We start from the raw sequence: 276296 nt of genomic DNA, 5'->3' as shown, positions 1-276296 counted from the left end.
TGGCATCACCAACTCGATGGACATGAGTTTGAGCAAGCTCCAGGAGTTGGTGATAGACAGGGAAGCCTGGTGTGCTGCAATCCATGGGGTCGCAAAGAGTCAGACATGACTGAGTGACTGAACTAAACTGACAAGGACTGTTTATTCTGCTTTATTCTGTTTATGTGGAGAATTTGATTTTTAGGTGTCTTTTAATGGTAAACCACTACTGGAAAGAAGCACATCCTGTTTTTCTTGTCTGTTTCTTTGTTTTGGCTGCACTGCATTACTTTCGGGATCTCCTGACCAGGGGTTGAACCCAGGCCACAGCAGTAAAAGCCCAGAATTCAGTGGACTACCCTAGCTCCCTTTTAACTTACATATAATTCATACATTTTACATTCAAATAAATGCACAAGTATTGAGGGTATGGTTCAATAAATTTTTACATATTTGTCTGTGTGTGTACCCAGGTAACTACCACCCAGACAGAACTTTCCCATTGTTCCAGAAAGTTCCATCATGCCTTTTCCCAATCAGTATCTCCCTCAAAAGGTAATCACGATTCTGATTTCTATAAGCATAGATTGTTGAAACCTATGGCAACCCACTCCAGTACTCTTGCCTGGAAAATCCCATGGATGGAGGAGCCTGGTAGGCTGCAGTCCATGGGGTCGCGAAGAGTGGGGCATGACTGAGCGACTTCAATTTCACTTTTCACTTTCATGCATTGGAGAAGGAAATGGCAACCCACTCCAGTGTTCTTGCCTTGAGAATCCCAGGGATGGGGGAGCCTGGAGGGCTGCCATCTATGGAGTCGCACAGAGTCGGACATGACTGAAGCGACTTAGCAGCAGCAGCAGCATGCAGAATCTATGCAGCCTATTGTTGAAATTGTGCAGAATAAAATCATACAAAATGTACTCTAGTGTCTGACTTCTTTCAGGATTACATCTGTGAGATTTACCCATATCTTTGCATCTATCAGTATTTTGTTTTCCTTTATATCAATCTCATTGTATGGGAAAACTATTTATTCACTCTTGTTGATGGACATTTGGCTTGTTTCCAAGTTTTGGATACTATGAAAAAACATTCTATGAATATTCTCATGCAAGTTTTTTGGCAGATCTGTCTAGATGTATAGATCTCTTGAAGTGAAACTGTCAAATCACAGAGAATGTAAATGTTCAACTTTAGTAAATGCTGCCCAATAATTTCCAAAGTGAGTTGTACCATGCAGCGGTTCCACTGCTTTTTTTCAGCCTATCCAGCTAATTCACATGGTATTTACATTTTTGTTTCTTGTTTTCACTTTTGTTTGGGTGATTTCGGAGAGAAGAAAATAGCATCTTTATTCTATCACCTTCAGACTGTACAATCTCTTTTTTTTTAGCGGCACAGCATACAGGATCTTAGTCCCCCAACTGGGAATGGAATCTATGCCCCCTGCAGTGAAAGCTTGGAGCCTTAACCACTGGACTGCTAGGGAAGTCCCTCTCTTTCCTTTTTAAAGCCAAGAATGCATGATTGGTTTAACATTCAAATATAATCAATGGACTTCACCATATTATCAAACTGAAAAGCATACATGATTATTCCATAGACACAGAAAAGGCATTTGGCAAAATACAATATCCATTCCTGATTTAAAATAAAAACAAAACCTTTCAGCAAATTGGCAATAGAAGGAAACTTCCTCAACTTTACAGAGGGCATCTATGATGAACCTACAGTTAATCTCACACTTAATGGTGAAAAACTGAATATTTTTTCCTCTGAGATCAGAAACAAGACAAGTATGTCTGTTCTCCCCATCTGTATTTAACATTGTACTGGATGTCTTAGCCAGGACAATAAGGCAAGAAATATAAATAAAAAGCATAGAGACTGGAAAGCAAGAAGTGTCTTTATTCACAGACAACAAAATTGTGTAAGCAGAGAATCCTATGGAGTCTATCAAAAAGCTACTAGAATAACTGAATTTAGCAAAGCAATGTGTACATGATAGTAGCTATGATACAAGGTCAAAATACAAAATCAATTGTATTTTTCTGTACTAGCAGTGAATGATCAGAAAAAGATACTTTAAAATCTCTCTTACAATAAAATAACGTGGGACTTGGGGGTATCTGACAAGAGATATGACAGATTTGTACACGGATAACAACATATTGCTGAGAGCAATTAAAGACCTAAATAAGTGGAGAGATATATCTTGCCCATTGGGTTGGATGACTCAATATTAGTAAGATCTCAAGTGTTTCCAAATTGATCTATGTGTTCAATACAATCACAAAATCTCAGAATTTGTGTAGAAACTAATAAGCTGATTTTAAAACTCATTTGGAAATGTAAAGGTCCTAGAATAGTCAGAATAACTTTGATAAAGAAAGACAAATTTGGAAGATTAACACTACCTGATTCCAAGACTTATCATAAAGCTATAGAAATCAGGGGAGTTGGTACTGGCATTAAGTTAGACAAATATTAATAGATAAATGAAACAGAAAATTCAGAAATAGATCTACATGTAATATATACATGATTTTTTACAACAATGTTAATGGAATTTAGTGGAGAAAGATCAGTCTTCAACAAATGGGCTGGAACCATTAGATATTCATATGCAAAAAAATGAATTTCAATTCATACCTTATACCATGTACAAAAATTAATTCAAAACATATCGTAGACTTAAATGTAAAACCTAAAACTATAAACCTTCTAGAAGCAAGCAGAGGAAAATAGCCATGACATTGGGTTAGGTAGAGATTTCTCAGATATGACACCAAAAATATAATCCATAAAAAAAAAATTGAATAAGCTGTCCTTGACTAAAATTAAAATGTTCTGTTCTTCAAAAGACAAGCCACACTCTGGGAGAAAGTATTTGCAAAATATATATCTGATAACAGACTTGGATCCAAAGTAAAGAACTCTCAAAGCCCAGTAACGTGTTTAAAAGGGAGCATGGTGATGAAGAACAAACAATTTAAACAGAAACTTTACCAAAAAGGACATATAGATTGCAAATAAGTACAGGAAAATGTTCAATATTGTTAGTCATTATGTAAATACAAATTAAAACCATACCTTCCCCTATTAGAATGGCTATTAAAAAGATAACTGATCCCAAGTGTGGTCAAGAACGTGGAAGAACTTCACAAACTCAGACACTGCCAGTGCGAATGTAAAACGGGACAACCACTTTGGAAAATCATTTGGTAGTTTCTTAAAAAGTTAAACATACATCTTCCATACGATCCAGACATTTTATTCCTAGATATTTCCCCAAGAGAAATGAAATCATATGTCCATACAAAGATTCATACAGAAATGTTCATAGCGGTTTTATTTTAGAGTCAAAAACTGAAAATTATTCGTGTCCCTCAATAGGTAAATGGATAAACATAGATATCACATATAATGGAATGCTACTCAGCTATAAAAAGGAATGAACTACTGATGCACTCAACACGGATGAATTTCTGTGAATTAATTCCATTCATTGGGCTGACTGAAAGTAGCCAGATGAAAAGAGTATCTACTGAATGATTCCATTTATTAAAGCTCTAGGAAATACAAATTAATCCATAGTAACAGAAAGCAGATCAGTTAGGACAAATTGCCTATGGATGCGAATGTGAAGATGTAGGAGGTTGTGAGGAAGGGCTTTAGGGAAGGATTATATAAAGGGTAAGTTTGACTGTGATGAGTTTCATATTGTATACACGTCAAAATTATATTGTGCATTTGAAGTATGTGCAGTTTATTGTCTGTCATACTTCAATGAAGCAGTTTTAAAAAGTTTAGATCCATTTCCTCGCAGTCAAAAAGAGTTTATCATTCACCAATGTTTATGGCAGATGTAAACACTAAAATGAACTCAACACACAGTGCATGCAATTAACTGGAGAATATGACAGGAAACAAGTTATCTGCTTTTGTTAGAGGAAAACTCTAATTGGGTTAAAGTTGTTGTTGTTGGGGTTTTGTTATTGTTTATAGTTTTCGGCCACACTGAGAGGCACGTGGGATCTCAGTTCCCTGCTGCTGCTGCTGCTGCTGCTGCTAAGTCGCTTCCGTTGTGTCCGACTCTGTGCGACCCCATAGACGGCAGCCCACCAGGCTCTCCCGTCCCTGGGACTCTCCAGGCAAGAACACTGGAGTGGGTTGCCATTTCCTTCTCCAATGCATGAAAGTGAAAAGTGAAAGTGAAGTCGCTCAGTCGTGCCCGACTCTTCGCAACCCCATGGACTGCAGCCTACCAGGCTCCTCTGTCCACGGGATTTTCCAGGTGACAGTACTGGAGTGGGGTGCCATCGCCTTCTCTGCTTAGTTCCCTGACCAGGTATCAAACCTGGACCCCTGCACTGGAAGGCAGAGTTCTAACCATTGGACCGCCAGGGAAGTCCCTGGGTTAAAGTTTTTTGAAAAAAACAATCTTCCAAATTTCTGAAGACTTTCTCCCCTGAAAAATCAAGGCTTGTGTCACATGCTGTGCTGGTGCATCTTTTAACCCTTTCAGAAATACCTTATTTTGGCAAAGGAAAGAATATTGGAGTCACTTTTAAAAACCAAGATTCCACGAATGAGGAAGTCTATGTACACTTTTCTTCTTAAATGATTTGCCAGTGAAGTTTGAGTTCTGTCATGCTTGACATACTATGTGCCTACATACTGGAAAAATATAAGATTTTGTTTTTACAATCTCAAAACAAAATCCAGGAAACCATTCAAATTCGTGTAGTGACTTGTATGCAGCTATTTTTCAAGTTTCTTGTTTCCCAGTCCCAATAAAAAATTTGTTAATAGAGGAGTCAAGTGTACTATGTGCTTACATGACAGCAAACTGAAAATAAAATATAATTTATCCCCATTTTATCCTTACAATAGATTTCAAATATACATTGGGATGCTGAGGAAAAGGTTATAAAACCTCACTGTGAGCAATGGGAGCCACATAGCAAGAAGGAATGAAAATGAGAATCACAGAGGTAGATGGACAGGGATCTGGAGCACACTGAACAGTCTCCAAGTGCTCACAGTGTGGGTGTGCCAGACTTGGGATGGGGTTGTGAGAGAATGGAAAAGCCTAGACAGAGGAGCCTGGCAGGCTACAGTTCTCGAAAAGAACTGGACACGACTGAAATGACTTAGCACGCACACAAGGTTTTCTTGGAGAACAGGATGGCAAGCAACAGAGAGGGCTTCGTGAAACTGGGTAACTCATATTACTTTCTTCCATAAACCAGTTTAGGTGTATAATTTTCCACAGCAACACTGAGAAGCCCCAGTTTCAGAGGTGCAAAGAAAAGGGTTTTGTGTCAAGGAATAAATGACTGAACAAGGGATTCGCCGAACTGATGAAAACAAAACAAAAAACAGTTTTTGCGATAAAAGTTATCTAAAATCTATGTAACAAGATGCTTTCTTTCACTTTTGTATGTTCCCATCCACTGTCTACAGCAAAGAAAACCAAGCTCATTTCAAGCACTCTCATTAAGTCTCAGCAGCCCTGATGACATTACTCTCTAAAGGGTTTTATTAACTCATGTTGTCTGTACCAGTTTCCCCAGCACCAGTGTGTGTTAATTTAGTAGATTCCTTTCATTTGCACCAAGGACCAACACTTCTTTGGTCCACTATTTCCATTTGTGTAAGATGCTACGTTCTTTGACAAAGTAAAATTTCAATAAAAAGTAAGGAAAGATAAAGCAGTAATTCTGCATCCTCTTCTCCAGCCTATTCTACTTAAGTTTTAGTGGGTCTGTGTATTTCCTTATTTTCCTGCTTCACATCACGTTATCAGTGTACTTAATGCCTTGTTTCAGCCCCCAACTCATACTACACCCAACCCAGGGTCAAGATCATTTGTCAAAGCTGAGATGCTGTACTTTTTAAAAATTAATTAATTTGACTGTGCCAGGTCTGAGTTGCATGTGGGATGCAGGATCTTTTGCTGCAGCACGAAGTATCTAGTTCCCCGACCACAAACTGAACCTGGGCCTCTGCGTGCGTTGGGAGCATGGAGTCTTAGTCACTACCATCAGGGAAGTCCCTGAGTTCTTTTAACTTTCTTATTAACTTTGGCACAGCTCCCTGCTCCCTACACCCGACCTTGGAATTCTCTCTGCTCCTCTCCTACTGCCCACTCACCAAACAGGTTTGTGTTCACTTTGCTACTACTGCATATTGAATCTATTAAGCAATGGTTTTCTAATCAGTCTCCCACTTGGGCCGGGGAGCTTCTTGCTTAGTTCCAACCACTTTTGAGTGTCTACCAGGAGCCAAGAAATTGTGCAAGGCGAGGTTGGTATATCTCCAGGAGTAGGTGAACGTTGAACATACATATGAATGGGTGAGACTAGTACAGGTGAGAACTAGCCAGATTCCAAACTCCATATAAAATATTGACAGTTTCAATTACAACTCAGCCTGTGACATTTCCCAATCCCAAAGAGCCACTGACAATAGGTAACCCCTCCCGGGTCTTTGTTAAGTACACGTGTGTTCTGGTAGGAGCATAATTGAGTGTGTGAAACAGTATGAAAGATGCAGTCAATGATTTTTAAACAGCGTGGACTGCAAGGTCCGAGGCTGGAGAGAACCCAGAGGTAGCCTCCCCAACTCTTGAGATCACAGTTCAGAGATTCACTCTCTTTCACAAAAAGATGTCACTCTGTTTTTCCATGCCTTTATTGGTGACAGCAATGGACAACAACAATGTCAGGCATAGCAGGTGCCATGCCAACACCTGGCGTGGCACACAGGCACTGCAGGGCCACTGGCACACACAGCCCAAACACAAGAACCAGTCTACCCTGGCCATGTACCCGAATGGGCAGGAGGTCGTCTATCCAGTTTGTATGTGTGGATCAGCCTGTCTGAGTGTCTTGGACGCTGCCTGCAGGGCGCCCCCATCCTCGGCACATGGTAGGGGCTGTTGTGAACACAGCGTGACATCCCCCGGTGGACAGCCAAGCCCCGGTGTTGACCATGGGGGACAGGGCTGGGGACTGGAGGAGGCAGGGGGCCAGGCACAAAGTTCACTCCAGGGCCACATCCTACAAAAGAACCAGCCATCATCAGAGTGGGCTTCTGGCCATGGTGAGTGCAACTCTGCCTCAGGCAGTTCTGGTTCTTCAGGGTGAGTTTCTCTGGCCTTCAATTTCCCCATCTACAAAATGGCAATACCGCTTCCCATACGGCCAAGTCAGGAAACTGACGATCAATGAGCTAATTCATGAGTCTACAGATGCTGTTCCAGACTCAGCTGTGACAGAACCCAATCCCAGGGGGCACAAGGAGTCCCTGACTTCTCTCAGCTCATCTGGACACAGGAGACTAGGTTGAGGGAGGTTCAAGGAGAGGCTGGAAAAGGTGTGCTGGGAAGTTGTGGAGGCACATACCTAAGTGGGATGGTATTGAGAAGTCTTCCATTGGATTAAAATTGAAGAATTCACAGGGTGGGAAGGGCTGGCCTGGGAAAAAAGGGGGTTCCTGGGGTAGGGGTGGAAACAGAGGAGGTAGGGAAGGCTGAGGAAGATAGGGAAAAGGCATGGGAGAAGGTAAGGGAGACGGTGGGGGCAAGGCCGGCTGCTCGCCGAAGTCTGAGGGCTGCCCCTGGCTCCCCTGGAAGAGATGATCCGGCTCTGGCCAGTCTTTAATCCATGGGTCTAGAAACAGGATGGTTGTTTTAGGTAGGCCTGGGAAGCCAGGTCGCCCTGAACTCTGGCAGCCTACACTTCTAAACCTTTACTTCCTCCTCCTGGAGAACGCAGCACCCTCTACTTCATACTCAGGTTTCCTCATCCCCTCTCATTTCAGGCCAAGCCCAAGCGATGCTCCTTCCTCCCTGTGTCTCAGTACTCAGTGGATCTGTCTTTGATCATGATTCCCTCCAGCCTGATCTCATGATCCCTTCCAGTCTTCCCCCTCTATTGCCCAGCTTGTCTATCTCTCCTCTCCTACCTCTTCCTCAAAGACCAATAACTGAGTTTAGTAAGTCTCTGTTAAAAACAATGATCCCATCACTTCCTTTTCGCAGTAGGTTCAGGTTCCTTTCACACTTCCTCCCACAAAGAGTATTTTTGCCCAGGCACCATTCCCTTCTCAACTGTTCACTGCCTCTTTTAACCCTACTCCACTTCTTCAATACTTTTCCTACAAAAATGTAACCACTTCTTCACTTTCTAACCATCACATGACATGGCCAAAAGCCTCTCTCCCCTCCCTCAAAGTGCCTCTATCCTTATCTCCTTTTGTGTCCTCCATCAGTCTCTCTTCTCTTCCAACTCCCAAACATGGCCATTGTTTTGCTCTTTCTGTCACATTCACGCCCTTAGCAGCCATCTCCCTGCTGGGCACCACTGACTCCAAATTTACTCAACATTTCCATAGTACTTCACAGAGATCTGCCCTCATCAAACTCACCAACTCATCCTTCCACCCAACTCTTCCTTTTGATGTTGCTATTTCTGTGGCTCCAAATTGAGTTCAGAAGACCTGAGACACAACAAACTAGCCTTACAACCTTTAGAGCACCCCTTTCTCTGTTAGGGATCAGTTCTCCAACTGATTTAGATGAGATTTGTGTGCTAGTTGCTCAGTCGTGTCTGACTCTTTGAAAGCCCATGCACCGTAGCCCACCAGGGTCCTCTGTCCATGGGGATTCTCCAGGCAAGAATACTGGAGTGGGTTGCCATGCCCTGCTCCAGGGGATCTTCCCAACCCAGGGATTGAACCCAGGTCTCCTGCACTGCAGGCAGATTCTTTACCATCTGAGCCACCAAGGAAGATGAAATTTAGTTCTCATCTAAAAAAACAAAGAAATCAGACCATTATATGATCAAGGTCCTAATTCACTTTCCTGATACTCCAACTCCAGGCTAAAAGTGACACTCCTGGCCATTCTGCCCTCACATCCTCCAGTGCTACTACAGCCTTCTAACATGACTCATGTCTCCAATTCAATAAACACCATCCTGCAGGTACTATATACACAGCAATTGTGCTAGATACTGGGGCTGAAAGGGATGAATTATCAACAAGTGAGGCAGGCACTTTACCCCTGCAGGATATGATCCAAGGCAGAAGCAGACAGGGAACAATAACCCATGATGTCCCCTTTAAAAGCAGGCAGGAACTGAGGGTTTAACAGTCCCTGCCAAGGGGCTTTGTTGCTTCTACCACTCTGCCTGAATTACCTTTCCTCCGCTTCTGCTTTTCCACGCCCCACATCCACTCCAATTTAAAGTACTCCCATTGTTTTCCTGTTTATCTGTAGCATATGCGTATTGAGCATACTCAATACTCAATTCATGTACACAGAAGTGACTACACGGCTAGACCAGGGGAAGGAAGGCACACTCAGGATTCACAATGGTCCTTCAAGGGGCTCTACTCACCTTGAGGATCTCTGTCCTGCTGTTTATGAGACCTATGCTCTGAGGGCCCTCTTTGCATCACTACCCTCCCCACCTGTGATAGGGCTCACCATGGGGATAGTCACGCCTGGGCAGCTCCACACCCCAGGCATCGGCCACATGGGTCAGAAGCAAATGTGAGAGGTGGCGGTGGGCATGCTGGTCCCAATGGACACCATCCCGATGACGGTGCCGTACTGCGTGCCGAAAGTGAAAGTGGAGGTCCAAGACATCGAAGCAGTGGTCCCCAGCCAGAGTAGCACTGTAGAAGTTCCCTTCAACCACATCCCGCCGCAGAGAGCCTGCCAGGGGCTGGAGCTGAGTGAGAAAATGCAGCATCTGAGAGCCACTGAATGATGCAGAATCGGGAGGGAGGGTCCTCTATCTACCAATCAGCTGCCCCATCTTCTGTCCTGAGGTGCTCCAGTCACTTGCCTCAGGCAGGAGGAAACCCCCAGTGACACGCTCTCCTAGGGGCATTGCCATGTTCCACACCAGCAGGCAGGAATCTGGCAACACCTGGTCCATGCGCACGAACACTCGCTCCAGGTTCTCTCGGTAGCTCTCCATCGAGTAGCGGCCATACCTGTTGGGTAGCACAAAGGGTGGGCAAGAACACAGGGATGGGTGGCCTCTGGGCCATACCTCCACCCCCAATCAGTATTTCCCTCTCCCCCCGCCCCAACCTGGAGAGATCCCAGAGGCAGGAGTTGATGATCACCAGGTCCGGGGCAGGCCCATATGTCAGCTCCTCCAGGACTCCCTCGAGGTACTCGGAGTAAACGCGGGTGAGGAAGTAGAAGCGTACAAGGTGGTGGCCAGAACCCGAGCAGAACTGGCGGACCTCCCGGTACTGTGTCCCGTTGTGCAGCTCGCCTAGCTGACCCCCAGCGACCAGCTGGTCCTGTTCAAAGCTCAGCTCCCCCTGCCCACCCCCCCCCAACCCAGCTGGTCAGACCCAAGCCAGGGAGGAGGCCCCTACCAGGCCAGAGTCTGTGCCCGCCCATCACTGGCATGGCCACCAAGCTTCCCTCACCTTGGCTTTCAGCTGGGCAGCTGTGAGCAGTGAGTCTTTCTGGAGCAGGAGCACCAGGTCTTTATACACAGCCCGCTGGACTGAAGGGAGACAGAGATCCTGAGACTGAGGCAGGCCCTACTCCACCCCCAGCTCCTGTCAAATTCAGGCCTCTTGCTGAGGTGGCCCAACACCACCTTTGTGGAGTATTGACTTAGAGGTATGAGAAATGGTGAAGTTAAAAAGTCCTGGCACTGACTTTGCTCCTTCCAGGTGTATACCTTCCAGGTGTACATAGCGACCAGGCAGAAGTAAGCTGGCCAAGTCACCCAAGAAACAGACAACATACTGCTTCCATGAGGACACTGGGGGGGGGGGGGCGGGGGGACTGTCAGAAAGAAAAATGCTGAGCAAGGTGGGGGTGAAAAGCCTGACAGGCTACATCTGTCAGGACACCCGTGGAAGGCGTTGGGGAAATAAACCTTCTGTACTGGAACGCACTGGGGATCAGGAAAGAGGTTTGAGACGGAGACAAAACGTCCAGACGCAGAAAACAGACTGCAGGTGCGGGACCAGGAAGTGGGATTCTAGAAGGGCACTCACTTGAGTCCCCCAAGATGACCACGAACTTGTTGTGTAGCAGCTGCTGGACTTCCGAGGCCTGGAAATGGACCATGTTGCTTCGCTGCGGGCGGCACGGCTCCTCGTTCTCCAGACAGAAGACCATGCTGCCGCCAACAACGACAGGCTGCAGGGAAAGGCCACTAAGCTGCACGAGGGAGGGGCCTCAACTAGCTCCAGGGCCCACTTTGGGATAAAGGAGACTTGCGCTGGCCCCTTTCAAGCTGCTCAGGGATACAGGTACCAGGTGGCAGCATTAGAGTGGGGTCCATGGTGGCGCCAGCCTCTGTTAAACTTGGCAAAGTGAGCCACGGCCCGCGAACCTCCGGGATACCCCGCCGCTTCACACGCGGTGCGGCCCTGCGCCCAGCCACGTGCACGTCGCCGCCCCGCGCATGCGCGCGCTCGCTCGCGCCAATTACCGATTCCCGGGACTCCGCGCCGTTCACCAGCGACTGGGGCAGGCCCGCACACTGCGCGCGTCGCCTGCAGCGGGCGCCAGGCCTAGCCTCATGTTCCCGTGCCCTAAGAGCTGGTCGCTTTAGCACTGCTCCTGCCTCGCAGAGCCTGTGCGTCCCGGTTAGTGGTCGGTGCGCAGCCCGTCGCCCAGCTCTCTCCATGCGTGAGTCGCGGAGGCCCGACAATGCCTGGGGCCTCCCCGCCCCGGGCGACAATGCTCACAACTCCCACTTCCGGTCACTCATGTCCTGCCCTGCCCGACCCCCCAACGTCCGAGGGGACAAGAAGGCAGCGCGGGTTGCCGCCGTAGGGAGCAGGAGCCAGGGCCGAGCCCGCCCCCCTGTGGGCGGGGGCACAGCGACGGCCAAGTACAGCCGCCCACAGCAGTGAAGGCTGGTGGCCGCGGCCTCATCACGTGACCCGGACGGGCGGAAGCGGAAGTGCCTGCCTGGAGCCCAAGCTGGGAGGGTGTACCTGGCGCCGGCAAGCTGGCGCTGGCAAGCCGGCGCTTGTACCAGCCATGGACTGCTACACCGCGAACTGGAACCCACTCGGGGACTCTGCTTTTTACCGGTGAGCCGCCCAGGCCTCCTGCCCACGGCCTGGTTACCCCGCTAGCCCTCCGGCTCGAGCCTTCGGGCGGAGCCGGCGGCGCGCGACCCAGCTTCTACGGGCGGTGGGTCTGCCCCTCGCCGGCTCTCGCCCTGTATCTACCGCTTAACGCGCAGCCTCCTAGGGCCGGGCTTTCCGCTGCTGCGGAGAAGGAAAATGAGGCAAACCTGGTGGTCACACAAGTAGGGGCACAGCCCAGCTCAACCCCAGGGCTGTCACCCTCTGGAAGAACGCTCACATCACACTGTGGGTGGCCGCCCTCTGGAGACAGTGAGTGATTTATCTCTTGCCGGGAAGTGCTGCTGAAGTCAGACCATTGGATACTCCTGGGGGGCGGGGTTGCACTGCTTGCAGGTGACATTACTGACCAAGGCTAGGAGAAAGCGAACCGCCAATAAATCAGACGGCGCCCTGCTAAGGTCACCCCTCATGGGAGTTGTGGAGTCCTGAAACCACTAATCTTTCTAAATGTAGACTGGTCATATCATTACCCTAATTAGAATTTTTTGCAGTACTTGCCCTTATAAGATAAAGTACAAACTCCTTATGTTATATCTATAAACCGCCCCCATTTGTCTCTTCAGCTTCCTCAACTGTTACCCAAAGCTGTGTTCAGTTGGGCAGAACAAGAGCTCAAAACACCATGATGTTTCCTGGCTCCCTGTGTTTGCACTAGCCTGCAGTTCCTTTTGTGGGCACTGCCATTTCCCTCCTTACTTCATTGGAGAATTCTAGCTAATCCTTCTGGGCTTAGTTTAAGGGATTTTTCTGAAACCTTCCCTGATCCAGTCCCAATAGAGTGACTTTCAGCTGACTTTCCTTTGGGTCTCAGTGCTAAGGTTGTTACTTACGACACATTAGGGCAATATTTGTATAGGTTTCTTCTGCTAAACCAAATTCCTTGAGGGCTGAGTGCATATTTCTTGCATCCCTTTATCCCTATTATGTATTTAGAATAGTGCCTGCTATGTGCGTGCATGCTGAGTTGCTTCAGTTGTGTCCAACTCTTTGTGGACTGTAGCCTGTCCGGCTTCTCTATCATGGGTTCTCCAGGCAAGAATACTGGAGTGGATTGCCATGCCCTTCTCCAGGGGATCTTCCCAATCCAGGGATTGAACCCTTGTCTTCTGTGTCTCCTGCTTCAGCAGGCAGGTTCTTTACCATTAGTGCCATAAAGTTTTTTAAAAAAATATTTTGTTGATTGCAACCGAAGATCACAAAGAAATCACCATTGGAGTCATTTCAATAGAAGACAGCTGTTCATGCTAGTGAAACTATATACCATTGCTATTCACATACTAAAACTTTTCAGTGTAATTTTTGATGCATAAAATGTCAGCTCTTAACACTTCTGAAATGGACAAATGCCTTGATGCAATTTTTAGAGAGCTGTTGCATTTGTCTTTTGTTTCTAATTCTTATTAATATGCCTTATATTTTTAGAATGCCTTATAAACATTCACAATATGTACATTGTGAAAAAAATGGCAAAAATTTAGTGTGAAGTCAGTAGGAAATAGCAGTGATTTAAACTATTTTTGTGGAGAAGGGATGTCACTTGACATGGGTTGCCATGTAATTTAGTGTTTACAACACAGAATATACTTTTAAAAGTATTGATTTGTATTACTTTTGAAAATATGTGTTGCATACATAGGCTTGTTACAGTACTGAAAATGATGACCTCATTACCATAGAACTTCTGTTTATCATATGAAGTCTTAGCTTTGTTTATACACTAATAAAGTTTTAAATGAGTGTAAGTGTTGAGTGCATGCTATAGACATGACCACTGTTGCTAGCCTACCCTGTACTTGCAGAAAGGAGTAAAAGTGTTAGCCCTGCTATAGAAGATGTATTATTCTTGGTAATGGGTATTGAGCCTTTGTGTGCTAGATAGACAGACAGAAGTGTGCTCAGTCACGTCAGACTCTTTGGGCACCCCATGGACTGTAACCCACCAGGCTTCTCTGTCCATGGAATTTTCCAGTCAAGAATACTGGAATGGGTTGCCATTTCCTACCCCAGGGGATCTTCCTGATCCAGGGATCGAACCTTGGGTATATCTCTTGCATATCCTCCATTTGCAGGTGGAGTCTTTACCACTGTGCCACCTGGGAAACCCTTACAGGTTCTCTGCCAGAGTAAACAAAAATTTAGTTTAAAGTTTAGGTGCAGATACTTGGTTTTATTTGTATTTGTGCATAGTCTTATGCCAGGACTTAAATAAATGTTCAGATAAGTGAATGAATGATAAACAGCTGTCACACATTTCAAGTTCTGTCTACAGGATAGGATTCTTTTGCATTGGAAGTGGTGTTCTGGAAAAATGACTAATTTGGGAGGGCAAGAAGAGGGAATGGTGTTGATTCTTGTGAGGCTCCAGAATTTTAGCCACTTTTATCCTAAAAACCCAGTTTGGCATAATACCATTAAATAATTTTGCCCAACGTATATTGGGTCAATAAAAAGACATGGTTCCTTTCTGCCCTCAGATCTTACAGCCAGCATGGAGACAGCTGGTAACTGCTAATCATTCTATTACATGGGGCTTCCCTGGTGGCACAGTCAGTAAAGAATCTGCCTGTGATACAGGAGACCAGGGTTCAATCCTTGAGTCAGAAAGATCCGCTGGAGAAAGAAAGGGCAACCCACTCCAGTGTCTTGCCTAGAAAGTCCCATGGACAGAAGACCATGGCGGGCAACCGTCTATGGGGTCACAAAAGTTGGACATGACTTAGCAGCTAAGCCACTACCACCAATGACTCTATTTGGGCTTCCCTCGTGGCTCAGTGGTAAAGAATCCACCTGCAATGCAGGACACACGGGTTTGATCCCTGGGTTGGAAAGATCCCCTGGAAGAGGAAATGGCAACCCACCGTAGTATTCTTGCCTGGAGAATCCCATGGACAGAGGAGCCTGGTGGGCTTCGGTACATTGGGCCGAAAAAAGCTGGGCACTACTGACCACATGAATGACTCGGTTTGTTTGATCATGAGCACTGAGGTTGGGGCTTCCCTGGTGGCTCAGATACAAAGAGTCTGCCTGTAATGTGGGAGACCCGGGTTCAGTCCCTGGGTAGGGAAAATCCACTAAAGAAGGGAATGGTTACCCACTCCACTATTCTTGCCTGGAGGATTCCATGGACAGAGGAGCCCGACAAGCTAGAGCCCATATCGTCACAAAGAGTCAGACATGACTGACTTAACATTTTTTCACACTTTTCACTGAGGTTAAAGATTTTGTAGGACCGTCAGAAAGCATATAACAGTTTGGTAAGTGAGAGGTAAAGAGGACTTCTGAAGTAGACAATTCCCCATCCAGAAGATAGGAAGATTTAAATGCAGGGAATGGGATCCAAGAATATATACAAAGGTCCTGACGAGGAAGAGACAGGGACACTCTCAATGACCTAAATAGAGCCAGTGTGGCTGCAGTGTCATACTGTTGCTTTTGTCCTTTGTTTCTAATTCTTATTAATATGCCTGTACATTGTGAAAAAAATTGCCAAAATTTTAAGTCAGTGAAGTCAGTGGGAAATAACAGTGATTTAAACTATTTTTGTGGAAAAGGGATATAACTTGACATGGGTTGCCATGTAATTTAGTGTTTTCAACACAACATATACTTTAAAAAATATTGACTTGTGTTACTTTTGAAAATATGTGTTTTTCAAAAGGCAAGGGGTGAGGACAAGAGACAGGTAAATGTCTTCTCCCAGCAGCCATACCTTGCAGGGCCTTTTAGACCATTTTTATTTGAAGAACGATGGGAAGCCTAAATGAAAGGATTAATGTGATTGAATTTGCCTCTGTGTGTGTGTGTGTGTGTGTGTGTGTGTGTGTGTTAAATTCATTCTGGAGGCAATGAGAGTGGGGGACAACTTGAAAGACGCAAGCAAGAATAGAGCCAAGGGAGACTAGGTTGTAGTCTTAGGTTAGGAGGCTCATGGACTAGACCAGGGAGAAGTTGATGGCGGTGAGCACCAGAGATGGAGAGAAGGGGGCCAGTCTGACAGATGGTAACGGCAGAAAGTTGAAGGAGACTGTGATGAGTTGCACTTGATAGGGAGGAGGAAGAGCAGTGAATCCAGGATGACTTAGATTTGAGTCTTAATGAGAAAGGAAGAGTGAATTTGTTGGGGAAGAGAATGAGCTTGGTACTGAATACCGTGTTTCAGGTACTTTAGAAACATCTATATGGTGAAAGAAAGGAGACTGAAGATACTACATTTCGTGCTCTTCATAGGAGAAAGGTTAGCTATTTTAGTAGGTTTTATGGGTTGGTATGTTTGTTTTGCATGTATAAACATGAACTGTTAAAAAAAAAACTGTGGTTAAATATACATAATATAAAATTTACTATCGTACTCATTATGAAGTATGATCTAGGAGTGTTAAGTATATTCACATTATTTTGTAGCCAATCTCCAGAACTTTCTCATCTTGCAAAATTGATTCATTAAATATTAACTCCTCATTCTCCCCTTGCCCCAGCCCTGGCAACCACCATTCTGTTTTGTGTTTCCATAAATTTGACTACTGTAGGTAGCTTGTATAAGTGAAATCATAACAGTATTTGCTTTCTTGTGGCTGGCTTATTTCATTTAGCATACTGTCATCGAGATTCATCCCTTTTGTAGAATGTATCAGAATTACCTTTTTAAGACTGAATAACATTCTAATGTATGTATACACCACATTTTATTCGTGCATTCATCTGTCAGTGGACACTTGGGTTGCTTCCGCCTTGTGGCTATTATGAATAATGCTGCTACGAACAATGGTGTGTGAATATCTCTTTGAGATCCTATTTTCACCCAGAAATGGAATTTCTGGATCATATGGTAATTCTGTGTTTAATATTTTGAGGAACTTTTCTACTGTTTTCCATGACAACTGCACCATTTTACATTTCCAGAAACAATGCACAAGGATACTGTAGTAGTATTTTTTTGTCTTTTAAATTATTTGTTTATTTTTGATATGCTAGGTCTTTGTTGCTGTGCATGGGCTTTCTCTAGTTGCAGCAAGCAGGGGCTGCTCTTTGTTGTGATGCACAGGCTTCTCAGTGCAGTGGCTTTTTTTGTGGCAGAGCACAGGTCTAGGGCCCTTGGGCTTAGTGTGGTTGTGATGCACAGGCTTAGTTGCTCTGTGGCTTGTGGAGCCTTCCCGGACCAGGGATCAAACCCACGTACCCTCCATTGGTAGATGGGTTCCTATCCCACTGGACCACTAGAAAAGTCCAGCAGTATTTCTTTTTAAGGCAGTCTGGAATTAAGGGGTTATAAAGAATCCATATACCTGCCAGTGTAGGAGACATGCTTCAATCGCTGGGTCAGGAAAATCCTCTGGAGAAGGAAATTGCAACCCACTCCAATATTCCCAGTATTTTGGGGAAATCCTATGGACACAGGAGCCTGGCAGGTTACAGTCCATGGCATTGCAAAGAGTCAGGCACAACTTAGCGACTGAACAACAACAAAGGTGGTCTTTCTTCAGGGCCTGGGCATTTTGGAATTGATGGAATATTCCCCATGCTAACCCTAATGTGTTTCTTCCTCCTCAGTGTTCTGATAGCCCAGCCTGGACAGGCTGGAGATCATCTGTTTTCACACAGCTCTTCTCTTACTGCAGTGAGTCATGCTTTTCCAGCAGTTCAGCTGCACTGCAGCAGGGATTTTATCAGTGCTTCATGGAGGGGCTGGGATTGAAACCTGCCCTGCTGACAAAGGTCGTCTAGTCACAGCTATGGTTTTTCCAGTAGTCATGTACAGATGTGAGAGTTGAACCATAAAGAAGGTTGAGTACTGAAGAATTGATGCTTTTGAACTGTGGTGTTGGAGAAGACTCTTGAGAGTCCTTTGGACTGCAAGGAGATCAAACCAGTCAATCCTAAAGGAAATCAACCCTGAATATTCATTGGAAAGACTGAAGCTGAAGCTCCAGTACTTTGGCCACCTGATGCAAAGAGCTGACTCACTGGAAAAGGCCTGATGCTGGGAAAGATTAAAGGCAAATGAGAAGGGGGCAGCAGAGGATGAGATGGTTAGATAGCATCACCAACTCAATGAACATGAATTTGAGCAAACTCTGGGAGATAGTGAAGGACAGGGAAGCCTGGCGTGCTGTATGTAGTCCATGGGGTCACAAAGAGTCAGACACGACATAGTGACTGAACAACAACAGGACCTGCTTTAGTGATTTTCTGGTATTCAAATCCAGGGTTCATTTACTACTACTATGGGACTTTCCATTTCAAGGACCTGCAGGTAGAAGAGAAATATGTAGCTGGCCTTCCTCACTGAAGATATGACCTATCCTTACAAAGTTCTCACTTCTAGACTTTTCTGAGATGCTGTTCTCTCTGCTGCTCTCAGTGTGCCCATCTGTACCCCATGCCAACCTTGTGGCATAGCTTGAGTCACCTCACTGTCCCTGAGAAGCCTTCTTTACCTTGAAGGCTTGAGGGGGTGGCCTGTACTTTGTTGCTCTTCGCTCCCTGAGCCTTACTCCTGTACCCCTGCACCTCTTTCCCGCTCCAGTCTATGTCGATGCTAATGTCCTAGACTGCCACTGAAGGCTCCTTGATCCCTCCTCCCAATTGCTGACTTTACCTTGTGCTTCCCAGAGAGCTGGAAGTGATGGCCTAGAAGGGCCTAGGCTTCCCTGACAAAGTCTGCCTGTTGTGTTCCCAGCCTGCTGAGGAGATACGCCCCCACTTCCCTGTCCTCTGAGAAACCATGCGCCGTCTACCCACTCTCATGTCACCTCAGGTTTCTCTAGCCATTCTTGCATAGGACTCCCTGGTGCTGCTGCATGTAGCTTCCTAGGGCAGATCTCTGTTGTCTCTGGCATGAGTCCTTTGAATCTGATCTGTATTTTAATAAGCAGCCAGGTGTTTTTCAGTGTAGAAGACCTCTATATTGTTTTCCACCATCCCTACCCACAAGGGCTCACTATCAGATCTCAACTACTATATTCAGATCTCCCTAGCCTAACAGAAGTTCCCTATTCAAAAAATCAACAAATCCCTTTTTACCTCACAAAGGGTCTGGAAACTGCCATCTATACTCACTTCCATCTTCTCTCTTCCCACCAACCACTCACTCAGATAATCACGATGGTGTGATCACTCATCTAGAGCCAGACATCCTGGAATGTGAAGTCAAGTGGGGCTTAGGAAGCATCACTATGAACAAAGCTAGTGGAGGTGATGGAATTCCAGTTGAGCTATTTTAAATCCTAAAAGACAATGCTGTGAAAGTGCTGTACTCAGTATGCCAGCAAATTTGGAAAACTCAGCAGTGGCCACAGGACTGGAAAAGGTCAGTTTTCATTTCAATCCCTAAGAAAGGCAATGCCAAAGAATGCTCAAACTACTGCACAATTACATTTATCGCACATGCTAGTAAAGTAATGCTCAAAATTCTCTAAGCCAGGCTTCAACAGTACATGAACTATGAACTTCCAGATGTTCAAGCTGGTTTTAGAAAAGGCAGAGGAACCAGAGATCAAATTGCCAACATCCACTGGATCATCAAAAAAGCAAAAGAGTTCCAGAAAAACATCTGTTTCTGGTTTATTGACTATGCCAAAGCCTTTGACTGTGTGGATCACCACAAACTGTGGAAAATTCTGAAAGAGATGGGAATCCCAGACCACCTGACCTGCCTCTTGAGAAACCTAGATGCAGGTCAGGAAGCAACAGTTAGAACTGGACATGGAACAACAGACTGGTTCCAAATAGGAGAAGGAGTACGTCAAGGCTGTATATTGTCACCCTGCTTATTTAACTTCTATGCAGAGTACATCATGAGAAACGCTGGGCTAGATGAAGCACAAGCTGGAATCAAGATTGCCAGGAGAAATATGAATAACCTCAGATATGCAGATGATACCACCCTTATGGCAGAAAGTGAAGAATTAAAGAGCCTCTTGATGAAAGTGAAAGAGAAGAGTGAAAAAGTTGCCTTACAGTTCAGTATTCAGAAAACTAAGATCATGGCATCTGGTCCATGGGAAATAGATGGGGAAACAGTGGAAACAGTGTCAGACTTTATTTTTTGGGCTCCAAAATCACTGCAGATGGTGACTGCAGCCATGAAATTAAAAGACGCTTACTCTTTGGCAGAAAAGTTATGACCAACCTAGACAGCATATTGAAAAGCAGAGACATTACTTTGCCAACAAAGGTCCGTCTAGTCAAGGCTATGTTTTTCCAGTAGTCATGTATGGATGTGAGAGTTGGATTATAAAGAAAGCTGATTGGTGAAGAATTGATGTTTTTGAACTGTGGTGTTAGAGAAGACTCCTGAGAGTCCCTTGGACTGCAAGAAGATCAAACTAGTCCATCCTAAAGGAAATCAGTCCTGAATATTCATTGGAAAGACTGATGCTGAAACTCCAATACTTTGGCCACCTGATGCGAAGAACTGACTCATTGGAAAAGTCCCTGATGCTGGGAAAGATTAAAGGCAGGAGGAGAGGGAACAAGAGAGGGTGTGATGGTTGGATGGCATCACTAACCTGGTGGACATGAGTTTGAGTAAGCTCCGGGAGTTGGTGATGGACAAGGAAGCCTAGCATGCTGCAGTCCATGGGGCTGCAAAGAGTTGGACACGACTGAGTGACTGAACTGAACTGACCTGTGCGGTGTTCATGCTGCATCACAGCCATAGGCCATTGTATCAGGTTGTCTGTTACGAGGGAAGGGAAGTTGAGATTGACAAGTGTTCTGAGGCTGATGGCCTCATCCTCCACCGTATATTCGTGCTTCCCCCTTGTGACAAGCAAGTGGTCTGTGGAATGTGACACTGGTAATATTTCTATGATTCTGGTTAGGAGATACCATACAGTGACTAAATAGGGGAAGTTTAACATAAAGAACTATTAAACTATGATAGCAAAGTAGCTATAAGGTAAAACTGTCCTTTCCTGGGGGCTGAGAATAAAGGAAGGAAAATTTGGAAGGGGAGTACCCTCCCCAAGCAAGGTTCTGACCTTGCTGGAGAAGGTATGGTTGCAGGTCACTGAATGGTGGGAGAGTTGCTGGTTTGCTGGGCCGGAGCTGATCCACAGTCACTGGATAAGCAGGAGGCAGCCCTCTTGGGCATACATAGGGTGCAGGTGAGCCATAGCTGGTGGCCAGGTTCAGGGCCTTGCACAGGGAGCATCAGGCTGAGCAGGAGACCTGGAGCATCAGGCTGAGCAGGAGACCTAGAGCATGCAGTATCTTGTGGCGAGAACCACAGGAAGGTAGATGGCCAGTCCAGGCCGAGGTTGTGAGGGGTTGTGTGCTCTGGGTGCATGGTTGGGTCAGAGTGTCCCCAGATACCCTCATGCCCACACTGCTGACTGATCTTGCAGCTGCTGGAAACAGCCAAAGACTCCGTTCCTCCTACAAAGACCCTTTTCTACAAGGCCAGCTACTGAGAAAGCTTAACATCTCGCTCGCTGTGGAGCACATATTGAACGATGAATTTGGCTCTGGGAGGTAATAAATTGATAACTAGCAGGGTCCTTTCTCTGGCCGGTCAGCTTCAACAAGCACCCTCTACAGACTTTTCAACTCCCTCACAGTAACCAAACAGCTCTGTATTTCTGCTTCACAGGATACTACCATCCTTCTTATTAGTATACTACTCTTTCTCCAAATGAGGAGACATACAGTCTTAAGTCATAAATCACTATATTAGTTACTCCTCAAAATGAGTTACAGTATTACTGGATATTCTGTTACCTAAAAGTTGAATTTAAAAATTAACCTTCAATAATTTGTGTATAAAATAAAAATGGCAAGGAGAGAAGATAACGGCTAGTATATGCCTATAAACACAAGCACATAACAAGCACAGAGAAAATGCACGAAGTGGCTACAGTCTGCATTTCTGTAGCTGTTCACAAGATCATAGTTAATACCTATGGCTTCCTTCTTCAACTGCCCATCACCTACTTCCTTTGCCCTCAGCCAGAACCATCACTGCTCTGTTCTTTACATAGTGAAGTGACCCAAACCTCAGTCATTCTGCTTTTTTTTGATTGCTGAGGTTTTTCATTAACCTTTCCCGTTAGACATGGAAGTGCCAAGAGGTGCCCCAGAAGTTCCCCTGGATTTTAGACAAAGTCCTCATTGCCTCCATTATGTAGTAGCAACTTGATTTCCCCTTGGCCCTCAGGATATTACTTCAGCCAGTGGATTAACCCCATTTTCTTGCCTGTTCCTTCAGTGGCATAAGGAGCCCCAAATGGCAAGGTAGCACTCTTACCTTCCAATTCAGTGAAGCCATTGTTTTTATCCCCTGGTGGAAACATTCTTCCCTTGACGACTAAGCTTTACAAATCAATAGGTCTCAAAGTTAGTGAAACTGGAAGCAATATTTTAAAATTGTATTTAAAAATTTTTTTAGCTACCCTGGGTCCGCATTGCTGTGTGCAGGCCTTCTCTAGTTGTGGTGCACAGGCTCAGTAGTTGAGGCTCTCAGTCTCTAGAGTGTGGGCTCAGTAGTTGTGGTGCCCGGGCTTAGTTGCCTCATGGAATGTGGACCAGGGATCAGACCCATGTTCCCTTCATGGAGGGGCGGATTCTTAACCACTGGACCGGGAAGTCCTAGAAGCAGTATTTTAATAAGAGAGTCATTAGGTTTGTAATAATGAGAGAAGCCACTCCCACTTTCACCCCTTGACTCCCAGTCCCCCATATTGTCTGTCAAGTTAATCCCATGTAATGGTCTTTGATGCAAAGCCTAGACTTGCATCCTGTAAGACAGAGCCCCATATTTGTAGGTTACTGTCTCCTAGTTGGTCCTATAACTGAGTCATCAGTACATTTAGACCAGCCACTTCTGGGTAATGGGATGTAAGGTAAGGCTAGTTGATTCCATGTACCTAAGCCCACTGCTGCAATCCCTTTGTTATGCAATGAGATCCTTGATTATTGCAAGGCTTTGCAGACTGCTGCAGTGGTAGATGAGACATTCTTTAAGTACATAGATGGTGGAAGTTTGCTAGTGCAAAGGCATTACAGGTAAAGACAAATCTACATTCAGAATACATATTCCAGTGAAGACAGATCTTTGCCTCCTCTATGATGGAAGAAGTCCAGTGTAATCAACTCGTAGGCTTCTCCCCCAGGAACAGTGCTATATTGGGGCCATGTATTGATCTCTGCTCTTAGCTGATTACTCAGCTGCAATCCTGAGAATCCACCTACAATGCAAGAGACCTGGGTTTGATCCCTGGGTTGGGATGATCCCCTGGAGATGGGAAAGGCTACCCACTCCAGTATTCTGGCCTGGAGAATTTCATGGACTATACAGTCCATGGGGTCCCTAAGAGTTGGACATGACTGAGCTCTCACTTAGTTGATAACCACTTAGCAGTAGTGTTAGCCAGAGAAGGCAATGGCAACCCACTCCAGTACTCTTGCCTGGAAAATCCCATGGGCGGAGGAGCCTGGTAGGCTGCAGTCCATGGGGTTGCGAAGAGTTGGACACGACTGAGTGACTTCACTTTCACTTTTCACTTTCATGCATTGGAGAAGGAAATGGCAACCCACTCCAGTGTTCTTGCCTGGAAAATCCTAGGGGTGGGGGAGCCTGGTGGGCTGCCATCTTATAGAGTCGCACAGAGTTGGACACAACTGAAGTGACTTAGCAGCAGCAGCAGCAGCAGTAGTGTTAGCCAGGTCATCCGTGGAGAAGGAGGCTCCCAAGATCATCTGCCTCAAGTGAGGTCATCACAGCATTTTCAAGCAGAGGAAGGCTAGTCTCAACACAGGAGGGCAAGCTGCTTCCACTGGTGAGGAAGACCCACGATGACTCGGGGGGTTCAAGATTGTCAGCTTCCTCTGGGTCTAACCAGTTATCTTCCTTCCCTGTTTCAGGATTCCTTTCTTTTCTAATTAGTGCCTTAACTTTCACGTGAGAGATGGTGTGCTGGAGGATTTAACTGTTATTGTTTATTTAACTGTTATTGTTTAACAACCCATCCAATTAAACTGTCTTTGATTCTCAGCGGTAGCAGCTGTGTGACTACAAGAAATAAGAGATTCTTTTAGGCTGTTATCGAAGCTTTCTGCTTCTCAGACCATGACTTGAGCTGGAAGTTAATGGACCTAACCTTGTCATTTTCTTTTTGTAAATGTTCAAGTGCACTCAAAATAACTCATCCACACCATGGCCCTTATAATCATCATTACTGCCATACAATCAAGCACAGAAGTCATTCCCAAAGCATGTATTTGACTTGGCATTTTGCCACATTGAACTGCAGGTTTGATTAATTGTGATGCTGCTGCATGCAGTGGGTTACTATACTAACATCCGTTTCTCATCAGTAAGGAACACAGCACTGCACCCAGGCCTCAGCACGTGACCATACCAGTCTTCAAATCCCATCTTTAGAGTCTGGAAGATCCCCTGGAGAAGGAAATGGCAACCCACTCCAGTATTCTTGCCTGGAAAGTCCCATGGACAGGGGAGCCTGGCGGGCTACAGTCCATGGGGTTGCAAAGAGTCAGACACGACTTAGCAGCTAAACTGCCACCACTACCACTCCTGGGGCCACTCCCTGCACCAGTTAGTCTGGGCCCAGTGAGGAGATGTAAACTGGGAAATTTTAATAAATATAAGGGATTATTACACTGTGATAAAGATTAACTGTAGAATGTGAGAAAAGTTTATATGGTAGCTTAGGACTAAGGGAGAGTACTCAAGGAACAACAAACTTGGGAGGGAGGCCCTTCCCCAGCTGAACCCCAGTGAAAATGCAGGTGCAGGCCACTGGATGGCCATGAAGTTTACTAGTTTCCCTGGGCCAGAGCTTCCCTGATAGCTCATTTGGTAAAGAATCCACCTGCAATGCAGGAGACCCCAGTTCAATTCCTGGGTCAGGAAGGTCGTCTGGAGAAGGGATAGGCTACCCACTCCAGTATTCTTGGGCTTCCCTTGTGGCTCAGCTGATAAAGAATCCACCTGCAATGTGGGAGACCTGGGTTTTATCCCTGGGTTGGAAGATCCCTGGAGAAAAGAAAGGCTACCCACTCCAGTATTCTGGCCTGGAGAATTCCGTGGACTGCATCGTCTATTGGGTTGCAAAGAGTCAGACATGACTTTCACTTTTCACTTCACTGGGTCAGAGCTGGCCCATAGTTGATTGGCAAGCAAGAAGCAGCCCTCTGGGTTTCAGAGGGTAGGGGGGCACAGGAGAACTACAACTAGGGATCAGTGGTGTGGGTGTGTAGAGAGAGTTGGGGAGCTGATGCTGGTAGCCTGGAGCATACAGTATCTGTAAGGCAAGCCACAACTAGTGACTTGGGTGCATGGTTGTGCAGAGAGGGTCCGTGGAAATGCTCGAGGGCATGGGCAGGGGAACCAGTGGCCAGACATCGTGGCATGCAGAGGCAGTAGGCCCTGGTGGAGGCAAGAAGCCAGAAATGCTGTGTTTGTCCAGGGAGTCAGTCTGGGCGAGCCTTAGAGGTTGCTGCATGGCGGGGTCAGAGCATCACCAGATGTCCTCACATCCTGGCTGCTGCAGCTGCCTGGCTGGAATCAGAAGAGCCTGTTCCTCATGCAGTGTTCCTCCAGCGCCCTCTGCTGAGAAGGCTCAACATCATGCTCACTGTGAAGGAGAAATGCTTAAAAGAATACCATCTGTTAACCACAGAAAACATAATGGAAGGGAGCTGAGCATCAGTGAATTGATAACTGGCATGCTAGGTTTGTTTAAATATCTATCTTTCCATCAGATTTCATCTAAGGATTTTAGTAACAAAATGTCAGAAGAAATGCATATGTGGTATAAAAGTTCAAATAAATAACAAAAGTATATGGGTAAAGCAGTAAAGAATCTGCCTGCCTCTGTGGGAGATGTGGGTTTGATCCCCGGGTTGAGAAGATACCTGAAGAAGGAAATGGCAACCCACTCTAGTATTCTTGCCTGGAAAACTCTATGGACAGAAGAGCCTGGTGGACTATATCCCTGGGGTTGCAGAGTCAGATATGACCTAGTGATAAAGAGCAGATACAGCCTATATAGCCAAATTGTCCATCTCCTTATTCCCCTCCCCCATTTACCACCTTCTCCAGAGGTAACCACTGTCTCTCCACACTGCCTTAGTGTAGAGGCCTATGAGTTTTTCTTTGTATCGACACACATACACGTGAGTATATGTAAATATGCCTGTAAAAATGTGTGCTCACTTTTTTATTGCATAAGTGGATTCATGTTGTTCATACTACATTGTATTGTGTCTTTTTTTACTTAATATATTTTCAAGGTCACTTCATGTCAATATACACAGTCACTTTGTTAATGGGTGCAAAATATTCCCGAGAATGGGCATACAATAGTTTATTTAACCAGTCTTGTTTGAATGGGCATTTAAGGAGATTTTTTTTTCCAGGATTTGTTTTTTTGGAACTATTTTAAACAGTGCTGCAGTGTAGTCATACTTTTGTATACTTGTGCAAGTAGTTTTATAGGTTAGATTTTTGAAAAGAAATGGCTAAGTTGGAGTGTGTGCACATTTAAAAGTTGGATACGTAGAGCTTCGTTTTCTTCCATAAGGGTTGAACCATTTTACGCTCCCAATATGTGAGAAAGTTTTCATTTTTCCATACCTTCAGCAATATTGCATGTTATTTATTAACCTCTTAATTTTTGCTATTCAGATGGCCAAAACATCAAGATAACTTTTAAATTCATATTTACCTAGTTGTTAAGTATGTCTCTTCATATCCTTTGATTATTTTTCTGTTGTGTTCTTTCTGTTGATTTGTAAAGGAGATCTTCACATGTTCTCCATAATAACTCTTTGTTACAAATTTTCTCACTGTGGTCACTTGACTTTTATGTTTTAATTTTTATGGAGTCCTCATTTTATTTAACCTGTGTTCATTTCAAAGTGAAAGTGAAAGTTTCTCAGTTGTGTCCGACTCTTTGTGATCCCATGGACTATATAGTCCATGGAATTCTCCAGGCTAGAATATTGGAATGGGTAGCCTTTCCCTTCTCCAGGGGATCTTCCCAACCCAGGGATCGAACCCAGGTCTCCCATATTCCAGGTGAATTCTTTACCAGCTGAGCCACAAGGAAAGCATGTGTATTAATTTTTAACATACATATGTTAAAAGTTCATGTTATAAAGTCTATCAGTCTTTTCCTTTGTAATTTCTGGGTTTTGTTTCTTGTACTGAAAGAATTTTCCATAGTTCTCATTATGAAAATATCAGCTTTTATAGTCTCAAGTTTTTTATATTTCATTTTAAAATACTTTCACATAGTTATCATACAACCTTAGATCATTTTTCTTTTCATTTTCTTTTACAATTAATTAAGAGCCTTTTGTATTTTAAAGAACAGCAATCCTTTTTCACATGTGTTACATTTTTTCATTTTTTCCCCCTTCTCATAGTTTGTCTTCCTAGTTTGTTTTTGATAGATTTCTTCAGCATCTAAATTTTTTTTTGGCTGTGCCACATGGTATGTATGATCTTAGTTCCTCAACAAGGGCTGAATTGTGGAGTCTTAACCACTGAACTGCCAGGGAAGTCCCTATAAAAATTTTTTAATGTTAATTATTTTAATAAATAACTATGACTGTAGTTTAAAAGCTCAGTCTCATTACCATCTCTTCTCTTCTTCAACTGATTCCACCCCTTACCTGCAAGTAACCACTGTTATTAATTCTTAGAACCTTTTCCAGAGTCTTTTTTTTTCAAGTAGAAGTAAGTATAAATATTGTTTTTACGCCTTTTATACACAAGTATACAGAAGGTTTTAGGAGAAGGCAATGGCACCCAATCCAGTACTCTTGCCTGGAAAATCCCATGGACGGAGGAACCTGGTAGGCTGTAGTCCATGGGTTCGCTAAGAGTCAGACACAACTGAGCGACTTCATTTTGTCTTTTCACTTTCATGCATTGGAGAAGGAAATGGCAACCCACTCAAGTATTCTTGCCTGGAGAATCCCAAGGATGGGGGAGCCTGGTGGGCTACCGTCTATGGGGTGGCACAGAGTCAGACACGGCTGAAGCAACTTAGCAGCAGCAGCATACAGAAGGTCTTAAATTTTTATTTAGAAGCACTTGTTATTTCTCTTAGTGACTTCCAGACTTTATATCGTGTTTAGGAAATTTGTTTTCTACTTTGAGATTGTAAAAATAAACAAGATTTTGTTCTGATGTGGCTTTATTTTTTAACATTTAAATCTTGAATTTCATCTAGAAAATTTTATTATAGAGATTAAGTAATGAAATAGCATTTGTTGTGATTCTTCCTATATGGCCCATTGTCTCATTGCAAGTATCAATTTGCCCCAGTTTGAAATGTTATCTTTATCATTGGGATGGCCAAAAGGCACCTTCAGTCTTTTCTGTAAGATGGTTCTAGTAGCACTTAGTTGTCTTTAACTTCATTTGAAATAAGTTTGTTAGATTGTATTGTGACAGCTGTCATATCAGCATGCATGTTTTAAAAAAAACTTACCAAAATTGATGAATTTTTGTGTAACCATTTTAATACTGATCATGGAAGAAAAAGCAACATTTTCAGCATATTGTGCTTTATTATATCAAGAAAATATGAATGCATCTGAAACACACAAAAAAAGATTTGTACAACATTTGGAAATGGTGCTGTGATTAACTGAACATATCAAAAGTAGTTTGTGAAATTTTGAGCTGGAGATTTCTCACTGGATGATACTCCATGGTCCAGTAGACCAGTTGAAGTTGCTGGTGATCAAATCAAGACATTCATTGAGAATAATCAGTGTTACGCCACGAGGGAGATAGCCAACATATTCAAAATATCCAAATCAAGCATAGAAAATAATTTGCATCAGCTTGGGTATGTTTTGTTTTGGCTGCACTGGGTCTCAGTGGTGTTTCATTGCATCTTACGGAATCTTGTGTTGTGATGCATGGACTCTCTCATTGTGGTTCTCGGGCTCAGTTGCTCTGTGGCGTGGGAGATCTTAGTTCCCTCACCAGGGATCAAACCTGTGTCCCCTGCATTGCAAGGCAGATTCTTAACCACTGGACCACCGGGGAAGTCCCCAACTTGGTTACATTAATTGCTTTCATGTTTGGGTTCCGATAAGTTAATTGAAGAAAAACCTTCTTGACCATATTTCCACATGTGATTCTCTACTGAAATTTAATGAAGATGTTCCATTTTTAAAACAAATTGTGACAGATGATGAAAATTGGATACTCTGTAATGATGTAGAACAGAAGTGATCATGTGGCAAGCAAAATGAACCATCACCAACTACACCAAAGGCTGGTCTTCATCTAAAGAAGGTGATTGTGTATTTGGCGGATTGGAAGGGAGTCCTTTATTACAGGTTCCTTCCAGAAAAATGATTAATTCCAAGTACTGCTCCCAGTTAGACCAACACTGACAAAAAGCGTCTGGAATTAGTCAATAGGAAACACATAATCTTCTGTCAAGATAACACAAGACCATGTATTTCTTTGATGACCAGGCAAAAACTATAACAACTTGGTGGGAAGTTCTGAGGCATCCGCTGTATTCAGCAGACGTTGCACCTTTGGATGTCCATTTATTTTGATCTTTACAGAATTCTCTTAGTGGGAAAAAATTTCAATTCCTTGGAAGGTAAAGGTCGCCTGGAAGAGTTCTTTAGTCAAAGAGATAAGTTTTGGGAAGGACTTCCCTGGTGGTGCAGTGGATAAGAATCCGCCTGCCAGTGTAGGAGACACGGGTTTGATCCCTGTTCTGGGTAGATCCCACATGCCTTGGAGCAGCCAAACCTGTGTGCCACAACCGCAGAGCCCACTCTCTCCGGCCTGCGAGCCACACCTACTGAGCCCCTGTGCTGCAGCTGCTGAAGCCCGCTCTCCTAGAACCAGTGCTCCCCAGGACAGGAGCAGCCCACCAGGCACTGCAGCAGAGTAGCCCCTGCTCACTGCAGCTGGAGAAAGCGCACATGTAGCGACAAATGCCTCCCACTGCCAAAAATAATAAATAAATCTTTAAAGTTTCGGGAAGATGAAATTATGAAGCTACCTGTAAAATGGGAGAAGGTAGTGGAACAAAATGGTAAATACACTGTTCAATAAAGTTGTTAGTGAAATTGAAAATTGTGTTTTTTATTTTTATTTAAAAAGCCAAAGGAACATTTTGGCCAACTCAGTACAACCTCTATCTAGTCTCCGGTCTTTTTCTGAACTGTCTTCTCTTCCACTGATCTGTTTGCTTATTCCTGTGCCAAAACAAGTTTTAATTAACCTTGGCTTTTAAGTGTATTTGGTATCTGATATATATCTGTTTTCATATTTTCAAATATTCTTAAATATTTTCTCTTTCAGATGATCTTCCTCCTCCACCCCTCAAATGAACTATCGAATCAGTTTGTGCTGCCCTACCCACCAAAAAGTTGGGCTGATTTTTATTGGAATTCTTACCCATCTATAGATCCTTTAGAATATTTCCCCATGTCTTCTCTATCCTTGAGTAAAGAAATTTGATTTTGCTAAAAAATTTTATTAGGCTTATTAGATATCTAATAGTTTTATTGATATCACAGTCAGGATCTTTTAAAAAGTTATGTTTCTAATTAGTTCTTGCTGTGGTATGGAAAACTCATTGGTATAGAAAATATGTTGATTTTGGTTCATTATTTACTGAGCTCTTTCTTTCATTGTTTCATAGACTGCTTTGGATTTTCTAAGTAGGTAGTCTAATCATTTGTATTGATAAATAGCAATCTCTTTCTTTCTTCAAAATGGAAACCTGTTTCTTTTTTTTTTTTTCCTCTTATTTTGGCTAGAAAACCATTTTTCTCCTGAATTATTTTGGCTAGAATTCCAAGAAGAATGTCAATAGAGGTGATAGAGCCTCTCTCACCTTCTGAGATGACCCCACTCTCTGTCTGTGGAGTGTGTTGCTTTTTAAATAAATCCGATTCTTACCTATCCTAAAATAGAGAGACGATGGGCATCTTCCTGGTCTTTAATGGGAAGGCTCCTGAAATGATCCTAGGTGAAATACCTTGCTTCTTGAACTTTGTCTTCTCTTGTATTCTGGAGGAGTGTCCACTCCTTCTCTGTACCCTTTTCCTGCCTCCAACCATCTAATTATGGTGTTCCTCAAGCCTCCTCCTACATGCAGCACATGTCTCGGTGATCCATATACATTTCAGATTGCAGTCATCTTGTGGCAGTTTGTAATTTTGGTTACCTCCTCTGAGTCAAGCATTCACAGATTGGCATCTGTAGCCCACAACTCTCGCAGCTCTGGGCTCACTAAGGAGCTCCTCTTGGATTTGTTTCAGGCAGTGTTCACTCAGTACCTCTAAAATTGAATTAATTATCAACAGGCTGGAGCCCTGGGTATAAGGCCCATAGCCAGATTCAGTGTTAAGAACCAGAAATAGAAGAAAGTCTGCCTAAGCTGACAGGCCCTCCTGCAGGGTCTTATTTTCTGCCAATGGAGACCCAAGCCAACCGCCTCACCCTAGTCCCACCTCAGTCTGTGCTCTACGTAGTGGCCACATAGCCTGCCCTCCCAACACCCTCTGCTTCCTCGCCTGCTGTCCCTCGGATGTCCCTCGCAGTTTCTAGTCATCACCCTCCTCCTTTCCCCTGAGGGGACCTATGCAGCACAGTTGGAAGCATTAGGGGGCTCCTCTGGTGCTCACTCTGTGTGGATGCAAGGTCATGACGAGGCTGATCTCTGCTTGTCTCTGTGTGGCCAGGAAATATGAGCTGTATAGCATGGACTGGGACCTGAAGGAGGAACTGAGGGACTGCCTAGTGGCTGCTGCACCCTATGGCGGCCCCATTGGTAAGTCACCCCTCTGCCACTGCATGCTTAGCGACCATGGGATGAACTCAGGGTCCTTGTTTCCTGGGGGCCTTGCTGTTGAGTGGTTCTTGCTGACCTATGCTACCTACCCCCACCCCACCTTACTGAGATGTTTTTAATTGTGGTTCTCGTGAGGCCTGCCACATGTGGTGTGGGCCTTTGGAACTAGTTCATAGGCCTGCTTGGCCTGGGCCTGGGCAACTAGGACAGAAGGTTTCTTCTCAAACCACAGCACTGCTGAGGAACCCCTGGCGGAAGGAGAAGCCCGCCAGTGCCCGGCCTGTTCTTGAGATCTACTCAGCTTCCGGGGTACCCCTAGCCAGTCTGTTGGTGAGCACCCTGCCTTCCCTGGGGCTGGGGGCTTTACAGGGTTCTGCATCCTGAGGACAGCCTCTGGAGCCTCTCTCTCTTCTGCAGTGGAAGAGTGGGCCCGTGGTGTCCCTGGGCTGGTCAGCTGAGGAGGAGCTGCTCTGCGTGCAGGAAGACGGAGTTGTGCTGGTTTACGGGCTGCATGGTGACTTCCGGAGACACTTCAGCATGGGCAATGTAGGGGACCCTGGGGGCTGGGGAAAAGGGATGGAGTCTGGGACTCTCTCACTCCCTCAACCCACAACCCCTCTCTCCAGGAGGTGCTCCAGAACCGGGTTCTGGATGCCCGGATCTTCCATACTGAGTTTGGTTCTGGGGTGGCCATCCTCACAGGAGCCCACCGCTTCACCCTCAGTGCCAACGTGGGTGACCTCAAACTCCGCCGGATGCCAGAGGTGCCAGGTGAGCCCTGACACCCCTGGAGCAGCATTCACTGCCCACAGATGTGCCTTCTGTCCATGGGACCATCAGAGGCAGAAACTGTGGGCTTTGGGCAGTCTAAGGTGGTCCTTTTCCACGACCATAGGTCTGCAGAGTGCACCCTCATGCTGGACCACAGTGTGCCAGGACCGAGTGGCGCACATTCTCCTGGCTGTAGGGCCTGATCTTTACCTCCTGGACCATGCGGCCTGTTCTGCGGTGGTGAGGAGCCGGGGTTGGGAGTGAACCGGAGGGACTGGGGAAGCCAGTGGGAGATCCTGAAAAGTCAGTCAGTCTGGTGTTCCCCCTGGCCCTACCCCAGACACCCCCTGGCCTGGCCCCAGGAGTGAGCAGCTTCCTGCAGATGGCTGTGTCCTTCACCTACAGACACCTGGCGCTCTTCACAGACACAGGCTACATCTGGATGGGGACAGCATCTCTCAAGGTATAAGGCACATCTCTCAGGGCACTATGTCTTGTCTAGGAAAGGTGTGTGGGGCATAGGGGAAGGACTTTTCAACCAGACTGGTGATGGCTGGGATAGGGCCATGACATTCCCTGCACTCTTTCAGGAGAAGCTGTGTGAGTTCAACTGCAACATCCGGGCCCCCCCGAAGCAGATGGTCTGGTGAGGATGGGGGAGGGGTGTTGTTCTCATGGGAGTGGACATGCACATATCCTTGTCCCCTGGGACACATTGATTCATCCTATCTACTGACCAGAATAAGCAGAGCTCGAATCTTGTCTTCCCTGCTAGTGCACATTTGAGGGAAACCCCAGTTCCCGGTGGGCCCCAGGTGTGCCAGGAAGCTGATGGGCACAGGGAGAGAGGGAAGCAAATAAGTCAGCCAGAGAAGTAAGATAAAGGGCAGCAAGCCTGTGCAGAGTTCTCCAAGGCAAAGTGATATAGACAGTGATGTGGGAGACATGACTGTGGGCCAGGCATCCTGTGTATTAATCCCAGATGTGTGTGTGTGCACAGGTGTAGCCGTCCGCGCAGCAAGGAGAGGGCTGTTGTGGTGGCCTGGGAGAGGCGGCTGATGGTGGTGGGCGATGCACCTGAGAGCATCCAATATCCTTGGAGGGCTGCTGGGGGATAGGGGAGGGTGGCCTGCCCCGCCCCATCCCTGGTTACTCTCAGGAACCTTGACCACGCTCACGTTCGTGCTAGATGAGGACTCCTACCTGGTGCCTGAGCTGGATGGGGTCCGAATCTTTTCCCGCAGTACCCATGAGTTCCTGCATGAGGTCCCAGGTGAGCCCTCATAAGAGCACTGAGTGACCAGGACGGGGGCTCCTCAGCACCACAGCTGCCAGACCAGTGCCCCAGAGCAGAATCAGGGCACTGAGGCAGGGCTGAGGGTTTCCTTACCCCCCCTGTCTCCCACTCACCATTTTCCTTCCCCAGTGGCCAGTGAGGAGATCTTTAAAATAGCCTCAATGGCCCCTGGAGCGCTGTTGTTGGAGGCTCAGAAAGAATATGAGGTAAAGCCCTGGGCCTCTCCTGGGGCCCCAAGCCACTCGCCTTTCCCTTCCCCTAATTGACCCAGCCCCTGTTTCTGCAGCCAGTTGCTACTGTTCAAGACAGGGGTTCAGGAAGGACATGGGCTGATGCGGGCTGGGGTAGAGAGAGCTGGCTCAGTTGGACTGAAGGGACTCAGTGTCTTCTGTGTGGTGATAGGGAGGTGCAGGGAGCCCTTCCAGTCTAGTCACAAATCAGGGCTCTATTGGGAAATCTCAAGGCCTCATAGGCAACTGCGCTGATTGAGGGTGTGTGTGGACACCTTGGGTGGTGGGGCTGAGGGGATTTGGGCTCCGGCCAAACCTGCCACCACAGTCCAATGGGTTGGGAGCCAGACATAGAGGTGTTCTCGGTCATGACGCACAGTCCCTGGCACTTTCTCTCCACCCCAGAAAGAGAGCCAGAAGGCGGATGAGTACCTGCGGGAGATCCAGGAGCTGGGGCAGCTGCCCCAGGCTGTGCAGCAGTGCATCGAGGCTGCAGGACATGAGCACTGGCCAGATATGCAGAAGAGTCTGCTCAGGGTTGGCCTGGATGGCAGGGCTGGAGGGAGGGCAGGGTTTGGCTGGCAGAGAGGAAAGCCCTCCATTGCTCTCTGGCCCTTTTTAGGCGGCCTCCTTCGGAAAGTGTTTCCTGGACAGATTTCCACCTGACAGCTTTGTGCGCATGTGTCAGGACCTTCGTGTACTCAATGCCGTTCGGGACTATCACATCGGAATCCCTCTCACCTATAGCCAGTATCCTCAAGTGTGCTGACAGGGTGTTTACTTCCAGGGGTGGAAGGGCAAGGGGATGGAGATGTCACCTAGAGGTCCTTGGCAAATAGGACTTAATCTTCCAGCTGGATCCTTAACTAAATGAAATACAGATACAAGCAGCTCACTATCCAGGTGTTGCTAGACAGGTACAGCAAGCCCAAGGGTGCTGGGCGGAGGGCTGTAGGTGGACGGACATTACAGCCCTTGCTGTGCTCTTGTGATCACTGCTTGTGATCTGTTTCCTGGGATCAGGGAGGTTGGGGTTACAGACTGGGGCCACTCTGTCCTCTTTCTACCTTACTTTATCCCTTGTGCCCTTTACCTCCCTTGTCTGCCAGGCTTGTGTTGCGGAGGCTTTACCCCCTGGCCATTCAGATATGTGAGTACCTGCGGCTTCCTGAAGTGCAGGGCGTCAGCAGAATCCTGGCCCACTGGGCCTGCTACAAGGTGAGGATATAGAACAGAGTCCAAGGACAATTCAGGGTTTACCGGCCATGGTGAGGTGTAGGAAATAAGTGTAGAGCTGAAAGAGCAGGTCTTGATCAAGGCAGTGGGGGTTGGGTTTAAGGGGTGAGAGCCAGATTGGTGACACTTCCTTCCCTCTCCAGGTACAACAGAAGGATGTGTCTGACGAGGATGTTGCTCGGGCCATTAATCAGAAGCTGGGGGACACGCCTGGTGTCTCCTACTCTGACATTGCTGCACGAGCCTATGGCTGTGGCCGCACGGAGCTGGCCATCAAGGTGTGGGCGCTTAGCCCTCCCTAGATGCTCTGATGTGGGTGTTAGAGGCTCCCAGGCCAGCTCCTTCTCTCTGTGTCTTCCTCCTCGTCCCACAGCTGCTGGAATATGAGCCGCGCTCTGGGGAGCAAGTTCCCCTTCTCCTGAAGATGAAGAGGAGCAAACTGGCACTAAGCAAGGCCATCGAGAGTGGGGATACTGATCTGGGTGAGCAGGGTTTGGGTGAGGACGAGGCTGGGGACCCTGGGCTCAGTAAGGGGCTGGACTGGATCACCATCCCACCTTATCGTCCCACAGTGTTCACAGTCCTGCTGCACCTGAAGAATGAGCTGAACCGAGGAGATTTTTTCATGACGCTTCGGAACCAGCCTATGGCCTTAAGTTTGTACCGACAGGTGTGTGCAGGGGCAGGGTGGGGTGGAGCCTGCAGAGCCCCTGAGTTGGCTTTGCTGACTGCCCACCTGCTGTCCCCAGTTCTGTAAGCATCAGGAGCTGGAGACGCTGAAGGACCTTTACAACCAGGATGACAACCACCAGGAGCTGGGCAGCTTCCACATCCGAGCCAGCTACGCTGCAGAGGAGGTCTGAGGGCCACAGGGCAGGTGTGGCCCACAAACTGGGCCATTGGTCTGGCTTCTTCTCCAGGAGTCTAGGCCTTGAATGTGTCACACACCCCATTTCATCCTCATTGTGGAGGGAGAGCTTGAGAAGATGTGAGGCACACAAGTTGGTCCCAGAGGAGCTAGTCATTCCCATTAGGGACACCAGTGTAGTGCTCCCAGCAGGAAAAGCTGGCTCTGGTGACCCTAGGCACAGGGATGGGGAGAAAACTGCAGCATGAGTGGTGACGGCCGAGGTTCTCTGTGCTATGAGCTCCCTTTCGGCCTTTGCAGCGAATTGAGGGACGAGTCGCAGCTTTACAGACGGCAGCCGACGCCTTCTACAAGGCCAAGAATGAGTTTGCAGCCAAGGTTTGGCCCATTCTCTAAGAACCTCCTCTCCTCACTTCTCAGTCTTCCTTCCTTGTCACTCTCATCCCTGTCCCACCACATCCCTGTTCCCAGGCTACAGAGGATCAGATGCGGCTCCTACGGCTTCAGCGACGCCTAGAAGATGAGCTGGGGGGCCGGTTCTTAGACCTGTCTCTACATGACACAGTCACCACCCTCATTCTCAGTGGCCAAAACAAGCGCGCGGAGCAGCTGGCACGTGACTTTCGCATCCCTGACAAGAGGTAGATGAGGGCCGGATCTGCATGTGGGTCCTGGGACCCCCTACCCCTCCTGCAATGCCTCCATGCCCAGCTTTCCCACAGGCTCTGGTGGCTGAAGCTCACTGCCCTGGCAGATTTAGAAGACTGGGAGGAGCTAGAGAAGTTTTCTAAGAGCAAGAAATCACCCATTGGCTACCTGGTGAGGTGGGGCCCTCCCTCCAGCCCATCTCCAGTGAGGCAATGTTGGGGAGACAGCCAGGCTCCAATGGTCTATTCACCCATCTGCTCAGCAATCCTACAGAACCGGTGGGCACATTTCTGAGTCAGGCACAGGGGAGGATGGACCCAAGTCTGCCTGCAAATGTTGGAGGAAAGGAGACTGAACTGCTTTTCCCCAAGGAAGGCCACAGGGGACACTAGTGTCTGAAGGAAAGTCCTTTGGCGGGGAGGAAGGGGCATAGGGAGAGTACATTTGCAAAGCAGTGGAGGATGTTGAGCTGTTTGTTTTCTGTGGCAGGCAGTTCAGAGGTGTGGTAGGTTGATCAAATAAGGGCAGCCATAAACTGCCCAAAACTCAGGCCCTGGAAGATGGGAAATGCCTGCTGTGAGGGGTAACGGTGGATGGTGGACGCATAGAAATAATTGATCTCAAAGCTCTAATAGAGTTTGGGGTAGGTTTTCACCCAAAGAGTTTTGAGATCACAACTGTTGTATGTGTGTGGGATAGGAATCGGGGGGATTATATAGACAGAGGGGTATACAAGATACATTGGGATAATGTATCCTCTTGGCTTTGCTCATGGACAGAGGAGCTTTGAGAGCTATGGTCCATAGAGTCGCAAAGAAGCAGACACAACTGATGTGACTTCACACACAGGCTTTGCTCATAAGAGAGAATAGGAGGGCTTTACCTGGTGTCTTTCCACCTTCTTCTCCTAAGCCCTTTGTGGAGATCTGCATGAAGCAACACAATAAATATGAGGCCAAGAAGTATGCTTCCCGCGTGGGTCCTGAGCAGAAGGTCAAGGCCTTGCTCCTCGTTGGGTACGTCTGCTGAGAGCCCTGAGGTGCTGGGTGGCAGAGCCAGTGGGCTGAGGAGAGGCACGATTTGTGCCCTTGGGCAGCTTGACACTATCTCCCTCCTGCTCAAACTGCAGGGATGTGGCTCAGGCTGCAGATGTTGCCATTGAGCACCGGAATGAGGCGGAGATGAGCCTCGTATTGTCCCACTGCACCGGAGCCACAGATGGAGCCACGGCCGACAAGATTCAGCGGGCTCGGGCACAAGCCCAGAAGAAATGAGGAGTCTACCTGCTCATCTTCCTGAGCTCTGGACCTGTCAGAAGTGTCCCTGCTCATCTAGCTCTTCCCACAGAGCACAGCCTGAAAAGCTGGGGTGGGAGCCAGGGTTCTGGTTGTAAATAAAGTTGAAATATTTTATAGCAGCAGTCCCCAACTTTTTTGGTACCAAGAACTGGTTTCGTGGAAGACAGTTTTTCTACAGACTGGGGGTGAGGGGATGTTTTCATGGTGATTCAAACGCACTACCTTTTCTTAAATTTATTTTTTGGCTTCACAGTCTTTATTGCTGTGCGTGGACTTCCTCTAGTTGCAGTGAGTGGGGGCTACTCTTCCTCGCAGTACTCGGGCTTCTCATTGTGGTGGCCTCTCTCTTTGTGGAGCATGGGCTCTAGAGCAAGGGTTTCAGTAGTTGCGGCGCACGGGCTTAGTTGCTCTGCAGAATGTGGGATCTTCCTGGACCAGGGATTGGACTTGTGTTCCCTGCATTGGCAGGCAGATCCTTAACCGTTGGACCACCAGGGAAGTCCCTCAAACGAGTTACATTTACTGTATATCTTATTTCTAATCTAATGCTGCTTCTGATCTGACAGGAGGTACCAGTCCATGGCCTGGAAGTTGGGGACCCCTGTTTTAGAGCACTTGTTTCATGCAGTCTAGTCTAAGCAAAAACAGCTTGGAGGCAGAACCATCCAGATACCTAGCAGAACTTCATGTGTTTGATTGAGGGGTTCTGGAGAGAGAGCTTCTCAGTGATATTCACAGACCCCTCTCTACAGTTACAGGCAAAGTCCTCTCAAACTCAGCCCCTGGGAAGATTATGGGGAGTGATAGCACACATGATAAGCACTACACTGAAAGCATTACCCACACATGCACACAGGATACAAGCTCAGCACTTTACCTTGCTTTCATTTATTCTACAAGACAGCCCTATGAGATAGGTAATACCGCCCCATCTTAAGAAGATTGAGGACTGGGGAGCAACTAGGTGGCAAGACTGGGATTTGAAACCATATTGGACATGTGGAGATTTTAGAGCTTCTCCTTGGCTGTTGTGACAGAGGAAGGATGACTCAGCCAGACCTGAAACTGGGCCCTCTGAGCAGAGAGTCCTGAGGCAAGGCCCCTGGTTTGCCCTACAGTGAGGACTGGAGGACGGATTAGAAGCATGTGGCCATTGGGTTGGAGAGATCAAGAAGGAGACTTTGGAAACCCTGCCCACTGAAGACTGGTGAGCAATTCATGAATGGTCACTGGACTGAAGAGAAAAATAATGGAATTCTCCCTTTGGCAGTTCTGCCAAGGAAGAACTGCAAACTGGAGACCCCTGACTCTCCAGTCGGCTCAGTGGAGGCCTTCCCTACAGTCAGTGAGAATGCCTTCATGGCCCTCCAGGCTCCCTGCCTCTAGCCTCTGCACTCCAGTGCACTTTGGCTTCATACCCCAGCAGCGTTACACAACACTGAGGGCATTACCTTTCTTCTTGTTGCCTTCATTAGTCTAGATGGAAGACGAAGGAGGAAACCAAAGCTGAGAGAAGGCAGACCTCCCTGGAACTTTCAGTTTTCCCCTCTTTGACACCTCTGCTCCTGCTGCTGCTGCTAAGTCGCTTCAGTCGTGTCCGACTCTGTGCGACCCCATAGACGGCAGCCCACCAGGCTCCCTCTGTTCCTGGGTTCCACACAAGAACGCTGGAGTGGGTTGCCATTTCCTTCTCCAATGCGTGAAAGTGAAAAGTGAAAGTGAAGTCGCTCAGTCGTGTCCGACCCTCAGCGACCCCATGGACTGCAGCTTACCAGGCTCCTCCATCCATGGGATTTTCCAGGCAAGAGTACTGGAGTGGATTGCCACTGCCTTCTCCATTGACACCCCTAGGGGTGTGTTTAAAAACAGTGAGAGATTCAAGCTTGGTAAGATGTTTCTTTTTCCTCCCCTACCTGATGGTAAGTTTGTGAAAATCCCACATGCACGGGTACTAAGTCGCTTCAGTCGTGTCCGACTCTTTGCAACTCTTTGCGACCCTTTGGACTATAGCCAGCCAGGCTCCTCTGTCGGCATTCTTGGGGATATAAATCAAATTATAAAAGAATCATTTGTTATGCTCACCACTTAGATAATTTGAACAGGATAAAACAGGATGGTTTGTCTGTTCCACAATGTCTAGGGCATTAGTTGGAAGAGTAAAAGGTTGGGGGTGACTTGACAGCTAGGAACTGGAATCAGAAGGCTTGGCAACTCACACGTCTGGCAATTGAAGCTGGTTGTTGACTGGAACCTTAATTCTGTCAGCCAGAACACCTCCCTCAAACACCAGCAGCCAGGTCCCAAGGGCAGGATCCAAGAAGAACCAGGTAGAGCTGTACTGCCTTCCCTAACGTGGCTTTAAAAGTCATAGTATCATACCTGCCATATTCTGTTTGTCAAGGCAGTTACGTGGGCCTACTTCACCCAATTTCAAGGGGAAATAGATTCTGCCTCTAGATAGAGAAGTAGCAAGGCTCTGGAACAGTATGTAGAACTGGAAATGTGGCCAGTTTTCAGAGTCACAATCTGCACAGTATATCAGCCTTCTCTCAGAATCAGCAGACCCTTCTAGGGAAAGGACAGGAGATTTCCAATACTGAGGTCATACTGGGATTTTTGTTTCCTCCTCAGTCTTGGCACCACACTTCTTCCCTGCCCTGGTACCTCTTCACTGCTTTTTTATCCACTCCACGTGGCATGTGGGATTTGAACCTATGCCCCCTGTGGTGAAAGCACAGAGTTCTAACCACTGGACAGCTGGGAATTCCCTTCAGTGCCTTTAACAAATGTTTTCTCCAGCTTTTCTAACTAGAAAAAGGGCTGAAACCATCCAACTCAGTCCTCTGTTTCTGGAAGGGAGGCCCTGGGCAGTGCATTTAGAAGCTACACAATAAAAGCCTATGTTAGAACTTTCCTGGCTGTCCAGTGATCAAGAATCTGCCTTGCAATGCAAGGGATGAGGATTTGATCCCTGGTCAGGGAAATAAGATCCTACATGCCATGGAGCAACTAAGCCCATGTATCACAACTACTGAGCCCGCATGCTCCGGAGCCAGAGCATCACAACTAGGGTCCTTGCATAACACGAAAGATCCTGCATGACACAAGGAAGGAAGAGCCTGTGTGCCACAACTAAGACCCAACGCAGCCAAATAAAAATAAAACTCAGCCTGCATTAGAAAAAAGCCTATGTCCCTAAACATGCAGCATATTAATGTGCAGTGTGCAAACATTGAGCATAGTACACGTGAAGTTTTAGAAATACATAAGGAATAACAATGACGACTGTATAAACTGATTACAACTTTATAAAAAGTGTGTATGCATGTGAAGAATCACTGGAATTGTCCATGAGGAGATGTGTTTGAAAATTAAAAGCAGTTTTGTATATTTTCCTATAAAGTTAAATGCTGATTCTCCCCTGCCAACATTTTATCCTGAAAACTTTGAAACATACAGCTAAATTGAAAGAATTTACAGTGAACGCCTGTACCCACCACTTAGATTCTACAATTAACATTTTACTGTGCTTAATTTTCATATATCTGTCTATTCCTCTATCCATTCTATTAACTCATGTTATTTTTGACACATTTCAAAGTTGCAGTCATTAGTACCTCCCTCTAAATACTTCTGCAAGTTTTTTCTTTTCAGACCAAAAATACATAGTTCTCATCTCATAAATGTACATTTGCTGAGTTTTGACAAATCTATACACTTATGAATGGTTGTGGAGGGGGGGTGGTCAGCCACACTGTTTGGCATGTGTAATCTTGGTTCCTTCAGCAGGGATCAAACCCACGCTCCGTTCCAGGGAAGTCTCTAAATAGTGATTTTTTTTATTTAAAAAAAAAACTAGTTCAAGCCTCACCTGCAATACAAAAATAACTAGAACTCAGTTTTCAAATCTTGGTTTCTTAACTGTGCTTAGTGTAAAAATGCCTCCTCTACCCTGAGCAGTTTGCACCACAGGCCTGGGCCTGCCTCACAGGAAGAGTCATCTTGGCCAATGGATGGAACTAGAATTGAGCCTTGGACCAGGATTTAGGGCCTGAGGGTAGTGAATCTGGAAACATTTCTACTGCTTTAGGATATCAATGGCAGTCCTGAAGTGAAAATTGGGGCAAAGGCTCCTGTAAGCCACCTTCTCAGGGTGAGGGGGCTGCAGTTTCTTTAGGTACTGTACTCCAGCAAGTGACCCTTAGGAACAGAACAGTGAATGGCCTGGTAAGTTCCTAGGCTCTCATTCACTTCAACTTTCTATCATACTGTCTTGCTTTATTTTCATTACTCCATTCAGGAAATTTTCTTGTTCACTTTTTTATTGTCTGTCTCCCCATCTAGACTGTAAGTTCCTAAGAGGAGACCCCTTTTCTATCTTACTCCCCTGCTGTGTCTAGCACACTGTCAGCACTCAAAAAGTATTTGTTGAGAGAGATTAATTGTTCCATTGACTAGATGGGAAAGGAAGCCATGAGAGAAGTGACTTGCCTAAAGAAACAGGAATCCTTTACTCCCATCCTCCAGCTCTCCTCTAGTCCAGTCCTCTTCTCATGAAACCTGTGACTTCTGGGGCACCTGTGTGGTGACTGACAAGCGCCTACCACTAGGTGTGTGCTCCTGTGGGCTGGGACTAAAGCAGCATCTGGAGCAGAAGTCTAACTCCCTGCCCTCTCTCAGTTCCTCTCTTCTCTTTGAAGATAGCCCTTTGCCTTGTGGTGATGCGGGGAGCTGTGAATACCCTGAGCATCACGTAGGATGGGAAATACGGACAGGTCTCCACAGCTGGGCAGCTGAGTATAGGACTCTGTCCTCTTTCATTGAAAATAGGGTATCTGTGGTCACCAAACTGAAATTTCCTTCTCAGGGTCTCCAGGATGGAATATGCAAGGCTCCTTGGTGTGAGGTCCTGTCACCTCTGCACACACCCCACACATGCTCTGACCCCACTGCAGCTGTCTCCTGGAGAGAAGGAACTGCATTTCCTAAGAATGGGCCACTTGCCAAGCTGTACATGCCTGTAATTCTTCATGCAGCCTTGGGAGGTTCCAGGAAGAGTAACAGAGCGGGACTCAGGTGAAGCAGCCAGTGGCAGGGCTTGAACTTCAGGGCTCAACCACAGCATTTTCCCAAGTATGGTCAGCTTGGGTGGGGAATCTTTCAGATGATCCCAAGGATGAATGTTTTTTATTATAATAGCTATTTATTTCCATATAGATTAGGAAATATAAGTAGCAAGTCAAACTCTTATGAGACTGTCCCGGTGTCTCCAGCACTCAATCATTATTTTTCCCGAGTTCAGGCTTTTGCGTTGTGTGTGGATAGAGGGAGTTTTTCTACTTCCTGGGTAACTGAACGGTTGAAAGTAAGTGAAGTCGCTTCAGTCGTGTCCGACTCTTTGCGACCCTATGGACGGTAACCTACCAGGCTCCGCGGTCCATGGGATTTTCCAGGCAAGAATACTAGAGTGGGCTGCCATTTCCTTCTGCAGGTGATCTTCCCAACCCAGGGATCGAACCCGGGTCTCCTGCATTGTAGACAGACGCTTTACCGTCTGAGCCACTAGGGAAACCCAACGGAACGGTTGGTGTATAGAAAGTCCTGCCCTCTTTGGGTGCCCTTAGGCTCTAACAGGAGACTTGGTGTGTGGGTCTTTCGGCTGTAGGATCTGTCCCTCAGAGGCGTTTAGGATTCAGTCATTTCACACCTCTGGGTAACCCCGCTGAGAGGTAGTGGGAGATACACTTCCCTCTCAAGGAGGGACTTTCCAGTGGCAGAGGGGATGCCTAGGAGGCCCGCTGCACCCCGTATTCCCAGGTCATGGCTCTGGTCAGCACACACTAATTCTACAAATACGGGCAGCGGGGTGCATACAGTCCCAAACTGACGCCCCAACTACTGGCGGTGGTACGGACTGGAGGTGCTAGAAGCACCAGCCCTGTGGAAATGGGAGCTCATGTGGGCTCCTTCTCCTGTGCTGAAATATCCCCTCCAAGAAAAAGGATTACTACCAGGAACAGACCCGTTTCCTCGGAAGCGCTGATCGTGGGACTCTGCCCAGCCACGGAAGGGAGAGGGAGGCTGGCCACCGCTCACCCCTGGCAGCTCAGGCTGCGGGTCAGGAATGAAGGATCTCCCAGCAAGCTGTGCTTGCACACTGCTGAGCATTGTCTCCCACCTACGGATTTATGGTCACTCCTGAGAGATCCGGCTGCGTCCGAGGGACCCTGCCTGAGGGCTACAATCTGGGGTGTCTCACTCGCCACCCACCACGACTGTGTAATCGGCCTTCAGCGATTCCTTAAGTCCTGCAGCCTGGGAAGCCACTTGCCGGGCATACCCACGGATGGCTTTGAGGTGCTTACGCGCGGCGGGGAGCGCTGGGGAGTAGGTCCGCGCCTCCCACCTGGTCCCAGTCCCCGACCCCAGGGGGAGACGCGTCTCCAGGCCCGCTTGAAGCTTTGAGCCTCTCCTTCCAGGCCAGACCTGTCGCAAACACCCTCCGCAGAGCACCGTGTGTAGTGTTTCTACCCAGCTCGACGCGAGTCAGGCCCGGATACGCGCATCTGGAAAGCCGCGGAGATTTCCCTTGGGCTCGGGTGGGGATGGCGTGGGCTAACTTGTTAAGATGACAGCCACGGTGCTAGGCGTCTTCCAGGGGCTATGCACGTTCACCACCTTCACCACCGAGAGCCTCTGTCTTTTAAATACATTGCAGCAATTAAAAAGCGGAGGGAGGGGGAGTTCTGGGGAACCCGTTTGGAGAGAGTGGAAAGATTTTTGAGCTCCAGGTCTCCCCGATCGCTAAACATTGGTGTAACTTGTGTTTGGTCTCAGTTTTCGCATCTGTAAACTGGGAAGAAGACCTACGTCTAGGTGTGACTGTAGAGAAACGGAAGGTGTTGGTGCACAGTCGGCCGGTGCTCCCAGGGTCCTGTTTCCCCCAGGATTGGACCACGGTGGGGGGACCGCCTCCCTGGCGGTCCGTGAGACCGTGAGACACAGAGACCCGGGCCTGCGCCCCAGGCCGGCAGGCTAGCGAGCGTTCGGAGGCGCGTAAGGGCGGGGCCCACGAGGCCCAGGGGAACGCCCTTTCGATCTGGACCAACCAGCGCTCGTCTCTGAACCGCCAATGAGGAAGCTCCTTACAACCCAGGCCGGATCGGGAGCGAGGCTGCGGCGAGAGCGGCGCTGACAGAGACGCGCGCGCGCGACCCAGCTCGGACCCCGGACTGTCGCCGCCATCACCGCCGCCTGTCCAGTTGCTCCTCAGCCGCTTCTCCTCGCCATGGAGGCGAGGCCGCCACCGCCGCCGCGGGGTTCCAAGCCGCGGGCCGGGCGGTGGCCCTGAGGGCGTGTGGCGGGCCGAGACGCCGTCGCGGCACCGAGGCGGAGCCGCAGTCCTCGACCTCAGCGGTCCCGCCCAACGCTGGACTCGGTGAGTGTTCACGGCCGCCGCCACCCCGACGGGTTCCGGAGGTGGGGCGGCGGTTCCCGGGCGCGGGTGGGAGGGGTGCCCAAATCCCTCTTTTCCGGGCAGGATCCATCCGGCTTCTCCAGGGATTCCACATCCTTGCGCTGTCCGTGGGGCTGGGGCGGGGGAGGGGGAGAGTCCCCGGAAACGCGCCCGCCCAGGGGCCGACCCTTCTCCACAGCCCTGGAACTTCGCGTGCATCCTCCTGGGGCCGGGTCGCTGCCATAGTTCATTCTGAAAGAAGAAATTTGGACAGGGAGATCAGAATTTGCTCAGGTCCATTTAATGGGAAGAAAGAGGAGAACTCCTGGCATGAGAAAATTTGCTCTTGCAGTGACCAACTTTTCTTTCCCCAGCCCCTCTCTTTTCTGTCCACTCCCTGCAGTTCAGGCTGCTAAAGAAGGAAGACGGGCTCAGAGCTGCCGAGAATTCAAAATGAGCCAACTGGGAATGCATGCCCCCTCCTTTTTACTTTCGTGAATAACACAAAGAATATCGTTTCTTGAGAAATTAGTTCCTAATTGTATTTCCTGAAGATAAAAATAATAATGGCAGAGCTGAGCCCAGTGTTGAGCTTTCTTTTTTTTTTTTTTTTTTTTTTTGAGGTCAGTGAATGATGTTTGTAAGACAGGAAAAGAAGAATATTCAAAACCTCTCTAGGAGGGTGAATGCCTTTAGAAGCCCTTGCTCAGGGATCCCTGCTCTAGAACCAGTCACATCTCCAGAAAGATCTCTTGCCACCTGCTTGCTGTTAGGCAGCTCTAGAACGAGAAGGTGGTAGGCAAGGAGAGGACTGGTGGTGAAAGATGGATGAACATTGTGTCCTCCTGTTTGTGACCCCATGGACTCTAGCCTGCCAGACTCCTTTGTCCGTGGAATTCTCCAGGCAGTAATATTGGAGTGGGAGCCATTCCCTTCTCCAGGGGATCTTCCCAACCCAGGGAGCGAACCCAGGTCTCTTGCTTTGCAGGCAGATTTTTTACTGTCTGAGCCACTAGGGAAGCCCCTTGCTTGGCCATTCCTTTACAAAACACAGATCTGATGCTATCACTTGTTTACTTAAAACTCCCTTGCTTTTCTTTTGCCATAGGATGAATGAAGCCCAAAATGCCTTAACAAGTCATACAAGACCCTTGACAGCCTTGCTTCAATTTACTCTTTTATTTTTAGATTAATCCTTCAATCCTCCTTCCCTTCATCCCCTTCTCTGGTCATTCAGAATTGCTTGCCTGCCTTTTTTCACATTTGGATACTTTTGCTTCCTCTTTCTTCCCCACCTTTACCTGCTGAGCTCCACCTCTTTCTTTAAAGCTGTTTTCAGTTGAGAGGCTTGATGAGGGTAGGAGCTGTGTCTTGTTCAGCTCCCATGTTGAAAGCTTCTTCCTCCCAATTGTCTTATAGGTCCTGTCCCATCTCTTCCCCTGATGTTTACTTCCAGGTACCCACTTCCTGAGAGAATCTTTCTTGAGTGTTTCTTGCTTGGCATGCAGCCAGGCAGATAGAATGTTGAAGCCAGGACTTTTAGTACCTTGATTCCCCATCTACCCATGTCTGTCTCATCCAGCCCCATAAATAATTAGCAGGTAGGAACTGACAGGTCTCATATCCCACTGACCTTCAGTCTGCTCCACTGTCTTTGAAAGGCCAAACAAAAGCCCTATGGTCTCTTTTTCACCTCTGCCTATCTGAAGTGCCCTGGCTAACATATACTCTGAGGCAGAGTGCGATCTAGGAGGCTGTTCACTGGGTACTTTTTAGACGCTGATTTACCATCTAAGTGAAATCCAGAACCAGAAAAGCCACTTCTCTGACTGTACTACATTCATGGCGTTCTATTTGCCAGACAAAGTGCTTAGGATACAGAATAAAAGTGAGGAAGTCACATTTTTACCTTTGAGGGGCTCACAGCTTAAAGCAGGACAGGTGGATACAAATACTTGTCACAGATATTGTGAGGGTGTGATAATACCTTTTATTTGCCTTGTGTTAGGCTAGGTAATAAATGCTTTCCATGAATTATCTTACTTCTTTCTACCCTTGAATAGTGGCTAATTCCTACTAGACAAGGGTGGAAACTGAGCCCATACAGTATGCTGATGAGGGAATAATCAGGATCTGAATCTTGGTAGTCTAGTTCCAGAGTATCTACCTGGCTGTATAGACAGCATTCCTTCTCTGGGTGGCCTGAGAAAACTTGACTGGGAGGAGGCCTTGGGTCATGAAGGATGGATAGGAGTTTATGTATGGTGGACAGGATACCGGAAAGAGGGAACAGCACAGGCAGGCTTGGAGGTGGAAGGAATCCATTGCCCTTGGGGAACAAGGAGAGGTTAAATGTATTTGGACTGGGTAGAGACAAGGGTGGGAGATGAGATTAGGTCAGCTTGAAGGGCTGTGAGTGTTGTGTTTAAGTTTGGGTGTGCATGCTCAGCCGTGTCCAAGTCTTTGCAACCTCACGGACTGTAGCCCACCAGGCTTCTCTGTTTATGGAATTTTCCAGGCAAGAATATTGGAATGGGATATCATTTCCTACTCCAAGGGCTCTTCCTGACCCAGGGATTGAACCTATATCTGCTGCATCTCCTGCATTGGTAGGCAGGTTTTTTACCACTGAGCCACCTGGGAAGCCCCAGAATTTGGGCAGTAGAGACTTTAAAGGAGGATTTTAGAGGCGGTCAGGGACTTGGGCAGACCAGGCTTTGGAAAAGTCACTCGGGGGCAATGTGGGGCCAGGTGCTCATGCCCTTCCAATTTAAGAGGCAATGGCCAGGACGCACAGAGGCAGAATCATGGCCTCTTAAACCCAGAGTGAGGTCCAAAGAGAATACTGCGGAGTTTTGAGAAAAAGATAATACTTAGGAGAAAAATTACAGCCGTTTGAAAGTATGTAGTAGAGAAATATCTTATTTCTACCTGACCTCCCCAGAGATGGTTGAAGTTTAGAGTGCGTGCTAAGTTGCTTCAGTCATGCCTGACTCTGCGACCCTGTGGACTAGCCCGCCAGACTCCTCTGTCCATGGGATTCTCCAGGCAAAAATACTGGAGTGGGTTGCTATGTCCCTCCTCCGGGGGATCTTCCGATCAAACCTGCGTTTCCTCCCTTGCAGGTAGATTCTTAACCTCTGAGCCACCAGGGAAGCCCATTGTGCTTATTTATTCTCTCTCTCAAGATGTGAATGGAACTCAAATGAATCTTTATCAGGGTATATATCAGGATAACCTGGGATGCTTCTCCACATGCTTTCCTTCACCTGACCTTCTCCCCCTGTTTGATTTTATCCCATTTCTTTCAATTTGCAGAGGGAGACATTGAGTCTTAGAAGGATAGAGTACTTGTGCAAGATGGTGGGTGGTGGTGGTTTTTTTAAGCAGCCCTGTTATTTGTATTCGCCCAGCATATTTCATTGGAAGTTCTGAGTTGATTTGTAAACGTTGTTGCATTGTTTTTCTCCACCTTCATGTGGAAAAAATGAGGTCCAGTGAAACTTAAGTTTTAAGCAAGAATTTGGCCAAATGTAGAGCCTTGTCTTTTTACTTCTTAACAAATGTCAAATCTGAAGAAATTGTTTTAGTGACTCTGAGTACAACAAAAGTAGCAATACTGTAACACTAACAATATAATTGAGCAACAAACCCATAAATAACCCAACATTAAAATTTATTTTAATATATTCTCTATAGAAAAGAAAATCCATTAAATATGAAGTTGTATGTACTTTAAATTCACATCTATTTGTGTCATTGTATAGACATGCTGTGCATGCATGCTAAATCGCTTCAGTCGTGTCCAACTCTGTGCAACCCTATGGACAGCAGCCCACCAGGCTCCTCCATCCACAGGATTCTCTAGGCAGGAATACTGGAATGGGTTGCCATTTCCTTTGATTTTTTTTTTTAATAGTTATTACCTTTTATCTGTACTTGGTAGGTAAAGTACATGCAGAATATGATTTTTGTATTTTTTTGTAATTTATTGATTTTTATTTTTGACTATTCTAGGTCTTCATTGCTGAGTGTGGTCCTTCTCTAGTTGCAGAGAGTGGGGGCTGCTCTCTAGTTACAGTGTTCAAGCTTCTCGTAGTGGTTTTTTGTTTGTTTGTTTGTTTTTTACTTCTTGTTGCAGAGCATGGCTGTAGGACACAAGAGCTCAGTAGTTGCAATGGATTCTTAACCACTGGACCACAAGGGAAGCCCTGATTTTTGTGTTTTTGAATAACATCAAACATTTTATTTTTACTCATTTCATTTATTATTTTAAATCACAAAATAACAGTCTGTGCATTGATAACTGTAGTTTGTACAATCGTTTTTTATTTTCCTTTTTTCTCTCCTTTTTACTATTATAAATGGTACTTTTGAGCACCCCTGAAACACTTCTTTTGGATTATTTTCTTGGATTCTTTCCCTAAAATGGGATCACTGTATCAGAATATGATTTCATTGCCGGATTGGTGTGTAGAATGGTTGAACTAGTTTACAGTACCATTAACAATTTATTTGGCTCTATATCCTGACAATATAACCAGTACTATTAAATATAACTTAAAAATCAATTTTGTTAATTTTTAAAAAATGTAATAGTACTTTGAATTAGGTTAAATGTACGTTTCTTCAGGAAAACTTTAGAAAACTAAATGAGCTACTAAATGAGCTTTAGTAGCTCATTAAGGAAGCTATGACACACCTAGACAGTATATTAAAGAGCAGAGACATCACTTTACTGACAAAGGTCTGTATAGTCAAAGCTGTGGTTTTTCCAGTAGTCATATGGTTGTGAGAGTTGGACCATAAAGAAGGCTGAGCACTGAAGAATTGATGCTTTTGAATTGTGGTGTTAGAGAAGATTCCTGAGAGTCCCTTGGACAGCAAGGAGATCCAACCAGTCAATCCTAAAGGAAATCAGTCCTGAATATTCATTGGAAGGACTGATGCTGAAGCTGAGGTGGCAATCCTTTGGCCACCTGATGCGAAGAGCTGACTCACTGGAGAAGATCCTGATGCTGGGAAAGATTGAGGGCAGGAAGAGAAGGGGGTGACAGAGGATGAGATGAATGGGTGGCATTATAGACTGAGTGGACATGAGTTTGAGGAAACTCCAGGAGATAGTGAAGGACAGGGAAGCCTGTTGTGCTGCAGTCCATGGGGTTACAGAATTGGATACAACTGAGTGACTCAACAACAACAACATGGATGTGATGTCTATCCTTATGGACTAATTTAGTAGGCAGACATTAATTACCTTATGGTAATTACAGATACGATCAGAGGGGAAGAATAGGATGTCTTGGGAGTGCCAGAGAAGTTCAACAGGTAAACAACACTTGCAGATTAAACAACACAAAATCCCTGAGCTAGGAAGGGTGTTGATACCTTAGGTACCTAACTTGAGAGTTCACGTGAACCATCTTAGGGGTCTTGTTCAAATACCAAGTCTTGATTCAGCAGGTCTGAAGTGGGACTTGGGCTTCTCTGGTGGCTCAGTGATAAAGAATCTGCCTGCCAGTGCAGGAGACGTGGGTTTTCCCTGGGTGGGGAAGATCCTCTGGAAAAGGAAATGGCAACCCTCTCCACTATCCTTGTTTGGGAAATCCCATGGACAGAGGAGCCAGACAGCTACAGTTGATGGCCTTGCAAAGTTGGAAATTCTTAGCAGCTAAACAACAGGGTGGGACTTGGGATTCTGCATTACTAAGCGGCTCCCTGGTGAGGAAGATGCTGTTTTTGGGTGGACCATGCTTGAGTACCTAGGCCTAATTGAGAGCTTGGTTAGTATCAAAAGCTGAATGACCATGGTGAGTAGTAGGGGGTAATTCTCTATCCTGGCTGCACTTTGAGTTTACCTGGGGAACTTAAACAATCAGGGATGTTTAATAGCCCACCCCCAGGCATTTTTATTACATAATAGTTCTGATTAAGGGACTGAGAGAGTATATATACATATATATTTTTTTAATTCCCTGGGTGATTCTAATATGCAGCCAGAGTTGAGAACCACTGGGCTAGAGAGAGGCAAGGACCAGAGTTCAAGGCCCTGTATGCCATGCAAGTATTTTGGACTTGATCCTTAAGGCAGAGCTAAGCCTTTAAGAGATTTCAAAGAGGAGTAAACTGATCTGATTTGTAGTTGTGAAAAGTTCACTGTGGCTGCAGTCCAGAGCAGTAGTTTTCAGAGTGAGGTAGATAAGATGCTGGGATGCTGAATTTTTAATTATTTTTATCTCAAAATTGATAAAATATTACATTAGAGACTGTCACTGGTATCTCCTTTTGTCTATAGGTCAAACAATGTTAACATGTTAACTGCAGAACCTTAGATGTCCAGAAGAAAGAGAGGGCAGTTCTGCAGTAAGCGAGCAGAGCTGTATACATACATTAATAACAGTTTATATTATCAAGTTTTATTAAACTGACTTTCACAAAACGAACAAGTGGCTTAAAATGATCCCTGCAAAGAAACCAGTGATTGAAGAAAGTAATGCAAGCACAAGGAAACAAACAAAATGGCACAGCTGACCTTTGTCTAGCTCCTATTATGAAGTCTTAGTGAACTAATCAGCTTGCATTACATTGGAAAGTATAAAGAACCCTATGGACTTACATCCTCTGTTATTATAGGAATCTTCCTTTAAGATTGTGTAGAACCTGAGATGTAAAATAATAAAATATGAGGCCATGGCTAATACCAGGCCATTTGAAAACTAAGCATCTGGAGCATAAAGCTCTGCATTTTTTTTCTCCTAATGATTTTTTTTTTTTTTAATTTACTTTTTGGCTGTGTTGGTTGTTTGTTGCTGTGCTGGGGTTAGTTGGCCGGGCGGGTTTGGGGGCAGGTGGGAGGTAGTTTTCATTGAGGTGCCCTGGCTTCTCATTACAGTGGCTTCTCTTGTTGCAGAGCATGGACTCTAGAGAATAGGCTCAGTAGTTGGCATGCACAGGCTTAGTTGCCCCACAGCATATGAAATCTTTCTGGACCAGGGATCATGTCCCCTACATTGGCAGGCGGATTCTTAACCACTGGACCACCGGGGAAGTCCTCCCTCTGTGATGTTTAAAGTCATTGGCTGGGGAGTTCCCTGGCCGTCCAGTGGTTTGGACTCCATGCCTTCACTGCCCCGGCCCAGGTTCAATCCTGGTGGGGGATCTAAGATCCCTACAAGGCCTGGCAGTGCAGCCAGAAAGAAAAAGAAAAAAAGACATAGGCTATTCAATCAGATGCTGTAAATAATTTTACTAACCTAATTATTAAAGTATCTATATTAGGGTTTTCTGTTCTTAGAAACAACAGAAAGGCATATACCATTGGCAGGTCTTCGTGTCTGCACTGGTGCCCCCCCTCCCCCAACACCAAAACCGCTGGTATTGTATATGGAAAATAATATATCAAGAAACTAAAATGTATCCCTTGTAACTCATGTAAGATGCATAGAAAATGTTGCTGAAGATTTGAACAAGCAATATTAGAACAGATTTTTCAGTGTGGGAGGTTTGCTGCTGCTGCTAAGTCGCTTCAGTCGTGTCCGACCCTGTGCAACCCCATAGACGGCAGCCCACCAGGCTCCACCGTCCCTGGGATTCTCCAGGCAAGAACACTGGAGTGGGTTACATGATTTTAAAAGTATAGAAGCTTGTAGCGTGTCTTAGTATTTGCTAGATTCTCTTTATTGAAAGAAATCCAAGAAAAATCACTTTTGTGGGCTACTGGAGGAAAGTTATACTGGAGAAGACGTTCTTAAGAATAAATGACTGCCTTCGTAACATTGCTGTATGGAATAATTGTCTAATGTCTTTCTTTCTTAGAAGTGTGCTGTGGGATACCATTTTCTTTGTAATTAAGAAAAAGCTTTATTGTGTTATAATTTATATATTATAAACGTCACCCTTTTAAAGTGTAAAGTTCAGTGATTTTTAGTATATTTGTGGAGTGGTGCAAATGCTCACCATAATCTAATCTCAGAACATTTTCATCACACCAAGGAGAAGTCCTGCAGCCATTACCTTCACTCCCCATTCCACCCTCCCTCTAGCCCCTGGCAGCCCCTAGTCTTTCTGTCTTTGTGAATTTGCCTCTTCTGTACAGTTTTATAAATGGAATCATAAAATGTGGTCTTTGTTGACTGACTTCTTTTAATTAGCATAATGTTTTGAAGGGGAGTTCATTCGTGTTGTAGCATACATCCTTTTTATAGCTGAATAATACAATCCATTATATAGTTATTCATCAGTTAGTGAATTTTGGGGTTGTTTCCACTTTTTGGCTATAATGATTAATCTGCTGTGAACATACGTGTACAGGTACATGTGTGGACACGTTTTCATTTCTTTTGGATATTGAGTGGAATTGCTGGGTTAAATGGTTCTGTTAAACTTCTGAGGAGGAATTGCCAAACTGTTTTCTAAAGCAACTCTGTCATTTTACATTCCCAGCAGCAGTGCACTAGGGTTCCAGTTTTTCCACATCCTCACTCAACATTTATTATGCTGTCTCTGACTATTAGTTGTGTGAAGTAATAGCTCATTGTAGTTTTGATTTGCATTTCCTTGGTGACTCATGATTTCATTGTGATTTTGTTGCAGCCATAAAAACTCATATTTTTACTCATGAAGAACCTTGGAAACATAAATTTCTTACCTGATAAACATATTCAAATATATTTCTAAAAATTTTCCAGATGAGCTACTGATGAAATACAGGACCTTGGCATTGATCATCAGCTGCTATTAAAACCAGTTGGGAACTTTATAATAGAAGGATCAGACAGACAGTCTTCTAATCAGTCTTAACATCTCTAAAATGGGTACAACCAAACTTTATGTTCCTCTGATGTGGTACAATAGGAAAAATGTAACACCATTCATGAAATATTCTTTCTCCGCCAAACCTGACTCAAATTAATTACCTAGATCTAACAGTCAGTTTACAGAATGTAATTACAAAATTCAGAGTGGGAGGGATCTGATAGGAAAGATTAAGCCAGTTACTTCAAATAAATGGCAAGGGGAAAAGTGGAGAAATATTACAAGTTAGAGAAGATTTGAGACATACTAGCTAAATGTAATGTGTAGATCTTGATTATCTCCTGTTTCATACAAACCAACTAAAAAATATTTATGAGACATTTGGGAGTAATTTGAATACCACTTAATATATTAAATGATTTTTAAACAATTGTTTTATTATATAATCATATTTTTATTATCATAAAGATATAATAGTATTATGTTAAAGATTTCTTTTCCCTAGAGATAAGTACTGAAGTATTTATGGATGAAATGATATGATGTCTGGGATTTGCTCTAAAATAACTCATTGTGTCTGAGGGTTGTAGATTATTTACCATTATTGATAAATCATTGACACTGGATACTTGGTATATAAGGGTTGGTTATAGTTTGCTCTTGCTTTTAGTTTTAGTGGGTTTCACATCTGTTCCTTTGAAAAAGTAACATCTTTTGACTAGTTTTCAAGAGTAATTTTAAGAGTAGTTTCCTTTTCAAGGGAAAATAGATATTTGCTAGCCAAATTTAAAGGGAAATGTTTGTATAATTGAATGGGTTGGAAAAATAAATATAACAATTTAGTAAGCACAGCCATAGTACTTCTTCCTTTTGGATCTATATTTCTTTCTGACTGTGATAGCTATTAAAACCAACTGTTGGGACTTCCTTGATGGTCCAGTGGTTAAGACTTCGTCTTCCAATGCAGGAAGTGTGGGTTTGATCCCTGATCTGAGAACTGTGATGCCTCATGACCAAAAAGCCAGAATATAAAACAGGTAGTATTGTAACAGATTCAATAAAGAGTTTACTGGTCCACATCAAAAAAAAAAAAGTCAAATACTGGTTTGAAACCAGACTTGCAGATTGCTTTGTCACAAAATATTAAAATGAGATTTTTCAAGCATAGTGAGAAATATTTGATCCTATGGATCACACTAAATATTTTTAAAACAAGTTTAGTATCTTAGTAGTAGTAGTAATGGTTGAACCATTATTGCTGTCATTATCACATTTGGAAATGAATGAGTGTTTCTGTAGTATTTGTATATATTAGTACCTTTGTCATATTTATTGGGAAACATTTTGAGGATGTGCACATTGATCGATTGGCCAGTGTGCTGTCAAATATTTGTCCTTACTGTGGATAATGAATTGAACAGAGCATAGACACTCATTTGGTGATTGTTAAAGCAAGTTTGGCTAGGGATGATGGTGTTCTGGATTGCACTTAGTTTTTCTTTAGTCTTGTTACTGTAATTTTTGTAATTAGCTTTGCAGTTTTTGTAGAGAAATAAGACCAATAACTTTCACTTGCTCTTTAGTGTTAATTCAGCTTAACTGATTAAATTCATTCATACTCCTTTATTAGTGAATTTAATTTTCTTAGATATTTAGAAAACATTTATACTTTTAGTCTGTCAAATACCACCAGTCCTTGACAAGTTAGAGTTACCACCTTAAGCAGAATCTCCTTAAGCACTTGAGCAGTACTAAGAAATTAAACTTATGAATGTAGTAAAACAGAATCTTTTAAGATTTCCTGTACTTTTCAATAGCTGAATCTGAATTTGTTGTTATTGTTCAGTTGCTTATTCGAGTACAGCTCTTTGCAACCCTATGGATGGCAGCAGACAAGACTTCCCTGCCCTTCACTGTCTTCCAGAACTTGCTCAGACTCATGTCCATTGGATTGATGATGCCATTCAACCATCTCATCTTCTGTCGCCACCTGCTCCTTCTGCCCTCAGTCTTTCTCAGCATGAGGGTCTTTTCCAAAGAGTCGGCTCTTCTCATTAGGTGGCCAAAGGATTGGTGCCTCAGCTCCAGCATCAGTCCTTCCAGTGAATATTCAGGGTTGATTTCCTTTAGGATTGACTGGTTTGATCTCCTTGCTGTCCAAAGGACTCTCTTGGACAACAAGGAGATCAAGTCCTCTCCAGCACCCGAATTACCAGCGTTTAAAAAACACATATCCTAAATTTAACTCAGAAGAACTGAAAGTTTGATATACCTCATCTTGTTGCTAACACGTTTTTCTGCTGGAGTTGTAATACCGCTTACCCAATTAAGGAGGACAGCTTTACCATCTGTAAGAGCCTGAGTTACTAGATTGAAAATAAAGAACCACAATGCAGTTATCTGTTGGTCAAAGGATCAAGACTGAGAAAACTAAAGGCTTTTTGTTTCCAGGATAGTTTTTAAGAGGTGCCCTTCCCTATATTAGAGTTCTGAATTGGTTATCAATAGGGGAATCAATGTTTGAGGTTTGTTTTACAACCTTCTGTGTGTTTTATTTTATATTTTTTCAAATTAACCTCTTAATATTTTTTTCTGAATCAGATTGGGCTTGTGTTTCTTTCATTTTTCTTGTCGGACCTTATAGTTATTTTATTTATTTTTAATTGGAGGATAGTTGCTTAACAATGTTGTGTTGGTTTCTGCCGAACAACACTGTGAATCACCCGTAAGTATACACATACCTCCTCTGTCTTGAACCTCCCTCCCACCCCACCCCCCATAAAAGTGAAGTGAAGTTGTTCAGTTGTGTCCGACTCTTTGTGACCCCATGGGCTGTAGCCTACCAGGCTTCTCTGTCCATGGGATTTTCCAGCCAATAGTCCTGGAGTGGATTGCCATTTCCTTCTCCAGGGGATCTTCCCAACGCAGGGATCGAACCTCGGTCTCCCACATTGTAGACAGACGCTTTACCGTCTGAGCCACCATAGTTATTTTAATTTGGGGAGTTGAAAGTGATTAGAATTCATATCCTATACCTGATGCCAAAGCTTGAGTTAAGTAGAAAAGAGTAGCTTTATTACTTTGCCAGGCAAAGGAGGCCATAGTGAGCTAATGCCCTCAAAACTGTGTGTCCCCACTTGGGGAAGATAGTGAGAGGTTTTAAAGTAATTGTTCAAAGAGAGCATGATCGGTCCTTGGACATTGTTCTGATGAGTTAGTGGTAAGGTAAATAGGAGTCAGCATCATCAACCTTCAGGTAGAACCAATGGGTCTGGCTCGGGTCATGCTTGTGAGCAGATTACCATCTTTAACTTCTCCCACCTGGAGAGGATTTCGGTGTCTGCAAAGTAGCATAAAGATACTGTTAGAAATATCTGTCGATGGGGAAACAGGACCCTGCCCAAAAGCTGCTTTTGACTGTTTCTCCCCGATCTCACATCCCCTCCCCTCCCTAACTAACAACTGCTTGAATCTGCCCACTGGAACTCAGAGAAGGTCATGGAGACTGAATGAAAGCTATTGCCTATAATCAAAGAAATGGGGGAAACAGAAAGGCTTTGTGCCCAGGAACCCTACAGGGCCCTGTGCCATACCATTACTTGCTGTTCTTTGTGAACATGGGCAAAGTACTTAACCTTAACTTTCTGGAACTGTTTCCTCATCTAATATATGGGTTCAACAGTAGAACTCTTTTACTGCATCTTTGTTTGTTTGTTTTTTTTTTTAAACATAGCAAAACTCATTAACTTTTATTTTTATATAGACTGCTTGGTTTAATTTATTCTCATTCAATGCATCTTTGTTTTAAGGATTAGATAGTGCACCCCAAGTGCTTAGCAGAGTTCTTCATGTGTAGTAAACTTTGAGTAAATATTTGAAATAAAGTTTTCAATATTATAATGATCTTGATTTTGTCTTTCCTCCCTAGTAGTTGATGAGGATACAGTATTGCTCTAGCTGTATAATTGATCACAGAGTAACTTTAATCTTGCAAGAGTTTCAGTGCGGGGATAATGTGGCAAGGATGGGAGAGGAAGAGACAAGAGAAGAATTGAGTAAATGGGATAAATTGTAGAACATTTGCTCCCTGAACCATCTTCCCTGGAGTTCTGTGGTATACTTTCTTTGTTTTTCTCTTCCTTTCTTGCCACATGTCAGTTTCCTTAGGCCTCACCTTGACCACTGTTTAACTTACCAAAGAGTATTCTTGTGTTTTAAGTTACATGCCTATGCCTAGGATTTCAGCTTCCAGTTCTTTGCTAATTAGGAGAAAATTCATCCTTAGCACTGGATGATGACCATCAACCTCCTCTCATCGTCATTGGACAGTTTCCCAGGAACCTGTAACAGGCTCAGAACTGACCCCATCTTCTTCCCTTTAAATGTGTTATTTTTATATTCTCCATCTTGATGAGTGAAACAGCCCAGTAAATCAAACCAGTAAACAACCCAGTAAATCAAACTTGAATGGCATTGTTCTTATGGTTGATGATATAGTCCCATCTGTTTTAACTTTAATATTTCTCAAAATTGCCTGCTTTCCCCTACCTCTTCTATCCCTCAGCTCTGATATTCTTCCTACTTAGATGAGTGCCCATTATTATTTCCTTATTCCAGATCATGTGTCACATTGCTACCAAGAGTGATCTTTTTGACTTCCTTATCTAATCACAGCACTCCCCAGTTTGAAATCCTCTGCATAGAATCCAGAGTCCTTATCAGAGCAAGCTTTTGTGACCAGCCCCTCTTAACCTTTTAGCCTTAATCTTTCCCTGTATCCATGACTGTGTTATGCTCTTTCAGACTCTGTCTTTGACTGTTCATCTCCCTCTTTTTTACCTCACATTGTAGTTTCTTAGGTAAGGATCAGCTCCTCCAGTCAGCATTGTCTGACTGACTGTCTCAAGACTGGTCTAGGTATTTTGTTGTTTAGTTTCTAAGTCATGTCTCATGTCTCACTCTTTGCGACCCCAATGGACTGCAGCATGCCAGGCTCCCCTATACTTCACAATCTCCTGGAGTTAGGTCAGATTCATGTCCATTGAGTTGATGATGCCATCCAGCCATCTTATCCTCTGCTGCCCCCTTCTCCTTTTGCCTTCAATCTTTTCCAGCGTCAGGGTCTTTTCCAGTGAGTCAGTTCTTTGCATCAGGTGGCCAACGTATTGGAGCTTCAGCTTCAGCATCAGTCCTTCAATGAATATTCAGCGTTGATTTCCTTTAGGATTGACCGATTTTGTCTCCATGCTGTCCAGGGGATTGTCAAGAGTCTTTTCCAGCACCGCAGTTGGAAAACATCAGTTTTTCAGTGCTTTGACTCTGTGGACCTTTGTTGCTAAAATGATGTCTCTACTTTTGAATATGCTGTCTAGGTTTGTCATAGCTTTCATTTCAAGGAGAAAGCATCTTTTAATTTCATGGCTGCAGTCATCATCTGCAGAGATTTTGGAGCCCAAGAAAAGAAAATCAGTCACTGCTTCCACTTTTCCCCTTTCTATTTGACATGAAGTGATGGGACTGGATGCCATGATTTTAGTTTTTTGAATGTTGAGTTTTAAGCCAGCTTTTTCACTCTCATCTTTCACCCTCATCAAGAGGCTCTTTAGTTCCTTTTCGCTTTCTGCCATTAGGGTGACATCATCTACATACCTGAGGTTGTTGATGTTTTCTCCTGGCAATCTTGATTCCAGCTTGTGATTCAACAAACCTGGGATTTTGCATGATATGCTCTGCATATAAGTTAAATAAGCAGAGTGACAATATACAGTCTTGTCATACTCCTTTCCCAGTTTTTGAACCAGTGAGCTGTTTTATGTCCAGTTCTAATTGTTGCTTCTTCACCTACATATAGGTTTCTCAGGAGACAAGTAAGGTGGTCTGGGATTCCCATCTCTTAAGAATTTTTCAGTTTGTTATCATTTATATATTCAAATGCTTTAGTGTAGTCAAGGAAGCAAAAGTAGATGTTTTTCTGGAATTCCCTTGCTTTCTCTATGATCCAACAAATGTTGACAGTTTGATCTCTGGTTCTTCTGCCTTTTCTACACCCAGTTTTGACATCTGGAAATTCTTGGTTCATGTTTTGCTAAAGCCTAGTGTGAAGGATTTTGACCATAACCTTACTAGCATATGAAATGAGCACAATTGTGCGGTACTTTGAACATTCTTCGGCATTGCTGTTCTTTGGGATTAGAATGAAAACTGACCTTTTCCAGGATGTTTGACTTTAGGTGAATGACTACACTATCAAGGTTATCTGGGTCATTAAGATTTTTTTGTATCGTTCTTCTGTGTATTCTTGCCACATCTTAATTTCTTCTGCTTCTGTTAGGTCCTTACTATTTCTGTCTTTTAACGTGCCCATCCTTGCATGAAATGTTCCCTTGATATCTTCAGTTTTCTTAAAGAGATCTCTAATCTTCCCCATGCTATTGTTTTCCTTTACTCTTTTGCAGTGTTCATTTAAGAAGGCCTTATCTCTCCTTTGGGCTTTCCTGGTAGCTCAGATGGTAAAGCATCTGCCTACAATGCAGGAGACCCTGGTTCAGTCCCTGGGTTGGACAGATCCTGTGGAGAAGGAAATGGCAACTCATTCCAGTATTCTTGTCTGATAGGCTACAGTCCATGGGGTTGCAAAGAGTAGGACACGACTAAGCAATTTCACTTTCACTTTATCTCTCCTTAGTATTCTCTGGAACTCTGCATTCACTTGGATTTATCTTTCCCTTTCTCTCTTGCCTTTCACTTCTCTTCTTTCCTCAGCTTTGTAAAGCCTCCTCAGACAACCACTTTGTCTTCTTGCATTTCTTTTTCTTTGGGGTAGTTTTTGTCACTGCCTTCTGTATTGTGTTCAGAACCTTCATCCATAGTTCTTCAGGCAGTCTAACAGATGTAATCCCTTGAATCTATTTGTCACCTCCACTGTATAATCATAAGGGATTTTATTTGGATCATACTTGAATGGCCTAGTGATTTTCTCTACTTTTCTTCAATTTAATCCTGAATTTTGTAATAAGGAACTGATGATCTGATCCAGTCAATTCCAGGTCTTGTTTTTGCTGACTGTATAGAGTTCTCTGTCTTCAGCTGCAAAGAATATAATCAGTCTGATTTCAGTATAGTGAATGTCCATATGTAGAGTCATCTCGTGTTGTTGGAAGAGAGTGTTTGCTATGACCAGTGTGTTCCCTTGACAAAACTCTGTTAGCTTTTGCCCTGCTTCATTTTGTACTCCAAGGCTAAACTTGCCTGTTACTCCAGGTGTCTCTTGACTTCCTGCTTTTGCTTTCCAGCCCCCTCCGACGAAAAGAACATCTTTTTTTCTGGTGTTAGTTCTAGAAGGTCTTGTAGGTCTTCATAGAACCAGTTAGTTTCAGCTTCTTTGACGTTAGAGTAGTTGAAACAAAGACTTGGTTTATCATGATATTGAATGGTTTGCCTTGGAAATGAACCGAAATCATCCTGTCATTTTTGAGATTGTACCCAAGTACTACATTTCAGATTCTATTATTGACTATGAGGGCTATTCCATTTCTTCTAAAAGATTCTTGCCAACTGTAGTAGCTACAGTGGTCATCTAAATTAGATTTGTCCATTCCTGTCCATTTTAGTTCCTGATTCTAAGATGTTGATGTTCACTCTTGCTATCTCTTGCTTGACCACGTCCAAGTTACCTTGAATAATGGGCCTAACATTCCAGGTTTCTATGCAGTCTTGTTCTTTACAGCATTGGACTTTCACCACCAGACACATTCACAACTGACCATCATTTCTGCCTTGGCCCAGCTGCTTCATTTTTTCTTTAACTATTAGTAATTGCCCTCCACTCTTGCCCAGTAGTGTATCGTACACCTTCTGACCTGGGGGGACTTATCTTCCAGTGTCACATCTTTTTGCCTTTTCATGCTGTTCATGGGGTTCTCTAGGCAAGAGTGCTGGAGTGGTTTGCCATTCCCTTCTCCAGTGGGCCATGTTTTGTCATAACTCTTCACTATGACCTATCCTCCTTGGGTGGCTCTTTGCGGCATGGCTCATGGCTTCATTGAGTTACATTAGCCCCTTCTACAGGACAAGGCTGTGGTCCATAAAGGGGGATCTAGTTATAGATCCTGTGCTTATTTCTGTCAAGTCAGTTCATAATCATATTGTGTGATAATCCAGACATTTATAATCTGTGCATTGACACTTGCAGGTTAACAATTTTAGAAGGATCCTGGTGGTCCAAGATGTGTGAAAATATGTAATTTTGCTGGGGATGGATTCATATTACTTGGACTTTGAGTTTGATGGCAGCAGTTGAGTTCACTTAGTTCTTCAGTGAGTCTAACCTCACTCAGAATCTTAAGCTGTCCTTTTTTATTTCCTGCTTTTTCCTGTTCATTTTCTAGTTTTGTAGGTTTTCTGATTCCAAAATTGGAAAATTGAAACAGAAAACTAAGTCCCTGTAATGACTTGAAAATCCAGGTGGTTTTTAAGATGTCTTTTTCTTCTCTTCTCCTCTTTCTATCTCCCTTATCTTTGGCACTAAATTAGGAGATACAAACTCAAATATGTCTTTGGAAGCCAGGCAGCTTATGTGAACGAGAAAGGTAGATCTGTTGGGTCTCATGTTACACTGGAGTTTCTCCATGGCCTTTCTAAAGGAGTTCGTATTTAACATTTTTATTATACACTGTGCTGCCGTTTTGAAACTTCAGTGTAATTGCTAAAGACTGTACCTATATGATTTAGTTTATCTTTATGAAACTAAAGTAAAAACTTAAGTGACCATACTACTTACTACTTAGTCTTCTAGACCCAGCTGAAATATTACCTACTTAGTGAAGTCTCCTGAATTCTCCTAGGAATTGTTCTTTCCTCCTTTTGGGGTTGGAATAACAAGTATTGATCTAAATGTATTTTAATTACTCACTTTCATGTCTAATTTCCTTTTAGTTTATTGAAGACAATTATGTATTGAGGAACATCTTATTGATTCCATTGGGAGTTCAATACATTGGTGTTTAACAGTGAGCAAAGTGCTAGCATATAGTAAACAGACACGTTTATTGATGAACAGATACTGATGAAAACCAAAATGTGGGAGTCTATAACATTTCCTTCTCTTTTGATGATTTGAAGGGCTGTGTGGCTACCCTAATTTCAGCTTTGTTTCTTGGAAATTACCAGGAATGTTAGTCATGATCGATATGTGTTGGTCTGTTTGGTGCAGACAGATCTGTGTACAGATGGTGACTAAACTTAATTCCTAATAATCAGTGGTTCAGCCTCCTGAGAAAAGATCCCTACAAGGGGAACTTCCTGTGCTAATTTCATACAGTTAAGACTCGTAAATCACCTGATAATTGTGGAAAATATAAAGAAATTTGAGTGGTTGGATAAAGAAAGGGTTTGGAATAAACAGACCTCAGTTCTATTTCTGGTAGTACTAATTAACATTGTGACTTCAGTCAAATCTTTCCTGGTCAGTTTCTTCCTCTGTAAAGTGATAAGGGACTTGATGGTTTCAAATCTTTCCCTAAAATTATTTAGTTCTGAAACACTCTAATTTCCAAAATATTAGGACCAGTGAAGGAAATACTGTTCATTCAAAGAAGAATTTGAAGGAATTTACTGAAGTTCATATACCCATTGTGTATGTGTTTCTGGAGAGGTTGTGTTTAGGAGCTCTCTAGAAAGACAAGAAACTAGTCAATAATAATCATTACTGAGGAGTGGGGAACTGGATTATTGGTAGGAAGGATACATTCTATTTAGCATATTTTCTTTGGTATTCTTTGACTTTATAGTGTGTGGTTCATTATCTACCCAATAAGGACAAATAAATTTTAATACATAAATACTCACATAAGCAAGTCAGAATAAAAGGAAAGTAAGGGTCTTATGGGAAGAGAGAGGCATGGGAATGATAGTGCAGTTCATTAGATCCTGTGCATTTATTTAAAGAATACTGTATATTGAGCTCTCAAATTATAGTAGCCAAAGATTCCAAGATATTGACTTGACTTAGAAGATATAAACTATCATCAGCAGTGAAAACAGCCTTTCCTGGCACTATGGTTTGAGGCATTTTCCTCTTAAAAGGGGTGTTACGGTGAATGTTTTCACTAGTACCTCTGCAGTCATACTGTAGTGCAGTTTCTCAAATGGAAGGCCTTGGATATATTTTGGAGAGAAGTTTCTCTGAGTAGACTCTAATAGTTTTAGAAGTTTGAATAGTCTGAACTATAAGCATGTAGATTGCTGACTTTGTAACTGAGTATTGCCACACACTTTGAGCACCCATGTTCGTGTGTGTTTAGGATCAAGCTACATCTTTATTTGTAAGTAAATAGTTTGTGGGACCAAGGAAAGGCCAAGTAGTGCTGGGCACAGTGGGCAGCTTGCTTGTAGTTGTCTGAATGGGAAAGTGGTGGGAGAATTGGTATTATATGACATGTGTGCTTAGGCCTGCCAAGCTTAAACAAACACACAAAAACGTGTAGTAGGTCATACAGTAGCTGTGTTATGAGCAGTGACTTAATTTCAGCATTGAATTTATTATCTATTAATACTGTTAATTTGAGTCTTGTTGGTTTTATATTTTTATAAATTTGGTTTGGTTTTATAGCTGTGTAATAGCACAGTGTTACATTTATATTTAATCATTAATAAAAATTTTAATTAGCAGTGAAGGTGTGTTAAAAATTTTGCTTCATTTAAAAGGTAATCCATATCTCTCAAATTTGAGAACTCCTGCCGTAGTGACTTTTTTAAAAAGTATTTATTTTTGACTGTGCTGGGTCTTTGTTGCTACTTGGGCTTTTCTCCAGTTACGACAGGCAAGGGCTACTCTATAGTTGCAGTGCTTGGGCTTCTCATTTTGGTGGCTGCTTTTGTTACGGGGCACGGGCTCTAGGGTGTGTGGGTTTCAGTAGTTGTGGCTCCCGGGCTCTGGAGCACAGGATCCACAGTTGTGGCTCCTCAGCACGTAGGATCTTCCCAGATCAGGAATCAAACCTGTGTCTCCTACACTGGTAAGTGGATTCTTCAGCACTGAGCCACCAGGGAAGCTCTGCAGTAGTGATTTTGCCATAACCTTGTTACAGCTTTGGTTATTCTCAACAGAGTCCACAGATGCCCAAATAAGAGGCAGTTTTCTAAATGTCATTTCTCATAATTGAATTTTGTTGATTAGAAAAAGACTTTGAAATCATGAGTACAGTTGCTAATTAATGACAAATCCAACTTACTTTGAAAATAAAGAAGTCTGAAGTTGATGGTGGTTTTCATAGCCGGTGACTCCATCTATTTACATGAAACAACCACAGGAAAGGCTGAGATGGTTATCAGAAAAGTGGTCACCTGTTCTAACCCACAAATGAATGGATACGCCAGGCTCCAATCCTCTCAATTGAAGAGAGCATGGCTTGAATGAGTTTAGTCTGACTAAAATGTCAAAGTTGATGTATCTGGCTATTCATTTTAGCTATAGAAAGATATCAGTACTTACCTAATTTCAGGTAGCATAATTTTCTCGTGAATCCTCTAATAAGGACAACTCTTTTGGAAAAGGTTTCTCTAGAAACAGAATTGGGCTTCCCTGGTAGCTTAGCTGGTAAAGAATTCGCCTGCAATGCAGGAGACCCGGGTTCAATTGCTGGGTGGGGAAAATCCCCTGGAGAAGGGATAGGCTACCCACTCCAGTATTCTTGGGCTTCACTGAAAGATTGAAGGCAGGAGAGTAATCCAAAGGCATTTGTCTTCAGACTGTGTCATCATCAGAAAATTAAAAATTTCCAGATCTTACCTTGCAAGGATGATGGGCAGACATTCTTCAGCCTTGACAACGGGAACACCAGATTTTCTAACCTGATCCAGCTTGTTGACTTTTACCAGCTGAAAAAAGGGTCCTACCTTGCAGACTGAAGCACCATTGCATCCGAGTGGCCTTATGACCTCAGATCTACCCTGGCTGCAGGCTGGTGGACGCTGACACTGGGCTGTGAAGAGGCTTGTGCATCGCTTAGAACACACGTCTGTCTGCACCTCCGGGCTTGAAGCAAGATGGTGCATTCTGCGCTGGCCTACCACAGTTGGCTAGTCTGTTGGACTTGATGGTGATTGACTGCTGCAGATTCAGTAGGGCCACGCCTCTCTCGCTGGCCTCATAGGGAGGGCGGGAGAGAGCAAATTCAAGAATAAACTGGAATGATGGTCTTGGCTGGGCCACGGAGGAATGCAAGCCAGAGAGAAGTGATTGGAAGTGAACTCTTGCCCTGGAATAATCTTGACAATTAAAACTGATGTGTTTTAAAAAAAAAAAACGATTGAAGGCAGGAAGAGAAGGGGATGACAGAGGTTGAGATGGTTGGATGGCATCACCGACTCAATGGACATGAGTTTGAGCAAGCTTTCAGATACGGTGAAGGACAGGGAAGTCTGGTGTGCCTCAGTTCATGGGGTCACAAGGAGTCAGACAGAACTGAGTGACTGAACAAGAAACAGAATTGTTCTATTCTTTAGAATTGTTGGCTGTTGGGAGCTTCACAGGTGATCCAGTGCAGGAGGCCCAGGTTTGATTTCTAATCAGGAAACTATTAATAGACCCCACATGCTGAAACTAAGACCCAGTGCAGCCAAATAAATACATAAGTAAAAATATTAAAATATTGTTGGATTTTATTAAAATTAAATATTTAAAAATTGTTGGATGCTCTAAATGGTTTTGATTTTAAAGTCGATCTGGACCCAATTTTTTTGTTAGTTGCTTAAAAGAATCACTTTTCTGTTAAGATAATTGTTCTTGACATCAAAACAGTATTTATCAGCACAGAAGAGATAACTGCATTTTCTGTCTTTTACATTTCAAATAATTCTAAAAGAATTTTAAAAGAGGAGTGCAAGATTTTATATGTTATGCCACATTATCTGATCTGGCATTAGTTTTTTGAATCTTACCCTGTGCTTTTAGGGCAGTTTGGCTGTGAACACTGTTTGTCAGAGTAAGGAACTTCCCTTTTTTCCCTTGTTGTAAAAAAGCTTTCAATGAGTGGATGTTGAATTGTGTATCATGCTTTACCTGCATCTCTTAATGTTCATATGATATTTCTTTAAATTGTCAATATAATGAATTACATTGATCAACTCTTCATGAGAAAATATTGGTTTATTTTTTCTTTTAGACTCATTTTACGTAATTTTTATTGTAAAATATACATAACAAAATATACCATTTTTACTACAGTTTGGTGTACATTCCTATTGATTGTTGTAATATCATCACCACCATCCATTTCCAGGACTTTTTCATCATTCCCAACTAGAACTCTGTATTCTTTTACCAGTTTGTTCCTGATTCTCCCTCCGCCTAGCCTTTGGCAACTACCTTTCATTAATTAAAAAGGGAGTTTTTAAATGAAACACAATTTGATCATGGTGTCTACAGTAGTATCTTTTTATCTTACACATTGATGGCATCAGATTACTAGTATTTTGGTTGGAATTTTTTCAATAACAGTAAAGGCTATTTTCTAATTTCCATTGTGGTTTTCTTCTTTGATCCATGGGTTATTTATAAGTGTGTCTTTTAATTTTCAGCTGTGAGGTTTTTTAATATGGATTAATAGATTTAACTGCATTGTGGTTAAAGGATTGACCTGTATGATTTTAGTCCTTTAGTATTTGTTTGCTGTTTGGCTGAGTGTTAATGTTAAATTTTAATGTTAAATTGTTAACATTGTTAATGTTAAATTGTTAACATTTTACCATAATTGCCTTATCTTTGTTACTATATCCTTCTAGCTATACAAGTTTTCTGAATCATTTAAGAAATAAGTTGCAGACAAACGGCTCTGTAAATTTTAAATCCGTATATATATCCTAAAAACAAGGATACTCTACTGTTTAACCACAGCACACTCATTAAAATCAGGAAATAAATATTGATACAGTACTGTCTAATTCACAGATGCCTCTCAAATTTCACTGATTTTCCAATTATGTTTTTCACAGCAAAAAAAAAAAAAAAAGCCAAAAGATCAACCAAAAAACCAACTCCCACCTCCAAAGGGGCTTCTCAGGTGGTAAAGAATCTGCCTGCCAAGCAAAAGACATCGGTTCGATCCCTGGGTTTTGAAGATCCCCTGGAGGAGGAAATGGCATCCCACTCCAGTATTCTTGCCTAGGAAATCCCGTGGACAGAGGAACTGGCAAGCTACAGTCTGCCTTCTCTGGGTTGCAGAGAATTGGACACGATTTAGAGAATAAACAGCAACAGCAACCCCTCTAGAAAGAAAACCAGGAAAACCTCTTCCTTTCCTCCTGTTATTTCCAGTTCAGAAACCATCTAGGAACATCCCTTGCATTTAGTTATCATGTCTCTTCAGTTAGTTACAGTTAGTTCAAAAATATTTTACCTTTTCTAGTAAGTAAATAATATTCATTTTTGTGAAATAATAACTTTGAGGCTGTATGAATAGTTTATTTCTCATCCACTTTTTACCTACTAGTTTTAGCACCCATTCATTAATGATCTGTGCCTAAGTCAGTTATTACTATAGTGGTTACCAAATGATAAAATTTATAAAATTTGATCACTCCTTTTGAGTTCATTTGGCATTTCACTGTAAGAAAAAGCTTTCTCTACCCCTTTTTCTTTTAGTTTATTTATGTATTTACCCTGCTACCTGGCATGGGAGATCTTAGTTCCCTGACCAGGGATGGAACCCATGCCCCCTGCAATGGAGTCTTGACCACTGGACCACCAGGGAAGTGTCTTTTTTCTCTTTTAAAATCATTTAGGAGCTTCCCTGGTGGCTCAGTGGTAAAGAATCTGCCTGCCAGCGCAGGAGATCATGGATTCCATCTCTGATCTGGGAAGATCCCACATGCTGCAGATCAGTTAGGTCCATGCGCCACAACTCTTGAACCTGCGCTCTAGAGCCTGCATGCTGCAACTGCTGAAGCAGAGAAGCCACCACAATGAGAAGCCTTTGCACTGCAACTAGAGATTAGCCCCTACTCTCCACAACTAGAGAAAAGTCCAAGCAGTGACACTTCGGCACAACCAGAAAATAAATTTATTTTAAAAATCATTTAAACATATCAACATGAACTCCTGGATTCCTATGTTACTCATTTACCATTTATTTGATGCTCATATTGTGCTAGATTTGGCCATAGACACCCTTTCAGGCTGGCTCCTGTGGCCTTTTTTCATGTCCCCGTCATTCTTTGATCACTTACTTTTCTTTTTACACAGTAAGATTTTCCATGCTCGTCTTGTACTTTCACTGCCCCAGTCCGGAATCAACGATATCTATCAGGGAGCTCTGGTTCCTTTTATTAGGGGATGTATTTAGGAAATAAGATCTGAATACCAGATGTGTTCTTTGCTTCTGAGATGTCATTGCTCTTAGGCTCTGTTAGAGGTCAGAGATAGGATAGTGTTTTTAAATGTATCTAGGATTTAATTTATAAGTATGACTGAGTGATGGCATGAAGAGGTCAGTGCCATTGAAGGAAGTTCATTGCTCATAGTTCTCCAGAGGCAGCAGGCACCAAGCTATTATGCAGGGTTACATGGGAGAAGCACTAAGGTCAGTCAGGAGGCAGAGGAGTGAGGGGAAAATATGGATAAGTGCCTTTATCATTGTGGTGGTGAGAATTGTTAGGTAGAAATGTCCCCTATTGTGCAGAAAGTGAAACACAGATGTTGAAGAGTTTGTAGTGATTTATACATGTACATATGTATCAGATGGTAAAGAATCTACCTGCAATGCAGGAAACCCAGTTTCTATCCCTGGGTCAGGAAGATCCCCTGGAGAAGGGAATGGCTGCTACCCACTCCAGTATTCTTGCCTGGAGAATCCCATGGACAGAGGAGCCTGGCGGACTGCAGTCCATAGTGTTGCAAAGAGTCAGACATGACTGAGTGACCGACACTTTCACTTTGACATATGTGTGTATACACAAACATACACAGACATCAATATCTGCCTATAAATATTGAAAGCCATGATTTTACTTTGATACCTTTAGTTTTGTTTCAATACCGTGGATTTTTCCTAGTCTTTTTCTCTTTCTAAATTTGTACCTCCTTTCTCTGACATTTAGAATCTGGCTTTCCAACTTGTTCCCTCCAGCACCATTGTGGGTAACAACCTCCTGACCACAAGGGCCATCTCACTGACCCCAGTCCCACTGAAAGTGCTGGCTGAGCACTATCTGGTTCCATGATTCCCTTTTATATACAGAAAATTCTCACTTTTCATAGTTCCCATATGCATGAATTTCTGTTACCATGGTTTAATGACACCAGTCCCCAAATAACAGTTAATGTAACTAAATATAACTTGTGATCAGAAATAACTTATCCAAAAAAAATTAAAATTTACTTTGACTCTGTAATAGCTGATTACTATCTCCCCTGAACAATATTCAGTTGAAGGTAGCGTGTTGTTTTTTTTTTAAAGCAAAATTGCAGTCTCTGCATTGCTCTCAGCTGAACTTTACACAGCTCTGCATTTCCCTCTGTCAGTTCCTCTTGGAATGGTGGGTGGGTAGAGAAGAGAGGATATGTACAAAAATGTATTTTTAGTTCTTTTGAACAGAGAGGTTGCTCCAGCCATTGCTATTGATGACAGGAAGTATATTTATAGCTCCAGGGAAGTAGGGTCCTGGTTTTAAGAAAACCTGTGAGGCTGTACTTAATATATTTCACTAAAGCTTATTTGCACTTCATAGGAAGTGAAGTTGAGATGAATGGACTTGCAGCATATGTTATGAAGTATAATTACTTTCATAAATATATTCAGTCTGTTCCTGAATTTGGAAAAAAAAACTTCCATTTTGAAATTTCACAATTTGTGACACCTAAAACAAAGGCCCCTTCTAGAGTATATGAGATGTATGTGGAGAGTTCAGATGATAGTATGCAGTTGTGCACTTGAGGGTTACCAAATATTGTTCCCAGTTAGATATCATTTATGAAGTTATTACTGGTGGAGCTTCTATTGTGATCTTTTTTAAAGACTGAAACCAGAATAATTGTTCATGGGTCATACGATAACCTCTGTAAAATCAGTTTGGAGTTTTCCACTAACATCATATAATTTTCTTACAGATTTGATTGGGACAGAACTTTTGCTATTGATTATCATGCGCAGTGAACACATTAAACACAAATTATTCTGAAGCCTTTTCGCTCTTTTTTTTCCACTCCTTTTCTTAATTGAGGGAAGCAAAGAGTTGGTTTCCAAGGATACATCTTCTCTCCCACACTGGTCTCAGATTGTTGTAGTCGTGGAGACCAAGCAGTAAAATTCTTGGCAGCTGCCACCAGTGGTCTGATCTTTTCTTTTAAAAGCATGAGATTCTTTAATTTGGGAAGATTGGGGCCAAATGATTCCAGGTCATCCTAGAGCGGGGTTGGGAATGTTGTCAAATAGATGCAATTCAGTTAAGTACTAACTACCCACTCCAGTATTGTTGGGCTTCCCTGTGGCTCAGCTGGTAAAGAATCTGCCTGCAATTCGGGAGACCTGGGGTCGATCCCTGGTTTGGAAGGATCCCCTGGAGAAAGGAAAGGCTACCCACTCCAGTATTCTGGCCTGGAGAATTCCATGGACTGTATAGTCCATGAGGTTGCAAACAGTCGAACACGACTGAGCAGCTTTCACTTTAAGTATTAACAAGTTGCTAAGTAAAACTACAGTGATAATGAGATTTGTATGCCTAATTTAAGCAGGACTATAAAGTATGGAATAATTAATATTTAGTCCTTTTAAAAATAATATTTATTTATTTTTGTCCGTGTTATGTCTCTGTTGCTACTCTGGCTTTTCTCTAGTTACAGCGAGCAGGGGCTACTCTCTAGTTGTGGTGCCTGGACTTCTCATTGCCATGGCTTCTCTTGTTGCAGAGCACGGGCTCTAGAGTGGGCTTCAGTAGTTGTGGCAGGTGGGCTCAGTAGTTGCAACTCTCCGACTCTAAAGCACGTATACAATAGTTGTGGCCCATGGACTCTGCAGTATGTGGGATCTTCCTGGACCACATAGAGACAGGATCAAACCCCTGTCTCCTGCATTGGCAGGTGGATTCTTTACCACTAAGCTACCAGGGAAGCGCTGGTTAGTCCTTTTAAAGAATATTTTAAAACATTCCTAAGTATAATTTGAGGATTTTATTTTTTGCTTTTAGCTTTATGAATTTAAAATGTTAAGAGTTGTAGATATCCTGAACATTTTTTTTTTTTTTTAGCACAATGAAGGTTTTCAACTTAGGGCTTTCCTTGGTGAATCAGTGGATAAAGAATCCACCTGCAATGCAGGAGATGCGGGTTTGATCCCTGGGTCAGGAAGATACCCTGAAGAAGAAAATGACAACTCATTCCAGTATCCTTGCCTGAAAAATCCCATGGACAGAGGAGCCTGGCAGCTCGTCCAAAGGGTCACAAAGTTGGACACAACTGAGCACACACAAGATTTTCAACTTACTCACTAAATGCTATTTACTCATGAAGTAAAAATATGAAATAATGTACTCAAAATATTTTTGTGGGTTCTTAAGCCACAGGGATGCCTGGCGTGCTGCAGTTCATGGGGTCGCAAAGAGTTGGACACGACTGAGCGACTGAACTGAACTGAAGCCATCTACTAAGTTGATTAATCTCTCTGCCTCAGTTTCCCCTCTGAGGGGATATTATGGGACATCATAATATCCACTTCATAGGGTTGTGGTGGGGAGTAAGTGAGCTAAATTATGTAACATTCCTAACTTATCAGAAGTATTAAACTAATATAGGCTGTTCAATTTATACATAAAGAATAGAATTATTGTTGAGGTTGTAAAAGCTGAAAAATAACTAAATTCAAAGACGATATGTACTGAGTTCATTTATAAAAGACCCCAAAAGGAAGGACCATGCCTTTTGACATATGTACTGCTTTTTAGGTTAACAAGGGTGATAGAGGATTTAGGAATCTCCTTCCTATCCCAAATGAATAAATCATCTGCTTTCTTCTTCCTTTTAAACATTTAATAAGATATTTGTCAGTCTGGGAAACAGTAATTGTTTGATTGATTGCTACATACTAGGTAGGTGCTAAGATTTCAAAGGTGAATGAGACAACATTCTGTTTGGAGGGGTGTGAATGGAGAAAGGTGAAGTGAGAATGACCTAGTCTTATAAAACTTAATTCTTTATAAACTGTGTTAAAGAGCTTCCCTGGTGGTTTAATGGTAAAGAATCTGCCTGCCAGTATAGGAGACAAGGTTCCAGCCCTGATCCAGGAGGATCCCACATGCTGAGGAGCGTCTAAGCCCTTGCAGTACAACTACTCAGCCTGTACTCTAGAGCCTGGGAGCCGTAGCTACTGAGCCTGTGTGCTACAGCTACTGAATCCCACTCTAGAGGCCACTGCAAGGAGAAGCCTGCATACTGTAACTAGAGTAGCCTCCGCTCGTCACAACTAGAGAAAAGCTTGCACAGCAATGAAGACCTAGCACAGCCAAAAATAAATAAAATTATTTTTTAAAATTGTGTTAAATGCTACACTGCTGCTGCTGCTGTTAAGTCACTTCAGTCGTGTCCGACTTTGTGCAACCCCATAGACGGCAGCCCACCAGGCTCCCCCGTCCCTGGGATTCTCCAGGCAAGAACGCTGGAGTGGGTTGCCATTTCCTTCTCCAGTGCATGAAAGTGAAAAGTGAGAGTGAAGTCGCTCAGTCGTGTCCGACTCTTAGCGACCCCATGGACTGCAGCCTACCAGGCTCCTCTGTCCATGGGATTTTCCAGGTAAGAGTACTGGAGTGGGGTGCCATCGCCTTCTCCAAATGCTACACTAGTAGAATTTTAAATTAAAAAAAAATTATGTGATGGGGAGAGTACATAATTAACTTAATAAAAATGTAAAATTAATGTGAAAAAATGAAAACTTTTTAAAAGAATATAAAGGATTTTTAAAGAGAGAAATAAATTCAATATTGGTGCTGTGTTCCTGAATGTGAGAGACTAATAAAGTATTATAAAGATATTTTATAGATGTCAGTGCTCCCCAAGTTATTCTACAGGTTTAATGAAAATTTTTTGTAAGCAGTGGGGTGACCCTTTTCTAGAGCTTAAAAAATTGCATGCATGGTTCATTTGGAAGGATGAATTCAGTAGTTGAAAAAAGTTTGAAAAAGAACAGTAGTTGGATGTCCTGTAGAAGTGGGAAGGGTATGTGACATTTGATCCTCCAGATAGTAACATATCAGAAGGTAAAAGGTATTTAAGGGAGCATGGCATTTGTGTTAGAATCGACAAAACAAGTGTTTAGAGCAGAACAGTAAGTTCAGAAACAGACCTGGGTGTGTTGGGAATTTAGAATGTGATAAAAATAACATTTAAAAATCAACGAGATGCCACAAATTGGGAGCCCACGTGCTATAACTGCTGGGACTATGCTCTGCAACAACAGAACCCTGTGCACTGCAGCTAGAGAAAAGCCTGCATGCTGCATCACAGAGCCCGTACACTACAGTGAAGGTCCAGTGCAGCCACAATAATAAATAATAAGTAAAAATTTTCAAAAACTCTGGATGAGATGGATGGAGTATTCAATGAATGGTCCTGCAACAGTAGGCTATTTTGGAGGAAAATATATAAAGATTGCTAATTTAGACTATGCTCAAATAATCATGAGATTATAGAGTATGCATCAGTTCAGTTCAGTTGCTCAGTTGTGTCCAACTCTTTGTGACCCCATGAGCTGCAGCACGCCAGGCCTCCCTGTCCAACACCAACTCCCGGAGCCTACCCAAACTCATGTCCATTGAGTCGGTGATGCCATCCAGCCATCTCATCCTCTGCCATCCAGCCATCTCATCCTCTGTCATCCCCTTCTCCTCCTGCCCTCAATCTTTCCCAGTATCAGGGTCTTTTCAAATGAGTCAGCTCTTCATAGCAGGTGGCCAAGATATTGGAGTTTCAGCTTCAACATCAGACCTTCCAGTGAACACCCAGGAGATCACCCAAAGGACTGATCTCCTTTAGGATGGACTGGTTGGATCTCTTTGCAGTCCAAGGGACTCTCAAGAGTCTTCTCCAACACCGCAGTTCAAAAGCATCAATTCTTCAGCGCTCAGCTTTCTTTATAGTCCCAACTCTCACATCCATACATGACTACTGGAAAAACCACAGGCTTAACTAGATGGACCTTTATTGGCAAAGTAATGTCTCTGCTTTTTAATATGCTAAATCAGTATGCATAATACTGAATTAACTAGACTTTTTTTTTTTTGACTGTTCTACGCAGCATGCAGAGTTTTAGTTCCTCAACCATGTTAGGACTTGTGCCCCCTATAGTGAACCACCAGGGAATTCCCAGTCACACTTTTCATTCTTTAGAATATACTGAATGATTCTTAAAATAATCTGAACACTCATGGCTGATAGACTACTCTCTAGTATACCTTGCCTTCTGCAATCACTAGTTGAATTCATACTTTCAGGGATCAGTGTGTTCTAAACCTGCCAGTTATACTTATTGTAACCTAATTAAATATTCCATAAACCAATGAAATATATAAAATAGTTGTTTTTAAGAAAGTTAAGTTGAAGATCCTGAAAGAATTGGATAAGTACGAGTCCCTTCCTCCCTTTTTCTTACTAGTTCCCCACTTTCTTACTAGTTTTGGGCATTGATACTTTAAAAGATTAAGGGAAAGAACCATAAAATCTTACTAATCCTTCTGTGCTCAGTTGTCTCACAGATGTCTGAGTTTTTGTTCCACTCTAAAGAAATTGAAATTTAAAATCATAGATATGTATTAGGGACATGATGATCTATGCAGGAAAGAACATGTGAAGCATTAATTAACATATCTGTACTTAAAGAAAATGCTATGTATGAAAGTAAATGGGTTTAAGTAAAAATCAAATATTTAAGTTACATGTATATATATTTATTTTGATTACCTGGTTTACTGTGTTTTTTCATGTTTTTACCTGTCCCTGGAAGAAATAGAGGTAGTGCTTTTATATGCTTAGGCTAAAGAAAACCTTTCTCCAAAGCATAGTCATCAGACAATTTCTATGAAGAGCCAGAGAGTAAACATTCTAGATTTTGCAGTCCAGAAAGCAAAATTGAGGCTCATGTAGGTACTTTATAACAAGAGAGAAAATATATTTCCACAAATTTATTACTGATGAAATTCAAATATGATAATAGTAATAATAATTACTGTTACTGCTGAGTACACTTTTTGTAATATAGGTACACTAATGAGAAAAATGATGATACATTTTCCTTAATTGGGGTTCAGAGTTAGTGTTTCCTGTCATCAGAATTGATTGCAAATGTTCATCTGTTATTGCTGATCTATAATGAGATTTTACGAATTTCATCTTTGGAAATATCTTCACACAGATGTATATAGCCAATTGAAATCAGCCCACAAGCATATGGTTTTAATTGAGCATATTAATATGTTGGGAAGCATTTGTAGAATTGTAGTTTTCTCTTAGTATTTGCCTTTTAGTGTATCATTACATTGTAGATTAATTACTTCCAATTGAAGGTTAGATGTCAGTGCCATAATTACACTGTTAAATAGATTTTGAGACATGGAAAATTTTCTTTGCACTTGCCTTAAAGTCTTAAAAATGCTTCCAGAATTATAATTTAATCTAAAATATGTATTCACTGCAAACTTATTGAGAATTGAAATCTCACTTTTTGTTTGAACTTTTTGACAGCACTGGAAGTGTATGAAACAGCTTGATATTACTTACAATTTGAATAATAGCTTTTGTCTAAATGAATTAACTACAGTTTAGATTTCACATATAAGTTCAGTTCTACCCTATAATGTTAGGTTGAATTTATTAAATATTATAAAACCTACAACAGAAGCTAAGTTTCAGAGCCATCAATGATAATAGTGACTGAAAAGGTTTTAGTGTTCTGAAACTGGAATCTCAGCCCTGAGCTTTAAAAAAATTTTATCGCAGTAAAACTTTACAGTTGCTAAGCCATAAAACTCCTGCATGAGCAGGCAAGACAGGTTATTCTGCTTCTGTTGCTGACAGTGATTTAGCTCATGACAGCGAATTAAGTTCACCATTGACACTATTGGTTCATTCAGTAACATGATAAATTTAGATATTTTCCAGAGTACCTGCTGATGAAAAATAATAAACCACCTTATATCTTCACAAGCTTTCTAAGTTATCCAACTAAGCCTTTTTATTACTCCATATATATTTTTACAAACATCATCAGTTATAACTCATCTTTCTATTTCAGCTTGTTCCAGATTAGTATTTCCTCAGTTTCTCACCACACAGACTATTCATAGAAGCTGATTCTTCAAATACTTCAAACTTGGCATTAATTCCTTGAGTAAACAACAGCAACTGAGCTGTATTAGTAACATCTAACTCATCAACGGACAGGGTAATTTACTTGAAATCATTTGCCTTAAAAAAAAGATGACAAATTTTATTCCCATTGTCTTCAACCTTTGGAGCAGCTGGCTTTTCTGAAAGGCTAATAACAATCTCAAGCTTAGTTTCTCTGAATACATTTCTTGAGCTCTGGCTGCTGCTGCTGCTGCTAAGTTGCTTCAGTCGTGTCCGACTCTGCGACCCCGTAGACGGCAGCTCACCAGGCTCCCCCATCCCTGGGATTCTCTAGGCAAGAACACTGGAGCGGGTTGCCATTTCCTTCTCCAATGCATGAAAGTGAAAAGTGAAAGTGAAGTCGCTCAGTCGTGTCCGACTCTTAGCAACCCCATGGACTGCAGCCCACCAGGCTCCTCCGTCCACGGGATTTTCCAGGCGACAGTACTGGAGTGGGGTGCCATCGCCTTCTCAAGCATTATTTTATTTTGCTTTTATTTTTGGTCATGCTAGTTAGCTTGCAGAACCTTAGTTTCCCGACCAGGGATCAAACCAGGACCCCAGCAGTGGAAGCACAGAATCCTAACCACCAGACCGCCAGAGACTCCTAGGTGCTTTTTACTAACTCACAATTAGCAAATTACTTTCCTTGCTTGGCTAACAAATGAGCTTCTTGGAAATTTACTTTTGTTGCAGCTTAATTTTTTTTTTTATACTCCTTCCCTTTCTTCCAGAAATTCTGCTGTGATGAGATATTCTACTTCAGATTTTCTACTTTTTTTGACCGTTGCTTTCCTGTGAATTGGGAATATTGAGATGACTACTTAGTCTGGTAATGTTTATATATATTGAATTATTTTACCACAAGCTATAGTGTCATTGCATAATAAACAATGTTTTCGCATCTGACTTGCTAGCAAAATAATCCACACTGTCCACTGTGCATTGAAAAGAGTCCACTTCTCTCTTTTCTTGTTTTAACTTGACAGCTATCTACTGGTAATTAAAAAAAAAAAAAAAAAACTATCACAGTATGCCAATATGTGTGTGTGGCACTCAAAATGCTGTTGACTTGTAACTTGGTCACTGTGATTTGTGGTACACTGAACAGCAGTGTGAAGCTCTAAGCACCACATATACAAGGAGCTACTTGATTCTGCTATTGTAATGATGAAGCTAGCCATACATAGCCAACATGTAAATGAATGAGTACAACTGCATTTGATATTATTTGTGGACACTGGAGTTTGAATTTCATATAGTTTTCATATCATGAAATAATATTTTTTCTAAACATTAAAAAATGTAAAAATGTTTCTTAACTTGCAGATCTTACTAAAATCAGATAGTTTACTCATCTTTATTTAAGGTAAAGCATTACACAAGGCCAAAATCAGGAAGGAAAAGGTTGCATAAAATGTGACTGCTTGAAAAGATAATATAAGCAAAACTAGATGATGAACTGCAGTTTTGCAACATTGTGTCAGGAAAGGGTTAATATCATCCTAGAATGAGAGAGTAGCTACAGAAAAGAAACAGACCAATACTCTATTAGAAAAATGAGCAAAGATGGTTTACCAATTAAATACAAATGTCAGTAACTGTGTGAACTATTGATCCAATACTGAACCAGGAAAGGCAAACGAAAACATGGCAAGCTTTCACTTTTCGCTTAATACAACTTGAATATTGCTTGAGACTTTTACAGGAAGCAAATACTACTACATTTGTCAGTGTTTAAAAACCAGCAAGCAAGTAAACAAAAGTTTTCTTATAATTTTGCTGCATGTTTTTCTGGTCCCTAAGTTTTCTTAACATGACCAACGGTACTGTTTACTAACAGTTACCGACCGCTTCCTGGGTTGCCAGGCACAGCACCAAACACTTCATGTATCAACTGTAATCTCCGATTCACCTCATGCGGGATAAATACTGTTAAGGGGATGGGAAAGAGGAGGAGGGGAAGGTGAAATAATTTGTTCAGAGCTACACAGGGAGTGAGGGAGGCAAGGCTGTGAACCCAACAAATCTATCTGCCTACAGAGATACCTTCTTTACCACCAAGCCATGCTGATGGTGTCACTTGACTCTGCTGATAAGAAATCTCCACATTTGTAAACAGCTGCATAGTATGTGGTATTAATTCTTTTCTATTTTCTCCATAGTGATTATCGTGCTCTGAAATTACCTTGCCCATCTACTACTTGTTTATTTGTTCATCACTTGAGTCTCATTTACCACACTATTAAAACAGAAGTTGCTTTTGATAGATGCTGGGGAAACATCCATGATTAAGGCCCTATAGTAAAAGAATATTTATACCTGTATCTGACACATAGTAGGAACTCTAGAAATATATGTCTAACAAGTTAAAGTTAAGGACAGATTGTGGCAACTGAAACTTTCCTTATATCCCCTTCTATCCCTCAGAAAGTATTAACAAAGTTTACAAGTGAAAGCATATTTAACATCAGTTAGTATTAAGGTATCGCGTGGACCATAGCCTTGTCTAACTCAGTGAAACTATGAGCCATGCCGTGTAGGGCCACCCAAGACAGACAGGTCATGGTGGAATGTTCTCACAAAATGTGGTCCACTGGAGAAAGGAATGGCAAACCACTTCAGTATTCCTGCCTTGAGAACCCTATGAACAGTATGAAAAGGCAAAAAGATAGGACACTGAAAGATGAACTCCCCAGGTCGGTAGGTGCTACTGGAGATCAGTGGAGAAATAACTCCAGAAAGAATGAAGAGACAGCCATAGCAAAAACAACACCAAGTTGTGGATATGACTGGTGATGGAAGCAAGATCTGATGCTGTAAAGAGTAATATTGCATAGGAACCTGGAATGTTGGGTCCATGAATCAAGGCAAATTGGATTTGATCAAATATGGCAAGAGTGAATGTCAACATTTTAAGAATCAGCAAACTAAAATGAACTGGAATGGGTGAATTTAACCCAGATAACCATTATATCTACTACTGTGGGCAAGAATCCCTTAGAAGAAACTGAATAGCCATCATAGTCAACAGAAGAGTCCAAAATGCAGTACTTGGATGCAGTCTCAAAAACAACAGAATGATCTCTGTTCGTTTCCAAGGAAAACCATTCACTATCACAGTAATCCAAGTCTATGCCCCGACCAGTAATGCTGAAGAAGCTGAAGTTGAACAGTTCTCTGAAGACCTACAAGACCTTCTAGAATTAACACCAAAAAAGATGTCCTTTTCATTATAGGGGACTGGAATGCAAAAGTAGGAAGTCAAGAAACACCTGGAGTAACAGGCAAATTTGGCCTTGGAGTAAAGGGCAAAGGCTAATAGAGTTTTGTCAAGAGAATGCAGTGGTCATAGCAAACACCCTCTTCCGATAACACAAGAGAAGACTATACACGGACATCACCAGATGGTCAACACCAAAATGAAATTGATTATATTCTTTGCAACCAAAGATGGAGAAACTCTGTATAGTCACCAAAAACAAGACCAGGAGCTGACTGTGGCTCAGATCATGAGCTCCTTATTGCCAAATTCAGACTTAAATTGAAGAAAGTAGGGAAAACCACTAAACCATTCAGGTATGACCTAAATCAAATCCCTAACGATTATACAGTGGAAGTGAGAAATAGATTTAAGGGACTAGATCTGATAGAGTGCCTGTTGTGACATTGTACAGGAGACAGGGAGCATGACCATCCCCAAGGAAAAAAAATGCAAAAAGGCAAAATGGCTGTCTGAGGAGGCCTTACAAATACCTGTGAAAAGAGAAGCAAAAAGCAAAGGAGAAAAGGAAAGATATACCCACTTGAACACAGAGTTCCAAAGAATAGCAAGAAGAGATAAGAAAGCCTTCCTCAGTGACCACTGCAAAGAAATAGGGGAAAACAACAGAATGGGAAAGACTAGAGATGTCTTCAAGAAAATTAGTGATACCAAGGGAACATTAATTGCACATATAGACTCAATAAAGGACAGAAATAGTAGAGACCAAACAGAAGCAGAAGATATTAAGAAGAAGTGGCAAGAATACACAGAAGAACTGTACAAAAAAGATCTTCACGACCCAGATAATCATGATGGTGTGATCACTCACCTAGAGCCAGACATCCTGGAATATGAAGTCAAGTGGGCCTTAGAAAGCATCACTACAAACAAAGCTAGTGGAGGTGATGGAATTCCAATTGAGCTCTTTCAAATCCTGAAAGATGATGCTGTGAAAGTGCTGCACTCAATATGCCAGCAAATGTGGAAAACTCAGCAGTGGCCACAGGACTGGAAAAGGTCAGTTTTCATTCCAATCCCAAAGAAAGGCAATGCCAAAGAATGCTCAAACTACTTACACAATTGCATTCATCTCACACGCTAGTAAAGTAATGCTCAAAATTTTCCAAGCCGGGTTTCAGCAGTACACGAACTGTGAACTTCCAGATGTTCAAGCTGGTTTTAGAAAAGGCAGAGGAACCAGAGATCAAATTGCGAACATCCGCTGGATCATGGAAGAAGCAAGAGAGTTCCAGAAAAACATCTATTTCTGCTTTATTGACTATGCCAAAGCCTTTGACTGTGTGGATCACAGTAAACTGTGGAAAATTCTGAAAGAGATGGGAATCCCAGACCACCTGACCTGCCTCCTGAGAAATCTGTATGCAGGTCAGGAAGCAACAGTTAGAATTGGACATGGAACAACAGACTGGTTCCAAATAGGAAAAGGAGTACGTCAAGGCTGTGTATTGTCACCCTGCTTATTTAACCTCTGTGCAGAGTACATCATGAGAAACGCTGGGCTAGATGAAGCACAAGCTGGAATCAAGATTGCCGGGAGAAATATCAATAACCTCAGATATGCAGATGACACCACCCTTATGGCAGAAAGTAAAGAAGAGCTAAAGGGCCTCTTGATGAAAGTGAAAGAGGAGAGTGAAAAAGTTGGCTTAAAGCTCAACATTCAGAAAACTAAGATCCTGATATCCGGTCCCATGACTTCATGGGAAACAGATGGGGAAACAGTAGCTGACTTTATTTTTCTGTGCTCCAAAATCACTGCAGATGGTGATTGCAGCCATGAAATTAAAAGCCACTTACTCCTTGGAAGGAAAGTTATGACCAACCTAGACAGCATATTAAAAAACAGAGACATTACTTCGCCAACAAAGGTCCGTCTAGTCAAGGCTATGGTTTTTCCAGTGGTCATGTGTGGATGTGAGAATTGGACTATAAAGAAAGGTGAGCTCCGAAGAATTGATGCTTTTGAACTGTGGTGTTGGAGAAAACTCTTGAGAGTCCCTTGGACTGCAAAGAGATCCAACCAGTCCATCCTAAAGGAGATCAGTCCTGGGTGTTCATTGAAAGGACTGATGTTGAAGCTGAAACTCCAATACCTTGGCCACCTGATGCGAAGAGCTGACTCATTTGAAAAATCCTAATACTGGGAAAGATTGAGGGCAGGAGGAAAAGGGGATGACAGAGGATGAGATGGTTGGATGGCATCACTGACTCAATGGACGTGGGTTTGGGTGGACTCTGGGAGTTGGTGATGGACAGGGAGGGCTGGCGTGCTGCAGTTCATGGGATCAAAAAGATTTGGACATGACTGAGCAGCTGAACTGAGCGGTGTTTCTGAAAGAGCAGAAAGTTGTAATTTTGATGAAGTTCAAATTATCACTTGAAAAGATATCTATTTACTTGTCCTGGCTGTGCCGGGCTTCGTTGCTACACGTGGGCTTTCTCTCGCTGCGAGCTGGGGCTACTCTGGTTGCTGTGCAAGGGCTTCTCATTGTGATGACGTCTGTTGTTGCAGGGCTTAGGCTCTAGGCATGCGGGCTTCAGTGGCTGTGGTGCATGGCTTCAGTAGTTGCCACTTGTGGACTCCAGAGTGCATGCTCATTAGTTGTGGCACATGGGCTCAGTTGCCCCAAAGCATGTAGGATCTTCCCAGACCGGGGATCGAACCAGTGTCCTTGTATTACAAGGTGAATTCTTAACCACTGAACCACCAGAGAAGCCACAGATTAATTACTTTTTTAAAAAATGATTATGCTTCTTGTATCCAATCTAAGAAGTTTTCGTCTATCTTTGGTTGACAGAACTCTAAAATGACCCCTGATGACCCACACTTGTGTAGAATTTCCTTCTCTTGAATGTGTACTGGACCTGTGAATTTGCTGAAATTTTATTTCGGTGCTTAATGTTACATTACAAAAGAGATATTAAAGATGTGATCAAGTTGCTAATAAAAGTGACTTTGAGTCAATAAAAGGAGATTATGCAGAAAGGCCTAACTTAAAATTTGGGTCCAGAGTCAGAGCAAGAAAGAGTCGGGTAAGTTAAAACATGAGAAGAATTGAATTAGAGGGAGATTTTTCCATTGCTGACTTTGCAGATGAAAGAGTCCATATGACAAGAATTGCAGATGACCTCTAGCAGCTGAGAATGGCCCTTGTGAGATAGGAGGGAAGCGGGCAGGGCCCAACTGTCAAAGAATGACATAGCCATTGAGGATATGACAAAAACTAGTTAGAACCAACTAAGCCCAAGATGGTGTAAGATGACTTACAGTAGACCTTTAACCTCATTATATGCTCATTATAATGTATTATGCTAAATAACACACCCAACCAGTACCAGGACAGTTCGAAGGCTGGCCATAAAAGGCCAAAAAGTGGGCAGTTGCCCAATTCCTGGAAATCCCTACTGCTTCCCCCCAATATTTGGAGTTACGTAGCCCATAAAAACTAACCACTCTTATCTCACCTTCTGAGATGGGCCACTTTTTGTCTATGAAATGTGTATCTCCTAGGACCCTGTAGCCTTCTGATACAAGCCCATATTCTATCTGCGGGGTGTGATTCTCCCTGAATAAATCTGTTTTCACTCTGCTTCCGACCTACTGTTAGATTCTTCCCTGTACAAAGTCAAGGACTCTCACTTAGTGGCCTATCCCAGTGACTCTCCCCTAAGACCTAGGATGTGACCGTTTTCTCATGCCCTCTTCTGCCACAGTTGAATAAGAAGTAACAAAGAAATAGGGCCCATTGTCCTACAGCTGTAAGGAACTGAATTCTACCACAATTATGTGCACTTGAAAGAGGTTTATTTGAAGATAAAAAAAGATAAGATTGTGTGCTTTAAAGATTGAGTTTAATATATGGAAATATTGGGTGTCATCCAAAATATAAAATTACTTTTACATATTCATTTATTAATTTTCAGTTTTAAATGGCAGCTTCCTCTTTTAAAAAAACATCAGGAGCCTGGTTTTCTTGTCTGTTTCCTGAGGAAGCAAAAAGGCAGAAACTTAGTGAATAGCAAGACCAGTGGTTGCTATAGTAAGCATGGGACTTCCTGACAATGGCTCTATTAACCATAGGAAATGGAACCATGGGAGTGTTCTAATTTGCCATAAGATTTTGTTTCCCATCTTTAGAGTAAGAGGTTCTGCTATACCAAGGAATTGACTCTTCCAGTTTATTTAGTCAGACAGTGATTAGAAAGCCTCACTGTCTGTGTACATTGCACCATACTTAGGAGTTTTGTAATTATATGACAAGTATGATACATTTTAAGTAGAGCTTTGAAACTTTACTTCTGAAGGAAGCTTTTCCTCTAGTGGATATTGATGTACCTTGGTTAGGCCCTATTCTGCCAGTGGTGAGAGCATAGATTTTGGAATCATGTGTGCCTGGGTTGGAGAAGGAACCCACTCCAGTATTCTGCCTGAAAAATTCCATGCAGAGGAGCCTGGTGGACTGTAGTCCATGGGGTGACAGTGTCAGACATGATTTAGTGACTAAACCAGCATACCTCAGTTTGAGTCTCAGTCTTGTCACCTACTAGTTGTTTGACTGTGGACAAGTTATTTAACTGTTCTGTGCCACAGTTTCTTCATCTGCAAACTGAAGCGTCTATTTTCTGTGCTTGTTTGAAGATATGTTAAATACTGTGCATTATATACTTTGATACAGTGCCTAACACATACTAAGCATTAACAAATGGTTATTATTACAGTCTTTGTTGAGCTACTGTTTTTTTAGATGTGTCTGGTTATGTCTTTTATTTATTTTTTTCCTTTTACTATGCCTTGTTTTTCTTTCTTTAATTGAATGACTTTGAAGATGTGATTATGGTTGAAGGTGCCACTTAGAAAGGACAGGTGTGTAGAAGGCATAAAGGCTGCTCATAGACCCAACTGTAGTGGTAACTAGCCACTGTATTGGCATCTCAAATTCATTGTTTCAAGACCTATACAGCATTTCAAGGCCTTGAAAAGCACAAAAAACACCCAGAAAACAAATGGAGCAGTTACTGAAGCATTGAATAAAGATCATTATTATTTGTACTTAATGAATATGTTCCACGTTTGCCTGAGCCTTTAGGTAATGCATTTTAAAATGTTACTGTTAAGTTCAAGAATGAGCCAAACTAAAAAGAAACTGTCGTTTTAGAACAGACATATTTCTTAGCTTCAGGAATCTTACTGTCAGTTGAAGGAGGCCATAAACACTTAGAATAGTGTGTGACAAGTACTTTACTAGAGGTAATGATTGACTCTCATGACTAAGGGAGAAGAAGGAATTAGGACACCTAGGATCTCTGGCTTTGGTAAAAGGGAAGACCAGAGCTTGCAAACTGATAGTTTTTGCACAGCCCACAAACTAAGAGTTGTTTTAACATCCTTAAATGGTTGGGAAAAAGTCAAATCAAAAGAAGAATGATATTTTATGACATGGATATTATGTAAAATTCAAATTTCAGTGTTCTGAAATGAAATTAAACTTTAGCTACAATTAACCTTTTGTCTGTTGCAGCTTTTATGCTACAACAGCAGAGCTGAGTAGCTGTGACAGAGGCCATGTGACCTCCAAAGCCAAATGTTTACTGTGTGGCTCTTCACAGAAAAAGTTTGCTGGTCCTGGGATAGATGGTGATTTTTACCTACTATTGTTCAGTTGCTAAGTTGTGTGCAACTCTTATGACACCATGGACTACAGCACACAAGTCTTTCCTGTCCTTTACTATGTCCCGGAATTTGCTCAAATTCATGTCCATTGAGGTGGTGATGCCATCCAGCCATCTCATCCTCTGGCACCCCCTTCTCCTCTTGCCTTTAGTCTTTCTCAGCATCAGGGTCTTTTCCAGTGAGTTGGCTTTTCACATCAGGTGGCCAAAGTATTGGAGCTTCAGCATCAATCCTTCCAATAAATATTCAGGGTTGATTTCCTTTAGGATTGACTGGTTTGGTCTCCTTTTCCAGCACCACAGTTTGAAAGCATGAATTTTTCAGTGCTTAGCCTTCTTTATAGTCCAACTCTCACATCCATACATGACTACTGGAAAAACCATAGCTTTAACTATATGGACCTTTGTTGGCAAATTGATGTCTCTGCTTTATAATATGCTTAGGCTGGGTTTGTCATAGCTTTTCTTCCAAGGAGCAAGCATCACCATGATCTTAGTTTTTTAAATGTTGAATTCATCGCCATGATCTTAGTTTTTTGAATGTTGAATTTTAAGCCAGCCTTTTCATTCTCCTCTTTCACCTTCAAGAGGCTCTGTAGTTCCTCTTTGCTTTCTGCCATTAGGGTAGTATCACCTGCATATCTGAGCTGCTTGATATTTCTCCCAGTAATGTTGATTCCAGCTTGTTGATTCTGGTTGAGTAATGATGGGACGTGTGGCAGTGGTCAGATTCACAGTTTGGTGGTATAAATAAGGATTATGAAATCTTTGAAGATTGTTGTTGACTGTTTACCAAGAGGAGTTCCTGTGGAGACAAAGTGAGAGTGTATGTCAAAGGGTATGACGTAGAGGAGGAGGGACACTGCCGGGGTCCAGCCCCGGTGGATCCAGGGAATTCGAAGGTGGGGATGGCGTCGGCGTCTTTGGAAAAATACATATTTAATTACAGATATATAGAGAGATTAGAAATGGATAGTGTAGTAGGAGATAGTGTAGTGGAGAAAAGGAGGCTGAATCCAGATAGGAATTCAGCCAGAGAAACGGGAGCAAGAAAGAAGCGACATGGGGGAATCAGTCTTTCCGGAAACTGATCCATTTTCTTTATTTTTAGGTTTGCTTATATACCTTTTGTTACACATAGGGATGAATACAGAGTCACGGGGGGTCAGCAGTCCTGACCTTTGTCAAAATAAGGTGCTTCACATAAAAAGGTCTTAGGGATTTTATGATCCTTTCTTTCTGATAACCAAAAACTTATTTTTTCCAAGGGTGTTTTTTCTTAAACCAGGCACCACCCTCCAAATAAAGTTACCCTCCTATAGGGTGAGGGTGTAGTAAGTTACAATCAAGAAAGGAATTTATTTAACCCAAGGTTAACATGATTAATCTTAAAGGTTAATACTTATTTCTCCTATATGCTTAAAGATTAATACTTATTTCTTCCTATATGCTAGTTATATTCATTATAAGAGTAGGGAACATGGAGACTTAGCAGCAAACATCAGCCCAACAAATGAAAATCCTTTCACCAATGCTCCCCTTAAGATCTATTTAGTCTTAAGATAGTGATAAAGTTACATTTTTACATAGCAAGGACACAGTGATTTATAACAAAGTACAGTGATCTATTACAAAAGAGAAAATCCATTAACTCAAAAAGTCTAGTATTGCTAACATCAAAAACTACTATATTTCCTTTACTATATTCCAAATACATTGATTAATATATCCCCAGGTGCCTAAGGATATGGAGGCCTGGCGGCAGTCATTGACTCAACAAGAAGAAAAAGCCCTATGCTAATTAAGACTCTCAAAATACTCCAAAACTCTCTGTGCTGTTTATGGTTAAGAGGTAGTAAACAGTCATGTGGGTAGTGGCAGTATGGATAATCCTGTCACACAAACTAGTCTGTCAGCAGAGAGGTTTGACCTAAGACACCCTTGTCACACCCAGGACAGGGACTAGCAGCAATTGTTAGCACAACAAATGAAAAACCCTTCACCAATATAATTCTTAACCAACCCACTATACTAATAATTTCTAACTCCCCAAAAGAATTTGCCTTTAGTAAGTCTAAAACATCTCATGCCTCTTAGATTGGGAGGCTGTAAACAATCACATCTGGCCGGACGAACCTATACAGGTGGGCTAGATAACCTTCAGAGGAGTCCGTAAGCTGAAACACTCTTGTCACGCCCAAGAATTTTTATTGCCTTGGAGCTGCACATTCACTCCTTCTCCGAGAAAAACGGTTATGGGGGAGAGCATAAAACAGACTCTGGTTTTGGGGTAGATGCTCGGGAACAGGGGGTTTCCTGAGGTTTGATTACGCCTTTGCATATGCCAAGCCTCCTTCCTCATGACCTTTGCCATGGGCGGAATTCCTCACGCTGGCCCCTGGCAGGACACTAAATGTACCGTTGAGAAGATTGGCAGGGAAGGAAAGGAGAGAAAGTGATACCTGGGAATGGAAGGCATTAGAGATTTCGTCTGAAAGTTTCTTTAAGATGGTAAAGGTTTGTGTCTATTCATGCACTGAGGGAGTCAGCACTTGCTAACTGCCTGGAATGGTGGTATTGGATGCCACCATTCAATTTTTCATAGAGACACATTTTGAACAGTTCTTGGGGTAATCTTACTTTACCCTTTTTGGAATTGTATGTTTAATGTGCTTCCTACATTTAGACATATTATCCCTTTAGCTGGAAAGAGAAATGGACATCAGTCAGTTCAGTTCAGTTGCTCAGTCGTGTCCGACCCTTTGTAATCCCATGAATTGCAGCACGCCAGGTCTCCCTGTCCATCAGCAACTCCCGGAGTTTACCCAAACTCACGTCCATCGAGTCAGTGATGCCATCCAGCCATCTCATCCTCTGTCGTCCCCTTCTCCTCTTGCCCCCAATCCCTTCCAGCATCAGAGTCTTTTCAGTGAGTCAACACTTCACATGATGTGGCCAACGTATTGGAGTTTCAGCTTTAGCATCAGTCCTTCCAAAGAACACCCAGGACTGATCTCCTTTAGGATGGACTGGTTGGATCTCCTTGCAGTCCAAGGGACTGTCAAGAGTCTTCTCCAACACCACAGTTCAGAAGCATCAATTCTTCAGCACTCAGCTTTCTTCACAGTCCAACTCTCACATCCTTACATGACCAATGGAAAAACCATAGCCTTGACTAGATGGACCTTTGTTGACAAAGTAATGTCTCTGCTTTTCAATATGCTATCTAGGTTGGTCAAAACTTTCCTTCCAAAGAGTAAGCGTCTTTTAATTTCACGGCTGCAGTCACCATTTGCAGTGATTTTGGAGCCCCCAAAAATAAAGTCTGACACTGTTTCCACTGTTTCCCCATCTATTTCCCATGAAGTGATGGGACCAGATGCCATGATTTTCGTTTTCCGAATCTTGAGCTTTAAGCCAACTTTTTCACTCTCCTCTTTCACTTTCATCAAGAGGCTCTTTAGTTCCTCTTCACTTTCTGCCATAAGGGTGGTGTCATCTGCATATCTGAGGTTGTTGATATTTCTCCCGGCAATTTTGATTCCAGGTGGTGCTTCTTCTAGCCCAGCGTTTCTCGTGATGTACTCTGCATATAAGTTAAATAAGCAGGGTGACAATATACAGCCTTGATGTACTCCTTTTCCTATTTAGAATCAGTCTCTTGTTCCATGTCCAGTTTTAACTGTTGCTTCCTGACCTGCATATAGGTTTCTCAAGAGGCAGGTCAGGTGGTCTGGGATTCCCATCTCTTTCAGAATTTTCCACAGTTTATTGTGATCCACACAGTCAAAGGCTTTGGCATAATCAATAAAGCAGAAATAGATGTTTTTCTGGAATTCTCTTGCTTTTTCCATGATCCAGCAGATGTTGGCAATTTGATCTCTGGTTCCTCTGCCTTTTCTAAAACCAGCTTGAACATCTGGAAGTTCACAGTTCGTGTACTGCTGAAACCCAGCTTGGAGAATTTTGAGCATTACTTTACTAGCATGTGAGATGAGTGCAATTGTGCGGTAGTTTGAGCATTCTTTGGACATAGGCATTGAGAAACAAGGCCAACAAATGTTCTTCCCTCATCCTATCTGGGGCATTGATCTCATCTATGAAAACATGAGGGTGAATGAACTGGCTCCATTGTCTCTTCTGAAAGTCTTTATAAACAAATGAGGAACCCTATGAAAAGTCTGTGAAGCCCAATGCCTGATCTTTTCGTTCCTTGGTACCTGGGCATATGCTTTTTTTTTTTTAAGAACACCAGCAATTTGTTTATGACTCACTCCTTAGTGAATTTTTGGGCACAGTGTGTACATAATATACCAGTTTATCCTACCATTAGAATATTTCCTTAGGAGCAGAATTTAGCATCTTCTAATGGTTTTATTATTATGTATCAGTAATAGATGGTGGTTAAGGAATATTTCCCTGGTGGCTCAGATGGTGAAGAATCTGCCTGCAGTGCAGGGGAGCCAGTTTAGTCCCTGGGTTTGGAAGATCCCCTGGAGAAACCCACTCCAGTATTCTTGTCTGGAGAATTCCATGGACAGAGGAACTTGGCGGGCTGCCATCCATGGGGTCACACAGAGTTGGACATGACTGAGCAACTAACACTAATAAGGAATACTTAAATAGTGCAGAGGTCTCACCATCGTTAACAGTTTATTTAATTGGGAGGCATATTTTTCCCCAGTGGTTTTTGTTACTTCATCAGTGTAAGTAGTACACTTAATATATGTGCCAATTGGGTTCTCCAGGAATTAGATTGAGATGGAATAGGAAAGCAAAGGGCTTTTTGAGGAGTAATGCCTGTGAAGTGGCAGAACAGATTAGGTTGGGCATGGAAGGCCATCAGACTGCAGTGCACACCTGACAAAATCTGTCAGCCCAGATGGCCAAATTGACTGGTTTGAAAAGTTGAGACCGTTGTACCACCCCGCATTGTCCACTCGTTGGCTAGGGACAACGAGTCCTGAGGAAAGGATAACCCTCTGTTTGAAAGCTAAGGTGAATTCTAAAGGGATTAACAGCAGGAAGCTGTCAGCTTACCAGTCTCCACAACTAAATAAGAAGTCCCTTTTTGAAGAGGGTTCTGAGTAGTAAAGCTTTGTGTCTGCTAGGACATAAAGTGTCTGTCCTGCTCACATGAGTAGGGTGGCTACTATCAAACAACCAGAAAACAAGTGTTGGTGAGGATGTGGGGAAATTAGAACATTGTAAACTGTTGGTGGGGATGTAAAGTGGTATATAGCAGCTGTGGAAAATGTTTTGGAGATATTTTTTAAAATTAAACATACAATTACCACATGATTCAGCAATTCTGCTTCTGGTATATGCCCAAAAGAATTGAAAGTGATCCCAAAAGCTCAGCTTCTCTGTACACTGGTGCTGCAATTTTGGGTGAAGTAGTGACAGGTAGCTTTATTATTTCGCCAGGGAAAGGGGCCCATGGTGGGCTAATGCCCTTAAAACCATGTGTCCCAACTTGAGGAAGATAGTGAGAAGTTTTATAGTAACTGTTTAAAGAGGGCATGATCAACTTGTGGACATTCTTCTGATGGGTTCAGTCAGTTCAGCTCAGTCATGTCCAACACTTTGCAACCCCGTGGACTGAAGCACGCCAGGCCTCCCTGTCCCATCACCAACTCCCAGAGTTTACTGAAACTCATGGCCATTGAGTCGGTGATGCCTTCCAACCACCTCATCCTCTCATCCCCTTCTCTTGCCTTCAGCCTTTTCCAGCATCGGGGTCTTTTCCATCGAGTCAGTTCTTTGCATCAGGTGGCCAAAGTATTGGAGTTTCAGCTTCAGCATCAGTCCTTCCAATGAATATTCAGGACTGATTTCCTTTAGGATGGACTGGTTGGATCTCTTTGCAGTCCAAGGGACTCTCAAGAGTCTTCTCCAACACCACAGTTCAAAAGCACCAATTCTTCGGTGCTCAGCTTTCTTTATAGTCCAACTCTCACATCCAAACATGACTACTGGAAAAACCATAGCTTTGACTAGACAGACTTTTGTTGACAAAGTAATGTCTCTGCTTTTTAATATGTTGTCTAGGTTTGTCATAGCTTTTCTTCCTAAGAGCAAGCGTCTTTTAATTTCACAGTTGCAGTAACCATCTGCAGTGATTTTGAAGTCCCCCAAAATAAAGCTTCTCGCTGTTTCCATTGCTACCCCATCTATTTGCCGTAAAGTGATGGGACTGTATGCCATGATCTTAGTTTTCTGAATGTTGAGTTTTAAGCCAACTTTTTCACTCTTCTCTTTCATTTTCATCAAGAGGCTCTTAAGTTCTTTACTTTCTGCTGTAAGAGTGGTGTCATCTGTGTATCTGAGGTTGTTGATATTTCTCCCAGCAATCTTAGAGTCAGACATGCCTGAGTGACTGGACTGAACTGATATTGATTCCAGCTTGTGCTTCATCCAGCCCAGCACATCTCATGATATTTGCTGCATATAAGTTAAATAAGCAGGGTGACAATATGCAGCCTTGATGTACTCCTTTCCCTATTTGAAAACAGTCTGTAGTTCCATGTACAGTTCTAACTGTTGCTTCTTGACCTGTATACAGATTCTCAGGAGGCAGGTCAGGTGGTCTGGTATTCCCATCTCTTTAAGAATTTTCCACACAGTCAAAGGCTTTGGCATAGTCAACAAAGCAGAAGTAGATGTTTTTCTGGAACTCTTTTGCTTTTTCAATGATCCAACAGATATTGGCAATTTGATATCTGGTTCCTCAGGAAAAGGTCAGTTTTCATTCCTATCCCAAAGAAAGGCAATGCCAAAGAATGTTCAGACTACTGCACAATTGAACTCATCTCACACGCTAGCAAAGTAATGCTCAAAAATCTCCAAGCCAAGCTTCAATGGTACATGAACTGTGAACTTCCAGCTGTTGAAGCTGGAATTAGAAAAGGCAGAGAATAGTGAATGCAGACTCTATAGTCTTTTTCCAAGGGAGAAAACTGAGGCTTAAGGAGGTTTATAGTTTTGGGTTTAGACACTTAACTAGACACTTAGGTTGCAGAGGTTAGACCTGAGGGTGTTTTTGACCAATGCTGGGGTTTTCAGCTTTGGCCTTTGGGGATACTTCTTTGTTTTGGAAGGGCCATCCTATGATTTGTTCATCAAAACTGTCTTCAGCCATTGCCAAATGTCCCCTATGGGAATGTTATGGTACATAAATACCCCTACCATGGAATAGTCCAGGTTTTTGGACAAGGGAGGAGTGTTCCATCCTATCTCCTACAATAAGGACCTAATATATTGTTGAATTCTGTTCTCATGAGCTCGTCAGTGATCTGAATTAACTATTTAAGATGAAGTTTTGTGCTGTGACTCCTGGAATGTTCAGTACAACTCTGTGAGATATCTTGGTAGAGTGTACCCCTCTCCCCCAGAACAACCAGTGCTCTTTAAATAGGGCTTTTTCATCTTTCTAAAGGTTTTTTTTTCTTTAGTTGCAGGTGGCACAACTGAGAAAGGTTTTTAATGGAATTCCAATGAGTGTTGATGGATGATGCAGTTCAAGTAGCTAAAGAGGTAAAACCTGAAGTACAAGGAAACATTTGTCACCCAAATTATTGTCTTCGCAAAATATAGCTAAAATCATATTTTCTCCCACTCCCATTTAATTTCCAGGCTATAAGAGTAGGTTTTCTTTTTTTTTTTTTTTTTTTAAGAGTATTTTTATTTATTTATTTGGCTGTGTCAAGTCTTTGTTGCGGTATGCAGGATCTTGAGTTGCAGCATGAGAACTCCTAGTTGTGGCCTGTGGGATCTAGCTTCTCCACTAGGGATCAAACCCAGGCCCCCTGCATTAGAAACACAGAGTCTTAGCCACTGGGTCACTGGGGAAGTCCCAAGAGTAGGGTGGTTTTTTTTTTTTAATGCTTAAAAATGTTATAATTTTCATCATTTTAAGACACTGGTTCTCAACCTGGTCATGAATCAGGATCACTTAAAGAGCTTTCAGAAATAAAAGACCAAAATATCTGTATCCTGCTGTCCTGCCCTTGTTGAATCAAAGTTTCTCTGGGTAGAGCCGAGATGATCCTGATGTCAACTACAAATTGGCACTTGCCATTTGCCTCTGCAAGGATCAAATTACAAGTTGCAACCGCTGACCTTCAACCCCACCCTGAATCCTTTCAGGGTGGAGATAAGGAATGAGGCACTCTGTGCTCTGGGAAAAACTGGCAGAACACGCCTTCAGATAGATATTTTCAGGAAAAGATTTTATGAGCCCACTTCTTGCATCTCCTCATATCTAGAAAAGCACTAAAATCATTCATGGTGACATGTGCTCCTCGTGGCTAGCAGTCGCCTTTACGAGACTGGCAGCAATGTTCTGCAGAAATGTGTGCCTGGTTGCATGTATTCTGCCCTCACCAAAATCACATAATACACTGACCTTCCTACCACCTCTTCAGAAGGGTTTCTTAGAGCTCCTGAATTGCTGCCTCCTAGGTTATAGTTGGCATTTTGCTCCAAATAAAACTTAACTCACAACTCACATTGTGCATTTTTTTTAGTTGACATTGATATGGATCCTTGTTGAAGAGCTGATGCATTGAGAGTTTCAAAGAATTCAGTACTCAGTCTGTATAGATTTAAACAACAACTTGTATTAAAAAGGCAAAGCAGATTTTCATTATCAGCTTACCCATCATTCCAAGTTTTAAACAGCAGTGTAAACCAGCACTACAGTTTTGGAAAATCATTGAGTATTTTCTACAAGCTAAATATACATGTATCCAATAATCCAGAAATTCTACCCCTAGGTATTTACCCTTGAGAAATGAAATATATGTCTTCATAAAGACTTGCATGTAAATACTCACTGTAGCTTTATTTATAATAGCAAAAAAGAAAAAAAAAAGGAAATAATTAAATGTCTAAAAATAGGTGAAAAGATGAATAAATTGTGATACATTCATATAGTGGAATTGTACTTGGCAATAGAGAGGAATGAACCTCTGCACAACAATATGGATGAATCTCACAGATATATATAAGAAGCCAGACACCAAAAAAAGTAGATACAGTTCGGTTGCCAGGAGATATGATGATAGAAATCAGACTAGTGGTTCTTCTGGCAGGAGTTTGGAGAAGGAAGAGGTATGAGAGAGCAGCACTGAAAAGGTGTTACATGTTAAAGTATTCATATACGTATTTTTTTCTTTGTTGTACAAAAATATGTAACATAAAAATTAACCATTTAAATCAGTTTTACGTGTACAGATCATTGACATTAAGTATATTTATATTGTTGTGCAACCATCATCACCACCAACAGTCTCTAGAACTTCATTTTCCTCAACTGAAATCCTGTACCTTTTATAGCTAACTCCTCATTTCCCCTTTTCCTGAATTCCTGGCAACCACATTCTGCTTTCCCTGACTGCTTTGACTCCTCTAGGTACACATGTAACTGGAACTGTACAGTATTTGTCATTTTGTGTCTAGCTTATTTCACTTAGTATAATCTTCAAGGTTTATTCATGTTGTAGCATGGATCAGAATTTCCATCCTTTTTAAGGCCAAATGATCTTCTACTGTGTATATATGCCACATTTTGTTTATTCATCCTTCAGTGGACATTTGGGTTGTCTATAGCTTTTGGCTGTTGTGAGTAATGTTACTATGAATTGTTATTGTTATATGAATTGTTAATAACAATTGTTATTGTTCAGTTGGTAAGTCATATCCAACTCTTACGACACCATGGACGTTATACCAGCCTTCCCTGTCCTTCACCATCTTGTGAAATGTCCTCATATTCATGTACATTGAGTTGGTGATATTATCTAACCATCTCATCCTCTGCCAGCCCCTTCTCCTTTTACCTTCAGTCTTTCTCAGCATCAGGGTCTTTTCCAGTAAGTTGGTTCTTCATGTCAGGGGCCAGAGTATAGGAGCTTCAGCATCAGTCCTTCCAGTGAATATTGAAGGTTGGTTTCCTTTAGGATTGACTGGTTGGGGATCGCCTTGAAGTCCATGGGGCTCTCAAGAGCCTTCTTTAGCACCATAGTTCAGAAGTGTCAGTTCTTCGGCACTTAGCCTTCCAGAGTTTACATCTGTACATGACTACTGGAAAAAGCATAGCTTTGACTGTTATATAGACCTTTGTTGGCAAAATGATGTCTCTGCTTTTTAATATGCTGTTTAGGTTTGTCATAGCTTTTCTTCCAAGGAGCAAGCGTCTTTTAATTTCATGGCTGCAGTCACCATCTGCAGTGATTTTGGAGGCCAAGATAATACCTGTGACTTTGCACTTTTTCCCCATCTATTTGCCATGAAGTGATGGGACCAGATGCCATGGTCTTAGTTTTTTGAATGATGAGTTTTAAGCCTAGCCCACTTTTTTATGCTCTTCTTTCACCCTCCTCAGGAGGCTCTTTAGTTCCTCTTCACTTTCTGCCATTAGAGTGGTATCATCTGCATATCTGAGGTTGTTGATACTTCTGACAGTGTTGATTCCAGCTTGTGATTCATCCAGCCTGGCATTTCACATGATCAGACAGTAAAGCATCTGTCTACAACGCTGGAGACCCGGGTTCAAGCCCTGGGTTGGGAAGATCCCCTGGAGAAGGAAATGGCAATCCACTCTAGTACTATTGCCTGGAAAATCCCATGGACAGAGGAGCCTGGCAGGCTGCAGTCTATGGGGTCGCAAAGAGTCCGATACGACTGAGAGACTTCATTTCACTCTGCATTTAATTTAAATATACAGCCTTGCCATACTGCTTTCCCAGTTTTAAACCAATCTGTTGTTCCATATCTGGTTCTGACTGTTGCTTCTTGGCCTGCATACAGGTTTCTCAGGAGGCACGTGAGGTTGTCCAGTATTCCCATCTCTCTAAGAATTTTCCAGTTTGTTGTGATCCACACAAAGGCTTTAGTGTAGTCAATGAAGCAGAAGTAGACATTTTTCTGGAATTCCCTTGCTTTCTCCATAATCCAGCGAATGTTAGCAGTTTGATCTCTGGTTCCTCTGCCTCTTTGAAACCCAACTTGTACACCTGGAGGGTCTGGGTTCACTTACTGCTGAAGCCTAGATTAAAGAATTTTGAGCATAACCTTGCTAGTAAGTGAGATTAGCGTAAATTGTATGGTAGTTTGAACATTCTTTGGCATTGCCCTTCTTTGGGATTAGAATGAAAATTGACCTTCGGTCCTGTGGCCACTGCTGAGTTTTCCAAATTTGCTGACATATTGAGTACAGCGCTTTCACAGCATCATCTTTTAGGAATTTAAATAGCTCAACTGGAATTTTCTTTCTGGAGTTCCTGATTTTCTTTTTTCTTGTCTTTTTTTTTTTTTGATCTGTCTTTATTATTATCCTACTGTTCCCCATGCTGTCAATCATATACATTCTAGTCTGTTATTCTTGAGGTCATCTGCATGGCTGTTTTCTTGTGATTTCCCTCATTGCATTTTTAAGTTGTATCCTTCCCCCTGATCTTAGATCTTGGTTTCTTTTTTTAATTAAAAATTAAAAGCTTTTTTTTGTGTGTGCTAAAGTTCATTCTCAAGTAACTTCTTAAGAGAAAGAGTACCCAGCAGATAAACTGATTCTTCTGATGTCTGTTCTCCCCTCATGTTTGAGTGATGGTTGGGTTTAGAATTCTGAATTGCAGGGTATTTTCCCTCTGAACTTTGTTTGCTCGATTTTTTTCTGGCATTCATTGTTCATCATAGAATGTGAAATTTAGTCTCATTTTGTTTCCTGTAGGAAATTTATCATTTCTCTGAAAACTTTTTTTCCATACATAGTTGATCATGAACAGTATGGGTTTGAACTGCATGCTTGAACTCCTCTTATACACAAATTTTTAAAAATAAATAACAGGCATACTTCAAAGATATTGTGGGTTTGGTTCCAGACCACTGCATAAATACTGCAATAAAGTGAGTCACATAATTTTTTTCTGGTATCTCAGTACGTGTAAAAGCTATGTTTAGGGGGAGTTCCCTGGTTGTCCTATGGTTAGTGCTCCACTCTTTCACTACTGAGGGCCCAGCTTCAATCCCTGGTATGACTGTGATGATACCACAAGCCACATGATACAGTAAAAAAAATAAGAAAAATTTGTACTAACTGTGCAATCACATTGTCTTAAAAAAAAATCTAACCTAATTAAGAAATACTTTATTGGTGAAAAATGAGCTTTCAGTCAATCATAATCTTTTTGCAGTAGTAACATCAAAGGTCACAGATCACCATAGCAAATATAATAATAATGAACACATTCAGAACATTGCAAGAGTTAACAAAACGGGGTGCAGAGACACAGAGTAAGCAAATGCTACTGGAAAATGGTACCAACAGACTTGCTTGATGCAGGATTGCCACAGACCTTCAATTTGTAAAAAACAGTTTCTCCAAAGCATAGTAGTGTCGAGTGCAATACAAAGAGGTATGGTTGAATGTACTATATAGCACCATATGATGGTTGACTCTGAGGATGCCAAACCTAGGATGTGGAGGGCCAACTATATAAAGTTACACGTGAATTTTTTTTTCCTTTGGCTGTGTTAGATCTTCCTTGCTACGTGTTGGCTTTTCTCGAGTTTCATCCAGATGGGGGGGCCTGCTGTCTAGTTGTGGTGCCTGGATTTCTCATTGTGGTGGCTTCTCTTCTTGTGCAGTACAGGCTTTGGGGCACAGTAGTTGTGGCACATGGGCTTTTATGCCCCAGGCCATGTGAGATCTTCCAGGACCAGGAATCGAACCTTGTCCCCTGCATTGGCAGATGGATGCTTTTTTTTTTTTTTTAATTTTTAATTGGAAGGTAATTAATTGCTTTACAGTGTTGTGTTGGTCCCTGCCATACATCAACATATGTCCCCTCTCTCCCGCTTCCCACCCTCTAGGTTGTCACAGAGCACTGGCTTTAGATCCCTCTGTCAAATGGCAAATTCCTGCTGGCTATCTATTTTATGTATGGTACTGCATGTGTTTCAGTGCTAGTCTCAGTTCATCCCACCCTCTCCTTCCCCTCCACTGTGTCCACAAGTCTGTTCTCTGTTATATCTGGCAGATGGATTCTTAAGCATTCTTTATACATGGATTTTTGACTGTGTGGGGGACTGGTGGTGGTAATGGAGGTCTGGTTGGTACCTTTAACCCCCTGAGTTGTTCAAGGGTCAGTTGTTTTCTAAGAATTCCATAGTGGTGTACTTGATGGGTCCCTTAATCTGTTTTGTTTTGTTTTGTTTTTGAAAATATTTATTTGGCTGCATTGGCTCGTGGTTGCAGCATGAGGGATCTTTCTTTGCAGCACACGGGCTTTTCTTAGTTATGACATGTGGTCTTAGTTGCTCTCTGTTATGTGGAATCCTGTTTCCCCCGTCAGGATCGAACCCATGTCCCCTGCATTGGAAGGTGAATTCTCAGTCACTGGACCACCAGGAAAGTCCTAGCCCCCTTAATCTGCAGACTCATATTTTTCATGATTAATGATTGCCTTATGTTTTTCTTAGATGATATTCTCCACTGCATTTTCTTACTTCTTTCTCTCAGAAATTCTAATTCGGCCTCTTGGATTGCTCTTATAATGTTCTTATCTATTCTCGCCTGTTTTCAAACTTTTTTCCTTTGGTTTCCTTTTTTCAGGTCTTTCTTCTGGGAGATTTTCACAACTTTTTCTCTGCCTCTTTCTATTGAATTATCTTCAGTTTATTTAAAAATTTTCTAGAATTGTTGCTTGTTTTATGATTTTACTTCTATTTTTGTTTTATCTCTGAAGATAGTTTTTAAAAGTTTTATTTTTTTTCCTGGAATCATTCCTGTTTCCTCCAGTCATTTTCTTTTCCTGTTTATCTTTGGTAATCCTTGCCTATTCTTTCATTTTTAAGAATGAAAGTTTAGAAAAGTTGAGTAAGAGCTTTGAGTACAGAGGAAAGACTTGTCCGCTGACAGAGTAAGTGAGCATGAGCTGGCTGTTGAACTTTGAAGAATGCAGAGGACTTGACCATAGCGTTAGCTCTCTGCTTTTCCTGTTCTCCCAACTTTAGTCCCTGCTGTATGTTTAAACAAATTCTTTATTATTCTTTATTATTCTTTATTCTCTACATCACTGCTTCTGAACAGTGTCATCATTAACGAGGGTGAGGTAGGATTGTGTGTGCTGACATCAAAAAATGACCATAAAATAGTGTAGGACAAAAAAAAAAAGAAAAACCAAGTTACAGACTTCTGGTTCATGATGCCACATTAAAGACATTTATTTGTTCTTTCTGATAGCACCTCACTGAAATGATAGTGGAGGAATAATAATTTTAAAAGTAAATAAAAAATAATTTAACAATGAGAAAGTTGTAGTAGGGCCTGTAGTAGGTGAAAGAAAGGGAATTGGGAGAGAAGAACTAAATGGAGGAAGCCACAGCCCAGAAAACTCATGGGATGAGCTCTTGATCAGGAGGGATCTGTAGTAGGAAAGGCCCAAGACATGGAAATGTTGGCAGGGAAGCAGGCACTGACTGAAGAAAATTTGTTTAAATGTTTGTGGATACTCTAACCCCAGGCTGCTAGGAGTCCGAAGATTTCTAGTTTGTGGCAGCAGGAACCCCAAAGTAAGCTCCCAACTGCTGATCACATCCCAGAGTGGCTGTAGAAGTGAGGAACAGAGTGAGCTGTTACTACCAACATGAATGCATTACTGTTTTCATCCTCATCACTATATGTGCAAATTTTGAGGTTCAAGGAACCTATAGAATGCTTCTTAGGGGAAAAGTTTAAGTGTAAAGTCTTACAAATTTGAATGTTATGATATTGAGTTATATAGAATTTGAGTTCCTCATCTTGAAGGTGTATGTTAAGGTGAGGGCTTAATTGAAGCCAGAAAAGTTAAGGCAAAGAAATGTGTGATTTGAGTATAAATGGTCATTTTGGTCATAATGAAGGATTAGTGAATAAGGAACAGGTGTAGGGACAACTTGGAAAATGCCTGCTGTGTACTAGATTTTATGATGGAGTTTTACGTGTAGATATATTTACATTTATATTACTTTTTTTTTTTGGCTATGCTCTGTGGCATGTGGGATCTTGGTTGTAGGTCCTACCCACTGGACCACCAGGGAATTCCCTACATTATGTTTTTTATAGTACTCATAGCAGTCCCCTGTTAGGAGTGGGAGACACTGCTATTTTAAAGATAAGGAAATGAAAACTCAAAACATAAAAACCAAGAGCTTTTTCTAAGCTGTAGTCGTCTCAGAGCTAAGATTCATATACAAGTACGTGTGACTTCACAGTCCGTGTTTTTTTCACTCTACTCTGTTGGCTCTCTGAGGAAAAGAATTGCTTTCTCAATTTCTCATGTATAGTGAAAACTACAATATGTTTCTAAACCAAGCATTGTTAGTCTTGTTCTTCATGTATTGGGCATTTGCTGAGTGAAGATTCTGCTTTCAAGGAGTGTTTAGCATAAGTTAGGGACACAAAAAAGAAGTTTGCCTGTGGGCTATGAGCTCATTGAAGACAACAACTGTTTTTGTTTTCCTGTTTTTTAGCTGCCGGATCTTAGTTCCCCAACCAGGCATCAACCCCTGCAGTGGAAGCACAGTGTCTTAACTACTAGACCACCAGGGAAATCCCAGACAAGGACTGGTTTTAATTGGCTTTCTGAACCCAGCACTGAAATTTTATCAGATTGTATAACCACTGCCATAATCAGGATACAGTACTGTTCCACCACCACAAAGAAGGAAAAAATCCCTCGTGCTACCTCTTTATAATCACCAGATCCTCTCCCCAACATAACTGTGGCAGCCTATCACTGTGAAAGTCGCTCAGTCGTGTGCAGCTCTTTGCAACCCCATGGACTGAATTCTCCAGAGGATCTTCCCAACCCAGGGATCGATCAAATCCCTCATTACAGGTGGATTCTTTACCATCTGAGCCATCAGGGAAGCCCAAGAATACTGGAGTGGGTAGGCTATCCCTTCTCCAAGGGATTTTCCTGACCCAGGAATCAAACCAGGGTCTCCTGCATTGCAGGCGGATTCTTTACCAGCTGAGCTACCAGCGAAGCAATCTATCACTGAAATGAAAATCACAAGTTTTTCATTTCAAGTGTGGTATATAAATGGAATGTGTGTAACCTTTTGAGATTGGCTTTTTCACTCAGCATAGTGCCTTTGAAATCCATCCAAGTTTTTGTGTGTATCAGTAATTTGTTCTTTTTCGTAGCTCAGTAGTACTGCATTGTATGGATGTGTTGCATTTTATTCATATTCTTGTTGAAAGACATTTGTATTACGTCCAGTTTGGAGGTATACAAAAAACTGTTACAAACATTCATGTACACATTGTTTGTGTGGATATGTTTTCCATTTCTCTGGGATAAATGCCCAGAAGTGCCATTGTTATGTTGTGTGGTAAGTGTATGTTTAGTTTTTAAAGAAACTGCCAAACTACTTTCTGGACAAGTTATAAAACTTTTGCATTTCTGCTAGCATTATATGAAAGATGAAGTTTCTCGCTATCCTCACTAGCATTTGGCATTGTCAATGTTTAAAAAATTTTGGTCATTCTGAAAGGTGTTGTAATAGTATCTCATCGTGTCTTTAATTTGCATTTCCCTGATTTCTCATGATAGTGAACATTTTCATGTCCTTATTTGCCATCTGAATATATTCTTCAGTGAATATTTCTTCATGTGTTTGTCCATATTCTAATGAAATTCTTTGTCTTCTCACTTTTGTGTTTAGAGACTTTCTGGATAAGTGTTCTTTATATGTGTTTTCTCCCCAGTCTGTGTCTTGTCTTTTAATCTTCCTAACAGGGTCTTTGATAAACTTGATTTTTAATTTTGATGAAGGCCAATCCTCTCTTAGAAGTCTTGCTTTGGCGTCATGTCTAAAAACTGTTTGCCCAACTTTAGGTCACAAAGGTTTTCTCCTGTGTTTTCTAGTACCATTTTTTATAGTTTTACCCTTTATCTTAGCATCTAAGATCCATTTGCAGTTAATTTTTACATAAATTTTGGATTGCTATTTTTTCTTTGCCTATGGAAGTCCATTTGCTCCATCCCCATTTATTGAAAAGACTATTCTTCCTTCTTTGGATTGCTTTTATATCTTTGCCAGAAATCAGTTAGGCATACTTATGAGTCTATTTCCAGTTTCTCTATCCTGTTTTATTGATCTCTGTGTCTGTCCCTTCTTCAGTACCATACACTTTTGATTGCTGAAGCTATATGGTAAGTTTTAAATTCAATAATATGGTTCCTCCAAGTTTTCAGTAGTGTTTTTTCTGAATCATTTATCTTTTCATATAAATTTTAGAATCAACGGCTATCTACTAAAAAAAATTGTCTATAACTTACCTGTATCTACCAAAAAAACAAAAATCCTCTGGTACTTCTCTGGTGGTTCAGTTTCTGCACTTGTGCTTCAGAAGGCACAGTTTCAATCCCTGGCTGGGGAAGATCAGCATTCTGCGTGGTGTAGCCAAAAAAGGGGGGGAAAAAAACTGCTATGATTTTTCTATATGGTTTCTGTTAAATCTATAGATCATTTTAGGGAGAGTTCACAGCTATACTAATGTTGAGTGGTCCAAAACATGCACACAATATGTCTTTCCATTATTTAGGACTTTCTTCATTAGTGCTTTATAATTTTCAGCATACCAGATTCTAAACATGTTATGCTAAACTTATATTTAAATAATATTTTCCATTTGGGGGAGTGATTGTAAATGGTGTTACATTTAAGTTTGTTTTTTTCTTTAGTCATTCTTCAGTTCAATTCAGTCTCTCAGTCATGTCCGATTCTTTGCGACCTCATGAATCGCAGCATGCCAGGCCTCCCTGTCCATCACCAACTCCCAGAGTTCACTCAGACTCAAGTCCGTCGAGTCAGTGATGCCATCCAGCCATCTCATTTTCTGTCGTCCCCTTCTCCTCCTGCCCCCAATCCCTCCCAGCATCAGAGTCTTTTCCAATGACTTGACTCTTCGCATGAGGTGGCCAAAGTACTGGAGTTTCAGCTTTAGCATCATTCCTTCCAAAGAAATCCCAGGGCTGATCTCCTTCAGAATGGACTGGCTGGATCTCCTTGCAGTCCAAGGTACTCTCAAGAGTCTTCTCCAACACCACAGTTCAGAAGCATCAATTCTTCAGTGCTCAGCTTTCTTCACAGTCCAAATCTCACATTCATACATGACCACTGGAAAAACCATAGCCTTGACTAGACGGACGTTTGTTGACAAAGTAATGTCTCTGCTTTTCAATATGCTGTCTAGGTTGGTCATATCTTTTCTTCCAAAGAGTAAGCGTCTTTTAATTTCATGGCTGCAGTCACCATCTGCAGTGATTATGAAGCCCCAAAAAATAAAGTCTGACACTGTTTCCACTGTTTCCCCATCTATTACCCATGAAGTGATGGGACCAGATGCCATGATCTTCGTTTTCTGAATGTTGAGCTTTAAGCCAACTTTTTCGCTCTCCACTTCCACTTTCATCAAGAGGCTTTTTAGTTCCTCTTCACTTTCTGCCATAAAGGTGGTGTCATCTGCATATCTGAGGTTGTTGATATTTCTCCCGGCAATCTTGATTCCAGCTTGTGCTTCTTCCAGTCTAGCATTTCTCATGATATTCTCTGCATAGAAGTTAAATAAGCAGGGTGACAATATACAGCCTTGATGTACTCCTTTTCCTATTTGGAACCAGTCTGTTGTTCCATGTCCAGTTCTAATTGTTGCTTCCTGACCTGCATACAGATTTCTCAGGAGGCAGGTCAGGTGGTCTGGGATTCCCATCTCTTTCAGAATTTTCCACAGTTTACTGTGATCCACACAGTCAAAGGCTTTGGCATAGTCAATAAAGCAGAAATAGATGTTTTTCTGGAACTCTCTTGCTTTTTCCATGATCCAGCGGATGTTGGCAATTTGATCTCTGGTTCTTCTGCCTTTTCTAAAACCAGCTTGAACATCTGGAATTTCACGGTTCACGTATTGCTGAAGCCTGGCTTGGAGAATTTTGAGCATTACTTTACTAGTGTGTGAGATGAGTGCAATAGTGCAGTAGTTTGAACATTCTTTGGCACTGCCTTTCTTTGGGATTGGAATGAAAACTGACCTTTTCCAGTCCTGTGGCCACTACTAAGTTTTCCACATTTGCTGGCATATAGAGTGCAGCACTTTCACAGCATCATCTTTCAGGATTTGAAAGAGCTCAACTGGAATTCCATCACCTCCACTAGCTTTGTTCATAGTGATGCTTTCTAAGGCCCACTTGACTTCACATTCCAGGATGTCTGGCTCTAGGTGAGTGATCACACCATCGTGATTATCTTGGTCGTGAAGATCTTTTTGTACAGTTCTTCTGTGTAGTCTTGCCACTTCTTCTTAATATCTTCTGCTTCTGTTAGGTCCATACCATTTCTGTCCTTTATTGAGCCCATCTTTGCATGAAATGTTCCCTTGGTATCCCTAATTTTCTTGAAGAGTTCTCTAGTCTTTCCCATTCTGTTGTTTTCCTCTATTTCTTTGCATTGATCACTGAGGAAGGCTTTCTTATCTCTTCTTGCTATTCTTTGGAACTCTGCATTCAGATGCTTATATCTTTCCTTTCCTCCTTTGCTTTCGCTTCTCTTCTATTCACAGCTATTTGTAAGGTCTCCCCAGACAGCCAGTTTGCTTTTTTGCATTTCTTTTCCATGGGGATGGTCTTGATCCCTGTCTGCTGTACAATGTCACAAACCTCATTCCATAATTCATCAGGCACTCTATCAATCAGATCTAGGCCCTTAAATCTATTTCTCACTTCAACTGTATAATCATAAGGGATTTGATTTAGGTCATACCTGAATGGTCTAGTGGTTTTCCCCACTTTCTTCAATTTAAGTCTGAATTTGGCAATAAGGAGTTCATGATCTGAGCCACAGTCAGCTCCCGGTTTTGTTTTTGCTGACTGTATAGAGCGTCTTCATTTTTGGCTGCAAAGAATATAATCAATCTGATTTCAGTGTTGACCATCTGGTGATGTCCATGTGTAGAGTCTTCTCTTGTGTTGTTGGAAGCGAGTGTTTGCTATGACCAGTGCATTCTTGGCAAGACTCTGTTAGTCTTTGCTGACAGAATGTGGTCCACTGGGAAGGCAATGGCAAACCGCTTCAGTATTCTTGCCTTGGGAACCCATGGCAAAATGATAGGATACTGAAAGAGGAACTCCCCAGGTCAGTAGGTGCCCAATATGCTACTGGAGTTCAGTGGAGAAATAACTCCAGAAAGAATGAAGGGATGGAGCCAAAGCAAAAACAATACCCAGTTGTGGATGTGACTGGTGATAGAAGCAAGGTCCAGTGCTATAAAGAGCAATATTGCATAGGAACCTGGAATGTCAGGTCCATGAATCAAGGCAAATTGGAAGTCGTCAAACAAGAGATGGCAAGGGTGAACGTCGACATTCTAGGAATCAGTGAACTAAAATGGACTGGAATGGGTGAATTTAACTCAGATGACCATTATATCTACTACTGCAGGCAGGAATCCCTCAGAAGAAATGGAGTAGCCATCATGGTCAACAAAAGAGTCCGAAATGCAGTACTTGGATGCAATCTCAAAAACGACAGAATGATCTCTGTTCGTCTCCAAGGCAAACCATTCAATATCACAGTAATCCAAGTCTGTGCCCCAACCAGTAACGCTGAACAAGCTGAAGTTGGACGGTTCTTTGAAGACCTACAAGACCTTTTAGAACTAACACCCAAAAAAGATGTCCTTTTCATTATAGGGGACTGGAATGCAAAAGTAGGAAGTCAAGAAACACCTGGAGTAACAGGCAAATTTGGCCTTGGAATACAGAATGAAGCAGGGCAAAGACTAATAGAGTCATTCTTAGTATACTAAAATATTACTGATTTTCCTGTGTTGATCTTAATATCTTGTAACATTATTAAACTAAGTAGTTTCAAGAGTTTTAAAATTGATTCCCTAAGGTTTTCTGTGAGGTTAATCATGTCCCCTACTTTACAATCTGTGGAAAATTTTATTTCCTTTTCTTGCCTTATTGGGCTGGCTAGGACTTGGGGTACTATGTTAAATAGGAATGGTGAGAGCAGGTATCTTGGTTTTGTTCATAATTTTAGGAGGAAGTATTCAGACTAGGTTTTTTGTTTTTATTTTGTTTAGATGCCTTTTATCAGGTAGTGGGAGAAATTTCATAAATTTCAAGTTTGCTGAGCGTTTTTCTCATGAGTGATAGTTGGCTTCTGTCAAATGTTTTCTCTGCATCTGTTGATAGGATCTATTGATTGACAGTTTTTTTTGGAAACAGCCTTACATTCCTGGGATAAATCTCACTTGTTTACTGTATATTTTTCTTTTTATGTATTGCTGCATTTTTTTTTGGTAATATTCTGCTAAGGATTTTTGTTTCTGTGTCCATAGGGGGAATTGGTCTGTAATTTTGTTTTTTGTTTACTGTCTGGTTTTATCAGGATATCATCAGTATAAAAATGAGAATTGGAAAGTGTTCATCTTCTATTTCTTGGAAGAGAGAGAATGGGTGTTATTATGGCAAGTGTAGAATGGTTATTATTTCCTTTTTAAATATTTGTGGGACTTGCCATTGAAGCCATCTTGGCCTTAAGATTTGTTTTTCTGAAGTTAAACATTTCTTTAAAAGTTACAGAAGCTTGTGATTTTCAAGGAATTTGTGCATTTTGTCTGAGTTGTTGGGTTTCTGTATACAGAATTGTTCTTAGTATCCCCTTATCCGTTTGATGTCTGTGGTTTCTATAGTGATATCCCTTCTTTACAGTTGTGGAGGTTTGCTTTATGAACCAGGATGTGGTCTGTCTTAGAGAGTATTCCATAGGAGTTTAAAAAAAAAGTCTAGCCTGCTCTTGGATAGAGTGTCCTATAAATGTTAGTTAGGTCTTATTGGTTGACGGTAGTGTTCTTTCTGTTGCTGATTTTTCAGTTAAGATTTTTTGTCAGTTACTGAGAGGGGGTTATTAATTTGTCTTTCTCTGTTTTCAATTAGGCCAATTTTTGCTTCTTGTATTTTAAGCTGTTTTCTGGTGCATACACATTTAGAATCTTATGTCTATTTAAAATTGGCCCTTTAATCATGAGCGACTGAACTGAACTGAATCATTATGTATTATTTCTTTTTGTTTCTGATAATTTTCCTTGTTCTGAAAAATACTTTATCCAGTGTAACGTGGCTACTTCAGCTTTCTTTTGTTCCATATTTGCATGGTATGTCTTTCCTCATCCATTTTTTTTTAATTAACAAAAAAATTTAGGCAGTTCAAAGTAGAAAATACAGAGCTCCTGTATACCCTCTTCTTACCAACTCCCACCAGTTTCTTTTATTAACATTTTGCATACATGTGGTTGATTTGTTACAACTGATAAACCAATATTGATACATTGTTATTAACTAGAAATTCATAGATTACATTAGGGTTTATTCTTTGTATTGTACATTTTATGAATTTTAACAAATATATGGTGACATATATCCATTACAGTATCATACCAAATAATTTCACTACTCTAAACATCTTCTGTGCTATACTTTTTTATCCTTCCTTTTCTCCTCCTAAAACATGGAATCCATTTATTTCTAACCTTTCTATATCATTATCTTTGAAGTAAGTTTATTATAGACAGCATATGAAGTGAATTGAAGTGAAAGTTGCTCAGTTATGTCCAACTCTTTGCAACCTCATGTACTATACATGGAATTTTCCAGGCCAGAATACTGGAATGGGTAGCCTTTCCCTTCTCCAGGGGATCTTCCTAACCCAGGGATCAAACCCAGGTCTCCTGCATTGCAGGCAGATTCTTTATCAACTGAGCTATCAGGGAAGCCCCCTAGACAGCTTATAGTTAGGTCTTTTTCCTTTTTTAACCAATTCCTCTCATCCTTGTCTTTTTAGTTGGTATATTTAGACTATTTATATCGAATGTAATTTTCAATATTTTTCATTTGTTTACCATTTTATGAATGGCAAAGTTTGCCATTTTATGAACTCTTTTTCATATTTTTCTTCTGTTTTCCCTTCCTTGTATTTCTATGGGTTACCTGAACATTTTCTTAGTACTCCAGTTTGGTTTTTCTGTAATGTTTTTAGTGTATCTCTTTGTATAGTTTTTTTGTGTGATTGCTCTAGGGATTAAAATATATGTACATAATTCATCACAATCTGCTAATTGATCTTTTGCCCCTTTAAGTGGAAGGTGGAAACCTTACTACCTTTTAGGCCCTTACCCCTTTTATGAAACAGTTGTCTTAAGTGTTACCTTTATGTATGTTGAAAACCACAGGGCAATGTTACAATTTTTACTTTCAACCATCAAACATAATTCTAAAAACAACAAGGAGAAAATTGTTTAATTAGTATATATGTATTAGTATTTATGTACATGTTCATACACAATACATGTGTAGCATATATACACGTGTGGGCACACACCCTTTCTACTGTTCATTATTCCTGATGTTTGAGGGTTCTGTCATTTATTTCCTGTGTGAAAAAATTACTTTAACCATTCTTTTAGAGCTGTTTTGTTGATGACACATTATTCCTTCATCTGCCACTGTCTTTTTCTCATCTTCATTCCTGAAGGATGTTTTTACTCTAATGTAATATGAAGAACTATACAAAACAGATCTTCATGACCCAGATAATCACGATGATGTGATCACTCATCTAGAACCAGACATCCTGGAATGTGAAGTCAGGTGGGCCTTAGGAAGCATCACTATGAACAAAGCTAGTGGAGGTGATGGAATTCCAGTTGAGCTCTTTCAAATCCTGAAAGATGATGCTGTGAAAGTGCTGCACTCAATATGCCAGCAAATGTGGAAAACTCAGCAGTGGCCACAGGACTGGAAAAGGTCAGTTTTCATTCCAATCCCAAAGAAAGGCAGTGCCAAAGAATGCTCAAACTACCGCACAATTGCACTCATCTCACACGCTAGTAAAGTAATGCTTAAAATTCTCCAAGCCCGGTTTCAGCAGTACGTGAACCATAAACTTCGAGATGTTCAAGCTGGTTTTAGAAAAGGCAGAAGAACCAGAGATCAAATTGCCAACATCTGCTGGATCATGGAAAAAGCAAGAGTTCCAGAAAAACATCTGCTTTATTGACTATGCCAAAGCCTTTGACTGTGTGGATCCCAATAAACTGTGGAAAATTCTGAAAGAGATGGGAATCCCAGACCACCTGACCTGCCTCCTGAGAAATCTGTATGCAGGTCAGGAGGCAACAGTTAGAACTGCACATGAAACAACAGACTGGTTCCAGATAGGAAAAGGAGTACGTCAAGGCTGTATATTGTCACCCTGCTTATTTAACTTCTATGCAGAGAATATCATGAGAAACGCTGGACTGGAAGAAGCACAAGCTGGAATCAAGATTGCCGGGAGAAATATCAACAACCTCAGATATGCAGATGACACCACCTTTATGGCAGAAAGTGAAGAAGAGCTAAGGGGCCTCTTGATGAAAGTGAAAGAGGAGAGTGAAAAAGCAGGCTTAAAGCTCAACATTCAGAAAACGAAGATCATGGCATCCAGTCCCATCACTTCATGGCAAGTAGATGGCATGACAGTGGCTGACTTTATTTTTCTGTGCTCCAAAATCATTGCAGATGGTGATTGCAGCGATGAAATTAAAAGGCGCTTACTCCTTGGAAGGAAAGTTATGACCATCCTAGACAGCATATTAAAAAGCAGAGACATCACTTTGTCAACAAAGGTCTGTCTAGTCAAGGCTGTGGTTTTTTCAGTGGTCATGTACAGATGTGAGAGTTGGTATAAAGAAACCTGAGCTCTGAAGAATTGATGCTTTTGAACTGTGGTGTTGGAAAAGACTCTTGAGAGTCCCTTGGACAGCAAGAAGATCCAACCAGCCCATCCTAAAGGAGATCAGTCTTGGGTGTTCACTGAAAGGACTGATTTTGAAGCTGAAACTCCAATACTTTGGCCACCTCATACGAAGAGCTGACTCATTTGAAAAGACCCTGATGCTGGGAAAGACTGAGGGCAGGAGGAGAAGGCGATGACAGAAGATGAGATGGTTGGATGGCATCACCGACTCAGTGGAAATGGGTTTGGATGGACTCCAGGGGTTGGTGATGGACAGGGAGGCCTGTCGTGTTGTGGTTCATGGGGTCACAAAGAGTTGGACACGACTTAACTACTGAACTGAATATTTTGGCTTGATCCTTTTAGCATTTGAAAAATATTATATACTTCCTTTTACTTTCGATTGTTTTTGGTGGAAAATACACTGTCCTTCAAATTGTTTTTCTCTTAGAAGTAGCATATCATTTCTCTCTGGCTTCTTTCAGAACTTTGTCATTAGTTTTCAGCAGTTTGAAGGTTTATAATCCTTAACTAAATTTGGAATATTTTCATCTATCATTTTTCAAATATATATATGTATGTTTATCTCTGCATTCTTTTTCTTCTCATTTTTTGGGACACTAGTGGTGAAAATGTTAGATCTTTATTCTTGTCCCGCAGAACTCTGAGGTGCTATTCATTTCTGTTTTTTAATCTGTTTCGTCTCAGTTGTAGAATCGACCTTTTCTATTGATTTGTTTTAAGTTCATTGATTGTTTCCTCTGTCATTTTCATTCTGCTATTGAGTTTTTAAAAGTCTTTATTGGATTTGTTACAATATTGCTTTTCTTGTCTGTATTCTGTTTTTTTGGCCACAGTAAGGCATATGGAATTTTAGCTCCCTGACCAGGGATTGAACCTGCACCACTTGCATTGGGAGGTGAAAGGTTAACCACTAGACCTCCAGGGAAGTCCCCACCCAGTGTTTGTTTGCTTTGTTTCTTTTTCAGTGTCAACTTTTGTGCTTTTAGTTCTAAAATTTCTATCTGATACTCTCTAAATCTTCTGTTTCCTGAGTGTTTATGATTTCTTTTTGGAGAGTTCTTTGGATAGCTGCTTTAAAATAATTTCCAAATAATTTAAAATCTGTGGTATCTTATTGTAATATTTATTACAATATTTATTGTATTATTGTATTGTAATACAACTGGCCCATCTCCCATGTTCAGCCTACTGCCTGCTTTTTTTCGGTGTGACATAAGAGCACAAAATGGGTTTTACATTTTTATTTATAATACAATACAGTAATACAATATATTGTATTATTTAGTTATTTATAATTGTGATTATCTTTTCTTCATTCAAGTTGAGACTTCCGTGGTTCCTGGTGTGACAAGCGGTTTTGAACTGCATCCTATCTATTTTGAGTGTTCTGTTCCCATTTAAACCTTTTTATTTAACAGGCAGTCAACCTGTTTAGGTTTGGAGCACACACCCTAGCCTACTTTTGTTGACTGTAGTTCAAAAGTCAGTTTAGTTTTCAAAATCTTGCTCTGTTACTCTGCTCTGCCCTGCTTGTGTGCTACCAGGAGACCAATCTGAAACCTGGGCTTTATTTCATACCAGAGTTTAGTATTGAAACCTTTTACTGTGCTATTTCTGGTCACTTTTATGCATAGGTTGTTCAGAGGTGGTCTAGGATTTTGTACTGATATTTAGAAGATTCATTTTTCTAGCTCCCTCCTCATATAATCTTCACCCCATTTTCTAGTTGGACTAGGGTGAAGCTCCACCTTAATATTCCAGGGTAGAAATGGAAGACAGAACTCTACCCAGAGTCTTCAAAGCTGCAGCCCAGTGGGTGAGGGGAGGGGCTGCCTCACTGATACTGGACAGAGCTGGGAAGCAGTACCTAGTGAGGCGGAGGGATGCCACTTGTCTGTTTTTGTTTGCCTGGATTGTGTATGTCAAGATGTTTCTGTCTTGCTGTGTCACCCTTTTCCTGGTCTTTTGTCTGTAGAAGCAGGCTTTTCTTGGTACTTTTTTGTTCGTGCTCATTTTTGTTTTCAGGTTGTGGGCCTCTCCAGAGCTCAGGACAGGACATATTAGGAGTCAGTCCAAACCAAGCCAAACAAAAAATAGGAAACTTCCTGCAGGAAGTTCTGTCCTTGTGTCAGTCGTTGTGTTCCCTGGTGCCTAGCTAATCCATCTTATTTTTTCTCCAGTTTGTAATCGTCTCAATTGCTTCATGAATTTTGTGTGAGTTTTTTGTTGTTGTTCTAATTGGTGGGAGGAATAGGGTGAAATATACTTACTCCATCTTGTTCTGAATTAAAAGTCTAGTTTGTTTTAAATTATAAACTTGAGTTTATGAACACTGGTTTAACACCTGTATACTTACTTTTCATAAGTACACAGCCTTGCATGTGTTGTTTAGGTGCGGTTCCCCAATAGTTACAGCTCATTTTGTTTTCTCCCCTCATTAACTGGAACTTCTAGAACAGAGGTCAGCAAACTGGCCCATCTCCCATATTCATCGTACTGCCTTTTTTTTTTTTGGGTATGACATATGAGCACAAAATGAGTTTTACATTTTTAAGTGGATGGAAAAAGACTCGAAAGGATACCGTAGGAACACTACATGAAATTTAAGTGTTCATAAATGAAGTTTTTTTGAAATACAACTATGCTCATTCATTTTCATATTGTCTACAGCTGCTTTTATAGTACAGCGGCAGAGTTGAGTAGTTGCAACAGAGATTGTGTGCCAATCCCTATTGTAGAAGATTAAATCATTGTAGTGATAGCTTATGTGCTTTTTTGTCCTGGTTTAGTGACAAATGAAAATGATTTCAGTGTTTTACTTTTCAATATGTTGTTGACCATTATTTTGAGATATTTAATTTTTTCAGTTGAAAGATTGTTTTGTTTCTGGTTTTTAAGGATTCCTAAGAACTTTCCCTCGCAAATGTGTTTATTTTCCTTTGTTCTTTGACTCATCGAATGGCACAAACTTGGTAAACCAGAAGTCCAAGGAGTAGCATTTGACGCCTTCCTCTCTCTCAGCTCAAGAGAAAATCCACTAATCAAGTCCTGTGCAATTTACCTCATAAATGTCTCCTACTTGTAATACTTTACATCTTTGCCAGTAGCCTGGCTTTCTCCTCAGGTCCTGAACTCTGTTCCCTCTACAAGCTATCCCCACAGTACCAGTCCATGGCCTGTTAGGAACCAGGCTGCACAGCAGGAGATGAGTAGCGGGTGAGCAAAGCTTCATCTGTATTTCATTGCTCACATTACCTACGATCAGATCAGTGGTGGCATTAGATTCTCATAGGAGCACAATAAATGTAATGCACTTGAATCATTCTGAAACTCTTCACCACCGTCACCACCCTGGGTCCATGGAAAAATTATCTTCCACGAAACTGGTCCCTGGTGCCAAAAAGATTGGGGACCACTGTCGTATACCCTGCTAGAGTATTCATTCCAAAATGCCTGACAGGTAAGTCACCCTCTAGTAGAAATAGAATTCATGCTTCTACTCTTCAAAGGCTTCTTAATGCTCTTAGGACAAAGAAGAATCCCCCATATGTGGTCCTGACCTGGATACATCTCCACCCTTCTCTGGTACCATGATCTTCTTTGTTGTTTGTGCTCTAGACACAATGGCTGCTTTCTGGCTTTGTTTCCACCATTTCTGAGACCATTGGCTAGATGGAATAGGGTTCCCTTACCTCCTTGCGTGCTCAACTCCTATTCATCCTTAACTTCTCAGTTCAAGAGTCAGGAGTCCTCAAGGAGCTTTACTGAGTTCCCTGATCTTGGTCAGATTTTCTTCTTATAGGCTGTTAAGAGTCTTGTAAGTCTTCTCCCACGTTTATCTCTGAGGTTAGTTATTTAATGTCAGGTTTTTTTGCTCCTAGACTGCAGTTTCATGAAGGCAGGAATTCAGTTAGGTTTTGCTTATTACGATTTCATTTCTAGTACCAGGAGTAGGACCTGGCACAAAATGAGTGCTCAGTAAATGTTTTTGTCTGATGAATGCATTTTTAAAGATCAGAAGTTTTACAAGCAGCTTTTCTGGCAACTATCAGGGTAATCATGTGGCTTTTATATTTTGAATTATTTTTGTGAGAATGTTTATTAATATGTTTGCTAAGAACAGATTGTTGCTAAATTTCTGAAGTAAGACTTACTTGGTCTCATTGTAGCATAATTATAACATGTGCTATATTTTCTTGGTTAGAATTATTGTTTGTGTGCGTATATGTGCGCATGCGTGCTTTGTCACATATCGATACCAGAGTTATTCTATTTTCATAGATTATTTTATTCTGCTTTTTTATTGTCAGCTTTTTTTATGTATTTATATTTTCAGTGTTTCTTACAAACAGCACATAGTTCTTTTTTTTTTTTTTTTGCTTTTAGGTCTTATAATTTTCATGTTTTAGTTGGAACATTTAGTTCATTTAATATAATTAATATGGTTGGTGGCTTAGTCACTAAGTCGTGTCTGACTCTTTGCAAACCCATCGACTTTAGCCCGCCAGGCTCCTCTGTCCATGGGATTCTCCAGGCAAGAATACTAGAGTGGGTTGCCATTTCCTCCTCTAGGGGATCTTCCTGACCCAGGAATCAAACCTGTCTTCTGCACTGCAGGCAGATTCTTTACCAACTGAGCTACAAAAGAAGCCCATAATTAATATATTTTAATTTAAATCTGCCATCTTACTCCTTGCTTTCTATTTGACCCATTTGTTCTAGGTTCCTTTTTCTCTCTTCTTGCTTTTGCATTGACTGGCTTTTTTACTACTGCATTTCCCCCCCTCTTATCCTTAAAGTCATAAACTCTGTATTGTTTTGTGATTACTTTAGAGATTACAACAAGCAGGTTAGACTATCAGATTAATGTTAACAATATATTGGTACATTGGTTCTTAAGCAGTGTAAAGACCTTGAAACACTTGACCTCTTCAGTCTCCCTCTCCATGTATACCTATATTTGTTTTAAACTCCAAAAGATATTATTATTGTTCTGTATGGTTGGTATACATTTAGATGTATCTACATATTACCATTTTCATTTCCGAGTCTTCTCTCAGACTCTTTTTGAAATTGTTTTCCCTCTGCCTGAAAAAATGTCATTTAGTAATTTCTTACTGTAGTTTTGCCAGTGATGAATTTTGTCTGCTTTTCTTGATCTGAAAATTCTTAAATTTCACCTCAAGAGTCTTAAGATATTTTTGCTGACTGTAGAATTCTAAGATGGCTTTTTTTTTTTTTTCCCTTTTATGATTATCATTACATTGTCTTCTGGCTTTTGTCTGTAGTAGTCAGGATTCTCCAGAGAAACAGAACCAGTAGGTAGCATGTGCATGTATATATAAAAAGTTTCAGTTTAAGGAAATGACTCACCCAATAGTGGCAACTTGTCTAGGTCAAAATCTGATGAGGGGCTGGGCAATAGATTAGAGACTCAAAAAAGTTGAATTTTGAAGGTAGTCTGTTAGAGAATTCCCTGACTTAGGGAATCAGCTTTTTGTTTTGTTCATGCTTTCAACTGATTAGATTTAGCCACCCACTGTAGTCAGTAAGTTGGGATATTCAATACTTTATTATAAAATTTTGCTCAACTATAGGCTAATGTTAAGTGTTCTGAACACATTTAAGGTAAACTAAGATAAGCTCTTATGTTTGGTAGGTTAAATTACTAAATGCATTACAAGAAATATTTTTAATGCATTTTTATATCATTTCTTTTTAAATTCCACATATAAGGGATGTCATATGATACTGCTGCTCTGTCTGACTTAACTTCACTCAGTATGATACTCTGGGTCCATACTTAAATGCATTTTTGAATTGGACTTTTTTCAGCTCACAGTAAGTGTATGTGGACATAACCCCACCATAAGTTGAGGAAGATCCGTAATTAGCTTATGATTCTGTGAATCAGCAATCTGTGCTGAGTTTGCTGTTTAGTTCCTCTGTGGTATTGACTAGAGTCATTTGTGTTGCTATAGTCAGCTAGTGGTTAATCTGGGACTGAGATTGTTTTAAGTACATCTCTGACAGTTGGTGTTACCTGTTTGCTGGAGCTGTCTATGTAAAGAGGTCAGCATGGGCTATTTCACATTATGGCAACAGTGTTCCCAGAGAGCAAAATGAAAGTTGTAAGTTCTCTTTGCTGCTGCTGCTAAGTCGCTTCAATCATGTCCGACTCTGTGCGAACCCATAGATGGCAGCCCACCAGGCTCCTCCATCCCTGGGATTCTCCAGGCAAGAACACTGGAGTGGGTTGCCATTTCCTTCTCCAGTGCATGAAAGTGAAAGTGAAGTCTCTCAGTCGTGTCTGACTCTGCGACCCCATGGACTGCAGCCCACCAGGCTCCTCCGTCCATGGGATTTTCCAGGCAAAAGTACTTAGGTCTCAAGTTAAAAATTACACCATTAAAAAAAAAAAAATTACACCATTACTTCTGTTGCGTTATATTGGTTCAGTCAAGTTACAAGTGAAAGTGAAAGTCACTCAGTTGTGTCCAACTCTTTATAACCCCATGGACTATACAGTCCATGGAATTCACCAGGCCAGAATACTGGAGTGGATAGCCTTTCCCTTCTCCAGGGGATCTTCCCAACCCAGGGATCAAACCCTGGTCTCCCACATTGCAGGCAGATTCTTTACCAGCTGAGTCACAAGGGAAGCCCAAGAATACTGGAGTGGGTAGCCTGTCCCTTCTCCAGCAAATCTTCCTGACCCAGGAATTGAACTGGGTCTCCTGCATTGCAGGTGGATTCTTTACCAACTGAGCTATCAGGAAAGCCTGAGTCACAAGGCCAGCTTAAATTCAAAAGAGATGGGAAAATATATTTCACCTTTTGGTAGAAGGAATACTAAAGTCTCATTATAAAAGATATGTGTACAGAAATGGAAGGAATGTTTGTAGCCATCTTTGCAGTCTACCATGGTGTCTTTTTTCCCCTTTCTTAATGCTTAATTTTTTTAAAAATTCTTTTTCAGTAGTATTACTTTGGTGTATCTATACATAGATTTCATGTTTGTTTATCTGCTTGGGGTTCTTGGAGCTACGTAAATCTGTTGCTTGATGTCTTTTATCAGTTTGGGGGAATTTTTAGCCTTTGTCTCTTGAAATATTTCTTCTGTCCTTTTATCTGGGACTCATATTGCATGTACCTTATATCATCTTACTCATATTCTCTATACCACCTATCCTCTCTTGTATGTTTTTTATCCTCTTACCTCCCTCTGCTTTATTCTAGATACATCCTTTTGACCTATCTTCCATTTCATGAACTTTCTCTTCAGCTGTATTTTATCTGTTCTTAAATCCTTCTATTGAGATCTTTGTTTCAAATGTTGTGTTTTCTCAGTTCTTAAACTTATGTTCGGTCTTTTTTCTTTTTCTAGTTTTTCTATTACATTTTTTAGTAGCACTAATACTTGGCTGGAATTCTCAATGCTGTGGTACTGTTCTTGTCTGTTTTTTACTGTTTTTCTTGTTATTTTCTCATGAACCAAACATTTTATTTTTAAAATTGCTTGTAGAAATAATATGAGACCTAGTATGACATCTTTTTCTGGAAGATTTAAATTTGTTACTAGTCTTTCTTGGGGGTCTTGAATTGTTTTAATCCACTTTCAAGAGTTTGTGTTGCTTTTAAGCAGAGGCAGTCCACTACATGGGATACTTGTTATGTGTGGGGAACTTTGCTAAGTGTTGGGTAGATCCTGTGAGCGGAGTAGTCATAGTCTTTGATTCACATGGAGCACAGAGTATTGACTATAATTCACAGGTAAATGTGTATACAATTAAGTTTTTGGAAAGCAATGAATAGATCTTTATGGTAGTGAATATTTGGAGTAGGGAAGGAGTGAGAATGGTCCTATTTAACTAACTGGAGCAAGTTTTGTTAAAACTGAGACCTAGCTGATGTGACAAGACTGGGAGCAGAAGTGTTCAAATAGCAGCAGTGCCAGTTAGGGAATGGATGGCAACAAAAAACTTGGGTAGGGGGAGAGAGTTGGTATTGATTTGAAAGTAAAGTTGCTCCGTCATGTCCAACAGTTTGCGACCCCATGGACTATACAGTCCATGGAATTCTCTAGGCCATAATACTGGAGTAGGTAGCCTTTCCCTTCTCCAGGGGATTTTCCCAACCCAGGGATTGAACCCAGGTTTCCCACATTGCCGGGGGATTCTTTACAAACTGAGCCCCAAGGGAAGCCCAAAAATACTAGAGTGGGTAGCCTATCTCTTCTTCATCGAATCTTCCCAACCCAGGAATCAATCTAGGGTCTCCTGCATTGCAGGCAGCTTCTTTACCAACTGAGCTATCAGGGAATCCCCAGATTGATTGAGATTGATTTAGAACCATACTAATGAGTCTGGGAGACAACACCCCCCTACCCTGCCTCCACCACCATTTTACTTTCATTTTGTTTCAGAAAGACTAGTGAATTGGGAATTGACAAATCTAGGTACTAGATCTAGTTCTGTGATCTTAGACCAGTTACCTAATTCTTCATTCAGAGCAAAATGGAGGGAGAGAAGGAGGGGACAAACGTGGAGATGGAATGGGAAGTAATGAAAGAAACACATGAGAGAGAGCACGTCAGGTTTCTTCGTATTCCTTACAAGTGCTTGCACTGTTTGGTGTGTATAGTAAGCACTGCACCTGTTGATTTAGCAAAATGAGAACAGATCAAGTCATGCCTTTAATGGGGAATTAATCATAGCAGAGAAGAATGAGAATTTTGCATCTTACTCCTCTACTTAAAGGAAAGAAAATAGATGAATCAAAATGGAGAAAAGCCATGTTCATCTACCTCCTGGATTACAAGGATTTTATTGACTAACCTGAAATGTTTTGAGTAACATGAGAATGGTGGGTGAGAGAACACTTTAGATGTGAGCTCCTCAAGGGCAGGAGCACCCCTCTCCTTTGCAGCCCCACCTGGCACAAGATAAGTTTGCCTAAACAAATTAGCAAATGCGTGGTTCCCTGCTTTGAGGCAACTTTGGTTTGTCCTTACCTTGCCACATGGTTTAGCATCCCTTAGCTTTGTATAAAGTCCAGGGAGGGATTAAGAAACTATTTCCTCTCATAATATTGTTAGCCCAAACTTCAGATCTGATTGATGGATATACAGCTTAGATTTCTTCATAGCCAGCGGTCAGAGAACATATTGTTACACTGAAGTGAACATGATCATACCTCTTAGAACCTTAGAAAGTATTCTGTTTCTGGCCACAGACTGTAGGGCTTCAGCTGATGTTTGAGAGGAAAAGATTGGAACTTAGTAATTTGAGTTACATTCCCTGTTTCTTAATTTTACAACTATTATGTAAGGTTTTCTTTTTCTAGAAAGAGACTAAACTGGAATGAGAATGAATTCTCATCAGTAAAAGCAAAGCTTTAAGTAGGTCACCTGACTTGGCTTTTGTGCTCCACATTCACCCTGGTTATAAAAGGGCCTTTCATGAGTTTTCTAGGCTTTCACACTGCCAGACTCTCTGCAGGCATTATAAAAGAGTTAAACTACCCCTGCCCCATGCCTGTCTCACGGATTTTTTCGTACAGTACACACTGCACTATGTTTTAGCTCAGTAGGAACTCTGCAGACCCTGAATATATGAAAAATCCTCCTTCCAGACAAGAGAATTCAATATTAATTAGTGTCTTAGCCACAAAAGTTAGTGTCCACTAGTATCTAATAGATATAGTGACTTGCAGCCTAATTTTTGCAATTTATTGGGCCAGAGCTTATATATAAAATTATATATATATTATATATATTATATATATATAAATTATATAAGCCAGAGCTTATAAATAAAGTTATCCTATAGATAATTTCTGTATAACCAGTTGAATAAGAGATTGATGGATGCTTCAAACAACCTACATACTGATAATTAACTTTTTTTTTGCTTTAAAAAAAATTTTTTTTATTGAGATGGAATTTGCATAACATAAAATTAACCTTTAAAACTGTAGTACAGCCACTATGGAGAACTGTGGAGATTCCTTAAAAAACTGGGAATAGAATTGCCATATGATCCAGCAATCCCACTGCTGGGCATACACAATGAGGAAACCAGAATTGAAAGAGATACGTGTACCCCAGTGTTCATTGCTGCACTGTTTACAACAGCTAGGACAAGGAATCAACCTAGATGTCCATCAGCAGACGAATGGATAAGAAAGCTGTGGTACATATACACGATGTAATATTACTCAGGTATTAAAAAGAATGCATTTGAATCAGTTCTAATGAGGTGGATGAAACTGGAGCCTATTATACAGAGTGAAGTAAGTCAGAAAGAAAAACACCAATACAGTATATTATCGCATATATATGGAATTTAGAAAGATGATAATGATGACCCTATGTGTGAGACACCAAAAGAGACACAGATACAAAGAACAGATTTTTGGACTCTTTGGGAGAAGGCGAGGGTGGGATGATTTGAGAGAATAGCATTGAAACATGTATATTGCCATATGTGAAATAGATCAGCAGTCCAAGTTCAATGCATGAAACAGGGCACTCAAAGCCAGTACACTGGGACAACCCTCAAGGATGGGATGGGGAGGGAAGCAGGAGAGGGGTTCAGAACGGGGGACACATGTACCCCCGTGGCTGATTCATGTCAATGTATGACAAAAACCACTACTATATTGTAAAGTAATGAGCTTCCAATTAAAGTAATTTTTTTAAAAACTGGACAGTTTAATAGTATTTGGTACATTCACAGTGTTGTGCAGGCATGACCCTTATCTAGTTCCAAACATCTTTATCACCCCAAAAGAATCCCATACCTATTTAAAATCACCCTGCATTTCCCCTTCCTTCCAGTCGCTGACAACCACTACTTTGCTTTCTGCCTCTATTAATTTACATAATCTTGGATTCTGTTTGTTGGTATTTTTGCATACATGTTCATCAGTGACATTAACCTGGTAATTTTCTTTTTTGTGTGATATTTTTGTCTGGTTTTGATATCAGGGTGATGGTGGCCTCCTAGAGTTAGCTTGAGAATGTTCCCTCCTCTACAGTTTTTTGGAAGAGTTTGAGATGGATGAGTGCTAACCTCTTCCCTGAATGTTTGATAGAATTTGCCTGTGAAGTCATCTAATCTTGAACTTTTGTTTGTTGGAAGATTTTTAATTGTAGTTCATTTGGTTACTTGTGATTGATCTGTTTATATTTTCTGTTTCTTCTGGTTTAGTCTTGGAAAGTTTACTTTTTAAGAATTTGTCCATTTCTTCTGAGTTGTCGATTTTATTGGCATATAGTTGCTTAATTATTTACTTACGATCTTTTGTATTTTTGTGATATCAGTTGTAATTTCCTTTTCATTTCTAATTTTGTTGATTTAAATCCTCTCCCTTTTTTTACTTGATGAGTCTGGCTAAAGGTTAATCGATTTTGTTTATCTTTGCAAAGAACCAGCTTTTAGTTTTATTGATTTTTGTTATTGTTTTCTTTGTTTCTATTTCATGTATTCAGTTCAGTTCAGTCGCTAAGTCATGTCTGACTCTGCATCCCCATGGACTGCAGCATGCCGGGCCTCCCTCTCCATTACCAGTTCCTGGAGTTTACTCAAACTCAATGTACATTGAGCCAGTGATGCCATCCAACTATCTCATCCTCTGTCGTCCTCTTCTCCTCCTGCCCTCAATCTTTCCCAGCATCAGGGTCTTTTCAAATGAGTCAGCTCTTTGCATCAGGTGGCCAAAGTATTGGAGTTTCAGCTTCAACATCAGTCCTACCAGTGAACACCCAGGACTGACCTCCTTTAGGATGGCCTGGTTGGATCTCCTTGCTGTCCAAGGGACTCTCAAGAGTCTTCTCCAACACCACAGTTCAAAGGCATCAATTCTTCAGTGCTCAGCTTTCTTCACAGTCCAACTCTCACATCCATACATGACCACTGGAAAAACCATAGCCTTGACTAGACGGACCTTTGTTGCCAAAGTGATGTCCCTGCTTTTCAAATAAGGGTGGTGTCATCTGCATATCTGAGGTTATTGATATTTCTCCCGGCAATCTTGATTCCAGCTTGTGTGTCTTCCAGTCCAGCATTTCTCATGGTGTACTCTGCATATAAGTTAAATAAGCAGGGTGACAATATACAGCCTTGACGTACTCCTTTTCCTATTTGGAACCAGTCTGTTGTTCCATGTCCAGTTCTAACTGTTGCTTCCTGACCTGCATATAGGTTTCTCAAGAGGCAGGTCAGGTGGTCTGGTATTCCTATCTTTTGAAGAATTTTCCACAGTTTATTGTGATCCACACAGTCAAAGGCTTTGGCATAATCAATAAAGCAGAAATAGATGTTTTTCTGGAACTCTCTTGCTTTTTTGATGATCCAGCAGATGTTGGCAATTTGATCTCTGGTTCCTCTGCCTTTTCTAAAAACAGCTTGAACATCTCGAAGTTCATGGTTCACGTATTGCTGAAGCCTGGCTTAGAGAATTTTGAGCATTACTTTACTAGCGTGTGAGATGAGTGCAGTTGTGCGGTAGTTTGAGCATTCCTTGTCATTGCCTTTCTTTGGGATTGGAATGAAAACTGACCTTTTCCAGTCCTGTCGCCACTACTGAGTTTTCCAAATTTGCTGGCATATTCCAAGGGTAATGAACCATATATACAGAAGGGCAACTATAATTTATACGCAGATTTTCAACTGCATGGGGGATTGGTGTTCCTAACCCCCATATTTTTTAAGGGTTAACTGTATGTAAAGTTAACCATGCATTTATTGGTTTTTCAAGGACTACAGTCTAACATTTAAAGTGAATTCCAAACAATTCTAATGAAATTAGTTTCCTGGAGGTTCGGAGGCTTCCAGTTTATTTACTCTGTTGTTCGCAATATAAAATATTCTCCAACAGCTTCTGAGTTTGTAGTCATTTAAATCCTTTATTTTCTCAAATCATCTGTAATGTCTGCCTTCCTCTCCTGTTAAGTATAGACTGTTCAGCAATTCAGCTGTTCTCTTGCTAGTATAACTATAACTCTGTTGCTTATAGTATAACTCTATTGCTTATAGTGTAGTATAACTATAACTCTATTATAGCTTATAGTTACATTGCTTTCACCCAGCAAAACCTCAGTTTATATGTTTTATAAGCCGTTACTACTTAGAGCATTTTTCCAAAAAAAAAAGAGTCCTTAAAAAAATGAATTTCATCCTACCTGGGCCCTCCGGGCTTCCCAGTGCCGACACATACTACCACTTTTTGCTGCAGCAGTGTTAGTCTTACCGCTTCTTCAAACTTTATCCCACTGTCTCTTCCTCCTTTTTAGCTTTTAATTTTGCTGTGTACTTCACAGGAAACCTTGAAAATGAAAGCTCCCTCAGTTTTCTACTAGTTCTCTTTATCTCCTCCTATCTTTCTTACGTATCTTCTTTTCCTTCCCTCTGATTCCTTCTTACCAGCATTTACACATGATGTGTTCTCTTACGCTAACAAACAAACCCTGTCTTGTGCAAATCAGTGGCTAGTTTTGTAGGATATAAAAACCTATATCTAGTCATGTTAATAACCCCCTAATAATTTGCATATAGGTTCTTGTGAGTTTTCTATGTAAATGATAGTATTTCCTATAAATATGTGATTTTACCAATTTTTTATGATTCTGATTTCTTATTGCATAGACTGGGATCTCTCATACATTACTGAATAGAAGTAATAATGCATCACTTTGTCTTATGCTTCATTTCAAAGAGATTGCTTTTAGTGATTCCCCTTTAAAGATGATAATTGTTAAGTTTCATTCTTTGAAAGTAACTGTTTTTACCAGGTTATAAAATTTTCAATTGTTAATTGAAGGTTTCTTTTTTTTATTGTGAATTCATGTGTTTTAATCCAGTGCTTTTTCTACATTAATTGAAAAGATTATATGATCTATCTTCTTTAATATGGGTGAATTATATTTATAGATTTTATATTAAAACATCCTTGTATACCTTGGATAAACTCAGGTTGATTGTGGGTTATCTTTTTCATATCCTGAATTCATTTTGTTAGTATTCTGTTTAGGATTTTTGAATCTATATTGAGTCAATATGATCTTATTTTATTTCTTATAATATTTTTGTCCAATTTTAATGTCAGATTTTCCTCATCTCTTAGAATGAATGTTTTGTTCCTTCTCTTTTTATCTGTTTTGTTAGTTTATCAAAGAACCATCCTTTTGCTTTATTTCATTTTTTTGTATATTTTATGTATTTTATTGTGTCTATTATTATTTCTGTAATTTTTAAACAACTTCATGATTGGCATACAATAAACTATACATATTTAAAGTTTAAATTTTAATAGGTTTTGACATATACAGCGGTGAAACTCACCATAATCAAGAGAGCGTGAACATATCCATCACCCCTCAAAATTTTCTTGTGTCTCTCTGTAATCTCTTCTCCTTGCCCCTGCCTACTCCTCCATCTCCAAGCAATCAGTGACCTACTTTCTGTCACTATAGGTGTTTTCTAGGTTTTTATATAGTGGATGATGTGTTTCTTTTTTAAAAAATAATCTTGTGTATGTATGTATGTATTTTTGGCCATGCTGGGTGTTCGTTGCAGTGCTTAGGTTTCTCACTGTGGTAGCTTCTCATTTCAGAGCACAAACTGTAGCCTCACGGGCTTCAGTAGTTGTGGCGCTCGGGGTTAGTTGCTCCAGGGCATGTGGGATTTTCCTGGATAGAAGCTTTGTCTCTTGCATGGTGAATTCCTTACCAGTGAGCCACCCTGGAAGCCTGGTAATGTGTTTCTAATGCTTTGATTTGGGGCTCCAAAATCAGTGTAGATGGTGATTGCAGCCATGAACTTAAAAGACGCTTACTCCTTGGAAGAAAAGTTATGACTAACCTAGATAGCATTTTCCAGTACTCTTTCCATACTCCAGTACTCTTGCCTGGAAAATCCCATAGATGGAGGAGTCCATGCAGTCCATGGGATCGCGAAGAGTCAGACACGACTGAGCGAATTCACTTTCACTCCTCACTTTCATGCATTGGAGAAGGAGATGGCAACCCACTCCAGCGTTCTTGCCTGGAGAATCCCAAGGATCGGGGAGCCTGGTGAGCTGCCGTCCATGGGGTCGCACAGAGTCGGACACGACTGAAACGACTTAGCAGCAGATAGCATTTTAGAAAGCAGAGGCATTACTTTGCCAACAAAGGTCCGTCTAGTCAAGGCTGTGGTTTTTCCAGCAGTCATGTATGGATGTGAGAGTTGAACTGTGAAGAAAGCTGAACGCTGAAAAATTGATGCTTTTGAACTGTGGTGTTGGAGAAGACTCTTGAGAGTCCCTTGGACTGCAAGGAGATCCAACCAGGCCATTCTAAAGATCAGTCCTGGGTGTTCTTTGGAAGGACTGATGCTAAGGCTGAAACTCCAATACTTTGGCCATCTCATGTGAAGAGTTGACTTATTGGAAAAGACTCTGATGCTGGGAGGGATTGAGGGCAGGAAGAGAAGGGGATGACGAAGGGTGAGATGGCTGGATGGCACCACTGACTCGATGGACATGAGTTTGAGTGAACTCCGGGAGATGGTGATGGACAGGGAGGCCTGGTGTGCTGCAGTTTATGGGGTCGCCAAGAGTCGAACACGACTGATCAACTGAACTGAACTGAATGCTTTGACATCTGGAGGCTTTCTGACCTTGGAGAGACAGCACTTCCTGGCTTAGCCAGTTTCTAGAGATAGTTAAAAAAAAAACACACTCACCTGCTAGAGTACCTTTCATATGCAAACCAAACAGTCCAGAGCCCACACCCTAAATACCTCAATTATTGGGCTCTTATACTCTTTTTTTCCCCTGGAGGAGGGCATGACAACCTACTCCAGTATTGTTGCCTGGAAAATCCATGTACAGAGGAGCTTGGCGGGCTACAGTCAATAGGGTCACAGAATCAGACACGACTGAAGTGACTGAGCACACACACACCTATGGTCACTGTTGACCTGGTCAGTTTTCCCCAGGGCCATGTACCAGCTGACTAAGGACAACCTTTAAGCCCTAGCTGCTGCTGCTAAGTCGCTTCAGTCGTGTCCGACTCTGTGCGACCCCATAGATGGCAGCCCACCAGGCTCCCCCGTGCCTGGGATTCTCCAGGCAAGAACACTGGAGTGGGTTGCCGTTTCCTTCTCCAATGCGTGAAAGTGAAGTCACTTGGTTGTGCCTGACTCTTCGCAACTGCATGGACTACAGCCTACCAGACTTCTCTGCCTATGAGATTTTCCAGGCAAGAGTACTGGAGTGGGTTGCCATTGCCTTCTCCTTAAGCCTCAGAGCTAATCTTAAACCTGTTTTCCTTCTGTTGTCCATTCCTTCCTGAAGAAACAACAGTAATGGCTCTTATTCAAGTTTTCCCCTCACTCCTTCTCTTTTTGAGAATTTTGAGTAACAAGTCTTTTCAGGGACAGTCCTCTGATTTGTTGGTCACAGCATGTGTGAATAATAATGAAACATATTTTAAAACAAGTATGAACTTTTTTTCTTACTCTTTTAGTCAGCATAATTATTTTGAGATTCCTCCATGTTGTTGTGTGTATCAACAGTTCATTCTTTCTTATTGCAGAGTAGTATGTCATTATATGTCTATATGTAGTATTTCATTATATGTCTATACCAAGTTTGTTTCTCTATCCATCTATTAATGGGCATTGAGTTAGTTCCACTTTGGGGCTATTACAAATAAAGCTTCTGTGAACAGTAATGAACAAATTTTTATATGAACATATCTTTCCTTTCCTCTTGGATGAATACCCAAGAGTAGAATGGCTGGATCACAGTACATTATCTCCAGGGGTGCCCACTCACCTTGATGAGGTCGTTACCTCATTTGCAGTGCACAGTGGCTGTGACTGTCTTCTTGCATCCAAAGACCTGCACCAGCTTTTGAGACAGAGCTCTTGGACGGCATGGCTGTGGGTGTAAGCTAGAGCTCCTAACCGTGTGGTGCCACAACCAGAAAAGCACGATTACTGTTTCTGACGTCATATTTTTCATCTGTTTTGTGTATCCCTTGTCTACTTACTGTGGGTACAGATGATTTCGTTACTTTTGTCTTTTAACTTCCCTAGTAGCTTTGTACATGGTTTATTTAATGTTTTTTTGTTTATTTGCCTTTATTGATGAGCTTTTTCCTTTAGTCATTTTCGTGTTTCTAGTTGTTTTTTTTTTTTTAAAGAAGTCCCTTTAATACTTCCTGTAAGGTGGTTTGATGGTGCTGAATTCTTAGCTTTTGCTTGTCTATAAAACTTTTGATTTCTATCAGATCTGAATGAAAGCCTGGCCAGGTAGAATGTTCTTGATTGTAGGTTTTCCCCTTTCATCACTTTAAGTATATCATGTGGCTCCCTTCTGGCCTGCAGAGTTTCTTCTGAAAAGTCAGCTAATAGCTGTTGTACATAGCTTGTTGCTTTTATTTATTTATTTATTGCATGGTCCAAGTTTAGTGACCTGCTGGTGCTAAGTTGTACAAAATGGCACCATTTTAATTAGGGCTTGTATTTGGGCAGCTCAAAAGTAATTCTATCATTAGTTTGGTCAGTTTAAATACTGTAGCTCCCTGTTGAATGGGTGCACAGTCGTTACACCCAAACATTAATGGATACAAAGCAACAGGCCATGGCTGCTTTTAATATTGTTTCTTTATCTTCTGTTTTTGCCATTTTAATTACGATGTGTCTTGATGTGGTCCTCTTTGGATTGATCCATTTGGAGTTCTCTGTGCTTCCTGGACTTGAAAATATAGAGAATGTCTGTTTCCTCTTGCAGCTTAGGGAAATTTTCAGCTCTTATGTCTTCATATATGTTCTCTGCCCCGTTCTCTTTTCTAGGATGCCTGATGCAAATGTCAGTAGTGTTGTTCTAGCAGTCTCTAAAATTGTCCTCATTTCTTTTTATTCTTTTTTATTGTTGTTCAGCTTCAGTGATTTCCACTATTTTGTCTTCCAACTTGCTGATCTGTTCCTTTTTATCATTTAATATACTGATCTTGCCTTCTAGTGCATTTTTCATTTCAGTTATTGTACTCCTTATCTCTGGTTCTTCTTTATATTTTCTAACTCTTTGTTTTAAGCTGCTGACTTCTCACTCTTTTCATCCATTCTCTTCCCAAGTTCTTTGATCATTTTTACGATCATTACCTTGAACTCTCTATCAGGTAGACTGCCCATCTGCACTTCAGTTAGTTCTTTTTCTAGGGTTTTATCTTGTTCATTCATTTGGAACAAGTTCCTTTGACACCTCACTATGCCTACTATGCTGTTTTTATTTCTGTGTATCTGGTAGGTTATATTTCCCAACCTTGGATATGAGACATTTCATAGGACATGTCGTGTGCATCCCAGCAGTGCACTCCTCTCCAGTCAACAGAGCTATATGCTTTAGGGGTACCCACTGTGTAGACTGCATTGATCCTTCTGTTGTGGTGGTCTGGTAGATAGGGCTGGTCCCTGGTCCATTTGGTTGCCAGGCCCTGCCTTGTATGGAGACTGCTGGCCACTGGTTGGCTCGACGAGAGCATGAGGCAGCTGTTTATGGAAGCCTAAGGGAATACCATGGCTAGAGCCAGATGCTGGGGTGGGTGGTTGCAGGACAAGGGTTCCTGGATATAGTGTAGTCTGCTGGTAAGTGGGGCCAATTCCTGACATGCCTGACTATAGGTTCCAGGGTGTTGCAAAGCTGGTGCTGCCCCACTAGTGAATGGGGCTGGACCCTGGGGCACCTGGGTGAGGAGTCCAAGGCTTCTTAGAGCTGGTGTTCACCTTTTGGCATGTGGGCCCATGGCTGGTATTGACCAGCTAGTAAGTGGAGGGAGACAGAGCCCAGAGATTCCTGGGGCTAGTGCCAGCTTACTGTGAGGAGGAGCTCAGTCCTGGGGTCTCTGAGTGCAGGGCCCTGAGGTCTCCAAAGCTGGTTCAGCCTGCTGGTGGGTGGGGCTGCTGGCTGAGGGGCCCAAGATGTCCCAGAGCTGGTTTGACCTACTAGTGGGCACAGCTGGGTTCTGGGTATGGGGGTCCCCATGGCTGGTGCTAACCTGCTCACTTGTTAGCTGGGTCCTGACAGGGCAGACTACAGGGCTGCAGTGGGCCTAGGACTGGTATTCACCAGCTGGTGGGTAAGATTGGGACATGAGCTCCCAGGACATATGGCCTGCCCACCAGTGAGTGAAACTGGGTCCTTGGGTCTCTGGTTACAGGGCTGAGTGATCCCAGAGTTGATGTTGAACACCTGCTGCTATGATTTCTGTTACAGGGCCATGAGGGTCCTGGAATTGGTGTGGGTCCAATTTCCAACACAGCTGACTGTTCTGTTTGGGCTGTCCTGAGGCTTATGCCTGCCCTCTGCTGTATAGACCATATACCAAGTTGGCTAGCCGAGGGGCCCAAGGTGTCTTGGAGTTGATGTCGGCCTGCTGGTGGTTAGAGCTGGAGCCCAGGGGGTCCTGTAGCTAGTGCCTGCCTACTTGTGTCTCTCAAGGTCTCTGCCTGCAGAGCTCTGGGAGTCCTGGAGTTGGTGTATTGGCTCACTGGTGCGCCTACCCACTGTTGGATAGAGCTGGGTCCTAGGGTCTGATGAATCTCAACATTAAAAAAAACTAAGATCATGGTATCTAATCCCATCACTTAATGGCAAACAGAGGGGGGGAAAAGTAGAAGCTGTGACAGATTTAGTTTTCTTGAGCTCTAGAATCACTGCACATGGTGAATGTAGCCTTGAAATTAAAAGATTGCTTGCTCCTTGGAAGGAAGACTATGACAAACCTAGACAGCGTATTCATAGCCAGAGGTCCGTATAGTCAAAGCTATGGTTCTTCCAATAGTCATGTACAGTTGTGAGAACTGGACCATAAAGGAGGCTGAGCACCAGAGAGCTGATGCTTTCCAACTGTGGTACTGGAGAAGACTCTTGAGAGTCCCTTGGACTGTAAGGAGATCAAACCAATCAATCCTAAAGGAGATCAACCCTGAATATTCATTGGAAGGACTGCTGCTGAAACTGAAGCTCCAGTACTTTGTGGCCACCTGATGAGATGGTTAGGTAGCATCACCAACTCGATGAAATTTGAGCAAACTCCAGGAGATAGTTGAGGACCGAGCAGCCTGGCATGCTGCAGTCCATGGGTTCACAGAGGCAGACACAACTTAGCAACTGAACAGCAACAACCTACTGGTGGGTGGGGCTGTGTGTCCCGCCTGACTAGTTGCTTGGCCTGGGGTGTCCCAGTACTGGTACTGACAGGCTGGTGGGCAGAGCAATGTCCCAGTGCTAATAAGCTAGAGGGAGGATTCCAAGATGGTACTTGCTAGCACCAGTATGGATGTAGTAGAACAGTTTCCCCCAAATGGCTGCTGCCAGTGTCTGTGCCCCTAGGGTGAGCTCTAGTTGCCGCTTGCCTGTCTAGGAGACTCTCCAAGATTAGCAGGTGGGTCTGACCAGTGTCCTTTCAAATTACTCCTTCTGCCCTTCATCCTGAAGCATGTGAGAGTTTGTATGTACCCTTTAAGAGGTTATTTCTCACAGCTCTCTGAGACTCCTACAAGTAAACCCACTTGGCCTTCAAAGCCAAGCACTCTGAAGACTTTCCCTGGTGCAGGCCTCCTGGACTGGGAACCCCAATGTGTAGCAAAAACTGGTTGCCGCTTGGGGAAAACCTCTGCAATTATGATTATCCTCCTGTTGTGTTTTGCCCACCTGGTGTGTGGTTTTGTTTTTTAACTTTTTATTTTATATATATATATATATATATATATTTAACAGTGTCGTGATAGTTTCAGGTGGACAGCGAAGGGACTCAGCCATGCATATACATGTATCCATTCTCCACTAGGGTTATGGGTCTTGACTGTCACAGCGCCAGCCCTCCCACCCATCTGGTTGTGGTTTCCTTCTTATCTCTGTAGATCTTTTCTGCTAGATTCTGGCCTTTCTCATCAGTAGTAGCTCTGGAGATAATTCTGATTTTGATATGCCCGCAAGAGGAGGTGCTCAGGACCATCCTACTTCACCATCTTGGCCACGCTCTGTCTCTAATTTGTTTTTAAATTTTATGTGTATAACCTGTACTATATTTTGGTTTTATATCACCCAGTAGTTTATTCCAATATGTGATTTAAGTAGGACAAATAGTTTTCCATATTGTTCTTTGTCTTAATTAACCAGCAGTATAAGTTTATACCAAACTTTCATTTATTGAAGTAGCCTAATTGATTTCCTTGTCTCCAAGACCCAAATTGAATCTTTCCTTAGGTGTAACTCAAACAAAGTTTAACATTCTGTTTCACAGCCTTAGTGTTTTTGTGTTGTCGTTGTTTTCGTTCTCTATATAGGCTTATCTCTGGAAACGGGCTGCTTCCAGAGGTTCAGATTCCTGTTAATTTTACCTCTATCACATTGTCTTTCTCCATGGAAGACTTATAACAAAAGTTGATTTCTGGTGTCCCAGGACTCATTGAAGAGCCCTTCAGCAGTTTTTCAGGCTTTTTTCTCACTAGCAAGTACCACCCTCCCTTGGTGACATGTGTCAGTTTTTTATTCATCAGCACCCACCTTCTCCTCCCTCCTGTGTTTGTCAGATGTCTCCTGCCTGGCTTACTCACTGCTGCTTTTGTCAGGCTCTACAGCTGTCTTCTTCCTTTCTCTGGCATACTGCCCGACTTCCGTGCCAGCTGCTCTGTCATTGCCTGTCTGCCATTCTGCCCCATCTCCAGCCTTTCACCCCCTCATCCCTTCCCCCTTAGGTGCAGCATGTACTGTAGTACTGTGTCATTCTCAGTGTTCAGAACTAAGTTCATCACCTGCCCTGCAGTGTGTCCCAAAGCAATCATCCTCCTGCGTATAGCATTGAGATTCATCTAAGTTGGAAACCTGGGCCTTCCTTACCTCTGGCATCTCATTGTTAAGGTTTTAGTTCTCTCCCTGTGCTCTGAGATCTGTACCCCTGTACTCTGCTGCTATAGGTCGAGGTCCTTCTGGTTTATTGGCTAGGTTACTTTGAAAAGCTTCCGTCAGCAGCGCTCCAAACTTCAGACCACACCAGTTGATCCTCTGCACTACTGTCAGTCATTGTTTTTAAAATCCAAATTGATATTGTCAACTTCCATGTGTTAAAGCCTTTGGTGGTTCCTCAGTGAGTTTAGTGGAAAGTCAGAACTTTTTATTACATCCTAACAGGCACCTTTGTGATCTATTCATTGCTCCTTCTAGCCTCATCTCCTGTATTTCCTCCATATATCCTCACAGACCCCACTCTTTCATGCTTACCATTTTCACATTCATTCAGCAAATGTTTATTGAGGTCCTGCTTGATACCTTTCCTGCTTTGCCATTCCTGGAGCAAGATAGACCTTTTTAAGTTTCAGAGTCCTCTTTGCTCTAAAGACGATTTCTTGTTTCTGACCCTTCTCTTGGCTAACTACATTTTATCTTCCCAAGTTTGTCTCAAGTATTACCTCCTCTGAAAATTCTTTCTCTGGTCTACAGTTTTACTACCTCATCTTAGTGTTAATTGATCAACATTATACCACAAGATAATTCAGGGTTTGAACAAATAGCTTATTTGTCCCTCACCACTTGACGACAATCTATATCTAGTCCATGTCTAACCTGTGTATTCCCATTATGGTGAAGTACAAAGCATATGAACTTTGGAGTTTTAAAAGCCTTGAATTTGAATCCTAGTAGGTAGGTACTTAATGGATATGTGGCCTTAAACAAATTTCTTGACCTCTTTGATCATTATTCATTTGTAAAATGGAAAAACAATACCTAACTCAAAAGGTGGTTATGGGGGATAATTAGGTTAAAGTATACAGAATGTCTAGTGCAAGTGCCTAGCACATAGCAGACAACCAAGAATTATAGTTGTAAAAATAGTTTTTGTTCTTAATAATAAATAATATAATGTTGATTGAGTAACAGCTAGCTGAAGGAACTGAACTCTCTATCTGGGTGCCTTTTTCTCAAAGTGAACCTGAACAGCTCTAGAAGAAGGCTCGGACAGAGCTTAACACTCCTAGCTGCCACTTCTTTGTTTCTTTCACACCTGGAGGTATCCTTCAACAGTCTGTAAACTTTTTGAATTTTACTTCTACAACTGCCAACTATGTGACCATCTCTCAATTTCTGTATCTTCAAAATGGGAGTAGGACTATCTCTCTTGTAGAGTTGCTATGAGATTTAACTGAGGTAAAAGGCCAGATATTCAGATAAATTGTATCAGACACTCGATCACAATTTATCAATGTATTGAATACTGAATGGTTAACTTTGTATAGGTGGCCTTTTATTAGAAGTTATCACAGTCAGTCTAAACTCTAGAGAATGTACGTATTGGCCGAGCTCTCCTTTGCTACTGGGAATTTCATAATACTGATTCCTTGTAACATTTTTTCTTTAGCATATATATGTGCAGCGTTGTGCTTCCTAACAAGAGCACCAAGAAAAACGCATTTCAGAGTACCCTCATCATTTCCATTCCTCATCCATTACAAGTCATAGTTGGTCTTATTCTTTATCAGGATTGGGGTTGGTTGCAGATATCAGAATATAGGTTTATTTCTTTCTTGTATATATGAAATCTGAAAGTAAGCAGGGCTGGTATGACAGTTCAACAGTGTCATCAGAGAATTCAGTCTCTTTCTAGCTCTCTACTTCTGTTATCCTGAAAGTCACTTCGGAGTTCAAAATGGCTGCTGGGTCTGTAATCATCACATCTGAATTCTAGATTACAAGGAAAAGGACAGGAAAAAAAAAAGACTCTCCCCCTTCCTCTTAAACCACCTTCCTAGAGATCTCATAATAAACTTTTTCCCGCATGATATACTTAAGCTTATACCTCCTTGGCCAGAATTTAGCGCTTGTCCACCCCTAACTGAAGAATGGATGTGTTCTCCTAGCATCCAGTTTTCTTTCTTCCTCTCCTTTTCTTAAGAGAGGATAGCATGTCTCTCTGGACTTCTGGGTCCACTGATGGTGAGTGTACATCTGGGCAAGGAATGTTCCTCTTTGGCCAGAAGCTCACAAAATCTTTCTCTATAAGATATTCAACATACCTGTGATGGTTTCTTCATCTCGAGTACAGTACATATGTTTCAAATAATATACCCCTGAAATGTGTGTAAGGATATATAATTGATTGCTTATGAATTTCTGTGATTCAAGAGAGACTCCCTCACTCTAAGAACATTTAGGAAATATTCCTAGACTCTCAGTTACCAGAAAAACAATAGCTGTAATTTTTTAGAACTTAGTTTGTTGTTTGTCATAAGGCTTTTAAGTATTTGCTGTGGGCCTCTTGGTTTTCCTTTGTTATTTGAATGTTAAACTTTCCTGGTTTATCTCCCTAATGTGCAGTAGAAACAGATTTTTTTTAAGTAAGAAACGTTTTTATAATTTAAGAAAAAATGGCTGTGTATTAGCCCTTTGTCTGAGTGTTGTGGGGTAGGCAAAAGGATGCAGTGTATATGCCATTGTGTCAAATAAAATAGGGAATTGCCCAGAATTTCATGACTCATCTCCCGAAGCCTCCCTGCTTATTTGTGCTATATTCACATAACGAAAAGCTTATTATTCACAAGCGTGTTTGAAAAATGAAAAACGTGTAAGTTTGAGTTTCTTCCCATTTGGCTCTCCTAGAGTATATAATTCTGTCTTTATTCAATCCACTGTTGCCGAATCAAAAATAATGTGTAAGATAGAGGAGGAAACCATATACAGTTATCTTCTACCTAACAAAAATAGAAAGACTGGTTAAAATCATCATATATTAACACATATATGTGGAATCTAGAAATGTGATATTGATGAACGTATTGGCAGGGAAGGAATGGAGATGCAGCTATAGAGAACAGGCTTGTGGACACATTGGGGAAGGAGACAGTGGAACGAATATAGGAAGTATCATTGGCATATATACACCGCTACGTGTTAAGTGGATAGCTGGTGAGAAGTTGCTATATAACACAGCGAGCCCAGCCTGATGCTCTGTGTTGACCTAGAGGGATGGGATGAGGGAGGGGAGGGAGGTGATACAGGTACAATTATGACTGATTTGCATTGTGGTACAACAGAAACGAACACAACATTGTAAAGCAATTCTCTTCCAATTAAAAAATAAATTGAAAAATAAATAATTGTGATATACCCGTATGATGACCTACTACGCAGCCATTGCAAAGAAAGGTAACTAGAAAGTATTGATGTGGAAGATATCCAGGATTTATTATTTTAAATAAAAAATGCAAGCTGTAGACAGTATGTCTACTATCCTATTTATTTATTTTTTATGTGTGGGTATCTATTTCTAAAGGATATGAAGGAAAGTATTTAGTGATCACTTTTGGAAAATGGGACAGGCAGGAGATGAATGATACTTTCAGAGTTTTCTTTATATCCCTCTGTTCTTTTTGATATCTTTGTTTTGTTTTGGGTTGCACCACACAGCTTGTGGGATCTTAGTTCCCTGACTAGAGATTGAACCCAAGACAATGGCAATGAAAGCCTCGAGTCCTAACCACTGGACTGCCAGGAAATTCCCAGGTTATATGTCTTGTAATGAGCATGCTTTATTGATTTATTTTAATAGTTTACAATTTCAGTGAAGGGAAGGAGAACCAGTGTCCCTCCTATATAAGAAAAGTAATCTTTTAATTTGTTGTTGTTCAGTCATTAAGTCGTGTCCAACTCTCAATGACCCCATGGACTGCACCTGTCCTTCACTTTCTCTTAGAGTTTGCTCAAACTCATGTCCATTGAGTCAGTGATGCTGTCCAACCATCTCATCCTCTTTTGCCCCCTTTTCCTCCTGCCCTCAATCTTTGACAGCAACGGGTTTTTTTCCAGTGAGTTAGCTCTCCACATCAGGTGGCCAAGGTACTGGAGCTTCAGCTTCAGCATCAGTCCTTCCAGTGTATATTCAGGGTTGATTTCCTTTAGGATTGATGAGTTTGATCTTCTTGCAGTCCAAGGGATTCTCAATGAAGTAGTCAGTGAACCAGAAGTAGGTATTTTTCTGGAATTCTAGTTTTTTTATAGTCCAGCGGATGTTGGCAATTTGATCTCTGATTCCTCTACCTTTTCTAAATCCAGCTTGTACATCTGGAAGTTCTCAGTTCATGTACTGCTGAAGTCTAGCTTGAATGATTTTGAGGATTACCTTGCTGGCATGTAAAATGAGCACAACTGTGTGGTGGTTTGAACATTCTTTGCTATTGCCCTTCTTTGGGATTGGAATGAAAACTGACCTTTTCCAGCCCTGTGGCTATTGCCAAGTCTTCCAAATTTGCTGGCATATTGAGTGTGGCACTTTAACAGCATCATCTTGTAGGATTTTCAATAGCTTAACTGGAGTTCCATCACCTCCACTAGCTTTGTTTGTAGTAATGCTTCCTAAGGTCCACTTGACTTCACACTCCAGGATGCCTGGCTCTAGGTGAGTGACCACACTGTCATAATTATCCAGGTCATTAAGATCTTTTTTGTACAGTTCTTCTGTGTATTCTTGCCACCTCTTCTTAATCTCTTCTGCTTCTTTTAGGTCCTTGCTGTATGGAGTCATATATTACTCTTTTCTGTAAGGATTTTTTCACTCAGCATGATGGTTTTTAATTTATTTTTTTATTGAAGGATAATTGCTTTACAGAATTTTGTTGTTTTCTGTCAAACCTCAACATGAATCAGCCATAGGTATACATATATGCCCTCCCTTTTGAACCTCCCTCCTATCTCCCTCCCCACCCCACCCCACCCCTCTCGGTTGATACAGCGCCCCTGTTTGAGTTTCCTGACTGGTTTTTAGATTCATTCATGTTTTTGTGTGTATCTGGAGTTCTTTCCTTTTAATCACTGAGTAATATTTCATTGTGAGGGGAAAAAATCCATTTCTGTTTATATATTCTGTTATTGGTGGTTACTTGGGTTATTTTCAGCTTTTTGTTACAAACATTATTGTACTTATTTTTTGGATGTATACTCTTATTTCTCTTATATAAATATACAGAAGTGGAATTACTGGATCACAAAGTTAGATGTCTGTAAGTCAGACAAAAAGTATCACAGATAACTCATCTGAAAATCATTCTGTGACAAGGCAGAACCATTTCTGCTATGAAAGTTTGTGCACAGGCTTCCTGGCATTGTGCAGACTTCAGCTGAACAGGGCTGGTTGCCTTCTGACATTTGATAATACACATTTTCCTCAGATTCAAACTATTTAACTGTTCATCTTTGTCAGGACTAGGCCTTCATCATAGAACCAACTTTTTAAATCCTCAATGCATAGAGAGGTATGGGGAAGAGATGAATTTGGGGAAGTATGGGGTGTCAGTAAATGCGATGTGACAGAGAGGTTGAGGGATTTAACAACAGAGAGGTGTTGTGTGTGTGTGTGACACATACCCAGAGAGAACGGTGGAGGAGAGAGGAAGAGAAAGGGAAATGGGTGAAGGAAAAAGAAATACAAGTGGGCTTTTCCTGTTGTGAATTTTAATTGAGTTTTTTGGGCAAATGTTATTTTTAAGATGGTTCAAAATTTTTAAAGTCTTGTGTGCTGAAATAAAATGATCTCCAAAGAACCTCCTCATTCTGTTTAACAGCTACATAGTATTCCATTTTATAAATATGCAGTAATTTATTTAAACATATCCTCCTTTCAGGTTATTTTCAGTCTTTTTCTGTCACAAACTGTATCATTTTGAATAACATTTAAAAGATCACTTTAAACGTATGGGTATATCTGTAAAGTTCCCAAATAGAATTGTGTGAAAGAGCTTATGCATTCATAATTCTGGTAAGTATTTATAGTTTGTATGAGAGTATTTGTTTACACAAGCCCTTGCCAACACAGTGGTTTGTTTTGTTTTGTTTTGTTAATTTATTTATTTTCAGCTGTGCCAGGTTACTACTCTCTAGCTGTGGAGTGCAGGCTTCTCATTGTGGCGTCTTGTTGCAGAGCACAGGCGCTAGAGCATGGGGCTCTAGACTTCAATTGAGTCACTCAGTCGTATCCGACTGTTGGCGACCCCATGGACTGCAACACACCGGGCCTCCCCGTCCATTACCAACTTCTGGAGCTTGCTCAAACTCATGGCCATCCAGTCGGTGATGCCATCGAACCATCTCATCCTCTCTTGTCCCCTTCTCCTCCTGCCTTCAATCTTTCCCAACATCGGGGTCTTTTCCAGTGAGTCAGTTCTTTGCATCAGTAGTTATGGCACATGGGTTTTAGTTTCCCTGTGGCATGTGGAATCTTCCTGGACCAGGGACTGAACCATAAGCAGGCAGATTCTTAACCACTGGATCACCAGGGAAATCTGCCAGTGTGGTGGTGTTAAAGTTTTTCTGTATTTGCCTATCTGATAGGTGAAAAATGACATTGCAGTGTAGCTTTGATTTGACTTTCTTTGATCATGAGTGAGGTTAAGAATTTGTTCTTATATTTTAAGAGAACTGTCTGGTTTTCTCTGAGTCTATTTCATCTCTTTTGTCATCTCTCAATCTGTAGGAGTCTTTTATTATATCGAGTAAATTAGAGTTCTGTGAATTAGTTGGAAATATTTTTATAATGCTTTAAAAATATGGAGATAGCTGTTTTAGTGGACTGGTGGAAAAAGAAGCCAGATTGCTATGGAGACAACTCTTTCTAGAAATTTGGCTGCAAGATAGAGTAGAATGATTGCTAGCTGGAGGACTAATGTAGATTAAAAGGGGCTCTTCTTTTCTTTGAGAAATTCTTCAGTTCAGTTCAGTTCAGTCACTCAGTTGTGTCCGACTCTTTGCAGCTCCATGGACTGCAGCACGCCAGGCCTCCCTGTCCATCACCAACTCCTGGAGCTTGCTTAACTCATGGCCATTGAGTCAGTGATGCCTTCCAACCATCTCATCCTCTGTCATCCCCTTCTCTTCTTGCCTTCAACTTTTCCCAGCACCAGGGTCTTTTCCAGTGAGTCAGTTCTTCACATCAGGTGGCCAGAGTATTGGAGCTTCAGCTTCAGGATCAGTCCTTCCAACGAGTATTCAAGGTTGATTTCCGTTAGGATTGACTGGCTTGATCTCCTTGCAGTCTAAGGGACTCTTTAAAGAGTCTTCTCTGGCACCACAGTTCAAAAGCATCAATTCTTCGGCACTCAGCTTTCTTTATAGTCCAGCTCTCACATCCATACATGACTACTGGAAAAACCATAGCTTTGACTAGACGGACCTTTGTCAGCAATGTCTCTGCTTTTTAATATGCTGTCTGTGTTTTTCATAGGTCTTTTTCAAGGAGCAAGCACTGTTTAATTTCATGGCTGCAGTAACTGTCTGCAGTGATTTGGGAGTCCAAGAAAATAAAGTCTGTCACGGTTTCCATTGTTTCCCCATCTATTTGCCATGAAGTGATGTGACTAGATGCCATGATCTTAGTTTCCTGAATGTTGAGTTTTAAGCCAACTTCTTCACTCTCCTCTTTCACTTTCATCAAGAGGCTCTTTAATTCTTCGCTTTCTACCATAAGGGTGATGTCATCAACATATCTGAGGTTATTGATATTTCTCCCTGCAGTCTTGATTCCAGCTTGTGCTTTATCCTGCCCAGTGTTTTGCTTGATGTTCTCTGCGTATAAGTTAAATAAACAGGGTGACACTATCCAGCCTTGACGTACTCCTTTCCCAATTTGGAACCAGTCCATTGTTCCATGTCTGGTTCTAACTGTTGCTTCTTCACCTGTGTACAGATTTCTCAGGAGGCAGGTAAGCTGGTTTGGTATTCCCATCTCTTTAAGAATTTTCCACAGTTTGTTGTGATCCACACAGTCAAAGGCTTTGCTGTAGTCAATAAAGCAGAAGTAGATGTTTTTCTGGAACTCTCTTGCCTTTTCTGTGATCCAACAGATGCTGGCAATTTGGCCTCTGGTTCTTTTGCCTTTTCTAAATCCAGTTTGAACATCTCGGATCTCTTGGTTCACGTACTGTTGAAGCCTTGCTTGGAGAGTTTTGAGCGTTACTCTTCAGTGAGTGCAGTTGTGCTGTAGTTTGAACATTCTTTGGCATTGCCTTTCTTTGGGATTGAAATGAAAACTGACCTTTTCCAGTCCTGTGGCATTGCTGCGTTTTCCAAATTTGCTGGCACATTGAGTGCAGCACTTTCACAGCATCATCTTTTAGGATTTGAAATAGCTCAGCTGAAATTCCATCACTTTCACTAGCTTTGTTCATAGTGTTGCTTCCTAAGGCCCACTTGACTTTGTATCCCTGGATGTCTGGCTCTAGGTGAGTGATCACACCATCATGTTTATCTGGGTCATGAAGATCTTTTTTGTGTAATTCGTGTGTGTGTTCTTGCCACCTCTTCTTAATATCTTATGCTTCTGTTAGGTCCATACTGTTTCTGTCCTTTATAGTGCCCATCTTTTCATAAAATGTTCCCTTGATATCTCTGATTTTCTTGAAGAGATGTCTAGTCTTTTCCCATTCTATGTTTTCTCTATTTCTTTGCATTAATTCCTGAGGAAGGCTTTCTTATCTCTCCTTGCTGTTCTGTGGAACTCTGCATTCAGATGGATATATCTTTCCTTCTCTCTTTTGCCTTTCACTTCGCTTCTTTTCTTAGCTATTTGTAAGAAATTCTTAATTGTGTTTAAATGTTATGAAAGGGAGGTGTTAAAGCTAGAAGATGGTGTTAGAAGATATACAGGACAAGGTTCCTTAAGGAACTGAGATTTTTGGGAGGAAATGCAGAGAAGGAAGAAATTAGTAAATAAGGTGACTGGTAGGTAAGGGTGTCCCAGTCTAGTGGTTTCTGTTTTCTTTGAAGTTCAAGGCAAGGCCAACAGCCAAGGATGTGAGAGGATATGTTGGAGAGGAGAGGAGCTTTTTTGAAATCACTGCAGTGGAGAATTGGAGAGAGCTAAGTAGGGAAATAGTAATGCTCAAAATTCTCCAAGCCAGGCTTCAGCATTACGTAAACCGTGAACTTCCTGATGTTCAAGCTGGTTTTAGAAAAGGCAGAAGAACCAGAGATCAAATTGCCAACATCCACTGGATCATGGAAAAAGCAAGAGAGTTCCAGAAAAACATATATTTCTGCTTTATTGACTATGCCAAAGCCTTTGACTGTGTGGATCACAATAAACTGTGGAAAATTCTGAGAGAGATGGGAATACCAGACCACCTGACCTGCCTCTTGAGAAATCTGTATGCAGGTCAGGAAGCACCAGTTAGAACTGGACATGAAACAACAGACTGGTTCCAAATAGGAAAAGGAGTACGTCAGGGCTGTATATTGTCACCCTGCTTATTTAACTTCTATGCAGAGTACATCATGAGAAACGCTGGACTGGAAGAAACACAAGCTGGAATCAAGATTGCTGGGAGAAATATCAATAACCTCAGATATGCAGATAATACCACCCTTATGGCAGAAAGTGAAGAGGAACTAAAGAGCCTCTTGAAGAAAGTGAAAGAGGAGAGTGAGAAAGTTGGCTTAAAGCTCAACATTCAGAAAACGAAGATCATGGCATCCAGTCCCATCACTTCATGGGAAATAAATGGGGAAACAGTGGAAACAGTGTCAGACTTGGGCTCCAAAATCACTGCAGATGGTGACTGCACCATGAAGTTAAAAGACGCTTACTCCTTGGAAGGAAAGTCATGACCAACCTAGATAGTATATTCAAAAGCAGAGACATTACTTTGCTGACTAAGGTCCGTCTAGTCAAGGCTATGGTTTTTCCAGTGGTCATGTATGGATGTGAGATTTGGACTGTGAAGAAAGCTGAGCGCCGAAGAATTGATGCTTTTGAACTGTGGTGTTGGAGAAGACTCTTGAGAGTCCCTTGGACTGCAAGGAGATCCAACCAGACCATTCTGAAGGAGATCAGTCCTGGGATTTCTTTGGAAGGAATGATGCTAAAGCTGAAACTCCAGTACTTTGGCCACCTCATGCGAAGAGTTGACTCATTGGAAAAGACTCTGATGCTGGGAGGGATTGGGGGCAGGAGGAGAAGGGGACGACAGAGGATGAGATGGCTGGATGGCATCACTGACTCCATGGACGTGAATCTGAGTGAACTCTGGGAGTTGGTGATGGACAGGGAGGCTTGGCGTGCTGCGATTCTTGGGGTCGCAAAGAGTTGGACACGACTGAGCAACTGAACTGAACTGAAGTAGGGAAATATAGAAAGATTGCAGAAAGTGTTCAGAGTTCCACTGATGCAAATCTCAACCTTATGGGTAGTTTGATTTTCTTAAGAAGCATTTGGCAGCCCAAGTTGGCTGACAGTTGGATTTGTTCAGGATTGGGGGTTATTTTCCCATATAGGTGTAATAGAAAAACAGTGTAGCAAAAGAATTTAGGATATTTGCAAGGCAGTGATTGAACTGACACCAACTTTTCTTGGCTGAGTAGAGAAGGAAATAGAACAGAGATATTGGAATGAAAATTAGAGGATCAAGGGACTGAAAGCCTGAGTGAGGTCCCAGGCTTTAGTAGTAATGGAGTATGGTTGGAGAGTGGGTAAGTAAGATTCAGCATGAGCATTTTTCCCAGTGCTGACAAAGTCTAAAGTACAGGCATTGTCACGACTGATCTCAGTGGAGTGAAAGTTGTATAAGTGTTGTAGGATGGGGGACCCATTCCAGACCTGGAAGATGGGCTCTTGTCTAACACTCAGAAATGAGTTGTCTGAGTAGATAAAGATGGTGACAGAGCAAGAGACTTCATTGGGAAGGGACGCCCAGGCAGAGAGTCTGAGGGTAAGGGAACCCAGGAAAACTGCTCTGCCACATGGCTCAAAGTCACTGTCTCGGGTTTTATGGTAATGGGGTTAATTTCCAAGTTGTCTGGCCAGTCATTCTAACTCAGGGTCCTTGCTGGTTGCACATGCATTCCTCAGCCAAGATGGATTCTAGCAAGGATTCTGGGAGGTGGTAGGACACTTGGCTTCTTTTGACCTTTCCTGAACTCTTCTGGTTGATTGTGGCTTATTAGTTCTGTATTCCTTACTGGAACCACCTGTCATCAAATAACTAATGCAAATGGTTACTATAGTGCCTGGCCAGTGTGGCAATTTCAATCATTGTGTTTCCCTTAAGGTTGTTGGAGTTGAAATCAAAGAACTCAGAGATGTGTCTGGATGTGAATTGTGGCTGTCATCTTTGAGGATGTTGAAAAATCTTCAAGAGAATATCAGGACTTTGGGATAGGAAGAGAGCTGTGAGCCACACTGTATTGTCCTCAGTGAGTGCCAGGAAACCAGTAGGCAAAGAAAGCCCTCAGTAATGGGCTATTCAGTTTTTATCTGACTGGTTTTTAATTTTTATTTTTATTTTTTTGGCTTCCCCAGGTCTTTTCTTTCACAGCATGTGAACTGTTAGTTGTAGCATGTGGAACCTAGTTTCCTGACCAGGGATCGAACCCAGGCCTCCTGCATTGAGAGTGTGATGTCTTAGCCACTGGACAACCAGGAAGTCCTGATCTGACTTTTTTTTAAGCTTAAAAATGACAAGCTTGTTCCATTTTCTTAAATTCTTGAAATTCTTCAGAGAAGAATATTGGAGTGGGTAGGCATTCCCTTCTCCAGGGGATCTTCCTGATGCAGAGATGAAACCTGGGTCACCTGCACTGGAGGTAGATTCTTTACCATCTGAGCCAGCAGGGAAGCCCATAGCATACCAGATAGCCACAATTATTGTTTGGACTAGCAGTGTGATACTCACTACCAGCTTCTCCCTGCTTTTCCACTTAATGACTAAATAGCTCTTTATCATTTTAATCTTGAATTTCAGATTATTTACTTATACTCAAGAATAGAACCTTAGAAATGGGTCAGAAAACAATGTGGACACCTTTAAGATTCTTGTATAATCTTTCTGGAAAGGAGTTTTTTATTATAGGCTTATTGGTATTTCCATCATTATTTCAGTTATTTTCATTTGACTTTGAAGCGTTGTATTTTCATGCCATTGGTCTTTCCTGCAAGTAAAAATGTTCTCTCATTATTTTCCTTTGATTAGTCAGCACTTTTTAATGTATTTTCTTAGCTGTTTCTTTTTCTCTTTTATACATTATGTTTAGGTTTTTCACATTTTTCAGAATTGCAGTCTTAATGTATTCCATATTAATATGAGTTCTTGTTTTAATTGTTCATCTTGTGACAATTTTCCCAGTTCATTACCTTTTTTAAGAAATAGACTTTATTTTTTAGAACAGTTTTATATTCACAACAAAATTGAGCAGAAAGTATAAAAAGTCCCCAAATTTTCCCTGTTCCCATACATCCTGCACCACAGTATACACTTAACTACAGTTGATGAACCCACTTTGACATCATTATCACCGAGAGTCCATAGTTTACATTAGAGTTCACTTCTGATGTTATACATTTTCTGTGTTTGGACAAATGTATGATTACATGTATCCACCATTGTATTACCATACAGAATAGTTCACTGCCCTTAAAATCCTCTGTGCTTCACCTGTTCATTCCTCTCTCCTCCCTAACCTAGCAACCACTGCCTCCAGAGCCTTGCCTTTTCAAGAATTATCATATAGTCAGAATCATTCGGACTGTAGCCTTTTCATATTGGTTTCTTTTACTTAATAATATGCATTTTTCTCCATGTTTCTTCATGGCTTGATGGCTCATTTCTTGTTCAGTGCTAAATAATATTCCATGTTCTAGATGTACTACAGTTTGTTTATTCATTCATCTACTGAAGAACAGCTTGCTTGCTTCCAAGTTTTGGCAGTTATGAATAAAGCACATTTCTATATAGGTGTAAGTTTTCAGTTCTTCTTGGGTAAATACCAGGGAGCACAATTGGTTGGATCATATAATAAGATTAAGTTTAGTTGTGCAAGAAACCAGCAAACTGCCTTCCAAAGTGTCATTCCCACAGTGAAAGAGAGTTTCTGTTGCTCCACAGAAGCACTGGGATTTGGTGGTGTTAGTGTTTGGTATTCTGATAGGTGTGTAGTGGTGTCTCATTGTTTTACTTTGCAATTCCCTAATAACATATCCTGTTAAACATCTTTTCATTTGCTTGTTTGCCATTTGTACATCTTCCTTGGTGAGGTGTCTGTTCAGGCTGTTGACCATTTTTTTAATCAGCTTGATAATTTTTTTATTGTTGAGGTTTTATTGTTTATTTTGGATAACAGTCCTTTGGCTAATGTGTCTTTTGCAAGTATTTTCTCACAGTCTGTGGCTTGTCTTAACATTCTCTTGATTTTGTCTTTACAGAGCAGAATTTTTTAGTTTTGATGAAGTGCAGTTGATTATTTTTTGATGGCTCTGTCTTTGGTTGTATCTTAAAAGTTATTGCCATACCCAAGATCATCTAGATTTTTCTCCTGTGTTATCTTCCAGGAGTCTTTTGCATTTACATCTTGGTCTGTGATTCATTTTGAGTTAATTTTTGTGAAGAGTATAAGATCTGTGTCTAGTTTTTTGTTTTTGTTTTTCTTTGTATGTGTATGCCAACTTATTCCAGCACCATTTGTTCAAAAGACTGTCTTTGCTCCATTGTATTGCCTTTGCTCCTTTGTCAAAGATCAGTTGACTATATTTGTGTGGGTCTTTATCTGGGTTCTCTTGTGTTCCATTGGTCTGTTTGTCTGTACCACACTGCCACTCTTTGCTGTATCTTTGTTTGCTTTTTTGTATTACTATTTGCTTTTAAATTAATAGTAATTCTCTGACTTTACTTCTTCAGTGTTGAGTTGGCTGTTCTCCATCTTTTGCATCTGCATATAAACTTTAGAACTAGTTATTGCTATCCACAAAATAGGTTGGTAGTAGTTTGATTGAGATTGCATTGAATCTGTAAACTGAGTTGAGAAGAACCGATGTCTTGACAGTATGGAATCTTCCAATCCATTAACATTGTTTGATTGATTTCTTTCATAATTTTTTTTATTGCCTGATACTCCATTTTTCCTTCTTGATTTTTTTTAATTAATTTATTTTTCTATTGAAAGATAATTGCTTTACACCTTTGTGATTTCTTACATTGCCTTTATGTCTAGAAAACCCTTCCTCATTATGAACATACTCATTTATTTCCTCTTAAAATGTGTCTGTAAACATCTAATTCTTCAGCCCATCTGGATTTTATTTTGATATATGTAATGAAGTGATGGTCTAGCCTGCTTCCTCCAAAGACATTGTTATTTTTCACAAAACCATTTCCTATTGATTTATCTAGACTATACATGAATACATACACAGTAATCAGCCTTCCAATCTGTTTCCTAACCCTTATGGAGGAAATTGTGTGCTCTCCCCATTTTGGGTAACAGTCAGGTAGGAAGAGTGGGGAACTGGTCAAATCACGTATGGTTATACCTTGGGAAGGCCATTGGCTGAACCCAGTTCCCTGCTAAGCATGATTGCTGGTATTAAAGGCAATCTCCTGGGGTGTGTATAAACCACCTACATCTCTCCACCCTCCCTCAGAGATTTTCATGTTCCCCTCGGAGAGGCATGTTCTGGTTGTTTTGGAGAGTCACTGCCACATTAAATTACCTCTGTGCTATGAGTCCCATGAAAATGGGACCTTGGAGTATATTGTTCCCTAGTTGTTTCCCTGATACGTAGCTTAATATCAGGCACAGACATCTGAATGGATGAATAAACCTCTCTTACCAGTGTGAATGGGCCACATCCCTCTGATATGGTTTGAAGGGAAATAAAGTTTGAGGACAGCTGTATAATGTCTGCTTTGGAGGTCAGTACATTCTTGCAGTCAACCTACCTTCTCTGTGCTTCTCATTCTGAAGACACTAAAGCTGCAATTACCTAGGAAGCTTTTAAAAGGACTGCTACCTACCTCTCACTCCCAAAGATATAGTCTGGCACAGAGTTTTGTTGTTATTAAGTTCTTTGAGTGATTCTAAAGTATGCCAAGATTGAGAATCACTGCTTGCTCTTATAGTTGTATAAACTTTCAGTTAAGTAGTTGGGTTCCTGGAGAGTTGTGCTTATCAGACTCCTAAAAGATCATTGGTCCTGTGTGTGTACTTTAATAGCTAAGAAGAATTTGCCCAAAATACCTCCTTTGGTGAGTTGTTTGGACATAGTTTTACAGTATTTCAGTGCTGTATCTAAAATGACTCTCTATTTTCCAGGTCAGCATGGATTCCTGGTTCCTCCTTACTCTGCTTGGCAGTGGTCTGATACATGTTGGTGCCAGCAACACTACCATAGGTAAATTGCCATTTGGTAAGATTGGTACTTGGAATAGAATTTTGTATTTATGTTTAGTGACCCACGTTTGAAGACCCTGGTGGTACTAAAGAAAGAAAAAATTAATATTAAGTTTTACTTAAAAGTGATGGCAAATTAAGTTGTCTTTGGGAATCTGGGTCATATTGTATGTACACTCAGCATTGTTCTGTATACCCCATACTACTTCAAATAAAGAGATTATATTCATTCCTGAAAAGTTAAAGAAGACAAAATGGTTACTATTTAAGACTCCTGTATATTGACTCTGAGGAACTAACTAAGAGACCAGTTTTTCCCTCCATTAGACAGTAAACTTTCAGAAGTGGAGGGAAGGATTCACCATTTAAAGAGTGTATGCTCCTTGAAATACACCTGGAGAAAATTCTGCTTTGAAAAGATACATGCACTCTTATGTTCATAATAGTACTATTCACAATAGCCAAAACATAGAAGCAAGCTAAATGTCCATTAACAGATGAATGAAGATGTGGTACATATATACAGTTGAATGCTGCTGCTGCTGCTGCTAAGTCGCTTCAGTCGTGTCCGACTCTGTGCGATCCCATAGACAGCAGCCCACCAGGCTCCCCCGTCCCTGAGATTCTCCAAGAAAGAACACTGGAGTGGGTTGCCATTTCCTTCTCCAATGCATGAAAGTGAAAAGTGAAGTGAAGTCACTCAGTCGTGTCCAACTCTTTGCGACCCCATGGACTGCAGCCTACCAGGTTCCTCCGTCCATGGGATTTTCCAGGCAAGAGTACTGGAGTGGGGTGCCATTGCCCTCTCCGACAATTGAATACTGCTGCTGCTAAGTCGCTTCAGTCATGTCCAACTCTGTGCGACCCCATAGACGGCAGCCCACCAGGCTCCCCCATCCCTGGGATTCTCCAGGCAAGAATACTGGAGTGGGTTGCCATTTCCTTCTCCAGTGCATATAAGTGAAAAGTCAAAGTGAAGTCACTCAGTCATGTCTGACTCTTAGTGACCCCATGGACTGCAGCCCACCAGGCTCCTCCGTCCATGAGATTTTCCAGGCAAGAGTACTGGAGTGGGGTGTCATTGCCCTCTCCGACAATTGAATACTACTCAGCCATAAAAAAAGAATGAAATGATGTCATTTGCAGCAGCTTAGAAATTATCATACTAAGTGAAGTAAGTCAGAGAAAGACAAATACCCTATATCACTTATATGTGAAATCTAAACTATGGCATAAATGAACCTATCTATGAGATAGAAATACTCACAAACATAAAGAACAGACTTGTGGTTGCCAAGAAGGTGAGGGGAGGGACTGCCTGTTAGTTTGGGATTGGTAGACACAACCTATTATATTTAGAATGTATAAACAGCAAAGTCCTACTATTATAGCTCAGGGAAATATGAGCTGGGACAAACCATAATGGAAAAGAATATTTAAAAATGAATGTGTGTGTATGTAATTGAGTCACTTTGCTGTGCAGCAGAGATTAGCACAACATTGTAAATCAACTATACTTTAATTTTTAAAAAAGATAATAAAATAAAAAGTGTGTGTGTGGTATGTATATTGGTCTCCAAGTGTTTGAGGTGTAGTAGGGCTTGCTGCTTTGTGTCTCATAACTTTTGAGATCTCAATTCTTTGTGTGATGTTTTCTTGGTTTTTTTGGTGTTTATAGTTTCACCTTCAGTAGGCGTTACAAGATCTGTGAAAGCATCTACAACAGAATCACTTAAAGAAGAGACCAAAACTTCAAATCCTACTCCTTCAGTAACTTCTTCCTTGGCACCAACATTCAGCCCAAATCTAACTCTGGGACCCATATATGTAACCACTGTCAATTCTTCAGACTCTGACAATGGAACCACAAGAACAGTAAGCACCAATTCTGTAGTCACTGCAGTTTCACCAAATGGAACATGGCTTCCAGATAACCAGTTCACAGATACCAGAACAGAACCTTGGGAGGGGAATGCCAGCACTGCAGCAACCACTCCAGAAACTTTTCCTCCTTCAGGTACTAGAGATGGTTTCTGTTTGTTCTTTCTTTGGCTCTTTGAGTTTATTTACCCTTTTATTGTTATTGTTTGTGTTTTCTAGCCATAAAATTTGTTGAAATAAGTAAAATTGCCCAAGCAAAGTAGTGAAACCTAGATATAGGGGATTCTCAAGAATATCTGGTTAACATAGAATTAAGAGGAAAGAAGATAGGGGACTTCCCTGGTCATCCAGTGGTTAAGACACCATTCTTCCAGTGCCGGAAGCGCAAGTTCGATCCCTATTCAGGAAGCTGAGATCCAGCACACTGCATGGTATGGCCAAAAAAAAAGGAGGAAAGAAAGTAGATTCTGGAGGATATTCTGCTTTGCATGGAGTTCTGGCTAGATTAGGGACGCTTGGGCTCAGACGGTAAAGCGTCTGCCTGCAATGCTGGAGACCCAGCTTCGATTCCTGGGTCGGGAAGATCCCCTGGAGAAGGAAATGGCAGTCCACTCCAGCACTCTTGCCTGGAAAATCCCATGGAAGGAGGAGCCTGATAGGCTACAGTCCATGTGGTCGCAAAGAGTCAGACACGACTGAGCCAACTTCACTTTCACTTCACTAATGTTTAAAGATAGAGAAGAAGATATAAGAGAAAGAGGATAGGCAATTGATAATGCTAGAAACTGAGGTTGAAAGGATAGTATAATTGAATAATAGGATTAGCCTTGAAAAGAAAGGAATCCCTGGAGACTGTGGGAAGGAAAATGGGCCTTATCTATAACAGTTAGATAAGAGTGGAAGGCCTGTGGCCAGGAGTAGAATTATTAAGAGAAGATCAGGAAAACAGTTAAGTTACAATGCCAGTTTGTTCAGGGACTGAACCCAACCCACTTCTCCTTGAGTCAATCACTGAAGTGGAAGTGGCTTTGAAGATAGAATCAGAGACCTGAGTATGAGACTACATAGGGTAGGGCAAATTTCCAAGGATTGGGAAGGTCCCTCTTAGGGCTTCTGTGAGTAGTAAAAGGAAATAATTATTCCCTGACAGCTGTATAATTGTCATTCCTTTTCTAGCAAAAATCAGTTACTCTTCTTTGGTCTCATCCCCTTGGCTCATATTTTTCACTTGTTAGATGGTGAGTACCCCTAGGTAGAATCACATATGGCTCATGAACTGAGTGTCATTTGCTGATGACATCTTTTAGCTAGACCTTACAACTCAGAGCCTGCACCTGCCAGCTTTAATCCCATATTTTCCACTTGAGTTTGAATCCTAACTCTGCTGTACCCTAGCTGTGTGACAATAGGCAAGTTTATTTAACCTCTGTACCTCAGTTTTGTCATCAGTATATAAGAATGAATGATGTTGATAGTACTTAATTCATGAAGGAGCTGTTAGCATTAAACAGGTTAATATGGTTAAAGCATTTATAGTGGGACCTGCATGTGATAAGCACTAATTTTAAGTGTTAGGCATTGTACTAAGAGTTTTATAGAAGTAACTCATATGAAGTATCGTATGGATTCTGTTATGCTGGTTCTGTTTTATGTTTTATAGGTGAAGGAGTTTACTGTGTTTTTCAAAGTACAAATCATGACTGATTCATGAAATCAGTTTAGTGGGCCACTACAAATCTGTGTGTGTGTGGATTGTCCTTTTCAATTGTTATTCTTTTCATGTTAACTTATTTTATAAAACTTCTGTTCAAGTTATACACAAACATATACTAAGTAATGGTATAAAAATGTATTTCTTTCTGTAAATTATGGCCATTGCTTAGAGAGGAAAAACAAAACTTGTGCAGGCTGAATTAGTAAATGGAGAAGGTGCGACTGTCACTAACTTCACGGCCTGTGTTTTTGTTGTTTTTTTGGCTGTGCTGGGTCTTCTTTCTCTAGTTGTGGTGCGCAGGCTCTAGAGCACATGGGCTCAGGAGTTGTGGCTCATGGGCTTAATTGCCCCACAGCATGTGGAATCTTAGTTCCCCGATCAGGGATGGAACATACATCCCCTACACTGGAAGGTAGATTCTTAACCACTGGACCACCAAGGAAGTCCCACGGCTTATGTTCTTAACTTATGTTCTGTTCTGTCTTTGACTTAATAATCTGTGAGATGACCAGTGGTAATTATCTCTTTTTTTAGTAGATGTTTGATGTAAGACCTTAGAGTTTAAATAATTTGCTTCAGATCTGAAGGCTGTCAGGTAGTAAATTAGACCTATTTCTCACTTCAGTGGTCTTTCCACACTGCTACTGAGTTTTCTGTAATCTGCTGTAGGTCCAAATTATGCCATAGCTGAGAAGCCAGTTATTGAACAGTTAACACATTTCATGTATCAGAGGAAGTTGAGGCTGTATTTCACTGGTGACTGTTATTCAAGATCAGTAAAAGGAAAACTTTATGGCACATCAGGATGTTACATTCTGCAACCCCACATCCTCCTCATTTACCACCATTTTACCACCCCTCCCATAATGGTTACATCATGACTTCTGTAATACTGTTCCCTGCTGAGCTGTGGGTATAATGTGAAATTGCCTTTTATTTGTTTGTTTAGTTTTCTATTTACTGTTGATAGCCAGTTCCTCCTGCACTTCCCATAGCTTCATAATACAGTTTTCCATAAAGTCAGACTTACTAGAAATCTAGATAATCTAGATTTCTTTTTTACATGTCTAAAAATATCTTCAGGGGTGTGTATAGAATTTGAGGAAATATTTTTTTCCCTAGAATTTTTAAAGCATTGTCCAGACTTCTAATTTGCAAGCTTGGAGAACTGTACTGCTGTCTTGCTTCCTAATTGTTTGTGTGTTTTTAAAGATCTTCTCTTCATCATTGGTGCCTTGAAATGTCATAGAAATGGATCTTGATGTGGGTCTTTCGTTCATTATTTTGGGATAGGACCTTTGAAGTTTTTGTCCTTTGGTTCTGAAAAATTTTCTTAATATCTGTTCAGAAATGTTCTTCCCCCTTCCATTTTCTCTGTCTTGTTCTAAAAATCCTCATTATTTGGGTATTGGACTTATCCTGGAATAATTTTTTAATCTTAATTTTTCTTTCCTATTGACCTTTGAGTTTTTTCTTTTTTAAAATAAGCATACACACATACTTATACATACCTTTTTTCTTGCATTTAGAACACAAATAATAAATGTACTGTGTATATTTCTTCACCTTACTTCTTTCCAATTAGCCTGTCATACTTTTTCTATGTTATAGTAGGGAGCTGCCTCGTTGTATGGCTTTACTTTGATATATTTATCCAGTCTGCCATATTAGTCATCATTCAGGCTGATTTTACACTTACCAACAATAGTCTTGGGATAGGTTAAATAAGTTATTTTTAGTGCGCATTTGTAAATTTAAATTGAATATTATGAGATCTCCCTGTTTTAAGCTGTGTGTTGGAATGCCTGTTCTCCTACATTTTCTTCAGTGCAATAAATTATCAAACACCTGGATCTAGGTCAGACTGACAGGTGAAAATCATTATCTCAGTGTGACTTGAATTTGCATTATGTGTCAGGCTTATCACTAGTTTCTGGTTCCAGCCCTTGGGAAGGTGGAACAGAGGAAATAGTACAATTTCTTTTCCAGAGGATGTGACCCAACTCATTTATAGAAGGTCTTTGATGTTAAAGAAATGAGCCCTATAATAAGACTGCAGTTATTTCCCCTAGTTGTTCATCTAACTTTTCTTCATTGTAGAAACTGTTACTATCAGCTATTTTTTTAATTAAAAACATCGGTTTATGGGATTTCTCTAGCTGTCCAGTGGTTAAAATTCTGCACTGCCACTGCAGGAGACACAGGTTCAATCCTGAATCAAGAAACCAGGATCCTGCATGCTGCACAGTGGGAAAAAAACGGATTTGTGTTAACTAAATGTATTCTAGGAATTAGATCATATATAAAAAGCCATTCCTTACACCAATATTATAAAATAATTTTCTTTTGTTTTTTCTTTCATGCTGTTACAGTTTTTTTCTTCTGTGTGTGTGCATGTGCATGTATGTGCCTGCACTAAAATCTTTGATCCATCTGGAATTTTTTCTGACGTTAAGTGTGAATGGTGGACTTTATAAAATACTTAATATCTGATAAAGTGAGTCATCCCTTGTTAATCTTATTTTTCAGAATTTTGCTAGTTCTTGATTATTTTTCTTCATGAATACTAGAATCAACTTATTGTATAGCTGGGAAAAGTTCTTATTGATCATGTTTTTAGATCAACAGGGACAGTTGATATCTTTAATTTTTCCTATCTAAGAATGCTATATGTTCCATTTGCTGAAGTCTTTTATTTTGTATTTCTTCAAAGTATTTTAAAATTTTTACCATTTGTGTGGCACATGTTTTATTCAGTTTATTTCTAGATATTTATCGATTCATTCCTGTTTTAAAGAGTATTTATGTTAAGAAAGGGTGTTCAATTCTGCCAGTTGCCTGCTCAGCATCAATGAGCAAGATCTGTATGAATTTTTCTATTATGTGCTACAGTATATCATATTAATTGATTTCCTGTTTTTCAACTATTTACATTCCTGCAGAATAGCTCCACTTGGTCTTATATTTTTCTTGACTGAAGTGTTGTGATTTATTTGCTATTTTCTATTGTAAATTTTTCCAAGTTATTTCTAAATGAGATGGGTATATGTGTTTCCTTTGTATGTAGCTAGTTTTGATAAGTTGTATTAGTCGATGTTTTGCTTTGCTTTATGAAAATAATTGAAGTTCACTTAAAATTTTCATTCTGTTCAGGTTTTCAGAATTACTTAAATAGATTTGAGAAAAAGTCATCCCTTAGGGTTAACTTCTTATATCCCTATGAGTATTTTATATGTTTAAGTCCTTTTTCCTGTTTAGGTTGACTAACCTATTTCATCGTTTGTTGCTTTTTCCTTCTTAGAAATCTGCAATAAATATTGTATATTTTATTAGTTCTGTTATTTTTGTTTTTATTTCATTAATTTCTCTTTTATTCTTATTCTTTTCTTGCTTTTCTTAGATTTATTTTACACTTTTTCTATCTTCCCTAATTGAATGCTTCATTTGTTTGTTTTCATTCTTAATTAATATGTATGTAATGCTATGAATTTTTTATAAACACAGCTTTAGGCATAACCCATAAATGCTCCTGTAGGTAGATAGTTAGACATACCAAAATTCTTTGGTTACAGAAAAATGTCCTTCCCCTGTCACATTCCATAAGTGGGGGGCTAGCGGAGGGGCTGGTGCTTCGGTTTGTCAGAAACCAAGCTTTTCCTTTTTTTTTTGTGGCTCTGGCATCCTGACAGTTGCCCTCATCTGCTTGATCAGAGATGGGTCTTATCACTGGATTCTGGCTCTAGCCCCTGGGAAGGGGAAACAGAGAAAATAGTACAATTTCTTTTCTAGAGGGTGGGACCCAGAAGTTACTCTTCTCCCTTTTGTTCACATCCTGTTGACTGGAATTCTTCATATGATTACGCCTAGAATATCAGAAATTAAGTCTCTAACTGGACAGCTTTGTGCTCACCTAAAAAGGAAGGATGTTCTTTACTAAGGGCAAAGAGGAAGAGACTAATTGATATTGGGGGAAAGGTGGTTGATTTCTGCTGCAAATGTGATTTGTTATTTTTAGATATTTTGCAGTTTAGTTTGCTGTGTTGGTTTATGCCATATAACAGTGTGAGTCAACCATAAGTATACATATGTCCCCTCCTTCTTGAACTTCCCTTGCAATTTGGTTTTGATTTTAATTTTCAAGTATTTTCCTACTTTGTTAATTTCTAGTTTTACTATCTCATGATAAAAGAATGTTGTCTGTGCTGTTTCTCCTATGAGGAATTTATAAAGGCTTGTGGATATTCCATAAGCCTTTGAAAAAATTTTCTCTGTTAGTATATGAGTTTGATTTATGCCATTTAGATTTCATTATCTATTATCATTTAGGTCTTTTATATTTTTAACTTAATTTTGACCTGTTGCATTTTGATGGCCTAAAAGGACATAAAGACCACAAGAACCATTGTGTTTATATTACTCTTTGCATTCTTGTACATTTTATGAACATTGATGCTGTGTTGTTTTTGTCCTCAGGGAGAAGGCCACATCATTGATAAAAGTTTAATGAATCTGGGCAGTCTTATTTCCCAGTTGTTTGCGGGTGCCTCATTCTAGCTCCAGCATATACAAGGGAAAAGTATCTATATTCCTAGAGCTTATTTTGACTTGCATTAGGTTAAATAATAATGGTTTTCTTTAACCTGAGTGAACATCTCTGTTTTTTTACTTATCACACAGGTAATTCTGACTCGAAGGACAGAAGAGGTGAGCCGTTCACCTTGCGTCTCTTGTCCTTTCACAGTATACAGTATCTGTTGGGCTTCCTCTGCTCAGTCTGTGTGACTTTGTGCATCTCTGGCTGTTACGTGTTTAGTTTCCCTTAAACTTTCCATAATTACCTCATGGAGAAGAGTAACAGAAACAAATATTCATCATTTTTAAATGTAGATGTTGTTTTTTCCGTAGTCTGTAAAATGTTGGTCTTGTGTCACTCTATATGGATTTTCAGCCCTCTCGTATAAAGTCCTTATGGCAGAAGATGCTGTGTCAGTGCTCAAAGCAGGACTGTGGAATCCCTGGTCACCAGAGAATAGAACACATGGATCCCCATGTGTAGAAGTGCACATTTCAATTAGGGAATAGTAAGGCTGCCATCGTGGAGTAGGAAATGGAAACCCATTCCAGTATTCTTGACCGGAGAATTCCATGGACAGAGGAACCAGGCAGGCTGCAGCCCATGGGGTCACAAAGAGTCACACAACCGAGTGACTAACACTTTCACTTTCTTTTCTTACTCTTCAGCCATTTTCTTGCCCCAGATACTATCCCTGTTTTATCTGCCTGACTAATATGGATTTTAATACTCTGATAAAAAGAAATAAATTACTTTAATTATCTAGATGATTGCTAATTGTGACACGCTAAAGGTCCATCTAGTCAAAGCTATGGTTTTTCCAGTAGTCATGTATGGATATAAGAGTTAGACCATAAAGAATATTCATTGGAAGGACTGATGCTGAAGCTCCATTACTTTGGGCACCTGATGCGAAGAGCCAGCTCATTAGAAAAGACCCTTATTCTGGGAAAGATTGAAGGCAGGAGGAGATGGGAATGACAGAGAATGAGATGGTTAGATGGCCTCACCGACCCAATGGACATGAGTTTGACCAAGCTCCAAGAGATGGTGAAGGATAGGGAAGCCTGATATCCTGCAGTCCATGGGGTCTCAAAGAGCTGGACACGACTGGGTGACTGAACAACAATGTAATAAATGTTTTCAGTTTAAAAAATAATTTTGTGTAACTGCCTTTAACCAAATAGGAAAATGAAGACACATACATAGTCTCAGCCTCATATGTAATGATAAGTTACTAGAGCCTATCTTTAGAAGTATTACTATAAATTTTGATATCACATTCTAATTTTAAAGCCAAGTGCTTTTTGACAAATGAGGCTATTGTTTTGAAGCATCTGTATTATGTTGGGTTTGCTAAGTGAATGATGTCTTATGTAGGTGTTAAGGGTTATATATTCTTATGCATTGATCTTTGATATGTTTTTGAACAGCAGGAGCTGGTGTTTTAATTGACAGAGCATAAAAGAATAAAAAGAGGGGAAGGGAGGCAAGCTGCTTTGCTTCCTTTCTTTCAAAGTTGAAGAAACTATTTAGTAGGCCAGAAAGTTCCTTCAGTTTTTAAGTAAAAAAAAAAAAAGACATACTTTTCATTTTTACCAAGAACTTTACTGATCAACATATTCACTGTTTTGTTGCACTGTCTTCTGCCATTTTTCAGACAGTTTCATAATTCCATCTTGCCCAAACTTTTATCTTTTTGAGCAAAGAACTGTTTCAGGTGCCTTTTACAGTCTTTCAGGGAATTGAAATTTCTTCTGTTAACAGAATTTTGTAAAGACCAAAATAAATGGAAATCTGAAGGTGCAATGTCTGGTAAATACAGTAGATGAATCAGAACTTCCCAGCCAAGCTGTAACAGTTTTAGCCATCAACGAAACATGTGGTCTTGTGTTACCCTGATGGAAGGAAGATTTTGCGTTTTCTGTTGGCTAATTCCAGATGTTTTTTGTTGAGTGCTGCTTTCAGTTGGTCTAATCTGAAGCAATACTTATTGGAATTAATTGTTTTTCTGGAAGGAGCTCCTAATGGAGAACTCCCTTCCAGTCCACCATGTACCCACATTACGTTGCTTGGATGAAGACCAGCCTTTGGTGTGATTGGTCGTGGTTCATTTCGCTTGCACCACAGTCACTTTCATTCCACATTATTGTACAGTATCCACTTTTCATCACCTGTCACAATTTGTTTTAAAAACGGAACATTTTCATTACATTTCAGTAAAGAATCACATGTGAATATATAGTCACGAAGGTTTTTTTCCTCTTAACTTATGTGGAACCCAAACATCAAAGCAAGTAACATAACCAACCTGGTGTGGATGATTTTCCACACTTGATTTGGATATTTTGACTATGTCAGCTATCTTCCATATGGTGTAATGTTATGTCTCTTGATCACTGTCAACTTCAACTGGTCTGCTTGACCGTCAAGCATCGTCCATCGAGAAATCTCCAACATGAAACTTCGCAAACCACTTTCGACATTTTTGATCAGTCACAGCACCTTCTCCAAACACTCCACAAATCTTTTTTTGCGTTGCAGTGTCATTTTTACCTTTCTTGAAATAATAAGTATAATATGTTGAAAATGTTGCTTTTTTCCTTACATCTTCAGGATTAAGATAGCTATGCAAAAATTCACCAATTTTGATATTTAAAAAAAAATACACGCTGACATGACAGCTGTCACCATACAGTCTTAACAAAATTGTTTCAAATGAAGTTAAAGACAACTGAGCACTACTAAAGCCATCTTACCAAAAACACCAAACAGACTTTTTGGCCAACTCAGTAATTATTTTCTCATGTGTATTATTTATTAAATGTATTCCAAATTATTTTGGTGGAGCCAGCCTTTTCCTAATTTTGAAAAATATAAGATTTACCATTTTAACCACATAGTTCAGTGGCATTAAGTACATTCACATGTTACGCAATCATCACTACCATCTGTCCCCCAATTTTTTTTAATTATCTCAGACTAAAACTCTGTGAAGATGGCTGAGCACTGAAGAATTGATGCTTTTGAACTGTGGTGTTGGAGAAGACTCTTGAAAGTCCCTTGGACTGCAAGGAGATCCAATTTTTTTTAATTATCTCAGACTAAAACTCTGTGAAGATGGCTGAGCACTGAAGAATTGATGCTTTTGAACTGTGGTGTTGGAGAAGACTCTTGAAAGTTCCTTGGACTGCAAGGAGATCCAACCAGTCCATTCTGAAGGCGATCAGCCCTGGGATTTCTTTGGAAGGAATGATGCTAAAGCTGAAACTCCAGTACTTTGGCCACCTCATGCGAAGAGTTGACTCATTGGAAAAGACTCTGATGCTGGGAGGGATTGAGGGCAGGAAGAGAAGGGGACAGCAGAGGATGAGATGGCTGGATGGCATCACTGACTCGATGGACGTGAATCTGAGTGAACTCCGGGAGTTGGTGATGGACAGGGAGGCCTGGCGTGCTGCAATTCATGGGGTCGCAATGAGTTGGACACGACTGAGCGACTGAACTGAACTGAAAACTCTGTAGCACATTAAGCAATAACTCCATGTTTCTTCTTCCCCTAGCCCCTGGTAACCCATTAATATACTTTCTATCTCTATAAATTTGTCTATGTACCTCATTCAAGTGGATTCACAATATTTGTTCTTTTGTAACAAGCTTTTCTTTTAAAACATTTTCACTGGTGTTAGTTTGTGTGACTGGATGATTTGTGTAATATACAGTAATATATTAAAGCTAATTCAAACATTATCTACCATAATACAGTGGTCATGAGTATACTTTCCAGTTGTTATTTAGTCATTGATAGTTTGAAATCCCAATTTTATTAGTTTTGTTCTAGGGGAAATAGACTCTGAGACAGAGATTTCATGTACCTGTGAGGCAGTGATGGCAGGAGAATTGGGTAGGGGGTGGGAAATAAGATGCCATGATATCAGAGCAAGGGCATTAGTCTGTGTGGGCTTTGGAACTAGACCATGTGAGTTTGCGTGTTGACTCTACCACTTATGGCAGGGGTGGGGGTAGGTACTTTGTCTTCTTTTGCCATTTGCAAGATAGGATGGGAACAAAATTTCCTCCATAGGGTTGTTGTGAGAAATGAAGTGACATTAAACTAGTACTGGATCGGCATATAGCAGCTGCTCAGCAACTCCTGCTACCGCTGCCACTCTGTTACTGTTACTTAGATGGGTGACTAAAGGATCAGGAATCTCAGCCATCCAGTCAGAACTGTGGGAACAAGGGTGCTCCATAGTATCCCAAGGCAGGGTTACACTGCAGCTTGCTACCACATTAGGTCATTCTCTGTCCTGTATCTTTTAAACAAAATTCTGCATAAACTTGTCTCATCTTACTTTTTAATATGCTGTGTGCTTAGTACTCAGTTGTGTCCGACTCTCTGCAACCTCATGGACTATAGCCCACCAGATTCCGTAGTCTATCTGTGGGGATTCTCCAGGCAAGAATACTGGAGTGGATTGCCATGCCCTCCTCCAGGGGATCTTCCCAGCCCAGGGATCGAACCCAGGTCTCCCTCATTGCAGGTGGATTCTTGACCATCTGAATGTTTTTAAAAGTAGGGTTTTTATATGAAGACCTTATAACTGATATTTGTTAAAAAGCAAGAGTACAGGCTAAAACTTTTCTAACCATAAATTATTTTAGATGTAATTATTTATATAACTTGAGTTTTTTAGGTTCTTCTTCTTTTTTTTTTTTTTTTTTAGATCTGGAATAGTACCCTGTTAGTATTTGTGAAGGAGTTCTGGAACTAAAGAGTTCTACAACCAGGCAGGATAAACATTCTGTTGCATCCTAGAGAGGCTCCTTAAAGTTTCTCAGCTCTCAGATCAGATCACCTGCTCCCCCTGGCTTTCTCTTTCAATTCTTTTCTAGAATTGGAATCTAGAAAGGGCTGACATTCTTGTTAAAGAGATATCTTGATGTAAGTGACATTATTAAGTGAACTTCATTTATAATGGCTTTCTGTTTTGGTGGTTTAGTCACTAAGTCGTGCCTGACTCTTGCCCACCAGGGTCCTCTGTCCATGGGATTTCCCAGGCAAGAATACTGGAGTGGATTGCAATTTTCCTTCTCCAGGGAGTTTTCCTGACCCAGGGATGGAACCCGGATCTCCTGCATTGCAGGCAAATTCTTTACTGATGACCTGCCAGGGAAGCCCAGTGGTTTTCTGTAAGCACCTTTAATAATATATTCACTCAGCACCTATGAGATGCTGAAGATTCTGTGAGCGAGCAGTGTTCCCTGTCTCATGGAAGAAGCATGTGAACACCAAGAATCAAAGTCTACTCAGCTACAGACTATTGAATATACCATACAAAGTGCTATGAGGAGAACTTAAAAGGCTCACTATACATGGGGAGTGGAAAGGAGGCATGATGGTGAGTTTTGAGCAGTTTAATATAGTAACTGAGGAAAACGAGGGTGCATGAGATAGAGTAAAAGCAAGGAGACATGAAAGAGCCAGTCACGTGTTTAAGGAGCTGTGCGTGGTTAACTTGCATGAGGTGGGAAATGGTAGGAGGCAGCCTTAGTGGTGCATTAAACTCAGGGTGTCTCCTGGTGATGTAATGGAAGGAAGGAAGATGGTCAGATTATTGTTTAAGAAAGCTAACTCCAGAGGCCTTAGGGAAGATGAATGAGTAATAGAAAATAAGGCTTCCAAATGTAATTTGGCCCAAGACAACAGTGATTGGGTTCACCCCAGAAGTTTGGGCACTTGAGGCAACTTGTTGACTTTCACTGTTTTTAGAGCACTTTACAACCTATGAAGAAGCTCTTAAAATGATGGTGCCTTTGAGAGTTGATAAATAATTCTGCCAAAAAGTATGAAGACAAGACAAAAAATTGGGCCTTAGGACTTGAGGCTAGAGGAGTATGGCCTTTACTTTACTGATTATGTTGCAGTTGACCAGGGGTGTCTTCAGACTTTGGATGATTCACTTGTCTACATATGTTCAGTCACTTCAGTCATGTCCAACTCTTTTGTGACCCCATGGACTGTAGCCCACCAGGCGCCTCTGTCCAAGGGATTCTGCAGGCAAGAATACTGGAGTGGGTTGCCATTTATGAGCCCTTAGAATAATATGCCCTTTGTTTTCTTGGAAAGGGAGTATAAGCAAATAGACAACTGTTGTCCCAGAACACCATTTTAGTACTTTTAAAATGCTGCCCTTTAAATGCTGAACTTCTGCTAGAATGGATGGTTGGGGAGTGGGGTGTTGGGATGGGAGTGGCAGGGAATGGGCCACCGTTCCTGCCTTGGCTGCATCATATAAGGCCATATCTCCAGAGAGCCCAGACCAGGACAAGGCTAATAAGCACAATGAGATGATGAGTCTGGTTTGGGAGGAGCCCTACCTAGTATGGTGACTGGATTATGAGCCTGTCTCCAAGTCAGATTTGATACAGGAAGCTGTAAATTCTCTCCTCTTTTATTAATAGATCTGAGTCTCCTTCCGTCACACAGGGCTGGGACATCTTTACTATCTGTATTATCTTTAACTGTACTTAAAAAAACCTGGGTAGAATTCAGATGTCAAGAGGTAAAATCTGACTTTAATGATTGAGGACTGTTCTGGCCTGAAAGCTTGGGAGAGTTAAAATGTTTTTCCAACAAACTCATAGAAAAAGAGATCAGATTTTGGTTACCAGAGGTGGGGAGTAGGGGGAGAGGGAATTGGATAAAGGCAGTAAGTCCTAGGGATGTACATAATTAGCACTTGTTTTTGTCGTCCAGTCACTAAGTCGTGTCCAACCCTTTGTGAACCCATGGGCTGCAGCCTGCCAGACTTCCCTGTCCTTTACTATCTCCCGAAATTTGCTCAGACTTGTGTCTATGGAGTCAGTGATGCCATTCAACCATCTCATCCTCTGTTGCCCCCTTCTCCTTTTGCCTTCAGTCTTTCCCAGCATCATGGTCTTTTCCAATGAGTCAGCTCTTCACATCAGGTGGCCAAAGTATTAGAGCTTTAGCAGCAGTCCTTCCGATGAATATTCATGGTTGATTTCTTTTAGAATTGACTGGTTCCATCTCCTTGCTGTCCAAGGGATTCTCAGGAGTCTTCTCCAGCACCACAATTCAAAAGCATCAATTCTTTGGCACTTAACCTTCTTTATGGTCCAACTCTCACATCTATACATGACTACGAGAAAAATCATAGCTTTGACTATACAGACCTTTGTTGGCAAAGTGATGTCTCTGCTTTTGAATATGCTGTCTAGGTTTGTGGTAGCTTTTCTTCCAAGGAGAAAGTGTCTTTTGACTTCATGGCTGCGGTCACTGTCCGCAACGATTTTAGAGTGCAACAAAATAGAATCTGCCACTGTTTCCATTTTTTTCCCCATCTATTTGCCATGAAGTAATGGGGCTGAATGTCATGATCTTAGTTTTTTGAATGTTGAGTTTTAAGCCAGCTTTTTCACTCTCCTCTTTCACCTTCATCAAGAGGCTCTTTAGTTCCTCTTCACTTTATACCATTAGGGTGGTGTTATCTGCATATCTGAGGTTGTTGATATTTCTCCTGGTAGTCTTGGTTCCAGCTTATGACTCATCCAGCCCAGCATTTCGCATGATATACTCTGCATATAAGTTAAATAAGCATGGTTACAATATACAGCCTTGACGTACTCCTTTCCCAATTTGAAACCAATCCGTTACACCATATCTGGTTCTAACTATTGCTTATAAGTAGTGCTGCTGCTGCTAAGTCTCTTTAGTCGTGTCCGACTCTGTGTGACCCCAGAGACGGCAGCACACCAGGCTCCCCTATCCCTGGGATTCTCCAGGCAAGAACACTGGAGTGGGTTGCCATTTCCTTCTCCAGTGCATGAAAGTGAAAAGTGAAAGTGAAGTCGTTCAGTCATGTCTGACTCTTTGCGACCCCATGGACTGCAGCCCACCAGGCTCCTCCATCCATGGGATTTTCCAGGCAAGAGTACTGGAGTGGGGTGCCAACACCTTCTCCGATAAGTAGCACTACCGTATGTTAAAAACAAAAGAGAGGAAATTCTAAGTGTTCTCATGCAAGAAAAGAATTTTTTCTGTATATTTAATTTTGTGTCCGTATAAATCATGGATGTTCCCTAAACTTACTGTGATAATTGTTTTATGATGTAAGTCAGATCATCATCCTGTACACCTGAAACTTTCTGTTTCTGTGAATTTCACTGCTCTGATAGAAGTGAAATCATACCATATTTGTCCTTTTGTGACTGACTTATTCACTTAGTTTAATGTCTTCAAGATTCATCCCTACATTGTAACATATGTTTCCTTACTTTTTAAGGCTAAAAATATTTCATTGTATACATATGCCATGTCTTGCTTATCCATTCATCTGTCAGAGGACATTTGGTTGCTTCTACACTTTAGCTATTGTGACTAATGCTGTTAAGAACATGGATATTCTTTTGACCATATACCCGGAAGTGGAATTGCTGGATCATATGGTAATTCTGTTTTTTGTGGAACTGCCATACTGTTTTCCACAGCAGCTACATCATTTTTACTTTTCTACCAATGCTGGCCAATACTTATTATGTTCTAGGACCTTTTATAATAATAGCCATCCTGATAAGTGTGAGATTGCTCCTCATTTTATAGTGGCTATTTTAAATTGATACGGGGTCCTCTTGCACAAATTGCAGTATATTTTGAATATTTACCCTATTTCTTATATTACCTCTTCTGTCCTTGATGTTTGTTACAGTCTTCTGTAGGACTCTGGTTGAACTTTGCTCTGGAGCACTGAGGGGACTGTAATGTGCTTACAGTAGGGTAATGGCATTATGAATATGTTAAGAATTCTTATCTTTTAGTGATACATACTGAAGTAACTACAGTTGAAATGATATCTCTCAGATTTGCCTTAATATATGCAATGGGTATAGACCGTGGTTCTCAGTTCAGGGTGACTTTTCCCCTAGAAAACACTTGGCAACATCTGAAGGTGACTTCTGGGCTTCCCCTGGTGGCTGTGTTGTTAAAGAGTCCACCTGCCCGTGTTCCACCCCTGGGTCAGGAAGGTTCCTTGGAGAAGGAAATGGCAACCCACTCCAGTATTCTTGCCTGGAAAATCCCATGGACAGAGGAGCCTGGCAGGCTACAGTCCATGGGATCCCAAAGAGTAGGACACGACTTAGCAACTAAACCACAGAAGCTGATTTTGGTCATCACAATTAAGGGTTTTCTACTGGCATCTAGTAGCTAGAGACCAGAAATGTTGTTAAACATCCTGTGGTGCACACGACAACCCCCTACAACGGAGAATTAGTTATCCCACAGTGTTAATTAGTGTGCAGCTAAGAAACCCAGACCTGGTAAAGATGAAAAAACTGGCATGTGATGATACTGTTGAAGTGAAATTATAAGTGCATAGGGATCTAGTGTAGTGTTCTCTTTTCCCCTGAGGGAGTTTGAAAGTTTTCCATATAAGGTATAAAATATATATGCAACTTCTATTTATTTATATATATTTAATAAAGGAGCCATCAGCATACTTCCTGTCTGTATAGAGCATTGTTTTTCCAACTGAATCAGGGTTAGATACCACAGCCTGTCTGTATACAAGCTGTGGTTGGTGAGCCTTTGGTTAAATACCCTGCTACCTCAGAGCCTACTTTTATCCCTAGTCCTGGTTGACTCTGAGTTTGAGGTGTTTCTCGGTCCAGGCTGGGAGAGCTAGTACTACCTGTCTACTGGAGTTTCTTTAGCTCTCATCTCTTTAGCAGTCTAATTCCTTCTGCGTTGTCTTCCACAAGTCCCTCAAAGTTGCTGGTCTACTGATGTCACTCTATTTCTTCTGTCATTTCAGTGTCCTTTTGGGAAGAGAAAAAAATAAAACTATGGATTTTGCCCACTATCTTGAGCCAGATGTCTTCTAATTACCTTCTTTTAATACCTGATATACAGCCCTCTGTGATTGGCATTGAACTGAGACATAATATGGTGATAAATCATTAATTCTTTTACTCATTCACTCGGTATAGTCCATCTAGTATTTGTTCAGCACCCAGTATGTGTGAAATTCTGTGCTAGGTGTTAAGTATATGGTGAGAAGCAAAGCAAGTATATAGTCCTTGCCTTTGTAGAATTTAGGGTATAAAGGAGGGATACTCATAATCAACTTTACTCAAATAAATACAGAATGTGAGGGGTATTTTCAAAGGAAATAACAGTATTCTGTGCAAAAAAAAAAAATAGCTAATATTGACTGTGTACGTAATTGTGTGCAAATTACTGTGCCGAGAACTTTATGTGGATAATCTCATTTAATCTTTAGAATAACTGATTTTAGAGATAGGGAAACTAAGACCTACCTGATTTAATGTTGAGTCAGAAAAGAGCTCTCTGGAAAAAAGTAATACTTGAAATGAGAACTGAATGACTAGGAGTTCAGTTCAGTTCAGTCACTCAGTTGTGTCTGACTCTTTGCGACCTCATGGACTGCAGTACACCAGGCCTCCCTGTCCATCACCAACTCCCAGAATTTACTCAGACTCATGTCCATTGAGTTGGTGATGCCATCATCTCAGGCTTTGTCGTCCCCTTCTCCCACCTTCAATCTTTCCCAGCGTCAGGGTCTTTTCAAATGACTAGGAGTTAGCCAGGTAAAGAATGGAGGGAGGCTAAATACAGCAGAAGGAATAGGGTTCAAAGGCCCAAGGAAAGAGCAAATCCAGCATGGAAGGCTACCAGTGACTGAAGTTTAGTGAGCAAGGAAAGAATGGAGGAGACAGAAAAAGCAGGGGCTAATTGGGGGAGGTTATTACTGTCAAGGTAAGGATATTAGATTTCAGTCTAAAGGTCCTGGGAAACCTTGAAAGGTTTTACGTAAGTGGAGACTATGATCTGATTTGCTTTCTTCAAGATCACTGTCCCTGCTTTGTGGAAAGTGGACTGGCAAGTGATAGCAGCTTACTGTGATTCAGATAAGAAAGGACAGAGATTTAGACTAGAGTGATAGAAACAGAAGGGAAAAAAGGCAGACAAATTTGAGATGTTGGTTTTAGTACCAAGACATTACTTGCAGGGACTTCCCTGGTGATCCAGTGGTTTAGAATCTGTCTTGCGGTGCAAAGGACGGAGGTTCAATCCCTAGTCAGGGAACGAAGATCCCGCATGCCACAGAGCAACTAAGCCCAAGCCCCACAACTAAGACGCAACACAGCCCAATAAATAAATAAGATGAGAGACTTTTTTTTTTAATAAATAAAATACTACTTGCAGCTGAGTTGCATATAGAAGATAAGCATAAGGAAGAAATTAAGGGAATTCTTACAATTCTTAGGTGAGCAGTAGGGTGGATGGATGGCAGTGCTAACTACTGAGTTACTGGTGAAGGAAATTTTTTTTAATGCAGGAGGGTGGCATTGCCTGTGAAATTTAAAGTAAGGTAAGATAGTTTCAGAAAAGTTTAAAGAAAAGTCTGACCAAGCAGTGCAAATGTGGAAATTGCTAGCATATAACTTGAGCTTCCAGCCTGGTCTGATCAACTGGATGAATATTGAGAAGAGTGCCAAGGACAAAGCCCTGAGTAAATCAGACATTTAAAGTTCTGTGTGAGAAAAGGAACAACTGATGAGGAAAAATATGAAGCAGCCAAGGGACAGAAAGAAGAATATTTTCTTGTGGAAACTGAAGAGAAGAAAGTTCTTCAAAGAGGAGGGAGGAGTCAGCCAGTTTGAACGCTCATTTTAATATGAGATTCACATACCAGGGTATGTTTGAAAACTGCCATCAACAAAGAAGCTTGGTATAATATTTCCCATCTTTTTAAAAACAGACAAACTTTCCATCTTGCCTCTGCCTCCAGCTGCTGCTTTTCTCTGCATCTCTTGATGATGCAAGTCCTCATCTCAGATAAGGAATCGGTGTCTCACTGTCTTCTTTCCAACTTTATTTCATTCCATTTGGGCTTTCTCAATAACTTAACTGAAACCACTCTTTTGAAAAGGTTACCAATAACTGCCCTCTTGTCGAATCAAGTTTCACTTCCCTGTTTTCATCCTACTTAATCTGTGTATAGTATTCGATTGAGTTGATTACTCCCACTGTCTTGAAAAACTCTTCTTGGCTTTCATGACACCACATTCTCCTGGGTTATCTCCTACCTTAAGACTGCTACTTACAAGTTAGTTTGCCTACCTGATCTTTTTAAGAATGTAAATCTACTTATATATCTTCCCTGTTCAAACTCACCAATCACATAGTGTTTCTCATCACATTCAGAATTAAATCCACACTCATTACCATAGCGTACAAAGTCTTCTCGTTCCTGCCCACCTCTCCAGCCACATCTTGTACCAAAACTGGTCTTTGTGCTCTTCCTTGAACCCACCAAACTATTAAGGACTCTTATGCTCACTAGTCCCTGGGCCTAGAAAACTCTTTGCACAGACCTTTTTGTGATACACTTCTTCACATTATTTACACCTTTGCTCAGTGTAACTGAGAATTCCGTGGATTGAGGAGCTTGGTAGGCTACAGTCCATGGGGTCGCAAAGAGTTGGACATGACTGAGCGACTTCACTTCAGTGTAATTACTTCAGACCTTCCCAGACTACTCTAACATAGCTAGCCACTGCCCTCTCCCAAAGCCCATCAACTCTGTATCCCCTTACCCTTCTTTTCATCATGTATCTTATCTCTGAAATTGTTTATGATCAGTTTTCTCCTTCTTCCCCCAGAATGTCAGCTCTCTGTCAGTTGTCTGTTTAATCACTGTTCCATTCACTGGGAATAGAGTGTGGGTCCATAAATTTTTTTTGGATGAATGCTAATAAGAGGTTGAATCAGATGAGGGTGGGAATGTTTCCGTTGGATTTGGCAATATGCCATTTGTTGGTGTCCTTCATGAGGAATTTAAAGGGTGCACTCAGAGTAGGTGTCAGCAAACTAGAGTATGGAGTACCCAGAGGTAAGAGGTTAGAGAAGACAACTGTTTTATAAGATAACTGTGAAGAGAGACATGGGACTGGCTATTGGTGATAGGAAGAAGGTCAGTGAGGTCAAGAAGACAGATACTTGAGGTGACAGTAACAGATGTAATACAGACCACATGTGACAGGATTGACTTTTACGTGGAGGGATCTGCTGCAGAGGGCAGAAAGTGACGCTGCTGGAAAGGGTGGAAAATGGTGAAGATAGTTACAAATTCATACTGGTTGTATAGTTTGTGGCAGGGGCATGAAAGTGCAGGAGGAGGGTGAGGCTCATTATGGGGTAGAAAGGAAGCCAGGCCCTGTGGAATGGAGGGCAGAGTTGCTGTATCTCCTCCAGGCCAGATGTTGCTGTAGTTGGGGTCCTGGTGGAAAGAGGTAGAAAAGGATGACTGTGGAAAGAGGCAGAAAAGAGTAACCAGCAGTTTTAGACACACAGTCCTTAAAGATCCAATAATGTCTCCTTGCTCCTGGAACAGTGTTCTCTGTTCCAGGAAACTGTTTGCATTTATGATAGGAAAATTGTCCTTTTTCCTTTCTCTCCCATCTTCATGGAACCCACTGAGTCTGGGAGAAAGTACACTGTTGGGCCTACACCCCAGCTTGCCATCAGGATTGGATGTGTTCATGCTTTCAAACATTTGAGTATTTCTTACATGCTGAGCACTGGTTTTGTCTTAGGCTCTGTAGCAATGAAAGAAGCAGTCTCTGCCTTCAAAGAACTTTCATTCTAATATAAGGAAACGGAGAATAAACATATGTATGATAAGTCAGGTTGGGTGGGCATGTCACCCTAGGCCTTTACCTTCCTCTTCACCCAGTAGCCCTGGGCTGGCACTCTTCTCATTTCTCCCTCTCCTCCTCCCCATGCCCAACCATCTGTCAATACATAAGCATTTGGAAGAGCTGTTCTTCCTCATCTGAGTGTTTCCCTGAGCAGGGGACTCAAGCCTTCCATTACCTACAGTGGTTAACAACATGTTTTGTTCTCTTGATTTCAGATGAGACGCCAATTATTGCAGTGATGGTGGCCCTGTCCTCTCTGCTAGTGATCGTGTTTATTATCATAGTTTTGTACATGTTAAGGTGAGCATACTGATGCTTCTGCATTCTTGTGGACTCTGTTTCAGTACCCCAGGTTCTCGATAAGCCCACAAGTCCAAAAGACAGTAGGATAAGGACAATGAATAGGATAGAGGGAATGACTTACGGTAGCTTTCCTAAGATTGAAATTCTGCTTAGAAATGTTGTTAAAATTTTATATTGTCTTAACACCCAGCCCCTTTCTTTGGCTTCCATCTGTCCCAAGTCCAGTCCCTCAACTCCAATTCATCCTAAAGCCCAGGACTGTGGTTTAGAGGTTGAGGGAAGATGCCACAGTCTGTTGTTACTGATCGGCATTTTAAGGTCTTCAGATCTAGCCCTATTGAAACAACCCCTGATAGTGCCCCAGTGGAGATTATGTGTTCAGTTAAGGTCTACTTTATTTCTGGTTGGGTCTTTGATTCCAAACTCTTCTAGGGCCCCTGACTCGGCGTGCTGGACTGAACCATGTAAGCAACAGGGTTCCTGTTCCTGACTTTCTTCAAGGGTCTTCTAGATACTACTCAAACAGGGAGCAAAAGCCAGGAAGGGAAACCAAAGGAAGGGAAGTGGGAGGTACATTTGTTCTTTTCCTACTGGAGTCACTGCCTTGACTGAGTTTAACTCTGCCCTTATTTTTGGCTTAAGCTGCTCTGGACTCCCTCTGTTCTTCTGTATGGATAAAGAGAGGGGAACCTCGTACACCCCTATAGTTTGTCTTATGTCTCCTATCTTTCTGCAGGAGACTTGTGGCCAGACCTGTTCCACCAAGTCTGAAGCTCTGAGTTTCTCTCATTACACCCAGAAAGCATCAGGATTTTTGTTTGATACTCTATCTCCCTCCACTTTATTATACCCGTATATCCTACTCAGTGTCTCTATCTAGTGTGGCTGTGATTTGCAGCAAATCCTGAAACTGTGCAAAGGAGCCATTTCAGTGAGAACATACTGTGAGGGGTCCCCAGGGTTGAATTCTAGTGTGCTTAAGCAAGAGCACACTGAGGTGCTCAGTCTCCGCTGAAGCTGCTTCAGTGTGTAAAGGCTGAATTGATAAGTGGCACTGCAAACCAGGGATTAGTCTCTCTTCCATGCTTAGTGTTTCACTGTGAACATTTTCTCATTAGGTTTAAGAAATACAAGCAAGCTGGGAGCCATTCCAATTCTTTCCGCTTATCCAATGGCCGCACTGAGGATGTGGGTAAGACACCCCTGAATGACATGGGGGACTTTCATGGAGAAGAAAAATCAAGAAAATAAGAGTTTCCCCATCCTAAAAGAAAAAAGAATTGAGAGCAGCACTAGTGTTTGGACGCCTGGCCCATGAGCTAGAGCCCATAATTTGGTCTCCAGAGAAGGGCTATGTCCCAAAGGCACCTGACCAACCTTCACCCTTATGCACTGCAGAACCCCAGAGCGTACCACTTCTGGCCAGGTCCCCAAGCACCAACAGGAAGTATCCGCCCCTGCCTGTGGACAAGCTGGAAGAGGAGATTAACCGGAGAATGGCTGATGACAATAAGCTCTTCAGAGAGGAATTCAACGTGAGTTCTTTGCTGAGGCTGGTGTATCAGCAGGGAGAAAGGCAGACCTACGGTCAAGCCTTTTGAATGATGGGGTAGAAAACAGGTTTCTAATGGGTTAAGAGGTGAGGAGTTTTTACCAAGTTCATCTGACTTCTTTCCTATGTGATTATGGACAGGAAATGAAAAAGAAATTGCCTTGCCTCCCTCATCTACCCATCTATCCATTCATTCATCATTTCATCTGTTACTTTTGTTTACTTATCCAGAATCTAATATATGTGAGGTGCCAGGGGTTTGCGAGGGGAGCAAAAGCAGATAGTCCCTGCATTCAGGGAACTTGGTATGTAAGTTCAAACAGCAGTATAGAACATGAAGAACTGGAGGGACATGAAGAACTGGTGCTGAGGCATGGAAACCTATATTAGGAGGTGGCCTTTAGAGTCTAGGGCCGAGGGGTCCCAGTAGACAATAGGAGGAAGTCATTATGGAAAATGAGGACCATGGCAGATTGCAGGGCACAGGCCTCATCTTGGGTAGTGTTTACATTTGTATGTTTTATAAATCCCTCAAGAAAACAGACCATGTTTGTGAATCTACCAGTTGCTGATCCCAGTCCACTAATTCAGAATTTACTTTAAAAAAAATGATGCTTTAATTGAGACCCAGTCATAGGCAAGGGCATTGGGGAAAGGCAGATGGGGAACATTCCAGGTACTGGGAATATCAGAATCAATCTGTCAGTAGTGACAGTAGGTGAGGGAAGGCACATTCAAAGAATGATAAAAGCTGCGAGTGGCTGAAAGGCAGAGACTTGAGGGAAATGAAAATGTAGAAGACTGAGCCAGACTGTAGATCCTGTAGACTGTCATGAGAGAGGTGGAAAGCCACAGACCAGCCAGGTTTGTATTTTGAAAAAAATGACTCAGCCTGGTGGTTAGGGAATAGCCAGGATAGAAAAGAAAATGGGGAGACCAGGATAGAAACCGAAAATACAGTTAGGGGCTGCAGCAGTTAGACCAGAGGTGCTGGTCTGACTGATGTAAAGTGGTAATGATTAGGGAGAGGGGAGTGGATTTGAGGACACAAGAACAGTTCCATACTTGGCTAATTCATCAACCTGGGCTTTGCTGAATTCTCAGTCTCGTTCATACCTTTCCACTCAGCCGTGTGTCAGCCCTGTTTCTTAGCCTGGGTCCCCTCATGATGCCAAAATGGCTGCCCAGGGAATTCCCTGGTGGTCCAATGATTAGGACACTGCATGTTCTATGCTGGGTGCCTGGGTTCAGTCCTTGGTTGGGGAACTAAGATCCCATAAACCATGCATCATGCCCCCACCCCAAAAGTAATGGCTGCCCTAGTTGTAGGCACAAATGGAGGTTAACAGGTCCAGGGGGAAAAGGGTGACTGTTTCTTCCTGTGTGTTTCCTTTTATTAGTGAGGAAAACTTTCCCAAAAGCTTCTGGGGACTTACCTGGTCACATATTCTTTCACAAACTAGTCATAGACAAGGGAGAAATAGACTTACTGCACCTGGTGGAGACCAATCCAGATTATTCCTCTGTCATGTAGAAGACGAGTGGATAACCCATAGAATGGGAGCTCTTGTAGCAAGGAGGAATGATTATTGGGGTATTTGCTCCACCACTGAAGGGCTTGGAGTGGAGAGTGATGTGGTTAGATTTACAGTCTGATATGTACAGTAGCTAGTACAGTCACTAGCTACAATTTAGAGAATAGATGGGAGGGAAGCAAGAGGTGAAGCAGAAGACCATTTACCAGGGAAGAGTTAAGTAATAATTTGGACCCCTTTTTCTGGCTGTTAGAAGAACACTACCATTTAATACTCTTTATTGATTAAGAACATTTCACCTTATCCCACAAGATAGCACCCTAGCCTCAACACTATAGCTAGGTCTCCAGTAGGCATTCTGTTGTTTTGTAAGTGTAAGCTACTTCTGAGTAATGAGTATGTGACCTTGTAGCCATATTTTTTCTGTGAAATGAATTCTTTGTTTGGAGATAATTCCTTTAGATCCCATAACAAATATCCGGGTAGAGGTGGTGTTCCTAAGAGGCACAGTAGGCAAATTCAGATAGGTATTGTGACAGCCAACTGCTGTGCTACCGTGGCCACATATGTGCAGTTGCGGTGGTGAGGGAAAGAGCTGATCAGCGTCTCTTGGCTTCTTACGGTGAGTGCCATCTGGTGAGCATACACAGGGAGCGTGATACATATTTCCTGTCTTTCTTGTCCCAGTTATCTACTACCCAGGGGTCAGCTTAGATCTTGACATCCAGTGAAGTGAATAGTGTGATACCTTGCTTGAAGTTCTGTTCACCAGATGAATTTCTCTTTTACTCAGAGTGATACCTAAGTAGATTATCCCATAGCAGTCTACCTCCAGAATGGGCTAGCATGACTCACGGAGCCATTTGTACACTAGGCTGGACTTTTTTCTCCCTTAGTCATCAGGAAGTCAGTGGAATCTACTGAAGGAGTGGGTGTGTGGCATGTGTTCTGTACACATCCATTTCAGCTGAATTCTGGACATGTCCCAGTTTATAAGCCTACAGACTTACATAATACTAAGTTTGGGCTTCCCAGGTGCCTCAGTGGTAAAGAATCTGCCTGCCAATGCAGGAGACGTGGGTTCGATCTCTGAATCAGGAAGATCCCGTGGAGAAGGAAATGGCAACCCACTCCAGTGTTCTTTTTTTATTTTGCTTTATTTACCAGTGTCAGGTCTTGGTTGCAGCATGCGGAATGTTTGATTTTCTTTGTAGCATGCAGGATCTTTTTAGCTGTGGCATGGGAACTCTTAGTTGTGGCATGTGGGATCTCGTCCCCTGACCAGGATCAAACCCAGGCCCCCTGCATTGGGAGTGTGGAATCTTAGCCACTGAACTTCCAGGGAAGTCCCCCCACTCCAGTATTCTTGCCTGGAAAATCCCATGGACAGAGGAGCTTGGTGGGCTACAGTCCAAGGGGTTGCGAAAGAATCAGACACAACTGAGCAACGCTAAGTTTATAATGAGCAGTTAAGGTCATGGACATCTAGTGTCCCATGGCCAGGCTTACATCATTACCAGAGCCCAGTGCTAAACTAGAAGCATGATGTTGCTGACAGGATAATGATCTTTTCCCCAGAGTCTAAGGTTATTTCATTACAGTTCTCCTGCTCAGCTTTAATCAGAGACACTTAGGGCCCCCCAAACCTCCCAGAATTCATTTCTCTGCCCTCGATCAGCTAGAGAGCCTTCTCTTTTCAGATCACTCAACAGATGAGTCAGAGCAGGACACCAGCATGAGATAGGTGTTGTCTCCAAAATCTGTAATGGCCCAGCAGGCATCACTCCTCCTCCTTCAGGTGGGCAGAGGTTGGGGGCACAGGGGTAAGGAGTAGCAACTTGTTCTTTACGGTAGACGGTGACGTGCTGTGGGCCTTTGACTTTAAGAAAATTTGGCCTAGGTGGCAAGCCACTATATTTTTGTTTATATGTCTATCATGTACATCTAAGACACATAATATCCTGTTCTTCAAGTCCTGTTACTTTCTTGTTATCAGCATAGTTATCAGGGTGGTATCCTGTGAAACTAAGACAAAACCCCAATGAACCAGATCACAGCAGAGAGAGGTCAAGATGATTTATCACTGAAGCTGCTCCTGCCGTGAGGAAGGGAAACTGCGCCATGTAGTCTTTGTGCATCGTAAAGGGAAAAATAAGTACACTTGCCATATTAATAGTGAAATTCCAGGTACCGGCGGTTATATTCATCTTTAGGAAGGCGAGCGCATGTGGAAAAGCAGCTGCAGATCTGCAGCTCCACATGATTTGTGTATGCTATATACTGACATTCCTAAAAACTGTCATCTCATCTATTTGGTAACTTATATGGGGAGTAGTAGGAAGCAGCAGAATAGTTAATACTAGTAGTTACTGAGCACTTGCTTCATGCCATCAGTAAACACACACATGTAAATTGGGTTATCTCATTGTTACCCACAACTTTTAAGTCTCCTGTAGCAGTTAGGATATCTGTGACTTGCCTGGGATTTAGCCTTTTGATAAAGGGAGATTATTACTCCAGCAGCTTGCATTTGTTCTGGAGGTGATAGTGTGGCCTCTGAAGCTTTTTTCATCTCACTAAGATCAAGAATCCTATTTTGATGTCAGTTCCTTCTTCTAAAAGATTCAGGTGCTTTCCTCACCAATGTGCACCCTCTATTAAGGCATGCGTTTTAGGTCCCATCAAGGACATGATGAAGATATCAGTAAGAAGGTTGAACCTGTTGAATCCCTATAACACTGATCACCCCTACTTTGTCCCAAGGGCTTTCTGGCTTTTCATTGAACCCAGCTTTCAGTCCAGGTTCCAACTGGCCACTCCACCACTAGAATTGTGGCCAGTTTCCTAAGCAGGTACACTAACTGCAGAAGTTCAGTTAACCATGCCATAACTAGAAATCTGGCCCTATTCAAAAATTAGGATTAGATCCCTCCTTGATCTAACATTCTCAAAATCTATATCAACAGTTATTCCTATGTTTTTTGATGATCCAACTCAGTGAATTCTTGCAATTTCTTCTGGGTGTTAGTTCTTTGCTTTTCTACCTTCTTTATGTATATTTCCTCCAGATTGTGTTATACTTGCATCCTGATTATCCATGAGCAATGGGAGCTGGGTGGTGGGGCAGTTTTCATCATGAAAGCAGGATGCAGTGAAAAGCACAAGAGAGATTTTTAGAAGTTGGTTTTCTCCAACTGTTCTGTTTCATTTTTGCATCATTTCAATTATCTCGCTTGATAACTTAAGAGATAATTTTCTCACTAGATAATTGAAAGCCTTGTCTTTCACATGACCAACCAAGAAAAAATGTGAATTCCATTGGCGTTAACATTTAGTAATCAGCAAAGTTCTGAAACCTTAACTTTTGGTTCAGCAAAATACATAGCACAGTCAAAGAAGGGCCCTGAGTTTTATGGTGTCTTTGGAGATGAATATTTGATGTTGGAGCTGGTCTTTTTCTTGTTTTATTGTCTAAAATTGTTAGAAATAATTCTGTTACTTGGTTTCAGTGTCTCTTGTCTCCTTTTAATTGGGACTCCCCTCTCCCTAAATTCCTTTACCATCAGCTAGAACACGTCCCACGTGATCGCAAGCCAGTAACTGAAGTAACTGTTGTAGAGTCATGAGGTATAAGTGGCTCGCTCTTTCCCATAATGAAAATTGACTAACAGTTCTTTCCCTTCATCTGAACTCAGTGATTAGGTTCACATCACCCACATTTCCCCCATCAGTCTCTCACCTACAACCCCACCCTCTGTTACTAACTGCTAAGTCAGTTTAGAGACAAGAGAAGTCATCTCAATTAAGCAAAAAATTAAAATCATCAATTGGGAAGATACTGGGGAACCTGGCAGAATCAAAAGATGAGATAGACAGCCAGACCCTGGACAGAGCGGATCCTATCTTGGTGGTTTTGGGCCCTCTAGGGAAGCCTCTGCTGCTTCCTGAGTTTCAAAATCCTAGAAGAGAGAATTTAGATGGCACAGTGTAGGTATGGTGTGACTGTGCTTGTATTGGTCAGCCCTGACAGGAAAGAGGAGAATAACCATAGGACAAACACCAGTTTGTGTCCACTGTCATAGAATAATATTCTTGTAATCATAGAGTGAGGAAGGCCTTTGTAAACAAAACACAAAATTCAGAAGCTAGAACAGAATAGATTGAAAGATAATAAATATATTAAAATGTTAAGTGTCTCAAAAATGACACCTTAAAAAAGTGGCCAACTGGAAGAAACTATTTGCCACAGGTAGACAAGAGAATTTTCCATAATGTACAGAGATTCTCCAAACCTATGAGAAAAAAGTAAACGTTTCAGAAGAAAAATTGGCAGTTCAGGGAAGAAAAGCAAATGGTCTATAAACATAGGAAAACAAATTCAGCTATATCTAGTAATCAGGAAATCCAGATTAAAACTAACCATTTTGGGGGGCCTGTTAGATTTGAAAATTTTCAAAGATCAGTATCAAGTATGGACAGAGGTATGGGGGTAAAGACAATCTCATACACAGGTAGGAGGAGTTTAAGTTGATAGAGTTATGGGAGGATAATTTGGCAGTATCAACCAAATTTCAAATGCTTATACTATCTGACCTAATTTATGAGATTCTAACAAGAAAAACCACACACATATTTTTACAAGGATGTTCATTATAGCATGACTTATAATAGCAAAGAAAATAAAATGAAAAGTATTCGTTAGATAGCCAAGTAGCTAAATGATTTCTCTCATCTATTATGAAATTATGTACTGTTGTTAAATGTCAACATAGAAAAATATGGGGAGAAAAAAAAATCACTATTTTGGTGACTTTACATGGTATAATCCCCTTTTAAAAATATATGTATGTCTGTGTGTGAGTGTATTAATGCTTTTATTTATTTTATTTTATTTTTTTAAGTCTGAAGAAACACTGTGAACTGTAATCAGTGGTTGCCTACAAGGATGGTTAGAAGATAAAGATGATAGGGAACTTCCACTTTCTGTTGAACTATTTGACTTTCTTTTACAGCAAGCATAGTTTTAGATAATATTTTTAAAAGCAGGCTTCAACATTAAAAAGTTTTTTTAATATAGTAAATAAAGCTATTCAAGCTTATTCACTTTAGCATAAATATCCATTATGCTTTAATGGATGTGTAGCATATAGAATAAAGAGTTATGTACCCAGAGTGAGCTGTGCCAAGAGTGTTGTGATTAGGTCTCTGTGAAAAGGAATAACATTAAAAGGGAATTTGTTTTAGAGAAAAACTGGACCGTGGAGGTGAACAGCTGAAGAAACAATAAGCATAGGGACAGCTGTTTTCAGATATCTGACAGTCCAGAGAGTGTGGCCTTTCATTTCTATGAAGCCCCACCACAGTTGAAAGTTATGGGTAATGGAACTTTGTCCTAAAGTTATAAGCTGGAACTTTTGTACAGACCAGCATTTGTCTCGGAAGAAAGTATTGAATTTTTTTTTTTAAAGCGAGTTTGAAAAGTCACTTATTGAGGTCCCTAAAGCATGTTTCAGGTTTAATAAATAGAATTTAGTTAGCTCCTGAGGTAAAAGGGATATGTGAGGAAAAGAACTGGAGGGGCAGTGAAGTGGTCAAAATCTGTGATTTGTGAAATGTGAACCACACCCCTCCCCCAACCCATTCAAGATCCTGCATTTTTAGAGACAGCTTAATTCTTGAATTTCCAAGTAAAGACACATTTATGTGCAATATGGTAACAGAACTGTGTGGCATCTGAATGAATCAGAAACAGAATAGCCTCTACATGGATGAGTTGTCTCCAAATAAATGAATCAGAGGCAAAGGCTACAGGAGTTGTCAGTAGCAGTCAGGAGCTTTGGAATTGGGGTTTCAGCAGGGAATTGGGGGTTCAGGATTTCCAAGGGACAGAGAATGCACCAACTGACCACTTGGGTTTTACAATAGTCAGTACAAGGGAAAAATGAAACAAATTGTGTATCGTAGGTGTTAAGTCCTTCTAAACCAAACTGTTCGAAGATAAAGGGAACTGCCTTGGAAGGTAGTAGGATCCCCATCACAGCAGAGTGTTCAGACACTAGTGAGGAGTCAGGGTGTTTGGAAGGGGATTCAAACTTAAAGTGAATGAGATTCGGTACTGTACTAGAGATATTAGCACAGTAAGGCAAGAAAAGAAATGAAAGATATGAAGGATTGGAAAGAAAGAGACAAATCAGTTTAGTTGTTTTCCCACAGAGGAAATTATTGTTCCAGAGAAATTCACAACACCAGATAAATTATTAGAATTAATGTTATTTTAACAAGGTTGATAGATACAAAAATAGTATAACAATTAATGCATTTCTATACATAAAACCACAATCAGGAAGTCTAATACTTTTTAAAAGATGTCATTTACAGTAACATCCAAAATGTGAAGTACCTAGGAATAAATTTAATAAAATATTTATAAAATATTTGGAGAAAATTATAAAAATGTTTGCAGGCATTAAAGAAAAAAGCCTTAATTAGTGAAAGAGATAAGATCAATGAATTAGAAGGCTCAATATTGTAAAGTTGTCAATTCTCCTCAAACTGATATATAGATTCAATGCAATTCCAATAAAAATCCCAACAGGTTTTTTGTGGAACTTGACAAGCTGATTCTAAAATATAAATGGAGGAGAAAAGATTCAAGAATAGCCAAGACATTCCTGAAGAAGAAGAACAAGGTGAGGAGACCTGCCTTACCAGATATAAAGAATTATTATAAAGTTTAGTAAGTAAGACAGTTTTATATTGGCACTGGAATAGATGGATTGACCAGCAGAAAAAATAGAGAACCCAGAAGCAGATTCGTGTGTAAAGGGAAACATATTGGTGACAAATGCTGTTGAGGTTTCACAGGGGGAAAGGAGGGTCCTTACATAAACAGTGCTCGGACAGCTGGGTGAACCCCATAGGGATAAATGAAACTGAGTTCTTGTCTCGTACCAAAAATCAATCCCAGTTGATGTAAACACTGAAATTTAAAGGACAAAATGTGGAGACAATAATGTAGGAAAATATATCATGATCTCACATAGGAAAGCATTCTTAAAATTTAAAATGTTTATAAAGGGAAAGATTGATCAACTTGACTACATTAAAATGCAGAACTTCTCTTTATAAACAAATAACATAAAATGAAAGGGCAGGCCACAAACTTGGGAAAAAAAATTCTTGTAACACTTATAGCATAATAGAATGAGTATCCAGAACACATAAAGAACTCCCTACAAATTAGTAAGAAACAGTCCAGTAGAAAATGGGGAAACACTCAACTAGGTTCTTCACAGAAAAAGAAAGACCAGTAAACTGGGAAAAGATGGTTAATAATAATCAGAGAAATGTAAATTAAACCTATATTGATGCATTTAAAGTCTGATAATAGCAAATGTTGATGAGGGTACATAACAGCTGGAACACTTTGATGGTGGGAGTGTGAATTGGGGTAACTACTTAGAGAAACTGGCCTCTTCTGGTAAGGTTACTCGTACTCAGACGTAAAACTCATGCATGTGCATGAGGAAACACAGTTAGTGCTGAAAGGAAATTGTTAACTGTAAACAGCCCAAATATTCATCAGTAGAACAGAAAAATAAATGTTGGTATGGACTAAAAATGAAGGACTACCAAGTAGTTAAAATGAATGAACTTCGGCTACATGGAACAACCTGAGTGAATCTTAAGAATGTAATGTTGGGCAAAAAAAGCAAGTCACCACTTTATAATCATTCCATTTATATAAGAAAAAATAGACTGAACAATAAAAAAATATATTTTTACAGATACAGAATGTTTGGGATACAAATAAAGCAAAGGGATAATTAGTACAAAATTCCAAATTTACTTGTGAGAGAAGGAAGAAGACATGATGAGGAAGGACCTAAAGAGAACATCTTTCTAAGTTAAATTGGGTGGAAGATATACTTTTTTAATAGATAAATGTAAAAATTGAAGAAAAAAAAATCTTAACTGACATTAAAAAAAAAAAAAAAGCCTTGCATCCAGTAAAGGCTGAAGCAAAGGATTAAATGGTCTTTGATGCCACCTTCTGTTGGTGGAGAATTTAGCATCTTAGAGCCTTCTGGTTTAGCTGCTTCTGTCCAGCTCTCCAGGCTCGGTTTGTCAGAGTAGAAACTGAAAGAAATAGGATTCCCCTTGTTTTCATCCTTGACCTCAGCTCTTTAATGTGACATTTTGCATCTAGCATGTATTCTCTAAAGGAAACCTTTTATTTTCTCTTGTTAAACAGTGGCTCCTGTTTCTTCCTAACTTTGCTTTCTGGAGCCTCAACCGACCTGGAGACCTGACTATTCTTCATCAAGACTTGGGGAGTTAGGGATGCCGACAGGACTCTGAGACGTGGTCATTGTCATTACTGACCTTGACGATTATTTTCGAGAATTTTGTTGTCTCTACATCTGTTCTATATCATTTTAGACAAGGGAAGTAAAAGTAATGCCTTATGATTAGTCGTGAAGGCTTTTAAAATCTTATCTCATCCTACCCTGCATCAAAGTGGAAACCTGTGGAAATCTAGCCTATCTTAGTGAAGAGAATGCAAACTGTGGGTGAACTGGGAAATTCCAGTCTTCCGGCCCAGGAAACTTTTTTCCCTTTTAATGTGTTGACACCACTGGGTCTCAATAAATTGCTTTTCTTAGGAAAATAACATGCAGGACCTCAAGGATTTTAACTGTGAATAGAAAATCTCTTGAGTAAGTGAAGGTAGATGGACTGTGAGACTTTGATGATTATTGTTATCTTGTGGTCTTTCACTTTAGTTTTTCCTAGCACTATACTGCTGGTTCCCAGGAAATATATTTGCTCCTTCATAAAAGTCTTGCTTCTCTCTGACAGAATTGATCCTTTTTAGGCTCACATTTCCTTAATGTAATCTTTATTATTATTATCCAAGCTAGAAACCTGCAAGCGTCTTTCATTCCTGTCTCTTTCTCTCCCGAACTTACCTTTTGTTCATTCCATCTCTAAATCTAGTAATTCTAACCATGTGATACATTGCAGATGTGACTATTTCCTTGCACTATCACCTTTCTACATTCTATACTTGCCTTCCTCCCAGCCCATTTTCCATGCAGCGTGATTCTTTAACATGTAGAATGAACTGCAATTTAAAAACTTTAAACGGTTTCTTCATGCACTTAAAGTAAAACTCAAACTTCCTATTAAAGGACCTACATGGAAATACATGATCTAACCTTGTTAAACTAAGCTTCTCCCACTTCCTCTTGCCATTCCCACCAACCACACTGTGCATAACACCCTCACTGACACTTTATTTCCCCACACAGACGAAGCATTCTCCTGCCTCTGGATCATCACACATGCTCTTCTCTGTGCCTGGAATACTTTTTTCCATACTCACCCTTCCTCATAGAGACCTACTCTCAGTCTGTACTGGGGTATTTCTTGGGCTTTTGATTCTTTCTCTAGTAATATTCTGTTCTTTCATTGCATATACCTTGGTATGTAACTTTATATTTGTTTTATTTAATATCCATCTTTCACCCACAAGTTTGCACTGTTCATGAGAGCAAGAGCTGTGTACATGATTGATTTATCACTGTTTGCTCTGTACCTAACCCCGTACCTAAGAGGTACACATTATATGTTTGTTGAAAGAGTGAATGAAAAGTAACACACAAACCATAATTTACTTAATTATTCCCCTACTGCTGAATACTAAGGTTGTTTTCAGTTTGGGGTCATTCTAAACAATGATAAAGTAAGTAATTTCAGCATTGAGATTTTTATTTAGACTAGAATCCAGAATTGTTAGGTCAAAGAGTATGAATATTTTTAAGGCTTGTAAAACATATTTCCAAATCACTTATCAGGAATGTTATCTAGGTTATAGTTTTAAACTATTTTCTTTTCTTTTTTTTTTTTTCTTTCTTAGTTTTGAATATATAGAACATAGAAGAAAACAGTTGAAATAATAAAATTTAGCTTCCTACTCCTATAAAACTAATTTATTGAATGCTTATTCTATGCCAGACATGAGATTATCTTATTTACTCCTTATGTAGCAGATATTATCCCAATTTTATGGGAAACTTTGCCCAATTTGCTCAAGTTTATGCAGTCCAGACTGTCTTATATCAAGCCATTTATACTTGTTCCATACCTCCCAGTGCCAGCTAATTTACATGGCTCCAAAACTGCTGCAGATTCCATGTCACATCATCCAAGTCCTCTGCTTCCTATCTACTGCATCCCCGTGAATGCCATCTCACCCACCAACCTTATCCACATGATGCTAGAGGCTGGGCTGCCATGCCTGCTTGTCAGGCCCCTAACCCAGCTAACCATCCAGACCCCTCCTGTGTGGTTTACTCTTGAAATGCATCTCAACTTTGCATGGTGGTCAGCATGGGTATAAATGGCCCATCCCTTCAGCTATGCCGCCCACTCCTATATACAGTAAGTGGTGGTGGGGGGGGGTGCCTTTTGATCGAGCATTGTAATGGGCCCCTAACCATATAGTAATCATGTAAAGAGCATGCTTATAGTAATGGAAAGGGCATTCAGCCCTCTGGACATTCGGACTCTTAAGTAGCTTAGGAGCTATTTAGAAAAGAGGTGCACTGTCTTTATTAGCCTGTAGCAATTCACATGGGCACATTTTTTCTCCCCAAGAAAAGGTAGAACTTGCTGCCAGGTCAGAGTATAGTGGAGTGGTTTGCGTGTCTGGTGCTTATCCCTATGAATAACTCCTGTAATTTCTCTTAACCTTTTAGGCTCTCCCTGCTTGTCCTATCCAGGCCACCTGTGAAGCTGCCTCCAAGGAGGAGAACAAGGAAAAAAATCGATACGTAAACATCTTGCCTTGTGAGTGTTTGTAGGGTTTCTTGGTATACAAACTGAAACTGCATCTGTAGCCGGGTTTTCTGAGGATAGAAGGAATCTGGTGATTGATCATGGGAAGACTAGTAATAAGAATAGAGTGAAAACTTTGGGTAATAAGAATACAGTGAGAGCGCCTTTATGGCTCCCCAGGCATCCCCAGGTGCTCATCAAGTCAGTTGGGGTACTTAACCAGGTTTTTTGTGGCAGACCTAAAGTTTCTAGGAGGTTAAAGAGAACAGTTTCACTAAGACCAGATAGAAAGTGGTTGTTGTGGAGTTTTTTGCTGCTTATTGCAAAGAAATTCTAATTTAGAGTTCTCTTCATAACTCCTTCCCAGACTTAGTCATTATGAATCTGTTTATCTGTAACTTAATGGACATTTTTCTAGGCTAGTGGCCTCCAGAATAGAATATGCATAATCCAGTTGGGATGCGAGAGCAAAATGTTTGAACTTTGCTTTATTTTTATAATTGCTTTTTAAAAAATTCATCCTTTTGGGTACATAATATAATTAGAGACCACTATACTAGTCATTTATAGATACTTTTGTCTTCTTGTGTATAAATGTGTATATATATATGTATTTTTAGTATAACTGGTATGCTGTATACATTGCTCTTATCTTGGAAAATTAGAGAAAGATAAATACTGTATGATTTCACTCATGTGAAATCTAAAAAACAAAACAAACACAAGCTCATAGATTCTGAGAACAGATTATTGGTTATTGGAGAGGAAGGGGGTTGAACGTGGGTGAAATGGATGAAGGGGAGGGGGTCTATTGCATGGTCATGGATGGTAGCTAGACTTGTGGTGGTAATCACTGTAATCATTACAGATGTTGACTTATAATGTTGTATACCTGAGACTATAATGTAAAGAAATGTAAGAATAAAGCAAAGCTAATATATAGTGGCAATTGTCAAGAAACAGGAATATTCACTTTCTTTTTTATCATCTGCTTACTATTCCATATTATGGTTGAGGTATGTTTGAATTTTTGCTGTTATAAATAATGCTGCAGTGACAACTTATACAGGTGTGTGTTCTACATCGTCACAACTGGCCTGCTTGCATTGGGACCAGGGAAAAATTAAATTGAATTTAATTGAAAAAAATTTTTTTTCTAGATGACCACTCTCGAGTCCATCTGACACCAGTTGAAGGAGTTCCAGATTCCGATTACATCAATGCTTCATTCATCAATGTAAGAAACTTGAGTTTTTCTCATTATTACCTTGACTGACCATTGGCTCTTTTCCAGCTGCATATAAGGAGGATTACTTGTCATTACAAGTTTTCCCTGAGGATAATTTTTTTAAGAGACTGAAAAAAAAATTTTTTTAAAGATCAAACAGATAGTTTAAAATGTATTCTTATGTTTACCTGTCATCATTACCAAAATTTTCCCACGCAGAAACCAGAATCTAAATGTATATATCACAGTAGGAGTCAGTGAATCCTTTATTGAGCTTATTTGGATAACTAAGAACAGAATCACACTTTGCCATCTACAGTAAAAGTAGGGAAACAGGACAAGGATATCTGACTCCAGATAAGTCTGGCTAGTCATGTCTACTTTGAGAGAAGAGCTGAAATTGGAAGGAGGTTTTTAGGGTGATTTAGAGAATGTTTATAGAGATGATATGTGAGACATGAGTATGTTTTATAGGCTCACAGGAAGGAATCAGTAGAGGGAGAGTTTGAAAAAAAAAAAGAGTAAGCAAGAGAGCTAAAAAGAGCAAGCCTGACTACTGAAGCATGAAGAGAATATTGATGAAATTTGTACACTCATGTTCATAACAGCATTAATCACAATAGCTAAAAGGTGATTGCAGCCCATCAAGGGAAGAATGAATAGGTAAAATGTGGTATACACATATAATGGGATATCATTTATCCTTGAAAAGGGAAGAAATGCTGACATTTACTACAGCATGGATGAACTTGGAAAACATTCATGGTAAGTGAAATAAGCCAGTCACAAAAGGATAAATATTTTCTAATTCTACTAATGTGAGGTAGCTGGAGTAGTCAAATTCATAAAGACAAAAAGTAGAGTGGTGGTTGCCCCGGACTAGAGAGAGGGGGGAACAGGAAATTATCATTTAATGGGTACAGAGTTTAGGAAGATGAAAATGTTTTGGAGATGGATAGCGGTGATGGTTGCCCAGCAATGTGAATAAACATTTATTTAGAAATGGCTACAATGATCAGTTTTATGTTGTATATATATTTTACCACAGTTTTTGTTTGTTTTTTTTAGCTGATGGAGAGATTAGCGTTAAACATAAAAAAGGAAGTTTTTCCTCTGAATTTGCTGGTAAAGGAATATAGAATAGATAGAATTGGTTTGTAAGTGTGAATAAATCAAGCTGAAGGAACTTATCTGTTTTTTCTAAGAAGTTAAGTCAGGGTTATCTGCTGAAAAGGGGGGATGGGACTGTGACACGAGAGTACTGAGATCAGTAAGAAAGAACACAGAAAAGGGCATGGAAAAAAGACATGTTTAGCTGCACTGAGCCCCTACCTAAGATGGAAATCATTGATGTATAAGGGCCTCTGTTGTGTGATTTTCTCCGATTGTATCTAGGATTGGTGATATGCAGAAAACATTTGGTAACTCAGTTAAAAGGACTAGAGAAATCAGTTGCTGCTCTAAGTAGTCAGCTAAGGGCTTCAGGTTCGGTGGAGAAAGGAAGGGATCAAGGACCAGATTTCAACAAATTGAAAGAGCAGTCTTGGGATAAAAAAGGAGAAAGGTGGAAGAAAAGAGGTTGTGGCTAAAAAATAGATTATCAGATGGAGTTCAGAAATGGAGCGGTGCAGGCATCCTCACTAGAGTGGATTTGCTGAAATCCCTATATATATGTTTCATAGGGATGGTCATATGTTTATAGTTAGAAGGAAAAGAACCATGCGAGAAATGATTGCTGTGGTAGATAAGGAAAATGGAAAAAGGCTAGTAACCAGCTAAGATTCCCAGAATTTAGATAAAAAATTATGATGAACAGTTAAGGAGCAATAGATTGAGTTTAATATTATATGGAAGAGTATAGCAGTATTAGTCAAAATGTTTCCATCTTAAGGTAACAGAATACTCAACTAAAATTGGTCTGGACAGGAACATTTACTTCTCATATAATCTGAAAGCAAATATACAGCAGTTCCAGAGGTGGCTGAGTCTGTGACTCAGTGACATCCTTAAGAAACCAGGTGTTTCCATCTTTCTACTCAGATGTCTTCATCCTGTTAGCAGTGTCTCTTGGTCACAAGATGGCTGTAGCAGTTCCAAACATTTCTTATACACACAACAAGCAACACAGAGGAGGAGGAGGTGGAGAATTTGTACATATGCTTTTCTCTTTATTTGGGAGCATGATCTTTCTCAGAAGCCTGTCCAGTACAGTGCCCTTCAGAGCCAACAGGCCAGCATCGGATCACATGCTTACACCCTCTCTCTAGTCACTGGCTAAGGCACTGAGAATTATCTTGATTTACCCTTCTGGGGCTGAGGAATTATCATCTTCCAAGCCAGTAGAAGGTAAATATCCAAACAAAAGCATGGTTTTGATGGCAAGGAAGAATGGGGAGGAATAGCTTTTGAGTTAGTAATCAGCAGTGTCTGTCACTGTAACCAGTTTGGATTCTTCCCACATTGAAGGTGAAGACAGACAAAAGTAAGTTGGATGTGAAGACTGGTAAGCAAGTAAGGTGGGTCTGTACATGGTCATAGTAAGCAAGGCACTAAAAGGAAACATGCCTTCTGCTTTGGCCATGCTTAGTTGAAGCTCACAGTAGAGCATCCTATAATGCCATGGTGTTTATTGGAGCTTATTAATAGGTGAAATGAAAGTTTAGATGAAGAGGTTAAATTGGGGGCACTTACAAATTCAGTGAAAGTAGAAATGCAAGAAAAAGCTATGGTGAACCATGAGTAAGAGTCAGGGATTAAAGAAGATTTAGGTTTATTCAATTCAAGCAACATTTTTTGATTACCTTTTGTGTGGTAAGCACTGGGAATAGGCTCAGAGGTTACAGAGATAGGATGTAGTCCCTAGTGTGATCTACCTACAGGTAGATCATTATCTTTAGTGTGCAACATGGGCAAAGGAGATACTGCCAGATTCTTTGGGACTTAAGAGAAGGAAACATTTAGCCAATCTGGTGATCCAGTAGAGCTGAATATTAAAGGGTAAGTCTACATTCAAGAGAAGGAAGACAAGTAGAAATTTTAAAGCAAAAAGAAAAGTATGAGTGAAGTCAGAGACTGGAAATAGTAGTCTTAGTTATAAGGTACAAGGTGGGAAGGAACGAGGCTTGAGGGATTGGTAGGAGCTCAGTCTTAGAAGGCACTGAATGTCAGGTGTGTGTTGGGGTTCTTAGTTTCAGACAACAGTGTCAACTTTCTAGTCTTTTAAGCAGAAGGGTTTATTATTAGATACTAGATAGCTTACAAAATCTGTGGGAGAGTTGCAAAGTGGTGTTCAGTGAGGAGCAGAGCAGCCATTGATGTGCCCAGCTACCCGGTATGACTCTCGGAGTGGAACTCCTTTGCAGGTGCTGCAGAAGAACTCAGTGCTTCCACTGCCGTGCTTGCCCGGAGACTACATCTTCCTAGCACAGTCACCATCTTACGTTACTCCTATCCCAAGTCTTATGTGGGACTGCTAGGAAGAAACTGAGTTCTTAGGCTGAACAGAGCTGCAAGAGAGTCTGGGGAATTCAGCTTTTAGTTTCTCAGCCTCTATAGAAAGGAGGTCAGGCTGTTAGTGGGTGGGACTGGATGTTGATTGAGCTACCTTAAAATATCTGCAAATTTTCAGTACAGCTGAGTTTTTATTCTAGGCAGTGGGATAACACTGAAAGGTGTTAAAGACAAGGAGTGACATGGCCACATTTGAATATTGATCACTCAGGTTACTGTGTGCAGCATGGACTTAGGAAGGGCCAGTTAGATGCTGTTACGGTATCAGGCTCTGGATGGTGAGGGTAGAAGGGTTGGAGAATTATCAAAGTAAAAACCACTTTGGAGGTAGAATTTAGTAGGACATGGTGATCGATTATGTATGAGAGAGTATAGGCTGATACTCTGTAGAGTATATTGACCTGAGCTGGAGGAAACACCTGTACATGTGAAATCCCAGTGCTGGGCAGCCAGGGCCACATCCGCACCTGCCTAACATTGAGCACCCTGGAGGTTGCAGTCCTGCTCATCCACCACCTGCCAACACTACCTTTCCTCCAGGCCCCCTTCCCACTCCCCCAGGAGGACCCCAGGGGAATCCAGCTTTTCGCCCTGGTGGGCCCTGTTACCTTGTGCCACAACCAGGGTCTTTAGGATGCCAACCCTCAGGTCCCTACCCCTGCCCATACCCACCACCTGCCCCTGAAATGTATCCTGTGAATCCATTGGCTCCTGGCATAGTAGCACCAGGAATGGTGACAGACAAAAGGATGCAGAAGAAAATGAAGAACGATCATAAAAAGCAGCAGAAACACCACAAACATGGCAGGCAACACACCTCCTCCCGCTCCTCCGCTACCAGCCGTGACTCCGACTGAATGCAGGGCCTGGACCCTTTCTCAGGTCTCTCCAATTCTGCTCTTCCATCAAGCTTCAGATGCCATCTTGTACTAGGGGAAATTAGCCCTCGTGTCCCTTCCCCTCATCCCCACCATCTGTGCCTCACTCTGCTGTTCAGCCCTAACTGGTTAGGGAAAATGGGAGAATTGCCATGGACTAGCAAAGACCATCTTCCTACTGCCTGGATAGAACGTTTAGCTGATAAGTTTTGCAAGAGAAATGTTTTTTGAAGATGGTGAGATTTGAACTAAATGCTGAAGACAAGTCTAAAATCTGTAAAATGTGATTTTTTTCACTTTCTTTTGTAATACTTGTGATTGGAGTGATGCTGTGAAAAATTAATTATGGGAAAGAAAACCAACCTGTACCTTTCTTGTCTTAAAAAAGTATAGGGTGATCCATGTGGATGTATCCAGCATAGTTGGGCATTGATCTGAGCTCAGGGGAGAGATTCCAAAGCCATTAGAGACAGAAGAGAAAATCCTAGAGTCCAGAAACCTCTGCCAAGGCACACTGGGCAGGAGGTGCTCATGAGTGAGACAGAAGACCAGGAGAGAAGAGCGTCTCAGAGGACAAAGAGTAAAGCATGGGGAAAGGTGCTCAGTGGTCAGCAGAGTTGCATGCAGATGAGAGAGCCAGTGGGAAAGAGGGAGCACATGTGCTCTGGCCTGGGAGGGTCAGACAGCAGCCTTTGCTGAAGCACATTGAGGCCATTTGTTGTGGGCTGCCAGTTACACTTGAGGTATAGTTTATAAAAACTTACCTTATATACCTCTATCATGCTAGGAGAAAAAATAGGGTTTGGTAAGTGTTATATAACAGTAATTCAGACATTTAAAACAATAGAATTCCTTGAATTTTAGTAAGTTTACCAAGTTAATGCTTCCGTTGCATGCTAAGTTGCTTCAGTCATGTCTGACTCTGTGCAACCCTGTAGACTATAGCCTGCCAGGCTGCTCTCTCCATGGGATTTCCTAGGCAAGAATACTGGAGCGTGCTGTCATTTCCTTCTCGAGGGGATCCTCCTGACCCAGGGATCCAACCCACATCTCTTAGGTCTCCTGTATTGGCAGGCAGCCTCTTTACCACGCACCACCTAGGATGGCTTTATTGATGTAATTCACATTCCATAATTTTCACCCACTTAAAGTTTACAATTCACTGGTTTTAGTCTATTCACAGATGTGTGCAATAGTGATCACCTCAGAAGAGAAATGCTGTACCTCTTAGCTATTGCCTCTTAGTTTTAGAACTTTTTGTTTACCCCAAAAAGAACCGCCTTATCAACATTCCCAGTCCTGGCAATCACTTACCGAGCCCTTTGTGCACACAGAGAACCAAGATCACACATGAATCTTAAAGAGAAGTGGTTTCAGGTACCAGGGAATGGTGGCAGCAGTTGGGGAGGGTGTGGGACCTGTGGTTTGGAGACTACAAAAGTCCTAAGTGAACCTGACATTGTTAATAAGAGAAGATGAAATAGACGGTGGAACAGGTGGCAGCTGGGCTTCCCGCCTGAAGTCTTAGGAGCGACCAGTTTCCTCGCTTACTCTTAGCTGTCTAAGAGTATATAGAGGATTTTTAAGTGTTTTGTTTTTGTTTTTAAACTGGTAGAAATGTAGATGCCATGTGGAGCCAACTTGGCATTTGACTTTCAGAATCCAAAGATGTCTCAGGAACTCGGGAGCCACATTTCTTCTTTCCCTTGAATATAATGCAGGGAAGATCAGTAGTTTGGCCTCATTCTAGTTTTACCTTATTGGTTAAGGAATGTCACCATATCATTATGTAGGCATGTTTTCATGGGGAATATATAGCACACTCCTAATGAAGACGAAGCAGGAAGCTCTTGGGGGCTGGACCCTCCAACTGTGCTTTTAAGCTATTCATGACCCACACACTCCAGTGAGAATTTGGCAGCTACTTCTCCTGGAACAGGGATATATTATAGCTTAACATAATCTAAGAACTTCTCGGTTTTAATTACACGTTTAGTGCAGTAACCAAAGTGCAGCATCCTGAATTAAGGTTTTATCAGTTTCCATCTTCTAATAATTAAAAACAGTTGGAAAAACTTAAATTGCTCTTCTAAATAAAAATTTTAACAAACTTCTTGTTAATTCTAAACATCTCCATCTTGAGGCCTAAAGCTTTCTCCAGTTCTGAGAAGCAGTTCTGCCACTGCCTTGCAGACTTGTATTTCATCGTCACCTTGGTGTGACATGGTGTCCCATCCATGAAACTGTCTTCCTCATTGCCCATCTTAATGCTGTCTGAAAGAAGCAGAGGTATTTACAATGTTTAAATCAAATTATTTTTTCATTTACCTAGGACTTCTCAAGTGAACACTACATTTAAACAATGAGTTTGAAAAGGTTTGTGACAAAACAGTAAATGCTGAAAAAGTATTGTCCAAGCTTTGGTTTTTCCAGTAGTCATGTACAGATGTGAGAGTTGGATATACTATAAAGAAGACTGAGTGTCGAAGAATTGATGCTTTCAAATTGTGGTGCTGGAGAAGACTCTTGAGAGTCCCTTGGACTGCATGGAGATCAAACCAGTCAATCCTAAAGAAAATCAATCCTGGATATTCATTTGAAGGGCTGATACTGAAACTCCAATCCTTTGGCCATGTGATGCGAAGAGCTGACTCATTGGAAAAGACCCTGATTCTGGGAAAGATTGAAAGCAAAAGGAGAAGGGGCAGTAGAGGATTAGATGGTTCGATAGCATCACCAACCTAATGGACATGAGTTTGAGCAAACTCCAGGAGATAATGGAGGACAGAGGAGCCTGGCATGCTGCAGTCCTTGAGGTTGCAAAGAGTCGGACATGACTTAGCAACTGAACAACAACAACATCCAAAGCTTGATGTTGTTTCAAACATCAGTACCTTGAAAATTTCTAGAATGGAAATTCTTGTTAATTGCCTGGACCTTTTCACAAGGGAGGCTTTGTAAACTGGTTGGGAGTCTGGAAAATTTCATTCTTATCCATTTTTGGATTTTCACTGTCTTTTTCTCCTCTATTTCCCCCCACCCCACTCCCAGGGCTACCAGGAAAAGAACAAATTCATTGCTGCACAAGGTAAAATAAGATAATTTTTTACTCTTGGGTTTAACCATGAATGGGCTTGGGTTTTTTCTTCCAAATCCTAAATAGATCACACAGAATGTATTAGCTTTTCTGTAATTATTACCACCTGAAAGAAAAACAATCTACCTTGCATGTTTCTAACTAAGGGGCTTCATCTTGATGACTTAGTGTCCAGGGGTCCTTTGAAATAAATTCTTTTTTATATGTACATAAAAAATACTGGAGAACACTACACACACACACACACACACACACACACCACAGTCTAGTGAGGTCCTCTAAAGAGGATTGGACACTCACAGGTCCAGGCTGACTCATCCACCCACTCATGAGCCTGAGCTCTACTATTATTCACAGAAAAGTGATCTAAAAACCCTCAAATCAGGGACCCAATGTGCTATACATGCTCTGTACACATTTCCACAGTCTAAAGTTCTAATAAGTGCCCTCACTTTTAGGATCCTAGCAAAAAATACCTTGATGTTTGCAGCACTGTAAAGTAATTGATGTTATTATGGTCCATCAAAGCCCATTTAATTAATCATTCAACAAATATTTATTGACCATTTATTGTGTGCCACACACTGGCCTAGGTGATGGAAATATGTACAGGAATAAAATAGAGTATGGTCTCTGCCTTTAAGGAGCCTCTAGTTGGTAGAGGATGCCGTGCTGTGCTGAATCGCTTCAGTCACGTCCTACTCTGTGCCACCCTGTAGACTGTAGCCCCCTAGGCTCCTCTGTCCGTGGAATTCTCCAGGCAAAAATACTGGAATGGGTTGCCACTTCCTTCTCCAGGGGATCTTCCTGACCCAGGGATCGAACCCACATCTCCTAAGTCTCCTGCATTGGCTGGCAGGTTCTTTACCACTAGAGGATAATTTATAGCAAAATAAACAGAAACTTTGGTAAGTGGCTATTCTGTTCAATACAGTAGTTACTAGCCACAAGTGGCTATTTAAAACAAGATTTTAGGGAGTTCCCTGGCAGTCTAGTGGTTAGGACTCCGCACTTTCACCTCTAAGGACATAGGTTCAATCCCTGGTCGGGGAACTACAATCCTGCAAGCCGTGTGGTACAGCCAAAATAAAATAATTAAAATTAAATAAAATTTTAAATTCAGTTTCTCAGTCACACTAGTCACAGTGACTAGAGACTACCGTATTAGTGCAGATATGAAACATTTCTGTCATCGCCTAAAGTTCTGTTGGACAGTACTGTAAGCGTGATAAAATAGAGACAGAAGTAAAATAAAGTGGAGTGGTCAGGAAAAGCCTTGCATCCTCCTTGCTCTTGCAGTCTTCCACCAGGGACTGGCCCTTGCCTAACCAAGCCCCCTACCCGCCCTCTGTAGCCATCTCTCGGTTCAGGGCCACACTTCAAGGCCCAGCTCAGCTACCACCTACTCAGTGATTTTGGCACCAATAACCACATACAGTCTCTTCCTCTGTTTGTCATGGTGCCTTTTTGATGCTAAAATATTTCTTAAAGTCACCTTTGATTTCCTTGTGGGCCTTTTCTCAGACTCCCTCTTGAACTTCACAGAACTTCACTTTCCTTGAAACTGTTATTTCCAAACATTCTGTTCTCTTGATTTTTCTCACTTTTCTAAGTATTCTCTCTCTAGCTGTTATTCTTCTTTCCGTGTCTTAAATATAGTTTCTCTTGAAAATTATAGATGGCTACTTCTTTAAAATTCCATTCTTATCTTTCGTGGCACATTTCTGTCCATTCTTCTGCCTCCTCGGCTTTTTGTTCTGTCTGAACTTGAATAATGCTCAAAGATCCCCAGCATTCTGTGTTTACACAGAATTCTTTACCCCTTCTTTACTCCGTACCCCAACTCCCTCTTTGAGAGACCTCATCTAATACCTACCTCTGTTTGACTGGCTGCTGCCTCTCGAGCTCTGGAGCCACATTTTCAAACTAACTTTGTGCCCCTCCACTTGAATACTCTCACACACTCTTTAGATTCAATGTCAGAAGCTGAAATGTGACTTCCTCAGCCCCAGAACTGCTTTTTCTCATAATTTCTTTGGAGACCGAATCACCAAGCCTAATTTAGGATCATTCAGATGTCTTACCTGTCCCTTGCTTTAAATATAATTAGTCCTCCAGTTTCTATCTCCAGAATTGGCCTTCTCTGGCTCTCGACCTTGCTCTTAGCTCTTCAGTTCTGTTGCGGTAGCTCACTGATTGATCCCTGTAGGCCCTAGCTTTGTTCCTTGCATTTCTTCCACCAGAATGACCCTTCTTAACGTAAAACTTTTGTCAGACTCTTACGAGCATCCTATAATGACTTTTCATTATCTATATCTATAAAACAAGCCTTTGTAAAGAGCTGGCCTCCAGCTCTTTAGATTCTGGTACCTCACCTATCTTCCTAGGTGTGTCTTTTCTCCTCCACACCGCCGACACAGTGAGCTCACCTTCACCCCATGTGTGTCTCACAGTTAGCCCCTGGCCCCTCTGCCTGGAGTGCCTCTTCTCCCTGTGCCTCCTTTCTAAACTCAAGTCTGCTTTCTCTGTCCTAATATATGGCTAAGATGTCACCTCCTTCAGGAGATTTTTCCTAACCTTACCAGGCAGTGAAACAGTTCCCCTCTGTACATCTTTCTGGCTTTCTGGCATGTGTCCACTTCTGACATGATTTGTTTCTCGTCTTAATATTTTTCTTTTTACCAAAGGGAGTACAAAATTTCTTGAAGAAAGTAAAAAAAAAAGTATTACAAGATCTACAGAAACAAGTTCTCCCCTCAAAATTTTATCTTCACCTCTTTAGTCTAATTCAACCATTTTTATCTGTGGAGTTCTTCTTATACTAATGCATGCTGCTGCTGCTGTTGAATAGCTCAGTCATATCTGACTCTTTGTGACCCCATGGACTGTACCCCCAGGCTCCTCTGTCCATGGGATTCTCCAGGCAAAAATCCTGGAGTGAGTTGCTGTGTTCTCCTCCAGAGCATCTTCCCCACCCAGGGATCGAACTCTCTTATGTCTCCTGCATTGCCAGGCAGGTTCTTTACCACTAGCATGACCTGGGAAGCCCTACTATATTATTACATAACTTATTTAATCTTACAAACTACATCACACTCATACGTGTCCCTTTCCCCTATTTTCCCAGTGGAGTTAAATCACAATTTGGAATGAAGATAATACTTGTTATTTACATTGTTATTACTATGCCAGTGTTATTCACAGCTAAAGCACATAGTATTGTATGATTTTTTTTTGATACAATTTTTTATTTTCTTCTTTCCCAAGTGTTAATAATTACCTTTTTTCCTTATTCACTTAATTTTGTATATACCTAGCACTGATTTTTTTTCCCCTCCAAACTCTTTGCTGGAAATACAGATTTTCTCTTGGTACCCTCAAAATACATGAGGTTTAATTTTTTTAAGTTTTTCTCTTGGGATCCTTCTAGAACCTTCTTTGATTCCATTCTAGGTTGATTGCCCTTTAGCCTCTAACAGAGTAATTATCCTGAGCCTTCCCTTTTCCAATACCCTGGGGATTCTGCTAGTCTCTGTCCTATATTAGATCCCACTTTTTTCTTTCTTTATGCCCTTTTAGTGGCTTTCTGGGAAAGGCTGTATAGGAAGTAAATTTTAAATTTCAGCCTAAGCAATTACCCAACCTGTCTCACTAACGATACCCAGCTCACAGCATGGTAAGAAGAGTAAATGAGATATAAAGCACATAGCTCACTATCTCACCCTTAACATTGGTATTCATTAGGAGTCGTGATTCCTAATCCTCAACTATAGTATCCTTGGGAAACATTGTACGTGGTCTCTTTTTATTTTGACACCTTCACACCCCCACTTCACTTCCTATTGAAGTGCCTGACACATACATGGTGGAAATGTTCAGTTAGTAGGTGGGTGGATGGGTAGATGGATTCTATAATTAACTGGGGACATGTGGTCACAGGCTTCCAAAAATCAGGAATGAATGTTCCTAATTTCCCAGCAGCTTTCTTCCTCTTGCTTTGTGTTCTCATCTTTGCTGTTGGTTATTGTAGGACCAAAGGAAGAAACGGTGAATGATTTCTGGAGGATGATCTGGGAACAAAACACAGCCACTATTGTCATGGTGACCAATCTGAAGGAGAGAAAGGAGGTGAGTGGAGAAATTAGGTAGAATGGCCTCTGATACAGGCATGACCAACAGAGGGATTGCTTTTTTTGTGTTCTATGTTTGAGCCTAGGGTATCCACCTTTTTTGGCTTCTGTGCCAGTCATTCATCCAGACAGAATCCAGGCCAGGGTGCCCATTACATTTTCCTGTGGCCTGGAAGCCTTCGATGATCTGAGGGATATTCCTAGGGCATGCCCTGTGTTTGGTAATCAAATAACTCACCTTAGATCCAAAACATTTTAGAAAAAAGACTTGGACCATTAGCCAAGGAAAAGCCTCAATGAGGCTTTTCTCCCCTGGCTTCTCTTGTCCCTCACTCCTCTGGGTTTCTTGCTTTTGTTTTCTTTCTGTCCCTCCCCCCGAGTCAGCAGAGGGAGCTGTTTGGACCCAAGGAAATGTGAGCCCCTGACCTGATCCTTCAGGCAAACCTTCTGACTGGCCCTTTTCTTTCTGTGATTACTAAGTCCATGCCTAGTTAGCTCCATCACTGGGCCACAGCCAGCACCAATCCTGAGTCCTGGATCAGGCCCCAGAGAGGAATCCCAATTCATGACTGTCTCTCTTCAGGATGGCGCCAGAGTCAACCTGATACCCACACTGAACTGTTGGGTGTGTTGATCAGCTTAGGAGGGTTAACTTTAGAGCTGGACTTTAAGTTCGTTTCCTCCATCCCTACCTGTTTCTCTTGGGAGCTGTTCAAGGCCTAATCCTCAGAGAAGGCCTTGGACCTCTCATGGCAAGTTTACAGTATGTATCAATCCATCCTAGTGACTTCCTCATAGCAGCTTGCTCTTTCCAGGGGATCAGTGGACTTGCCCTTAGAGCATGACCTGGAATATTGTGGAAGTACAGATTTTATACATAAAATGGCTTCCGATTTGCCCAGAATTGAGATCCTAGAGTTGGGAAAGAGTGAGGGAATATATGTCTGGGGCTATGCATAAGTTAAGAGATTGTGCTAAATGGGATGGAAACTGAAGAACTTAAAAAAAGAACAGGGAGTTTCTTGCCAGCATAGTGATTAGGATTCCGGGCTTTCACTGCTGTGGCCTATGTTCAGTCCCTGGTCGGGGAGCTGATAGCCTGCAAGCCACATGGCACAGCCAAAGAAAAAAAGGGAAACAGTTAAAGTCTGCAGCTGACGGAGGTGAGAGAAGAGGCCAGGAGGCTTTCTGAAGATTTCAGTCTGGGCTTTTGTGGTCCTTTCCTTTAGGGCCCTTTGCATCTGCTAGGGGTGGAAGGCCTGAAGTCAGGGGGATGCATGTCTGTTCCTTTCCAGTGTAAGTGTGCCCAGTACTGGCCAGACCAAGGCTGCTGGACTTACGGGAATATCCGTGTGTCAGTAGAAGATGTGACCGTGCTGGTGGACTACACAGTGCGGAAGTTCTGCATTCAACAGGTACTGTCTGCTGCCTCCTTTCTTGGTTCTCATTTAGGATGTGCTGACCATTAAGAGGGCAGAACAAGCTGGGTCATCCCCCTCTTACTCAGGGTGGTCAGGAGTTACTGAGCATGCAGTATGTTTGGACTCTGAAATCAGAGATCTAGGCTCTCAGTATTTATCCCCCCCACCCCCACTCCCACCCCCCTGCCCCCATTTTGATTAAAGCCAAGAGAGGAACACTTTCATGACTGGGAGAAAAAGTATTACTGAGGTGGAGTTCGGTCATGTTAGGTATGAACTGGGTGCATCAGGAGGTAGTGTAATCTCCTGGGTACTTGACTCATCTCCTTTCTTACCCCAAAGACTCCTGACATCAAGGATGTGGGCCTTGCTCCTGACCCTTCAGAGTGACCCTGGAGGCTTGAGCAAAGATTGCCTTCAGCTGAGGGCAGTGTGCTGCTGTGAAAAGAGAGCTTACCAAGAATTAGGAGACCTGCACTTTAGTTCTGACCTTGCCTTTTACTAATCCTGGGACCATAACCAGGTCATTTAACTTTTTTGAGTTTCACATTCCATGTCTGTAGGAATAAATAATAGTAACAGCCTTGACTACCCCATGGGGCTCCTGGGAAGGTTTTCTGTCCATGGTTAAAACTTTTCTTCTTTTTAATTTTTTTAAAAATGTATTTATTTTTAACTGGAGGATAATTGTTTTCTTGAGAAGTTTATTACTCTTCACTTCCCCATTGTCAGTGACAGCTACAGCTGGCCCTGGCCCCTTCAGTCTCACTCTCCTTGCCCTGGTGCTGCCCTACCGCAGGGTATCAGGGCCAACATGCAGGATCTCTTCAATTCACAGGTGGGCGACGTGACCAACAGAAAGCCACAGCGCCTCATCACTCAGTTCCACTTTACCAGCTGGCCAGATTTTGGGGTGCCTTTCACACCGATTGGCATGCTCAAGTTCCTTAAGAAGGTGAAGGCCTGTAACCCTCAGTATGCAGGGGCCATCGTGGTACACTGCAGGTCAGTGTGGCCTGACCCTTGGCTCCCCACTCATACCACATTCTGTTCCCATGCTGAGAGCAGGGCAGGCATAGGAGCCCTGGCCAAGGAGGCTGGCACAGAGCAGATGAACTACCTGGGCCCCAGAGTTGCAGCCAGAGAGACTCTTCAAGTTTTGGTGCTAGGTGGAAAGCACTTGAAGAAAGAGGGAAGGGCAGTCCTCCAAGATTGGGGGTGAGGGGACCACTGCTCTGAAGCCAGAAAGCGAAGTTGAGTGCTGCCTTGTGTAAGTGGCCTCTGCAGACCATTCCAAGTGTCCCTGGTCCTGATAACTCGAGGCAAGGAGTTCACAATACAGTGGGATTGTTGGTCCCATGAGAGTCCCACCTCTGCTCCATACAGAGTTAGAATGTAAAGGCTTGAAGACAGAGCCCTGCCCTGTGCTGCCCCCTCCCTTTGTGTGCCCCCAAGGCATGCTAGCCATCCCAGTAATACTCCTGCTCTCTGGCCACAGTGCGGGTGTAGGACGCACAGGTACCTTTGTCGTCATTGATGCCATGCTGGATATGATGCATACAGAGCGGAAAGTGGATGTTTATGGCTTTGTGAGCCGGATCCGGGCACAGCGCTGCCAGATGGTGCAAACAGACGTGAGTGGTTTGTGTGTGAAACAAAGGTGGGGGGAATATTAGGACCAAAACATCTACCCACCTCGTAGATTACTCAGTCTCCCAGGTTATTTTAAATGATCATCATACAGTGTGACAAAGGGCCTTACAAATTATGTAGTAAAAGAACACGGAGCACAGAGAAGGGTGTGCCCTCGGGGAGTCAGGAAGGTGGGCAGATGTCATTTGCACTAGGCCCTAAGGATATGGAACAGGTCCTGAGGGAAGAGCCATTGCCCCAGAGTGGTGACACAGCTCAGCCAGGTCCAGGAGCAGCAATGTGATCAACTCTGTGGTTAGGGAATGGGGTGCAGAGGGCACAGCACTGGGAAGGGGGCTGGCATGGGCTTTCTGTGTCACTGGAGTTTGACAGCCTCTCAGTCTATCCATCTATGCTCTGGATACAGATGAATGAATGGATTGGATCTGTCCTTCTCTCCAGGAGAGTATCAGAGTAGGACTCTCTCTCCCAAGTTTAAGCACCCCTAGAGGGACTCAGGCATTTTGAGTCCTGCCTCCTTGAATTTGGACAAGAACAAATCGTCTTATATGTGCTGGGATCAAAGAAGTGGACTGAAGTGAAACAGGAGTGTGGGAGGGAGTGCTCTGGCACCACCATTGTGTAACTGGAAACTCTGCATCATCCATATTTCAGATGCAGTACGTCTTCATATACCAAGCCCTTCTGGAGCATTATCTATATGGGGATACAGAACTGGAAGTCACCTCTCTAGAAACACATCTGCAGAAAATTTATAACAAAATCCCAGGGACCAGCAACAATGGATTAGAGGAGGAGTTTAAGGTGAGTTGAAGCTGAACTGTCTCTTTCAGAAGGAAGGATCTGTGTGACCTGCGGCATACAGAATGTTTGACTCCTTTTGAATTTACCAACAAATGGTAAATCCTCTTTCAAGGCATGTGGATAGTTAGGGAGGTGTGTCTGTGGCCCGTTACTCATACCCTAGTTATTCTCAATCCTGCATGTTAGAATCACTTGGGTTGCATTTAGGGAGTGGGTGAGGAAGCAAAAACAGGCAGTGGTATTTTTTTTAAGTCCCTCAGCTCCCCCTCCCAGGTGATTACAATGTACAGCAGGAGCAAACTTTTTCTGCAGAATAAATATTTTTGGCTTTGCAGGCCATATGGTCTATTCACAACTACTTAACACTGCTGTTTTATCACAAAAGCAGCCATAGATACCATGTAAACAAATGAACATGGCAGTGTTTCCATAGACCAGCTTGGCTCATAGACTGTAGGTTGCTGACCCTGCCGTATTCAGATAGACAATGGTTCCGAACACACCTATGGGATATGTCACACACTCAGCAATAAAAGTGCTCCCAGAAGCAAGAGATTTCTGGGTTGGGACGAGGAGGACCACTTTCCATAAGCACTCCTGAAACTAAGAGGTTACCTCAGGACTCTGATTCAGCAACTCTGAGGGCTTGAGAGTCTGCATATTTGACAAGATGAGGCTGATGCTTCTGGTTTATAGGATACACTTTGAGTAGCAAAGATCAGGAAAAAACCTTGAAATCAGGAGAAGGGAAGATACGGATTTTAATAAGATTTTTCTAAAGAATGTAAGACAGCCTCTGGGAATAGGACAGCAGGGAGGGAGGGAGGAAGGGCACACTCGATTCCTTGCTCCAGAATCATAAAGTGCCAGTCCAAGGAAATCCCACAGTGGTCCACAGGGCCCGGGAAAGCAGTGTTTCCCAGACGTTCTTGTCTTATTCACTGATCTTAAAGTTGAAAAAATAATGTTCTGAAATGGAGGTCAGTGCTCTGATGAGAAGAGCAGTGTGCAACCAGTGTGGCCTGGATGCAGGGCCAGTGACAGACATAATCTTGTCAAGTTCAGTTACTGAGACCAGTAATGTTTCCCTTCCCCTTCCCAATTTAGAAATTAACATCGATCAAAATCCAGAATGACAAGATGCGGACCGGAAACCTTCCAGCCAACATGAAGAAGAATAGGGTTTTACAGATCATTCCATGTAAGAGCCCTCTCCCCACTCCAAAGCCCTAATGCCCATCCCCCTTTCCCTTAACCCTTCAGCCTTCTTCTGTACTAGTTAATGATCAGCTTGGAGACAAGAATTATGGCATTGTCTCTATTGCTCCCAGTTCTTCAGTGGCTTTTGCAAAGAGCAGGAAGGCCAGAGTTTTCTGCCTCGTGGGCTAGGAATAGGCATGTTGTTACCCAGCTGGAATTACATCTGCCCAGAGCCTGAGAAGAGGCGGGGATAGATGAAAAGAGAGGGAGGAGAGGACAGATGATGCTGGGGAGCCACAAGCTGCTGTCCTTCTTGCAGATGAATTCAACAGAGTGATCATTCCAGTTAAGAGGGGTGAGGAGAACACAGACTACGTGAATGCATCCTTCATTGATGTAAGTTGTGGCAGTGTCCCCTGAGCTCCCAACACTTCATGGAGATTGAGCTGGGCCTTGCAGTGCTGCCCTCCCACTGCTTGAAAGTTTGGTCTTTGGGTCAGTCATCAAATGCAGAACTGATACCCTTTCTGTGCACTAGGTCTGTCAGACCCCCCAAGAGTAGAAGGTGGGGTAACAGAGGGTAAACACCAATGTAAGAGCTGGAAGGAAAAGTTCACAGCATAGACCAAAGGCTAAAAACACTAACCTCTGGGCCTTCTCATTCGTGTTCATCCTAGCCTCAGCCCCACTTCCCTCACGCTCATACAAGGAAACCAGTGTGCCATCCAAAACTTGGTCCTTGGCCAAAGAGGAGCTCTGCCTGGGATTTGTTTGCCTGTAGGCAGCCTCCTCCCCAGCCCAGTGGGCTGTCATCTCTACTAGCCCCTCCTTGATCAAACCATCTTACTCACATCTCATCTCACATTGACCTGGCCTTCATAGGGGTACCGGCAGAAAGACTCCTACATCGCCAGCCAGGGCCCTCTGTGCCACACAATTGAGGACTTCTGGCGAATGATTTGGGAGTGGAAATCTTGCTCTATCGTGATGCTAACAGAACTGGAGGAGAGAGGCCAGGTGAGTTCAAAAGGTCCTGGGCTATGGGAGACAAGCGACAAGGCGGCAGGTGGGGGCAGCTAAGAGGTTTTTTTCTTTGATTTAATAAAATAGCCATTGCCCAGCCTCTTGGTATCTGAACAGTCAGCTTCTCTCAGGACTGATCTGAGCTTCCATTCGATTCCCAGACCTCTCACTTCTCTTCTAAATACAGTCTCCTCAAGCCTAGCTTTGTACCCGCTACACCCCACCTCCATGGGCAGAGCAGAGCTAGCAAGACAAGGAATACAGAGTCAGACTGCAGCTCCATCGGAGCTTGTGTGAAGTCCCTTAAGGAACCTTCCAAGCCAGAGAAATTAACCAGAACACTGATGGGAAGATGGGTCACCTCTTTGCTGACTGCCCAAAAGAAAACAACAGAATTTGAGAAATAAAAACAAGAAACTTATTTTTTAATTGGATGATGTAGAATAAATTAATATTATGGTTTCTTCATATATATCCAATAGCTAGTTCCATAGCACATTTGCTGACCTGTTTATATACCATATGCTTTTTTTCTTTTTCCAGAAACAACAAACTTACAAGTTCAGTCAGTAACAAGGAAATCTTTTTTTTTAAGCCCTGAGTCAATTAAAAATTAGAATTGTCAGTGAACTCACAGTATGAAGGGAACTTAGAGGCCCCTAGGCCGCTCACATTCAGTGTAGGAAATCTCAAACACCATTCCTGAGTCAGAACCTTGAAGCCTCTGCTGAGTACGTTCAATCTCAGGGGTCACTCTTTCTCTGTCCACTTCCCAGCCCACCTGTCCCAGTATTACAGAGTGGCCCAGTCTTTGTTCATATAGTGCTTATTATGTTCACACACTCTCTGCTGTGGATGACAGTGCAGTAAATGGTTGCTTCGTGATGCCTTAGCAGTGGGCAGAATCGAGAGAACAAGCAGAAGAGGCCAGCAAGGGCCCTGGGGAGAAGGTCCTTCTAAGCCAAAGTGAAGAGTTTGAATTTTGTAAAGCAGTTTGAGAACCCTTGACAGTCTCAGATTTGTAAGTTTTTTAGAATCCCTCTGACTGCAGTTAGAAGGACACATTAGAAATGAGCAAGCCAAAAGCAGAGAGGAAGCTGCCGCAGGGATGCTGCTGGACTGAACTGGGCCTGGGGAGGGGGGATTTAAACACATTTGTTATGTTAATTGTTCCAACCACATCATTCCCATTCTGTACTTGGACAGTTTGTTTATTTTAACCTTGATCCAGGCTTTGTATCTGCTCATCTGATGTTCTGATTTGTCAAGATTTTCTTCCAATTTAATCATTTGAATTTGAATGATTTCTCTTCCTGGATTTGTATCATGTACCTAATCAACAGACATACATGAAAGATCTTTGATCTTCCTCTGTCATTAATAACAATACTGATGAGGTGAGAAATTTGGGGGAAGTGTACACCTGCGTAACAAAGGCCAGTTGCGGGGTGAGCTCCTTTATTGTCAGGAATGAGGTGCAGTATCCTGGCCCTCTCTGATAAGCTGTGATGGAACATGCAAATAGGGACCTACATGCGGTTCCATCCACACTTCTGCCCCCTGGATCTGTGGCAGTCAGATCCAAAGAGTAGGCAGAAAACGCTGGAGTGACAAGCACATTCTCTGTCCACTGCCCCGTAATAAAAAGTGGCCCAGTGAATACCTCAGACTCTGTCTAGTCAGATTTTTCAGGCTTTTCCATCCTTGAAGCAGACCTAGTAAGAGTACAGGGCAGAGAGGCAGGAAACATTTCTTATGGGTAAAGGTGGGGAGAGAGGGGACATGCACACACTGGTCTCAGGTGGTGCGGCCCATTCCCCTCTGCCTACTAGCACTGTGCTTACGCTGTGTCTTAGGGCCAGTGAAACAGAAGCTTCTGAAATGGATCAGTACCGGTTATAGTAACATTCTTTACCAGCCTCATTGGCCTCTAAGAGAAAATTTTACTTTATGTTCCACCTCCCATTCGTCTTGTCAGGTGTAGCTCTCAAGAGATATTAACACAATAAGCCTAAATGAGACAGTGAAGAATGTGTCCTTTAAGACCACTCCCCACTCCCAGTTTAAATTCCCAGAGAAAACATCTGATCCAAAAATGTAAATTCTGTATATATTAAAATTCCAAAGGAATTAAAACCAAAAATTATCTTACTGTTTTATTTTTCTCCACCATTTTAACTATAATGGTCCACCAAGATGTTTGGTAAGGCCTGAGTTCCCTCATCAGCTACAGCTTGGACCATGATCAGAATGAGCAGAACAGTCCTAGCAGTTTCTGCATGGGGTCACCTCAACCCAAGGACACATTCTACTTCTCCAGAGAGACAATAAAACATGATCGCATCAGAGCCCAGCCCACAAAGCTCTGTATCCCCATCACTGTTGTCAGCCCTAGACCATAGCAAGAGACTTAGTGCTATATAGTGGAAGGAAGGTAAACAAAAACAGCAGGAGAAGAGACTTAAAAGCTTCTCTGTTTCCACTTCTTTGGGGATTCCAATACCTAGAGTCCATAACCTGACAATGTAAATTTTAGATTAAACCCCAATTTCCAAGCATTCATCTACTAGACTTGAACACCTATTGCTTATTTCTGATCTCTCATCCAGTGATGACTCCAACACCTGGCTTGCTGCCCCTTTTTTGGTTCCTTTCCTGTCTCTATTCTTGGAGGCAAATGTTTGTATTTGGGTGATCCATCTACCTTTGTCTTTCAGCTTCTCAGCTTCCTCATCCTTCTAGGCTTGAGTCCTCTGGAAACTACTTCAGTCAAGGTCACCACTGACTGCCATCTTGACAATCCAAAAGTTACTTCTCTTTTCTTGTCTTTCTGGTTCCTTTGTAGTAGTTCCCTTGTACACCAACACACACTCCTTCCTCCTCAGAACACTGTTTTTCCCTTGACTTCCGTGATGTCACTCCTGTACTCACTGGCCTGGCAGCTGCTTTGTTAATTCTTTTGTGACTTCCTCCTCCTCTGAATGACCTCTAATTATTGGAGTGTCCAACACTGAAGCCTTAACCCACTTTTGTTCCCTTTTGACACACTATTCTTTGGGGATCTCATCCAGTTCTGTGGCTTTAAATACTATCTGTATGCCAGGAACTCTCACATCTATGTCTCTAGCCCAGTTATCCCCCACCTTCCCAGTTGTCTGGATTCGATCCCTTGATTGGAAAGATCCCCTGGAGAAGGAAATGGCAAGCCACTCTAGTACTCTTGCCTAGAAAAATCCTATGGACAGAGCAGCCTGGCGGGCTATAGTCCATGGGGTTGCAAGAGTCAGACATGACTTAGCGACTAAACCACCACCATTCTCAGTTGTTGACCACATAGCCATGTGATATCTTCTCATGGGTGATGTTAAGAATCTCAAACTTCATATGCCCCAAATAAAATTTGGTTTCCTCCTTTCCTTCACAGTGGTTCATTCCATCCTTACCCATCTCAGTACACTGTACCACCTTTCGCCCAGATGCTCATATCAGAAGTCTAGGAGTTACCTTTATTCCTCTCATTTTCTTACTCTTCACAACCAGTCTGTCACTGAGTCTTGACATAGGCTGTGTATTATATTTACTTCTCTTCAGTGTAACTCCTGTCACCCCAGTATAGACAATCATCTCTCTCCTGCATCACTCAAGTAGCCTGGCAGCCAGTCTGCCTACTCCCATTCCCATCCCCTTTTAGTCACTTTTCCACATGGAGGCCAGCATCTTTTTGAAAACATAATCTAAATATACCATTTCTTGTTTAAAAATCCTCTTTGAGCTTCCTTATCTTGAGGGAAGATCTACCCATGCGTACAAAATTTAGAAACTTTCCCTGAGGTACCCAGTCCGAGACTTGAATTGGGTCCTTCTTCCTCTCTGTTTCCATTGCTGCTTTTCAGTCTCCTAGTTTCCATTTTCCCTCATCCCCGTTGGCCCTCACAGCAGAGTGGAGCTTGGGTTCTGAGATGAGTCTTAGCCTCCACTCCTTGAGAGCAGGGTCCCATATTTGTCACAGCCTTGCATTCCCCAACTTGGCTGTCAGGTCTCCATTCTCAGCAGGACACCAAGGCATTTTAGCCTTGGGAAACAGCGGGTACTGGCACTCCTGGCCCCTGCTGTGGATTCTCTTACAGCTCTTTTTGCCATATCTCTCCCCACACCCTTGAGCGGCACCATGGGAGTCAAGTGCCATTTAAGCCCCACCTGATTCTTCGGTTTCTGTTGTGGAGCCCACACAGAGGCTAAATTCAGTAAGCCTTCACCTGGCTGAGGTGGATAATTTCCTGCCATTGGTCCAACATCTAAAATCACCTTATGTGCCTTCTCTTTATCTCATGAAGATGAAGTCGCTCAGTCGTGTCCGACTCTTTGCGACCCCATGGACTGTAATCTACTAGGCTTCTCCGTCCATGGGATTCTCCAGGCAAGAATACTGGAGTGGATTGCCATTTCCTTCTCCAAGGGATCTTCCTGACCCAGGGATCGAACCCAGGTCTCCCGCATTGGAGGCAGACGCTTTAACCTCTGAGCCACCAGGGAAGCCCCTTGTATCATCCCTAAAATCCTGTCCCCAGAAGCGTGCTTGTTTTTTCTCAGCACACGGTACCTGCTTCCCTGAAGTAGCTGTGTCACCTTGACATGCACTCTACAATAGCACTACTCTGATTTTCCGGGCCTGCCACAGATAATCATGGCAGATTGTCCCCATTAGTCAGCCTGCTCTGGCTACATGCTTTCACTGTTGACCAACTCCTTGTCCATAGTTTGAAGAGGGGACTCTTTTTTTTTTCCTGCCATGCCACAAGGCTAGCAGAATCTTAGTTCCCCAACCAGGGATCAAACCTGTGCCCCCTGCAGTGGGAGCATGGAATTCTATCCGCTGGACTACCAAGGAACTCCCTGAAGAGGAGACTCTTGATGGTATAGTGGTACATCCCTGGGAGTTCTCCTTCCAGGTTGCCCCTTTTTTTCTCTGTTATGCCTCTTTGCCTAAACTAAGAAGATCTAAAATATCTGAAGGCTGTTAAGTATGGAACCTAAATAATTTCTTCTTGTCATAGTGTGATTCTGGCTGCTATAGTCTGTTGCTGTCAAGCCCTCTGTATCTTAGTGTTTCTAATGGTTTTAAAGCCCAGTCTTTAGTTGTAACTGATAAACTGTATAAAGGTAGTGTCGGGAAGGAACTGTGATAGCAAAACTCATTCTGCCCATGAATCCTTGAAAACCAGCATAGTCTCATTTAAGGTGAGCCTTAATTAGGGGTTTTGGTTTTTTAAAAACTTAAATTAGGTTTGACTTTTCTAAAACTGTTCTGTTGAAGAGAGGGTCCAGAGCTCTGACTCTCAGGGTGTCCCCAGGGCTCCTAGTCACATATTGAAAAGCACTGCTCTATGGCATTTTCTTAATCCACCACTTTAATAATCCTGTGTTTTAAAATGAGCTAAGGGTCATTTATAAAGGGGGTAATGAATGATCACACATATGAAAAGCATGTCATTAAGGGACTTCCCTGGTGGTCCAGTGGCTAAGACTCTGAGCTCCCAATGCAGGGGGCCTGGTCAGGGAACTGGATCCCACATGCTGCAAATAAAGATCTCTTGTGCCGCAACTAAGACCCAGCACAGCCAAATAAATGTTTTTTAAGGTCATTAAATTGGACTTTTAATATTGATTTTATTTGGACTGAGAAGCTATTGGTGATTTTTATTTTTGTATTTAATTTTCCCAAATCCTTCCTAGTGAACATAGAGCATAGAGTACATTTATGGCTGAATATCTTTTAAATCGTCAACAGTGAAGTATCTAGGATATCCCCTAAAGTGCTCTTTAAAAAGGACAGCATAACTGTATTTTGTTTACGTGTTTATACCCTGGCTTGTTCTATAGACATGAAAAGTCATTTACCAGATACTTATTGCTTACATACTAAGTTACTTCAGTCATGTCCAACTCTTTTCGACTCTATGGACTGTAGCCCGCTAGGCTCCTCTGTCCATAGGATTCTTCATGCAAGAATACTGGAGTGGGTTGCCAGCCCTCCTCCAGGGCCTCTTCCCAACCCAGGGATCTAACCTGTGTCTCATTATATCTCCTGCATTGCAGGCGTGTTCTTTACCACTATTGCCACCTGGGAAGCCCTGATACTTACTGAGAACCTGCTAGATGCAGGCAGTGTGCAAGGTGCTGTAGAAGGAACTGAGCCAGGTGCAAGTAGAGACAACGCAGTAAACCACCTTGTGCTAACAGTGGAAACACAAGGGCTAGCAATTGTAAGGTGCCCCTGCAGATTAGAGAGTTGAGGAGGAGAGGGATGAAAGCACACTGTGGACTGGGCTTTGAAGCACCATAGCTGGTGCTTTTTTCTGGGTTAGCAATCTGACATATATAAGCAACTACAAATGTGGCAGCACCCCAAGGGGGTGGGGGGGGAGAAGAAATTGGAACAAAGACATTCACTTCTCCTCTCCCTCCACCCTGCCGTTAAACGTTAGATGCAGCTATGAGCTGATGGTCAGAAGTCTTCATAAATCCTGTCAGTGTTGCAAATTAGACTGTAAATAAGTAACAGTAAAAGGTTATGTGATTATCTCTTAAGTGATTGGTAGACTTAAGTTGTTAAATATGGATGTCCTGCTGAGGATCAGAAGTTAATTACAGTGATGTTAAGTAATAGAATGACCCTCTGAGTTTTTGATACCTTGGGGAAAAAGTGTGTCAGTGTAAGAAGGACTGTATTGAGAGGAGCAGTCTGCTCATAGAGCAGCCCTGCTTTTACCACACGTGGTATTCTGAGCCTCTCACCTCTCCCATTTGTTCCCCAGGAAAAGTGTGCCCAGTACTGGCCCTCTGATGGACTGGTATCGTATGGAGACATCACAGTGGAGCTGAAGAAGGAGGAAGAATGTGAGAGCTATACCGTCAGAGACCTCCTGGTTACCAACACCAGGGTAAGATGCCTGGTGGGTGGGCTCCTCCCATAGGGAAAGCAGGGTCGCACCTACCTCTCTGATCCTCCTTCCTCCCAAGGAGAACAAGAGCCGGCAGATCCGGCAGTTCCACTTCCATGGCTGGCCTGAAGTGGGCATCCCCAGTGATGGAAAGGGCATGATCAGCATCATTGCAGCCGTGCAGAAGCAGCAGCAGCAGTCAGGGAACCACCCCATCACCGTGCACTGCAGGTACGCCCACCCCAGCCCTCAGGGGGAAGAGAGAGAAAGACACGAGAGGCAGGCAGAGGGGCGAGATGGGAGCCTCTATCCGACTCTGATGAAAGCCAGGCAAGAGCGGGATGTTGGTGAGACATGGCAATCAAGTTTGATGACTAGGTCAGGCCCAGATGATAAGAAAGGATCTTGGAGTTTGAACTCGACACTTCCAGTGCTAGGGAACAACAGTCCATAAGTTAAGATACTGGGCAGGGAATAGTGCTGGGGAAGGCGAACAAAGGGGAGACCGACAGTAGGGAAGACTAGCTGGGCAACATGGGAAGGCCTGCCTCCTTAAGAAACACAGGAAAAGAGAAAAGGGCAACTATTTTGAGAACAGTTTGAAGAAAAATGAATAAGACATAATTGTGAAAAAGAGGGGTGTCTTAGGCTGGGTATAGTTGCTGGTGTCACTGACAGAAGAAAGATAGTATGAGAACTATCTTTAGTGGAGAAGTGAGTGGATTTTGTTTGGGGCATATTGTTTGAGACTGCATTTTAGAAATAAATTTTACCATGCGTTTGTATTGCTTTTATAATTGAGGGAAGAGAATCTCTCTTAAAGGGGAAGAAAGTATATATTTAAAATTTCTGCAGATTTGCTCTGAAGATAGAATAATGAGCAAACGAACTTCTAGAAATGACCCAGTAAATGTTCTTCAGATGGCCAAAATGAAATTGTAATTAGAAGAATTGAAGCACTGTTTATAATAGTAAAAAATGGTAGGGACTTCCCTGTTAGTCCAGTGGTTAAGACTCCATGCTTCAATGCAGGGGACACATGTTCAGTCCCTTGTCAGGGAACTAAGATCCCACATGCCATACTGCACAGCCAAAATATAAATAAATAAAATTTTTTTAAAGATGGTAAATAATCTGAACATATTAATAAGGGACTGGTTCCATAAGCTCTGATACATCTTATACTACAGAGCTTCAGAAAATTAATTAGAATCTGTTTAGGTACTGGCTTGGAATAATCCTCTAGATTTATAGCTTAGTGAGGAAAGCAGTGGGAGACAAAAAATATGTGTGGTATATGCATAAATTATCTTTGGAAGGACACACAAGGACTTGATGACATTGGTTGTTTCCCAGGAGGAAACTGAAAGGATGAAGAAATGGCGTAGGAAGGAGACTTCTTATGTTTTGAACCTTTTGAAATCTGAACTGTGCTTATTTATTACACATACAAAAATAAATCATTCAAAAACATGTTTATAAGAAGAAAAAGTGGCAAAATATATCAGCTGACCCCATTTGACAGTAAACATGAAAAGATGCTAATTCTTACTAGCAACATGAGAAATGGAGATGAAAACATGGCTTTTAGCCCATTGGATTGACAAAAGGATTCCTTGACCTCGAAAAACACTCCTTGCCCATACTTTTCAGTGTCCCATGCTCCTCTCTCCCTTGGTCACCCTCCAGATTCTCTGGCTACCTTGCACCATGCAGGTGTGATAAGTGTATCTCTTTGTTACAGCGCGGGGGCAGGACGGACAGGGACCTTCTGTGCCCTGAGCACAGTCCTGGAACGGGTGAAAGCAGAGGGGATTTTGGATGTCTTCCAGACCGTCAAGAGCCTGCGACTGCAGAGGCCACACATGGTCCAGACACTGGTATGCTGCCCTGCCTATTTATCCATGCCACCACACCCCATCCACAGCTCCTCTCTGCCAGAGCCAGCTCAGAGGGAGGCTGTTCTGAGGGGCCTATCTGGTAGACAGAAGGCTGTGTAACCAACCGCAGACTCATCCTTCCTCAAGGTGCCTCAGAAAAGCAGAATAAGCTTTGGGAGGCAGGAGAGCATTGAGGGCATAGCCTAGCCCCCTACCAGTAAGAGATGCTGGTGGCCTCAGTGCAGACTAGAAGGGGTGCCCGTCAGGGCTCTTCACTTCTCCACGGGTCTGAGGTGGGGAGGACTCAGGAGTACCTCCTTTCCTCAGCTCCCTTTCAGCAGTTCTCTTGACAGTCTAGATGACCAGTAAGCATCGAGTGTGAGGACAGATGTGAACTCGTGTCTGACCTGTGAAGGGCTGGGACCGCCATCTGCACCTCCAGTCTCTGCTTTCTGGAGAAGGTGGCTTCACTCAGCCCGAAAAAGAAGGGTGTCAGAACTCTGCAGGCAGGCAGATCAGGGCTCAGGTGGAAATGTAAAAGTACTTATTTATTCTTAATTTTCCATTTTTTAAAGAACGGGTTTGTCAGGAGCTGCAGATACATTGCTCTCTTCAGTAACCCTGGCCTTTTCTCCCAACTTTCACTCTGCAGGAACAGTATGAGTTCTGCTACAAGGTGGTGCAGGAATATATTGACGCGTTCTCAGATTATGCCAACTTCAAGTGAGAGGCAATGAGGCCCCGTGGACAAGAGAATTGCCTTTAATATTTTGTAATATTCTGTTTTGTTAATATACCCCAAATTGTGTATATATCTTACAACTGTTTTAGAAATTGGTACATAGGCTTCTATTACCTATTAGGTGGAGATTTTATATGTAAATGTGTTAGCACTGATAGTCCTTTTTCCAATGTTTTATTGGGGAATTAAATAGTGTGATGTTTGGATTGATATCATGAAATCCTCTGCCTGGAAATTTGGCTTGATTGTTCTTTGGTTTATATCAATACATCTTTTCCTAAAGAAGAAACACAAAACTCATTCCAGGTAGCTAGGCATTAACTAAGAAAAAAAGCACAAAGTTATTAGAGCTCTTGAGGAAATTGGTTGTCCCAGTGTCCCCAGTCAGACCACTGTCCCCTCCTGCTCTGTAAATAATCTCTCCCCTCTCTACCCTTGACCCCTTCTCGTACTGCCCACATCCCACCATGGGGAGTAAAGGGACCAGAGTGATATCTCTGGCACCACACTAGGGATTATCAGGTAATAAAAGCTTTGACTCCCTGAGGAATGTCTCTCCCTTTGTGTGGGCTGGGGCAGTCACACTAGGGCTGGGTTGTCCTGCGCCACTCCTAGCCCACTGTTACCCATCTGTCTTAGCTGGCTGCAGAGAGGGCACAGTCTGCCTTTTTTCCAACGTACACAGTCCCTCTACCTCTTGGGTAGCTGCCAGCAGCCTTCTTTCACTCCCAGCATATCTTTGGTGCAGTCGTCCTAGCCAGCCTCACTCCCTAGGGAAGATGGCCTGAGTCCTTGCTCTTTCCCTAAGTGCAGGGGCATGGGGGAGGGGTGGCTTGGCTTTTGGCTTTGGGTCAGTTTGACCTCTCTAGTCCTTGGTGCTCTGCTGCAGAACTATCTGGATCATGTCACTTTGTCCAGAGTAGGTGTTCATAGCCTCATTTATTGTGTTAAACGACTCCCATTTCCTTTCATATTTGTCCTCATTTCCAGAACTCTTGTGTGGAAGTGCCTCAGATCCAGAGGTCATGTTGGTGGAAGTCTAGATCTCAGTTTGAGTCTGAGCATAACCTGTCAGAGTGTGTTAAATAAACTGGATGCATAAAATGGAGGAAAGATCAGCAGAGCAGCTGATCAGAGGGCCTCGGATTCCAGACAAACATTGAACATCCTTTTCATTTATTTCTCATGTAACAGTCTGCCCAGTCTAGAGACTGAGGATCCTCATCTCATGGTCCCAGTGACCCTTAGGCTGTTGTTCTCATCCTCATAGTTGAGGTCACTGTCTTTTCCCATGGAGAAGCAAAAAGAGCATGCGTAAGCAATTTCATTTTTAAGGACATGAAATAAAAATTGCACTTTTCACTTTCACTCATACCCTATTGGCTAAACCCTAGTCATAAGCCCACACTGAGCTACAAAGGGCGCTGGGAAATGTGGTCTTTAGTTGAGGGCAGAGCTAGGAGGGCGTGTCTGTGGTCTCTTCTTATGGTCAGCCCCTCACAGGAACAGGAGAAGAAACCAGTCGCCATGACTGTAAGTGCAGGGCTGACAAAGCCTTGCAGCCATCAGGGCATTTCTTGAGGAGCCAGGGACACCTTGGGGGCTGTCAGAAGTGAAAGGTAGCACTCCAGCCTGGCCCATGGAGGCATGCTCAGAGATCAGTGGTGCCATGCTCCCAGGAGTATGTAGGACTTAAACTGGACCTGAGAGATGCTGGAAGTTCAGATGAGTGAAGAGGAAAGGTCAGCGGAGCAGCTGATCAGAGGGCCTCAGATTCCAGGCAAACAAAGATGCACTAAAGATGGGACCCAAGTTATGCCCCACATATTCAGGATGTCTGCAGGGAACAGGGGCACCACCACAGATCACCTTCTGAAAGCTTGCATGAGCTAAGTAGTATAAGTCGGTACATGTACTCTGGGCCTCCTGTAGGAAGCAAGGAACTGCAAGGGACAATAAACTCAAAAGTCAATAGGTTTATAAGAAGTGGGGATAAATTAAGCAAAGACAAAATCTCAAGAATTTCTGTTGAGGGGTGCTATGCTTGGGAAGGAAACCCTGTCTCTTTGCATACTACCTCTTGGTGCCTCTGTGTGACCATGTCCAAGCCCATGGAAGAGGGCAAGCCTTGGGGTCAGCAAGCCATGCAGCGAACATATCCCCAGGTTGCTAAACAGACATCTTCAAGCGGGAGTTATCCAAGCCCTTTGTTCCCCTTCTCTCCCTCATCGCTCCTTATCCACCTCTCTTTTCCTGTTACTCAGGGCTCACCTGGCATCAAGAGACATAAACTGGACAGGCTCAAAGGGAAGTGTATTGAGGCTCACGTGGCATAATTATGTGGGAAGGGCAGGGGAGCCCACTTCACCCAGAGCCTACCCCTCAGCCTGTCACCTGTGACCATGTGCAGCGCACTCCCCAAACCTCTGGGACCTGCCACACTCAGAGACATCACTTCATCAGATAGTCTCTGTGTTGGGTTTTCCTTCATCCTCTACCCCCACCCTCAGTTCACTCCCACACATTCTTTTTTAACCCCTTCATCCTCAGTGCTGAACCCCAAGGATCCAGTCCTGTGCACTAGCTCCGCCTTGATGTAGTGACTGCCTTCCTCCACAGCCCCTTCCTCAGAGCTCAGGCATTCCTGCAGTCTGTATTGTGGACCCTGAGTCTTTCTCCAATCCTGAGCTTCCAGTCCATACGCCCTGCTTCCTGCTGTGAGTCCACAGGGTAGCCCAGAGGCAGCAGACTCAGGCTTCCCATACTCAGGGGTTTGCCCAGTCACCATAGCCCACTGCCCTTTGTGCAGCCTCCAGCATCCTCTGCCCCCACCCCCATCCCAGCTCTACTTCTACTGGGCACCAAAGCTACACAGACCTCCCCAATACACGCGCACACACACTCACGCTCCCCCAATAGGTCCTGTGTTGGGTTTTCTCATTTTGTTGCTTCAGTTCAGTTGCTCAGTCGTGTCCAACTCTTTGCAACCTCATGAATTGCAGCACGCCAGGCCTCCCTGTCCATCACCAACTCCGGGAGTTCACTCAGACTCACGTCCATCGAGTCAGTGATGCCATCCAGCCATCTCATCCTCAGTCGTCCCCTTCTCCTCCTGCCCCCAATCCCTCCCAGCATCAGTCTTTTCCAATGAGTCAACTCTTTGCATGAGGTGGCCAAAATACTGGAGTTTCAGCTTCAGCACCATTCCTTCCAAAGGAAGGGCACCAAAGCTACAGAGCTCCCCACTACACACACACACACTCCCCCAATAGTTCCTGTGTTGGCTTTTCTCCATTTCGTTCCTTACCATGGAGCACCCACTGCAGCCCTGTTGCCAAGACTCTAGCTAATGCTCTATCCTTCACCCAGGCCACCTGCTGAGGAGGGGGAGAAGGTGCCCCAGGGAGGGTGCCGCTCTGCTCCTGCAGCACCTGAGCATTCAACTCAAAATTGCTTTTCCAGCTGACTGCAGCAGTCCCCAGACGAATGATGTGGCCTCAGGGCTGAGTATAAGTTAAGAATTCAGTGGTGAACAAATGACTTTGTGTCCTGTTGAGAAGGATACAAGGATGAACTATTCCAGAGTTTATAATCTGGAAGCAGACAGCAAATATTCCTAAAAGGCTGAGTATATGGCCAGAGAGAAAAGGACCAGAGCTTCCCCTGGGAAACTTAGTTCATGTTTGGATTTTTCAGGCAAGATAACACTCAAATTACCGAAAAATAAAAGCACTCCTGCCGGGGTCCAGCCCTGGTGGATCCAGGGTAATTTGAAGGGGAGATGGAATCGGCGTCCTAGGAAAAAGCTATTTAATTAGAAATATAAAGAGAGATTAGAAAGGAATAGTGTAGTAGGAAATATTAGTGGAGAAAAAGAGGCTGAATAACTTGGTTTATGTGGAATACCAAGAAAACTCCAGAACAAGGAATTTGCACCACCTACGTAGGCCACAGGCGTCTTTCCGTTCTCCTGAAGGAGAGGAGACACTGAGGCCTCCCCGGTCAGATCTTAGAACCCCAGGCAAAATTAGGCTTGGTGAGTACCCACGCTCAGATGGGAATTCAGCCAGAAGGGGAAAGAAAGAAAGACACGGGGGAATCAGCCTTTCCAGAAACTTGATCATTTTCTTTATTTTCAGGTTTGCTTATATACTTTTTGTTATACATAGGGATGAATACAGAGTCACGTGGGGTCAGCAGACCTGACCTTTATCAAAATCAGGTGCTTCATATAAAAGTATACAAAGGTCTTAGGGGTTTTACATCATCTTCTGGCCATGAGGCCTGCTGACATTTTATGGCCCTTTCTGATAATGGTCAGTCAACCAGAAAACTTTTCTTCCAGGGGTGATTTTTTCTTAAACTAGGCGCCACCCTCCAAAGGTACCAGATGAAGTTGCATTCCTATAGGGTGAGGGTGCAAGGGGTTATAATAAAGAAAAGAAATTTACTTAGCCTAAGGTTTGACATGATTAATATCAAAGGTTAATACTTACTTCTATATGCTAGTTATATTCATTATAAGGGCAGGGAATATGGAGATTTAGCAGCAAATATTGGCCCAACAAATGAAAAACCCTTTACCAGCATAATTTCTAATCAACCCACTATACTATACTAATAATTTTCTAACTTCTCAAAAGAGTCTGTATATAGAAAGTTTAAAGCATCTCGTGCCTCTCATGGTTGGGAGGCTGTAAACAATCACATGTGGCCGGACGAACCTGCTCCGGCAGGCTAGAGAACCTTCAGAGGAGTTTGTAAGTTGAAACACTCTTGTCACGCCCAGGAATTTTTATTAACTGAGGCTGCAAGTTAACTCCTTCTCTGAGAGAGGTGGGGGGGGGTCAGCCCCCCGTAAAGTCAGAGGTATCAGTGAGAGCATAAAACAGTAAAGTAGGCACTCTGGTTTTGGGGGTAGATGCTCGGGAACAGGGCGTCTCCTGAGGCTTGATCTCGCCTTTGCGTAATGCCGAGCCTCCTTCCTTATGACCTTTGCCACGGGCGGAGTTCCTCACGCTGGCTCCCGGCACACTCCATTCCTCTTTTAAAATGAACACCAGGGCCTTTGAATAAAACATTTTGTAATCCCATACCAGAATTAAGCTAGTTTACTGAACTTAGTCATTTTCACTAAACCCACAAAGCAAATGTTTCCAATCCCAAAGAAAGGCAATGCCAAAGATGGTTTGAACTACCATTCAATTGCACTCATCTCACACACTAGCACGGAGAAGGCAAAAGCAACCCACTCCAGTATTCTTGCCTGGAGAATCCAGGGACAGAGGAGCCTGTTGGGCTGCCGTCTGTGGGGTCGCACAGAGTCAGACATGACTGATGCGACTTAGCAGCAGCAGCAGCAACACACACCAGCAAAGTAATGCTCAAAATTCTCCAAACTAGGCCTCAACAGTACATGAACCTAGAACTTCCAGATGTTCAAGCTGGATTTAGAAAAGGCAGAGGAACTAGAGATCCAATTGCCAACATCTATTGGATCATAGAAAAAGCAAGAGTTCCAGAAAAACATCTGCTTTATTGACTATGCCAAAGCCTTTGACTGTGTGGATCCCAACAAACTGGAAAATTCTTCAAGAGATGGGAATACCAGACTACCTTACCTGCCTCCTGAGAAATCTGTATGCAGGTCAAGAAGCAATAGTTAGAACTGGACATGGAACAACGGACTGGTTCCAAATTGGGAAAGGAGTATGTCAAGGCTGTATATTGTCACCCGGCTTATTTAACATATGCAGAGTACATCATGGGAAATGCCAGGCTGGATGAAGCACAAGCTGGAATCAAGATTGCTGGGAGAAATATCAATAACCTCAGATATGCAGATGACACCACCCTTATGGCAGAAAGCAAAAAGGAACTAAAGAGCCTCTTGATGAAAGTGAAAGAGAAGAGTGAAAACGCTGGTTTAAAACTCAACATTCAAAAAACTTAAGATCATGGCATCTGGTCACTTTATGGCAAATAGAAGGGGAAACAATGGAAACAGTGACAGACTTCATTTTCTTGGGCTCCAGAATCACGTCAGATAGTTTCTGAAGCCATGAAGTTAAAAGACACTTGCTCCTTGGAAGAAAAGCTATGACAAACCTAGACAACATATTATAAAGTAGAGACATTACTTTGCCGACAAAGGTCCATGTAGTCAAAGCTATGGTTTTTCCAGTAGTCATGTATGGATATAAGAGTTGGACCATAAAGAAAGCTGAACACTGAAGAATCGATGCTTTTGAACTGTGGTGCTAGAGAAAAGACTTGAGAGTCCCTTGGACTGCAAGGAGATCAAACCAATCAATCCTAAAGGAAATCAGTCCTGAATATTCATTGGAAGGAGCGATGCTGAAGCTGAAACTCCAATACTTTGGCCACCTGATGTGAAGAGCTGATTCACTGGGAAAGATTGAAGGCGGGAGGAGAAGGGGACAACAGAGAATGAGATGGTTGGATGGCATCACCGACTCAACGGATATGAGTTTGAGCAGGCTCTGGGAGTTGGTGGACAGGGAAGCCTCATGGGGTCACAGAGCCAGACAGGACTGAGCAACTGAACTGAACAAAGCAAATGTTATCCTTAAAGTTTCTTGGTTAACCAATACATAAGGGAAAAAAATCTGTTTCCTAAACAATTTAACTTATTATACAGTCCAAATACTCATTTCTGGTAAATAAATCAGTTCAGAAATTTACCCGTGCCCTCCTGCCTGGGCAGCAGAAGTCTAGGTACTCATGATGTCATCTCCCCCTCTTTGCTACAAGATTTAATGCACCTGCTCTCCTGATGACTGGCCACTGTGAATGCCCAGCCTGACCCTACCCTTGCACTTCCTGTTCAAATTGCTGTCCAAAGAAAGAGAGGCTATTAACCCCATAAACTGGCCTCTGCCCCTCAGAGGCTGGTGGCTGGCGGCAGAAAGCTGAGCTGACGCAGACTAAGGCGGAAGCCTGTTTCTAGCATTCCAGGGCAGCTGTGCCCAATTCCATGAAATGGTCCTGGGTTGAGCACAGGATGAGAGAGGCAGAATTATTCCTACCACCTGCAGATAGACCCACAAAGGCCGCATTGCCCCTTTAACTGGACCCCCTATCGGGGGCCTGCTTGGAGGAGAGGCCATCTGTGGGATAGCTATGCCCCATCCAAAGCTCCTTTCACTGGAGTGACCTGGCCCTGGTGTCCAGGTGTGAGGAGGACTATCCCACCCAACCCATTTTACAGGTGAGCAAACAAGCCCTCAGGAAGGGTGGTCATAGATCTCCCCAGACTTATTAACAAGCTGCTGGGCCCCTCCCTCTTTGGCCCCCAACCTTTCTACCAGGGAAAGCCCTGAGCTAGGTGGGATTCCGGGAGACCCCAGGAGTTGCCTCTCTCAGGGTCACCTTTGGTGTGTCAGAGAGGGCTGTGAAAGGTCTCTAGATCTAAGGGCAGGAGCTTGAGAAGGCAGCCAGGGAAGTGGATAGAGACCTCACGGGCACAAGCCAGGCTGAAGAAGGAGTCCAATGATTTCAGATCCCTGGGAAGATGGGAGGAGGAGGCATCTGATGACCCCGGGACCAGCAGCTAGGAAAGGAAGCTAGGACCCCGTGGCCAGCAGCTAGGAAGGAAAGAGGATTGGTGGCAAGCTGTCCCCCACCAAGATGTCATTGGAGCCTGTGGGCTCAGAGCAGGGGGTGGAACCACCTGCTCAATAAATCTCAGGGCTGCCTGGCTAGGTTCTGCTGCTGCCTGGAAGAGCCACCTGCAAGAAGCCACTTGGCCCACAGCCCTCCCCCAGCGAGTGAAGAGCCACCCTCCCCCAGGCTGAGGCTTGTCCAGATGCAGCTCTCTTCTAGGTGCATGGCATGCTGCTCCTCTTCCCCTTCCCAAGCCCCTCTACCCCGGCCCGTCCCCAGAAAAGCCCCCTTTCCTTCATCTCTTGCCAGCAACACGATGCCTGTGCCCACTGCCCCTGGCGTGGCAGGGACAAAGGGTAGAAGCCCTTGGCCCTGTATCCACACACCCATTTCACATCCCCAACTGCCATGGAAGGGAGAGAGAGCAACTCATAAGGAAAAGGATCTCCCAGCATGGGGGGCTGGGGAGCCCAAGTGCCTCCACACTGCTGCCTGTCTCTTGGACATCTCCCCTACACCCTCTCTAATCTCATTTCTAGGATCCCTGAGGAAAGAAAAGGTAGGCCTGCCATACTGGGGAGGGCCCTCAGCTGGCAAAGTTGGGAGCCTCTGTGCCTCAGGGGCTCTGGGAGGGAGGTGGCTTGTTGTGAGGAGCCCTCAGAGTCCAGACCCCTGTAGTCCTGGGATAAGAAGCAATAACAGGATGAGAGGAGAACATTAGTCGACAATAAATCTGCCCTAGAAGTGCACGTTGTCCAAGGGGATCCTGGAGGAAGACGAAGGGGGTTTGTCTGGGAGTATCAGACTTGAGTGCTGTCCACCGTCTATGGAGCAGCCCTGCTATGGCCAGCTTTGGGCTAGGCCTCCTGCTTCTGCTGCTGCTGCTGCTGCTGACCACCCACCCTGGACCCTCAAAGGCTCAGCACTGGTCCCACAGCTGATACCCTGGAGGAAAACGAGCCTCCAGCTTACCCCGGGACCCTCAGCATCCTCCTAGGCCCCCAGGTAGGTGAAGAATCTCCCCAGCCTAAGTGGAAAGAAGAAGGTGCTGGTTGGGGTTCTTCTCCCTACCTCAAGCTTTGGGTGGGGGTGGGGGAAGGCAGGCTACAGCCTCAGTTCCCTTGTAAGAAAAGGTTCTGGGAACTGCAGCTCAAAGCCCAGGCCAAAATTGCCCACACCCTCCCAAGTGATGCTCTGGCTTGCCTGAGGACAGTGTGCCCTGGAAGAGCAGGACCATGACCCGGTGGTTCCTCCGTGGGAAGCAGCACCTGGTGCAGACACTGCTGTTAAGTAAAGTGGAAGGCCCCCACCCTTGGCCACTACAGGGCCAGCTAAGAACTGAGGTGGTCGGGGGATGATACACCACTGAGATGCCTCCTGGTACAGCTAGCTGTGGGGGCCGTTATCTGATACTCCAGAATTCTCGACAATTTATATATACTAACAGTTTATGATGATATGACAGCAACAATTTATGATGAGATGCCCCGTGTCCCTGCTGTTGGGCTTCCCTGATAGCTCAGTTGGTAAAGAATCCATTCGCTCAATGAGCTAGAAAACCCGCACGCTGAATCCTCTAAGAGGCAAGGGGCAACGACAGGACGTGGGAGTCGCAAAACAAGCGGTTGGCCGATCCTGCGCAGAGAAGCCAAGCTGGAAGGGGAAAGAGAGAGGGAATAGAAACAGGAGGGGGGGAGAAGAGGGGGTGGGTAAAGCCACAGTTCGGCGGTCAGGTGACCAGAACGTCCACTGGAATGACCGCCGCCTTCTGCAGACTGAGCCCCGAGAGCCAAGCCCCACCGCCCTCCAATAAAGGTGTGAGACTCCTAAAGTTCTTGCATCGAGTTCTCTTTTTTCTCCTCTTCCTCTCACCCCTGCTGACACTTCTCTCTCTTTGTCTCCTCTCTCCCTCATCCCTACTCCCTGCATGGGAACTGGAGCGATGCGAGTGGCGGACACGCGGGCCGGAGCCCACCCAGCGGAGGACAATAGGCAGGTTCCGGGCCGGGGGAGGAAGCAAAACTGCAGGCTCCACAGGGTGGGGACGGAGCCCGCGGACTACACGTCCCGTGGTGCCCCGCGGAAACTTCCGGGCCCCATGATGCCCTGCGGAGTGCCGGAGGCGGGGCCGTCTCGCCATGCTCCGCGCGCTGAGCACCTTGGGCCCGCGGCCCTTGGGCCGCCCCCCTGCCCAGTTTCTCCTGTTCGCGCGCGGCCGAAAAACCCGCCACGATCCGCCGGCCAAGTCCAAGATCGGGCGCGTGGCGACCCCGCCCGCCGTGGATCCTGCGGAATTATTCGTGCTGACGGAGCGTTACCGGCAGTACCGCCAGACGGTGCGCGCCCTCAGGTATGTGTGATGGATGGGGAGGCGGCGCCCTCTGGCGTGTGTGTTAGGGCGGGCAATTGAAAACTGTGCCGACCCTGGGCGCTTTTCCGTCCAGAAAGGAGTTCGTGACCGAGGTACGCAGGAAGGTGCATGAGGCCCGAGCCGGTGTCCTGGCAGAGCGCAAGGCGCTGCAGGATGCCGCTGAGCACCGCGAGCTGATGGCCTGGAACAAGGCAGAGAACCAGCGGCTGCATGAGCTGCGGTGAGTGGGGCAGGAGGCGGGGCGGGGCCGCCTGACCGACCCCGAGACATCCAGCCACGCTCAGTCTGGGCCTCTCGCCCCTCCCAGGATGGCCAGGCTGCGGCAGGAGGCGCGGGAGCAGGAGCGGCGGCAAGCGGAGGAGGCGGCTCGGGAAGCCCGAGAGGCGGAGGCCTGGGCCCAGCTCAAGAAGCGGGAAGTGCTGCAGCTGCAGGTGGGCCGCGTCTCCAGAGGGTGGGGCTGCTAGACCAGCGCGCGGTGAGCGGGGGCGGGAGATGCAACTGCGTGCAGAGGGAAGAGAGTAGCCTTGAGTCTTGAGAGGGGCCTCGCAGGTGAGGGTTTGGGAGAGGAGGCGTGCAGCGAGAGCGCCTGTCAAGTTGCCACTGCAGTATTCACGTGGCTAGACGATGTCTGTGAGACGGCCTCCGCGTTTCCCTAGGAGTTTATACTTTGTCCTGAAGGTGAGAAAGTCACCGAAGCTTAAACGTTTTGGCGTGAGATAGCAGGTGTGAGACTTAAAAGCAGCGAGGCCAACTAGCAGTGATCCAGAGAGAATGGATGAGGCTTGATAGAGGGAGAAGGACGATTTGAGAGAGACTGAGATACCTAGACAACTCTGAGAGACTGATTCCCCCCAGTGAAGTGTCACAGCTGGTGTGCTTGGGTTTTGGCCTAAGTGTTCAGGGAATGATTGTCTTAAAACAAGGTGACAAATCTGCCTAACGTTCCTCCACTGGAAGATCAGCGGGGCGCTCAGAGAAGACCTAGGCTCCAGACATCTTTCCCGCGGGAGCGCTGGAGCCCCTCCCTCAGTGGGCTAAAAGCCGGCAGGCTTGTTCTGGGGGCTCCCATTCAGCTGAATTTCTCTTTTCCAATTCAGTTCAGTTGCTCAGTCGTGTCCAACTCATTGCAACCCTATGGACTGCAGTACGCCAAGCTTCCCTGTCCATCACTAACTTCTGGAGCTTACTCAAACTCATGTCCATAGAGTCGGTGATGCCATCCAACCATCTCATCCTCTGTCGTCCTCCTGTCTTCGATTTTTCCCAGCATCAGGGTCTTTTCATAGGAGTCAGTTCTTTGCATCAGGTGGCCACAGTATTGGAGTTTCAGCTTCAGCATCACTCCTTCCAATGAATATTAAGGACTGATTTCCTTTAGGATGGACTGGTTGGCTCTCCTTGCTGTCCAAGAGACTCTGAAGAGTCTTCTCCAATGCCACAGTTCAGAAGCATCAATTCTTTGGAGCTCAGCTTTCTTTATAGTCCAACTCTCACATCCATATATGACTACTAGAAAAACCATAGCTTTGACTGGACAGACCTTTGCTGGCAAAGTAATGTCTCTGCTTTTTAATATGCTGTTTAGGTTGGTCATAACTTTTCTTCCAAGGAGCAAGTGTCTTTTAATTTCATGGCTGCAGCCACCATCTGCAGTGATTTTGGAGCCCAAAATAATAAAGTCTGTCACTGTTTCCCCATCTATTTGCCATGAAGTGATGGGACCGGATGCCATGATCATCGTTTCTGAATGTTGAGTTTTAAGACAACTTATTCACTCTTCTCTTTCACTTTCATCTTTTCCAATAGGAGGATGCAAAAGACTTCATCACCCGAGAGAATCTGGAGGCGCGGGTGGAAGAAGCTCTGGACTCCCCCAAGAGCTACAATTGGGCCATCACCAGAGAGGGGCTGGTGGTCAAGCCACAGCACAAGGGCTCCTGAGGTCCCAGTGAGGACAGTACCCACCCAGGGACCATGGAAGTAAAGGGGTTAGGCCTGATCTGAAATAAAGCAGTTGGTGTTTCTGATGAAGGAAAAGGTTCTGCCTGTCCCAGTGCAAGCTTCGCTCTGGGGCCTCAGCTCCTGCCGCTTGGTCAGAAGCTCCACACACGCAGCACTGTATTCTGCACCCATGTGCAACTCTCAGTAAAGCACCAGACCTGAGAAGCTTCTGTCTCACAGAGAAGCTTAGTACCCTCAACAGCCAGGTTGTCTCCTGAGTATCCTCAGGATCAGTGGTTGGCATATTGCAGACCTTGGACAAAATCTGGCCTATTGCTTCTTTTTGCGGATAAAATATATTGAAACATAGAGACTTCCCTGGTGGTCCAGTGGTTAAGAATCTGCCTTCCAATGCAGAGGATGCAAGTTCAATCCCTGGTTGAGGAACTAAGATCCCACATGCTCAGGGCAACTGAGCCCCCGTGCTGGGACTACTTAAGCCCCTGCATTCTAGAGGTCACATGCTGCAACTGGAAAGTGTACTCCACAACCAAAGATCCCACCTGCTGTAATGAAGAGAGTATATTGTAACACAGCCACACCCGTTCATTGACTGCTTTCATACTACAATGGCAGAAATGAATAGGTGCAACAGAGAGCTTATAACTTGCAAAGTCTAAAATGTTATGATTTTTTAATTGAAATATCATTGATTTATCTGTTTCAGGTGTACAGCAAGGTGATGCAGTTATATATATATACACACACACACACACACAAACACATCTTTTAGGTTCCTTTCCACCATAGGTTATTACAACATAATGAATATAGTTCCCTGTACTATACCGTGGCTGCTTGTTATCTATTTTATATATAGTAGTGTGTACATTTTAATCCCAAGCTCCTAATTTACCTCCCCGCCCATTATATGATTTTTTTTTTCCTGTATGTCAGGCTTCCCCTACCAGGGATTGAAGCCATGCCGCCTGCAGTGGAAGCTTAGACTTACCCACTGGGCACCTGGGGGGTCTTCTATGACTACAGAAGTTTGCTGACCCCTTATACGGGCTTTCAGGCTCCAGTCAGGCATCACTCAGTAACTGAAAGCAACCACTGACCAAAGACCTGCTCCGGCTTGACGCTGAATTGTGCTGACCAGGGAGTGGTGTGCCCAAGAGAAGACAAGAAGACCCCATTTGTCAAGTACTTGGAGCAAACGAATACTTGTGATTAAAGTTCACAAGGTTGAATAAGTGGGCATGTAGGTCCACGGCCCTTACTCAGATGCAGGCCCTCAAAGAACGTCCAGGATGAGGAAGAGAAATATTCCTCTGAACCAGAGCTTCTGTCCCTTTGCCACCATTCACTAAATATAACCAGAGGGAGAAAACAATCTTTCCTTAACTCCCACGTTGTAAATAGGGCCTGAGAACCTTAGGGAAAGTGGGTAATCACTCAGGTTCAGGTAGGAAAGCAGCTAATAGAGGTATAGGCAGAGGACCTAGGACTCAGTCCCCATCAGGGCACTGCACCGTTGAGGGCAGTGGCCTCCCTCGGGCTGATCAACCGCTCTTCTCTTCCCGGGCACTGAGCCCAGGCACAGCATGGTGGGGCCCTGGATTTCAGGTGCTCAGTGCAATTGCTAGGGTGAGGGCTGATGGGCACACGTTGTGGACCAAGATTGTGCCCACAGCCTTGAACTTTGAGGAAACCTTTGGTATACTTTCACATGGGACATTGAGCCTGTTGGGGGAAGTTCAGTTTCATTTTGGACAAGTCCCTGGTCCTCTATCAGGATCCAGACAAGCCGTCTGTCTTCAAGTACAGGAGAGTGTCCTACCTTCTTGAATCTGACTGTAGGCCATTTTTCCTTTACTACTGTCCTGCGTCTAGGGCTGTAATTCCTTATTATTCACTGCTGATGTCAGCATGCCGTGCAAAGCTACCGGTAAACCAACCTTGAGCATTTTCTTCTCCACCCACAGCCATCTCATTGGTTTAGGTACAAACAGGCAGTTTAGTTGGAGAAGGAAATGGCAACCCACTCCAGTGTTCTTGCCTGGAGAATCCCAGGGACGGGGGAGCCTGGTGGGCTGCCGTCTTGGGCCGCGCAGAGTCGGGCACGACTGAAGCAACTTAGCAGTAGCAGCTAGGTGCACGGGTAAGCTGTCACATCACACCCAGTCCACGTTGCAGATATATGTGTCCCATGAAAATGCCTAATCGCCAGTAGAATCCTGATAGGTAACCATGGTCTCCGATTCTTGACCTCAAGTTGCGGATTCAGTTTGTATGTGCCGCAGACAATGTGAACTTGTATCACGTAGAGAACCTCGAGGGCTACCCAATAAATGCATCTGAAGCACAATACCCAAATGTAAATGCTTTCACCAAGATTTGAAGAGGTCTACGATGCAGTGTAGAGAGGGTAGGGAACGAGTAGAACCTGTGTTTGACTTGGGAGGGGTATGCTGACCCCCAGAGCTTTGCTGAGTGGGCAGTTTTTCCCCAGGCGGTCTGGTGGTTAGAACTTTGCTGTGGCCTGGGCTCAATCCCTGGTCGAGGTGATACACCGCTGCCAGGGTGGTATCCTACTACTATATTGCTGGCAGTAATCCAAGTGGACAGAAAAAGAATGAACTTGCCACATGAGTGGGTGCCAGATGCCTCCTTATACTGTTCCATCGAGGAGACCACCTAGGCCTGAGTAAGCCTAACGCCATTCCCCCATGTTTTTCCAGAATACACAAAATTTTCTCTGCATCCACTATCAGTATTCCCAGAAATCTTTGGGAAAGTTCCCCCTGAACTTGACCCTATGATTATTTCCCCAACAAATACTGAAGTGAAATGGATACCTAGGATCCAAGCCTAGCTGATTGCTGAAATCCAAATAGGAAATCAAAAGTGATATTTGCAATCCCAAATCTTGAGACAAGCAGGCATTTCTCTTGGGTGCTTTGATGACTGTTTCCTCAGTGCAGGTAAGTGCATATAAGCTATAAATGTGAACATCCATATTAAAAAACAGCATTGTCAGGATAAATTCGAAGTGCAGTTTACAAGGCCTTGAGATGAAGAACCTGTAAGGAGGAACAGCATCCTGCCACAGGGCCCAACTAAGTGACATGAGGAAGGGCAGGGCTGCATAATCTCCGCCCTCAGCAGTACTCTGCAGTGACTGTGCATCACTGACACTCAGTAACCTTCCACTGTTCTTTGGCATTTTCGCCTCTCTGAGGGAAATGTCATATTCATGCTCTTCTTTTCTTTTTTTAAATTCTGGCTACTGGAGGAGAAGATGGTCTGAGTGGGGCTTTGTGTCTGAGGTGTAAACGTCAACCTTGGCTACTGCACCTTTGTCAATGCCAGAGCCGAGCCTGCACGAGCATGCCGAGCTGGTGCTGCTGCTGGAACTGCAGTCCTGTGCAGGAAGGAATGCAGGAGCCACACTTGGCCACCTCCACTACTGCTGCAGCTGCCCAAAGTGCCAGAAGCAGAGGAGAAATGTGCATTTGCCCTTTCTCTGTCCTTAGGTCTTGTCAGTGACTCCCGTGTTATTGTCATAATGGAAGCCAGCTGTCAAGGAAAGCTGGGAAATACGTGCAGGCCTCCAGCCTCCTGTGGAACTGAAAGCTATGGACGAGTAACTGGTGTGTGTGTGTGCTCTGTCGCTAAGTAATGTCTGATTCTTTGTGATCCCATTAAGTGTAGCCCACCAGGCTCCTCTGGCCATGGGATTTCCCAAGCAAGAATACTGAAGAGGGTTGCCATTTCCTTCTCCAGGGGATCTTACCAACCCAGGGATCGAACCCAAGTCCCCTGCATTGGCAGGTGGATTCTTTAGCACTGAGCCACTAATTACTAGAGAAATGCAATCAAAATCATGATGAGGGATCACCTCATACTGATCAGAACAGCCATCATCAAAAGGTCTACAAGTAAGTCACTTGGCTCATAGTAGGCCTTCAATAAATCATTATTCCCTCACATTTAAAAAAATCTACAAATAATAAATGTTGGAGAGAGTGTGGAGAAAAGGAATCCCCTCCACCCCTACACTGTTGGTGGGAATGTAAGTTAGTGCAGCCACTATGGAGAACAGTATGGAGTTTCCTTCAAAAAAAATACTAAAAACAGAGTCGCCATATGATCTCACTCCTGGGCATATATCCAGAAGAGAGGAAAACTCTAATTAGAAAAGATACACACACCCCAATGTTCACAGCAGTATTTACAATCGCCAAGACATGAGCAACCTAAGTGTCCATCGACAGATGAATGGATAAAGAAGATATATATATATATATATAGTGTCTGTGTGTGTTAGTGGCTCAGTTGTGTCCAATTCTTTGTGACCTCATGGACTGTGGCCTGCCAGGCTCCTCCATCCATGGAATTTTCCAGGCAAGAATACTGGAGTGGGTTGCCATTTCCTTCTCCAGGGGATCTTCCTGACCCAGGGATCGAACCTGGGTCTCTCACATTGTGGGCAGACTCTTTATAGACTGAGCCAGGGATGTCATATATATATATGGCTTCCATTATATATATAATAATATCTATATATGGCTTCCAATATAGATATTGCATTATATATAATGGAATATTAGCCACAAAAAAAAGAATGAAATAATGCCATTTGCAGAAATATGGATGGACCTAGATATTATCATCCTAAGTGAAGTAAGTCAGACAAAGACAAATATTAATTACATGTGGAATCAAAAAAAAAATGATACAAATGAACTTATTTACAAAACAGACCCAGACATAGAAAGTAATCTTATGATTACCAATGGAGAAAGATCGGGGAAGGAATAAATTGAGAGAATGGGATAAGCAAATACACACACACCCTTCAGTCGTGTCCGACTCTTTGCGACCCCATGGACTGCAACCCACCAGGCTCCTCCATCCATGGGATTTTCCAGGCAAGAGTACTGGAGTGGGTTGCCCTTGCCTTCTCTGAAATACACACTACTACATATATAAAGCAGATAACCGACAAAGATCCATACAGCACAGGGAACTATATTCAGTATCTTGTAAAAACCTATAATGAAAAAGAATACAGGACTTCCATGGTGGTTCAGTGGTTAAGAATCCACCGACCAGGGCAAGGGACAAGGGTTTGACCCTGGTCCAAGAAGATTCCACATGCCTCGGGGCAACTAAACCTGTGTGCCACAACAGCCCACATGCTGTAACTACTGAAAACCACGTGTCTAGAGCCCATGTTCTGCAACAAGAGAAGCCACCACAATGAGAAACCCATGCACTGCAACTAGAGAGTAACACCCACTCGCTGTAACTCCAGAAAGCCTGCGTGCAGCAACAAAGACCCGGCACAGCCAAAAATATACATAATGTTATATATATATATATATATATATATATATATATATATATATATATATATATATATATATATATATATATATATATAAAGATATATATTTAAATATACAAATATATATATTTATAGTTGGCCTTCCCTGGTGGCTCAGTTGATAAAGAATCCGCCTGCAATGCAGGAGACCCAGGTTGATCCCTGGGTTGGGAAGATCCCCTGGAGAAGGAAATGGCAACTGACTCCAGTATTCTTGCCTGGAAAATCCCATGGATAGAGGAGCATGGCAGGCTACAGTCCATGGGGTCGCAAAGAGTTGCACACGACTGAGCATCTGAGCATATTATACATATGCAAAGAACAAAGGTTTGATCCCTGGTCCAGGAAGATTCCACATACCACAGGACAACTAAGCCTATGTGCTGCAACTGCTGAGCCCACATGCTGATTTGGATGTATATATCTGAATCGCTTTGCTGTATACCTAAAACTAGCATAACACTGTAAATCAATTATGTGCTTCAATAAAAATAAATAAAAAGTATATAGCCAATAACAGCAAATTGCTAATATTTCAGTTACTTCCTGACCTGGCAAAATTTAAGGTTTTGCTTTTGGATGATTTTTGCAAGTAGACTGCTCCAGAAGACTAATTTGGGGATGACTTGAGCAAATTGGGTCACACCTTGTGGCTTTCTGAACACTTTTGTGAATTTATTAGAGAAATAAAAAATCTCCAAGAGATATGAGAGTGTTTGCATGATTGCCTCCCTCACTGCTTCAATCCAGAAATTGATATGAATAAATTAAAACTAGAGATACACTGTGAGAGGCTACATAGCTTAGTGGTAATGAACCTGGTGCAGTCGGCCTGGATTTGAGCCCAGCTCCCCTTCTTACTACTTTGAGTGTTTTGAGGAACATTTCTTAGTCTCTCTATTCTTCAGTTTCCTAAAAGTAAAGTAGAAGTAATACTGATATCTATAAGATTGTTGTGAAAAAATGAGACATTCATGTAAAGCTAAGTTCAGTGCTTGGGGCTTGGTGCTCAATACATGTTAAATGCTATTTTTAGTGAAACTAGGGAATGACCTCAAACTCATACCATGAAGTAAAATAATCTGGTGATTCCTCAAAAGAATTATATGCCAAATACAGTCAAACTGAGAATCAGTTGCTGGAGGAAACTCAGATCCACTCTGCAGCTGCCCATGTGGCCAGCAGAGGGCAGCCTCACCAAGACAGTGACAGGGCCTTCAAAAGTTGGTAAATTCGACTACATTTTTTACAAAGAAATGACAGAAGGAAGGGTATCAGAACCATAGGTAGCTGTTCTCTCAGTTTGTTTCCTCTAATATCACTCTGTTTCTTAAATCAGTTGCTTTCTGTGCATTTACGTTCTGCCTCTATCTCTCATTTGAAAGTAAGTTGCAGCCATCATAACTCTTCATCTCTAAACACTTACACATATATGGTTTCAGAATAAGGTCATTTTCCAAAATGACTATGACATTATCTACCCAAGAAGTCAACTCTCCATTTCCCCCTCTTTCCAGCCTCTGGCAACTATCATTCTACTTTATGTCTCTAAATTTGACTATTCTATGTAGCTCATATAAGTGAATTCATACAAACTCATATAGTATTTGTCTTTTTGTGACTGGCTTATTCACTTAGCATGATGTCTTCAAAGTTTATCCATTTACATCACATATCATAATTTCCTTTCTTTCTTTTTTTTTGGGGGGGGGGGGCCGCACTGTGGCATGGGGTCTTAGTTCCCTGATCAGGGATCAAACCTAGGCCCTGGCAATAACAGTGCTGAGTTTTAACCTTTGGACCACCAGGGAATTCCCTCCTACCTTTAAAGTGAAATTTGCACTGATCATTGAAATACAGTGGTATTCCTTTGCATGTATATACCATATTTTGTTTACCCATTCATCCAGCGGTTACTTCCAATTTTTTGGCTATTGTAAATAAAACGTTGATATGGATATGGGTATGCAAATATCTCTCCAACATCAAGCTTTCAATTGTTTGGGATATATACCCTAAAGTAGAATTGCTGGATTATATGAGAATTTTCTTTTTCAATTTCTTGAGGATTCAACATACTGTTTTCCATGGCAGCTGTACCATCTTACAGACCCACCAACAGTGCAGAAAAGTTCATTTACCTACATCTTTGCTAACACTTGTTATTCCCTGTTTCTGTTTTTGCTTGTTTGGTTGGTTTTGATAGACATCTTGAGGTAGGAGATAGATGGGCTCCAGGCTGGAAATGTACCATCAGTCATCCTCCTCTTTACACAGTGGATTACAGCTTCCTTTGCCCTCCTTCATTTTGTACTCCAAACTTGGCTGTTAGTCCAGGTATACTTGAATTCCTAATTACTCTTCCCCCAGGTCAGATAAGGCTCTGATAAAGTAGTTTCCCTTGAGGGCAGGCTTTTGTTACAGACAGTGCTCTGAGTGTATTTCAAAATGGTTACCCAATTTTTCTCCAATCTTCACCATGATAATGGATGGAAAAACTCACAAAACTCTAAGGGCCTTCCGTAAATCTTGTCCTGAGGCAGGAGGTAGACTCCCCCACCCCCCTGCCCCCGCCCCCACCACCGCCATGGGTAAAGTGATTGGAGATTCATTCCCTGTGGACCAAAATTCAAAGAGGAGAATCAGTTCAGTTCGGTTCAGTTGCTCAGTCGTGTCTGACTCTTTGCCTCCCCATGGACTGCAGCACGCCAGGCCTCCCTGTCCAAGACCAACTCCCGGAGTTCACTCAAACTCATGTCCATTGAGTCGGTGATGCCATCCAACCATCTCATCCTCTGTCGTCCCCTTCTCCTCCCGCCTTCAATCTTTCCCAGCATGAGGGTCTTTTCCAATGAGTCAGTTCTTCTCATCAGGTGGCCAAAGTATTGGAGTTTCAGCTTCAGCATCAGTCCTTCCAATGAATATTCGGGACTGATTTCCCTTAGGATGGACTGGATTAGTCTCCTTGCGGTGTGCGGGCTTCTCATTGCCATCGCTTCTCTTGTCGTGGAGCACAGGCTCTAGGCACGTGGGCTTCAGTAGTTAGGATGCACGGGCTTACTTGTTCCAAGGCAAGTGGAATCTTCCGGGACCAGGGATTGAAACTTTGTCCCTTGCGTTGGCAGATGGATTCTTAATCCACTGTGCTGTCAGGCGAGTCTGTGCTCCTTGGTTCTGTCTTGTCGCAACAAAGATTTGGAGTGACGGACATTAAAGCCCTCGGCACATCACAGCTCTCGGGTCTTGGACAGACCGTATTATAGCTCTTAGACAAATCAGTGTTACAGCTCTATTTTACTTAGAAAATAGCAAGGAAATCCATTCTCAAGGGGTGAGGGCATGCCGACCCAAAGATGAGAAGAGAGTGGGGGAGCGCACCAGCGTGCGAGAGAGAGAAAGGGGGGGGGGGGGCGCAGGCGCTTTGGCTCCTCTCTCTATATGCTTTCTTTCCTCCCCCCGGGCCTGCCCTGTGTAAACTGGGCTAGCCAGGAGTGCTGTCTGTTCCAGCTGAGGTCCTCACTCAGGTGCTCAGACCTGCCTTTGACCTTCCTTTGTTCTATTTTTGCGAGCTTTTCCCTTCCTTGTCTTTTGGCCACCGCCATTCTGGACTCCTGTTTCCTATTCTAACTAAGGCAAGTGGAATCTCCCTGGACCAGGGATTGAAACTTTGTCCCTTGCATTGGCCAATGGATTCTTTATCCACTGTGCCACCAGGGAAGTCTGATTTTTTTTTAATATTGAGTTTCAAGCCAGCTTTTTCACTCCCCTCTTTCACCCTGAAGAGTCTCTTTAGTTCCTTTTCACTTTCTGCCATTCAAGTGGTATCATCTGCATATCTGAACTTGTTGATATTTCTCCTGGCATTCTTGATTTCAGTTGTGATTCATCCAGTCTGGCATTTCACATAATGTACTCTGCATATAAGTTAAATAAGCTGGGTGACAATACACAACCTTATCATACTCCTTTCCCAATTTTGAACCAGTCTGTTGTTCCATGTCTGGTTCTAACTGTTGCTTCTTGTCCATGAACTGATGAAAGGATAAACAAAATGTGGTTCATCTATGGACTACTTCTCAGTAATACAGAGGAGCAAACCACTGACACACACAGTCATTTGGATGAGCCTCAACAGCACAATGGCAAGTTAAAGAAGCAAGACACAAAAGATTACATACTGTATATGGTTAAATTTATAAGAACTTTCTAGAAAAGTTGAATCTATGTCAGTAGTTTCCTGGGGCTGAGGGTAGGAACAGGGAGTGATGGCAAACAGGTATGAAGGACTTCTTCCTAGAATGGAAGCATTCTAAAATTGGATTGAGGCGATGGTTGCATAACTGTTTACTATAATAAGAATCATCAAATGCTGCTGTTACAATGGGTGAATTTTATGTTGTATAAATTATGTTGTTGTTTTTGTTTAGTTGCTAAGTCATGTCTGACTATTTTGTGACCCCATGGACTGTAACCAGCCAGGTTCCTCTGTCCATGACATTTTCCACGCAACAATACTGAGTGTCTTGTCATTTCCTTCTCCAGGGGATCTTCCCAACCCAAGGACTGAACCCACATCTCCTACATTGGAAGGAGGATTCTTTACCACTGAGCCATCAAGGAAGCCCTGTATAAATTATACTTTATTGAAGTTGTTTAAATAAAGTTCAACTTTCAAGTCAGGAAGCATTTGCACATCTGATCATTTCCTCCTCCTTGTGATCCTGTCTTCATACTCTTGTTTTCTCCTACCTTACTTGGGGTTCAAATCACTCCCCCTAAGCCATCTCACTCAGGTCTGTGCCTTTAAATATTGGTACTGATGATTTCCAAATTTACATATCTGCAGCCCAGTCCTCTCTTCTAAACTCCAGATTCTAAAACCCGGATGCCTGCTCAGTCTCCTTGGGTGTGTGATGAGCATCTGTTAGTCCACACTAAGCTTCATCCTTCCCACTGCTTGACTCCTCTTTTCCTATCCCACTCATATCCAACCCATCAGCAAACCTCAGTTGGTACTTTCTTTTAAATACATCCAGAATTGGGTCACTTCTACCCCCATGCACCCTACCACCTTGGTCCAGCCCACCATCATGCCTTGCACGGATTGCTGCAGGAGCCTCCTCTTTCCTGCCTCCACCTTTTCCCCACAGTCTTTCTGCAACACGATATCCAAATTTGTGCTAATAACATGTAAGCTGGATCACATAACACCTCTTCACATCACTCCACTTCTCAGAACCCTCTCTGGTTTCCCATTTCATTTGGTCCTATGTGACCCAGGCCCATGTGACCATTCCGACCTCAAGACTCAGTCACTCCACTCCAGTCCCACTGGCCTTCTTGCTGTTCCTTGAACGTGTCAGACATTCCACCTCAGTTCTTTTGCACTTGCTCTTTTCCCTGCCTACATAAGTCTCCCTCCAAAAGAAAGTGACAGGTCCAACATAAGAATTCTAAAATGGCCCTGGGATTCCCATCCCTGGTACGCCTATGTGTGTGTGCACGCACGCTAAGTCACTTCAGTCATGTCCGACTCTTTGTGACCCATGGACTGTAACCCACCAGGCTCCTCTGTCCTTGGGATTCTCCAGGCAAGAATACTGGAATGGGTTACCATGCCCTCCCCCAGGGGATCTTCCCGACCCAGGGATGGAACCCTAGTTTCTCACGTCTCCTGCATTGACAGATGGGTTCTTTACCACTAGCGCCACCTAGGAAGCCCCAAGTATCCACACCTTTGCATAATCCCCTCCTGTTGCATGCAGGTAGGACCTGTAACTTTCTTCTAACCCATAGAAGAATACAGTAAAAGTGTTGGGAAGTCACTCTGATGATTACACTATAAGCTAAATATGAAAGGATTTTGCAGATGTAATTATGGGCCCAATTATCCAAGTTCAGTTCAGTTCAGTCGCTCAGTCGTGTCCGACTCTTTGCGATCCCATGAATCGCAGAATGCCAGGACTTCCTGTCCATCACCAACTCCCAGAGTTCACTGAGACTCACGTCCATCGAGTCCGTGATGCCATCCAGCCATCTCATTCTCTGTCATCCCCTTCTCCTCCTGCCCCCAATCCCTCCCAGCATCAGAGTCTTTTCCAATGCGTCAACTCTTCGCATGAGGTGGCCAAAGTACCAAAGTTTCAGCTTTAGCATCATTCCTTTCAAAGAAATCCCAGGGCTGATCTCCTTCAGAATGGACTGGTTGGATCTCCTTGCAGTCCAAGGGACTCTCAAGAGTCTTCTCCAACACCACAGTTCAAAAGTATCAATTCTTTGGTGCTCAGCTTTCTTCACAGTCCAACTCTCACATCCATACATGACTACTGGAAAAACCATAGCCTTGACTAGACGGACCTTTGTTGGCAAAGTAATGTCTCTGCTTTTCAACATGCTATCTAGGTTGGTCATAACTTTTCTTCCAAGGAGTAAGTGTCTTTTAATTTCATGGCTGCAGTCACCATCTGCAGTGATTTGGGAGCCCCCCAAAATAAAGTTTGACACTGTTTCCACTGTTTCCCCACCTATTTCCCATGAAGTGATGGGACCGGATGCCATGATCTTCGTTTTCTGAATGTTGAGCTTTAAGCCAACTTTTTCACTCTCCTCTTTTATTTTCATCAAGAGGGTTTTTAGTTCCTCTTCACTTTCTGCCATAAGGGTGGTGTCATCTGCATATCTGAGGTTATTGATATTTTTCCCGGCAATCTTGATTCCAGCTTATGCTTCTTCCAGCCCAGTGTTTCTCATGATGTACTCTGCATATAAGTTAAATAAGCAGGGTGACAATATAAAGCCTTGATGTATTCATTTTCCTATCTGGAACCAGTCTGTTGTTCCATGTCCAGTTCTAACTGTTGCTTCCTGATCTGCATCTAGGTTTCTCAAGAGGCAGGTCAGGTGGTCTGGGATTCCCATCTCTTTCAGAATTTCCGACAGTTTAGTGTGATCCACACCGTCAAAGGCTTTGGCATAGTCAATAAAGCAGAAATAGATGTTTTTCTGGAACTCTCTTGCTTTTTTGATGATCCAGCAGATGTTGGCAATTTGATCTCTGGTTCCTCTGCCTTTTCTAAAACCAGCTTGAACATCTGGAAGTTCACGGTTCACATATTGCTGAAGCATGGCTTGGAGAATTTTGAGCATTACTTTACTAGCATGTGAGATGAGTGCAATTGTGCAGTAGTTTGGATAATTTGGTAATTATCCAAATTAATCACTTTGATTTTGAGTTCAAAGGTGATCCTGCGGCTGGCTTTATCAGGTGAGACCTTTAAAAAGAAGGTTGCTTGCACTTAGAGACTTGAAGCACCAAAGACCTTCTTTCTGTTGCTGGCCTTGAAGATGCAAATCACATGAGTTCTACAGCTGTAAGCGCTGCATTATGTCAACAATATCCCAGACTCCAGAAGGGAGTGCAGCCTGTCTGACACCTTGACAGTAGACCTGTAACCCAGAAGGCCCAGCTGAGCAGTGCCCAAACCCACAGAAACTGTGGGATAATAAGCGTATACTGTTTTAAGCTACTAAATTTGCGGTCATTTGGGACTTAACGATAGAAAACCAGGCCACCCTCAGATATCCATGTGGCTTCTTTTTCGCCTCCTTCAAATGTCAAGATGTCACCTTCACAAACAGGCCTAGGCTGAAGACTTCAGGAAAACTGTGATTTGCCCCCGGCTTTCCTCCACAGCCCTTACCACCCCTAACCTACTGAAATATGCTTATTGCCTCTCCTCTTCCACTAGGATATAAGCCCCTGAGGGCTGGGATTTTTGTCTGTTTGGTTCACTGGTATTTCCAAGCATCTGTCCTGGGACCTGGTGCATCTTCAGATGACAGTTGTTGAACAGATGAAGGAACGCCAGCCCTCTGGGGGCCATGAGGCCGAAGTAATCTCTGTGCATTTGTTAACTTGGGTGAGGTCAACATCCCCACAGGACAGGCGGGAGGACTTTCTGGGGCTGCCTCCAGGGTCGAGCCCTTGGCCTTCTAGACCAGCCATGCCAATGAACTGATTTGGGTGAGAAACAAGATCAGCTGCTGACTGATAGTCCAGGCCAGCTTGACCTGCTCAGCTTGGCAGCCTCAGCACCCTCCTCTAAGAGGGTCAGCAAGAGTGCAGAGGAGGCTGCCTCTCTTCCATGAGTGCCAATGATCTCATCTTTTCCTCTTGCACACTGAAGTCCCCAGAGAGCAGAGTGAAATGAAGTCTAACATGCAAGATGCTTATTGCCCCTGGAGAAGGAAATGGCAACCTGCTACAGTATTCTTGCCTGGAAAATTCCATAGCCAGAGGAGCCTGGTGGGCGACAGTCCATGGGGTCTCAAAAAGTCAGACATGACTGAGCAACTAACATACATGCTTATTACCAAGGGTCCTTGGGACCCCACACCTGTGAGAGGGATGGGCTGGAAACAGAGCTAGACAGAGAGAGAACTTCCATGCAGGCCTCAGTTGACCCCACAAGGATGTCCTAAGCTGAAATAGTCCTTCAGAGTTGTCCAGCATTGGGCCAAAATGGACAAGTCATTGAATATGGGCCGCCGGAGAATGGTGTGACCACGACCTTGGATGAGGCAGCTGTCTGTAGCTGAGGCAGGCCTTGGATGGGCTGTCAGCCAAAGGCTATCTGCTGACCACTCTCCCAGAAGCTGGTGGCAAGTGCCTTCTTGAAGGAGGATCCATGCTGAACCTCCCTGTTCATGGCAACACTGACCAACACTCCACTGAGGTAGTCTCTCTTTCTTTTAATTATTTTCATTTTAAGATACTGTACATTAAAAATGCAAAAAAATCAAACAAAAGACATGAAATTAGAAAAGGAACCAGCTATATTTATGATCAGGTATCAAAATATCAAAACGTTTGAGATACAGTCACAAATGTGCTGCTTTGTTTAGCTAACAAGATCTAGTGGCAGGACGGTCCAATAATCCATAATTTCACAGTGATGGTGCGCCTGATGTTCAGAGGCATTTGCAGCAGCTGTTGTAATGCAGTAGGAGGATATCAGCCATTTCAATTTGTGACGAAGTCACAGGTATTGCAAATTCCACTGCGGTTTGTTGCCTACCTTATAGTTGAAGGAAAGGCTGAATTTCACTTAGAAGAGAGAAAATAAAATCTTTTCATATCCAAGAGTCTCCTCCAGGTTAATGGATGTTGGTGTAGGGAGCCGGGCTGGGGTTCCAGGAAATCAGATTTCAGAAAGAGAACTTGCTTGCAGAGGGGAGCTAGGGGGTGTGTGTGGTTGGCCAAGAGGGCAGATGGGGGAGTCCTGAACCAATCTCTTCTCGCCTGGAGGGCCCGAGTGTTCATCCTGACCCCTCACCCCAAAGGAATGAGAGAGTCCTCGGTTGGGCCGCAGCCCCCATACTCCCTGTCCCACCCTAGGACCCAGGCCACGGCACAGGCTCCCTGCCCAGAGCTGCTTGCTTCCCCTAGCGGCACTCGCTATCATCTCCCGTAACATTAGCCATTAGCAGACATAACCTTGACCCGGCACAGCCCCTGCAAATGAGGGGGCGCGCCGGGGGCGCAGGGCCTGACCCACAGCGGCGCGCTGTGACCAGTCATGCGGCTGCCCTCTTAGACACCGTTCCGCCCACGCGGCCGCCGGGCTTAAAAGGCCAGACCCGAGAGACGGCCGCAGTCCCCGGCCCGGAGCCCAGCGCGTCTGCACCATGGCAGGTTCCAGCCTCGCCTGCTGCCTGCTCGGCCTCCTGGCGTTGACCTCCGCCTGCTACATTCAGAACTGCCCCCTGGGCGGCAAGCGCGCGGTGCTGGACCTCGACGTGCGCACGGTGAGCGCCCCGCCCTCGTCCCGTGGCTCTCGGGGCTGGCAGGCCCGCTGCCACAGGGTCGCCCCCGCCGCCCCCTTTCCCGCGCTGACCGCGTACCGGCCCCACCTAGCCTGGGAATCGAGGGAGCGGAGGAGCTTTTGATTGCCCTCCTTCGACCAATTCTGGGCCCAAAGAGAGCCGGGGAGACCCGCCATCTCCAGCGCTCCTCCGGCCGCCCTCGCCCGCAAGGCTCAGCCCCCCACCCCTCAGGGTCTCCCTCCCCGGCCGGTCCCCTCCCGGCCCCGGCTCATCCCCGCCCTCCCGCCAGTGTCTCCCCTGCGGCCCCGGGGGCAAAGGCCGCTGCTTCGGGCCCAGCATCTGCTGCGGGGACGAGCTGGGCTGCTTCGTGGGTACGGCCGAGGCGCTGCGCTGCCAAGAGGAGAACTACCTGCCGTCGCCCTGCCAGTCCGGCCAGAAGCCCTGCGGGAGCGGGGGCCGCTGCGCCGCCGCCGGCATCTGCTGCAGCCCGGGTGAGTCGGGCAGGGGCCGAGACGGGGCCGGGGCTCCGGAACCAGGCGGGCCGGGCCAGGGTGGCCCTGACTCGGCGTCTCTCTGTGCAGACGGCTGCCGCGCGGATCCCGCCTGCGACCCCGAGGCCGCCTTCTCCCAGCACTGAGACCGGCCGGCCCCTAACACCATCGGAGCGCAGCCCTCACTCCCTCTGTAATCATCCCCAGAAATTATGACAATGAAATAAAGCCTTTTTTTCCCCTCCAACAAGTCTCGTGTCTGAGTGTCAGAATGGGGAGGGAAGGGCTTTGGGGGAATCCAAGATCCTCGGCGCTCGGCGCTTCAAACGCAATCAGAGCCGCGGTCCAGGGCGCCATCCTATAGCGGTGGATGGAAGAAGGGGCGGGGGTACCACACGGCGGGCTCCCAGGCAGATGGAAACAGCCCCCAGTTTCCAACTCCAAACAGTCTGGACATGGGAGGAACTTGGTGGCTCAGACGGTAAAGAGTTTGCCTGCAGTGCGAGAGACCCGAGTTCGATCCCTGGGTTGGGAAGACACCCTAGAGATGCGGCAACCCACTCCAGTATTCTTGCTTGGAAAATCCCATGGACGGAGGAGCCTGGCTGGCTACTGTCCATGGGGTCGCAAAGCGTCGGACACGACTCAGCGACTTCACTTTCTTTCACTTTCTGAAGTCTAAAGGGAGAGTTGGGCAGACAATGACAAGGGTCTGACAGGGGACCAGAGGAAGGGCTGGCGGTCAGTCGGGGAGAGTGAGACTTCTTGACATCTGGAAGTAGGCTTGAGCCACCCTAGAGGGCTGTCCTGGGGCGGGGCGGGCCGGGGCGGGGCCGGGGCGGGGCAAGGGGGAGGAGCTTGGCGGGGGCCGCTGAAGGGCTCTCCAGTCTTCAAGGAGCTGGCCTCTCAGGCCACAGGAGGCAGCCGGTACCCTCAGAAGGGGTGGTGGTGAAGAGGGGCTGGGCTGGAAGACCCGGGTCCCCAGTGTTGTGAGGAAGCCAGGAGCCCTGCTCCTGCGTGTGCAGTAAAGGAATGTGACAGCACTGGGGACCCTGCACGACAGGGGTTCCTGAGAGCCCATAGCCACAGAAACGACAACAAAAGCAGAAGACAAGAACAGAGGGATGCTTGCATCCTGTGCTTTCCATCTGTTCCTGGATTGAAGACCATTTTGGAGAATCTATAAAAGTCTAACCTCTCTCCCCCTTCACTTACTCTTGCTATGGGACCAACGATTTCAGAGGGTGCACACCCACTCCAAATAAAACAGGAGCCTGTCTCACTCTGTTCAGTTCAGTTCCATTCCGTTTCGTTCAGTAGTTCAGTCGTGTCCACTCTTTGCAGCCCCATGGACTGCAACATGCAGGGCTTCCCTGTCCATCACCAACTCCCAGAACTTGCTCAAACTCATGTCCATCAAGTCAATGAGGCCATCTCATCCTCTGTTGTCCCACCTTCAATCTTTCCCAGCATCAGGGTCTTTTATTTCAAATCCTAGCAGTAATACAGAGAAAAGGGAAGTAATTTAGTACAAAATAACATTATTCTAATATGTAGCTAAACAGATCAGGCTACACTGGGTGACATACACACAATAAGGTCATCTCATGGTTATGCCTTCTTATAACAAATGCAGTAAAAAGAGATTGGAAGCCATTCTCTACAAGACGTTCAGGAAAATAAGATGGCTGAAGCACTGTGAAAATCAATATTCCCTTTTGTACCTTAAAAAAAGATGGACTCAAATATCAGTGAATCACTCACACAGAATGTATTCATGGGACACCTGGGGAAATTTGAACAGTGCCTGAATATTTGATAATAATGTATATTATTGAATTTGGGCTTGGGGCCTGCATGTGTGTGACTATAGTCTATGGTCATATCTTAAAGAAAAGTCCCTCTCTGGAAGCAACCTAAATGTCTATCAACAGAGGAAAGGATAAAGAAGATATGATACATATATGCAATGGAATATTACTCAGCTATTAAAGAATAATGAAATTGTGCCTTTTGCAGCAACATGGATGGACCTAGAGCTTGTCATACTGAGTGAAGTAAGTCAGGCAGAGAAAAACAAATATTGTATTGTATCATGTATATGTGGAATCTAGAAAATGATACAGATGAATATATTTGCAAGCAGAAATAGAGACAGAGACACAGATAACAAATGTATGGACACCAAAGGGGAAATGGGGGGGATGAATTAGGAGATCAGGATTGCCATATGTACACTACTATGTATAAAATAGATAACTAATGAGAGCCTACTGTATGGCACAGGGCACTCTACTCAGTGCTCTGTGGTGAACTAAATGGGAAGGAAATCCAAAAAGAAAGGGCTATATGTATACATATAGCTGGCTTACTTTGCTGTACAGCAGAAACTAACACTACATTGTAAAGCTACTATACTCCAATAAAAGCAATTTTAAAAATAAACTACTTTTAAAAAACTCTCTTATTTGAGATGCACACTGGAACATTTATAGATAACATGGGATGTCTGCTGGGGTGACTTGAGAGTGGGAGGAGGGGGCGGACGTAGAGATGAGAAAAGGATCTTGTGCTGAAAACTGTGAGAGTGAAGGAGGGGAGTGAATACCCCATGGGTCTTTATTTAGTGGCTATACTTTTTTGTATATTTGTAATTTCTCTTAATAAAAACTAAAAAACAAAAAGATTGTGATAGAGATAAATGTTCTGATATGAAGAGATACCCCAAATTTCTGTTAAAAAAATGTGAATTAGTGTCTATACATGATGAAATAATACTCATTTGTAAAATAAAAATGCATATGTGTGCATGCCAGAATTCTGCGGGCAACCTCAGTGATGAGCTCTTCGCAGCTGTGAGAAGCTTTAGGACAGAACATTCTAGTCTGAAAAATACAATCATCACTGAGCATTCATTGCTGTGATTCATTTTTATGTCACACTGTACTATTCAGCTCCTCCAGTACAACAATGAAGGACAGCAATCTCAGTCTTCAGTAGAGTCTATGTGGAAAATAAGTTTGCCCTACTTCCATACCTACTAAATTTAGTATAGTGTAGATTTTAAACTAAACTTTTACTGTGTGGATCACAACAAACTGTAGAAAATTCTTCAAGAGATGCGAATACCAGACCACTTTACCTGCCTCCTGAAAAATCTGTATGCAGGTCAAGAAGCAAGAGTTAGAACAAGACATGGAACAACAGACTGGTTCCAAGTTGGGAAAGGAGTACATCAAGGCTCTATATTGCCACCCTACTTATTTAACTTATATGTAGAATACATCATGCAAAATGCTGGGGAGGATGAAGTACAAGCTGGAATCAAGATTGCCGGGAAAAATATCAATAACCTCAGATATGCAGATAATACCACCCTTATGGCAAAAAGCAAAGAAGAACTAAAGAGCCTCTTGATGAAAGTGAAAGAAGAGAGTGAAAAAGTTGGCTTAAAACCCAACATTCAAAAAACTAAGACCATGGCATCTGGTCCCATCACTTCATAGCAAATAGATGGGGAAACAATGGAAACAGTGACAGACTATTTTCTTGGGCTCCAAAATCACTGCAGATGGTGACTGCAGCCATGAAATTAAAAGACACTTGCTCCTTGGAAGAAAAGCTATGACCAACCTAGACAACATATTAAAAAGCAGAGACATTACTTTGCCAACAAAGGTCCATCTAGTCAAAGCTATGGTTTTTCCAGTAGCATGTATGGATGTGACAGTTGGACTATAAAGAAAGCTGAGCACCGAAGAACTGATGCTTTTGAACTGTGGTGTTGGAGAAGACTCTTGAGAGTACCTTGGACTGCAAGGAGATCCCACCAGTCCATCCTAAAGGAAATCAGCCCTGAATATTCATTGGAAGGACTGATGCTGAAGCTGAAACTCTAATATTTTGGCCACCTGATGTGAAGAACTAACTCACTGGAAAAAACCCTGATGTTGGGAAAGATTGAAGGCGGGAGGAGAAAGGGATGACAGAGGATGAGATGGTTGGATGGCATCACCGACTCGATGGACATGAGTTTGAGCAAGTTCTGGGAGTTGGTGATGGACTGGGAAGCCTGGCATGTTGCAGTCCATGGGGTCACAAAGAGTCGGATATGACTGAGAAACTGAACTGACTGAATTGAGTTTAAAAATCTGGAGTGGTTTGAAATTATACCAGAAGTTTTTCCAGCATCATAAAAGATGATTATCCATGGGGCAAAGCTCAGAAATATTTTCTCCATTTCCTGATATTTTCATCCATATAGAGAGCTCTCCCTGAGGTAACACTCCTCCCAGAGAGCAGCTGATCTGGGGAGGGGGAGGGCGAGAGGAAAGGAGCAGGCATAATCCCACGCCTTCCTCTCCAGTCCCTCTTGGGATGAGGGTGACCTACCGGGAAGCAGGCTGTCACAGTGCAAATGCAGGAACTCGGAGCGGGAGGAAAGGGTTGTGAAGGTCCAGCTCCTTGTGTCCTGGGTGGTAAACAGCTGTTATTCAGGTCTGTGAAGCCTCCTTGCCGGCAGATGGGAGTTGCATTCTCTAGTGTCAGTTCTATCAATAATAAAGGTAGTCTTCAGGGCTCCAGATGTCACATTCTTTTGTTTCATTTTTTAATTGTTTCAGAATTCAGGAGTTAAGGTAAAGCTAGTCTGTTATAGTAAAGACACCAAAGGGGTAAGGAGACGTTAGGGACTTAGAGAAGGCCGCTGTGTAATTACATCTGTCATATCAGACCTCAGTGAGCATTCCTGGCTTTGTTCCACTTCATCATTTAGGGACTTGGGTTTCTTCTGTCATATAGTTCTGTCATCCCCAGGCCTCATCTTTGTCTGCATGTCTGAGACCAGTATCCTGTGGATTCCACTGGGTGGGAAGGGAAAGGAGTGTGGAGCAGGTGCACATTGTCTTAAGACCCCCAAGTTCACTATTCTTTTTACTTATGCTTTATTCCCAAGGGCTTCCCCGGGGGCGCTAGTGGTGAAGAGCCTGTCTGCCAATGCAGGATACATAAGAGATGCCGGTTTGATCCCTGGGTCAGGAAGATCCCCTGGAGGAGGAAACGGCAACACACTCCAGTATTCTTGTCCAGAGAATCTCATGGACAGAGAGGCCTGATGGGCTACATTCCATGGGGTCACAAAGAGTCAGACACAACTGAATGACTTAGGACATACACACCAGTAATTAAGAATCCACACTTTCACTGCCAGAGTTCAATCCCTGGTGGAGGAACGAAGATCCTGCAAACCATGTGGCCCCTCAAAATTAAAACAAACAAATAGAGCTGGAACAAGTGAATATCCAGACGCAAAAAATGAACTTCAATTCATGACTTGCACCCTATATGAAAATTAACTCAAAGTGGACCATAGTTAAAATTCTAATCTGTTTAAAACTTATAAAGTTTTGATGATTACAGGAGAGGCACTATAAATATTCACATACAGCTTTTTGTGTGAATATAGATATTTATTTCACTTGGACCACTGCCTGTTAATGGGACAGGTGGGTTAGTGGTAATAATAACTTTTTCAAGAAACCATAGAACAGTTTTCAGGAGTAGGTGAACAATTTTGCATCCACATCAACAAACAATATGTGAGGGTTACCGTTGCTCCATATCCTTGTCAACACCTGGTATTGGCAGCCCCCTCTTTTTTTAACCATTGAAATGAATATATCGCTATGGCTTTAATTTTCATTTGACTAATGATTTTACATGTGTTTATTTGTCATCTGTATATCTTATGTGGTGAAGTATCTCTTTAAATCTTTCACCCATTTTAAAAATTGAATCATTTTCTTATTATTGAGTTTTGAGAAAGAGGTCTTTATATATTCTGGGTATAAGTCTTTTATAAGCTATGTTACTTGTAAATCATTTCTTCCAGTCTGTGGCTTGCCTTTTCATTCTCCTAACAGTGTTCTTTAAAGAGAAGTTGTCGCCTGCTGTCATGGTCCAATCCGCTATAGTCCAATCTCCCTCTGCCACTTTCTCTGTCATAGAAACACTGAGATGACAGGGAGGGACCACATGAATAATCCAGTCATCTTAACTAACTTCATTTCCAAATGCACAAAATCTTTTCCCATGTAATAGCATTTCATGAGTTGAAAAGAATAGACTTAGGATAACTTTAGGGCAGTTTCACTTTAACAAAGCATGATAAGAACTTCAGAATGTTCTATTTTCATATAAGTTCAGTTCAGGCACTCAGTCGTGTCTGACTCTTTGCAGCCCCATGGACTGCAGCACGCCAGGCTTTTCATATAAAGTTTAAAAAACTGTCCTGTTCCGGTCCTGTGTACTTGATCAGGGTAAAGTTTCATCCTTGCAGCTGTACCTGTCCATGCTCCCCAGTCCTGTGGGAGGGTCCCTTGGCCTCTCATACCCCCTTAGACATTTGTTTGCATGGTTAGCTGTCTTTCCCCCAATCTGGCTGGAGGATTGTGACATTGGAATGGAAATGGGGCTGGGATGTCAGTGCACTTTTTCCTTGTCCAGTGCACTTTTTCCTCTGGGGGTGTGGCAAGCTCACGTCAGAACTGGACATTCTAAGAGGTAGATTTTCCAGATCTGACGTAACTCCTGCGACTGAAGCTCACACATGCGCATCATGTCTTGTCTTCCAAGGATGCAGTTACTACATGTATGAAACCCAAAACTTTAGAATATCTACAAAGGAATATGGCTACATGGTCATGGATAATATATATATATTTCTGACAGAAATTTTTTAGTGACATATTCAATAATACAGACATCAATATTCTTAAAGCAGATGTCTATTCTTTGAAATTTTTAAAAAATATATTTAGTGGGCAAAATTTTTCTAGTTGTACTCAAATTGTCATTCTGCTATTAAAACATATATTTTCTTAAAGATGATGCAAGGACTTTCCTGGTGGCACAGTGGATAAGAATTCACCTGCCAATGCAGGGGACATGGGTTCAACCCCTGGTCTGGGGAGATTCTACATGTGGCACCACAACTCCTGAGCCTGAGTTCCAGAGCCTGTGCTCCACAACAAGAGAAGCCACCACAATGAGAAGCTGGCGCACCGCAAAGAAGAAAGCCCTCGCTTGTCGCAACCAGAGAAAGCCCAGGCAAAGGAACGACGACCCAGCACAGCCAAAAACAAATAAATAATTTTTTTTTAAAAAAGATCATGATGTGATGCATCATGAACAAAAAATAAAGAGCAGAAGTTTTTAATTTTGGTGAATTCCAAATGTATCACATTTCTTCTTCTGCGGATCTTGTGGAGTCAGAGCGTCAAGAGTGTTTTACATAACTTGAGGTCATAAAGAATTTCTCCTATATTTTCTTCAAGAAGTTTTACAATTTTAGATTCACTTAGGTCTATGATCCATTTTTTACTCGAAGTATAGTTGATTTACAATGTTGTGTTAATTTCTGGTATACAGCAAAGTGGTTCGATTTTACATATATATGAATATATATATATATTCTTTTTCAGATTCTTTTTCACTGTGGTTTATTACAAGATAATATAGTTCCCTATGCAGCAGTGGGTCCTTGTTGTTTATCTGTTTTGTATATAGTAGTGTGTATATTTTAATCCCAAACTCCTAATCTATCCCCCCCTCTTCCCCTTTGGTAACCATAAGTTTGTTTTCTATGTCTGTGAGTCTGTTTCTGTTTTGTAAATAAATTCATTTGTATCATTTTTTTAGATTCTACATATTCAATATCATATGATATTTGTCTGATTTACTTCATCTAGAAGGATGATCTTTAGTTCCATTCATTTTGCTGTGAACGGCACTATTTCATTCTTCCTTATGGCTGAGTAACAGTCCGTGTGTGTGTACATATGCGTGTGTGTATATCCCATCTTCTTTATCCATGCATCTGTTGATGGACACTTAGGTTGCTTCCATGTCTTGGCTACTGTGAATAGCACTGCTATGACCATTGGGGTGCATGTATCGTTTCAAATTAGAGGTTTTGTCTTTTCTGGATCCATGCCCAGAAGGGGGATTGCTGGATCACATGGCAACTCTATTTTTAGTTTTTTTTTAGGGAATTTCCATACTGTTCTCCATAGTGGTTATACCAATTTACATTTCCACCAACAGTGTAGGAGGGTTCCTTTTTCTCCACACTCTCTCCAGCATTTATTATTTGTAGACTTTTTGGTGATGTCTATTCTGATTGGCATGAGGTGATACCTCACTGTAGTTTTGTGTTTTTCTAATAATTAGCAAAGTTGAGCATATGACCCATTTTTAAAACACCAACTTGCCTCTTCCCATCTCCCTCTGTCTGGAAAAATTACTAAATTCCTATTAGGTCTGGTCCAGGTCTGGGAAGACCTAAATACTGGCCCTGAGCACACCACACTAGGGCAGAGGGGTGAGGCCATGGCAGGGAGAGAAGCCGGAGTGTGCCCTGCCCCAGCCAGACTTAATCATGCTGGACAGTGAGGTGGGTCAGGGTGATGGCAGAGCAGAGCTCTAAGAGCAGAAGAGAGCCTGGGGCTGACGGGACTGTGTCACTAGGCTCTGCCCCGAGGCGGGGGCTTGGGGTCAGGGCTCAGAGAGAATTCTCTTTGCCTGTGCTCCCTCAGTGGCCTCCAAGTCTCAGAAGATTCCAGAGGAGCTGCAGACCCTTGTGGTCCCAAGACCTGGAGCAAGAAATCCCAAGATGAGGATGCAGAGAAGAGAGAGAGAGGAAACACAGAAGGATGAGAGGTAACGAAGGGAAGAGGGGCGAGAAGAGGCTTGGAATGGATATGGGGGGAAAGGAGAGAAGCAAGAGGCAGGAGAGGGCCAAAGAGCTGGGGTGGGGGCAGGGGAGAGAGAGGAGTGAGGGGAAAGGGGCAAACGGGTAAATGGGATAGGGGGGACAGAGGATTGAGGGACATAGAGGAGTATCTGCCAAATGCTAGCCGACATCTGCCCTGAAGCTGCATAGTCCAGGCTGGAAGGTCCTAATGTGAGTGTGTGTGTGTGTGTGTGTGTGTGTGTGTGTACATGTGCCTGTGTGTGGTCCAGTCGGCTCTGTTTCTCTGCGTGTGTCTGTGCTTCTGAATGTGTATCTCAGGCCCATATCTATGACTGTGGTCAAGGATCACGGGGCACGTCCCTAATGATTTTTTTCTTTGACTCTGTGTGTGTGTGTTGGAGGAGGCAGGGGGTTGGTGTGGCTGTATGGGGGCGGGGAATGTACCCAGGGTTTCTGTAGGGTCCGTCTCTCACCCTGGCTGAGTGGCCTGAATGGGGGTACTTAGTCTCCTCCCGGACAGACAGTACCTGGTCCTCCTCTTTGCTGGATCTGGGGTGATAATGTCCCCCACACTAGGGCACATAAAACACATTCTCGGATGAGAAAGTCTGAGAATTCCTGGAGCTGTTTTTGCCTCAGTTTCCTGGGATGTAAAAAGAGTCAGGAACTCCTGGTCACCCTTGGCTCACCCCCTTGCCCCTCTCTCGTTCTTCTTTCTGTGACTCTCTCAACGTCTCTCTCCACCGTTCTGCTATCCCGCTTTCTCTTGCTGTCTCGCCCACCAATGTCTTTCCCCTCTCTTTCTGTTTTTATTTCCATCCTATTGCCAGAGCCCCAACCCAGCCCCCTCCACGGCCACTCCCAGGCGGCGGCCTCCCTGTCCGCGCTCCCCAGGTCTCCCAGTCCGTTGTTCTATCTTGAATCGTGCTGGCCTAAGATCGCTTCCCCCAGCATCTGGCCCTATTGGGGGTGGATCTGCGCGCGACTTCGGGTCCAGGAACTGATCCCCCGCCCTCCCCTCTCCACCCCCAGAGGCAGAGAAGTACGCTAGCAGTGCCTTTGAAACCGTTTATTTTTCGTGCTCCGAGGGCGGGGTGGGGTGGGCGGCGCGCCTCAGTAGACGCCGGGCTGGGCTGGCTCCGCGGGCTCCGGCGCCGCCGCCAGCTGCACCAGCCGCAGCAACAAGGCCCCGCTCGGCCCGTCCAGCAGGGTCGCGTTGCTCCGGTCGCTGGCGCGGACGCGGCGGGGGAAGCCGATACCTTCCCGGCACTCGGGCTCGGTCACGCAGCTCTCTGCGGGGAGCACGGGTTAAGCGCGCTGCGGGCGCGCGCGTCTCGGGACCGGGCCCCGCTCCCCACCTCCTCCAGACTCGGACCCAGATCAACCCGCCCCCGGCCCCCGGCCCAGAGCCTCCCGGCTTCGGCCCCGCCCCTGCTCCCCTCCTTCCCCCCCTTCCCCGCCCCCGGCCCCCGGCCCCTGACTCCGCCGCGCTCCCCCGCCCCCGGCCCCCGCCCCGGGCCCCCGGCCCCGGCCCCGGCCCCCTGCCCTCTTCCCAGAGCCGCCCGGCTCCGGCCCCGCCCCCGCCCCACCGCCGGGGCCGCGCACCGTCGTTACAGCAGATGCCGGCGGCGGCGCAGCGGCCCCCGCTCCCGCAGGGCTTCTGGCCGGACTGGCAGGGCGACGGCAGGTAGTTCTCCTCTTGGCAGCGCAGCGCCTCGGCCGTGCCCACGAAGCAGCCCAGCTCGTCCCCGCAGCAGATGCTGGGCCCGAAGCAGCGGCCTTTGCCCCCGGGGCCGCAGGGGAGACACTGGCGGGAGGGCGGGGATGAGCCGGGGCCGGGAGGGGACCGGCCGGGGAGGGAGGGAGACCCTGTGGGGTGGGGGGCTGAGCCGGGCGGGCGAGGGCGGCCTGAGGAGCGCGGGAGATGGCAGGTCTCCCCGGCTCTCTTTGGGCCCAGAATTGGTCGAAGGAGGGCAGTCAAAAGCTCCTCCGTTCCCTCGGTTTTCAGATGTCTGAGGAAGAGCTGTCAATCACAGCCCTCAGCGTCCTTCCGCTTTGTTAAAGGGAACCCTCCTGCGCTATTTGGGGGAGACTTTCCCGCTCACCTCCGCGGCCTCCTGGTGTTCACCGTTCTCTCAGCTGCTCACTACCCTCCCCTTGAAGCAGACCTTCCCTCTGCCCTCCCTCCCCCGCCCGCTGGCCAGAACACACTGGGCTCTCCTTGCCCTGTCCTGACCCCTCTCTGCCCTTGCCCTGCCCCTCAAGCCAGTGGGTCTCACTAGGACCTTGACTTCTGCTAGTCCATCTAAGGACTGACCCTGAGTGGCAAGGATCTGAGCCCTAGAGGAGAGTATGAGGCACCTAGGTGACTCCAGCTTCCAAAGCTGCCGAGCAGAGGAAGGGTGGTCAGTGAGGGCTGCCCACCTTCCCACCCTAGTTTGTTCAACAGCTCAAAACTGGCCACTTGTGACCATGGCAGAATTGAGCATGGTGATTGGGTTTCCTTTAGTGCTGCTGAAGATGGATTAAGAGGGACTCACTGGACATGCAGCATGAAAGAACTGGGCTAGGTACCCAGAAGAACTTCCTTACAGGATGCTTGAGTGGCACCTCTCACTGAGGCAAGCTCAGGGCAATGGCCAGCTTCCGGGGGCGGGGTGAATGCTGGGGCCCATGGCTAGGAGAAGCTGGCCGCTGAATGGGGAAGGCTTCAAGTGCTGGGAGGACAGAGCCTCTGAAGCTCCAGCTGGTCCTGGAGGAGAGGCCCCATGGGCACAGAGAAGGCCTTGCTGCCCATTCTCCCTGCTGCAGCTCCAAGCCCAGGAACTAGGGAAACCTCTTGCCAGCATCCCTTCTCTGGTGGGGACAGTGTTCCAGAAGTCCTGCAACCTGTCCTAGCCTGCCTGACAGCCTGGTCCCCTTCGTCTGGCCATGCCAAGCCTCCCTTCTTCTGCTGGGCACTTCCCCTAAAGCCTGCTTCTCCCACGACTTCCCTTGCTAGCCCCTGCACGGTGGTGCCGTCCCTGGGCCTCTGCCCCTTCCTTGCAGCTCTGAGAGCAGCCGTGGTCATACCTGTCTCAGCTCCAGGTCGGACATGGCCCTCTTGCCGCCCCTTGGGCAGTTCTGGAAGTAGCAAGCGGAGGTGAAGGCCAGCAGGCCGAGGAAACAGGCGGGCAGTGTGGCGTCGGGCATCCTGGCACAGGTGGGCACAGTGCGCGGTGCTGCTCTGTGGACTGTGCTGCGATGTCTTTGCTGGCTGCCTATTTATGTCTGCAGGTGTTCCCTCTGAAGTGACGTGGCCGCCACCCCCTCCCCAGTGGCTCCCCAGGAGCCCGTGGCCTCCAGGTCCCCAGGCGTCAGCAGTGATTCAGGCATCTGGGGACGCACGTGGACCTGTGCAGGGGACGGTGGGGGAGGGGTGCTGGCCTCCAGGCTGTCATAGGCAGCGGTGTGGCTGCGGTGTGGCTGCAGTGTGACAGGAGCTGCCGCGGCTGTGATTGCGGACTCAGGGAGGTGGACAGACGGGGAACGGGGGGGGGGGGGGTCACCTGGAGACTGTCTCAAGCTTTCTGGTGTCCAGAAGAGGCTGAGGGTCAATAGGCCCTGTCCCCTGACACAGACCCCAGAGAAGGGGGCAAAGGGACCCCAGGGGCTGCTGTGTAAGGAGTAGGTCAGGCCCCAGCCCAGGAGTGGTGGGCAGGGGACAGTTGGTATGCAGGACCCCATCTGGGGGATTAGTCCCGTGAGAGGACAAGTGACCAAGAATGGCACACACCCTCAGTGGTGCTGACAAGAGGCCATTGTACCAGCTGCCCTAGAAGAGAAAATGCTGCCTGCAGCCCTGTGTCATGGAGGCAGGGGACCAACATGGAATCAGGGGCCATTCCACTTGGTGGGTGGGGCAGTTTCCTGGAGGGACTGGGGACCTCGGGGACAGCTTCTTGGCATATCCCCACCACTTCTCTTCCAGGCAGGAGCAGAGGGAGCATCTACAGGGAAAAGAAGAAATCCAGACCCAGCAAGGTTCAAAGGTCGGGAGAGAACTGACAGCCAGCACCGCAATTCCTACCCTGACCAGTACCCTAACTTGTGGGGACCAGGGCAGATACCAGCTCAGGTCTGAGACCTCAAGGGGATTTGGGGGAGGGGCAAAGCCACAGCCAAAGGGGCCCAGCCTGAGAAAGCAGCCTTTGGTTTATGAACCCAGGCTGGTGGGCTTCAGGGATGGAAGTCTCCCTCTCTGGGCCACCTAAGTGGCCCTCTGATCGTTGGACCTAAGCTAGCCACCCTGTACCTCTCAGGCTCTGCACAGCCCCTAGCTCACCCCCCCTCCACCACCCCAGACTCTTGGCCTCCTCTCCAGGGTGCTGGCAGGAAGCTCCAGCTGCCTTCTGCCCACCAAGCACAGTACGGGGTCCCAAGTCCCAAGGATGGGGAGCCGTGAGGACATTGAAGCCCAGCAGCCTGTTGGAATCTGGCTTCTGTTGCTCGAAACATCATGACTAGGGTGGATCACTTGATTTCTCTGAGCCTCATTTTCCTCCAGGGTGAAGTAAGGAAAATACTTGCACCCACATCACCAAGTTGTCATGAGGACTAAGATAATGTAATATATGAGAGCTTTGGAAAAGTGCCTGCACCATTGTGAAGTTAATTAATTGTAGTAGTAGTAGTAATGCCATATTACTATTGATAAGACCTTAAGAGATTTTTCCAGAGAGAGTAGCTTCTTGAGTTAACCCAGGATGAACCTTTTCATTCCACTTATGGCCAAAAAATAAACTTGGTCTGGTCATTGCTCTCCTGAGTCTCTGGGCTGTGGAGCAGACCCAGGGAGAAAGTCAGAGGCCTGGCTTAGTCCAGTTTTGTGGCCTTGGTCCAGCACTTATCCTCTCTGCACTTTAGGTCTGAGTTACCAACTGAAAACTGAAGGGGCTGCAGGAAATAAAGGGCTCAGGCTCTGGTACAAGCTGTGTGCTAACCAGCCATGTCTACCTGGATCATCATTCTAAGACTTGCCTCCCACACTAGGGCCCCTTAAAGACCCCAAACCCCACCTCTACACAGATACCAGAGGGCCTGCTTCTCCCAATACCACCTTCATGGCATCCACACTGGCTGGAAAAAGTCCCAATGGTTGGGACTGGTTGCATTACCAATATAACACCTCACAGGTCCTGTGGGCCCTCAGGACACTCCCGCCCCTTCTTCACTTTCCTTATCTGTTCCCTTTCCAAAAGTACTTCTTCACATACTTACCACCCCTACATCTCCTACATCTTAGCTCATGATCTTGATTCAATGTCACTTAGAGAGAATTTAACTCTTTCACCTGTCGTTCCCTACCCCATCTCACAACAGGTACCCTCCCATTCACCATTTTCTTGATATAATAATGTTATAATAGTTAGATCACTGTGATGAGTTAGACTGCAAGCTGAACCTCCAAGCTAAACCGTATGGTATCTTATGAGAACCTTTCCATTGCTGGACAGCTTTTTGTTCCTTCGAGTTAATGATCACCTTTGTTTTTCATTGTCATCCAGCTGCCATTTTTACTCAGAAGTCAACATTTCCTCTTCAACTCCCTCCACTCAGGCTTCTGCCCAAACCAGCCCCAGAAACTCCTATCATCAATGTCATAAAGTACCTCTGTATTACCAAATTTGGTGTCACGTCAATGTCCTCATTTTACATTATCCCCTAGTAGCATTCAACATGGTTGAGCAGTTGTCCTTTCTTTGGTCATGCCTCCTGGCTTGCAGAACCTTAATTCTTCAACCGGAGATTGAACCCAGGCCCCAGCAGTGAAATTGCTGATTCCTAACCACTGGACTGCCAGGGATTTCAAATTTGCACTTGTCCTTTTTAAATATAGGCTTTAAAAATCTACCACACTGGATGTTCTTCCTCAGTCTCCTTTTCTGGCTCTACCTCTTTGACCTTGACTTTAAATATTGGAGAATCCCAGGACTCAGTCTTATGTCTATTCTCTTCTTTTGTTAGGTGATTGCTTTTAACCCCATGGTTTTTTTATATTTCCTACAAACTAATGATTCTCAAATCCATACCTCCATCCTGGGCCTCTCCCCTAAATGCCCAATGACACCTACCCTTGGATATTCAATAGGCCTTTCCATCATAACATGGACAGACTCAACTCCTGAGTCTTAATTTCTCACCTGCTCTCTCCCAGGGTTCTCCCGCTCTGCAATCACACCAGCATCCAGCCAACTGATCCTCCCAGAACCTGGGACTCACCCTGATCCAGTGCTCTCCCTCACTCCTTGTTAGTCCTACCTCTAAAATCTATCTCAAACTATCTGCTTCTTTCCACCCCTGCTTTGGAATTTCAGAGCTTGCTGTTTCCTTGTCCTAAATGGTTTGCCTACCATCACCCATCCCTAGGGTTCACTGGTTGCTTTAAAGTGTCACCTCCCAAGAGGAGCCTTCCCTGAGCATCCACCTGGAGCATCCCTCACACTTACCTCAGTTATTTTCTAACCTGGGTCTATGTTGATGGGTTTAATAGCACCCACTACAATTTGCAGTTCATATCTTTGTCTGTGTATTATTATTATTTTTTGTATATATGGCTGTGCCCCCTCTAGAATGAAAGCCCACTTCTGGTACAGCACTTGCCACACAGTGGGTTTTCAATAAATTACGAAAAGAAGGAAAGGCTCTCCAGGGAGCTACTCTGTGAGTTTGAGTGAGTCACACCTGTTCTCAAAGTTGCTTGATGTACTGACCCCATGTCTTATCTCACTGAGGTCTTTTTTTATTTCTTTACCCGCTTTTGACTGTGCTGGGTCTTTGTTGCTGTGCGTGGGCTTTCTCTAGCTGGGGCGAGCAGGGGCTCCTCTCTAGTTGTGGTGTGTGGGCTTATTGGGGTGGCTTCTCTTGTTGCAAAGCATGGGCTGTAGGGCAGGGGTGCCCAATAGTTGTGGCACACGGGCTTAGCTGCCCCACGGCATGTAGTCTTCCCAGAGCAGGGATGAAACCCATGTCTCCCTCATTGGCACGTGGATTCCTAACCACTAAACTACCAGGGAAGTCCTCTCTGAGGTCTTAAGTGACTCAGATCTGAAGATGCTATAAGACGTTATTGTCTGAGTTGCAAACCCACAGATTAAAAGTGAAATCTCAGAATGTTCTTAAAGTACCTCCTTACCCTGAGACCATCTTTTCTGAGAGCAGGTAACAATGAACTACTCCCCACTCCTGTTTCTCATTCCTCTTTTCTCAGGGTCAACCTAGTGCTGTACTCTAATGACATCTCTGCCACCCTCGGAAGGGGGTGGCCTCATTCGCAAACAGGTCTACTAGCATCTCACTCCTTCTATCAGTCTGACTCAAGGACACTTGGCAGTGTGGTCACACAAATGCGCTGTGAGCTATGCAGAGGACCGGAAGCGAGCCCAAGAACCAGGACTGAATTGACTCCAAGACGGTGTGTTGAGCAGCGGTGACAAACAAGGAAAATGCTGGCCCTTGGTATGAAACTGCCTTGGGTTTGCACTAGGAGTAAGCTGGAAAAAAGGCTTTCACTTCTTCATCAGACAGGAGGGAACTGAATGTGAATATTTATCAGATCTCTAAGGGGGTTACATTAAGCTTAAAAGAAATCAGAAATGAGAGGACATCATAAAAAAGCTTACTTGTAAAAATAACCTAAATAAAAAGCAACATAACCTCGGAAAATTCTTTTTGACAGACATTTTCTATATTAAAAGCCTGTACCATGGTCAAGTGAGTGGATTCCCTTCTGGGGTCTGTGGGCTCCAGCTCCATGGCCCACGAGGCCGGCCTGGCGCACCAATGGACACAACGGCTGATGCTCAGGGGCGGCCGAAGTGGCCCCCTTGGGTCGGCTGGGGAAGAGCCAGAGGAGGACCGTAGGCCCTTCCCCGACGCAGCCAGACGACTGACCAGTAATGCTGCGGGCCGAGATGAGCGGAAGCGCAGTCAGGAAGCTTTGTGGGCCGAGGGGACCCGATGGGGTCGAGCGCGAATCGGGCAGTGCCTGGCTCACGGGCGGCCGGCTAGGGCTTCCAGAAGGCACCTCGCTGCGCCCTCGGGCGATCCCGGCCGGTCCCGCCCCGCGCACTGGGCGGAGAGACCGCGCCGGGCGGCGGAGCAGACGCGCAGGCAGCCGGGCAACCGCGCAGGGCAGGTCCCCGAACACCTTCAATACCTGTAGTTTGGGGAGTGAAGGCTAAGCGGGACGCTCTGAGAGAGAGGATCCAGCTGGCTCGGATAAACAGCTTGTGTGTGCAAAGGTGTGAAGGTAGTAGATCTGTGTGAGTGTGTGTACACTCGCGTGTGCAGTAAGGACATAACAGGACAAATAGGTCTGTTGAGCCCCAGACAACAGCGACTTTCATTGCACTGTTCACAGCCTTTTACGAAACTTTCCTCTGAATCCCCATAAACCCCTAGGAAGAAGGAAGTCATTTTTATCTCCATTTGTAGACAGGAAACCAGAGGAAGGAGAAGTTGCCCCAGGAGGCCCAGGTAATAAACAGCAGACACAGGCCCCAGAGTCTGTGCTCCTCACCACTCCACTGTCTGAAGACCCACACATGTGACTAAACCACTAGGACATTTACATCTTATTTAGGATTCAAGGTTGAAGGCTGATGATCCTATGCTTGGCTGGGGTTCAGGGATGTCAACTGGGAATTCCTTACTCCCTTCTTGCACCTACTTATGGCAAGGGAGGCAGCCACAAAATGGGTCCCCTCTTCCAAGCCTCTGCTTTCCCAGGGAGGAGAAACTTATCTGTCCCTCTTCTGCACTAAACAGGGAAAATGCCTAAACAGGAGTGATGGAGAGCAGCTAACAATTACTGCAGGCTGACTGTGTTCCCAGCACTACCACTGTAAGCTGTGTAACAATGTCAGGAGATACATTTATCACCATTTTATTGATGCAGAAACTGACCTAAATGGGTTGAGCAATTTCCTGAAGTGACACAGCCAGCAAGGAGCAGGACCCCAATGCCAGAGCACCCTGAGGGAGGGGGTCCCCACTCCTGCACTTTTCAAAGCTTTGATGGGTTATCCCAGGTTGTGATTTGCTGTTTTGTTGGGAAGAAGGAACTCCAGGAGCTCCTACACATCATGTCCTGAATGTGTTAACCTGATGCTGTCCTAACTTGCTTCAAAATAATATGAGAAGGGTGAATTAGGTGAGGGTAAGCAGATGACACCACCCTTATGGCAGGAAGTGAAGAGGAACTAAAGAGCCTCTTGATGAAAGTGAAAGAGGAGAGTGAAAAAGTTGGCTTAAAGCTCAACATTCAGAAAGCGAAGATCATGGCATCAGGTCCCACCACTTCATGGGAAATAGATGGGGAAACAGTGGAAACAGTGTCAGACTTTATTTTAGGGGGCTCCAAAATCACTGCAGATGGTGACTGCAGCCATGAAATTAAAAGACGCTTACTCCTTGGAAGAAAAGTTATGACCAACCTAGATAGTATATTCAAAAGCAGAGACATTACTTTGCCAACTAAGGTCCATCTAGTCAAGGCTATGGTTTTTCCAGTGGTCATGTATGGATGTGAGAGTTGGACTGTGAAGAAGGCTGAGTGCTGAAGAATTGATGCTTTGGAACTGTGGTGTTGGCGAAGACTCTTGAGAGTCCCTTGGACTGCAAGGAGATCCAACCAGTCCATTCTGAAGGAGATCAGCCCTGGGATTTCTTTGGAAGGAATGATGCTAAAGCTGAAACTTTGGTACTTTGGCCACCTCATGCAAAGAGTTGACTCATTGGAAAAGCCTCTGATGCTGGGAGGGATTGGCGGGAGGAGGAGAAGGGGACGACCGAGGATGAGATGGCTGGATGGCATCACTAACTCGATGGACATGAGTCTGAGTGAACCCCGGGAGTTGGTGTTGGACAGGGAGGCCTGGCGTGCTGCGATTCATGGGGTCGCAAAGAGTCGGACACGACTGAGCAACTGAACTGAACTGAACTGAAGAAGACTTACAGGTAGCGCTAGTGGTAAAGAACCTGCCTGCCAGTTCTGGAGACTAAGAGATTCAGGTTTGTTCCCTGGGTCAGGTTTGATCCCTGGGCATTGCAACCCACTCGAGTATTCTTGCCTGGAGAATCCCATGCACAGAGGAGTCTGATGGACTACAGTCCATAGAGTTTCAAAGAGTCGGACAAGACTGAAGCAATTTAGCACACACAAAAGTAAGAAGAAGCAGTACTAACCATGAATTGAGAGTTGTTGAAATTGAGTGATGGATATACATAAGAGTTGATTATACTAATCTGTATTTTTGTATGTATGAGGAATTTTCTGTAATAAAAAGGTTTTGTTTTTTAAGTGTCAGCCCCACCTTTTTAGGCCCTGTGGTAAAATATGACTAAATATATAAAAGTTGTAAGTTAAGCTAACAAAATGTTAAATTAAACATGTTCTGTCCTCCTACCTTGACAAATATTTGTTCAGAATGATCTGAAGCCCACCTTCAAGTAGCAGAACCTGGCAACCTGGGGGGCTGGTCTCTCCCTACAGCTTTGTTCTGTTTCGCATCGCAGGGACAGGCACACACGTGGACATTCTGGGCTCTGCCTGTGGGCCTCACAAATTGCCTCTTCTTTCCTCTATGTGGGCACATCTGTGCACCTGAGGTACATCCCATCTGGGCCACAGACCCAGGGAAGAGGACACTTCCAGCAGTAGATGGTCACAGGAAAGTTAGGCAGGGCATTCCAGGCCACAACCTGCAGTGCATAGATTCTGGGTGGGCATATCCCCTGGTCTTATCCTAAGGAGATCCAGAGAAGGGCTTCTAAAGATTTCTCTTGTCTGGGTCTTAGGCATTACTGGTCCTTTGAGTTGCAGAACCCTGACCTCAGTAGACACATGGCTCCAACGACTCAGCTGCTTCCTCTTCACCTGCCTTAGGACACGAGGGTCCAGACCCGAATATAAACACCCATTTCAGTGCCTTCTGCCCCCTCCTGACCAATCTTACCTGTCCCACATGTTTTTGAGAGTCATATGTCCACCTCTTAGGCTATAGACTGAATAAAGCTCCCTCGGTCTGTAGCCAACAGAGAAAGGGTAGTGCCTTAAAAGGAAATCAGGACGAAGGGACTTCCCTGGTAGTCCAGGGCTAAGATGCCACCCTCCCAGTGCATGGGACCTGGGTTTGATCCCTGGTCCCAGGGAACTAGATCCTGCATGCCGCAACGGAGCTCCTGAGTGCCGCAACGAAGACCTGCCACAGCCAAATAAATAATAAATAAATATTTTAAAAAAACAAAATCAGGATGCTATTATGACAGGTCAATGGAGGCCATCCCTCAAAATCCACTGAGATGTTTTTCTGAAATGGGTACCAGAGTCCCATCTGCTCCACCCCTGACCTTAGCAGAACTGACTCTTCTTGCACGTCTATGTGTTGCGCTACATAGACATCCCTTAATCATGTGTTTTGCCATCTCTCTTCCCCACTAGACAGTGTTCCTTTCACCAGTGTGTCCCCAGGACCCTGTGTCTGGCCCTACACTGGCTCTTCAGCAAATGGCCGATCTAGTGTGCCAGCCAGCCCAGGGGTGTCATGGTCCTCCGTCTGCACTGGCTCCCATGGTCAAGTACACAGTATTAGCACAGGAACGTCTTCAGGCTTTCCCCTCCCCTCTCTGCTACGACGACTCTGGCTTTGTCTCCCTCTTCTTCCCCAGCTCCCTCTGCAGCAGTTGTCTAGGATGCTGTGGTTGTTCCGGTCCCTGCTGCTGTGTAACAAAGCATGCATGATGCAGTGCCCCAGATGACCACATTTCATTATGCTTGTGGATTCTGAAGGTCGGGAGTCCCAGTAGGGCACAGCAAGGACACCTTGTCTCTGCCCACAACGTGTGGTGTCCTCACTGGAAAGAATGAATGGTTTGGGGCTGGATTCATCTGGAGACTCCTTCATGGACATGCCTGGGCTGAGATGACTCAGAGGCTGGGCTAGGTTGGGACTACAGACTGGAGTGCCTGCTTGCCTATGGCCTCTGTGTGGCTTCTCACGCCTGGTAGCCTTGGGACAGCTGGACTTTTTGCTTGGTGGCTCAAGGCTTCAAGAGTGAGTGTTCCAGCAAACAAAGCAGAGTGACAGCCTCAGAAATCATGTAGAGTCACTGCTGCCACATTCCATGAGCTGAAGCAGCCACAAGCCTGTCCACAGGGTCAAGAGAAGGAACAAAGAGCTCCTTTGGGTGGGAGGAGTGCTGAATAATTGGCAACCCATCATTTGAAATCATCCCAGTGGTGTGAAGTCAGGAGGCAAGTCTGGAGACTACGGTCTGGAATAGACCTTTCCAGGAAGCACTGAAAAGAGGTATAGGAGCATGCACACAAAGTTCTGCGGGAGGGAGATGGGAGGATAACTGGGGGACTTGAAGAAGAGTTGCTGACTGACATCACACATCATGTGAAACCGCATTCTGGCAACTGAATCTATATTTTTGCTCCAGACCGAGCCCCGCGGGCCATGGCTTTCAGGCCTCAAACAAACCAAGCTTGAACAGATCCAGCCAGGCCACCCAAACCTGCCCAGGGGTTTCTCGAGTCGAGGAAACTGTCAGGAGCTGAGACACCATCATTTCCGTCCTCTCATTGCAGAAGGTCAATCTGCCGAGGCTGCCTAGCGCAGAAACGCGTGCCCCGGCATCTCATTTCCCACCGTGTTCATGCTTCCTCTCCTGCTGCTTGTTCCCAGGGGCCAGATCCCCTCAAGCCTGATCTCATTCTTGGGGTGGGAGGGAGAGGAAGGCAGGTGAGAGGGGCTCTCTCTGGGGGATCCTGGTCTCTGAGACAGGCTAATTACAGACTTCCTAATTAATGAGCCGTGGGGTTGCATTTCATCAGCTGAGTCACAGTTGATGTCTGGGCCTGGGCCCAAGGGGAGGCTCGGAGGAATCATGGGAAGGGGAGGCTAGCCTGTGTCTCTGCTTCCCCCATGCTGATTCTCTAGCCCCTCTCTTTTCAAACCCAGTTCCTCTTACCAGTTTAGAGGGTATCGGTCAGAGGGTGTCCCTACTCCCACCTCTGTTTACTGATATTTTCCCAGGACTGTCCCCCAGTTTGTCCATCCCTTATGCCTGCCCATCCCACCAGGACCACATAGGTTATCACATTGATGACTGTTTCCCAATCACCCAGTTTCTCTTTTAGACTGGATCTCGCCCAGCCACATACATCACACAACTGGAGTGGCTGTCTGTACCATGGCAGCCACATTTCAGGATCCTCGCACCCACTGTGCTTGGCACAGCGAGCTAGAGACCATTCCTAAGCCTCTCTCCCATCTGTCTCCTTGCTCCTTCCCACACCCTCCTCTTTCAGTATCTGTACTTTTCCATTAACATTTCAATCAGATGTATCCATTTACATGAATTTAATGCTGTGAGACTTTATGGGAACGGGAGGGAAATTCTCTTATTTTGGGGCCTAGAGGTGTAATATTTTTGAATTTTCAAAAGCTGTGCTGTAGCTTGGTCATGAGTTGTTATTCCATACTTTTTTATGCCTTTAGTTCTGGGTCTCATGATGAACTTGGGCCAAAGTGGATAGGTTTCTATAGACTGTGGAGTTGGATGGTCTCCCCGAAGATGGGTGCTGGCAGTTCCCCTGTGCCTTGCACTAGGTTCCCATTCAATGGAGGGATCCTTAGAGGCTCTGTGCTGACAATATCCAGGCCACCTCTGTAGAGGGGACCTGAGTCTGCTCTTTCCCAGCCTCTGCTACCTACAGAACATCACAGGGGTTAAGTTGGTGACCTTAGAGTCAATGAGATGAGTTCTTCATGGAACTAGGCCTCAGCTTCCTCCTTCTACTGAGAATTGTGAGGATTAAATGAGATAATACATATGAAACACTTAGCATGATGCCCAGAACAGGTGTGCACAATAATAGAAACTTTCTACAAGACTTTTGAAGGCAAAGGTCTTTTGTTTGTTTTCATACCTGGGTGGGCTTCACAGTCTCTATAACCTCTTAGAGAACACATGCAGAATCCTGTGTGTATAAACCACTTGTTCCTAGGCCTAACTTCTGGAGCCGCTGTCCCCTCCCACAGGGGGAATGTGGCTCTTAGCCCACAGGGATCGGTCCTGGCTGCTCAGGCTGCCTGTGGATGGGGCTGGAATTGTTCTCTTCATTTTCTGCCAAGGAATCTTTGGGCTGGAATCCTATAGGTGGGATGGCGGGGTCAGAGGGATCGTGTGTTTGTAGCTTTGTTAGATATTTCCCTCCATTCCCACAGCCTCTTGCATTCCCTTGAATACTGCTTGCATTCCCACAGCCTCAACAGCAGATTGTGGTCAAATTTTGAGATTTGTGTTAATCTACTAAACAAGAAATGGTATTTCAGTCTTTTCTAAAAATTTCATCATATTATGAGCAAGGTTGAGCATCTTTTGACCTGCTGAAAAGGCCATTTGCATTTCTTTGTGCATCTTTCTTGTATTTAGAAGCTATATATTGGTCTAGCTTGTAATTTATGTTCTTAGTTTGCTAATATTGGATTTCTTTTTCTATATATGTTGTTTTAATTTTTCATGCAGTCAAGTGTATCAGTCTCTCCCCTTACTATATGTGGATTCTGAAATCAGGAGTCTTTATCATTTTCAGGTTTACAGGAATTTCCTCATTTTCCATTTTCTTCTAGTTCTTAGATGTTTTCCTTCTTCCAGTGACTCTGGCACCACTTCCTGAAAGATACCCACCCCCCTCAATTTCCATATGCAGTTGAGCCTGTTTCTGGATTTTGTTTAATGTTTCATTGGTTTGTTTGTATATTCTTTAGTTTTCCCAACCTCCAACTTAAACTGTTCATTTTAAAGGTTTTTTTTTTTTTGGTTATTCTGGCCTGTTCTTCAAAATGATCTTTATAATAAGAATAGTGTGGGACTTCCCTGGTGGTGCAGTGGATAGGAATCTGCCTGCCAGTGCAGGGGACATGGGTTCGATCCCTGGCCCAGGAAGATTCCACATGCCACGGGCATGTGTGCCACAACTGCAGAGCCCAAGCTCTAGGGCCCTAGAGCTGCAACTACCGAGCCTGTGTGCTGAAACTACTGAAGCCGATGTGCTTAGAGCCCGTGCTCTGCAACAGCAGAAACCAGTGCAGTGAGAAGCCCATGAACCACAACTAGACAAAGCTGACACACAGCAACAAGGACTCAATGCAACCAAAAAAAAACCCAGCATGTATGACGAGGGCAAATGTCCCTTAAATAACGTTAAGGGAGAAAACAGACAACAGAACCACACAGTGTATACATGTGCGTCTTTTTCCTTACAGAAAAACAGTGAAGGGGAAAGAGCCAGGAGAGCCTTGTTTGAGTGGTTATCTTTCAGTAATATGGCTATGGGTAGCATTATCTTGTTACTGATGCAAACCTTAATGGAAAGCCTCTGCCAACCGCCACATGGCCGTCTCATCCTCCGTCCTCCTCACCTCCTCCCTGTGCCACTCTGGAGATCTGGTCACAGCTTGGGGCCACAGCATCTCTTCGTACAGGAGGGAGCACATTACAGCCCAGAGCCCGGGGTTATGGCCTCTGCCAGATCTGGGGGTGGGGTGGTAGGGAAGGTTTTCAGGCATACCTGATTCCCTACCCCACTGTCCCGCTCTCCATTCAAAGCTCTACACCCAGTGTTCCTTATTGCCCAGGAGGCAGATTCCTAAGGGTTAAGGGAACGCCAAGGGCCATTCTCACCAAGTTCCTACTCCGGCCCAGCATTGTACAATAGAACTTTCCTTGATGGTGGGTGGAATGTTGTTTTCTACGCTGTCCAACAGGGTGCCACCAGCACCTGTGACTATTAAGTACTTCAAATATGGCTGGTAGGACTTTTCAAATTTATTTTAAATTAAATACCCACTCTACTGGCCAGTGCCTCTTTGGCCAATTCCCAACCCAGTCACTCCCCTTCCAGTCTCGAATTGGAAGGAAACAGCCTGCCTGTGTAGGTGGACTGAGAGGCCAGGGAGGCTGGTGGAAGCTGGAGAGAGGGCTGGAGAAGGGGGCCAGCACACCAGCAGCCTGCCCAGCATCACAATCTGCAGGTGGGAGGTAAGCAGAAGCCTGGCAGCCTGGCAGCCAGCTTCCTCCAGGGGCAGGTCTCTTTGTCTGTAGACCTACTTACAGCAACCCAGGCAGCATTGTTTCCTGGGGAATGGAAAAGCACCCAGCAGCTGAGCGGCCTCAGCCTGGAGACTCAGGGGAGGAAGCAGGACTGAAGAGGGGCTTGGGGATTCCACCTGGCCCCAAGACCCAGACGCCACCTGGAGGTGGAGTACCCTGGGTACAGAGCTCATCTTCTTGGCGATTTGGTTTTCCTACTTCTACTTCAGGAGTGTGAGTGGCCCTCCCTTCTGTTTGGGGCTGGAGGACGATGGCAGAGCGTGCACGAGTGAGGGGCAGAGTAGCCAAGGACTGGGACCTAGGGCCCCCAAGGAGGACGGCAGGATGTGGCGCGAGATCTCACGCTGCACTTTTGAGGGTGATTTGGAGACCAGCCGCTGGGGATGTTTCCTGCCCTCAAAGGGCCCAGGGTTGCATGTCTTCAAAATGAAATTTGAGTTGAGAAAATGCTACCGAAAAGGGGAACTGTGCCCCAACAGAACCTGTGGTCAGGTGAGAGGGCAGAAGGGTCACATCAAGTCTTTGAAGTTCTGAGTCTCAGTCAGTAGAGTCCAGCTCCTTGAGTTTGATGGTTAGCTGCTTTGTGCCTGGCCCCAGCTCTGGTGAGAAACAAACTACCCTTTGAGTCTAGGACAGCAAGAGAAGGTATCCTCATTTGCTGGGGGAGAGAAACTCAGTGTGTTTCTGCAAGGATGGTGAAAAGAACACTTCACTCTGGGGGACTCCTTGAGATACAAATGGATCCATCTCCAAGGATATGCCTGTGTCTCCACCTGTCCATCCCAGGGGCTCCCAGGCCTGGTTTCCCCCAGAACTCCCTGGGGAGCAGAAGTGTGTTCAAAATGCAGATCACCAGGCCCCCTGCAGGAGGGGAGGCAATTCTACCCTCATCTAGGCACTCTGTGCTTTATGCTGACCCAGTGCTGGAGCCTCCTCAGGCTCCCAGGTTGGGAGAGACAGGACAAACCCCAGAGGGAAGGCCTCTCAGCAGTGAACTTGCTCTTGGAGAACTAGGCTATTAGTTCCCCAAGGCTGTGCTTTTGCTACAAATGGTGGAGCTTTTCCTAGAATACAAGCACACAAGGAAGATAAGGAAAGAATCTGGAGTGTTTCAGACATTTAAAGCCAAAGGACACACAGGAGTCTCGAAAGCCCACCAATGTAGACCCTGGAGTCTCATAGTCAGGTGAGAGGTCAAAGGAAGTGTCACCAGGAGGCAGAGGGGAGGGTGGGATTGCCTCTCTGCAGCCACCTTTGTGGACATACACACCTTAAAAACACATTCTGTAACCCCAACCCCATCTCTCTAGAGTCTTAGATATGGAGTCCAAGAATGGAATTTTTAATAAGCTTCCTCCTTCCCCCATTAGTCTAAGAAGTATAGTTCTCTCTGTCCTGTGTGCAAAGCACAGAAGCTAGTGAGAACACAGGCCTCCTCCCCTGGAGGTCCCCCTAGAGCAAAGTGGAGGCAGCAGGCCTGTGGGAGCTGGGGAGAACAAGTGGTTCAAGACCCTGAGTGGCTTGAGACCCCCCCACACCTGTCCACAGGTGCTTGTGATGAAATCTCAAATACAAAATAAGAAGCATCGCCTCTCAGCTCCTCCTTCCCCAACATGCACAGAAGGGAACAGAGAAGAGCACACTGAATTTCCTCACTGATAGTCTCCCATGACTAGGACCGACTCCACACAGCAAACAGTTGTAGGAATGTATATTTTTCATAAAACAAAATTTTGAATGGAAAAAAAGAAGATGCAGTCTATAAACAAGTATCTTTTCTGAAATAGGCCCCACACAGAAAAGGTACACCCCCCCCTCAGAGGGCAGTGCAGCTCTGCCAATGTGCAGCTAAGCCAGGGTCACCCACCGAGGGGGTTGCTCAGCCCTCTCCGTCGGCGTGCATGTCCACCCACAGACCCTCCTGCATCAGAGGCACCTGTCCCTTCAGGTCACTGACCCACATTATGGTCCAACAGGGTTGCAGTGACTGCTCACAGCTGCCCTAGGACAGTTCCACTCTGTGTGGGTGCAGTGGGGGACAGGAGTATGACGACACAGACGAGAGGAAGTCCACGGCAGGCATCAGCCATCGCTTTATTAAGGCTCAGAGTGGTATGCCAGTCAGAGGGGCTGAGTCATTCACTCCACAGATCCTCGCCGCACTCCACTTGTGGGTGACACTGAAGGTGGAGGCTCTCTCTGAGATCCAGAGCCACACTCACATCCGCCTTGGAGGATGAGACGTGTGTGCAGAGAATGTGGCTCAGAGCGTGGGGCTGGCTCTAGCAGACCCTGGGCTCTGGCAGGGAGGCAGTGGAGGGCAGGGACACCTCCCCAATCCCTCCCAGCCCGAACTATGGCTTTGCTATCCTATCGCCACTTGAGTGGGTGTGGAGGGCCCTTTCCCCACCCGTCACTCTGTAGGCCCACGTGCTACACTGTGGGAGGAGACAAAGGGAAAGCCCTGGAGAAAGCGGAGCAACCCCCCACCCTGTGCCTGGGACCAGGCCAGACCTCAGGAGCTTTGAGCCCCCCAATCACTCCTCCTCAGCTCCTCCCAGCGATGGGTCTTCTCAGGTTGAAGCTGGTCACTCAGAAGTGAACCCGCAGAATGTCCTGGCTGGCGAATGGCTGCTGGCAGGCTGTGCATGTCATGGCCGGGGAGCGCTGCTTCTCGCTCAGGCAGGGCCGGCACAGGAGGTGACCACAGGGAAGCTGGTACGCAGGCTCCCTTTTGAAGTAGGGAGAGAACACTCTTTTGCAGGATGTGCATTCAGGGCCCAGGCTGCTCCCAGACTGCTCTGGTGAATCAGGGAGGAAAACAAACCAGGGTTAGGGAAAGTGGTCCCCGGTCCAGACTCCATCTGGGAGGCAGGGCATGTGCCTGGAGTAGAATAAGAAGCTTCTCTACCCTGCACCCTGCAGCAGCCTGGCTTCCTCCCTCCCTAGGTCACCCCTTACTGATCAGGGAGGGGAGGGTTTTAGGGAGCCTGAGAATCTTGGGAACCTCCTCTCGATCATCAGTGCTCCAATGAATGCTCAAGAAAAGCTGGCTTTCGAGGGCTGCTGGGCAGCACTGGGCCCTGCCTGTGGCTCTCCAGCAAGATGGACTTTCCCCCGGATAGGCTGCCAAGGTCAGAGCAAGGCACAAGCTCACCCTGACAACCCTGATAAACTGCAAGAAAGGTGAGATGTGACAAGCAGAGGAAAAAGCAAAATATGGTGTGATATACCCGGGCTGAGCATGTCAAGAGGGGACAGAGGTCACCAGAGGGGTAGGGCTGAGGTCTGTCTATGGCAGATCTGCCTGCTGAACCTGGCCCTGCATCACTGTAGCCCTGGAGCCCAGCAGCTCCCCTCCCAACCCGTCCGTCAACCCCCTTCTTGTGCTTCAGGCTCTCCCCTTCATGCTTCCCACAAGGTTTCCTGAATGAAGGCCACAGCGGGCAGGTCCTGCCACCCCTCCTCCCCAAGCTATACCTGCCGCTCTTCCTTCTCTCATGGCCCTTGTCTAGGGTTGTTGCTCTCTCTCCATCAATCCATACCCACCTGGAGAGGGCAAGGATGGGTTCTTGGGTGAAGAGCCATAAGAATGAAAGGGAGCCAGCCATGCATGAGGTGAAAGAGATACCGCATACAAAGAGAGGCTGGTCCATTAAAGACACAGAAAAGACAAGAGGTGTGATACGAAAGCGTGCGGCTTCGAGAGTCTGGCAGAACATGCAAGACCTCACAGGCAGCAATTTCTACTTCATTCAAAGTTCAAAAGGATATCTTGGAAGAATTCTAAGAAGTGGAATACCATGATCTGGCTGACATTATAAGAAGATCCTGAAGGCTCTGTGAAGAGGACGGGCAGGGTAAGGGTGACTGCAGAGGAGCAGCAGAGGCTGCTACAGGAATCTGGGGGAGCGGCGCAGGAGCCAGGGCAAGGTGGCAGCAAGAGCGATGGAGCAGAGAGGACCTCCCTGAGATCTACTTTGGAGGAGTGGAAAAAGGACCTGAAGATGAACAGAATGTCAGGAATGTTGACGGAAACCAAGGATGACCTCCCATGTTATGGGCTTGACTACAGGGTAGAAGATGCTTGCTCTTTACCAGTGACTGGATGATGGGGGTGCTTTGGAGGCACCTGCAGTTCTGAGTTAGAAATTCACTTAAGATATCCATGAGTTTCCCCTATAGGGGTGCCAAGTAGCTCGAAGGGAGGTCAGGGTCTGAGTTCCAAGAAGAGGCAGGAGCTATACGTGAACATGGGCAGTCACTGGCCAAGTGGGCTCTCACTTGAGTGACACAGAGCATAGCGAAAAGGGTCCAAGACCAGAGTCTGGAAGAGAAGAAAGCATCAGCAATGGAAACTGAAGAGATACTGTTGAAAATTGGAGAAAAAGAGCATAACATCTGGAAGGCCAAGACAGAAGGTGTTTCAGGAAGGAGGGAGAGGGGAGCCACAATAAATGCTGCCAAGAAGGTGAGTGACCATCAAATCTGGGGTTATGGAAACTGCTGGCCACCTGGATGAGACAGGTTCTGGGAATGATCAGGATGGAACCATAATCAGAGAAACAGAGAAGTGGGGACAAGAGGCAGAAAAGGTAAGCTGGCCTGGGATCCAAGCAATGAGAACAAACTCAGTTTAGACAGGCAAGAGGAAGAAAGTGTACACCTTATCATTAGCCCCACCAGATTTCACCTTGTAAAAAGTGCCCCAGGTTCTCTTGCTTTGTATCCTGACTAGTCTATCATCCATTGTGATCCCAAGTTCATTTTAGGCAAAACTTGAATCAGTAAGCTACCACTGTTCTAAGATGCTGGCTAATAGGCAGGGATGAAGACGGCATACTCAACTAGAAATTACTCTCCACATTTACATAAAGTACCACAGATGTCAGATGAGAGACAGACTAGATTAAAAAAAAAAAAACCAAAATGGAGAAACAAACAAATGTCCTCAGGACAGAGTAATTAACGTTAGATCTTACCAAAATCACCAAGCCCCAACACCCCAGAATTACTAGGAATTAAATAGAGAAAGCCTTTCCTGTGAAGAGTTACACTTCATAGGCAAATCCCCCTAGAAAAGGAACGGCCTGGCTGTTGGAACTAGGGGAGCCTGGGTGTGGAGGTCCAGAGTCCCAGAGGCATGGCCCAGTGTTCTGTTCAAGGGTCTGAGGAGATGGACAGCTCTTACCTGAGCTGGTGCCGGGCCTCCAGGAAGTACTGCCCCCTCTTGTGCTGAGGTGCTGGAGCTGTCCCCTGGTCAGCCGAGATGTGAAGGAGGGCATGGAGCCAAGGGTTGATGTCAAGGCAATTTCCAAGCTTTGTGACAGTTTTTGCTCATGGGACACTGGGCCTGTTAAGAGATATACAGACCATAATATCCAGAGAGAGTTCTGGCAAAAGAGAAAACCAAAACACAAAGTCCTCTGAAGACCACAAAATAGTGTTTCTTCTCCTTCTTTTAAAAATATTCTCATTTTATTTATTTACTTGTCCTTGGCCAAGCCACACAGCGTGAGGGATCTCACTTCCTCGACCAGGGACCGAACATGTGAGCCCTGCAGTCCAAGTGTGGAGTCCTAACCACTAGACGGCCAGGGAAGCCCCACAGAATGAATGGTACTTTTAACTTCAAATAGACACAGACATAAAGAAAGTCCTCCCTAGTTTCCACTAATAGACTGTGATAACAGGATAGCAGGAGGTAAAGCCCTGGTGTTCCTGGCAGTTCTTACCCATCTCACATTGCTTTCAGGATTCCTGGGCTCTCTGCCAGCTTTCCTCCTCCTGTACAAATTACTGGGCAGGTCTGGGCCACCTAGTGGCTCATCTGCAGAACTGCACCCTACTTTCCGAAGTGTCCCTACTTGCCAAGGAAATAACTGGGGTAAGCAAATGCCCAGCCTTGTAACCCTGCTCCTTGCCCCCACTCCCTCCTCAAAAGCCTTAGTCTACCCGTTCCCATCTGCTAGTTCCTCAGCTCTTCAGGGCAGGGCCACTGGCCTGCACTCTTTCGGTGTCCCAATCTTCTTGCCTCCGTAGGTAAAGCAAAGCAGTTATTACGGAGTGGAATAATGAAGACCCCTCTACCCATTTCACTATCTAGAGGGCCTTCTCTGGATATGGGCCAAGGGTGAAGGCAGCAGGCGATGGGGACAGCTGCCCAAAAACGAACCCAGAGATTTGCCAGATAGCAGGATTCCCCAAAGTGGTATACTAAAAGTACCCCAAAGTAGGGAGCAGAATGTTTGTTCTACAGTATGTAGGATATAGGCTATCAGCCTGAGGCCTTGAAGGAGCACTAGTCAGCATGCTCCTGTGTCACCAACAGATCTCTTGAGGCTAACACCAATGGAGACTTCCACAAATATCAAGGTCTAAGCACCTTTCTCTTCATCTTGCCCCACTGCACCTCAGAGGCTTCCAGGAGTTTCTGGGAGTCTTGTTAACTAAAATTTACACTCAAAAGTCAGAGAAGACACAGACGTAATCTTTAAATTACAATCATGTAACCCTTTTAGACTAAGAGAGGAACTTTAAAGAATGGTAAAATCTAAACGGACTAGTTTTCATAAGGAAAAAAAAAGTTGTCAGAGCTTTCCCCAAAAGCACCAAGCACTGACAATCACAGGGGAATTTTACCAAAATGCCAAGTGTAAATGATTCTAAAACTATTAAGTTGTTCCAGAGTTTAGAAAAGGAGAATTTCCTAATTCTTATGGAACAAATCATCGAAACCAAAACCTGACCAAAGATGGTGTGCCCTTGTGCACACACACACCCAACTGCAGTTCAATCTCATTAATGAATGCAAAAATCCTAAATAAAAACACTAGCAAACAGAACCAAGAAGCACACTAAAAGAATGAACAAACGAAACTTCTTACAGGACTATAATAATAGTTCAATATTAAGAAGCCTGCTAGTATACTTCACAGCATTATCATTGTTGTTCAGTCGCTAAGTTGTGTCCAACTCTTTGTGACCCCATGGACTGCAGCACGCCAGGTTTCCCTGTCCTTCACTATCTCCCAGAGTTTGCTCAAACTTATGTCCATTGAGTCAGTGATGCCATCCAACCATCTCATCCTCTGTTGCCCTCTTCTCCTGCCCTCAATCTTTCCCAGCATCAGGGTCTTTTCAAATGAGTCAGCTCTTTGCATCAGGTCAAAGGATTGGAGTTTCAGCTTCAGCCTCAGTCCTTCCAGTGAATATTCAGGGTTGATTTCCTTTAGGATTGACTGCTTTGATCCCCTTGCTGTCCAAGGGGTTTGAAAAAGTCTTCTCCAGCATCACAATTTGAAAGCATCAATTCCTCGGCACTCAGCTTTCTTTATGGTCCAACTCTCGCATCCATACATGACTACTGAAAAAACTACAGCTGTGACTATATGGATCTTTGCTGGCAAAGTGATGTCTCTGCTTCTTAATATGCTGTCAAGGTCTGTCATGGCTTTTCTTCCAAGGAGCAAGCACCTTTTAATTTTGTGACTGTAGTCACCATCCACAGTGATTCTGGAGCCCAAGAAGATAAAATCTGCCACTGTTTCCACTTTTTACCCCTCAACAGATATACAAATATGCCATGAAATGATGGAACCAGATGCCATGAAATTAGATTTTTGAATGTTGAGTTTTAAGCCAGCTTTTCATTCTCTTCTTTTAACCCTCATCAACAGGCTCTTTAGTTCTTCACTTTCTGCCATTAGAGTGATATCATCTGCCTATCTGAAGTTGAAGATTTCTCCTAGCAATCTTGATTCCAGCTAGGTGATACAGTGGAAAAGAGTTCGCAGGCCAATGCAGGAGACTTAGGAGATGTGGGTTTGACCCCTGGGTCAGGAAGATCCTTTGGAGTAGGAAATCACAACCTACTCCAGTATTCTTGCCTGGAAAATTTCATGGACAGGAGGGCCTGGTGGGCTACAGTCCATGGGGTTGCAAAGAGTCAGACTTGACTGAGCATGTACAAGGATGTGAGTAAGAATATGGCACAATATCAATCACTTTGCTGCATTAAAAGGTCTAATGATGAAAAATCATAGTATCATCTCGACTGATATTGAAAAGGCATCAGACAAAATTCAATCTTGGATAAAAATAATGAATAAAATAGGAATCATTGGTGCGGGAAAGTGTCTGAAGCCCCCAACGACTCCACCTCCTGATACTCATGTCCTTTGAGTGTGAACTGGATTCAGTGACTTGTTTGCTACAGAATACACTAAAAGTGATGTCGCTCTGTGATTAGGTTCTACAAGACTGACTTCCACTTATTTGCACAGGCTGGTTTATATAGCTACCATGTTGTTTGCTGCCCTTGAGATGCCCACGTGGCACGGAGTTGAGGGCAGAATCCAGCCACCAGACAAAAAGGAAGTGAAGCCCACAGCACAACAGTTTAGCAAGGAACTTAATCCTTCCCTTGAGATGGCTGCAGCCCTGCCCACACTTTGATAGCAGCCTTGAGAGACCCTAAAGCAGACAATCCAGCTCAGTGATGCCTGGATCCCTGAGGGAGAAGCTATAAATGTGTGATTCTTTAAGCTAGTAAATTTTGGTTTAATTTAAGCTGGCAAAGCACAAAACAAAGTGCCAGTGCCAAGGGTCACCCAGGAGGAGTAGAGACAACAAGAGGCTTGGACACAGGACAGGGCATTACCTGTTGAGCAATCCATGAGCTCATTGGCAGCTTTCATTTTCTTAGCAGTGTGCTCTGAGGTAGAGGGTGAGGCCAGAAGGCTTGTGGTAGAAAAACAGGAAGCATTTAAGCCAAGGCTACTGTCTGGGCCATGTTCGGCCTGCTCCATCTTCCTTTTCCGAGAGGGCAGAGCAATGGAAGAAGGGGTTACTGCCAATGCAGTCTGTGCTCTCCCGAGCAGGTGGCAGCCTGGGATGGAGTGCTGAAGCAGGAAATGGTCGATCCGCGCCTTCAAGGAGGGGTGAGGCAGGGGCTGGGAGTGCGGAGTAAAGGCTACTCCTGTGAAAGGGTCACTGGGCACTCGGCCCCATGTGGCTTCACTGCGGTTACACTTCTCTAGTGTGCTCTGGTCAATGACCTTGCCTGAGGGCAGCAGCATAGGGAAAGGCATGATCTCCAGGGTGATGGGATCTAAGAACTCTTCAGGTATATCTCGAATTACCTCAGCCAGCTCCTGTAGGCTAGAGGGGGCCTGCTGGCCCTCAGACTGGCCCCCGGAATCACAGTCACTCTCCATGGGCAACGCTGGGGCCTGTAAAGACAAGTCCTGAGGGAGGCTCTCTGAGGCAACCAGCAGGACACTGTCTATCACTTCCTGAGAGCAGGTTTTGGCTGGCTGACCCCATACCTCCAACCGCTTGATACAAGGGACACCACCACCTGTCACATGGGTGATACAGATCTTGAGATGGGCCACATGACTAAGAGAAAGAGCCCCTTTATTCCAGAGCTCTTGGGCCACAACAGCAGGAGAGGGGAGTGTGGCTTCCACTGGGCCAAAAGGTGGCCTGGCCTTGAAGCCCTTGTGGCTAAATACCACTTGGCTCTGGTTTTTCAACAAGACTTTGCCCACCAAAGTGAACGCTTCCTTGTTCGGAATGGATAGGTCATCCGGGTCTGGGGTCCGGCACTCAGGGGTATTCCAAGATGCTCTGCTGGATAAGGCCGATGTGTACATTTCCAGGCCAGTGACATTCTGGCTTCCCCCAGCTGAGAGATCCATGTTAATCCTACAGATTTCCACATTGAAGGGAAAGGAAACTGTCACACAGACTGGTGGCTTAATGAAATACTCTGTCCTAAAACCATGACTTCTCTTTGCCAGGTCTTCAGAGATGAGATTTTCTACTTCATAGCCATCAGCTGATATCTAGATTTAAGGACAAAAATGAGTCACATTGATTTGATGAGCTCTAAATCAAGGTGAGTTTTCAAGAACTTGTCACTTCTAGTAAAACTCTAAAGAAAATCTGAAGGTCCTCATGAAATTTCCTCTATTATATCAAATTTTCCTGGGTTTTCCTTTTCTTTTTTTGGCATGCGTCCAAGATCAGACGAAAGGCTGAGGGCAACTGTGCCCCTAAATACTGCCCATCCTTAAAAAACGAGCAACAAAACTGCCTAACCAACCAAAATCCCTTCAAAATAACATCTCTATGAAAGAGCAGCAGATATACAAGCTTTTTTTAATCTTATTTTTAAATTTCAGAGGAT

General features: G+C 43.4%; 8 protein-coding genes and 1 pseudogene across 14 annotated transcripts in view; 6 read left to right on the top strand and 3 right to left on the bottom strand.

Annotated features, from left to right (window-relative positions):
- Nucleotides 1-6776: 6776 nt before the first annotated feature.
- On the bottom strand, nucleotides 6777-11795 carry PCED1A (PC-esterase domain containing 1A). Its single transcript, XM_068987458.1, has 8 exons — nucleotides 11469-11795; nucleotides 11029-11173; nucleotides 10447-10526; nucleotides 10097-10335; nucleotides 9846-9996; nucleotides 9482-9728; nucleotides 7395-7661; nucleotides 6777-7049 (listed from the first exon to the last, which is right to left on the bottom strand). The coding sequence occupies exons 1-8, from the start codon at nucleotides 11664-11666 to the stop codon at nucleotides 6802-6804; spliced, it is 1575 nt and encodes a 524-aa protein (XP_068843559.1). The 5' UTR covers nucleotides 11667-11795; the 3' UTR covers nucleotides 6777-6801.
- A 162-nt stretch (nucleotides 11796-11957) lies between these two features.
- On the top strand, nucleotides 11958-38361 carry VPS16 (VPS16 core subunit of CORVET and HOPS complexes). 3 transcript variants are annotated; one of them, XR_011145929.1, is made up of 24 exons: nucleotides 11958-12078; nucleotides 31843-31931; nucleotides 32185-32282; nucleotides 32370-32498; nucleotides 32579-32723; nucleotides 32848-32963; nucleotides 33064-33186; nucleotides 33314-33369; nucleotides 33724-33813; nucleotides 33902-33996; nucleotides 34150-34226; nucleotides 34656-34787; nucleotides 34873-35000; nucleotides 35132-35167; nucleotides 35360-35468; nucleotides 35630-35764; nucleotides 35860-35968; nucleotides 36059-36156; nucleotides 36236-36343; nucleotides 36655-36732; nucleotides 36826-36995; nucleotides 37077-37178; nucleotides 37915-38018; nucleotides 38132-38258. XR_011145929.1 is itself a non-coding variant. In XM_068986987.1 (24 exons), exons 1-24 carry the CDS (start codon nucleotides 12026-12028, stop codon nucleotides 38274-38276), a joined length of 2520 nt encoding a protein of 839 aa, XP_068843088.1. In that variant the 5' UTR covers nucleotides 11958-12025; the 3' UTR covers nucleotides 38277-38361. The 3 variants fall into 3 exon arrangements, 2 of the variants coding, with proteins under 2 accessions (XP_068843088.1, XP_068843089.1); XM_068986987.1 differs by having other exon boundaries at nucleotides 37077-37173; nucleotides 38132-38361; XM_068986988.1 differs by lacking the exons at nucleotides 33902-33996; nucleotides 34150-34226; nucleotides 34656-34787; nucleotides 34873-35000 and having other exon boundaries at nucleotides 37077-37173; nucleotides 38132-38361.
- A 40283-nt stretch (nucleotides 38362-78644) lies between these two features.
- On the top strand, nucleotides 78645-214003 carry PTPRA (protein tyrosine phosphatase receptor type A). 3 transcript variants are annotated; one of them, XM_068987404.1, is made up of 22 exons: nucleotides 94307-94367; nucleotides 148803-148881; nucleotides 150559-150897; nucleotides 157153-157179; nucleotides 171013-171097; nucleotides 172219-172292; nucleotides 172499-172635; nucleotides 184951-185041; nucleotides 186190-186266; nucleotides 193697-193733; nucleotides 197773-197870; nucleotides 199168-199287; nucleotides 200132-200298; nucleotides 200792-200927; nucleotides 201601-201750; nucleotides 202858-202951; nucleotides 203270-203346; nucleotides 203833-203967; nucleotides 210789-210914; nucleotides 210994-211145; nucleotides 212659-212794; nucleotides 213447-214003. In XM_068987404.1, the coding sequence occupies exons 1-22, from the start codon at nucleotides 94338-94340 to the stop codon at nucleotides 213519-213521; spliced, it is 2442 nt and encodes an 813-aa protein (XP_068843505.1). In that variant the 5' UTR covers nucleotides 94307-94337; the 3' UTR covers nucleotides 213522-214003. The 3 variants fall into 3 exon arrangements, with proteins under 3 accessions (XP_068843506.1, XP_068843505.1, XP_068843504.1); XM_068987405.1 differs by lacking the exons at nucleotides 94307-94367; nucleotides 157153-157179 and adding an exon at nucleotides 78645-78707; XM_068987403.1 differs by lacking the exon at nucleotides 157153-157179.
- LOC138091895 (proline-rich protein 13 pseudogene) lies at nucleotides 190193-190624 on the top strand (annotated as a pseudogene).
- An 8001-nt stretch (nucleotides 214004-222004) lies between the features above and the next one.
- On the top strand, nucleotides 222005-222520 carry LOC138091127 (progonadoliberin-2). The gene is given in 3 exon segments (XM_068986772.1): nucleotides 222005-222167; nucleotides 222319-222366; nucleotides 222369-222520. Coding segments are annotated over 3 exon segments (363 nt in total).
- Nucleotides 222521-223218: 698 nt separating this feature from the next.
- Nucleotides 223219-225659, top strand: MRPS26 (mitochondrial ribosomal protein S26). Its single transcript, XM_068987737.1, has 4 exons — nucleotides 223219-223512; nucleotides 223607-223753; nucleotides 223841-223964; nucleotides 225340-225659. The coding sequence occupies exons 1-4, from the start codon at nucleotides 223301-223303 to the stop codon at nucleotides 225472-225474; spliced, it is 618 nt and encodes a 205-aa protein (XP_068843838.1). The 5' UTR covers nucleotides 223219-223300; the 3' UTR covers nucleotides 225475-225659.
- Nucleotides 225660-240556: 14897 nt separating this feature from the next.
- On the top strand, nucleotides 240557-241331 carry OXT (oxytocin/neurophysin I prepropeptide). The gene is made up of 3 exons (XM_068987574.1): nucleotides 240557-240676; nucleotides 240984-241185; nucleotides 241276-241331. The coding sequence occupies exons 1-3, from the start codon at nucleotides 240557-240559 to the stop codon at nucleotides 241329-241331; spliced, it is 378 nt and encodes a 125-aa protein (XP_068843675.1).
- A 9719-nt stretch (nucleotides 241332-251050) lies between these two features.
- AVP (arginine vasopressin) lies at nucleotides 251051-253129 on the bottom strand. The gene is made up of 3 exons (XM_068987569.1): nucleotides 253010-253129; nucleotides 251543-251744; nucleotides 251051-251229 (listed from the first exon to the last, which is right to left on the bottom strand). Exons 1-3 carry the CDS (start codon nucleotides 253127-253129, stop codon nucleotides 251051-251053), a joined length of 501 nt encoding a protein of 166 aa, XP_068843670.1.
- A 15061-nt stretch (nucleotides 253130-268190) lies between these two features.
- The window catches only part of UBOX5 (U-box domain containing 5), a 9044-nt gene continuing 938 nt past the window's right edge, over nucleotides 268191-276296 (bottom strand). The window contains exons 2-4 of one of the 3 annotated variants that reach the window (XM_068987255.1): nucleotides 274764-275952; nucleotides 271293-271454; nucleotides 268191-268902 (exon numbers count right to left, since the gene is read on the bottom strand). In XM_068987255.1, coding sequence (XP_068843356.1) covers nucleotides 268694-268902; nucleotides 271293-271454; nucleotides 274764-275952 — 1560 coding nt within the window. In that variant the 3' untranslated portion in view covers nucleotides 268191-268693. The remainder of the gene's footprint in view (nucleotides 268903-271292; nucleotides 271455-274763; nucleotides 275953-276296) is intronic. The other 2 variants (XM_068987258.1, XM_068987257.1) reach the window with 2 other exon arrangements.

This window comes from Capricornis sumatraensis, chromosome 15, assembly GCF_032405125.1.
Source record: "Capricornis sumatraensis isolate serow.1 chromosome 15, serow.2, whole genome shotgun sequence".
In the NCBI taxonomy this organism is placed as follows: domain Eukaryota; kingdom Metazoa; phylum Chordata; class Mammalia; order Artiodactyla; family Bovidae; genus Capricornis; species Capricornis sumatraensis.
Note: the sequence above shows the minus strand (reverse complement) of the source record. Positions and strands in the feature narration are given on the sequence as shown.

Excerpts from the sequence above, each read along its gene's own strand:
- PCED1A (XM_068987458.1), bottom strand. The coding sequence starts at position 11,666 with ATGGAGAGAGCTGGGCGACGGGCTGCGCACCGACCACTAACCGGGACG. Across the intron at positions 9,997-10,096 it reads TGCCTCTGGGATCTCTCCAG|GTATGGCCGCTACTCGATGG; the intron begins GTTGGGGCGGGG and ends GCTACCCAACAG. Across the intron at positions 7,050-7,394 it reads CTCAATACCATCCCACTTAG|GATGTGGCCCTGGAGTGAAC; the intron begins GTATGTGCCTCC and ends GTTCTTTTGTAG.
- VPS16 (XM_068986987.1), top strand. The coding sequence starts at position 12,026 with ATGGACTGCTACACCGCGAACTGGAACCCACTCGGGGACTCTGCTTTT. Across the intron at positions 35,001-35,131 it reads ATCCCTCTCACCTATAGCCA|ATACAAGCAGCTCACTATCC; the intron begins GTATCCTCAAGT and ends AATGAAATACAG. Across the intron at positions 36,733-36,825 it reads AGAATGAGTTTGCAGCCAAG|GCTACAGAGGATCAGATGCG; the intron begins GTTTGGCCCATT and ends CCCTGTTCCCAG.
- PTPRA (XM_068987404.1), top strand. The coding sequence starts at position 94,338 with ATGGATGATGCAGTTCAAGTAGCTAAAGAG. Across the intron at positions 94,368-148,802 it reads CAGTTCAAGTAGCTAAAGAG|GTCAGCATGGATTCCTGGTT; the intron begins GTAAAACCTGAA and ends TCTATTTTCCAG. Across the intron at positions 202,952-203,269 it reads GGTTTTACAGATCATTCCAT|ATGAATTCAACAGAGTGATC; the intron begins GTAAGAGCCCTC and ends TCCTTCTTGCAG.
- MRPS26 (XM_068987737.1), top strand. The coding sequence starts at position 223,301 with ATGCTCCGCGCGCTGAGCACCTTGGGCCCGCGGCCCTTGGGCCGCCCC. Across the intron at positions 223,513-223,606 it reads CAGACGGTGCGCGCCCTCAG|AAAGGAGTTCGTGACCGAGG; the intron begins GTATGTGTGATG and ends TTTTCCGTCCAG. Across the intron at positions 223,965-225,339 it reads GGGAAGTGCTGCAGCTGCAG|GAGGATGCAAAAGACTTCAT; the intron begins GTGGGCCGCGTC and ends CTTTTCCAATAG.
- OXT (XM_068987574.1), top strand. The coding sequence starts at position 240,557 with ATGGCAGGTTCCAGCCTCGCCTGCTGCCTGCTCGGCCTCCTGGCGTTG. Across the intron at positions 240,677-240,983 it reads TGGACCTCGACGTGCGCACG|TGTCTCCCCTGCGGCCCCGG; the intron begins GTGAGCGCCCCG and ends CCCTCCCGCCAG. Across the intron at positions 241,186-241,275 it reads CGGCATCTGCTGCAGCCCGG|ACGGCTGCCGCGCGGATCCC; the intron begins GTGAGTCGGGCA and ends CTCTCTGTGCAG.
- AVP (XM_068987569.1), bottom strand. The coding sequence starts at position 253,129 with ATGCCCGACGCCACACTGCCCGCCTGTTTCCTCGGCCTGCTGGCCTTC. Across the intron at positions 251,745-253,009 it reads CCGACCTGGAGCTGAGACAG|TGTCTCCCCTGCGGCCCCGG; the intron begins GTATGACCACGG and ends CCCTCCCGCCAG. Across the intron at positions 251,230-251,542 it reads CGGCATCTGCTGTAACGACG|AGAGCTGCGTGACCGAGCCC; the intron begins GTGCGCGGCCCC and ends TGCTCCCCGCAG.